At 37.9% G+C, this 231,494-nt stretch overlaps 2 protein-coding genes and 3 long non-coding RNA genes across 12 annotated transcripts; 3 read left to right on the top strand and 2 right to left on the bottom strand.

The window, feature by feature from the left end:
• Positions 1 to 7,682: 7,682 nt before the first annotated feature.
• On the bottom strand, positions 7,683 to 9,563 carry LOC132787275 (segmentation protein fushi tarazu). Of its 2 annotated transcripts, XM_060794213.1 has the most exons (3): positions 9,351 to 9,563; positions 8,720 to 9,287; positions 7,683 to 8,617 (listed from the first exon to the last, which is right to left on the bottom strand). In XM_060794213.1, the coding sequence occupies exons 1-3, from the start codon at positions 9,561 to 9,563 to the stop codon at positions 8,064 to 8,066; spliced, it is 1,335 nt and encodes a 444-aa protein (XP_060650196.1). In that variant the 3' UTR covers positions 7,683 to 8,063. The 2 variants fall into 2 exon arrangements, with proteins under 2 accessions (XP_060650196.1, XP_060650195.1); XM_060794212.1 differs by having other exon boundaries at positions 8,720 to 9,563.
• An 18,970-nt stretch (positions 9,564 to 28,533) lies between these two features.
• On the top strand, positions 28,534 to 29,021 carry LOC132787282 (uncharacterized). The gene is made up of 3 exons (XR_009632526.1): positions 28,534 to 28,610; positions 28,680 to 28,824; positions 28,888 to 29,021. It is a non-coding gene; the product is annotated as an uncharacterized LOC132787282 (long non-coding RNA).
• Positions 29,022 to 29,188: 167 nt separating this feature from the next.
• Positions 29,189 to 29,831, top strand: LOC132787283 (uncharacterized). Its single transcript, XR_009632527.1, has 3 exons — positions 29,189 to 29,382; positions 29,439 to 29,607; positions 29,670 to 29,831. It is a non-coding gene; the product is annotated as an uncharacterized LOC132787283 (long non-coding RNA).
• Positions 29,832 to 50,151: 20,320 nt separating this feature from the next.
• Positions 50,152 to 171,920, bottom strand: LOC132787278 (homeotic protein antennapedia). Of its 5 annotated transcripts, none has more exons than XM_060794217.1 (7): positions 170,825 to 171,920; positions 138,454 to 138,542; positions 65,213 to 65,458; positions 64,365 to 65,161; positions 64,202 to 64,240; positions 63,862 to 64,087; positions 50,153 to 52,999 (listed from the first exon to the last, which is right to left on the bottom strand). In XM_060794217.1, exons 4-7 carry the CDS (start codon positions 65,019 to 65,021, stop codon positions 52,749 to 52,751), a joined length of 1,173 nt encoding a protein of 390 aa, XP_060650200.1. In that variant the 5' UTR covers positions 65,022 to 65,161; positions 65,213 to 65,458; positions 138,454 to 138,542; positions 170,825 to 171,920; the 3' UTR covers positions 50,153 to 52,748. The 5 variants fall into 5 exon arrangements, with proteins under 5 accessions (XP_060650203.1, XP_060650200.1, XP_060650199.1 ...); XM_060794216.1 differs by having other exon boundaries at positions 64,365 to 65,143; XM_060794219.1 differs by lacking the exon at positions 170,825 to 171,920 and adding an exon at positions 138,623 to 138,751 and having other exon boundaries at positions 64,365 to 65,143.
• LOC132786332 (uncharacterized) lies at positions 140,975 to 144,261 on the top strand. 3 transcript variants are annotated; one of them, XR_009632432.1, is made up of 3 exons: positions 140,975 to 141,188; positions 142,707 to 142,984; positions 143,509 to 144,261. It is a non-coding gene; the product is annotated as an uncharacterized LOC132786332 (long non-coding RNA). The 3 variants fall into 3 exon arrangements; XR_009632431.1 differs by having other exon boundaries at positions 142,704 to 142,984; XR_009632433.1 differs by lacking the exon at positions 140,975 to 141,188 and adding an exon at positions 142,467 to 142,620 and having other exon boundaries at positions 142,716 to 142,984.
• Positions 171,921 to 231,494: the final 59,574 nt, after the last annotated feature.

Genomic DNA, 231,494 nt, shown 5'->3' with positions numbered 1-231,494 from the left:
GTAAATTGAAATTTCCGTAAAAGGCTCAAGCAATTAAAGTGTTATTTTGCGATTCGAAAAATTGAACTCTTTCTTATCTATTTCTTTTTGAATAAATTTTGTATCGAAGAAATGTTTCTTCTTTAATGTGTAATACAATAAATACCTTTATATTAAAGTGCAACAGATTATTTGGAAATATTAATATCAAACGAATATTTAAAAATCCAAATGAAATAAAATATAGAGATAATAATAGACATATCTCTCTAGCCAATCATAAATCAGCAATATAAATATATCAGTATTGCTGACTTATGATTGGTTACAAAGAAATGAATGTATTGCAAATTTAACATGTTGAATCAGCTACTTATTTTTTAGTATGCCATAAAATCTAATTGCTTCATAAATTATATTTTCCCTAATTACAAACAATAGCAAATACATATATTTTTTAATTTACCCATACAAATTTGTTCATGTAAACATTTCACAGTAAACCGAGAAAAATCTATTCATTGGCTGTGCTTTTCATCTTAAAATATATTGTGTTGCTTTTCTAATGCAACATTAATTTTTTTTATATTAATTTAACAATAACATTAATTTGTTAAATTTAAAGTTAACTTGCTTTTCATTCAAATGATGTTTCTAACCATCTAAAGCAAGCAGTGCAAACGGCACACGTATACGCATTGTACTCTCTCCTGGCAAGCAGTGCACGATGCACTGCATTACCATTCAGCTGGAAAATTCATTGCATTCAGCTTGGTTTGTGTCCAGAGAAAATGGCATATTTCCATTTGCAATCGCACCTAATTGGAAAATCGTGAAAATTGCATGCGGAAAAGTCCAACTGGAATTGAATAAACCATTTTCCAGGTTGCCATTTAATGCTGCTAGATGTCGCTGCAGCAACACTTTAAGGATAGTTTCCTCTCACAACGTGTTAAAGTAAAACTGAGTGGGATTTAAATAGAATTCTAAAAATAATTCAAGTTAACCAAACCTTTCAGGCTTTGTGCCACACAACAAGCTGTCAAACTTGGCAGCGACCTTGGCCATTAATCGTCACAGCCTCAATTTGTGCAATTCAACTGTCAATTGTGTGTCGGGAGCTGGGAGGCAAAGGAACGAGCTGAAAGTTCTTGAAGTGTCTGAAAATCAATAATTCGAAACGCGTGAATATCCATTAACAATTTGTTTGGCGCCGGCAAAACTCGAACTTGAAATATGAAACATGAAGGGCCTTGAACCATTTGCTAAAAAATAAATTAGAAAATTCCGCCACACACACACTTTGGCACATGTGCCGAGCCCTCCGCTTAGCCCCCCAAAACCAGCTGAGGCGGACACAACTCTGCTTTCCGGAAGGCAAAAGGCAAATGCGAAAGGGAAGGGGGAATTTCTGGTATGGTTGCTGCTTGGGGGTTGGGAAATGGCGCCTTGCCTAATTTGAATATTGTATGCAGCCGGCAAAAGGCATAGGCTGTGACTGGGTTGATTGTAAATGGAAGTTTTGACGTGGCTGGGCGACGTACTGGCTGGGTGGCAACTTGCTGCCTGACACATATTTGGGCATGATCAAAATTAATGACCCGACGCTCACACACACCTATACCCAAAGAGATACAAAGATACACATATGCATATGTGTGTGTGTGTGCCTAATTGACGGAAAAACATGCTCACCCAAAAATAGGTCAAATATAATTTGAAATGTGTAAAAATCGTTGATATGTGAGTATCTTGGAAAGAGTGTAGAATAAATGAATGATATTATTATTGAAAGGATTTATTGTTTTGTTTAGCCCTGACTTTTTATATTTCCAAACCTCAACCTCAACCTTTCCAACTGACATTTATAATACATCTAGTAGTATAACATTTTTATTCATTTCTTTCGTCAGCTAATCACCGCGCACGACAGACACAAAATAAAAAACATTTGTGCAACAACTTTGATGATTGTTATTAAAAAAGAAAACCAAAAAACCCACAAAAAATGTAGAGTTTCCGTGTGGTGGTTGGGAGAGGGGGAGTAAAAGTTTTTCAACTTTCTGATGGTAAGATAAGTGCTCGTTTTTGGCATATTGCGACGCGCCGTCAAATGTGGCTGCAATTAAAAACTGTTACGCCTCATGCTAATCAGCCCAAGCAGCGTGGCTCAGCTCAGCTCCGCTACGAGGTTGATTCCAACTCCAATGCTGATCCCTTCACCCAAGTCAGCCAACCAAAGCACGCTCCAACCGTAAGCCGAGCACAAACCCTGAGACAGACAACTGACTGCGCGGACAGAAAACATGGCAAACTGCAAAAGAAAGAATTCATTATTTCAGTTTTAATTGCTTTTTTCATACTTTCAAAATTTCAGCGCCAGCCAGATCCATGGGCTTAGCTCCCCTAATCCCCTCATTCCTCATTCCTCGTCCTCATTCCCTGTTGAAGCATTTTGCATGTTCAAGCCACATCTTTCACAAACAAACAACTGTTTGCAAGAAATTCAATTATGCCTTTTAATAACCCCCAGCTCGGGTCAAAATGTTTTACACGAATAAAACGCAAAACACAAAACGCATATTGCAGGCAATTCCGAAATTCGTAAAAGAAAACAAGTGCAGTTGGGCATAATGAACTAAGAGATACTCTAAAAGAGCAGAAGGGATTCATGTGCTTTAAATGAGGTATTGCGTATTATTAGAGTCAAAGAGAGATTGTTTAGAAAAGCAAAAGAAATTTATATCAATATATTACATCGTTAAGAATATATATACATATATTTTTTTAACTTTAATTTATATAAAATACTATTAAGAAACTTCTTAAACTACACTTCTCAATTTCGGTCAAATTATACAAAAAGAAGAGACTCCTATTTTCTCATCCATTTAAATATATTGCACTTATCTATTCGATGCTAAAAGTCAGCATTTATTTTATATAGAATATAATAATAATATCATGGATGTTTGAAAAGATAATAATTGTGCAAACATGTTTAGAATCACAATAAATTCTGCACAATCTTGATGAACAGAGCGCAGGTCAGTTAATTTTCAGGTCTTCAAAGAAACTACTTAATCAATGTTCATTGTTGAAGCCATCAAGTTTGGTGACTGAAATTAACTGTGTGACTTTTTGTGGCTTATGAAATAGTTCATTCAAGCAAAACAACAAATTAGGATTCTTTTTATATTTTTAATATTTGTCTAACCGTCATAATATATGAATAGAAGATTTATTTGTGAGTAAACAAGATTGTTTTGCAAAAACAGGCAACAAAGCAATAATTATGTGGAATATTGTGTGCAATGCCTGGCGAAGGATGAAAAAGATATGAAATAGAAGGAATAGAAACCTTTTTTTTTCTCAAACACAATCAGCTTAATCATAAATTAACAATAAATTTGTGGCCCAGCAAAGTCGCCGTCTCCCGCTCCCTCGTGTCTCTCATCCTCTTGCCCTCAAGTCGACGCCTTGCCAGATAAATTAGTCAAAGCGACACACCATAAAGCATTTGCTGAACTCATAAATCGCCGCAGACGGTGGCGGTTGTCGTTGTCGGAGCCACCGTCCAGTATTCCCCCCTCTATTACTCCCTCCATAGCCTGATCTGCGCATTAACATATTAATGTTTTTTTATATTTTATTTTGGCTAGTTGGGGGATCTAGTCGTATCGTATCGTAGTTGGCGGCTTTTGGCTTTGGCGCACTGATCTAGCCGCCTTTTGGCGCTGATTTCATCTCTGGCCAGAGAGCGAGAGACTGGGATTCTGTGGAACGACGACGACGACGACGACGTTGTGGCTTGTAACCCAAAATTTATGCATGCCAATGGAGCATTTAAAGCGACATTTGTCCGTTGTGGCCATAACTCATGTGTAGTCAGCGCCACCACCGCTATTACCACCGCCTGCTCACACGTTCTCCACTCTCTTCACTCTCTTCGCTCCCTTGATCATCTATCGTCGTCGCTCGGCTGCGTTGCCGTTTTGCTTGTGGCGATCGAAAGCATTTGCCGGGCCATTAGATCGGGCTCAGAGAGCGCGACACGAAAGTGTTGCCAACCATTCGGAAATTGTTGATTTGGGTCACAATTAATTGCTTTTGGAGCGCCATAAATATAGCGACGAAAGAGAGCTAATCACAACAAAGGGCCGCAGCCGTGACCTCACTGCGATCTCCAAGCACACGCTTGGCTCAATCTCTCCCGATAATCAAAACTCTGCCTCTGATTCTCAGTTGCTGCTTGTGCCTTATGCGCTTCGGCAAAGAAACCTGTTGCGCTGTTAATCTAACTAAAAATTAGCATGGACTGTGGGAATGGGAAATCAACTGGTCACAAATAATAAAGATCACCACAGATAACACCTCGAGACACACCCAACTTTGTGCTGAAATAAAGCAAGAAACTTAAACTTATGTTAAATTATTATTTAAAAATTGCATTAATTTCCGAAAGATTCTGAAAATATTGAGTATGTATTGTATTCGGATAAACAGATAAAAAAAATAATACATTTATAAAAAATAGTTTGAGGTAGGAAAGTGAAACAGTAAATTTATTAATAAAACAATATACTTTCTTTGAAAATATTCCAAATAATATATTTGTAAGAAATATTATAAAGAAAAAGAGTAAAAATGAAATTGACATTTATTATTTTAACAACTTTTTAAAGTCGTGTGAAAAACTCCTTACTCAAGAAACGCTTTATCATTAATCACAAATAACTAATTCTTGAACTTCGTATAGTTCTGAAACATAATTTTTATTCAATAATAATAGTTTCAAAACACAATTTCCATTTAAAAAAAAAGATAATTCTTTTATTCTAAAATTTGTCATTCAATCAAAACTCTATTCTATTTTTACTTTTTACGAAATCTTCATTCCTATTTACTTAAGAAACAAATAACAATTACATTCTACTTTAAAATCCTTCAAATTGTGTACAAGGATTAACTTGTCCCTAAGCTTGTTGTGTTGACATATTAAAGTTGACTTGGTTCCACCCAATTTCAGCATTAGCGTGAAAGTTAATGGGGAGTGTTCTGCTGTTTGTGTTTATCTTAAACATAAGGATAATGTAATTTAATCCTTTCCAGTTAAGAGTTTCCTTTCCTCCTCTCAAACTATTTCCCTCTCTTTCCGTAATTTTCTTGCTTTCTCTTTCGTGCATCATGACACTTCAGACGGTTGTCATTTGCGAATCTGTCGTCGTGGGCGGATTGGTTGTAAACATGCTGCGGATGCGCGGATTAAGGATGCATCTGAGGCAGCGGTGCAGAAAGGATAATTCGCCAACCGACAATGCCCGAGACAAAGGTGTTTTGTTTTTATGACTTTGTAACTCCTTCGCCCGGTAGACGAATGTCCTTTTGCGAAATTGCAAGGGTTCTGTTCACTGTTCGCTGCTCGTGTTTGCGAAAGGATAATTTTACGATCGTTATTCGCAGGCAGCGACTGCGAGTGAGACTCAGTCTGAGGTCGAGACAGGGGCAGGTACCTTGTTTGGGCTAAGTGGACACAATAGAACGCCTATTCGTAGTGCGAATCGAACGAGAGAGATGTGCAAAAGGAGTGAATAGGCAATTCTGCACAAATATTGTTGACAAAGGCGGGCTTTATTTTGACTATTTAAAGGATTACGCTAAAGGATTGACTTTCCAACCTTGACTCGCGCATCCTCAACATCCTCAGACGCTAACGCCCACAATGAACTTTTCCGCGAATCTTCCATTAGCCATCACTTTCCATCTTCGCATCCTTTGCCAATCCGTTCGACAGAACGTTTTTATGGTTCGCGAATGAGTTAAGAGCGACCTTTGGGTTTTCATTAAAAACGAATCGATAATAAAAACCGCTTAAATTCCTCGAAGGACCTCGACGAGTTAACGTAACTCTTTCGCAACTTGCACGCATATTTTTTACCACTCAACAAGAAGTTGTAAAAAACCAAAAACTCAACAAAAATAACTCTAAGAAAGAGCTAAAAAAAAACGATAAATACATAAAAAGGAGTTAACGCTAATGTTAGCCAAAAATTTGGGTTGTTAAATCCTTTTTGACCTTTTTAACTGGAAAATCTTACTTAGGCATTATTGCGAAATCTTAGAGAAACTAAATGATCATGTCAGAATTTGTAGACTTTTTAGAGAAAATATGAAATAAAATTAAACATTTTTTTTTACAATTTATTTTTATATATTATTACATTAATTATGATTGCAAAGATTGAAAATTGCATTAAAAAAATCTTCTATTTAAACACTGTTTTAATACGCTTGGTTAATTGGTAATCATACCATATATAAATATACATTATATCAATGTTTAAGTTTATAATAACTAATTATAATAATAAATTCATCATTTTCATATTTTTCTTAGAAAAAAAATATTTTGCACTGATTTCAACACTCGATTTTGTTTTCAGCAAAGTGATTAGAGAAGCAACTAAATTGTTCTGCTAACTACAATAACTAATTATGTATTGATAAACAAAATCAGTAATAAGTTTTTCTTCACATAATATTTAAGCTGAAATAAACAACTTTAAAAATTTCAGGTTAAATGAAAACTTTTGAATAAACCTGGTGAAACATTCATTGTATTTTGAAAGTTCAATTAAAACTCAAAGGTTTCTTCATTCACTGCCGGCTGCTGCCCAGTGTCCACTTTGATCTAATGAGTCGAATAAATGCCGTCTGGCAAAATGGTACGTGGCACATGGTTTCTCGGTTGCAATACCGATAACTGTCATGGAGAGCGAATGAAAAATGACCAATCAATGTCTCAGTTCAATAGATGAGCAAACAGCGAAAGGCGGCAAGGCTGCTGTTCCTTTTTACTTTTTGTTGATGGTGGTGGTGGTGGGTAGAGAACCCAAAACTCAACCTAAATGTGACGTTTTTCCATTGCGAAAATAGTGCATTTTATAGAAAATTCAACGGTCAGGGGCCGAGATCAAGAGGGAAAATCAAATCGAGGGGAGCAACGAGTTGCAGCTGCTCGAATTTAGAGTTTTGATATCAAAACGTTTGTCTTTTGGCTTAGTCGAGTATTTTTTTTTGGGTGGTTGCATTCCTAATGATCCACAATTCAAGTAAAGTAAGTGATAAAGTGATATATTATTTTTAATGTAGATTTATTTGGATGCAAGTCTTGGATACCTTTTTTCTAATAATCATGCATTGGTAGTCTAAAAAATAAGTACCTGAAGATAAATTTTCAATATAATTTGTTTAAATTATGTAATGTTGTCTTAGAAAAAAATAAAAATCGATTATATTCAATTAAAATTCTTATTAAGTCAATTATATCAGTTATTTCGATCGGTTAGACAGCTTAATTTAATATAACAATCATTCCGATCTATAATACATTGTTTTTCCTTTCCACCGCTATCAGTTTTAGAACCTTTATGTCATAATTCCAATATTCAAACTTATTCAAAATATGTTTTCTTTAATATCTTTTAATGTCTTTTGCTTCCCATTACAATAATTTGTTTTACTCTCTTGACAATAATTAAAACAACAGCATTGTAATTTTGATTAAAGAACTAAAACTCTATATATGTATTTCAATAAATATTATTAATATAGTATAATCGATATGCAAATGATACAAATGATATAGTACAATAGAAAGACTTTCGCTTTCAGTTTAACAAAAACATGTTTTCAGTCTCCAAGTTCAGTTTTGAGGCTATTATCGATGCCCGGCCGCATTCGAGGCTCGTGATAATCGAGCTCTCCAGGCAACTGAGGCAACGGGGGAGAACCCATGATGGCCAGCCACTGGGTTAAACACCAGAGATAAGTTTTTCCTCTGCTGTTTTTGTTGTAGTTGTCGCTGCAAGAAGTCGCCTGCTTCTGAGCTAAACGCGCACTCGTCCTTTTGCCCATGTGTCCTGGGCACCATAGGGAGTGCACGCACTTTGCTCGGCACTGCTCGACAGTTTTTCGGCTGCTCAGCATCTCGTTAGCCATTTGCGTGTCACCGGCAAATGGTCGAGAGTGAGTCTCTGTGTGTGTGTGTTGCGAGTTTGCTACGCTTCGGTGTGTGTGCATGTTTAAGGCAGAGGCAGATGATAGAGCGAATGCTCCTGCTGCTGGTAGCTGCACTGCTGTGGCTGCTGTACCTGGTGATGATATTGCGGTGTGTACTGTGTGTGTGCCTCGTACTGCTGCCCAAAGTGCGGCGGTGGCGGTGGTGGTGGCAGCGACAGCGCTAGGGATGTCGGCGACGACTGCTGTGGGTAATCATAGCTCTGCTGTGAGCTGGCCAAATACGTGGGATACGCTGCATAGGGCATGCTCGACTGCGTCTGTGCTTGCAATTGTGGCAAGGATACGCTTGTGCTGCTCGCATCCAGCGGTGGCAACAGCGAGCTGTAAGCTGCACTCGTGCAGTGCTCAGGGGAAGCGGCCAGAGTGCGATCCTTCTTGGACTTCATGCGACGATTTTGGAACCAGATTTTGATCTGACGCTCGGTCAGACTGAGGGCATGAGCAATGTCGACACGACGACGACGTGTGATGTAGCGATTGAAGTGGAATTCTTTCTCTAACTCCAAAGTTTGGTAGCGAGAATAAGTTTGGCGAGTGCGTTTGGAGTCTTTGCAATCTGAAGAAACAAAATATAAATAAAATTGATTATTAGTTAATGTTCAAACGTAAGCAAGAGAGAGTAGGAAAGAGAGCAAGAGAGAGCGAAAGCGATGCCTACCTGATGCGAGAGTCTCCTCGATGTGCGACCAATTGAATTCATTGCTGACTGCGCCAGCTGTCACAATGCGATGATTGATCTCATTTTGCTGCTGCTGTTGATTGACAGCCTTCTCGGCCGGCGATTGGGGTGGCGTGCTGATGCCAACCAACGAAGCAGGCGTGGCGGGTGCAGCGGGTGTGGCCTGCTTGCAAGGCGCTGGCGGTGGCGAGTACACGTCCAGATAGTCGACATCCTGTTCGCTGCTGCTGCGCTGTGGCGACATGTGCGTCTGCTGTGTGGATGGCGTTGGCACTGCCGCGTAGTCCTGCTCATAGCAGGGCGATAGCTCGCCGGAGGAGCTGCTGTTGCTCTTCGAGGAGGACTCCTTCTTCACCTGCTCGAATGTGGTGTAGAAATAGTCGGGTGTGTACTTCAACTTCTTGGCGGGATTCGTGAGCAGAGCACGCAATGTGCTGGGACGTTCTTCGACTGAGGAAATGATGTCGGCAGCCATCTCGGTGGCCTTGCGCTTTACTGGCTTGGCTACTGGCGAGGATGCAGCCGAGCTGATCACCGTTGATGGTGTCTCAACTGCTGCAGCTTGATACTGAGGCACAATGGAAGCGGGAGCTGGAGCGGAAGCAGGAACGGACTGTGGCATCAGCTCTTGGTAGCTGGAATAGTAGCAGCTCTCCTGGCTGTACTGTGGATAGCTGTTCGTCTGATAGCTGGCATACGAGTTGCTCTGATAGTAGCCAGTGTTGTTGCTGTGACTGTTCTCGTAGTATGTGCTGGGTGGCAGACTGCCGGGATACATGTTGTACATGCTGTCGGCGTAGTAATGACTGTTTGTGGCTGCCATCTCTATAACTTGATGTGTCTATTTTCAGTTTTCAGGACAAAACTTTGCGAGTTGTGTGCGCGACGCTGTTGCGTTTGCGAATGAGCTGCTCTCCTCACAGATCCTGTCTAATATATAGTCCTCGACTGCGCTGCTGCGCTGCACTGATGCTTGGCACACGCTCATCGTCGTCGTCGTTATAGCGCATAAATATCCCTGCGCATGACGCTTTGACACATGCTGTGCCTCGCACTTCCCCTGCAAATCGAAACAGGACCTTGGCCAGATTTATGACTTGCAGGGGTAGTTTATCCGTTTCGTCCTCAAATATGCGAAAGTTATCCGTACGTGGCCTACCTGCTGTGCTGCTTATTACCTACCCATCGCGCCCAATTATCATCGCGAGTTTGCGCTGCAAGTTATCCGCACATTTCCCCTGCGTCCTTGAGGCCTTGAAGACGTTTGAGACGTGCGTAGGCTGGACGTCCCACAGGCCACGTAATTAAGTCGAGTCCTTGCTGCAGCTAGAGAGAGAGAGAGAGAGCGATTGCATATCGCTGCATTCCTCTAATTGCAATAATCATAAAGACATAAACAGAACTGTAAACTGCAAACTGTTTGCTAAAACGCTTGGCACAAAAGGCTTTTCCTTTGCAGCAGCAGCAAGCAACAGCAGCAGCAAATTCCTTAAAAATTTCTCCCAGTTGTTCCAGGAAACGCCGACGTATTCGCTAGAGTCCCAGAAAGGAGCAAAGCAAGGGCTTGATACAAGGCTTATGCATCGATGCAGTTATTGCAACATAGCCGCGAGGATATTGGTAAAGGCTGCGAAAGGATAATATTGCGCGTGCTCCGTTTGCTCGGCTCATTGTTGCGTCGCGTGTTGCGCTTTTTGTTTGCTTGCGAAAGGTTTTCGCTGCTGGCATGTGGCATGTGGCAAGTGGCACTCGTTCGCGTTGTCGTGCTCTACTTTGTATTTGCATAGCTGACCCGTAAGCCGCTCTACTAAATTGACTGGCCAAAAGGTACAACTCGCAACTCTCTCTAAGTTATCCGCTTAACGGAATCGCCAACCTCTGAGAGTCAATAGTCAATACTGAATCGTTAGCCACCCCCGATTTGGATCTGCTGCCCACCCCGAATCCCCTGCAACAATAACAACAACGAGTACTCAGAGACACCCTCGATTTCTATAGATACCCTGGCATATGTGTTCAGTTTGTGCATGTGCCAATTGTGCGGCTACCTCCGGCTACCTCCCCTGCTCCTTTCCCTTCTGCTGCTGCTGCTGCTCCAGCATTTCCGCTACCTCGCTCATTGTTGTTGTTGTTGTTGTTGCTGTTGCTGTTGCAAGGCGCACGTTCGGTGACAGGCGACACAAAATTTATGGCGTTTTTCAGTTTGACAGCCCGCTGCCGAGCGACGGCATCGGCGACCCACGACCCAGGACAACCCACTTTCGCCGTACAGGACATTGTTATAAATACACTCATGTGAGGATATCGATATACTGCACTTTCAAATCGACAGTTGGTCTCAAGCATATGGAGGAAGCAAATTTGGCAATACTTTTTAATTTATTTAAGTTGTTTTATTACATATAAATTAAATGATTTCCAAATTTCTACAATATTTTTAATTTTTTAAGAAATTAAATAACATCTTGTGAGTGTTGTTTATAATCGTTGGTCAGTTTTTATCTTTATAAATTATATACAAATCAATGCTGTCGAGGAAAATTATAGAACCAGTATGAGAAATACTTTTCTATATATTTTAAACAGTTATTTTACTTTTACAATATTATTAAGAAAATAAAAGAACACTCATACAGCTTTTCATATTTTGATAATAAAATTGTAACTTTCGATTTTGTATATATTGTACTTTATGAAAATTGATTTAATCCAAAATGAGAAGGAAGAATCAATATTAGAAATATAAGATATATTTTTCTATGTAATTCATTTAATAAATGTTAAGCTAATAGTTAAAAAGAAAACATCCGTATTGCAAAATAACACCTACTGCAATCGAGTTTCAGCTGCTTTGGCTAAAAATCTGGTATATTTGACATCTATGGTATATTTCAACTATATACCAAATATGGCCTTTGGAATATTTTAGTATTTTTGCGGTATATTTTGTGAAGCAAGAAAGCGTTCTTACTTGTTTCTGCATTAAAATTAAATGATAAAATATTATCTTCAAAGTAATGATACAATTCTGAAAATTAAATAACCTTAAAGGAATTCTTGATATCATAGTTGCATCATTCATGCAGTAATTATTGTGAAACTTCTCCAAGTTTTATTAATACAATTTCAGCACTAAACAACAAAAACTAATGTAAAATATTGTACCTCTTCGTTTACAAAACACTGACAAATCAATCAAACAAAGTGTACAAATAGTCATATAGTAAATAACAAATGATTTAATGCAATATATCAGGTGAAGTTTAAATTGCGTCCACCGCAGTCGCTGAGCATTCCATTTCTGGGCAATTGACTTTTATCACTTAACTTATTGCATAATCCCAACGAAATACTCGGAATAAACACGCAGATAATAAAAGCAGCCAGCCAAATTTTGTTGTAGCCAGTCGCTGTTTCCGAATCTGATCCCGATCCCAATTCCGATCCCGAATGTGATACTGAAGCGGACTGAGAGTCGCAGTTTAATTGAGTTGTAAGGCCCACATGCGAGTGTTCGACCACAACACACCCCGTTGCAAGGCAGGACAGGGGACAGGGAACAGAGAACGGGGAAGGGGACGTTTGTGCAACGTTTTTATTGCCGAATTAATAAATTACCTTGACAGCGAATCGGGACCATCCCATTGTATTCTACATACTCGCTACATCCCCCTTTCCTTTTGCACATTTTTGCCACTTTCATGAGGGTAAACTCTACCAGTGGACTTTGACTTCTTTCTTCCTTCAATGCGAAATCCGAAATGCACAACTGGACAGACGAACTCGAGAAGTATTTATCAATGCGACGGAAGGTAAAACAGGCACGCGCCTGAAGTAGGCGAGTGTGTTAATAGCCAACGATATAGTCGAATTATTATCAGCTGCTCTCAGAGGAATAAGATAGAAACATAGTCAACTGCCGAGGATTACGAAAAAGTGACAATTTAGCTGTTGAATATGAATGATTAATATTCTTACACATCCAAAGCAAAGTGGAATATCATGTCGAAAGAAATATCTCTTTACCATATCGTAAAGTTCCTCAAGAAAATGAACAGTGAAATATTTGAAAATATAACTTGATAATTATGCTCGTCCATAGCTCAATTAGTTTCGAATTCATTAAGAGTGCAACAATTTTCAGATAATATCAGGAATCAAACGAAAGTTGTAAATTCTTAGGTGAACATTTCTCGCATTAATATTTCTAAAACTTCAAAGGATTGCACTTGATGATACAAATTGGCATTTGAAATGTGTGTTTCCCTGGTTACATAAGTATCACTTAAGAAACTCTCTCGAATGGTCGATTTGTTGTTTGTTTGTTTGTTTTTGTTGGGGTTCGTTTACTTGGCCGAGGGTCACATGCTGTGGTTGCTTTGTCTTTGAAGTTGTGATCTCCTCTGGGAGTTGTAGATAGCATTGCTCATTACGCCGTCCCCAAATGTTAATTGTGCGGCAACAACAACAATCGGTTGGATCGACACTCATTATCAGACCGAAACAGGCCTCAACAACAGGTCTCAAGCTGCGTATAAAATGAAAATAGCTGAGAAAAATTATCAACAAGAAAACAACAAACAACTTGTCGATGTATGCGTATGTGCGATGTAAAGTTTAGTCAGATTTATATATAGTATCTAGCAGAAGCGTCAGCGGGTCTAACACGAACAGCCCATCGGACACAGCATGACTCTATAGCGAAGACGCGAGATTGGAGAAGTCGAATCTTGTAACAATCCCAGCCCGATAAAATACAATCAAATTGATGGCCTCAATCGACGGTTAATTTGTGAAAAATGCCAAAATGAATGGAAAAACAAAAGAGGCAATCCAAAGAGTAGTCGACTCGACTTTCAAATACCCTGTAGATGAAAAAATAGAAGTTAATGGTGAACAGCTCTCTCAATTATTCTGAAAATATTCTTCAATTGTGTAAGATATATATATTTTTCTGAACAATTTTAAACTTCAATTTCTAAATTACATTTAAAATATAATACTTCAGTTATATATATTTTCATCTGTTACATATCGTGCCGCGAATTGAGAATACCTTCCTTTGCTTCCACTCTACAGTATCGTGCTCAATTATTCAAAATTTGTTTGATTCAACAATTAAAACACAGACGTCTTTAGTAAGACATTTGCTGCCTTGCTGCTGATATTATTAATCTCTCTTCGCATCCAGGCACTCCAGGTGTTAGCAATTGCCACTTGGCAAGACGCTCCATGCTCGGATGAAGCAATTTGCAGCATTGGCTACTCGTTTGCCTTGGCCTGACTTTGTCTCTGTACTTCGCATTTGGCATGCCTCATTCGCAGAGAGTCCAATTTCACTGTCCTTGATCGTAGTAGCGCTGGCTGCAAAAAGTCTTCTCGAGGTCACATCGAATTTCAATGATCAGTCGGAGGAGAACCCAGCGTGGGTGAGCTGGATGTCCTTGGATAATCCTACACCATGGACCAATCGAAGTCAAGGCAACTCTGAGCGACTCGCTGTGCTCCTTTTCACGATGTGTACAAACAAATCTCAATGCGTCACGCGTCGCCTTCGTCCTTGGGCCATCAATGTTGTCGTCGTCGCCGTTTGTCGGCTTCTGTTCTCATTCTTTGGCTGTCGTTAGGACATCGTTGCTCAATGTCATCCTGCCTGCAACCTCCCGAGTGTTGTGTGTGTGTTTTCTCTCATGTTGACATTTCCTTAGCGCATTAATTGCTTCTGTCACACTTATTCGCATTGTTTCGCATTCTTCATAATGAGGTCCTTTTTGAAGTCATTGCATTGATAATTATGATCATACATTTACAGCTAGTGCGCTAATAATGCTACAAACGATCAAAGACGTTAACACCTTCGGGCGGTAGCTCTATGATCTTAAACTTTAAGGTTCGAAAATTACGTTGAATAAATATAAAAGATTGGTAACTTTATAAATATTATTATTTTTCAAAAATGTTGTTAAACTATATTTAACAAAATTATAATTTAACGTTCATCACAAATTTTTTGATACCCATATTTAAAAACTAAATTCAACTTTTATTAGATAGGAAATTTCTAACATTTTACTTTAAATATTGATTAAATAAATTCGTAAATAATTTATTATGGGTATTTAATTTAAACTGTAATATAAGGATATGTTTAAAATCATATATTTAATAATCTTAATACATAATTTCTCACTAGTATTAAATATTTATGCTTTTACTTTAAATATTGATGAAATAAATCCTTAAATAATTATGAATTTTTCTTAAAATAGTAATGTAATAAAATGTTTGTTAAAGATATACTTTTAAATCATACATTCGTTTTGGAAATGTCAACAATTTAAAATTTAAATATTTATGTTTTTTACCTCCGTAAAAATTTTTCAAGAACTGAATTTATTTCTTGTCATAAAACTTTACTTTAATTTGCAGCATAAAATGAGGAGATGTATGAAAATTTTACTTGTTTTAACAATTATAGATTAAATAAATAGTATCATTACTTGTATGTTGAATTTTGTGTATGTATGAGGTGGCTTTCGGTTAGAATTATTACTTATAGTAAGTGTGTGTGTTCTTTTAAATTTATAAAAAAAAAAGTATTAGCAAAATGAGTTGTTTTATTATTGAAGATATTTTACATTTCTTGGGATTATAAACGATTACGATTACGTAGAGTTTAATACTTGATGTATGTCATTAAAAATTTTCCATCTCTGGGACTTTCCATAGCTGCTCATTATGGGTATCTTAAATGGTTCTCTATCAACAGCTAATAAGGATTGTTCGCGCTAACAATGGAAGGATGAAACTATGGGCCACCGAAGAGTTCGCTGTAAATTCTCAATGCTATTTCTTTGAGGAGTCGTGCGCCCGGGAATCGAAGTCGTGTGCAAGATGGAATTCAGCGAATTCGTTGATGGCGATTGAAAGTTTCAGTCTTCTTGCAGATTCCTATGTCCTACAGAACTCTACTCGGCACACAGTTCAGTTCAGTTCAGTTCAGTGCAGTTCAGGCTGAGAATACGGCGATATATAGCGTCGCGACCCCTGCGGACAGTTTTATAGTTTTATGACGTGGCAATAATATTTCCGCCTTGGAAACCAATTGCTTGTCTCTGGCGAAGGATACGTGCGCAATTAAGACGTTTAAGGACCCATGACACGGTGCATTTACATTCCATAAACAGTCGAGTCGAGTCGCGCGAGTTGTGTCCTTCAGAGTCCGTCAACAAGACATCATTTTAATGCGAGACACACGCGTCGCTTTGCCACTTTCAGGTAGTCCTTGATTCACCAGTCGATGGCAGCGAAAGGGATTCTGTGTTTACTCTAAACAAATTTTACGCCCGCTCCCGCCTCACCTCCGAGTTGAGGGAGTAAGTTCCAATCATTCTGTTTAAGGATTACAATTTAGATTCAAGCACAACAAATTGATAATTTAATGCAGTTAAGAAATTTAATTGAAACAAATATACAGGTCTTTTAAAAAAAATTAATAATTATATATATATTGTTCCTTGTTTGTAGTATTATTATTAAAATAACTTTGAAGGTATGTAATTTATGCAAAATTCCTTGACTTTTAAAACTGCAAACATTTTAATACGATATTATTGATTAACATATCTTAAACATTTGTTCTATCTTGTTTTTACTGTTTAAATTAAACTTCTGTAAACTTTTCATTGGGCCTAGTACTAAAATTCTAAAGCAGTTATAATATTATTCTACTAAGATGTTTGAACGGCAAACGAAACTTATTCGTTTAGCTTTTTTATAATTAAAAACGTAAAAAAACAAAAAAAAAACTTTACTACTTTCTTTTGAAATAAAACATTTTTAGTTTTTATAAAAAAAAGAATATCTTTAAAAAAAAATTTTTTTTTTTTATTTTAATTTTTAAATTTTAGTTTTATTTAAAACTATTTTTTTCTAATTTCTCTAAATTTTCTTTGCCTTTTTTACGATTTTCAGTATATATTTATATTAAATTTATACAAAAGACTTTTGACACATCAGATTTTTAAATAATTATAAAAGTTAAAGTTTAAGTTAAACTGTAGCTTGCCGATATTCATTAAATTTAACTGAATTATCTTAGCCTTTTTCTTTTTCCAAGAATCTGATTTTCTCACAAGAGTCTTGCACACTTTTTGCTTATTTTTCAGAACACCCCGTACTGACATTTCGTAAAAGTAAATGAGAACTATTTAAATATCTAGAGCAAAATGAGTGGTAATAAAAATTCGCAGAACTTTCTGCACTGTCATAAACAATATAAATGTAAACAATGGAGTTTGTGGCAAAAACTGGGTAAGTTTTTAGGAAATGTTTAAGCAGCCAATGGACGAACGCGCACTCCGGCAATTTAAATTAGAGCAACGGCGACAGGCATAATTGTTTAGCGGAAGACTCGAGCTAACTCGAGCTAATCCCCGGATTTGAGCGCATATTGTCGAATATTGTGTAAGAAGAGTGAAGTGACCTGCGAGTGCCGATCTATTGACTCGGCTTGTGGGCGTTGCTGGTTGAACTACAACAATATATGACGATAACAATGGAACAATGGAGAACTAGAGCATTTTGGGTTCGGCGGGCGGCTTAAGCGTAATATTTGCATTTATTATGCAAGCCGTTGCATAGACTTGCATAACCGGGCACGTCCTTGAGCTCAACGATTCGCAGATCTGCATCGAGTTCAGTGCCAAGGATACTCAAGGATCGCTCTGGGTGCTCTGCTACAGTTTCCACGGCTACTAAATAAGGTCGACGGTCGGAAACTCGAGCACGTCACCGACCGTCAGGCAGCTCAATAAAGTTTTATTGGGACTGAGACGGTCGTAAAACGATAAACTCATAAATCCGTAAAAACTTTTGTTTTCCGCGCATTTTAGATGGAAAATCAGAGGAAAAAAATTAAGTCGCCAGTGAAAAAAATGCTCGATTTTTTAACAATAGCAAAAATGCGCGACACAAAGCAAATTCGTTTTAAAATACATATTTTTTTCTTTCTCTTTTTTTTTGAATATATTTTTTATTGTGCGCATATTTGCTGCTACACTATTACCATTTTTTTTCTTTCTCTCACAGAGGTTTTCTCAAAATTAAACTAGAACTGAAACATTTTTTTGTATGCTCTTTTTTGTTTCATATTTTTGGGCTGCTACGATTTTTGTAGAAAACTGACTTTATGGTAGTCAAGGTCTGGACCAAGAAATGTAGTTTGAAAACTGTCTCAGTGTTTTTCTTTTTTTTGTGAAACTTTTCGCTGGTTCTGCGAAAAGAAATAGGATACGAGGTCCAGCGGCGAGGATAACTTGAAAATTAGGAAACAAAGACAGTAGAGGATGGAAATGGAAAAATGATTAGAAGTAGTTGAAGTTCTAAAAAAAAAAATGCTTCGTTTTTAAATTATTTATAAATGAAACATGTCGGAAACAGAGCAACACTTTACACACAAACTCATTCGCGTTCCGCAGATTTTTTCTCATTAAATGAAAGTATTAAAATTAGTTTGCGAAATGTAAAAATAAATAAAACCACAAACAAGTGCACATCAACACACATTATTTATACAATAGGTAGCTCAACAACAGAATGTCATTCTCTATTTTCACATATATATTTGAATTTTGTTGCTGTGACTGCAAAAGATTTTGTTATTTCGAAAATGAGAACGACATGCGAAAAATCTCTGGTCGGTTTAGTTTAAATGGGCCGTAAATGATAATTTTAATTTTTAATCAAACATATGTACCTAAAATCAGCGCAGCATAAAATGATTTAAGGGCAGAGGCAGAACCAAGAGTGGAGCACCATCCACTGGCAACAGCAGCAGCAGTAGCAGTCTTTATGCCGCAACTCGTCAAAGAGACCGCCGAAAACATGTGCCGACCACTTTGAGTAGCACATCGACTCTTTGTTGGCTCTGTTTTCTTTTCTTTTTTGGCATTTCTTTTACGGATCTAGACTCAAATTGTGTCGTAAGCACGCCATCTAGCGGAAAAGATTCAAAACAATTTTTATTCTAATTTGCAAAATATTTGCAAGTTGGATTTCAGATTCCCGTTGGAATACACATTTTCCGCTTTCACTGTTTTTCCAAATGTTATAAGCATATTCCCATTTCAGCCGAGACAAGAACCACAGGAAATGCAGAGAACATTTTCAGCGGCAAGCAGTTCAACTTCTCTGGAACTGCTTGCTAGTGCTGTGCACTGCTTCAACAGGAATATGAACATTGCCGTTAAGTGAGTGATTTAAAATATATTTTAAATAAAATGCTTTACAAATATTATATTAAAATAAAAATATGTACTTATAATATTCTCAAATGTTGGCATCCAAAAAAAAAGGAAATAAATTTCAGAAGCTTAGCTTCGGAAATTGCAATCAAAATTTTAAATGATACTATATAAAGCAGTTTTTTTAATAACTAGTTTAATTATTGATGTTTAGTTATGAAAAAGCCACAAGATATTTTTGGTACTGCTACAAAAATACAATTCATACATATAGGAAACCATTGAAATGAATGATTCAATGGTCTTCAAACAATCAGTTCTCTAGGGTTTGCTCCCAATTACAACACATGAATGAGTTTTCTCAGCTACACGCTGCTCTGCTCACCATACACATAGAAATATATACTTACAGAGATACAAATATGATGAACATTGTGTTTATCATTGTGAATAGCTTCAAAGATATCCGACATTTTGTTTGGGCTCGCGTGAGCCACAAAACTTGTGTGCGCGTATCTACAGTTGTGGCTCAATTAAAGCTTGAGGCAGCGGAGGAAACCAAACGAAAGCCACACTTTGAGCGAACGAATATGGCGCAAGTAAACAAAGTATCTGGAAGATACAATTATACGCACGCAATTCGTCAATCAGAACGACATTTTTCTTTTATTTGTTCTCTGGCCATTAAAAAAAACAAAACAACAAAAAGGTACAAAACAACATAGAGTATGAGGCTTGGATATACCCTTGATTCACATACTAAACTCCGCATTCATATTTTCTGCGCAGATTTAATAATTTTTTTGATTTCGATTGCGTACATCATACCCGTTTTGATTGAAGTTGCTTTGCTGGGTATACAAATGTAATAAAAGTGCCGCAAAGCAACGTTTCCTGCCTTTTTTATATCATTAATTACTGTTGTTTTGCTGTTTGTGTTTGCTTTTTATGTCTACGCCCTTCCTTAGACAATTATAATTCTGTTAGACGACTTGTCGCACTCGTTGTCTCTCTCTGTCTCGCCATCCATCTCTGTCTGGCAATCGAATCAAGGTATGGCAGACGTTTATTGCAATGGCGACAACACTGACAACACACACACACAGAGATATCGCATTTAATACAAGAGCTAAACTAATTAATTGATTTATGACCGCGATCACACGCTGTATCAGGCGAATTAATATTATTCAATTTAAAACTGACTTAAAGTCGTTTTCACCACAACTAAAAGTTGTCGGCCTGTAATGGTGGCCATTTGTTGCCAACCATTCGAAACAACTAACCAAAACAGTCAGCAAGATCCTTTTGAGATCTTTATCAGCACCGAAAACCGATAGTCTTCTCCTTACACTCACTCGACTTTGGGCCCAATGGTCCAGAGTCGGTGCCCAGCCAGGTTGGGATCGTGAAATGAATCAGTTGCCGCTTGTCACATGCGAGCGCGCCGCAGATAATGTCAATGGATCGCATAACTCAAATCAGAGTCGCTGGGCTCGATCTCTGGGCTCACATGAGCCCGTCCGAAGAGCGAGACTGGCCCCAAATTAATTGAGCTGTTAAATGTAAGTCTCCACAAAATGAAAGGGAAAAATTAAAGTTGACAAGACAATTAATATTTGGCTCGTTTGCATGTAACCCATAAGAAAGTCCTAAGAATTAACTGGTTTTACAGGTTGCTCAGTTCCAGGAAAAAAAACTCGTGAATAATTCCATTTTCAATAGGCATATTGATTTTAGTTTAATAACTGATGTTCGAAATGCTTGAAATTTAAATATGTTTATTATATTTTCCAATGAAACGTGTATTATTTTCTTTGTGATGCGATTTCCCAATAAATACAAAAATTTGTTTCATTATTTGATGATAGAAAAGGTGGCAATGAACCATAACAAATTCAATTCTGGCCAGTAGCTGAACATGCCTTATGCGTATTCTTCTGGCCAAACTAATTAATGGCGAGCAATTAGTCAACATAATTTCCACTCAATAATTTCCCATAAAGCCAATGGGTGTGCGATACATTTGTATAAATTAATACACTAAATATGCGAATTAGCATAAGTGAAAACTGTGAAAAAGTCGAGCTAGAAATTTGCATTAATGCTTGCGCAATTTTTATGGAAATTCGTCGAGCTTGTGTTGTGCGTATTCTTTTTGGCTATAACTGTTATTATTGTGGAAACAACTTGTGATGTTCCTGGAGCCAGTTTCAGGGCTCTCTCTCGACTCTCGTATACCTCTACGCAACATTGCGCAGTGGCGCTGGCATCGCATCGCTGCTGCCGTCGCAGCGCTGTTTGTAACAGTCTGATTTTGACATTGACGAATTTGTCGCCATTTATCATGTACGCCCATAAGGGAGGCACTGAAACAAGGCGAAAAGGATACTCGGAGTGTGCACGCTGCAGGCAGCCAGACCAACAGACGTAACAGACGAACTGTTCAACTGCCTGACAGCCGGCTGCGCCTTGTGTCAGTTGCTCTTCCACTCTTCTCTTCTCCTCTCTACCATCCCGCCATCTTTACGCCCTGTCCCCCTGACTATTTCGACTGTCGGATTGTCAGTCAGTCTGACAGACAGCATTCCGTCAGTGCTGTCAGAGCGACGTTGGCCATCATTGGCGTTGAAATTTTCATTATATTTTATTCACGAAGCGATGCGTGGAACAAATCTAAAATGCCACCACAATTTGCCTAGCCTATCAAGCGAAGCGTGTAATTAAAATGTATTCATATATTAAATTGCCCAACATTTCGACAATAGAAAATTACGCCATGTATCTCTGGGTTTTTACTCAAAAATTCTCATGTACCTCATGGTCAGCTAAATGGCGGCTACAATAGAATTAAATGTTACATGAAATATAGAAAAAATTTTAGCACAAAAGTACATTTACATAATCATATTTCTCATACATATATTAAATATAAATAATAAAATAAAATAAAGAAGACAACAAAATTTAAAATTTTGTATTTATTTGTTTATAAATTCTAGCATCTCATTTTAAATTTTAAAAGTCTAGAAAGTATGTCATGTGTTTAAATAGTGAACCAAATTATCCGCTGCTTATTGTCACTCATTTAATGCGAGTGTTGCGATCGGATCTGCACAAATTTCATGCCCCAAACCGATAACAACAATGAGCCAAAGTCCCACACATTTCATCCTGGTGGTAAAAACAAAATGTGCATGTCCATGTCCAAGTCCACATCCATGTTCAAGTCCGAGTCCATGTCGATGGCGATGGCGATGCCAATGTCCATCCGGTGCGAAGCGAGTATTTTGACAAATAGCTCGATTGGACATTGAAACATTTTATCTGGCATGTCGTCGATGCCAGGGGGCGCGAAGGCGAAGGGGAGCGACAAAAGGGGAAGGGTCGGATGAGGTTTTTTGGGCACTGTGTGGGTCAATGCGTGGCATTTTGGTCATTTATATGAACACTCGTCCTTTTTCATTGCCAGTTGGTGTATCTCTCTCTCGGCGAGCCAGGGCGGGGAGAGGGGTTGAGAGGGTGTGTGGGTGTTGTTGGGTGTGTCTACTCTATGCCACTGTGTGTGTGCACATGTGTGTGACGGGGCAACAGTGGGCAACTGGGCTGTGTACAACCCCCAAAACGAAAGGCCGCCTTCAGGAGCACATCATGGCGAATGACAGATTAGCAAAGTCCCAATGGACATTTGTAACCGAACTGCAAAATGCCCAATGCCCAGCTCTCTGAACAGCCTCTGCACTGGGCAGGAATGGCTGCAATGATGGAGAGACACAGTCGCACCACTCTAATTTAAATTGCGAACGTCGACGCAGTTTTCAAGCTCCCACCCACTGGCAACGCAGTCTCCAGAGACACTCGACGCTTCTTATCGGCACTGATTACTTTCTAATCCGTGCAGCATCAAAGCGTCCGAGCGTTGACATAAACAAATGACCGCCGGTCAGCCACTGTTGCCTATCGACTTTAGTCTGAGCTCTCGTAGGCTGACAGGGCCACATCAAACGTGCCAGAGTGAAAGGTATTAATTGCAAACGCCGGCAGCCAGGTAGGCTGATCTCGGATGACTTTAGGAATAGAACCATATCACCACTGGCCAGACAGGTTGCTGTTGCTGTTGGTGGTGGCGGTGGCGTGGACGGTGACGATGGTGGGTGAAATGTTTTGTGTGCGAGTGTTTTTAATGTGAAAGCAATTTGAGCAAATCTCTCGTCAAACTACCGGTCACTGGCAGGTATAAATTCTTTAGTTATTATGCCCGAAGTGGCCATAATTATTTTGATGTTGCTTTGTAATTAGTGTTCGATGGGCCACCACCTCCAACTCTCTCTCTTTCTCTCTCTTTCCTTACTCCCTTAGTCGCTGTTGTTGCGAAACCTTTGGTCAATTGTTGGAATGGTTTGAAGTTGCCGCTGTGTAAAAAGGGAAAGTGAAAAATTGCATTTTATGCGTGGCTGCCTCAACGAGGAAATTACTTAGTTATTTGTGTAATCGAAAAGTGAAAATGCCGACTTTGACTTTGCCCAAAATACACGTAATTACAGCCATTCCACACATCTAACAGAATGACTTCCAAGCATAGAACTTTTGTTGGTCCTTGAAGTGAAAGTCGAATGCGACAAAGGCACAAAATATAACAAATTTTTAGGAAGCAGTAGCTAAAAATAGTAGTCGATATAATATATTGTATGTTTTATATTATTTAAAACAAAAATATTCATACTAAAATCGTAATAGTCTTTAAGCTAGTTCTTTTATAATATTATAGCTAATATACATAGCAAATTAAAACAAGTAAAAACAAGTAAGAAAGTTACAGTCGAGTGTACTCGGCTGTGAGATACCCGCTACCCATTTTGAATAAAAGCAATCTATTTTGCGGTATTATTCTTAAAATATACCAAATATACTGCAAAAATACTAAAAATGTACCGAATGGTATATGTGGTATATCTATAAAGTACCGCATTCAAAATATACCATAGACGGCTCAATATACCAGATTGTCAGCCAAAGTAACTAAGACCCTTATAAGTAGGCGTTTTTGCCCATACAAAAGTATTTCTTTTATAACTTCGACAATTTTTATCTGATTGCAACCAAATCAGGAATCATAACTACTATAGTTATTATTGTATATACCAAAATTCGGAACTCTAGCTTTTACGCTTGTTATTCGATTTTTTTGATTTGCGGGGCGGAAGTGGGCGTGGCAAAAATTTGAAACAAACTTGATCTGCGTGCAGACATAACAAATCTCTTATAGTCTCTGAGATCCAGTGTTTCATACGGACAGACGGACAGACGAACATGGCTATATCGTCTCGGCTGTTGACGCTGATCAAGAATATATATACTTTATAGGGTCGGAGATGCCTCCTTCTACCTGTTACATACATTTCCTGCCGGCACAAAGTTATAATGCCCTTCTACCCTATGGGTAGCGGGTATAAAGATACAGTCGAGTGTGTTAATATACCACAAATTAATATACCACAAAAATACTAAAATATACCAAAGGCTATATTTGGTGTATTGATGTAGTACAAACTTATGAAACCCTTTTACGCTATGGGTATAAAAATAAAAAAAATCGTCATAAAATGTTACCAAAAATATGACATTATAGGAACAATTTTCATTTATTCAATTTCTACACTATACTGACATTTTAATTAACTAATATCCGGAGCATATTGTTTGACTTTGTATGACACAACTCAACCCACACATTAGTTTGGATGCCAATTACGAAGTCTTAAGATACAATAAATGTTGGCGTGATCACTTAACTTCTCATGATAATCAGCAATGGCAGAATGGGGGAGTCTCATACGTTTTAGGGTGGCAACGTCTGAATGTAATCTTAAAGCATGCAACAAACAAACACACACGTAAGCAGTGGCTGGGCTTTTGAGTGATGGCCGCGGCTCTCGTTGACGAGCACAACAAATTTCATTGCAACGTCTCTTGCTATCAATGTCGGCAATATGTCAAATATATGAAACAGCAGCAGACACAGCGGACGAGAGTGCCCGACTTTGAAATACCCGAAGTACACTGCTAAAGAATAAACTTAACAATACTGTTGTTAAATAAGTAAGGTAAAAGATTCAACTCTGTCATCGTTTACCTTTTACAAATATTTTTGCCTGCCAGACTATGAAATACCCGAAATACACTACGAAAGCCTAAACTTAACTATAGTGTTGTCAAAATAAGTAAGGTAAAAGATTCAACCCTGTCATCTTTTACATTTGACAAGCATTTTTGCCTGCCATTACTTTGTAACACCCCGGCACTCTTTGGCTGCCGGGTATATGAAAATGAAATGAAACGTCATGGGTGGAAGATCACCGCGGGGAACGAGGTGCAGCAGTTGCAACCGCAACACATGCGCCAGCCAAAGGCGTATAAAAATTCATTCCAAACAGCTCCCCATGTTGAATGCAACGCAAACAGGCGCAAATTAATAATGCCGACGACGCGACGTAGATACAAATGCACAGCTACACACATAGAGATACAGATACAGTTGCAGATACAGATACACAAGTGCTCCCAGTGTGCAGATTCAGTTGCTGAGATCAAAGGCAGACCCAAGAAGCAGTGGCTTCGCTTTGCCATTTGCTGCTTTGAATGACATTTCAGCAATGGCAATGGCGCAACATCTGCAACCATTTTGATGTTTGAAGAAATCGAACAGAAAATTATTATTATATTAAATATATTTGTGAAGAGGTTTTTACACTAAAGTAGATTAATTAAAGATTTTTCTCACTTAAATCAACATTCTTGAAATTAATATTTATGCTATGGCCCATCCCAAAACTTAGATTTTAACGAATTGCCTCAAGTTGAGGCATCTCTGACATTTTCATTTGCTGTTCAGTCGAATGAAAGGAAAAGGCTAACAAATGACGTACACAATTTTCTATTATGTGAGAATTGTGTGAGAAATAACACAACGAGAAACATCGAAATCAAAAAAAAACGAAAGAAATGATTTGAATGAAACAACTGATGACGACGCGCTCAACTCATTGACATTGAAATACAAAAAACAAAACAAAAACAAAAATGGAAAAAAGAACAAGCAAGCAATAACAATAACAACAGCAGCAACAACATTAACAACAATAAACTGAAAATTAGATTAATTGGGCAATTTGAAGTTTCGTTGTAATGAGTTTGGTCAGTCATTTGGCTTTGACATTTCATTGTTGTCTTTATTCCGCGCGACATTTCAAATCATTTTGATATACGCTTATTTCGAATACTCTGTATAATCGATGGAGGGCAAAGTGGGGCATGATTAAACACTTTACACATTTATATATAAATGAATTATTTATTTTATTTTGCATCGTTAATAATTATGTTTATATTTTATTTTATTTAAATTTAAATTGTTATATAAATGGATTCTCATTTGCAGGGTATCTTTTAGCTTTTCCCTCTCCGCTTTTAGTTCTTTTCCCATACACACTTGGACGTTCTGACAGTCGAATTGTGTTAATTATCAAAATGAGAATCTATGTAAATGAAAATAACAGAAGAAGAGTGAGAGAGAGAAGCAAAACGATCGCGATTTTAGAATTTTGTCATTTGGTCGCACATCTAAGCATATGAAATTCTGTCTGTCTTGTCGTCGTCGTGTGTCCTCTGATGTTTCGTATTTATTTGGCTGCCAAAACGTTGAAGTCGCTCATTTTTTGTATCCAGCACCAGTTCCGCATTCGAGCAGAGTTAGTTCAGCATCTCCATCTTCTCATCCTCTCGCATTCAGATTCAGATTCAGATCCAGAGACGGAGACACAGTCGAAGCCAGTTCCCGATGGCTTTTTGGTGCCTTGGTGCCGCATCTCTTTGCCAGTGGAAGATGTTTCTTATTATTTTTCGCTGATTAATCGATTGTCGGCTGAGTGTCGCTGGCTTCCTCTGCCTCAATATGTCATCCCGTTGCAGCGTGATTCAGACACTTGTCACTGGAAAAATGTAAACATGAAATGCATTTATGTAGAAATGTAAAAATATATGCATAACACATATAGTAGACGCCTCCTCCTCCGCCTCCTCCCCCACGCACGCTGGTAAAAGTGGCATCAACAAATTGATGCCGAGGGCGTGACAGAGTTGTATAAATTATTGAAATGATAAATAGTTTTTAAGAATTTGCTTTACTTTTATTGAATTGAATATTTACAATTTTCTTTTATACAATTTTATTGTATTTCAATAAAAACAAAAGGTATTTCAAGCATTTGTTAATCGAAGTTAAGTTTCTGGCGATACTATTTAATTTAATTTGAACTCCCTTAACATATCTATAATGCTTGCTTTCGCTTGAAGCTCGTTCCAATTTATACCATTTTTTTTCTCGGATTGTATTCAGCAGAGGCCACAGCTTTAAATTGCAAAATGAAAGCGAAACCATCTGAAATTCCCAAATGTTACATTTCACCCACCACCCCAAAACTGCGCCTCGCTCGCTCGGATTGGGTTGCGCATTGTTTTCCCAATGCTATGCGACCCCAACCACCTCTCGACTGCCTTTCTCTGTTTACCCTGGATCTGGTTCTGGCTCCCTGCGGGCCTCTGCTGCTTGCGCCCGGATCTCAGCCGGAGACTGAGTCCGAGCTCGAGCCCGGCTGCTGATGCTGCCTGGGCTGCTTTTGATGATGATGGCATTTCCTTTGGTAGTTGCGTACGTCATAGATTAATGACAGCAATTCATCAAATCACTCGATGGACATGACGAGCAACCGAAAATTCTGTAGAAGCCGCCAGTGAGCGAACATTTTTGTGAATCTCTTTTTTTTCTTCTTATTTTCATTTTATTGTTACCCTGTACGTTAGAACATTTATTTGTAGATTCAGTTTGTTGCTTTTTGTTATACCTCTTAATCAGAATGTGAAAATTGTAACTATTTATGTATGAATTATATTAAAGTTAATCATGAAATTAAATATACAGCAATTGCCCGTATTTATATATCCTATTTCATATTGCAATAAAGTTGTAAAACAATATAAACAATCGTTGCGTAACGTTCATTACAATACCAACAACGCTTATTTGTGGTTTAGATCCTAATAGTAATTAGCTCTATATTGATAAGAAATTATTGTACACATATGTTTCGTATATGCTCGCAAATTTTATTCAACTTCGACTTCTCAGTTCTCGTTGGATATTCAAAGAACTCGGAACAATAAGATTAATTTGTCGTGGGAAAGTCAAAATATACTTTTTATCCTATTTATTTTTCATAAATATAAAAATGATCAAATTAAATTGTGCTTTTCTTATACTTAACATTTTTGGAACTTCCTCTGCTGCGAACCAAGATGATTGTGAATATTTTTATACCATCGATAAAAGTCAATTTGAAAGATTATCTCTTGATGATATTTGCTTCAATCCAGAAAAGTTATTAGCTGTGAATGAGAAAATGTGCATTGATAAAAATAACATGTTTGTTGCGGTGATAAATATGATTGATAAAAATGAAAGAAATAATTACGTAGACTTTGAATTTGTGATAAAAGATAATTTTAAAACTCATTGTGAAAGATATTTTAGCTTTAAAGATGCAGTGTATTCCTTTCAATGGGGAGTGGAGGTAAGTGCAAATAACTATTAAGTCTTTTATTGTATGTAATAGAATTATGAATTGAGTTTTTTTTTATAGAATGAAGAGCTTGTAATATTTGTGCCAGGAGCAACTATGAACAAGTCGGATTACTGTCTAAAGTTGACGAGAGTTGAGAATGTGCCACATTATGTCATTGAACCTCATATTTGTGGAGTAGCGACAAATGTGGTTAATGTTTATAGTAAGTATTATATTATCTACACTATATTTATTTATTGTAATTAAATTATATAATTTCCTATAGCACGGGCTATATCGGTTTTCTTTATGCTGCTAAGTGTTGGTATATATTTATTCTCGTACTTGCCACGAAATGATTCGGTTCACAACAAATGCTGCAGTCGTTATATGATTTGTAAAACAATCACATTCACATTGCGATCGATTGATGTATTGTATTTGCATTTAGGAATAATTCCACCCGAACTTTTATGTGTTTTAATATGTATGTTTAATCTGTAGTAAAGTAATTACTCGACTTAATCATTTTTCTTAGTTTTCTTCAGTTACTTTTATGTTCTTGCCACGTATGTATGGCTCCTGACCATAAACTATAACATATGGAAATTGCTTAGTACATATGGAACGTGGAAGGCAGGTTTTCCGAAACTCAATAAGTTTGTCTGGTTATTTACGAGTGGCTTAGTAATAATATCGTTTACAGTTGATGGACTTTTTTCAATTGGTCGATCAAATCAATGGCAAACAAAAACCAATTTGCTAAGTTGCTATTTAATTAGTAAGTATTAATACTTACGATCTGTACTATTATGCAATAATTTGTTTTATCTCTAGCATATGACTGGAGTGCAATAATATTCGTGCATGGGCCAGCAATAATTTTAATATTGATTAATGTAATACTAGCGATTATGACGGGAAGACATATTTATTTGGAAAATGCTCGAAATGCTCGTGAATTCAATAGGACCGATATTAAGGATCAGATAAGGAATAAAGCCAAGTAAATATGTTAACAAAGTGTTATTTTTTCTGCAAATAGTATACTCTCATTTCTTCTTTCAGCTTCCTCTTTTTCTTCCGATTATTTCTTTTTACAGGTGCTTCTTCTATTCTCGACAAATTGTTCACCATTTTTATAATTACCGGAATTTTTGATAACACAACTTTGTACTGTGCTGAGCCAATACTTTCTCTACAGGGTGTGCTTCTATTTGTTATAACTATCTTGAGAAAAGAAGTGATCAAATCTATTCGTTTAAGGTAAATTGCATATGTCTATTTCATTATAAATAATAATATTAAATAAATGTTTTCTTAGCTTTCAAAGAAAAAAGACATTAATTCCTGGATCTGAAGTTACTGAAATGACTGAGACCAATTAAATGTATTATAAAATATGAATTAACCTTTGTTATACGTTGCTTATTTCTAGAATAGTATGATGCCAATAATGTTTAAAGATTCCTATCTTAAACTTAAGAATTTTGAAATATCTTCGTATAGTATAAGCTTTGTATAAAATTTTTGTAATTAATAAATAATATTATTGGTACATTTTTATTGTTTTTATGAGTAGTTTCAAACCTTATTTCTATTTTAAAACTTTATAATAGATTTAAGGAAGTGAGTTAACTATCAATTGTCTGTATTATTTAGGAATTCAATTGAATTGTCTTTAAAACGATGTTTGGTGTTCAGTTCGATTCTCGGACCTGCTGCAACTTGCAACCAGATCGTTCAAGTTCTTGCCACTTAGGCATCAAAAGTGCGTCGCTGGGTGCAATTAATCAGTTGCCGGAAGAGCCGGCAACGATGGCAAGGTCCAATGGCAGCCGTTCTATGAATAGTTCGACGGTCTCGGTCTCTCACACATACCGCATGCCACTTATCATGAATCCGGCATTAAAGGAAGATTGCAGCAACAACTACCTAAGCATTTACCTCCACATAGATGTGGGGCATGAGGCATGAGGCACAGGCGTGCAGTCGCCACGTTTAATTAACAACAAAAGTGTGACTGCGACACATCTCGTTCATACTCGGTACTCACACTCATCTATGTGTATTACGTATACTTCGAAGTCGTGTCTGATTCTCTGAGATCATCGACAATGGCGAGACGACACTCAGTGAAGAAGACGATGCTGTTGTTGTGGCGGGGGCGCGGCAAGTAGTCTGCGAAGTGTTTTTATTCAAAACTCTTGTCTCGCTCAGCTGCATTATCGGAAACTGATTAATAACCATTGTCAGTGGAGCCCAGCATATATATTCGACTCTCGCATTCTCAAGACCCCAACATTCCTGTTCCCGTTCCCGTTCCCGTTCGCCGTCTCTAATGACAAGCTAAAGCGAAGATCTTGTTCCGAATTATGTATTTTGTCTTGTTCGTGAAAGGTCTCGGTTTCGGTTTCGGATATGTCTGATTGTGAGTCGTTCTTATTGTTGCTTTTGCTTAACGCTAGGTATGTCGATGTGTTCGTGAGTAATCCATGTTTGGAGACAACACGATTTGTTAACATGAGGCGTATAATCCTCTAGACAAAGCATTAATAATATTTAAAATAATATCTTCTTTTCGGAATTGTTTTATGGAGCGCTTAGTTTACGATTCCATAAGTGCAATTAAATAATCGAACTGACGTAATTTTTAATATATATTATATTTAATTTAGTTTAAGTCTAGTAAAATATTTATTATTAATTTCGAACATATGGCGTTTAGAATTTCATTTCCTCTCTTGGTATTTATTATTTTGCTATGCTTAAAATAGCAATGTAATTGATTTTTAAGTGGCATACAAATTATTTAATCACGTGCGCTTAAGTCATTGACACAGTCTCTGAGACTCTACCTCGAACCCAGTCCAAGATATTTCCCCTCCCTTACTCGTGTTCGAAGCTCCATCTTGAGGAATAGGAAAGGGTAATGCCTGTAGCAGCAATCGTGCCGCGTGGCTTGGCACGAATGATTATTCGTCTTTTTGTTTGATAAATGTTTTTATCACCGCATCGAGTTCATTCATTGCCAGCAGCTTAATCTGAATGCCATCGTCAACTGATGGCAGCGCATTAGTTTTCCAGCTGCCTGGACTCTGCCACACAGCCAAACGGTGGAGGCAAGGAGTTGCGGAAGTTTCATTACAGTTGCCAAAAGGAAATGAGCAGTTGCTCCCACGCTTCAAGTCAGCCAGCCAACACAGAGCAACGAGACGAGAAGAGCAACAACAGCAAATCGATGCGTATCTCGAATGATGATTTGCGGTGCGAGCTTGATGAAACTTTAACTTTTGAGAACCATAAAATAATTAACACTTGATTATTATTCGGGGAGCGCTCAGCACGGACGAAAAAGTTGATTCAAACTTTTGCTATACGAACTCGTAACTTGCAACGAGGGAGACATTGCTTTCATTTGCCCAAACTATTTTCGGTTGCAATCTGGAAAAGTAGATTTTGTCCTTTTCCCCACTTTTATGCTTACGCGTTGTCAGCATCAGCATCAGCAGCAGAATGCAAATTGTAAAAATTGTTGCAGCACAAGATTAATGCAAGCATTAATTTATCAAATTTTAACGTTCTTAGCGGGATGCCTCCATTTGCCTCCCATCCCTCCTCCTACCCCATCCTGAAATCATTCCCACCTATAGAGCTTTGCTTTGTTCTTTCTAATAAACTTAAGTGCAGCTCGCGAGCAGGGCAACAACACAGCACAAGAAGCTGAGACAAAAGCAACAAGAATAAAAAATTAACGTCAAACAAAGAAAATCCACCATTATTATGTGCCACGCACATAAAACTTTGAGCTACAAAAGGAAATACTCGCACACACACACACACGCCCGCGAACACACACACAAAAACTGCTATTCTCATCGAGGGGAAGTTTGTAAAGTTGTTGTGAAAGGATCGATCTGCATTTGATCTAAAGCGAGCAAGTGATTTGGGTAATATATATTATTAAATTGAAAACTATTTTTTATTAAAATTTAACTTACTTTTGTTGTCACAATATGTTTATTTTACTTTTTATTGCATGTTGCGATTTCATATTTAAATTATACCATATTTTTTCTATAATTAAATTTACTTCTCAATCTATAGTTTCAAGACTTTGAAATTTAAAAAAATAACAGGTGTCGCACACAAATTAGAGCCTTGTAATTGTCTCAACTATTACATGGAATACCTAAATTATAATAAAAAATAAACTAATATATAAAAAATATTATTTTAGTCCATCTCTAATACAATTCATAATACTATTATTTCTTGAACTTAATTTATTTTTGGAAACAAGTTTTATTGTATGATGCGTATTTTTTTATTATATTTATTTCACAGTTATTGCTTCAAGGCTCTTAAATTCAAAATCACACAAATTAAATTCATATATTCTGTGAACTATCTTTACGTTAATCAACTTTTCATTCTCCAAATACATTTCTTTATTAACTTACCGATCTTCAAACTATTTTTTACGTGCTCATGAGAAATTCCCAGTAGTTAAGATAATCAGCAACTCTTGAAGCAACCCAAGAAACAAAGCGTGAAAAAATGCAGCTTTCATCCCTGAAAAGGAATCCATTGTTGGTTTTTGTGTTGTTTTTTTTTTTGGCAGAAAGTGAAACAAGGGTGACTTGACGGACAGACGTCGACGATGACGACGGCAACGACGACGTCGACGACGTTTTTCATCAGCGGTCGTCATCTTGTGCCATCGCCAGCTACGCACAATTGTGCGTCGTATGGGATCACAGAGGAAAGGCAAAGGGAAACGGCGAGGAAAAGGGCAGAGCAGGGGCTATGGGAAGCCGCCATTGTGTCTTTGCTTGCTACAGGGGCTGGTGGCTCATGACGATGACGATGGCGATGGTGGTGGTGGTGATAGCGATGGTGGTGGTGGAAGTTGTGCGTATTTTTGTGTCACATTCCAATCTATATCAATCTTGTGTTCGCAATGACGGATGACATTTGTCAATGTCAGACATTTTCGTTTTCCATTTCAGCCTCAAATGGCAGGAGCGAGTGCGCCGCCTGTCCGACCGTCCGTCCAGCCGACAGTCTGCCTGTCTTTGCCAAGGCAAGGACAAGAAAGTCCTGGCTGCGTTTCTGCTTCCTTGTTTTTCTTTTCTGTGGGCTATGCTTAAAGTCACTTGCCAGCAAAGTCAGCCCTCGCCTACTACAACGCCCACAGCTCCCACACAACACACGGAAGGCGGCGGAGAACGCATGAGTTTGACGAATTTGATGTCAAATATTTTCGTTGTTTCCCTCATTTTTTTATGAAAAGCATTTTCTCGGAATTAGAATTGGCTTCTGGCTGGCGTTTCCCTAAGGGCACTTGCTATCGCGCCCCTCAGGCTCGCCCGCATGTATGCGAATCGAGTTGAAGGGAATCACTAAATGTGTTTGCGTTAAGTGTTTTCGATTCACAAACATATTTGCATTCATGTCAAGCGCCTCCATTGTTTTTTTGGGGGGTGCGTTTATTGGCTGGGCTTTAGTTGATTAGCTGACTGAGCAATGTGTGCACGCTTTTCTCAATATGCTAATATTGGAAGTGCTTCAAATAAAAAACATATTTTTCAATCTATAGAAAATAAATGTACAATTCTCCCTGCACACCGTTCTGCATTAATTTCTATATTAATCTAAACTGTTTAAGTGCAGTTTACGCTCTTTAAAAATACCATTATCCTCAAGACTCCTCATCAAAACACTATACAGGTCAATATACAGTTGAGAGGGCGGTGCAGTGAAGTTGGAAAATCATTAATCACTTGCTTAAATGTTTAATAATAACAAGCACCTAAGAACATTCGATGTCAAAACAAACACTCGACATCATTCAACATTCCGTAATGATAAGACAGCATTAACTGAGGTTGAATTGGAAAATAACAGAGCAGGAGGCAAAAGGAAAGTATCTGAGCCCAATGTGCATGTATTACAACTGTGAAATAAACAGGAATCAACCGCAAATCAACAGCGCGGGCAGCGAGTGTCATCGATGGGCACAAGGCCCAAAAGGAACCATCGTGCAAAGAAAATTAACCAAAACAAAAACAACAAGGAGCCGTTTTGTTGAACATCATTAATAACAGAATGCGAAGAGACGGAATTGCTGGAATTGAATTAATGAATGCCTTATGAATGCCTTGAAAAGATGTGCTAAACGTGCGTCCAGCCCAGGCTCGAGGACTGTGTCCGAAGTTTGGGTAACTGGCCAGCATGTTAGGGGAAATTAATGAAGTTCTGTTTCTGTTCTTGAAACGCATGACCGAAAATTAAAAACAACAACCCGAAAAAACCAAAACATAAACAATTGAAAAGTGTGCCGACGACAGAGCCACAAAGAATTGGCCCAGAAGAGGGGACAGAGGCGTGGGCAGAGGCCACCCATTTGGCTAACCAAAAGAGGGCGTTGGAGTTGGAGTTGAAGTTGGAACCGCCGTGTCTGCAATGCCAGAGACAACACGCATCCTTCCTGCACTGCGCTTTACTAGACTTCATGTCGACAAGCCGAGTGAGTCGATTACTAATACCCAACACTAAAACGAAGAATACGTTGCGATTGTTTGATCGATTTCGATTTCGATGGTGCTGCCTGCGCACATGATTAATCGTCTCGAAACGTGGTTTCGCACCCAAAGATATCGCATACAAATCGAATTAAAGACAGAACCGAACGAGTGGTAATTAATTTCTAGTAAATGTTGATAAATGGTTTCGAATACAACAGTCAATGCAAATTCAGTTAACACACTCGCAAAAATAATCGTTGAAAAGGTTATGGTAAAAGTTTGTAGGTATTAGAAAGGTAAAACAAATTAATAATATTTGCTAAATTGAGTTAGATTGCTTACAATTTAAATACAAGAAATAATTCGAACTGAAAATTAAAACAGAAAATGAAAAAACTTTTGCAAAATTGTAATTTAGTTTGAGAAAATATTTCTCAATATATAAATTACACAAATGATTTCTAAAAAATATAAAATTTGAGCAAATTCTTATATAATGAATTCAAAATTGAAAAATAAATAAAAAAAAAAAATATATAAGAAATTCAAAATTAAAAAATAAACGAGAAATTTATCTTCAATTTAGTTGTTTTGATCCTAAAATGGATATGGTAGATTAAAATACTATTGCAAAAATTCATCTCTATAGAATTCTTATTTCAAAAATTGTTTTTAAGGCTTATAAGTTCTCAAATTTAAGATTATTAATCTATAACCATACAATAATTAAAATTTAATAAAAATGCAAAACGATTTTTCGTTTTAAAATCAAATGTAAACATTCAGACTAAACGCTTAGAATTTTCTCTAAGTGCACAATTTAGACTAGAACTAAGGCGATGGAGTTTCAAACTTCAACTATTTAAGAAGTCTAACTAAAAATAGCCAGAACGCGGCATTTTGGCTGCTGGGTTGCTACGTTTGATAAATGATGTGCCAGGGAACAGCTTCAAGTGACGGTGGCAATTATGCGAGGAGCCAACTGAAACGCAAATGACAGCTCGATTGAGTTAACGTTAACGCTAAACGCCTCGTGCCGTCTCTCCGTCAGATTGTGGATCGGAGATCGAGGAGATGGAGGTGAAGAAGGAGAGAGAGGAGGTGCAGAGAACGAGGTCGGAACGGTGGCTACCAGACAAAATGGTATGTGGCTATTTTTATAGGCGCATTCGCGCGATCGCTGCACGATCGATTGGCAATCATTAATAATCCATTGAAACGATGGGGCAGTCACGGCTTTTGTGGAGCAAACAGGTGTGTCGAACGCTGCACAAGATAGGGGTGTAGAGAAGAGGGGGACTTTTGCAGTGGCCAACTCGATTGGCAAAGCGATCATCCTGTCAGTGGTTTCTTCTTTTCTGCTGCTGCTGCTTCGGCTGCTCCTGCCACTGAAAATCGATCATCGTCACGCGCTACTCAAAGTCGATTAAAATGAACGAAACTTCCATTAGCAGAATTCGTTTATGGTTATGAAAAATAATTAAATGGCCGTTGTTGTGTAGTTGTAATCGTACTTGTGGCCAGATGATTGTTTTGACCTCACATATTCAATTTGAAGAGTATTATAATGAAATTGATATCGATTACCATGAACACACACACGCACAGACAAATTATTCTGCGTTCTCATTCATCATATGAATGAATACAGAAATATTACTTCTAAAACAACTAATACTACGCAAAGTTCTTAAAGAATATTTACTCACTCGGCAGCAGCACATTGCAGTTGATGAACTGATTGTGTCAAGATGGAAATCGAAACTGAAACTGTTTGTTCAACAAATGCAATACACATGGCCAACGGAGTTAACCGGCCGCCAAAGTCGGATGTCATAAATCAAGAGCAACGAGAATCGGCAAAAGGGATAAACGCTCAAAAGCCAGAAAGTCAGGAAGCCAGGGAGTCGGGAGTCAAAACACAAAACAAACAGACACCCCGTGCATTCGGGAGGGGTCGGAGAAGTTTTATGACGGTCATCGATGACAATTGACTTGCCCTGGACGATGGCATGGCAAGGATTACAAAGGATTGCCGAACAATTGTAGCGCAAATATTTGCATACGCGTAACACATCCGGAAAATGTCAAGGACAAGCAGTAGACGATAGAGAGAGAGAGAGAGAGAGTATATTTTTCTCAAAAGTATTGAGTTTAAAGCACATGTTGCGTGTTGTTTACGCTTCACTGGATTAACTGTGGACTCTCGTATAGAGAGTTAACTACCTGGAGACTCAATATGTCTTAGGTAAGAGCTTGTTGCGAATTAAACTCGTTTATTTTACGCTTTAAAATACCCTGTACTAAAGTGTAGAGCAAAGAGGGTGAGCTGGAACTTTAGGCTACTGAAGATGTACATGTAAATAATAATAATTGTATTCTGATTATATAACTAAAATTTTGATATATATAAAATACATTTATTAAATTGAAAGTTTGCCTAGAAAAATCTAGAAATATGTATTTCCACTAACGAAATACACGAACATTAATATAGTAATAATACCATCAATAATTCAATCTTTTTGATAGGAAATTAAAGTCATTTAATTATAAGTTATTGTAGAAAATATTTAACTATATTCTTTGAATGCAATTTTAACTGTTTTCTTATAAGGTATTTTAAATAATTTGATGAATTTCTAATAATTTTATTTACAGGGTATACTCATCGTCGATCTACCAACATTTTCATATATTTCTATGCAAATGAACTCAAGGTCTGTAAGGTTCGTTATTGAACAATTTAATTTGCATGCCCTTTCCAACCAATTTGCAGTTTGACTCTTGCCTCTGCTAATTTCTACAGTTTGACTGAGGAACTCACAATGAGCAGTCAGCCCGTTCAGTTCGTCAATCAGTCAGTCAGTTCGTCAAGTGCATTCACTTTGTGTTAAGGTAAATATATATCGTTAAATAAAAAGGGGTTTTTGGGGAATGGGAATGGAGAGAAGCTGAAAGTTGGCTGGCAATGTGTTGCGTGAAAATGTTGCACATTTGCATAATTATTGTAATTATCAATAAATATGCATTAGTGTGAGTTTTGTGCTTAAATTTAATTCGCTTTTAATTATGGTGATAATAATTACTCTCAATTAGTTCGGGAACATTTTATTAAACGCAACTGCGCTCCACTAGATGATTCAGTGTTTTACATTTATTTTTATTGAGTGGGAAATAATATAATAAAAATAATAATAGAAATTAATTAATTAGTGAGAGGAAGAAGTATGAAATATTACGAGAATAACTGATGATTAAAAGCTCATCATTTGAGATTGTTATCTTATTATTATGCTGATGTTGAATTTATTTATTTTCATGTTATTTGCTTCTTATTTAATAATATTTTAAACTTTTAAGTATATTTTTAAATTATATTATTTATTTAAAATAATTTTATGTTATTTTAAAAGACTTGATAAAAGAGTTTGTAGACCTTGATTTACATTCGAACATGAGCAGCGTATTACGTTCTTTTGATTTAAACAATTCCCTTTTCGGAAGGTTACACAAATTAAGCAAACCTTTTATTCAAATCATGCAGATGCACATTCTTGCTAAGCGCTTGTAATTAAACTCGAACAAAAACAACGAAACCCAAATCACAAAATTGAAAAAGTCAGCCATTGACCTCACAGTGGGCGATCAGCTGAGAACCAGTTTTGACCTCTGTCCCGCTCTGCAATGGGTGCCGAACGTGAATGCAGTCGATAAATTTTCTACCTGTCAATAGATGAGGCTACCTTAATGGCATCCAAGATAAGCGCAGGCATTTCTTTCTTTGATTGTGCGACAGCATTCTGGATGTGTGTGTGTTGTGTGTTGGTTGCATGACAAGATGGCGCTGTAAACTGCAGCACTGCCACAAACTGCCACTTGACCAGTTGAACAGTTGCTCTGTGCCAACGAAAATTGTAAGCCACTTAAAATAAAATTCTTTTAATTATACTGTAAAACAAGCGCAACTCCATGCGAATTAAGCGCAACACGCACTAAATGGACTCCGGGACACTGCCCATCGAAGAGTAATGGGGCAATGTCAACAGCCACAAAAGGCAGCCACAATATATATGTATATATAGTATATTATATTACATATATGTATTACTTGGTTGCCGTCGGCTGTCTATACTTCGGGCGCTGGACAGCTCGCAATGAAGTCATTAAAATTTCACCCTTATTATGGCTTTTAAAGTGATTGCAAAATGAGCAGCAGTTTCCCCCACCTGTAAAAAGTCGGAGAACGCTAAAGAGTGGTTGGGTGGGGGGTGTAAGAGGGGCCGTTGATTGAGGCAAGCAATATCTTCATTTTGCATGCATCAAATTTGTGATTAAATAAAAAGTGCAGCCGCATAATAAACTTACTCGCACACACTTAAGCGGAAGGAAGGCGCAAGGAAGCAATTTCCTGTAATTGCAACCATTCTTGTTAATCACACACACACTCGTACATACTCACACGCACACACACCTGTGCAGTAGCCTCTCATCTAAATATGCGTTGAAATATTAATGAGCTTTTAAAATTCAGAGTGCCGGACAAACGCCCAGTTGCAAGGAGCTCGACTCAACTTGACTCCTCCTGGAGAGCATCCATAATTGAGGTTCCGTGGCGCAAGGCAGAATGGCACAGTGACTCCGTGCCTCTGTGGCAACTTGCAACATGTTGTTGCATGGTCACGAATACGCTCACTTTTTGCATGGCTTTGATATGGCTAGTGGACATGGCCTGTCAAACGATTCGCCACTCATATAATTTAATGCTAAAAGCGAATTAATTTGATAACCCAACATAAAATGAAATTGTTTTTCGTAAATTGTATAGCATTTTCGATATTTTGTGATCCAGGATATTGGCGCAAAATAGCTGCGATTTTGACGCTTTCTGCATTTCACTTTAATCGACGCTTGAGAAAAATATTGTCAGAAGTCTCCGCAGCATCTGAGTTGCTTCTATCTTCCGAACACTTGTCTTTAATACTATCTCTTAGAAACAGGTGCAATAGTTATGTCAATTGATGTAATTATTGAGAATTTTAAATATTGTCTTTCAAGCAATTTTGCCAAGCACAGATGGATTTTTACTTGAATTTAATTATAGATAATGAGACTTCTGATTTCCCATGAATATTTGGAACATTGAAACATTGAAAAAAAGCTGTATTTTATTTAAAGAGAAATATTTTTTACTCTCTTGCAGTTACTAGAAAATTGGCTAGCAAATCTTTATCCCATTTTGCATACCACTCACTAAGTAACATTTAATTCTATTGTACATTTGCATTTCAAGCTAACATTTCATAGATATGTAGATGTGTTAATTAAAAATGTATGTTTTAAAAACTAGTACAATTTTAAAGACTGAAACATGAAGGATCCATCTTAAACTTAATAAATTTTAAGTTTATTCTTTGTGTGCACATATTTTTCCCTTTTGCAGTTTGTAGCAGATTGTCAGATAGATTAGTGCAAATCTTTCAAGTGTAGGCCACAAAAGCGTCGCCATTAATTACCCCAATTAAAGAATTCCTTTTTTGGTCAGTTTGGTGTCTGTTTTGCAATTTCACCCGTACAAGTAATTTGCCACAATTAACGACTGATCAACAATTAAAGTTGCATTACCTGCCGCAGCCGTTGCCACAAAACTTTGTGTCGGAGTCCAAGACGGAGTTGGAGTCGGTGCCTTAATCGGCACCTGCAGATCATCGAATGATGCCGCAAAAGTGCGTGTATAATAAATGTTGTTGCTTTTCTCGATTTCGCTATAAACCCGTCTCCCCTTATGCGGTAGATCGCAGCGCGTTTCGTTGATTGCCTCAGTCTCTGTCTTCTTCCCTATGTCTTCCCTCACCTCTGCCCCTTGCCTGACGTTTAGAGTTTTGCCTTTGCGTGGCGTTTTGCTAGCGTACATCAAAAACGACTTAAGGCCACCGATGGCCACGCAGAGTTTGAGTTTGTCGTATTTGGAGGATTTTTCGCAGTTTCTAATGATGATTATGGCCGCTGGCACCAAATTGCTGGCACCATTGCGGACTCCATCAAACTCTTCTGCCGCTGCCGCTGTGTGTCTTCTTCTTTAATCTTGCTGTGGCAGGGGGTCAAATGCAAAATTAAAAGATAGCGTTATTAGATACGATTTTAGTGGTATAAAATATGGGTAAAAATGTAAGTATTCATTATAAAAGATGTTTTTGCCCAAGGTTACAAACGTAAAGCTAGCATAAATGTCATTTAATTGTAGCGAATTACTAGAATTTTTGAGTATTGAGTTGATAAATTATAATGAACTTTATTTCGATATTGATATGATAAATTGCAAATAATATAGAAGATAATATAAGAGAGTAAATTAAGTGCAGACAAAAAAAAAAGAAACACACAATGGAAAAAGTATATATATATATATATATATATATATTAATGATATATAATAAATGATATTAAAATATATTTATTATATATATATATAATAAAAATATTTCTAAACTAATAAATATATTTTAATATCATTTTTTGTTGTATTGTTGAATTTAAACCATTATAAAGTGAGCTTAATATTAAAGATGTATTTAAATTGACACAAAATTGAACTTGACTAACTCCTGGAACTTAACTAAAGATCAGAAAAAGGAAAGAAACTATAAGGAATAAATGCTGATATAAGTTTTACAAACTATTCTGAAACTGGATAAAATATTCATATAAATTTCTTAATGTATATTTTCTTCAATACGTCGACAAAGCAAGTTCGACATTAAAGAGGAATTTTTAATAGAATAAAATTCAACCTGAATTAAATTAAGTTCAGAAACTAAAGAATGCAGAAAATAATTCCAATAGAATGAAATATAACTTAGACTATTCCATGGAACTTCAACTTATTTTCACCTGCAGTTAAAAGAATATATCATATATATCTATATAATTTTAAATGTATATTTTTTTATTAATGCATTAAGAAAGTAAGGTCTCCATTAAAGAGGAATGTCCAATACAGCAAAATAGAGAACTTTGCTATTTCCTGTAACTTAAACTTATTTCCGATCTCACCTGGAGTTAACCACATGTTGCATGCCAGCGACTCACTTATGATATTAAAAAGCAAACGACGTTATTTTTGCTGTTGTTGCGCCAGCTGAGATTCAATTCCGTCAGAGTGTAAAAAAAAAAAAAAAGCTCGCGGCCGGTTGCGCACCCCGAGGACACAGTAGTAAACTTATGAGGGACCAAGATTTATGGCTTTTAATTTCCTGAGCTGTTGCTCAGCTCAACTCCAGCTTAGCTTTTGCTTTAGCTTCGCGTCGCTTTCGATGCACAGAGAGCGGTGAGCCATGCCAAAGTCATTTGAAATGTTGTGAGTGCAAGGAAGAAGTGGTAACTGTGGCAGCAACAGCAGCAGCATTCATGTGTGGGCGTGTGGCACTGTTTAGCATGTGTGTTGTGTGTCAACAGCAGCTCGGCAAAAGGCAACAGGACAACAAGGAGGCCAGGATACGAGAACACGACGGAGTTAGAGGCAAATAGTACATTACAAATTCAACGTTTGCTAAAAGGATGCAAGGAAATTTGAAGTGCGACACGTAATATTCCGGTTGCATACACGCAAAGGCGAACAACTCTGCCTGTCAGCACATCTGCAACAAAATGAGGCATGGCCTCGTAACAGAGTCGACCTAATAACATTAGCCTAATGCCACAGCGGCAGCAGCTACCTAAACTCAAACAGGGCAGCTTCTGGGAAAACAAAAGTGAAAGTGAAAGCGTGTGCCTGGGTCACTCGGCAAATTTCATGCAACATTGCGTGGCACCGCTGGAGATCGCTCCATTTGCATTCACACAGGCTGGAATGCGTGTGCTGCCGCATTCACGCATGTGGCACGGCAGCAAATGCAAAAAGCGAATAGCAGCAGTGACAAGAGACAGCGTCGCAGGGACACAGCGACAGCGACAACGACAACGACAGCTACTCGTAATATATGAGTGCACTCACTCAAACTGACTAAATTTCGAGCCCTTTCACTGGCAACCGAAATGTTTACCCTTGATCGATTGCCGTTGAACCGTAACGGAGCAACGCACGCGTAACAAATGCAATCCTCCTTAAAAGCAGAAATGTGTCACACGTTGGCGACAAGCTCTCTCTCCCAATTCTCCCCCATTCCCATGTCTCTGCCTTCACCCTGATGCTTTCAAATATAATGGCTGAATCCTTTCAGGACAGCTCCAGCCCCGCCTGTTGTTTCTACTGGGTGTTTTTCTTAGTTTTTCTTTTTTTTTTTGTATTTTGGGCTCCTTCTGGTTCCGCAATTGTCGACGTCGTTGTTGATGTCTCCTACGCAGCCAAAAGCAACTTGGCGGAGCTCTCTTTCTTGCTCCCTCCCTCCTTTTTTTTCTGTGTCGTGCGATTGTTGTTTGGTTCGCCTCAGCGTTTGCTTTTTATTATAAACTTTTTCCTTTCTCCAGACTTTTAGTTTTTTCCTTTTCTTGTTTCTTGTTTTTGGTTGTGTGTGTGTGTGTGTAGAAAACAAAGATAAATTGGTTAATTTCCCCCAGCCATTGTTGAGCAGCCATCAATCGATGCCTGGCTCTGGTAATGGACTTGGCTGAGCTTACGCATTACTCCTGTTTCCTTGTCCTCTCAATTCTCACTCTGTTTCACTCATGGCCAGTTCCATTATTGTTTTTCTTCTGTTGCTTGCTTTTTTTTTAAGAAAATTGTTTCACTCTTTTGCTGAAAGTGTCCATTAAATTAAACAAACACAAATTAGAACAACATTTGCTGATTCTATTAGCTGGCTGTCGGTTTAACTATCTACCTCAATTCTATAGTATAGTATATAAACCCATTAGCTAAATTATGCCTTATAAGCAGTTTATTTATGACAATTGTTTACGTTATTTAAGTGGATTAAACGACATATCCTTTTCTCTTGGCATTTGACTTTTAAATGCAAGTTGTGTCTGACCTTCTTCTATCCCACAGCGAGTCATTTGACAAAGGTCAATGAAGGCAACCCTATAATGTCGGAGCACCTGCATTTGGTCGCATCCTTCCAGCTGACATTAGTTTCAGGGATTTGTTTTCCTCGCTGACATCGATTTCTTAGAAATTAAAAATAAATTTGTATTTCTTAAATGTTTCTAATATTTTGTAATTCTATTTATTATATTTTCCTTGCAATTTCTTATTTAATTTATTTAATTTATTAACTTCTCCCACCGAATTGCCCATCTCCTTGCTGAGGTGTTCAATTTGGCGTCTCAAATTGATACATTCTCCGGCAGGCGTTAATTAAAAGTCAATATAGGGCAACACAGTGTCGAGAAAGATAAACATCCGTGAGATACAAGAACTTTGAAGATGTATTACAATCCATAATCGCTGAGCACAACGCTGTCAATCAGTCACTCGCCAGCGACCTCATCGAGTACAGAGTGAGAGAGCGAGAGAGCGAGATAAAGAGAGAGACAGAGGAGAAGCGACACTCGGTCTAGGCGATGTGGAATATGGATAACTTTTCGAATAGAAATTCCAAACTGACAAGTGTGCATCACACTTCAATTTCAGTGCCCTGGCTCAAGTTGTGACTCTCTCGTCGTGTATCTCTCTGCATCTGGCAGTTGGCACTTGCTGAAGATTTGCTGCCAGCTACCGTTGAATGTGGCCTCAGTGATCCCGTTCATGTTCCCTCGCTCCCATCCTGCTCCAGGACGTTGACGGGCTAGAACAAAAAGTGTCGGTGTGTACGAAAAAAAAAAAAAAAAACAACAGAACGAAACGAAACGAAAACTGAAATACGGCTGCATCATTAAATTTAATATGATACTCATTTAATGAAATTGTTGCCGATTTGTTTTGGAAATACACGCGCGAGCTGAGCTCTCCTTGGAGTTCGACGCCTTCGCCAATGCGGAACACTGTGTGCAGCAAGCACTGTCGTTGCCCTGGAGCAGCACACTTTTGTGGCATGCGGGCGGACGGTGGCACTGCCAGGTTTGATGCCCCATGGGCGGGGCAGAGAGTGCAATATTGCGAACATGGCCGGATAATGACGACAACGGCAGCAGCGGCCTGAGCTGATGACGACGACGACTCGGAAGGAAACGTGCACTGGCCGCAGGCAGAGATCGAGGGTGAGAGGACGTTAGCGGGGCAAAACCCGAGCAGTTGAGCATCGTAGTTAGTGGCAAAAATCATTCTAATGACAGCAAAACGTAAAAAGCTCTGAAAGTGTTAAGTGGTTTCTCATTAAACTTTATGTACTGCCACGTCTGTCTGTCCCGCTGTCCGTCCGTCCGTTCGTCCGTCTGTTCGTCTGTCCGTGTGGGCGTATAAGCTGTAGTTGTAGTAGTAGCAGGAACAGGACGAGAAGAAGCCGTATATGGGTAGCCAGGCTTAAACGATTGCCAGACCAACGTCATTAGCACTTTTAACCGCATATTAAATTTAGTAAAGCGTTGATTGATAGCCCAGTCTCAGACTCAGCGTCAGTCTTCCTCACCCTCTCTCTCCATCTCTGGGGTGATGTGTGAGCTAACTAACCTGCCCCAAAGTTATGACCAACACTTGTACACTCATATCGGAGCAGTTGCAGTCTGGGCTCAGTATCCAGACGGTATCTTATCTTTCAATGAATCGCCGAGACAAATGACACGTGATTTTATTTGATTTACTTACATCTGCAGCTCAATTTTCAGTTTGACTTTTGCCACGGAGTTTTGGTCTTTTGGTTTCTTGAGGTTTCCTTATGGTCACACTTACTGCTTGCCACAGTTAACAACGAAAACACAGTCCACACTCCCTTTGCCCCCGTCTTTGGGCACATTATCCGAAATGATTCGATCATTAGCGCCACTGAGCAGTTGTCGTCGTCGTCGTCGTTGTGTTCTCTTTTTTTTTTGGGTCCTACTGGGTAATTACTGGGAATGTTGTGACAATATTTTCCCAGCTTGTCTTCAAATTACTTCATTTCAATGGCTAGCAATAACCCGACACAAGATTAAGATGCTCTTAAGTATCTGATTTTTGACAACTGCCTAAATGGTTTCTTGATTGATATTTGCTTTGATTATCAAACTGATATTAAATAGGTAAGACTTTATCAAATTATTTGTTGATATGCAATATATTTATTGGTCATTAGTTTTTAATAAATTGAACTGGATTTTATCACTTCCTTTGTGGTTAAATAAGGCAATATAAGCAAGGAAATATAAATTAAAATAATCAAAAGAATTATTTTGTTGTATGATTTTGTAATGTATTTATTTAATATTTATTAATGTATTATCATACAAATAATTATTTTTAATGTATTTATTTATTATTTATTAATCTATTATCATAAAATTAATTTTATTAACTTAAATATTGTAAATATTATGAGCATTTAATTATATCATAGAAAAATGTTTAAATTTATAATTAAAATTAAATTTGTAATCAATTCATTATATTTTCTTCTCAATAATCATCAAAAACATGGCATTGTACTTCTTTTTTAATAATTATATAATATTAAATTAATCGAAACTAAAATAAACCACATTTTCCGCAACTTTTAAATATAGAGAATATATATTTTATTTAAATAGTATTTTATTTCGAAATAAAATCGTTTGAACCGCCGCCGGCAGTCAACGATATCCGAAGCATGTGTAGGAGCCCATTGCTGGTGCCTACGCATGGCGCATATGGCAGTCAAGCGAGCAGCAGCAGCAGCAGCGTCGGCAGAAGAAGCAGCAGCGAAAGCAACAACAACAATACGCTGCAGCCATGGCGGCCATATTGAAAATCAGTCAAGTATTTCGAATGTGGTGGGCGGAGTCAGTGTCGCCAGCAAGTGCGCATGCGGGTGCGAGTGCGAGTGAGTTGGCGATAGTCGTCAATGACTTGCATGTCGTTCTCGCTTTTGAGTGGGATTTTGTGTAGCGCATGCGCTGTGCCCACGGCCACTGCTGACGATGGTCTGCAGTGGACCGAGTTCGAAAACTAACTGAATTTCGAAAGCGACCATCGTAGCTGCTATCGAAGAAGCAGAGCTCACGCTCTCTCTCTCGCAGTGTTGTCAATGTATTAGTGAGCGCATTGCATTGGTATTGGTGCCGGCGAGATCTTCGAAATTCGATATCGACTGAACTAGCTGGACATGCAAGTGTGTGAGTAGCGGTATTCGAAGTGCGGCTCAAACCGGATTTCGAGCACGCTCTCTGTTTTTCGGTTTCGAACAGCCAGAGAACTGGTTCTGGGCCAACTCAAAGTTGAGGCTTACCTGCTGCGGCTGCCATCGATGCTTTCTGGGAGTTAATATTCTATTAGAGGCTCATTTGTGTGATTGCCATCAAGGATATGCGAGTAGATGCGATAACCGTGTACTGCGACCAGAGTGACTAGTGCAATTTTCCAGCGATTGTCTTTTCACTTTTTTTTCGCCATGGCAATTGAACTGCGTTTTGGCATTGACCATTAATGCCCATCGCTTGCTTTAAAGCACAAACACTTTAATAGATTTGTATAATACAACTCAATTTGTGTATTGTTTTTTTTTCGTTGTTGTTTCTTTTCCAATTTTTATCGTTTGTTTTTCGTCTGCAACTGCTAATTATCGTATTCAATGATTTATCTCTTTGGCCATTTTAAATTTATCATTTTAGCCCTAGACGCGGGGCAGCGGGTGTGCAGTCTCAATATCGCCTTGATGGATCGTCGATCGATTGATGGATTGTGTGAAGCGGGTTCGGACGAGGGCTTGAACTTGGTATCGTCGAAATGAACCTGCACTTGTCTCTGGTGTCTAGGCGCTCTCATCATCGTCATGACGAGTACCTCGGATGGATTTCTGACATCTTGCTTTGTTTCTCGTTGTAGTGGCGTTCATGTTTCTGCCTATTTCAATTTGTACGTAATTAATGATTTATTCAAGTCTCTCAGTTTGTTGTCTTAATTCCTTAGAACACATTATTGATGGTTTTTTTCAGCTGTTTGTGTCCAACTGTTGTGCATTCCCAGTTCACGCGTCTCTGCCACGGATTGGCCAATGGCAAATAGCGACGGATCTTTTTAAATATTACAAATATTTGTGTGTTTAAAAATTTCAGTAATTTGCAGCTAGCATTGAGTTTAACTTATGCATGTGAATTAAGGGAATTTGTGTATTTCAAACAGTTGAAGAGTTTTGATATTGCAATTAGTTCATATTGTAATTTATAATATTTAGTTATCAATAATAATAAAAAAATGTATATTCAATTATATATGTTGTTCAATTCAAACACAAATGTAATAAAGATCTTTTCTTAAAAATTCTTTTTTCAACAATTTTTCATTTTTATATTTTAGACTTCGTTCCTCATTACTTTTTGGTATTGCAAATAGTTTAGATTGTCATTTTGATTAAGTTGAGTATAGCAATGTTATCTTTAAACTTAATATTCTTGTATGCATTTTATGTAATTCAAATAAAAATGTATTGGGACTTAACAATCTTGAATCATTTAAAGTCATACTTCTTCCCTCATTAATTTCTTAACCAGCGAAATATTAAAGCAAAAATAATTTTAATAATTTGCACTTCCTTTTTTCAATAAGTATAACGATCAATCATTAAATCTAAAATTTCAGTGTGCATTTAGTTTTCTGAATACGTAATCCTTCATTTCGTATGATTATTTGCCAGCGCAATTTAATGCAATCATAATTTATATAATTTGCACTTCATTAGTATAATTAGATAAAAAATATCTCAAAGATGTCTATATCGATATATGAGTAATATAGCATAGACAAATGATCATCACACCTAACGAAATGGGGCTTTTAGTTGGCCTAGGTAACGAATTTAATTAAAATTCTATTTGAGGTAGTTTATTTAAGCAATGGCAAACAAGAACGTTTTTAATTAATTTCAACAGACCGAAAAACAAATAAGAAACTCAAAACTTGATGCGCTCTTGCAGAAAATCTTACAAACTCAATGTGGAATGGGGAATGAGAATGAGAATGACTCTGGGATCCGATTCGAAGATGGTGGATAAAACATGCTCCGGGCAAAAGAACGGAATGCGCATCCGCGTTGGCTGTCGAATGACTTGGATAGAAATTGGCAGCTGCTCAAGAACTATTTCGAGTGGATCTCTCTGATATTCAGAATACTCGTATGTACATAAAATGTACTTTAAGTGGCCATTGAGGCGCAACGGAAAGGCAAACGGGGAAGGGGAAAAGGAATAGGGAAACGAAGACATTTCCAAGCATTTTTTCGCGCCTGTTTACAAGTGCCAGACGGTCAGATCAACAAGCATATTTTGTGTCTCAATTCAGAGAAAAATCTTGGCAAAAAAATAAAAATTATTAATTTGATTTTGTGACATAAACGTGATCACATTTTGTGCACCGATTACAAATGGTCAGTGATTATGCGAACAATGCGAATTCAATTTGTTTAAGCTGCTGCCCCGAGATCAAGTACGCTCCACTCTTCACCATTCCGCTCTCCACTCTCCAAGTTGTGTATGATGGTAATGGTAATGGTGTCATGTGCTCCTGCTGCTGCTGATATTGCTGCTGCTGCTGGAGAATGGTGAACTGAGAGTCGTGTCTGGGTCTGGCCTCAGTTTCAGGTGGTCATTGGTCAGTGTTTTGTTAATGCCACTTGATTAATGACTTATTATGATGTCAGATTAATAAGATCGTTTTCCAAATGGCTTGTTTGCTCACTCTTTCCCCCATGTCTTGGAAAAGATCTCTGCAAAATACAGAAAAAAAAGAAGTCAGAAAGTCAAACATGTTATTCGCATGAATCCGACAAGAAATCACTTTTGCTTACCTCTGACATCTGTGATCTTCTGCATGTGAATATCTGAAAAATAAATTTATATTAGTTGTTTGTATATAGGAAATATGAACATATAAACGCACCTTAAATAAACACGAACTGAAATCTGAAAATGTAGAACCCACCCAAGATATAGGAAACTCGGCAGATGATTGAATTTTTAAATACTATATTTTATTATAAATATTACAAATAAAAACAAAATCTCATTTGTAATTTAATTATAATTTTTATGCTTTTCTGTTTGTTTTTTGCATTTTGCAGCTCTTCTATCTTCTATCTTCCATCCTCTTCATCTTCACCATCATCTTGTTTACACTAAAATTTAAGTTTTATTTACAACAAATTAATTAGCTTCCACATTTCATTTCATTTTAATTTTGCATTTCAATTTCGCCGTGAAATGTGTATGTGTGTGATTTCTATATATATATCGCGAATATATATATTTCTCTTTATCTGAATGCATTAAAATTTTTGTTTTCTGTGAATTTCTACAATAATATAATTTCTTCATTTTTTTGGGTTTTTTTCCTTTTTGTTAATTGAAACTTAAGTTTTTAGTTTCTTACAGAATGAGGCCGAAAGTTACGTATCTGGATTGAGTTAGGATTTATTTTTGCCAATCGATCCCAGTGAATACCACACTCGGCGCTTGGTCTGCCGTACATTTCCACGCGTTTTTTTCCTACACAATTTTCACATGTTCTCTGTCTCTCTGTCTTTGCAATCACAAATGTTGTCTCTCTAGTATTTTTGGGGTTTTGTTTTTTTCGGTTTTGCTATTGTTTTTGAATTCTGGGGGAATTTACAAAACGAAACGATCTCTACAAGTTACACGCATAATATTACGTAGGTTTTAAATACATATATAGTATCTACATATAAACATATGATGCTTTTTTTCTTTTCTTTTCATTTTTCTTTCTTTATAACTTTGGTATATGGATTTCTACATTTCTCGCTTTTTTCGGTTTTCTGTTAAGTTGTCTGTGTTTGGTTTTTTTTTGTGTTTTTTTTTTGTTTTTGTGAAAAATGTAGAAATTGAGTTGAGTTACGTACATACATTCATTCAATATAGTTGTTTATAGGCTTAAGAGTAGGCGGCCCATCGAGTCACCTGCATTCAGAAATGCATTTCGAATATACGAGTATGCATAGTATATTTTCTGTTTTATTTTTTATTTTTGTTTTATTTTTCTACTTTACATGGATTATTTCATTTTCTTAAGTATTTTGTTTTTGTTTTTCATTTTCTTTTCAAAACAGCGTGTACATTTCATTAACAATATATAATTTTTGTGTTTTTTGTTTTTGTTTAACTCTTTAAATTTTTTCATGTATAATGTTGCCAATTGGTTTTTGTCGGTATACTTTATATCCATTTACGACCTAATTCAAGTGTTTTGCAATTTTTCGTAATTTTACAAAATTGAGAAAATTAAAAAAATATATATATTTATGTTGGAAACAAACGAAAATTGCACAAGAAATAATATATATGTATATGTATAAGTAATACGAAAAGCAACGAGAAGTTCTTTCTTTGATATATCCCTTTTTTATCATATATTCAAAGCCTGGGAAGAATCTTGTGAATTCGGCTAGCCGAAATGTGTATAAAGAACTTCTCGAGTTCTCTTCTCTTTTTTCTTTTCGGTTATCCTTTTGGTTTATCTCATATATGTGTGTGTGTGTGTGTGTGTTTTATTTGTTTATCCACTTTCTTAGCGGTTTTGGTATCTCTTTTGTCTAATTCTGCGACATTTAGCACTTATTGTTTAGGTTTAGGTTTCTAGTATTCTGCTTCGATTTGTATTTTATGTAGTGTGGTCGTTACTTTTCCCCCTCCTCCATTTAATTCCATTTTGTATTTCTAGCAAACATAAAACACGCTAATCTGCATATTGCATGGGTCTAGCAATTGGTTTTTTTTTCCTTTTCTTTTCGCTACAAACATTCAATTTAGTTAGTAAACCATATTATATATACGTATATATTATAGCATTGTATGTTAAGGTTTATGTAGTTATCGTTTTTCTTCTTCTTTTTGCTTTTGCCGTGTTTGTTGTATATACCGTATAAATTAATCGTACTCGTACATTAATCATTAAAGTATGCTTTACACTTAGGACGCATAGATCTAATGTTATCATGTATACATATATATTGTGTATATATATATCGTATATTGTATTTACTCGTATATATGTTTCATATATATAGTTATTATTATTATACTTTAATTGTATTATTATAGTTATTATTATGCATTAGTTTAATACACATATCTGTCTATATGCACATGTGTGTGTGTGTATGGACGCACACACACACACACACATGGATACACACACATATATATATGTACATATAGCTTATTTAATTCTGAGGTCACATGAGTTGGTTTTGTTGAGTTTTACGCTTTAATTGTATTTGTGTTTTTTCTTTTACGTTTATTTAACTTATTACGCTTTCTCCATTTGCATTTTGTAAAAATTAAATAATAATATGAAAATAATAACAATTAACTAAGTTGTAGTAGAGTGTAGTTTAGTGTTTAGTGTATTGTGTGTGTACATCAACGTATTTAGTATTTAGTCCTCTTCGATAGTTCAAAACAAATTCATAAATTCAGAATATTTTTTGTAAATTGTATTTAGTTTGAAATTGCATTTAGTTTTGTTTGCTGTGTTGTTTGCTGGATTTGGATTTGGACTCGGGACTTGGGACGTGGATTTGGACTTGGACTACTCCTGCAGCGTTTAATCTTCCTGCTCCTACTGTGGACTATTCGGTGGCGTTATTTCATCGCCCTCGCCACCGGAGCCCGGCTCGCCCTTCGTTTTGTTCTCCTTCTTCCATTTCATGCGTCGATTCTGGAACCAGATCTTGATCTGGCGTTCGGTGAGGCAAAGCGCATGCGCGATCTCGATGCGTCGCCGACGAGTCAAATAGCGGTTGAAATGGAACTCCTTCTCCAGCTCCAGCGTCTGATAGCGTGTGTAGGTCTGGCGGCCACGTTTGCGCTCTGTTGGTTCCAAGATGATCAAAGGTTCCCCCCAAAAGAGCAAATGACATTAAAATTTGGAAAGAGAAGAGAAAAATTCACAATTAAAATCAACGCACAGTGTAAATAATATACAATAACAAAAATACCAAATGCCAAACAACAACTACTACTACAACAACAATAAATACGGTGCATACAACAACAACAACAGGAACAATAACAACAACAAAGTGAGATCTGAAATGCAGCTACAAATACAAAATGTATCTCAATAGCTGCGGGCTTTGTTCTAGACCCTATTCGAATCTCCAACTCCAGTCTGATTCAGAGTCTGGAAAGATGAAAAAAACCACATGAAGCGAGACGCATGCAGCGTCCGAACCTGATTAAAAGACGACCTTACCGAATTCAGAGATTTGTACTTGTCAAGATCCCAACAGGCCTCCTCTCTCTCTCGATAGTGGCGCGGCATCTTTGGGATTAAGGTTGGGGAGATTTCACAAAATAAAATAAAAGAAGTAAAGAAAGAGTGTGGGACAGGTGAGGAAGAGGGACATTGACTTGCGAGGGGCGGGCTAACTAATTACCAAGATGCCTGGCCGTGACTGAGAGTATCATCGAGGCACTCGAATCAAGTTTTCTGTTGTTTTTTGTTCAGTAGCTGGAGTACTCGGTAACTGTAAAATAATTCGGCATAATTACTGCGCCTCGAAATGAGTTCAGGGCGCCTAATGACACTTACTATAATTATAATTTTGGTAATGACAAAAACAAAGAGTGAGGGAGAGAAAAAACCGAAAGCAAAACTCATGCCACACAAAATATGTCAAATATAATACGCGAGCTAATATAATTGTCAATGCGGTGTCCCCCAATGGTCAGATAGCGTGAGAGAATGCTGGGTGGGGTTTTTTTTTCTTTCGGTTTTTTGGCCATGAAGTTGCGCCACCCTCAACTCGGTAACGGGCAGCGGAAAGGGAAATGAAAATGGAGTTGGAAATCAACTGGAGAGCAGCCAAAAGTCGAAGCTAAAACGGGGGCGGCGTTCGACTTTGGTTCGCCTTAACTATTTTTTAATAACATCTTCAGCATTTGTCTTGCTCAACTCGCCTCGTGTGTTGTTTTTTACTTCGCTTCTCATCTTTAGCTGGAGGTCATTACATCATAAGCGCTTTTTGTGTGCGCCGCGGCCATTAATGCGCGCGAATCCGATTCATAGTGAGAGAGAGAGAGGGTCAGCCAAAGAGAGAGAGAAAGAGAGAGAAGACTGAGAGTCAGAGGCAGCAGCGTCAGCTACCTTCTTTTAAATGACACGACTGATGCCATGTCTATAACCCAAGGCGTTCGCATTTAATCATCATCAGTTAGACGAGCAGCAGCAAAGAGAAAAAAACTTGAGAGATTTGTGGTAAAAAGCGTGCGTGTTTTTTTTTTTTGTACCCTTCTGCCTGCGGTTGCCCCCAGCGTCAGTGGGTCGCGTATTAGATGGGGGATTAAGAGACTCGTTATGACTACAGCCTAGAAGCACTTTCTCCGCTAAAGTAACTGCCTTTAAGAATGAACTACACTAATATTATTGCCAAATATTTGCCTGTCAACTTCCCTTTTTCAATGTCGTGCTTCACTCACATTCAGCATATTACATTTCCCCAACGGAAGCTATGCAAAAATAAAAAAAGGAGAAGCAGTCGAAGTAATTAGCAGCACACGGTCAGAAACTTAGCTCAAGAACTGAACTCTCATGCAAGGCAAATAAATGCTTATTTTAATTGATAAAAACACCTTCATGGCTCAAAAGTTGATGAGAGCGGGTTGAGAGGGGGGAGGAGCAGAGAGAGGCCTATCGCTTGGTCTTTGGCAATTTAAGAGCGGGCGCGCCTCACTTCTTGGCGGCTGAAATTAGTTTTTAATGATGCCTTTGCACATTTCATGTGGCCATCACTCAAAAGGCCACAAAATGAAATTTTTCGTTGTATTCTTGTTTGCTTGATTTTCCTTTACTTTTTTTATAGAGCGAGGCAGCTAAAATTGTGTACTGAAAAATTATTATAAACGCATTAATGGAGCTTGGCAGGAAAGTCGACGAGGGAAAGGAGTTGAGTTGAGTTGAGTTTTGGTCGGCGTATCAAGTACAAAAATATAATAAAGGTGAAACAATTAATATCAAAAAGGAGCAGCGATACGAAATATTACGCACTTCATGTCTGAGTTTGGAGTTGGAGGCGCCGAATGTGGCGCAGTTCTCAAAATGCCACGCCCCAAACGCCTAACTACTGGCCAGCTGAACTACCGGTCTGTCGAATGGATGGATGGATGGATGGATGGAATGCTTGAATGTTGGAATGGTTGAATGCTTGAATGGTTGGTTGGTTGGCTGAGTGGTTGAGTGGTTGAGTGGTTGGTTGGTTGGCTGTCTGGCATTAATGCTTTTTGATATGAAAGCGTATTGTAATTAAATTGCGATTAGGCCACCATTTTAACCATTTTACTCGTATATTACTCTTCTTGCTCCATAATGGATTTTATTCCATTTTTTTTCTCTCCCGCTCCCGCTCTCCCTCCACCTCCAATTACATTACTATTATTGTGCAAGTGTGAGTGTGAGTGCGAGCCAGAGTTGGTATCGCGTTGAGGCAACGTTTAAAGGAAATCATTAAAATAATTACGGCTACATTTTATAAAAATTCATTCAAGTTGCAAACAACAAAATTATTAGCTCAAAAAAATTACGCAGAGAAATTAGAATTCGCGTTTGAGAAGAAAAGAGTACAAATGGTTGGTCTTTAAACCTTAGGGAATAGAAATACATAATTTCGAATATGAATTTTTATAATTGATAAAGTACATTTTTCTTAAAGTATCAAAATTAAATTCTCTAAATTCTTACATCATCCTAAGCTCTATTTTATTTAGTCTTTAAAACTTTGTTTTCAAACAAATCAAAAGACATTAATAACTTCGAATGTAAATTATCATTCATTGGAAGCATTTTTGAAATGAAATATGGATATAATTAGTTAAGAATTTTTTTTAATTATTGAAATGAAATTCTCTAAATTTGTAGAGCATATAATTAGTTAAGAATTTTTTTCAAATTATTGAAATGAAATTCTCTAAATTTGTAGAGCATCTTAAACTTCTCTTTATTTGTTTATCTAATTAAGAAATGAAGATAAAATTCTCCTTCGCTTATTTAGAAATAATATATAAAGTCCTCCAACCAATTCCCTTGACCTACACACACAGCGACCTTAGAAGTAAAAACACTTGCAACAACTGCAACTTGGCAGTTGCAACTCTTCACTTTGCAACCTTTAACTCGTTGGCCAGGTTAAGGCTTCAAAGTCGCCAAACGTCGCCGGTGGTCGGTTGCCTGTTTACTTGTCAAACTTGCATGTCATGGCAAAAGAATAAATAAAATACGCAAAACTGTGTAGATAAACAACAAAGTAAAATTGTAAAAAAAAAAAAAACAGAAAAAAACACCATATAAAGAAAAAGGTAAAAAGCACACATCAAATGCGAGTAAATGTTTTTTTAATTGCGGAAATTACAGACAAACGCGCGCCGCTGCAACAAATGCTGGCAAATTATTATTATTTATGCCCGCGAGTTGATAAATTTTTTGCCCGACAGAGACAGCCAGTAACAAAGAGAGTGAGAGAGATGTACTAAGAAGACAGCAGCGTGTGTGGCATTCGAGAGGTGGTTGTGATGTCATTCGTTCTCCGTTCTGTGGCTGCGAAAAGCGTCAAGTCAGCCAATGACTTTGTGCTAAATAAACGGTAAACAGCGACAACACTTTGCTGACATACTTGCCAATTAGCACAGCCTCAATGTGACTTTTCATTCCCCAACATAGCTGAATAACATTTTTGGAAAAACTTTCCATTTTTCACACACACCCAAAAGTGGAAGTGGCGATTTGAATAGGTGGGTTTTTAATTTATTTTCAAGCTGCAATTTCTTCAATTTTAATTAAATAAAAAATATAAAAGTAACAGCATCTAAAAGTGAGCAATACCCTATAAACCTGACTTCAATATTGTAATTTATTAAAATGTCTAAATATAATTTAACAAAATTTTAAAACTCACTCCTTTCAAAATGTTATTTTCTTTATTTTAAGTTTGCCAACCTTTTGCTCGCTTTTCACTTTGTACAGGGTATGGAAAGATGAAGCGAAACTGGTTGCACTGTCAGAGGTAGCGGCAACAATTAAAAATTACCATTGACCAGCAGCACATTTATAACATTTTTAATTTTGTTTTTCCCTTTTTTTTCCGCTGCTGACCAGAGAATCTCAGGAGATGCTGCGACTTTTTAATTTGGGACTTGTTAAGCACTTAAGAGGGTTAAAAATCGACAAAAGTTGACAGAAATAAAACATACAACAAAAATACACAGACACATCTAAAATGCGCATAAAGGACAGAAAAAGGAAACCAAACTGGGATATGGTATGGAACCTGACTTATGAATGCGTTCATTAGAGACGCATGCACATGTGCAGCGATTGTGTGGGAAGAGGGGAAAAGTGAGCAGGGCTTGGATAACGGGGGGCTTTAAACTTTATTTAGTTATCGCTTAAACAAAGGCAAAGCCGAAAAAAAAAACTATGCGGCTCAACTCAATTCTGAGTACGTCGATACCCAGCAAAATGAAGTGGGGTATTTTGGTTTGGCATAAGTAATTAATTTTGCACAAGTTTGTGCTTTTAATATGATTAAATCTAAATTATGGAATTATTAAATTCAAATTTGAAACATGTTAATATCTTTTCTAGGGTATCTGCTAGTTGTGGTCTTCTTCTTAGTGATTCTCACTTGGTTAGTTCGTGTGTTTTTTTCTATGTTCCCCATTTTGAATGTACGAGTATTGGAATTGAGATTCAGGCATTCGCTTGGCTGCTGGCTGCATGGCTGGCCATGGCTACCCATGTCAAAATATTTGACAGCTGACTAAAACATGCTATGCGAGACGGGAACGGACACCAAACCAGCTAGAGAACGAAGGAGAGAGAGAGAGAGAGAGAGAGAGAGAGAGAGAGAGAGAGAGAGCGAGAGAGACTGAAGCCGGGGGCGGACAAACATTCAGGCAGGCAGTCAGGCAGTCGGGTACATCATATATCCCTAGTCAGACCAAAAATTCAGAAAACTTCCATCTCTCTCTCCCTAGCGCGCTGTCTCTGTCTGGCTGCTGGTCAAGTGAACTGAGACAGCTGAGCGCCTGTTCCAGCATGGCGTCCATTGAAGCCAGCGAAATCATGAAACATGTGGCCTGACATTGATGAGAACCTCGCCGATCAAATCGCTACTCAGATTATATTCTCAGTCACAATCGCGGAAAAAGTAACTCAAAGTAAGCTAATGTGTAAGTAGATTTCAATACTAAACTGTAATTATAAATAATTCGATTTTAGAAATCTAATATTTTTAACAAATCAATTTGAGAAAGATTAATTTTCATATTTTTCTTTTTTCTGTAATAATTAGTTTAACTAAATTAAGCTAAAACTAAATTTTCATATTTTCTCATGAACTTTTTTGGGCAATAATTAATTTGAATTTTAGTTGTAATAATTCAAGTCGATTATTCTAATAACATTTTTTGTATCTCTCTAAATTTCATGCTAATAACTAATCAATGCTATTTTTTTGTATTTATATTTCTAATCAATCAGCTTAGAAAAAAAAGATTAGATTTAACTAACTGACACCTTGTTGATATAGTTATTAAAATGTCAATTAATTTATGTAATTATCCAATTATAATCTGCTGCAGTTGGAATACTGTTTTGTTCTCAACAATTGCCCAAAACTATTTGTGGTCATGTTGTATTGTAATGCGAAACTTTTGATTAAAGAAACGAGGCATTGGGAATCCAGCTGGGGATCTGGACAGTTGTTGGAACAGAACCACGAGAGAGAGCTTCCTCACTTCATTGCTGCATGAATAATATTCGTAATTTGTCAAAAAGGTTGGCCAAATCCCAAAATAAAAACAAAACCAACAAACAGCAAAACCAAAAAAAAAAAAAAAGAAATGGGAAGCGAAATCCAAAAACAGCGTTGCGATTGAGCGAAATGAATGGCAAAAGCAAAAGCAACAACAACAACGACAACAACAACATTCTTGCTACACCCACAATTTGAGGCAAGTTGTGTTGTGGATGCCTTAGGGCAATACCCGGAGGACCTTTGGCGAGCTGTTGCCATTATTTTTTGGACTTTTCTCTGCGCTATGCTGGCCACCAAAGTGACAGAAGGGGATGGAGGAGGAGGAGGATGGCAAACAACGGAGAAAAATAAAAGCGAAATTTCCTTTTCGCATTTGCTGCGCTTTATTAAACTTTTTTTTTTTGGCCGCACATGGAAATCCCAAAAGTTCCTGTGTCATTTTTGTTGCTCTTACTGCTGTTGTTGTTGTTGTTGTCCACTCGACGCTCAGTTGTCGTTGTCGCTTTCATTTTGACAGCCCGTGTCACATTGGCCAGCAGCTGCCAGCGTTTGTTGATGGAGGTGGCACAGACCGTGTGTGTGTGTGTGTGTGTGTGGTTTTGGTTTTTGCTTTTCTCAGTTTCCGTTTTTCTATTTTTTTTTTCGTTTGATGCTTTTCAAAAAAATCTTCACGCATTTGGCAAATTATCTTTTGATCCGCACGCTTAAATTGCTTGCCACGGAAGGTGGCAGATACTGTTGGCACATCTTCCAAGCATCCAACAAGCATCGAAGCATCGCAGCATCGTCGTTGGCTGGCAAAACACACACTAAGCCATGGCAATCGCCTCCCTAAGTAGTTGTTGTCTCAAATGTCTCGAGCGCTGCTGCCATCGAAAAGTAGTTTGCGCGCAAATCCTCAAGTTAGCAAAACTCCAGCGCAGGACTCGCCGCTGGAAGGCACATTAAGTGCAGTGCCAACAGACAAACAAAGTCGCAACCCGGAGGCGAAGGAGGGGAGTGAAAAGTTTGCTAAAGCCAACGCCAAGTGGCAGCGAGGGGCGAACGACGAACGGACAGCGAGCTGCCAACGGATGATGGCCGGGGATCAACGTTTTACGGCGGAGCCAAGCCATGGAGCCGTAAAAAACTTTTGCACCCAGACAACGTTCAATGTGCAACTTTTTGGCTAGAGAAGTTCTTTTCATTGTGTTGCGCCCTCTGACACTGAATGACGCGGGGTTGTATTTAAGGTTGATGCGGGGGATTTTCCGAGGGAGGGGATTTTGGGAAGCTGTCGCACATAATGCGCACAATGAAGTGCACTTTTCATACTCGAAAGAATTGAAAAGTTGTTTGCGAGAAGAGATGCGCAATACACAATAAAATTCATTTCGATTTGAGTGGAGTTTGTTGTAGTTTTTTACTGCATAAATATGCGATAAGTAGATGGGCAGTTATCGCTGATTCAATTGCGATTTATTCAAGCAATAAATGATGATGAGTTGTGAATCGAATGCTTTGTAATTCGACAATTTATTTTACAATATAAATTGATTATTTCTAACTAAAACAAATCTGTATTTCAACAACTTAATTTCACTTACACGTCACACGGACACGTCAGATTAAAAGCTCAAAGCTTCGCCTATATTGAAACATAGCGTATTAAAAGCTTTTATGCCAAACTTACACTAATACTAGCACATTTATTCACACACATCAAAAATATATACTTGACAGCTTGTTTAGCTTTTATTTAGCGACTTTATTTTCATTTATGTATAAAAAAATAACCTCAAACACGGAAATACTTGGTCGGTGGAAATTTACCCACATTTAGATAAACATCGAGGCGCAACAAGGTCAAAAATAAAACTCTTTCACTGTAGTCTGCATATGTAGCGATAGACTAACTAAAGGATGCTGGCCAAGAGCAGCAGCAGCAGACACTTGTTGCAAGAATTTGTTGACTGTCGCTTAAATTTATGACCCAACGCCGAGCGACAAAGGCAGAGGAGGCAGCAGGATAAAGGATGACGATGAGAACGGGAATACGGGAATGGGAATGGGAATAAAGAGAAGGAGGAGGTAAATGGCAGCCAGGGGCTCGCAAGTTTTTGCTGCTTATGAGCAAATTATCAAAAACCAAACTGAAAACTTTGCCAACACCAATACAGCATCAAAACAACATTAACACACAGCCAACACTAGAAGGCGACTGCCAACAGGCAACTCTTGCCGCAAGGAGCTCTGCACTTGGACTTGGACTTGGACTTGAACTTGTGCTCGGTCTTGGGATTGGGCTTGGGCTTGGCATTGGGCTGCCCGCCCTATCTGGCTGCATGTTATTATGTCTTTTTTAGCTTTGCTTTTTTTCTCTCTCTGGTTTTTTTTGTTGTTGTTCGTGCTGCTCATGAGTAACAACTTAATTGAAAGTGCGCTTTGTGGCGGCGACAATGCGCCAGCCCCTTGCCACAGGACGCCAGTCACGATCGGCACTCTTTAGTCATTTGCCTAATGCCCGGGTGAAATATGACGAGGCGTTAAGTAGTTACAAAGCAATCCACAGTGGAGGCGAGTAAGGAAATTTGTTATTGCCTCCGAGAGAAGATATCTTGCAGATATATCACAAGTAGTGTGAGAGCATATTACAGAGAGTGGCGAAGTCGAAATTATAGATTTGGCTAAGTAGTCGCAATTTTGATGTAAGAGCTGCAAATTGAAATTTCAATGGGAGAGCGCAGAGTAGATCAGAAATAATCAGAGTTGTATGGTAACACCCATAAACCTTTATTCACCATCCCATTTCATGTAGCAACTAGTTGGGTAAGTTATTATTTCCAATCGCAAATCGATCAATTTAAATCATTTTATGCACTCGATTGCTTAATTATTGCAAGCGAATAGTTTAACACTTCGTGCTGATTTTTCTAATAACAAAATTCGATTAAGTTGTCAATTGTTGGTCGCAGTTAAGTAATTTTTAATTTTCGACCCACTGTGTCAGCTATTTTTATTGGTTGCACAACAAGAGGCAAAGGCAAAAAAAACGTTGAATGCAAAACCTAAGCAGAAATAAACTCGTATGCATTTAATCATCGTAACTTAAGCTCGAGATCATGTTGTGCCACAGACTTACAGACCAACAGAGTCACTCGAAGTCCGAATCTATGGCCGCACCCTCCGCGGGAGACGCCAGAGTCGGACTCTCGACTCTGAATCTGACTCTGAGTCTCGACTCTCTTGGGGTCTCAGATCTTGGCTCTGTTGTTGTCGCTCCTTCATTTCTTGAATACAAAAAAGAACTTCGTGTCACCGCAACGTTGCTTGCCCTGGCGAGATTCTGTTTTTTGTGTTTTTTGTAGGCGCAGGAGTCGAAGTCGAAGCTGCGGGATTAAGACGACGCGACACAGTGGTTGGGCTTTGGCCAGCTTCAAGTCCGGCCAGGTCGGGCCCATGAATGGAGTGAAGCGGCCGCGGCGTGTTCTGGAGATTAATAAATTGATGGCATCCATTGCACATAACGTGTAACTAATGGCACTCATCAATTCTGCTTTACATCTCAATCTGGCGTTGGCAAAAAATACAAAAAATACAAAAAAACACCACAAAGTGTAGAAGAAAAGCAGCAGGCAAAAGTAGCTACAGAAGTAGAGAGAAAAAAAGCCCAGACTGCTAAGACTGTGCCTCGTTGTGGGCTAAACATTGAGCAGGCCATTTGGTAATGAGGCAGCTTAAAGGGAAACTGCGTGTGCTGGCTTCACTTTCTGTGCCGCATGCGAAAAACGAAAGTGATTTCTATGTTGAAGAAAAACAAATTCAAATTCCACTTATGCAACTCGCACGCATCCTGCTGACCGCTTGACTCTTGTCTGCTGTCTCAAGCGATCCTAAATTCTCTGTGAATTAGTTACGCTCCGATTTTCCTTTCATTTTCGAACACAACACACATACACACACACGTCTATTGTCAATTTGCATTATTTGCGAGACCGCCTTCTGTGACGTAGTCCCTCTACTGGGCACCTCTTTCGACCTCTTTCACACTGCGTGACATCTTGTCGCAGCCTTTCTGATCCAGTTGTCTATTCATCGATTTCGTTTTGGGAAATTTGCAAATTTGGCTAAAATGTCAGGTATACGTCGAACCGGTGTTTTTGTCCTCATTGCAGATGGATTACGACTAATGTGACCGATTGGCCAAGGCAATAAAGTGAAATTACTCGGACGTGTCAAGGTCAGCAAATGTTTCGCATGCTGCCGAAATAGTCAATTTTGCAATGGCAAGTATTTGCAATGATAGAAATTGATTTTAGCATTTGTTTTGATTTAATTAAAGATTTCAGATATTCTACCAATGGAATAGGTACGAGAAACTGCGCAACGCAATTTAATATAATAGTTAAATTTAAGTGTATTTTTGTAATATGTATATTATTTAATATATTTAGTTTAATCCAAGATGTTTTTTATTGTTTTAGTTACTTCAAACTTGTTTAATTTCAGTTTAACAGTCAATTTCTTTGAATCGCGCGCTTCACAAGCGCAAGCAGTGCAACTGAACGAAATGTCAAGCAGTGCGTGATGTACTGCTTCGCAATTTACTGTACTGCTTTGTAAGCAGTCCAAACCAGTTTTAACGAAAAGATCAATGCTGAGGGGAAGTCACTAAATATTTTCGTTCGATTATGAGAATTTAAAAATTGTAAATTACATTTTGTCAGTTATCCAATAATAATTGTTGGTTAATTGCAATGTTGTTGTTTTTCTTATTTTGTTTTGTTTTGTTCTTGTTTTTTGTTTTGTTGGTATGCAAGACTACGACTAGTTTAAGACTACGTTCAACGTTCTAACTACAGCAACCCACTACTATAAGAAGAAGAAAAATTCCACTTAATACGTTTCGTGGAATTGTCGATCACTTTCCTTGACACTTACCAAACTGACTTCGCATCCAGGGATACAGTGGTGACGGCATCCCTGAAGATTGCGAACTCGGATTTTGGGATGGAGGCGTATGTTGTCCTGGATGTCCCTGATGCATCTGCGGCGGTCCTTGCCCGGCACCCGGATGCATCATGCCCTGCGGTGGCGACACCACCACTGGCGGCACACCCGTCTGCTGTTGTCCATACATGCCCATGTTGTGATGGTTCTGATGCACCTAAAAAACGAGGAGTTTCCCGAATGAGTATTGAGATCTGACTAATTTTAACCAACACCAAACTCAACGAAGAAATAATAAGCATGAGGACTTAGTGCCGAACTTTGTGCTTACCTCTGTTACATCGGGAACGCCTACGTCAGTGTAACCCAACTGCATTGTTTGGTAGGGAGAGAGATGGAAGAATGAAGCGTTTTTAGAATGTTATTTGCGGGGCTCAAAGCTTGCAACCATTTTATTAGTAAGAAAGGTGGGGACAATTGAAGTTCGAGCTTACCTGCGCCTGCGGATGTCCCATGTGATGGGGCAGCGACATTTGTGCATTCATATGATGTCCACCCATTTGATCCACCAGCGGCGGTGAGCCGCCTTCTTGCACCAGACCGAGGCCACCGACTGCCGCCTGCAGCTTGCAACTTGCATAGACGACGGGCTGCTGTTGTTGTTGCTGCTGCTGTTGCGGATGTGTCACCTGTTGTTGCGTCACCTGAGGATGTTGTTGCTGCTGCTGCTGCTGTTGATGTTGCTGCGCCGCCTGTTGCTGCTGCTGCTGTTGTGACTGTTGCTGCTGGGATTGTTGTTGCTGTTGCTGTTGGGCAACTGACACCAGTTGTCCGTTTGTCTGCGCCTGCGGCATCACACCGCCCACCTGACTGGAAGGACTATCGGGACGTGAATACCCTTGGTGTTGCTGCTGCTGCTGTTGCTGATCCATGCCCTGACCGTTGTAGTAGGGCATGCGATCGTAGGGCGGGAAGCGCGGGTAGGGCATATTGCCCTGCTGATTTGGATTCTGGCTGTAGTGATGCATCTGCTGTGCATCGAGATCGGTGACGCCGTTGCCCGGATAGTGGCCATGGTGCATATCCGCTCCCATATACGAGTTGGTGAAATATGACGTCATGCTTTCGCAGTTATTTGTACTCATCGTCATTTTGTTATCCGTTTGTTTTCTTCCCCTTGTTGCCCCTTGACTGTAACTGTAACTCTGACCGTGAACGTGACTTAGTTGCTAGTGACTGTGACTCGACTCTGTGTGCTTTTAGCTACTTTCTCCTATATATAAAAAGTAAACTATCACATTAATTAAGTATTTATTTGTGAATTATTTATTGTTTTACTCACCTAAATATCCTTTGAACACTTAAGTACAATGTACAGTTGCGCCTTAAATTTAGTGTGTGTGTGTGTGTTTGGGGAGTTTGTTGTGTGTGTGTGAGGTATAAAATTAGTTTTTCTGTTTTTGTTTTTGGTTTTGCTGTTCCTCCGTTTTGGTAGAAAATCCGTTGCTTTCGCAGTTGCAGTTGTTCCTTATGATCCTTAAGTAGCCTTAACCTCTAGTTGGTATTTTTCAATTTTGATTTTGAAACTCTGCAAATAAATAAATGTAAATTTGCGCGTTTTAGTCAATAATTTCTCGTTTTGATTTGTTGTTCTTTGCGCTTTGAAGTTTCGTTTGAAAATGCGCCACAAAAGGCGAAGGCAACATGTGCTTTCTGTTGATAGCAACATGTGCTGCAACGATCTGTGGCAAGACTTTCGCTGATAAATTGTTTATGTTACGCTTTGACAATTTCCCAAAATTATCGAAAATCATATTGGAGAATCAGAGATGAGAAGACAAAGAATTTAGAGGAGCGTAGTTCTTCATTAATATAATATAATACATATCCTTATTATTTAAGTTTTCATTAGAATAGCAAATCAAATTTAATGAACAAAATTTAAAACATAACAATTATAAAGGTTCATTTCAATGTTCTGGAACTTTGAATTTCGCATACAAAACATATTTATAAAAATCTCTTATAGTGTTTTGAATTCCAGAATTAATATAAATATTTTCTTTGTGGTATTTCCTGAATACGCAGCATGTAGAATTTGATTGTGCTTTGCAGCGTAACAGAAATGTCATTCATTGGTTGGCTGACATGCTGACAACATTCGTTGAATTTATGAATATGAAATCAATTGTGTTATCCCCTTTTGACCTGACATCCTTCCGGTCAAAGTGATTTAATTTCCTGGCTCATTATCACGAGTCTCTGACCTCATAAATCAAAACTCGAACAATGTAGACAGACAGAGACAGGCACAAACACACACACATTGAGACAGACAGAGACACACGTTACATGCCATGCATATAGTATGCAAGCATCTCTCATTCTCTTCCTCTTCCCTACCTCTATCTCCCTCCCTGTCTCTGTCTCTTTCTCGCTGTTTGTGCTGTGTTGGTGGTGACAACCCTGCCGAAAAACTAACTAACGGTAACTTGTTGTCGGAAATGAAACTTTTGCAACTTTGCAGAATGGCAAAAAGAGAGAGAAAATGTAAAACTTTAAAATATTTCAGCGACAAGCACTGCTTGCATATTTTTCCGCCTTTTTCCCTCGACTTTTCCCCATTGGCATTCGCCGTTGCATGTATTTGTATTGTCTGCGTGTGTGTGTGTGTGTGAGGCATTCTCGGTTATTTCGCTTTTGTTAACGAAATAATTTCTTGTGCCGCCAATGCCGCCGTTGCCAAAGCTTCCCTTTCAATTACACATTTCCCGCTGATGCTCGGCGCGAAAGGACAATGCCAGGCGGAAGGAAGCTGCGTCGGACGAAAAGGCCAAAACTACCCAAACCTCGCATCCAACTCCAAACGGATGCGGGTAAAATCGGTGGCTCGCTCTGCCTATAGAGAGATGGCCATAAAACGAGTATACGATATGTAGGTGGTTATCAGACATGTGCTGGAGTGGGCAGCAACACACAGGGGGGAGGGGGTTGGGAGGACAGGCGGAATTGCAGACGAGACAGCAGCCTTGGCCATGGCGGTTGGACCTTGCACGCAGCCGTGGAGGGGGCGGGGTGGTAAAGAAACTCACTCAAGCACAAGCGAGATGATAATAATGTCTGATGTGTGTTTTGTGCTGTTGTTACCGTTATTGTTGTTGTTGCTGTTGCTCTGCCATGGCACTTATTGTTGCGGATACGAGCGGGTGTGAGTGTGTGTGTTTACTTTATGATTTATGTTTGTCTGATGTGATTTATTCAAGCGAACAAATGCTAAAATTTGATTTGCAATAAAAGATTTGCCACCCAAAGAAATATCATACACTAAGCTTTAATTGAATCTTGGTTGCATTAAGTTCAATTTTGAGCACCTTACATTTATAAAAAAAAAGGCTTCAATCATTATTGTCTGGCATTTCTTAATTTAATTTTATTTGTTGATTTTATGCTCCTTTGTCTTAGGCTACGAATTTTGAAGTCTTACATTCATTTACGCATTGCATACTTTTAGGATTGCATGAACTAAGCCCTCTAGCGGTGGCGTTGTGAAACAACTCATATCAGTTTTGACAGATGTCGCTTTCGCTTTGAGTAACTCGCAGCGACCTCTGGCAGCTGTATGGGAAACTACTTCATACTTGGCGAGGAAGACAATAGACGAAACACTGGTGATTTAACAGTTTGTCGTTATTGGTTTTAAAAAATTGAGGAGGGCAAAATAATTTAATTAAATATTGGTAGTTAATAAAATGGAATGGAATATTGTTTAAATCAATAATTTTATCTATATATAATTTTAATTATTTGATTAAATATTAAATGAACTAAATGCCTAATCAATTTTATTAAAGGTGTTGTAACAATTTTTGGTATTGTTATTTACAAATTATTCAGCTTTGTAGTACATTCATTATGTGCATTAATTGCTTACATTCTCATAAGTCTCAACCCACGGTGCAATTGCTCGTGCAATTAGCCAAGACAGCAACCATAGTTTCAAGCCCAGCCCACTTTCACACAAACGCACGCACACACATGTACGGGAATGCGCATGGCATATGGGCAGTCCCGTTACCTGTTTAAGTCGTCAACGACAACGACGTTTGCCCGCCTTCGCCTTCGCCTTCGCCCCCGCACTCAACGTCGACAGCTAATTTGAGAGCTGCGCATGCAGAAGTAGTAGCAACAACAACAACAACAACAGGAAAAACAGCAACTGCAATGAGAGCACTATGGAAATGGCAGCCAATCCATCAAAGGCGACAAACAGCAGCAGTAAGAAGAGCTCAGCAATGCAGTTAATCAGTACTCACATCAACACACTTACACACACACACATACTAAGGCAGAGATACGTTTCACTCATACGCATGCGCTGTGTGGTGATGGAATGGAAACGAAAACGAAAATGAAAATGAATGATTTCATTCTTCAGGCATCAACTGCAGCCATTTTGATTTACGATTGCGTCGGTGTCGACGCTGCTCTGCTTCTTCTTCTGTCTCATAGTTTTGCATAGCGGCCATGAGAAGGCGTCTCCCATCAACCGTTCGTTGTGGTTGTTGTTGTTGTTGCTGCTGTTGTCGGCATCATCTGAGAGCCAAGGCAACGGTAAACTTACAAAAGGTAGTTAACGCGAGTTATCTCTTAGTTCAGTTACCAAAAGAGGGATGGAGTGAGGGATGAGTGGGAAAGCGAAGAGAACAAACGGAGTTGAAAACGTTCTGCTCGGCTGCCTAAATTAATGTTTTGCATTTTATTTAAATAATAACTAATTGGGCTGACTAAGCCAAGACAGAGTGACTGTGAAACTCAACTTTCCTACATGCGGATTATAACGAAAAAAAAAACTAGAAATTCTGGAAGTGTACAAAAAGATGTTACTAATTAAAATTGCATAATAAATGAGTAACATTTTGTTGTAGTTAATAAATTAAACTACAAAAAAAATTTAATTAAAAATAATATTTGGAATATTGCAAAACTTTTTCTGAATTTATTGAAATATGAAGCTGTCTTGAAATCTTTTAAAGTCATTTAAAATATTTCTATTAAAACTTTTCCTAATTTTATCAAAATTAATTTTATCTTGAAATTTTTTTAAATCATTCTAAATATTTATATTACAACTAGACTCTATTATATGTCGTTATATATAATTCAATTAATTAAATACAAAATAGTATTTGTTGACATTCATTATTATTCAAAAAAATATTTTCAATAATATAGTTAAACTGTTTAGATTCAACTTTAAATAAGTTAACTAAATAAGTATTGTTTGAACTCTTTCCCCACATTCATAATCAATCAGATAAACCTTTTCAATAACAACTCAGTAGAATAGTCAATATCTGAAAACGTCTTCATTAAAATTAAACAGATATTTATGTTTATGATAATGCCCATTTTAACTCTTACAAACCGCTAAACAAATGACCTTGTAATATTACCCAAAAATACTCAGCGACAACATGTAACATAGTGAGCAGTAGTTAAATGAAAGACATAAAATAAAATAAAAAACTAAAAAAAAGACAAAAAAAACAGAAGGGAGAACAAAAACGAGAGAGAACATGAAATAAATAAGCTGGGCAAGTTGAAGCACGTGCTCAGGGCGAATGCCACAAGAGTTTATTGTGCCATCAACTAAAGGAGCAAATAAAATTTTATTACCACTATAAATTTCAGCACTTGAAGCGGTCGAGCAAACGCAGGTTCTTCCTCCTGGACTGCTCTTGACTGTATTCTGGTCTCTTGGCCTGGTGCTGAGGATAAGCCCACGCGATTTAGCGACGGTGTTGCATAAAGACGAATAACGTAAGAGGCAGAAGAAGCAGTAGAAGAAGGAGAAGGAGAGACAAGGGGGAAACTGGACTCAGCGAGGCCTGCATTTTTCTCACATTTATCTTTTTTCGAGTGCTGCGTTTTATTGCGATTGGAAATTGAGCTTGTCAACGCGGCCCAAACGGCAACGCTTGGCTAGTCTGGCTATCAATGAAGGTGCAGAGCAGCAGCAGGAAGGGAAACGTCTGCCAGTCAGTTAACGTGGCCAACAACAGCTGGCACGATTCTGTTCAGTTCTCGTTTTATATTATTTTCTTTCTTTTTTTTGGCGCGCGCGCTCTTCGCTGCTGATAATAAAAATGTCAGCCGCTTGACGATTGCCGGTTCATAAATAAAGTTTTGCATTTGAATTGGAAATTGGCTATTGACAGCATTGAGGGGAGCAAAAGACAGAGACGGAACGAGAGAAAGAGCAGGCTTGAGGAAGTTGTGCACTTGGCTAAATTTAGAGGCAAACAAGAGACGCATTTCTTACATTTAATTGGTGCTATTTAGCATTCACTAATGGACATGGCACAGTATGCAGCACCTGCAACCAGAGAATGAGAAAGAGAGAGAGGGAGAGCGGGAGAGAGAGCGGGAGACTGATAATAAATCTAATTGACACATTTGCGCCGGCAGAGACTGCATCAGCGGTATTCCCAGGACAATTGACATGACTCCGACTCCGACTTTGGCCAACTTTGGCCGAACAATAATATGTGAGTGCGTGCAATTAAAAGTGCACTGCATTGCTAATGATCATAATGATGATGATCGTAATGATTGTGCCACAGGGGCAGTCGCTCCATCGATCAGCCATTTGCTGTAATTATGCCTAAAGAGTTGACAATCAACACAGCACAGAGAACACACAATACATAAATTTCATTTTGTGATCATATCGAATCATGCATCGCAACATGGCACTTGTCCATCGTATTGCATCGCATCGATCGATCGTTGGTTGCTGCGATCGATCGATCGATCAATCTTTTTGAGCCCCATTGCCCCGTTGTGATAACGCACCAGGGGCAAGATCAAGTTGGTTGTTGTATGTGATTGGCAGGCAAAAATGCGCCGTTGCCTATTGGAAATTGATTGGCAACAACATGGCCAACGCACTGGTTCTGGCTTGTTGTTGATGTTGCTGCTGTTGCTGTTGATGTTGCTGCTGTTGCACTGTCCTCCATCAGTGTTGTAATGAGCAATGCCTTCATTACAAGGCGCAATGCGTAAACTCAATGCACGCATGCGCATTGCCAGACACGGACACAAACGCAGTTGGAGTCGGAGTCGGAATCAGAGACTCTGTCTGTCTGTCTGTCTGCTAAACACGCACTCACGCACGCAGCTGCAACTCACGCACGCCACTAGAGAGAGGAGCGGAGGGGAAAGCAGATCTGTTGCAGACTTTATCGACGTTTTGTTGCAGCTCTTGTTAAGTGCAAATGCAATCGCGTTGTCGTCTGTGTTTCTCTTGTTTGTTGCTTTGTTTTTGCTGCTGCTTTTCTTTTCTTTGTTTTTAATGAGAGCGCAACTTGAAGTACCCTTTACTCCTCCATTCGCCCCCTGCTTTCTTGCATTATTGTTCCGCAATTGAATTGTTAAGTGCGTTCGTTGCAACCATTCCAAAGTGCTTGCCCCCAAACGCTCCGCTTGCTTGTTGCCTCCACAATTTTCAAGACAGTTGCGCGATTGCGTGTGAAAATTATAATTTCGTGTGCACCACCGAACCACCGAGTGTCCACTGTGTCCACTGTGTCCACAGTGTCCACCGTTGACCACCGTGTCCAAAACGACAAAGAAACTTTACTTTAAATGTTGTCAACAATTTGCAAGTTTTTTTTGGTTTTTAAGTGTTAATTAAATTTCATTTTATTGCGCAAATGAAAGTGAAGATAATTTAAGTTTTTCGCTTCGTTTTTCTTGTTTTACTTGTCGCAAAAGCATAAATAACACATTTTTAATGGTTGCAATTAATGAGCTCTGCTTTGAAATCATGTTGAAATTTGTCAAGCTGAAGAAATTTTGCTGCACACAGTGTGCAAAAGGTTAAATTTGAAACCATGTAGAAAAAAATAACATGCGAAAAGAATTTTCAACTTTCGCTTTATGGCCTTTTTAAGGGGTTTCAACATGTTGAAATTTTGTTATAGTTAAATATAATAATAATGAAAACTTTAAAGAAAAAATATAGAAATATTAATCACAATTTTATGAGCAATGTATATAATAAGAACTGCTCTACAAATCGTTGTTAGCTTCCTTTAAATCTGTTTCACCTTTAAGAATCGCCAGTTGAAATTGCACTAAACAAACAGTGAATAGCGATAGTAAAACGAACACCGTTAGAAACCTGCCTAGGACTCCCCATAGAGTCGGGCAGAGAGAATCAGCGGGATATAAGGTGAAAGTTGGCATTGCATAAGAATCAAACCAAAGATATGCAATTCTACATAGTTTCATTCCCAACAACAAAGAGACAAAAGAGAATTGCGTAAGACACAGTTCCACAGTGAAGTCAAGGCCTCGAACTCTGGATGACCTGCAGGTGCTCATAGAGAATACCTGAGATACCGAGTTCGACCCGTGAAATTTCGGTCAGAAGACGTTCACCAAAATAGAGTAATTAACCTTGTCTACGTGATGGCGGCAAATGTCTTTTTAGGGCCTAACTAAGTGGACACGTTTGTCATTTTCATTCGCTTGCCTAATTGTCAGCCAGTGACTGCGATTATCGCCAGCGTGTGGAACTTAGATTCGACTTCAAGTCAAACACGTAATGCTGCAGTCAAAAGTCATATGTTTTTCATGAACTTTACACACAGCAATTAATTCATTATCGAAGAATCTGTAGTTTATGGTGCGCGTCTTTCAATTTAATTGCCCCGAAAAGTAGATCAATCAAAGACATAAAAATAAAGTTGAACAAAGCTTGGGAAGCTTTTAAGTAGCATTAATTGTGCTGATTGAAAGTAATTTGAGCCACTTCCTGTAAGATGAGCAACATTTTAGTTGTTTATTTCGGTTCTATTTTTAGATTATTTTATTATTTTATAACTTATAAATACTACAACACAAGGAAAGTATTGAAAATACTTGAATTTGTCTGATTTATAGGAAAACTTCCTTTAAATCTAGACTTGATTTGCTATTTTTAGTTTATGTTTGAAATATTATATCTTTTGTATACAAATTTATATAAGTAGCGCAAAAATATATGAAAGTATTAAGTCGTTTTAATCTTGATGATTGATTGTGAAACTTCATGCAACATTTGACTTGTTTTGCTATCGAATTTACTTTAAAAATATGGGCATTCACATAAAAATAATATAAGAATAAGAATATTATGAAGTGGTTTTAAATACGTTTATTGAATAGGAAATTCTCACTCAATTGTTGAGCATATTTTTATTGCATTTCAATATTTCTTTATATTCTCACTTTAAAAGCTGCGCGTCAAGTTTTCTCCCTCGGCATGTCTGCAGGGTATTTTATAATTCACACAACTTTCATGTCCATCTTTAGCCCTATTAACAATGTCATCGTCATCTGCAGCCATGTGCTTGCCTCTGCGTTGCTTTTGCTTTTGCTTTTGCCTTGCCTTGCTGCCACTTCCACAAAATGTCGCTGCTCCATATAGATGCTTATTTACTTATTCAAATCGTTGAGATTTCCCCCTCTCGTTCTCTCTTGTTTGGCCTCATCGACCATTTCATTTCCATTTCCCATCGCATGTCTCACTGACTCTGCGTCCCTCTCTCTTCTTCCTGTCTCTGCCTCTGTCTCTCTATCCCTGTCCTATTCAACTTGCCGCCTGACACTTCTCTGACAGCGACAGGCCATGAGCAAAACTTTTGTTCTATATACAATTTTTTTTTTTGCCATGCTGCCTTTTTTTTTGTTTCTTTCGTTTTGCTTCTTTGCCAGTGTCGGTTTATTCAGAATATGAGCAAAGCCAAGTTGCAAAAATGCTAAAACAAAAACACAGAAAAAAAAACTGAAAGAATCGCCCAGCGCTAGAAGCTGAAGCTGTAGCTGGAAACTGGAGCTGGAGCTGGAGACAGAGCCAGTGAATGTCATGACAGGCTCAGTGACTTTGGGACCCGTGGCTAAACTCTGAATACTGAATGTTGAATGTTGAATGTTGAGCACACACAGTGAATTGCTGACTAACAACGCTGTCGCGAAATATGAGTTCATTTTAGCGTTAAGACACGAGTTTGGTGTCTGTTTTGCCCCACTGTGCGCACGTGCTTAAATACTTTGGCAGCAGCAGAAATGAGAGAATACTTTTCAGGATGTGACACAAAATGCCGCCATCGTCGTCGCTGTCATCATTGTCTGCTTTAAAGATTACACAAAATATTTGTAAAAATACAAAACACAACAAGCTCACGAGGGGGCGGCGAATGTGTGTATGTGTGGGCATGGCATTGGATGGGAGTCAAGAGGGGAAACTGTAGAGAAAATAAACTCACAGCTTTACAGAAATAACAACTGCGGAGGCAGCAACGGAAAATCAAAGAAAAGCAAAAGGAAAGAAAGAACAACCAAAAAAAAACACATGAAAATATTTACAAAATATTTTCCACTTCAACGAAATGGAAAACGCGACCGCCCCAGTCGCAGATGCTCTTCCTCCCCCGTCTCCCGTTCCCCGTTCTCTTCCTTTCCGTGACACGACTTGAGTTGACTTGGCTTTTGTCTGCTCGCTTCCTCCCCCTCACTCTGCGGCACTTATCCCCGCCTGTCTGTCCGACTCGCTGTCAGTTTGTCTTTCCGTCTAGCAATGGCTCGTTGGCTCCGTCTCCCATCTCTCCATCCCCCTCTTCGTCTTCGTCTCCGTCTTGTTGTCGGCGCCGTCGGCTGCCAAACGACAAAAAGAAAATGCAGCGCAGCGTGAAATGCCTCGGGAGCAAGACCAGCAACACTTGCCACACTTGCAACAACGGCAACACCAACAACAATGCAAATCAAATGCGCGCCAAAAAAACAAATTGCAAACTGAACTTGACTGAGAAATCAGTTGCAGCTAAAGTATCTGCAAACTACATCTAAATGTATCTGTAGCTGCATCTTTAGCATCATGATGCGTTTCTCTTAAGTGAATTGTGTGAAAGAATAAAGACATCATAGCGAACTCAAATGTGCCTAGCTAATTCGCAATTTAACTGCACACTTCATAAATGTATCTTTATGCGTATACACATATCTGTATCTGTGTATCTGTATCTGTGCATTTCGTTGGCACTGCGGCTATACAAGTTTTTAATTGATTTCTGCTGCATTGACCCACAAACAAATTTTCAAATTGCTCTGGCGCCAATTGAATTCACGCCTAAAAAGAAAATTTTTGATATTCAAGCTGAAACCTGTTGAATGCATTGTGGAATTTTGTTTAATTGATAAAAATGTGGTGGAGAGTGCTTTTCGAGGGAAGTTTGTTGGTGTTAAAAAAAATAGTTTAATTAAATAGTTTATAAAAATAAAAGTGAACTTGGTTGAAGCATACGATTTATAAAAGTTCAAATGAAGCTAGCTGAAGTTTAATAATTTTATGCTAAGATATTAAGAACTGCTTTTAAAGTGCATATTTTATAATTTGTGAAGAACACTTTTCAAGTTAAGTTAGTTTGGAGTTGAAGAAAATAGTTTGATGATTTAAGCATATAATTTAGAGAAGTTCAAGTGAAGCTAGTTGAAGATGAATTATTCAAGATTTTAGAGAAGTTCAAGTGAAGTTAGTTGAGGCTGAGGAGTATAACATTGCTAAATAATTTAAGATTTAAGAGATTTCTTTCTTTCTTAGTTAAAGTTTAAGAAAAAAGTCTCAAAATATGAGCGTAATATTTAGGAACGTAACAACTATATTTAAAAGAAAAAACTTAGCTATAAATTTCTGTAGAAATATTTGAAATTTGCTTATAAAAATATTCCAGAATGCAAAATCTTATTTACTGAACTACAATATTTAGTTTTTAAATAAATTTAGTGTGACAAGAATTCTTAGACTACAAAAATGTTTAATGAGTGGCAATAACTATAGGAATAACGTCCCTTATATTACTCTTTACTGTTATAACACTTTTGTAAGTGCAAAACTAAATTATAGCTAATTAACAATTAGCATTTAACTAACTAAATAGCATAGTGCTCTTTGTCTTATCTTATCTTCACTCATAATACTACAGAGTGTCTCTTGTATGTGTTTAACGAAGCTATTCACTCACTTCTATCTATGCTAATGTGGCAGAGCCTCGACCTGGCCCCAAATCCCTTTTAGAGGACGCACTCATTGCTCTCCGGAGACTGATTCTCTTACCGCCAGCGCAGAGTTTTGTGCTGCATGATATGATAATTATATATATGTTGCCCACAAAAAGCACACACAAAATGCTAAATTCATATGCAAACGGCCGTAAAACTTCAAAGTGGGCGGGGAATGAGGAGTTAGGTTTGAAATGGAGCGACAACTACAAGTCAAAATATAAAATGGAAAATGTGTGAATATTTCATTTGGTTGGCTTTGTGGCAAAAGCCAACACAACCAAAAAGAGAAAAAACAAAGGAAAACCTAGCACCGAAATGCCACATGTGGCAACTTGCAGTGGCAGTGGCAGCGGCAGCGGCGGCAACAACAACGCACACGTCAATGTTAATTTAGTCAACGCCACAAAAACAGCACAAACAACATAACACAACACAACACACAACACGACAAAACGAACACAACAACAAATGAAACAATTCCATTGGGCATTGTTGTGGCCACCCGCCCCCCTTCAGAAAAAAGAGCCCTCCCCTTCCCTTCACTCCTCCCGCAGGCGTTCGCTCAGGTCTGCCTGATTTCACATGTGCTTCTATGTCAACTTTCATGAAATTAGTTGGCAACATGACGAGCTGCCAGCCAGCCAGCCAGGCAGAGTTGTGGCCCAAACACGCCCATTAACAGGCGTCGGGAATCAGGGAATTCGCATCAGCAGCAACAGCAGCAGCAGTGGATGAAAAGGGGGGGAAAGGGGCGAAGAGCTGTGCCTAATGCGCAGCTGACACCTTGCCAAAGTAGTTTTCGCTGTTTGCCGCGCACGCGGTTAATTCACAGAACAGCAGCAAAAAGCTGAAGCCGAAATACACGCGTCCCATTGGGGATTTCACCAAACAGGCTTTGGCCTGCAGGGATGTAGAGGAGGAGGAGGAGGAGGGGAAGGGAAGGCAGGCGCCATCGTCCTCGGGCCACGCCTCGTTTAGGATTTTTGGACTGTACACGTGTTGCAACAATGCCACAATGCCGCAAAGCGACGCCTGGCAACGGTTGCCGTTGGCATTCGCTGCTAATTAAAAAAATTTCATTCACCTCACTTCACCTCAGCTCGGCTTGGCCTCTCCCTTCCATCCATCCCTTGACACCCTCATTCTCCTCCTTCTATCACTGTCCCTGTCGCTGTTTAGTTTAATTATTACAAATGGCCGAGAACTATGTATGTACTGAAAGCCAACTGCAAATCTACACATTATAATATTTGCCCAAAACTGCAGCCACAAATTAATTAAACCTAATTAAATTGTCATTTAAATGCAACGCGCCAAATGCAGTTATCATTATGATTGCATAATTAAAACGCATTTAATAGCGCATGTTTGAATGTGATAATAATGTTAAACGAAGTTGGAAAACAGTGTGTGAACATTGTGTACGAATATTGAAGGTACAACTTTGGACGACTCTAAAATAATATGAATAATTTAAAATTTTGTAAAGTATACTTTTTGAAAATGATAATAATATTATTAAATTAAAATTATTTTTTAAATAGTTTAGAAATTATTTCACCGACTGTGTCATAAATGTATTCACTACATTTAAAAACTATCTTGATGAAAACATTAGTTTGTTATACTCCTTCTTGGAGATAATTTCGAAGTTTCCATTTTGAATTTAAAATGAAATAAAATTTTAATGAAAAGCTATAGTAAATATAAAGGAACTTGTGCTATTTTAAAGTAGGGAATAATATTCAAAATAATTCATAGATATTATCAGAACTATGATTAATAAATATATTTGTCTAAAACTTCCGTGGTTGTATATTTAGAAAATCGGAATCATGTACAAAATCATGATTAAATGATATAAATCTTTGGGACTGGAAAGTATGAATTTTTCTTGTGTAAATAAGTAAAGATCTCAGATATTATGTTAAATTTAGTTCTTAAAATATTTATCTACATCTCTGGAACTGCAAAGTATGATTTTTTCTTAAGATTTTTTTCCAAAGAGTCCATAAAATACATAAATAAAAATCTCAGATATTATGAAAACTGTTAATCATAGCTGTCTAAACTTTGCACCTAAGTTATTAATGACTTTGAAATATCTACAATTCAATTTCCCATAATTCTTGTACTCGTATCCAACTTAAATCTGAATGGTTTCACATTTCGCAATATTATTGCCAGCTACTGATTAGACTCATTTGCCAGTCACCTAGCCAACTTTATACGAGCCCAAATCGAATACTGAAATCATAGCTGAAATCATAGCTGAATTCATAGCTGAATTCAAAGCACCGCTTAACACTCCCCTTCACATGCGAAACGCAGCTGTTTAATCGATAAAAACATTTCAACTGCAATTTAACTATCGCTTTTCGGCAGTGGCAGCAACAACAACAGCAACAGCAGCAACATTGACTACTTGTAGATACAATATGCTCGATGGCCATGGCCACACTGAGTTGTCCCCACATTAGATACAGATACTGAGATTTAGTTGTATGCCCACGGGAGTACTCAGCCATGTGTGTGTGTGTGTGTGTGTGTAGGCTGCGATAAATGCGGAACGAACGCAACAAGCAGCCAAGAAGCTGTTGGCAACCCTGGCCAGTGGCCAGCAAGCGATAAGCTTCTCGTCCAGCTGGCCAAGCTCCTTTTCTCCTTTCTTGCCATCTGACCATATGGATGAAAAACTAAAAATGGCATTAAAACAAAACGTAACGTAATCGCAGCCATAGCCACAGCCATAGTCACGGGTGGATTTTCATTTTCCCTTTTTATTTTCCATTCACAAGGCGCAAATCGGAAAAACAACCCCGACCATGTAGGGTAAGTTTTTCCTCATGCGTTTGCCTATCTATATCGATGTGTTTGTCTTTGCCAATAGGGTAGTTTTTCTTTTCGTATTGAAGTTTTTCCCGCTTTCCTTGCAGTAGAATGCACACTTACTTTTAATTACTCTATTCAAAGCGAAAACTTTGCATTGCGGATTGCATTTTAATGGCATTGTTATTTTTATCGCTTACTTCAAGTGTTTCCAAATAATGTTGTGAAGATATTTACCTGAAAGGAGAGAAAAATAATTGTTAATGAAATTCAATATTTTTAATGATTAAATATTATTTATTAACTATAATTCATTAATAATTTGTCTTGAGTCAAGCTGTAGTCGGAGTCTGTAATCAATTAAACATAATTGTCGCTTGCTCATGTTCGATGTCATTCACAGTTTCCCGTTGTACACAATTTCAAGCTCGATTGCATTTCAATTGGCCCGGCTCTGAAGCACTTAATCGGCTGTAAGAAGCAATTAAGAAAAAGTCAACTGCAGAACCCAAGCACAACACAGCAACCAATTCCATTCAAGTTAGCTGGCAGCCAACTTCAACTTCAACTTCACAACTTCACAGAGAGTGTTGATTAAACAGCCATAAAAGCCAAGGCGCAAAAAAACAGCAACACTAACAGCACAAATAACAAGACTTGGCAAATGGCGGAGCGAGTGGCGAGAGTAAAAAAAATTACTTAATTAGCTGAATCGGGAATCGACCAAAGTTGCCAAAGACAGGCGCAAAAAAAAAAATAAAAATAAAAAAATTCAAACAGAAAGAAGTCTGCTGACCAAGTGTAAATTGAATGAAATATTCATGCAGCCCCAAAATTGGCAACGTTCGCTGGTGATGTTTTATTGAATTGAAAAATCTCATTATCACCTCGACGCATTCTTTGAATGCATTTCAGGTCCGCTGTCGCTGTCCTCTTGTCGAGATTCTGCCAACGATTCTTTCGATTCAGGAACGTTGCTTGCATCGTCATCGGAATCGTCAGATACTCGCAGCTAATTATCGTAATTATTGCAAATTTACAAATTGATATGAAATTGATTAGTGCCCCAGTGGAACGAACGCAACGTTCGCCCCAGCCCAAGAAGAACCCAAGACCAAGTTGTGCAGCTTCTCTGAGATGGGCAACAGTTGGTCAAACTTGTTTTTCTTCCACTCCATCTCCATCTCTGTTTGCCTTTTGCCTTTTAATAAATGCATTAAAAATCGATGGCAAAAATGCTAATTTGATGGTGAGAATTCAGCAAGTGGGCAAAAAAAGGTGTTAAACTCAAATGAAAGGAGCAGAGTTGCCATCCTTCGCTTTTAAATGATAAAAATGTTGATTTCCATGACAGCTCAACGAAACCCAATTAAATTTTTTGTTGATGCATTTGAGAAGGAAATGATTAAGTAATTTTTATAGAACATTTAGAATAAATAAAAACGATGAAAATAAGAGTAGTTTAATTTGTCTAGTAAACTTTTTTAGAAGAAGTAGGGTTGTCACCTTTACTTTTACATGATTGAAAAGTTGAAATACAGAAAGGTAACAAATTAACTTTGTTTTTTCAGTATATTTGATGCATTTATGGCAGAATACAATAAATTATTTCGATAGAGAACTGCAAATTTAAAGAATTCCAATAGAGTTGCCACCAATATTTCGCTTAATTTCTCTAGTAAATAGGTCGCAAGGGTGTAGAGTTGCCATTTTCCCTTTTGCATAATAAGAAAGTTGATTTTAAAGACAGCTCAACGAAAACCAATCAAATAAAATAATTTCTATAGCTAACTTTAAATATAAATATTTGCCATAGAGTTGCCATCACTTCTTTACAAGCTGCATGCAGCTCTATGAAAAGTCGCTCAATTTGTCGAGTAAAAATGTCGCAACGTTGGCGACGAGCACATAAAGAAACTCTCATGGTGAGAACAAATTTTTCAATTAAGCCATTAATTCACTCTGCGCCACACACACGCAAATTTACTCACACACACACAGAGAAAGAGTAACAGATGCACACACACGATCGTCATCATTATTAGCATCATCATCATCATCATTATCATTGGCATTGCCGTTTGCCGTTCCTTCTGTCGCATTATTTTATTAAGCATCCACAGTCACATTCACATTCACATTCACATTCGCATGCACATCTACATTTACAAGCATCCCAAAGTCCCAAGCGCTGTCTCCAATTCAGATATAAGTATTTCCTTCTCGCTCTCACACTCTTCCTCTTGTTTGTGTTACTCTCGCTCTATTCCGTTTCGCTCCCTCTTGTTGCTGTTTATTTGCTCGTTGTCCACTTTTACGCAAATTTTATTCATGTTTGTCCCTGTGTCCGTCTCTTCTGTCTGTTTTGTCAGTCCACAGTTGTTGCTGTTGTTGTTGTTGTTGTTGCTCTGCTCGTTTTGCTCACATTGTAAAGTTGTCGTCACAAAAAAAGTTGCTCGTTTCCCAAGCTCTTAACAAAAATATTCTGCCTGGCATTCAAATGAAATGAAATTATTTCAGCGCTGAGTTCTTAGCTGATCTGCGAGTGGAGATGATGATTAAGTGAATTGTTGTTGGCATATTTAAGATTAGTTTTCGAAGCAAATGGAATTAAATTGATACAGAACAGCATGAGAGAGACACAGTGTAAGAATTTACATATAGTGTGGGAGTTACAAATGAAGAAATAAAGATAACAGTTAAATGAGAGATCTTAAAAGTGTGTGAATTTTGGCTTGAACTAGATTAAATGGGAAGTAACAAAATAGTAATAAACATTATAATTAATTGTAACTGTTTAGAATTTTAAGGATCATAATATTTAAATTTTCACCATTGAAAGAGAAGTTTTTGTAACTTTTCGTTAGAAAACAATTTAAAATGTATTTGGAAATATATCAGAAGAATTCCCTTCAAACCAACCTAAAATTAATTAATTAAAATTACATAAAGTTACAAACATATTAAGAAAGGCATTTTAGGTTCAATTATTAATTCTCTAGAAATTCCAGCAATATAAAAATATCTTTACATAATTTTGTTCTTTGTAATATATTCAAAATTCTAAACCAAACCAAATATTTGTAATATTTAAAAAATTTCAGAAATATTTTAATCCAATAAAAATTGAAGCTAGAAAAGTATTATTACATAAAAATATTTGTAACATTTAAAAACATTTTCGAAATATTATAATCCAATAAAAATTGAAGTTATTGTTATATTTGAACAAACTAATCATAACAACTAAACTGAATTTACTATTATATTGTATGTAGAGTATGACTAATGAAATGTCAGCAGTTCTTAAGGCTTCTTTAAATCTCCCTCTTGAGCGGCAATCGATAACTCAACTTTCCCATCGACAGCTGTGGCTCTAGGTTCGTTGGTTGCTTGGTTTATTTGGTGGCTGGCACCGTCTGGGCAGCAGAGGATTGGGATTGGAATTGGGACTGGGGATTGGGGATTGGTATTAGGATTGGGGGCATGCAGACAGTTACTAATTTTCAACACCTTCGCCTCTGGTGGCACTGCGGGTTGCCAGAGTTGCGAGAGACGTCGCCGGTTGGTGGCAACTTGGTGGCGAGTTTTGTTGCAAGTTTCGCTTTGCCGCTTGCTGCTTGCTGCTTGCTGCCTTTTGCCGTTGGTGTTCATGCAAATCGAATACTTTTCACCTGCTTCCTTTTTTGGCCTGTCGCTGGAAAAGCTCTCGGCGCTCGACGTGCGTGTGTGTGGCATGCATGCGTGTTGTTGCTGGTGGAAATTGCATGTTATTAGCATTAGCCGCATACACGATCCCTACCAACTGATACCGAACCATATTTTATTTATATGCGAGTATACTACTTGTGAGTGTGTGTGTTGTTTTTTTTTCTCTTGTTTCCCTCTGTTCACCTCAAACAAATTTTGCGCGCTTAGACGGTTTATTTACCAATAACCAACGAGCGTTCACCACCAACCATCGCCACCGCAGCTAACAGCACCCTAACCACCGCTAGATTTTTTTTTTTTTCATCGTATATAGTAAACCGCAACAGTGTCGCAGCATAATAAGAAGACATTACACCAACAACAGTGGCAACAACACCGCCATCAGCAGCAGCAACAACAACATCAACAGCAACTTAGTATAACAACAGCAGCAGCAACCTTTGCGTGCTAACATGCAATTTCAATGTAACCAAGCGGCTGGGCAGCAAGAGAAAGAGTGCGAAGGGAAAGGAACTCGTCTATAAAGAATTGTGAATAAATTTCCAAATAGCAACCGACCGAACGATGACTACGCACAGTGGGGCAAACTTATGGCAAAATAAAGGCATATGCAAAAATAAACAATACTGAAACAACAATACTTTTGGTCCACTAGACGTATGCGTAATATTGTATATTTCCTTAGAAAATTGTAATTTAAATTAAATTTTTAATAAATACAGATTTGTTTATCATTTCTACACCCACAGTGCGCATTCTAGCAAATATTACGTATACGCCACGTGTGCAAAATCGAAGCGACGCATGGCATTCAAAACGTACGCTTCTCTGTGTTTTGCGCTCAGCTGCCACACATAGATATTTGGCCAGAGATTCACAACTTTAGCCAGCGCGAAACCTCCATCAATATGAATTTTCCTCCTTCTCCACTTTTTTGAATCCTAACCAGTCACGGGGTGCCGCAAAACTTTCTGTTTGTTTATCATTAAGACATTTTACACTTTACACTTTGCACACGGGGTTGCCTTTCATAATCTGCCGTTGGCATATGTCCTCGTATGCGATTGCGATTGTGTCTGTCGCTGTATGTGTGTGTGTGTGGCGGGATATTGGCGCCGTTGACTGTTTGCGTTGAGGATTAAGCGCCAGCCACGACCAACTGCGACCAACTTGTAACTCTCTCTGCATCTGCCACGCCTTCATTTGTAACTCCCTCATATGAATGTGGCTTATATGGCTAGTTGGCTTGTACTTTTGCCAAGCTAATTACAATAATTTTTCTAATGTCGCTTGCCATAAAATTTGTAACGTGACGTGACGATAGGCATCTTGCCTGCAAACAACATGACAATTTACAGAGTCCGACACGAACATGAAGTCCACCGAAAACATTATTGAGGCCACAAAGGAGCCAGCCAGCCAGAGAACGGACTGGAAACGTGTGCAGCGATAGCCATCGACAGCGAATCACTGTTGTCAATCACAAGCTTCACTTGGCCACAGCGAGGAGTTAGAGATGGGCGCATATTGATAACCAAAATAAGTCAGAAAATTGAAAACGTAATTGCAGCTTTTATAAATACATTATTATACAAATTTCAAACTTAATTGCTGCTTTTATAAATACATTATTTTTGAAGAATACGTTAAGGAAATTTATTGCAAAGGTTACTTTACTTTCGTGTCACGACATGCGACCATCTTTAGTTGAAAGTAAGGAATAAGCTGAACTCGAAATAGTAAAGATAAGCAGATAAATTTAAAGGTAAGATTAACGTAAAATTTCAATCCAATTATAGGTACATTATTTTATAAGAATACGCAACTGACATTTATGGTAAAAGTTACGTCACTGTCGTGTCACGACATGCGACCATCTCTAATTGAAAGTGCATATGTAATGAGTAAACTCAACTAGAGATACCAACGATAAGTCGAGAATTTTAAAGGTAAGGTAAGCGTAAATACATTATTTTGTAAGAATTGATATTTATCGTAAAAGTTACGTTGCTGTCGTGTCACGACATGCGACCATCTCTAGTTGAAAGTGCATGTGTAACGAGTAAGCTCCGCTCGCTTCATTTGCAATGCGCAATAGACGCCGCCTCATCCAAGTTTACGTCCACGTCCACGTTCAAGTCGACGCTCGACCGCCCGAAAGTGTTGGCAATGTGCGCCGCCGGTGGCATTTAACCGCTGTAAATGAGTTTATCTGGCGCAATCAGCAATTTTCGGTATCCGCTTTTGAGTCAGCAATCGCTGCTCGAGACACAAACTGAGACGGAGACAGAGACAGACTCTGAAGCAAAAGCCAAAGCCAAAGCTACCGATGACTTTGTTGCGCATGTGCAGCTGAATGTTAATTAATTGAAATGTACTCGAGCCACACGGCAGAGCGACACTGTGACAATGCGACAGCAGAAGACAACGCCAGCCAACAACAACAACAACAACAATGAACAATAAGTATACGGCATGTGGTACCAAGTGAAGCTCTCCCCATTGGCAATTGCGATCGCTGGCGATAAGCAAATTGCAGGCGCTGCAGTTCAAAGGAAAACGACAATTATGCGACACTAAAAAGCTGATTCTGAATTAAAACAAAAGCCTTGAAACTGGGGCTGCCCCAAAGGGTTGGCAAAGGCAAAAGGGGGGAAATGTGGCTGTGGATGCATAAAAAAGATGGCGCTGAAAATTGGGTTGAAACTGATATGAAAGTGGGTGAACAAAGCGTAGCAATTGACAGCGACATATAAAAATAAATCTTGAAAAAGATCTGGATCTAGAAAAGCTTGAAGTAAAACTTGGATAAGATCAGTTGAAAACATTTAAGTTATAAACAAGATAAAGCTTTAAATGAAATCAAGATGAAGAACACAATAATATAAAAATGATTGAAAAAAGTTAATTTTAAATGCAGTTAAAGTATTTCTAAAGAAGTGATTAATGTTTTAAATTACTACCGCAATAGTAATTGAAATCGAATCAGTTCAGTAACTTGCTGCTAATTGCATTGACTTGGGACAGTTTTTACGCTTAATCCTTGCCACTACCTCGACTCCAGTTCAGCTGTCTGCTGGCGAGTGGCTAATGGCCCATTAATAACACAGCAACTACAACATTGACTGCAATTGCAACAGCAACAGCAACAACTTTCAAGTGGAACAGCAACAATAGCACTCTTGGCTAATTAAGTTATTTGCTGCTAGTTGGCAACTTGTTGCCGTCGGCAAAACTGAATGGTTGACATTCGAGTGCAATTGAGTTAATCCCCCCGGTAAGTCGCTGCCACAAGCTGAGCTGCAACAGCGACTCGCATTGTGTGCTCGCCTTATTTGTACCGACAACAACAGCAGCAACAACAGCAACAACATTAAGTTGACTCTGCGTTGGCGGCTCAACGCTCGCCTTGTACTCTTACTTGTATGTTAATTTGTTGCCGTTGTGCATCTTTTAGCCATCTTCAGACTGGTCTAGCAGCAGCAACAGCGCGTGTCATCATTAACGTTGCTTCTTTCATGGCTATTGTTGGCCCTTTTGGCATTGTTCTTTAGAGTCCCTTAGCCCCTTCTTCCCTATTACTACCGTAATGTCCCCAATAGTTGTGTCCAAGCCCATTGACCATGTGTAGTTTCTTTCCAACAATAGCGACCACATTAATGTTAATGGCAACACCAGCGGCAACAGCACAAAAATGCGACAGTTGTCGGTACAGAATTGACCCAAAAAACTGACTTGTAAACAGGCAACAGGCCAGCTGAAGTGAAGGCTTAAAAAAAAAGGTCTAAGCCAGACTTAAATATGTTAGCAGCATTTATCATTTAATTTTATATATTTTTCCATTATATTTCCACTCTTCAAAATGCACTTCAAATTAATTTATAAACTTCTCATTTATATATTTCTATTGTTGATGTTGACACTTGAAGCGCTTTAGATTAATTTGGTACATGCAAAATAAAACTGAAAATAGGACGCATCAACTATAAAAGTCTAGTTGAATGTTTGTTTTCTGCAGATAATTAGTTTCATGCTTGACTTTTGCATAAATTTACAAGGTATGCAGAGACAGAGACATCTATTCGAGTTGTTCGAGATCCAGATTATTTATACCAATGTTAAATTTGACAAATCTATTGTGCCATCATTGGGTTAATCAGTCGCTAATTAATGGGTCTGCGACGAGTCGCCTAAAGACCCAGGTGACACAGTTCGCATTGAGACCAATTCATTGCCAATGGGAACTAGTTGACTCCCAAAAAAAAAGTGGGTAAGAAAGAAAAAAAAATCACAACTCAGCTGCAAAAAATCTTCCCAAGCTGCTTTGATTAAGCGCTGTGACATTTCTATTGCTTGCTCGCCGCAAAAGAAATTGAAATTAATGGCAGATTAATCGTAATCGAAATCGGCATCGCAATCGCAGAGACTGAAACCGAATCATTCCGTATTAATAGATTCATGAATGTTGCACGAGTTTTTGCTTGTCTTGTCTTGTCTGTCTGTCTGTCTGTTATTATCGGACTCTGCAATCGATCGTCGCCTTATGCAAATGTCGATGTTGATTTTGCCTTCAGTTTTGCATAAGTGATCGATAACATTGGAATTGTGCTTGCACTCCGATGAGTAAGTGACTTGAATTGAGCATCATTCCCGAATCTCTAAATACAATTCACATATTGTCGGCATATTTTGTTAGAGATTATCGGCGACAGGTGACAATGACAGCTTCATTATAAAGCAATTAGTGTGATGCACATCAGAGTGTGTGTGTGTGACTGCATTTACAGCTGAGCCCAAAGAGCACTGAGCACTGAGTGGCTGGCAAATTAATTTTTAATAAGACACACACAGTACTGCACTGCACTGCAACAGAAACTGGCAGTGACAGGAGTCACATGGGAGCCAGGACACCTACACACAAACACAAACACTGTCTGACAGGCTGCAGTTCGGAAGCTCAGCTTGGGCCGAGTTTGCGTATGTTATTCAATATAACAGCATGTTGAACAACGCCAGCAACAAGCAACGGCAGCAGCAGCAACTATAACAGCAACTGCGTCTAACGAATATGTAAACGATATGCTAGAAAAATGTCAGTCAAACTGTCGCTTCCAACACACGCGCAACAACAACGACAACAACAATTTTAGTCACTTGATGCTTGTGATATTGAAAATTGTTTTCTGCATTGCACATTTTGCATGGGCCGCGTTTTGTTGCATCGCATCCGTCCGTCGGTTAATAGTACTCAACTCAGAGCGAGTGTGTGTGTTCAGTGTTTAGTTACGAGTTTTTACCTCTCAACCAGCTGCGACTGCGACGGCAGCAACAACAAACAACAAAAAAAATAAACACATTTATGGAAATTTATTCATAGAACTTATGAAACCGATAGACAACAATAACAGCAAACAGCAACAGCAACAATAACAACTATATGACAGCAACAAAAGAGGCTGCCTGACTTGACTGGGTCGCCTGTCCACTCGTCGTCCATTTGCCCATGGGCTGCCTCCCCCCTTTTGTCCTGTCCCCTCCCCCCTGTTGACCACAAGTCTGGAGGTTGTGAGCCTGGTTTAGTTTTGCCAAACAGTTGGCAGCGTTTTTGCTTTTCTGTTTTTTTTTTTTTTTTTTGCTGCCTCTGACCAGCCTTGGTTGAGCTTCTGTACTCGGTGAAATGATTGCCGCTGCTTGTTATATTTACTATATAAATACAATGAAACCTTCTCCCAAGCCTGCTCGAAAATGTTTGCTCAATGAAAGTGCAAATAAAATGGAAAATTATATGAAAATGTTATGCAATGATTTCACTTTAATTTGTGGCAGCTTAAAGATTATTAAATAATACGTGCTTTACTTAAAACTGATCATTTCAGCAGATTATTTAATGCTTTTTAATTTTCGAATTTACAAATTTATTCAGTTTGTAAAAAATATTAAATATGCTCATGAAATTATCAGTTATATTTTATTAAAATAGTACTTATTTTATCTCTGAAATTTCTACCAATTTCCTTATCTATACTTTACAATAACCGTATGTATATTAAACCATTATTATCTTTAGATAAACGCTTTCATTAGTAAGCAATGTTAAACAAATAAATACGTGTAATTTTTTCAAGTTTATTCGCAAATGCAGTTGGCGTTTAATGTAATTGTTATTGTTGCATAAATACTTGACGCCATGTCGTGGCACATCATTATTATTATGCACACACACACATATGAATACACTCATACTCGCTGGCATACTCATTGAGTTGGCTGTGGGTAAACATATTCATGTGCAACGGCACTCAATAGATTCAACAGCAGAAAAACTTAAAAATATGAGCGAGAAATGATTTATGGCATTCGGCAACAGTGAACGAAGCGTATGCTTGTATCTGTGTGAGTGTGAGTGCATGAATGTGAGTACTGAGTACTGAGTACTGAGTACTGTGTGAGTATTCACATTTATATGCAGCACTGTTGGCAGCCAGTTGATTCTCTTATCTGTTCAGCATTTGAATCGTTTCATCTCCATGCGCTAATTATTTCATATGCTTGTAAATTGTTGTCTCTCTTGCTATCTCTCTCTGTATTTACGCTCTCTCTCTCTCTATCTCTCTCTTTTGCTTACAGTGGTCATCATTTTGTGTCACTTTGCTGCCATTTACTTAGAACAACTTGTTTGATTATTGAACCACACAAGCGTTTAACCCGCCGCATTACAATTTTTTGCAATGCGAGATTCGTAAATCGCAAATCGTAAATCGCGTTTTGCGATTCTACGATTTGTGATTACCGATTACAAGCTAATTTGTTTTGTAAAACGTGTCTGTGTCGCTTTGTTTGTCTGGCAACTTCGAAAAGATTTATGAACTGTTTTAATGATCTAATTAAATTGCAACTAGCCATGAATAACATCAGTCGGCTCACTACACTTCACTTCGCTTCACTTCTCTACTTTATTTTTTTTACTTTTTGCATCCAATCTCGCTTTCCTTCTCATCAATTATGAGGCAAATCTGATAGCTTGGAAATATGGTTGGGGGGAAGCGAGTTTTTGCTGTGATTATTTTGTATTATCGACACGCGTTTATGCAAATTTAATTAATTAATTGATACTAGAAAAACTCTCTTGATTAGAATGACGAGAAAAAATAGATATTTGTGGTGAGAGAAACTGTTCGGCATGAGAAAATGCATTCCATTAGAAAATATCTATCGAAAAAGTTCATTATTCTCAACATGAATTTACAATGGCAAACCTATTGGAATTTTATTATAATTTGGCAAAATATTTAACACAATTAAATAAATGGGGTATTGTTTTAGGTCTAACTATAAATATGACTTTTTTCAGGTATATAAATAATTTATGCTCTTAATATATTTTAACAATTTTTGTAATTTATTTTAATCACATTATTAACATTATAGATGTATTTACTAATAATATTTATATTTTCATATTTATTTATTTTTTAAATTAACATCTTACAACACGAAAATATTTACCTTAGTTCTGTGATTGTTTTCGTGTCTTTTTCGATATAATTCGTGTCTTCCGCTTGTTGTTGTTGTTGTCTTGGTTGTGTAAAAATCGGTGCCCAAAATATATAAGTGTGTATATTTCTATATATTTATATTTATATATATATATATGTATAGATATATATTTTTTTGTGTACTCTGCTCAGCTTAGTGAAGTGCGTAAATATTTATGTTCTTTGTTTTTTAGTTAAATATATATATACGCTCGGGCTATATATTCATATATACAAATCGACGTGATTTCTTAAGACTCTCGCGTATGTCTAATTACATATATTTAATATCACAATTTTCTTTTTAAAAACGTCGACGTTTTGTTAGAGATTTACACTTAAATTAACCGATTCCGAATTACGTTTAGTGTTGATTACTTTATATATATAATTTATATTTGATGTTGTTGTTGTTGTTGTTGGTTTATTTACAAAATCGACAATCACAATTTTTTGGTGAATTTATAAACGATAACTAAGCACAATTTATATACTATACACACACATACACACAATCAATATGTACATATAGAAAAATCACCAAATGAAACGTTGCGAATGTTTTGATGTTGAGTTTTTGGATTGTGTTTCCGTTGCTGTTGCTGTTCTTGTTGTTATTGAATTGTTGTTGTTGTTTTGGTTGTCGAATTGGGAGATGAACTTTTTGAATTTCTTGAAATTTTGCAAACGATACAAAAGCAAAATGAACAAAACTCGCGCCACAACGATGGCAATCAGAACGATAAACGAAAGGACGAGAAGACGCAAACGCAAATAATTTCGATGTTGACGGGTCGACTTGCGTTTTCTACCCATAAACAACAAATATATTGTATATTATGCACGGTCAAAATCAATTCGGCGAAACTCTCTTTCTCTCTCTCTCTCTCTCTCTCTCTTTCGTGTCTCGTGTCTCCTTCTCTTTTCCTTGTGCCTCCTTCAGTCTGGCCTGCTTATCAGCATACGTTGCTTATCAGTTGCGTTCAGGGCTCAGTCTCACTCTCAGGTTTGCGTTTTTTTTTTTTTGAGTTCGGTGTTTTACTTTTGCTGAGCCAGCGCCAAAAATTGTCAAGAGTCGATGCTGTTGCTGAAGTTGATGTTGTTGATGTTGTTGATGTCGTTGTCCCACTGCCGGTGACATCTCAGCCCCCGCAGAACGAAGTGTAAGAGCGAGTTCAGTTTTCGGGCTGCTGATAAGGCAATTGGTCGCAATTGTTATTGCAACAATTGTTTCGAATTAAATAATACAACAACAAAACTACGAATACGAACACAATCAATTAAATTGAATTATTTGTATTATTCTCCTTTTTTCTTTTGGTTTGATTGCGGCTGCTTTTGTCAGTCCACATACGATTTTCTACGTATTTTCCATGTCATTTTCGCGCACAGTTTTTACTCATCCGGTTCCACACGTTGCCCTCCATCATTTAGCGCCAAAAATACAGCGTTGCACAAATTCGACTTATTAGCGATTTATTTTGCGATATTTAAAACGATTAAAACACACAATACACACAACCCGAAAAAGTTCTTGAAAATTGCGCAAATATAAATTGATTTTTCCTTTATTGGTATTTGATTTGAATTCTTTTGTTCGGTACGATAAAAAATTTTTACGTCAGTTTTTTGGAATGAAGTTCGCGAGAACGAGCAACCGAGTTGCGAGTAGCGGCGGCAACACGTCTATTTGGCACGTTCATTCATTCACAACTAACCGTAAAACGCTCGTAAACATGTATCTTTCGCATTCACGAAACAACACACAACTTATGGATGGATACACGGCAACATGTTGCACGCGAAACGTGTTGCCTGCTCTGTGTTGTTGTCGTTCCCTCGACAAACTCGACAGACTGAGAGCGCGACTCTGGCCTCTGGCTGGCTGTTGACTGGCGAATGAGCGAGCCGGCAACACAGAAAATGATAAATGGCGGCATTGTTTTTGGGCAACGGAACTCGCAGCACACTGCGGGCCATCGAAATAGCAACAAATTGAAACTCTTTCGTTGAAAGAAAATATAAATAATACTGTAATAACTTAAACTTTTAAAATTGGATTTAATATAAACTAAATTTATAAAAATACTATTTTAATTTAAGCAAATGTATAATTTAAATAAAACTTCAAAATGGTATAAATGATTGAATGAGAAAATAAGTTTGATAATATAGTAAACATTAAAAAAGATAATTAATTAACATCATAGAAATAAATAAAAACATTAATAAAATTAAAAATAACTCTCAATTAAAATTTGAAATATTGAAAGTCAGATTAAATTAGATTATAACACAAACATTGTGAAAATATTCGAAAAATGTAATATTCATATTTTAAATCATTGAACTAAATTGACTAATTTAATTAATCGCAATAATTTAATATTTATTTTGAAATAACATTCTTATAATCATTAGCAAACAAAAACATTAAACAAAACTGTTATTATTTATTTCTTTATTTCAACGAGAAGTTGTAGTTTCTTCATCATTGCATGACGAGCATTGTAACCTCCGCAACATTTACCAAGCAGGCGTGTTGCTTGCGCGTTGGCAACATGTTGCCAGCATGTTGAGCGCGCGCTGCAAACTTGTTGGCTGCATGTTGTTAAGCACACAAATGAAGTAATAACGAAATAATTGCAGTTAAAGCATTTGACAGCAAAAAAAAAAAGAAAATGAATCAAACTGCATAAATTAGGTGCACATTGAGGCAAATTAAAAGCTAATAAATACATATGCTATCCTCAACTTAGAGCGAATGCAATTGATAAGCGATAATCGTGCACACAAAAAATAATAAATTGAAATTGACATTCAGATTCATATTCAGATTGAATCGGAATTGAAACAGTGAATAAATAATAGAAATTCAAAAAATGACACAAAATCACATAGTGGTATGAGCGCCTTTTGATATTATGCCGATAATTGTGGTCATGAATATATAATAATTCTAAAATATATTCAATTTCGGTGCTGGCCATTTGGTAAAAAGGGGGTTGCACAGGGCGGAGTTGGCGACCCAACTCTGAATTTGCTGCCGCAAAACCCTTTCGGATTCTCTTTTTGTGTTTTTGTGGGAAACAGGCTGAACTTGAATTTCAGTTGTGGCACAGCAGCAACAGAAACAACAACAACATAATCACAAAAATTACCGCCATGCATATGAAATACAAATATGCCGACGCTGACGCCAACAACGACGACGGCGACGTCGACGTCTCCTAAAGCGCACGCAACAAACACGAAATTTTTTGTTGTTTCTGTTTTTTTTTTTGGTTTTTGGTTCAACAAGATTTATTGCTTTTGGCGGCGCAATTGTTAAGAGCGAGTGAAAGAGTGAGACACGGCGACAGTGTGGAAGCGAGAGAGCCAGCGATAAAGAGCTCATGAAATAGTAAAAAGTTGAGCTACAATTGAAAGTGAAAAGCGTGGAAACGTGGAAGTCATCGAGAGTGTCGTCGTCGTCGTCGTTGTCGCTCTCGATTCTCTCCATGTTTGCGGCTCGGTCAGCCGCCGGGCCACGTGAATGGCTTCATTATGCTAAAGGTCCTGTCTCGGTCTCAACTCAACTCAGTTCTATTCCTGGGGCGATTTTACTCAACAAACTGCAGTTGTTGGTTTTTTTTTTGTATTCATTTTTTTTCTGATTTCAATATCCCTTTGCATACATTTTAGCGCTAATTGCGTGAAGCCATAAATCTTAAATTCTGCTTTTTATTTGACTAAGGCAGCAGCAAAACAACAACAGCACCAAAAAACAACATTGATAACTTTATTTAATTCATTCGCAACGCGACAAGAGCAACAGTTGTTGTTGTTTTTGTTGTAGTTGTTGCAGTTGTCAGCTTAATCGATTATGAGCAAGTACTAAGACTAGCAGCTGCACACAAGCAACTGATAAATATAAATTCGTAATTAAATTTAAATTTCTCAAGATTTTAATAAGATAAAAAAAGTTCAAAGAAATTATAATTGATTTTTAAAAAATGTTTGAAGTATTGTAGACAACTGACAGAAATAGATTCGAAGTTAAATTCAGATTTAAGGACCATTAAAAAAAAATGTTTAAGAAATAATTGTTCATTTTTAAAAAAATGTTTGAAATTTTGTACACCTCTTATAGAAAAAAATTGTCCGTTCTCCTTGCTACTTATAATACTTGTATTTATGCATGTTTGAAATTTTTTTTAAATAAGTAAATTCAAATGCTTATGTTTGGGATTTTTGATATACAGGTTATATTTAATTTTATGAAATTTTTTTTTAAAATTATGATAGTTAAATACATGACTTTATAGCATTTTATGTTATTGATTTTTATAGTTTTCAAATATTAAAAGTTTTGTTAATAGTGTTTACCCTTATATCAAGCCGAGCTAAATTATTTATTTGCTGCACTTTTCGCAATTGGCAATCTGTGAAAAGTGCTGCCATTTTGTGCGAAACATCGCTGTTAATTTAATTTATTTGGGCATCTGTTTCAAGCACATTTAACATCCATTAGGCTAGGCAATTCTCTTGATTGCATTCACTTCCCTTTTGATGCCACTCCCACTCCTGTACCCACTCCCTCGCTGATTGTGTTGCTGTTGCTTCTGTTACAGTTTCAGTTTAAGTGACATTGACGCGGGGCGTCATTAGCTCCCCTCCATGGAATGGAAAATCAAATCGCACACGGACAATGTCCAATGTATGGAGAATGTATCAAAAACAATTGCCGGCCAAATCCGTTGAATTGAAATTTCAACTTACGCACCAAAAATGCCAGTCAAAAAACGAGGGCGGTTGCACTGTCCTCCGATACCCTTGTTCCCCCCTTTCTCCTCATGGCCGACCCATGTCCCGTGTCCCGTGTCTCCTGGCCACACAAAGCTGACAAAGACGAAAATCAGAAATCGTAACGTGGCGCATGTCCTGGCAGCAACAGCAACAGCAGCAGCCACTAGACTCGAAATTAGAACCTCCCATGCACAGCTAATGGGCGCATTCGCTCTCTCGTCCAAAAAGCCTGAGATGCGGGCAAGGGATGTGTGGCAGGCGGGAAGGGAGAAGGCAGCAGGCAGCAGGCTGAAAGATATTCCAAACTCCCATATCCGCACACATTCCACATTCCGCATATGAGTATTGAACGACGAAATGAAACGCACATAAATCAAAATGGCCGGACAGCGGGCCAGCGGACGTCGCTTCCCCTCTCTCTCTCTCTCTCCCTCTCACACACAGAGTAGTGCTCTCTCTTTCTTGCTCTCGGTTAGACTGACAGGCTGGCTGTGGCAGGCAGTCAGAGGCAGTCAGCAGGCAGGCACACGGGAAATGAAACTGAAAAGGGAAAGGAAACGGCGTTTTGCTCTGCCTCTGACTCTGACTCTGGAGCTCTCAGTTCTCTCAGCTAACGGGTGGTGCGGTGGTGCTGCCGCTGCTTCTGCGGTGGTGGTGATGGTGGTGGTGGCTGGCTGGGTAGCGGGGCGAACATGGCTGAGTGCGCGCTGCTGAACAAATGAAATGACGACGGGTTGACTGCCTGTCAAAAGAACAAACATGGGCGCACTGCGTCGCTGTTGCTGTTGCTGCTGTTGTTGGTGCTGTTGTTGTTGCCACCGCCATAGGAAATCAAATGAAATGAAATGCACACATGACGAAACAAAAGCCAAGCGAAACCTAACAAACAACACATAGCACACTCAAAAAAAAAATACCAAAAAAAAAGAACAGCAACAACAAAAAATTATCAACCAAAAAGCGAAAAGGCCGAGGCCGAGGCCGTTGTCGACGTTGACGCTGACGCTGAGACTGAAGCTGAAACTGACGCCGATGCCACTGCCACATTCAGAGCGAGAGAGTCTGTGGCAGATCCAGATCCACAAAACAAAAGCTCACAACAAGAGCCGAAAATAAGCAAAAGGCAAAAAGGAAACCAACGGCCATCATTGTAATCATCACCAGGCAACAACAACATCGAGGGACTGAGGCAAAAGCAGCAGGCGGCAGGCATCATGCGGCTGCCACAGACTGCTGTGGGGCATACACTCGAGTACTGTAGCAGACACACATCAGGGCTTACCCCCGAAGAGAGTGTGTGTGTGTGTGTGGGTGTTGCCATTTCCAAAGAGTTGCCACTGACTATGTTCAAGGAGTATGTGGCAGCAACATCCTGGTCGCAACGTGGTTGCTGTTTTGTGGTTCCACTCATTGTTCTTGTTGTTGTTGCTGCTGCCACCGAGTGACTGAATATTAATTAACGCTAATAGAATTGTTGTGAGGCACAAAAAAACATTATTGAACTGCACTCCAGAGCAGAGGAGATGAATGATGGCTTTCAACAAGATTCCAACTGAAATGTGTTGCATGAAAAACATTTGGGATGTCAACTAACTCCCAAAAAGTGATTTTCAAGTAATGAATATAACAAAGAAAACTAATATTTTGAATGCATAGAAGTAAACAAAAACATTTAAGATGCCAATTAAAACAAAATAAAATTTTCAAGTAATGAATACAAATAATATTAAAAATACATAAAAGAAAATAGAATTGGATATAAAAACGATTAAATAAAAAAAGAAATTTGTTTATTGGGGAAGTGCTACGAAATTTGTTGCATTTTAAAAGTTTATATATTACTGCTTTTAATTATTCTTAAAAGTGAAATGAAATGAAATTTGTAGGAGGTTTAATATTGGGATAACATTTTACTAAACATATTTATTTTTGAAAATTAAATGAAATTTGTTGGATGGATAGTTTAATTGAGACATATTTTACTAAACTGTTTACTACTTAGTGTTGCCTAGTGATAATTTTTATAAGGAAATAAATCCATTCACCCTTTAAATTCCTTAGCAAATTAAATACTCATTTTTAATCTCAATAATTAATACATCATATAATACTTAATATTTATCTATATTTATTCGTAAATGAATTCCCTTTCAAAAATATGTTATGCATTCATTTGCTGAGTTGTAAACTGAAAAATAAATGCAATTAATTGCTTGCAATTAAGTGTCATTATCGTGCACTATAAATCACACCTGTTGGCATTTAATGATCTAATTGTTCACAGCATATCAATAACAATTTCAATGGAAATGAAAATGCCAGACAACAACTGGAACAAAAAAAAAATGGTTTCATTTTGTTCACGATGGGATGAGAGAACACGCCTTCAAGCCACTTGAAACGGCAAAGTGAAAATTGAAATGTTTTCTTTCTAACGAATATCAATTTCGACATTCTGTTCAAAAAGGGAGCAAGGAACGAGTAAAACCCAGAAAAGGACACGCAGCTCTAGGCTCGACACTGGCATCGACATTCAAGTTGAAGGGAGGGTGGGAGAGAGGGGAGTCAGAGGTGTAGGGGATGCCAGTCGGTTGTCGGTTGCACGGCAGGACAAGCGATGTTGTTGTCCTGCGCTTGTGCCTGGTGTTGGCAACGCACATGTTCCAATCTAAGCGAACACACAGCGAACGGATACAAAAACTGTACATGGCATGATTACACTTACACGTTGCCGTTGCCTCGAGCTCTTGTTGTTGAGTGCCGAAAAAAGAATTTCAATTTTAGAAACGTGTTCCGGTTTTTTTCTTTCTTGTGTGTGTTTGTCGAATATGTTCTACGAGCGATTGGAGGGTGAAATAGCAAGAAAAAAAAATAGCATTGGACGAACTGGACAGCAAGCAAAACACAGATGCAGATACAGCTACAGATACAGATACATTTTGGAGATACAGCAGATAGTGTTACAGATACATTTGCAAGGACTGCGTTGCCTTGAGCTGTCTTTGTACTGCATTTTTGGACACTTTCGACTGCGTGTGCCGAGCAACACAACGCACACCAAAAACAAAAAAAAAACACCCCTGGACAATGACGGATGAGTGTGCGTGTGTGTGTATGAGACGGGGTGCTGTCATTATGCGCCGGCAAGGGCGGGAAAAAGTGTCTAAAATCATGCCGGAGCTAGAGCCAAACTGACGAACTGTCACTCAGAGTGATTTTCTATTTTTTTCGTTTTCCAGCATGGCGCGTGTCCTGTGCAAGGACAGTGGCTGCCTCTCGGATTGATTGCTTTCAAAATGGGCTTCAAAATGGCTGCCACGATACCACGGCGTTAGAGGCTGCCCTAGAACTTGTAGTTTTCGGGGATGTTATGCAAATGCAAATGCTGTGTGGGAGGCGAAAACTTTTGCGTTCATTTCCGCGACATGCACGCTGATTAATATTCATAAATATCCCGCCAGGCAGTAGACAAAGGTGCCAAGACACAGTAACAACAACAAAAGCAGCAATGGAGCAACTACAACAACAACAACAACAAAAAACCTGGCAACCGGAAAATGGAAAATGTTAATTGTTGACTCGCGACGCACTCAAGTCGAAAGCGCACGCAGTGGAAATCGAAGTGGAAATGGAAATGAAAATGTAAAATGCGAATGCGTCTGTCTGTCTGTCTGTCTGCGTCTGTTAAAGTTTTCCATTTTTAAGGTAATTCCTTTGTTTCACATTTTTTTCTTCTCTCCACGTTGAAACGCAATTTGCAGGCGGATACCCAAAAAAATATTTCGAAAAATTATTCATGAATAATTTGTAGGCCTGCTTTTTTTGGGTTGGGTATTTTTCTTTCATTTTTTTGGGTTGTGTTTCGTTTGTCTTACAAAAGTTTAATTGGTTACGCTTGAGAACCATTGCGATGAGTTGAATACGTATTAAGTTGCTTTATGTTTTTAAATAATAGACTAAGAATAGATCAGAAAATGGGCGTCAAGAGCAGCTACTAGATGAACTTCGAAATATTTATCACTTACATTAAATCGAATTCTCGAAACGTACCTGGAAAGAGAGAAAGAGATAAATATTTGATTAGAGCAACATAATAGAAAGAAGAATTTATGTAATGAAGTAAAATGCACTTAAAAATTCGTCACACTAAACACGTGCGCCAAGGAAATTGAATTACGAGCACTTTCCTTTTTCGAGAGGGTTTCAGCCTTTCCCCTCAAGTCAGTCTCTTTAAGTAAAAACAATATTATAAATGAAAAGCTCATGGCAAAAGTTGCGAGCTAGCGAGATGACAACAATGTCGTTGCCCAGCAAAATCAAATCGAGTCTGAGACAGAGACTGGGAATTGTTTTGGCTGCTTGGCTTCCAGGATTTGTCTGCAGCTCGTCCTTTTCGGCTGGCCACTCTCCCATACATGAGTTACAATATTTTTCAATTAGAAATTATTCTGTTGAAAGTAATTCGATTATTTTCACTCCGGCCGGCAGCAACGCCAGCAGCATCGCGTGGGTTGTTTCCGTTTGTTCCCGTAGAAAGCAGCAGAAAAAGCTGGGAGGAAATTCTGGGAAAACTGTTGAGGGAACAACACACAATGTCGCCGTCTCGCCGAATCGAAGTAAAATGCGAGTTGGCCAAACAAAAAAAAAAAAAGAAGCAAAGTGCACACAAAAATGTTTGCAAACAGTTTCGATTTCGATTTTTAGCCAAAAAGTTAATGGCAGCATTTTTGTTGATTTTTTCAGTTTATTTTGTTGTTGTTGTTGCTGTGCATTTTCTAATGAATTGCTGGCAGCAATTGGAAATCTGTTGCTGACAAAGTTTCCACACACGTATGATGCATGTTTTGTTTGTGCGGCGAAGAATTTTGGATTAGGGAATTCAATTGGAAAGTTGATTTAAGAATTGGAGAAGAATTTAAGGAAGTTAACAATACCCATTGTTATTAAAAAGTCGAAAAAATAATCATTCATTATTTAAACCGTGAAAAGAAATGATCAACAAAATGCAGAATTGTTTCTTTAAAATTTAGATTCAATAATTAACTTCTCACAGTGACATCGACAAGTCTTCAACCCAAATTCAAAAGGATTCGTTGATAACATATATCAGCATCAGGAAAACAGAATCGAACACAATGAATACAATTACGAATACAAAGCGAATACGTGTCTGTAATCGAGCATCGTTGAGCATTCGTTACAAATGTCGCTCGCACTTCATAAAACAAATTTATGAACTCGCCGCGATCATTGATCTCGACATCTTCATCAGGTGCCGCGGTCGCGCAATTGAAATTGAAGTCAAGACTTGCAATTGGATGTGGCTGCGGAATTGGTGCAACGTTGTGGCAGCGACGGCGACGCTGATCTGATCTGTGTGCACTTACAACAATGTCGCATGTCCATGTGGCACGATCGGACAGTTGGGTCTCCGACTGGGTTATAACTCAATCGCTGATCCAAATGCCAGGCCACCGCAGCAATTGCTCCCAGGTTACCCATTGTTGTCAGTTTGCCTCTGCCCTCAGTTCTCTTTTGCCAGCCCAAGTGAGCTGAACGAGTGAAGTTGATGCATGTTCGTGTGCCTCACATCAGTCGTCGTCGCTCAGTGGCGTTGTGAGTGCGAGTCGAGTACTCGCTGTGGACACTGGGACACCTTTTAGACTGCAACTTCAACTTCAGCTTCAACTCCACATCTCAGTTTATGTCTGAGTCTCAGTCTCAGTCTGAGTCTCTGTGTCTGAGTCTCAGCTAATGAATTTAATGCAGCTTTTGGGCCCCGCGCATTGTTGCGTGGCATTTTTTTGCCTTATTCGTCTGACGTTTTTGCGCACGAGTTATGCGTATTTATGATATATGTTGTACCAGCAACAGAAGTAGTGGCCACCACCACCATCACCCCTTCATCTCATTCGTCTGAGGGGTCTCTGAGATGGGATTGTTTGGCTCGTTGGCTCTCGGTAACCTGTTGCGTTGTTGTCGGCTTTTTTGCTCGTCCGTATTCGATGCTTTGTTAGCTGACCAGGAGACCGGTTCAGTACACAGTACACACTCTATATAACATATATGGTATACTATATATATTATGACATTTTTCTTTGTAAGCTACGCACCTTCAAGTCAAATTTATATCGCTCAATGCGAATGAAGTTGTTACAGTTTTTCGCGATTTTCAATTTGATTTGATTGTGACACGACTGTGACATGAAGTGGCGCAATTCTCAATCAAGGTTTTGCTGTTGCTGCTTTTGGCTTTCATATTTAGCTCCGTCTATGGCTATGGACAGCTTGAGTGACTCATGGGAATAATAAGGAGCGGTTACGAACAACAACACAACACAAAAAAGTACCTTTAACTGACAGTTTCACTTATGATTTAAATGCATAACATAACTATGTAAATAATTGGCTATTTCTGCAGTCGTTATCGAAGAACTATTTGAAGGGTTTCCTGCATGTTTATTGCATGTTCAGATTCCATTCCACAGTTAAACCAATCACAGAGGACAGAGAGGCAACATGGTAATCCAATTTAGTCGCTTCCCGGAACTTATGAGCACACACAGTTCAAATCGATTCATTAAAATCAAATCGAAAAGGCAAAACTGGAATGAGGGCGCAAAGCTGCCAAAATGCCAATAGAGGCCCAAAAACCGATTGGCAAAAATTCAACAAAAATAAAAGAGAGGCAAAGAAAGCTGGCTGACCGTCTCCTCCAAAGATGACCAACAAATATATGTGTATATGTGTGTGAGTGTGTGTGTGGACCATATGAAACCCATAATCAAGCAAAGGAGAAAAAAGTTCGCAGCTTGTGGTAATTTTGTGGGCGTTTTTACTTATATTAGGTCAGGAACGTGCTTTGAATAGGTCTCTCTGCATTTCAGGCTTTCTAAGGCTTCTCTAAGCCAAATCGGCAGCGATGTTGTTATTGTCCTCTTTCCCGGAGATTTCATCCGAGGTCTTTCGGGTGCGTGCGAATCAGTTGAACTGGCGTTGGGCACCTTTCACATGCGAGAGAGTAGAGAGTCAGTCGCCTGCTGCTGGCCCAACACCAAACAACAACAGCTTTGGCTACATCTTCGTCGCCGTCGCCGTTGCCGTCGCCATCGCCGTAGCCATCTTGTGGCCCAATATATGCATGAGGCGCACATAAATCAATGTCAACCATAATCATTTAAAATCAATCAAAATACGAACGCTTTGACTGCAGAATTGCCTGGAATTGGCAGAACGTGGCCAACCAGCCAGACGACCAAAGCAGCCGGATGGACATGAACATTTGCTTCCCCTCTTCTCTTCTCTGCCCTCCACTAGCTTCATCTCCATCGCCATAGCTTGTCCTGCTATCTGCCGTCTATGATCTGTGCAGTTGGTCAGTTTTGCTCAGTCGTTCGACTGCCTCACTGTCTCTCCTTCTGTCTGTCTGTCTGTCTGTCTGTCCATGTGCCCTGGGCTGCAGCTGAAGCGATTAGCGGCCTACAGCACCAACTCCAACTCCAACTTCAGCTTCGACTGTGATTCGTTCTCTTTCACTCTCGCATTTTCTGCGCCCCCGCTAAGCGATTGCCCCGTCAATTTGTGTAGTTTTTACGCGTGTGTCTCAACCTGTCTGAAGTGGTCAAAGTTAGATACTCACATTACCATATCCACACTCACACACACACTCAGGCACACGCACTTTGCACAGCTCTCTAACTCATTCGCAGTGCTTGTCAGTCAAATGCTCTGCATGTGCTTTGCGTGTTTCTATCTTCCCATGTGTGTGTGTGTGTCTGTGTATATACATGTGTGTGTGTGTCAGTTGTGTGTTGGTGTCTGGCCCGGCTTTAGCCAGTCTCCGTCATGCGTCATGCATCCATCTAATAGCGAGGACACACAGTGGAGCAACAAAGTTAAGTTGGCAAGCAAAATACGAAATATTATATGCTTAATAAAACTAAATGAGTAACAAAATACTATATGAGTAAAAAATACTATAAAAATGATTTCTACAACAAACTATAATATTATTTATTTAAATTAATGAAAATTTTTTTTAACGAATGAAACTACATTTTAAAAATCGTTTTTTCTAATATAAAATTAAATTTTAATCAAGTTAATTTCATTAGGTTATTTAGTAGAGTGTGAGAGGAAGAAAATGTATCCAATGAAATCAAAACAAACTATTGATGAATACAATAAAATTAGCATATTTTAAATAATGATATATAATAAGTACAAAATGTATTCATTATCTATCAGGCATGCTCCGGTATTCACCTTTTGTTTTCGTTTTGAAAATTAATATATATATAATTAATATATATTTTAATTTTTAGATTTCAAGAATCAATAATATTTCTATAATAACATAAGATTTTTTTCGGAAATATTTCGTTTATTATATTTTCGAAACTCGCTCGCCATTTTTGAATTTTCTTAAACAATGTCTGCTCTTTTTTCTTTCACTAATTTTATGATTGAAGTATAATTTATATAAAATACAAAACATAATGCTAGTTAACGAGTTCTTTCTCATTTTATTTTGTATCAATAGTTCTATAATTTTGATATTTTATCTTTATTGTAATATATATTATTGTCCCATAGTGAATCGATGCCGTTTGGAGTTTGTTTTTTTCGTTTGGCAGCACCACCGGCGTTGCAATTTGAAGTTGCCGTTGCCTGTCGCTGTCGGCGCACAGTGCGCACAGTGGGGCAAGCACCAAGATAGAGAGAGAGAGAGGGGTGAGCTCGACTTGAACTGGTCAGTTTTGATCGTTGGCCATGCAACTAAATTGGCTTATCGAGCCGACAACATTACTTATACACACAATATATGCAACGAGTTAGACGTGAGAGAGGGGGAGAAGGTGGCAAGGCGACGGTGGCGATAACAACTGGCGCAAATTTTGGCTAAATTATCGATAGATTTGTGATAGGCACAGCAAATTACAGTTACTCAACTCGTTTCACGCTTAAACGCTTATTGATTAAATGAATGAAAGTGGGCAGATTCTTATCCTTATGAATAAGTACCAAAGTTCTTGCCAGTCAATGTTCAATGTCTTGGCACCTGTCAGTGTATGTGTGTGAGTGTGCGTGTGTGTGGGTGAATATATCGTGTGAACTGCTGCATATGTTAATGTTTTTGGCGCGCCATCTTCAGCCACTTCCACTTGGATTTTAATTTCCTTTTGTTTTTGGTGTGTTTCGTATGAAGACGAAGACCCTTCGCTCCCTAACCTGACTTGCTTTGGCTTCCAAGCAACGCTGCAATGTTTTTTTTTTTCCCTGTTCTGTTCTACACAGCGCTGCAGGCCAAGTTTCCAGCCCCCAAAAACACAAAAACAGAGTGAGATGGCATTCGCTTAGAAAATTACAGACGTTGGCTACCTTATGATGTTGGCGATGACGATGGCGACCCACGTTCCTATTTCGTTTTTGAATAATTTAACGCTGTGAAATTCTTTGGTTCGGTTTGCTTTCGTTTCGAGCTCTCTTTGCGGCTTTCATAATAATAACGGCGATAAATCATAAAAATTGCACCTTTCATTCAAGTCGAGCGTTGGCTTTTTTCGGTACTTTGATTTGCTTTAAGACCTGGGGAAGAGAGGAAGGAGGACTAAACACAGATTTCAGTTGGACTGGCATTATTCCTGTCTCTCCCACTAATAACAATAATAACTAGTAATCACTTGCACACTGGGTTTTGTATTTGGCAACGAGAGACGACTTTCAAAACGTTCAGACGGCGCTTAAATCCATGTACTTCATTTGTTTGTTTCGTTTCTATTTTGGCGTTTGGACCTTTTGTCTTATAAGTATTACTTGTGTTTGTTATTTTTTGTTTTTTTGGTTTTTGGTCAGCTTGTGTTCAATTTTTGGTTCGGCTCGTGTTGATTTCTTTGTTGTTGGTTTTGCGTGTTCTGCATAAAATACAACAAACATCAAAACAACACAAAAAAAAAATAAAAGAAAAACAAAATAAATAAAAATTTTATGCGTTTCTAGTTGACATGACATGTGCGTGCAAGCATTTCTCATTTCCATTTTGTATGCCATGTTAGCATTTAAAAATATATTCGTAATTAAAATAAACAACACCAACAACAACAACTGACTGGGGTGTTCATTATATGTGTGTTTACTCCACGTTCAGTCTCAAATCGAGTTTTATTGTCGGCCAAATGCGATAAGCATCTTGTAGTGCTCCTTCTGCTAATTACAAGAGCCATTCATAATCCAGAAATGTGAAATTACTAACTAGATCATTACTCAAAATGTGTGTGTTGTGTGTGTGCTGTAATTCTGGGTAAAAATACGCGAATATTTTCGTTTCCATATCCTGCATACTTTGAATGTGAAATGCGTGCCGGAATTCTTAGGCAATTCACAAATTGCATTCTTTATTTTTTGATGTGATTATGTGAATAATGGAATTCAAGCGAAACTCTTAATATGTATTGTCATGAACACTCACAGTTTAAGATTGCTTCAATAAATCTCTAAAGTTGAGTAAATATATTTTTAAATTCGTTTTAATTGGATTATATTATTCATATCCGCATTACAATATTTACGGTTTCTACTTAATATTCAATAAGTGCTTTCAATTACCAAATAGTCTAGTTATTTTAAGCAAGTTCTTTATTTCTTATACCTGCTTTGTTAACACATTTGGCTGTCAATTCGGATTGAGCAAACAATTTGAAGATTTTCAAAAAATAATATACATAAAAAATAAGATGTTGGTGGTATTTAAAAAGGCTGCATAAATTAAACAAAGCTATTATTTGTCACACTGAGTTTTTTTAATGTTTTTTTTTTCGTCTGTGTAAAATAGAAGAAGACAAGCTTTGAGGATTTATGTACTTTCGTGTGTCTGCCAAATCAGCCGTCAACGCCTTCTGCCAAATGGATTTCATTCGCTATCTTCTAACTAAACAAAGACGATTATTTATGGATACGAAATTTGTTTAAAAATTTTCCTTTTTAATTATGACAAGACAGGCGACTTGACAGTTTTAGCACTCGCAAGTGTCACACTCGGGGAAAACTCAAAAGCAAATGAAAACTGAAAAGTGATGCTGCTGTTTAACAAAAAAAAAAATATCTAAAAGACATTTCTAAATGTTTTGCAACATTTTTTGTGTGTTGTTTTTTTTTTGAGAAACTAAAACAACGAAAGCACACACACACGCATTCTCACACTGTGTTTCTGTTTTTGTTTTTTTTTGGGTTAAGTTTGGAACTTGGGCGACGCATCGATTGATTTATGGGCCCAAATTGAGGAGCTGGACCCGAATTCGTATCGGAATACGAATCCCAACGAAACCCGGATGCCGCTTGTGGCTTGGGGCGCTCTGCCTCTGATAAAGGTGCACTGTGTGATCGGCATCTGTTTTGCCTGCAACATGACTTTTCATTCATGAAGCTCTTGCCACACATTCCTCCCCTGCCTTTGTGGCATGTATTCCCTCCGCTCTCTTCCTTCTTCTATCATATATAACATACGCAGCTGCAGCGATGGCGCCGAAACATATGTATCTAATTTTTAATAATTATCAAAATTGATTTCAGATGAAAGTAGTGTTGTTGTAGTTGTTGCCGCTGTTGCTGTTGCTGCTCTTAACCCATGTCGGCCCTTAGCTGGGCAACTTATGTGCACAGAACCTTGAAATGCTTTGGCTTTGACTGTGGCTCTGTGTTTATTACTTTATGAACTCATTAAATTTTATTTTACTGCGCATTTTTATTTCATGCACGTTCCCAGTGACCCCCCAAATTGAGACGACACTAGAGATGAGCGTTAATCGTGAGTGAAACACGCTAAAACTAATTTTAAGAAAATATTAAGAGCAACAAATACAAAACAATATTCGGAGAATTGTTTAAAATGTTAAAAACACAAATAAGTTTAATATTTGACATTTTAAAAAGATTTTTCTAATGTTTAAAATACTCGTCGTGAGTCGTGCGTGCTTTTAAGACTATTGTCAAGAAGTAATCACGCTGCCATCTCCAATTTAAACGCAGTTGAACCGTCAAGTTTTGTGCTTCCTCCCCCGCTTTCGGAATGTTTTGTTTTTGTTTCTTTGTTTTTTTTTTTTTTGTGTGTGTGCTAATTAGTTGAAATTTTCATTGTAGCCAATTAATTATGTGACACGCTTATCTGCAGCACATTTTTGATCATTCGCCACTGACCTGCGGAAATGAAAAGCTGGCCACACTTCCGCCATTTGACCCCCGGACTCAACTTAACTCGACTCAACACTCGGCCATGGCAATCCAATGGCTGCCCCACCAAAAGCCCCACCCTCTCAAGCCCCGCTCAGGCGTCTTCAGACGGCAATTAAAAGCCAATAAGCAGCCAATTCATGTAATTCACTTAACCAAGCTCAGGGCTCATAAAATCCATTTAACTGCCGCCGCATTAGAACCTTTTCAACAGCCAGAGATCTCTGCTCTGTTTCTGCTTCTGCTTCTGACTTAGACTCTGACTGTGACTGTGACTGCGACTGTGACTCTGAACTGGGCTGGGCCACATTTTATGGGCATGGCAGCCAGCTGCGGTCTGGGTTTGAGTTTAGGTTTGGGGTCTGGTCTGTGGCAAATGGCGAAATGATTGCTTTTTATGACCTCATAAAATTAGATACAAATCGTTTTGTCGACATTTATCTCTCTTTCTATCCGCCAAGCTTTGTTCCTTTCAATCTCATTCTATCTATCTCTTTCAGTTCTTCATATGAGTGTTGCTTTTATGGCACATATTTATGAGATGTACGCGACCAAATACTCTCTCGAATCCTAACTTCCCAACTTCTGAAACACTTTCCACATGTGCTAAACGGAATACTATAAAAAAACATAAACAAGAAGTGTGCCAAATGATTCTATGCTACCAACTGGCTAAGTAAATAACATAATTATTTAACGCCTTTTTATATGTATTTTATGTGCTCTGGGGTTTCTGGTTTGGTTTTACGAGCTTGGGTTAGGTCAACTCTATAAGCAACATATGCAAGGATGAGAAAACACGCATTAAATGAAGTTTTAATTGTGTTACGGCTAATTGAAAAGCAATAACAATTTGAAGTGGGGCATTACATTAGATTGGGGCATCATTAAAAAGTGTTTAAAAATAAGTGGAAGGCTGTGTTGAAATAAGTCGATGACAATGTAAGCTTTGTTGTCACCAGAAATGAGGAATGAGGAAGTTTAAAGAAAGATGAGATATAAATTCAGTTAAAAACGTAAATGTTTTTATATGTATTTAATAAATGAATTTCACAATATTATGCTAAATTGAAAGAAATAAAATATTTAAACAAAATTAAATTAAAATATACCAAAGAAAAGAGTGAATAACAAAATGGTAATAAAATATATAATAAAAAACACTGAATAAAATATTGTATATATTAAATATAGTCTTTTTTATATTGTTCCTTCAATATTAATATAAAGATATTAAAAATGTGTTTCCTTTATTTCTCACTCTTAAACACAATTTCCTTTTGAAAGAATATCTCAACTGATAATAAACGCCAAAGAGTTGGAGTTTTGGGGGAGCATCAAAAAAAGTATTAATAATAAACCTATCGCCTGAATTGGATGCAGACACGGGCGGATATTTTTTGACATGACTGTTGCCGAAGGACACGGCATGCTGCGATGTCCAAAAAGGCAAAGCCGTAGACGGAGTCAGAGACAGAGACTGAGATGTAGACGGAGCTGAGAGAGGCGTAAATGGTTTCGAGGCCAAATCAACTGGACAAAGGGTTTGGTCAGAAGGGAGGAGGGGCTACAGTGAGTGGTGCAAGTATAGGGGCAGTGCCAAACGAATCAGTTGGTGTTGTTGGCGGCGGCGGGAACTGGCAAACGAGCAACTGGCAACTGGCAATCGGGCAACTGGCGGCTGGTTAAAAAGGGAATGCGAACGCAGCTGGAAGGCAGCAACAAATGTGCAGAGAAGCAGGACGAGCAGCCGCCGGTCGCATCCTTTGTGTGCGCTCGAGCGAAAGGTAGCAACAACAACAACAACAACAATGAATGGTGGTTGCAATTTCGTTGAGTGGAGCAACAAAAATGGGAAAACTTTAACACTTTGCATGCCAAGTGAGGGAAAAATTGAAGGAATTACCAAAAAAAAAAAAAAAAAATACAAACAATATATATAGTATGTGTGAGGCTCACACTCGAAGTAGCGCTTTGGTTAAACGTGTCACAACTTTAATTTCCGCCCTTTTTGGAGCTGGCCGCCGCAGGACTTCCTTCATGGCAGGCTAGCAGGACGAGCAGAAGAAGCACCAGCAAAATGCACAAACACACACAACCCAAAAACTGAAAGGCCATGCACACAGCGTCGTTTCAGGCTCTGGCCATGTTCACTTTGTATGTAAATCATTCCAGCCAGCAGCTTCCCCGGCAGGACCACAACAACAACAACAAGAACAACAGCAACAGCATCAGAGGAGCAGGAGGCTGCCACAGGATGCGGATGCGCCGTAGGTGGTCAACGGTACGCGACCGCAGAGGGCGCCGTAAAAGCTTTTTGTGTCAACGCCATCAACGTTGAAATCAATTCAACCACCGAGGCTGCAACCCAGTCCCAACCCCCACTCCCTCCCTTCGCCTTGTCTTTCCGTTCCTTTTCCTTCACTCCTTCCTTCTCTATTTCCACATCGTCGTCTGCTGCTGGCATTGTTGATGGGTTTGGCTACTGAATTGAAGATGGGGGATCCGCGGGTGTTGTTTAAAGGTTGTTGCTGTTCCAGGGAGGGGAAGGGGGATGAACTTTCACCTACGCGTTTGCCGGCACAGCAGGAGAACGCAACGCGCAGGATACACGAAGGATGCTATCAGAAAGTGTCAATAGCAAAACTGCGCAGGAATTATGAAATATTTTATTAAAACTGAACTGAAGCAAACGACGGCAGCCATGAGACGGAGACACACACAATATAATAGAGACGGAAGCACAGACAATAGAAAGAGAGAGAGAGAGAAAGAGATAGAGGTAAAACCAAAAGTGGGAGGAGCTTAAAGTCTTACATGTGAAGTTATTGCATTGTTGTGTGTGGAAATTGAATAAAATAAATAAAAGCATACAATGTGCTATGGTTATTTTTTGTTATTCAATGTATGAAATATATTTAAGAAAATTATTTGCAGAATTTCAACTGCAGAATATTTTTTAAGTGTGCAAATGTCAAATAAAATGTTTTTAAATAAAAGAATAGTATTATGGGAAGCGAATATTTTTACAAATTGAATTCTGTATTATATATAAATTTACCATAATTGCAAAATTTGAACATAAGAATGTATTTTTAACTAACAAATAACTACAAATAAATAATATTGAAATATTTCATATTATTAGTTTCATATTTTGAAATACGGAATATTATTTTGAGCAGAAGAATATTTCCTAATACGTGATCTTTATAATTTTTGATCTTTTGTAATTTTTATAACAGTTTTTTTCAAATATTACTTGCAATTAATTGCAATAGTATATTTTTATTATATCTGACCTTTTTAAATAAATAAATTCGACAAACAAAATATTATTTCAGCAATAAAGTCATCAGATAAAATTGTATTGATTAATTTCATAGTTTCAACAACTCTACAACTAAATATTTATAGGGAATGAAATTGTCTTTTGTTTATTGCAATGCATTAAACGTTTAATAAATGCTACAAAAACATTGTGTTAAGCTTCCAAATTAATTTGAATGCATTTTGCAGCGTTCAAAATGACAAAAGATCAAAATGTCAACGCATTCGAATATGCATATGAATACAAACAGAAATACAAATACAAATACAAATGCGCAAGCAAATGCATTACAAATGCAATGCGACATTTGTGTTGTTGTGGAGGCAAGGAGTGTGAAGGGGAGGAGTAAAGTGGATGCAGTAATAATTCATTGTGTGTCGCTGGCACGCCAATTTCAATTATTTAATCAATAATATTAATTTTCGTATCATATTTTGTCACTGGCAATAAATGCGAAATTTGTAAAGCAGTCCAAACGCCAGACAGGACACGCACACGCAGGACATTTCACTCACACACATACACACACACATACACGCAGCAGGATGTTCACACATTCGCAATTGTCCCTTTAAACTGGGGGAGAGACAATTGCACATTTCATTTGCATTTTGTGCATTGCCTGCAATTTCATTTGTCACCCCCTCTTCCCCCTGTGGCAGTTAGTCCCCTCCCCTCACTCTTCCTCTCCCTGACTCGCATAGTGCGCATTCCTGTGCGCTGCGTTGACAATTGGCCCCAGCGAAATTAGCCACTTAAATGCGCCTCGCCTCGCCTCTCCTCGCTTCGCCCTCAAGCCTCGTCCTTCCAATCCTGACGCAGAGTCCTCGTTTTCATTAGCAACAATTACTCAGAGCGGATGGCTGCCAATTGGCATTGCTATTTGTTGGCATTAAATTGTGCAGAGAGCAAACTTTCACTTTAATGCGAAAACGCATCCTTGTCGTTATCCTTGTTTTATGCATTTCATTTACCATTTGCCCGTTCGACTCGGTTTTTTAATCAAATTGTCAATCGCTGTCGCCTGTCCTCAGCGTCCTCCGTCCGCTTCGACCATCTCTTATTTATGGCCAATAAACTTCAAACGTTGCACTGGAATTTTTTCATTTGTTTGCCTTTCAGCCAAAGGACACTCGACGAGGACACTTTGAATTTAATTTTGTGTAAATTACAACAGCAAAATTGGCACAAGCGGGCGAACAACCCTTGTGAACTTTCTACAAAACGCTTTAAATAGTTGATGCAAACACAAACTTATGAAGGGATTTCAGCATATTTCTAAAGTGTTCCGGAATTTATAAAAAGGGGAAATTGCTTGTATTTCATAAAATGGAAACTAAATTTGTTTTGTGGCAGTCAAATAGAAAACAAATTTATAAAGCATAAAAATATCTAAAAGATATGCCAATATAAAATAATTAAAAAATGTAATGAAGCAAGCAATTTTTGAAGTAACTAAATAAAATAATTATAAATAATACTATATAATATTGATTTTAATACACCTTACAAATGTTTTTAAAATTTATGAAAAGGGGGAAATTGCTTGAATTTCATAAAATGGAAACTAAATTTGTTTTGTGGCAGACATATAAAAAACAAATTTATAAAGCATAAAAATATCTAAAAGATATGACAAAGTAAAAGAATTAATAAATGAACCAAGAAATTTTTGAAGTTACTACATAAAATAATTATAAATAATACTATATAAAATTGACTTTAAAGCTCTACACAAATATTTTTTCAATGTTTTAAGAAGTGCGAAACTTCGAAGACGAAACTTTCAACAGAATGACTTAAATATTAATACATACATACATACTAATAAACTCCTCATTAATATAACTCCTTTTTTCAATATATAATTTTAATATTGATAAATTTCAAGGGTGTTTAATATACATAACTGCTCATTTCAATATTTAATTTTAATATTTTTAAGCATCAAGGATACTACAAATATCAGCATATGAAATACATATTTCTCATCTGAATAAACCCAAAAGAATGCAAAAATAAATGTGCTAATATTCCATAACACATGCACAGCAAATGAGCAAAATGAACAGCATCGAAATTAGGTAATTTTTAAAAATTCCATTACAAAAATTAATTACGCATAAAAATTGTCACAGCGCCGCGTCGAGTCATAAAACTAATGATTGAGCTAATAACCATTGCTCGAGGACCTGCAACTGTTGTAGGTAAATCGAACATTGACCTTGCTACACTTTGTCAACCGCATTGAAGGCGATTCGAAGGTCCTGCAAAATAACGCTTGCACTTTCCGTTGACCTTGGCTTGACTTAGGCACAAGGACACAAGCATTGCATAATGTTATGGCTGTCCTTTAGCAATGTTTCTCAGGCCAAATGCAAATGCACTGTGTGTGTGTGCTCCTATTTGTGTCCTTGTGTAGCTGTAACTAATCCCGATTGTTTGAATCGGTTGCATAAGTTCGCTGTTGACCTTTTTCTTTGGGTAGTAGGATACTCGGGAGGTCCAATGTTTTGGCTATTCAAATGGATACGCGCACAACAATGCAACTTTCTCTTTCGACAGCAGCCGGTGCCAAGGAAGGACTAATCCACACGCTGCCGCCATTGTCCTGTTTTGCCATCCTGCTGCTTGACACTTTCGCTTGAGCTGCGTGCGCCGCAAAAAGGATTCGACTGGCTTGCCTTTGGCATGCAAACAGGTTTCACTTCCTATATATACTTGCATAAACAATTTTCCATTGCTCCGTTGCCTGCAGTGCACTGACAAATTTCTTGAGCCGCTGTTTTGGCATCTCCCAAGGCAGACAGCCAGTGAAGCTGTCGAGGCCAATGGAACGAAGATAGATTGTGTGTGAAAATCCTTTCAAATGATTTGTTTACCAACAGAGCATCGCTTCACGCTGCCTTTCTCCGCTCTCCTTTCAGTTCAGTTGTAGCTCAGCTCAGCTCAGTTCAGCTCAGCGCCTGCTGTTATCCAGCTCTGGCAGCTGTTGCATTTTCCACGCATTTATCAGGCGGTGTCGGTGCCGGTGTCGATGTCGATGTCGAAGAGCTCTCGGTGTCGGTGTCTGCCAATGCGCCATGTCCATGTCCTCCTCATCAGCTGTGGACACATATTTCAATGTTCGTGACTCGATTTTATTTTTTCTCATTTCATTCTCTTTTTGCGTTTCTTTTTTTCCTTTTCAGCTTCAGCTTGAACAGCTCGCAGCTTCATCTTCATTTTTTTTCCTGGTTTCGTGCCTTCCGACTCGCCACTTGAACATTTTTATTTTGTGCGATTTAATTTTTATTATATGCGCTTTGGTCAATCGCGCACGTTCGCCATTTACTCAGCTTCAACCTCAACCTCAAGCTGAAGCTCATCCTCATGCTTAGCTCTACGAAAAAACATCCCTCACATTTGCTATGGTTTATCGACAAACACTTTACTCAAAGGAAGCAATCACTATAGCTGTGAACTGAAGCGAAGGGGAACTATTGAATGGCTTTTAGCCAGAGGCGTGTAGCAGAAGGGGGAGCGTTTATTTGGAGCTCTTGACTTAACTTTAAGTATATATTGAATTACTTAAATAGTATCTTTATTTATTTCTCTATACTTTCACAATTTGTCTGCATCGCGAATAGGTTTGAAAAGTATCTTTAAGATACATTTTAAATTAAAAACGAATTTATCATACATTTCCCAATAATTTTATAATTTTCCTGCAAGTTTTGGAATTAACAATTACTATACAATGGATTCGTTTAAAACATATCTTTAATTTAAAATTCTAATCAGAATTTTATTGAAATATTTTAAGGCATTATTTCACAATTTGTCTGCAGATTTGGAAAATATCTTTAAGTTCAAATTTTAGCCAGCATTAACATATTACATATTTCTCTAATAATATTTCCTTTTGAATATCTTCAACAACCATTTTTAGCCCCTTCTCTGTCACTGTCTTTGCAGCAGGTCTTTTGCTTGTTTGTATTTTTGTTTTTTGGCTTTCGTATAGCTGGCTTGGACTTGCAACATGTTTGTGACCATCCACAAACAAAACAACAACAGACAACAACTTGGCCGTTAGCTTTCTCAGGCTGCTGCTAATATATATTGTCGATACGTGGAGTTTCAACTGAGTCTTCGACATCGACATCGACTTCGACTTTGGCTTAGTTTGTCTGCCAGCTTGCTGCTGCAGCTCACTTGGTGCTAAACTTGTCTACACTTTATTACCACTGACTGGCACACACACACACCAAGAGACACACTCGGATATTTTGCCTTGCCATTGGCCAAAATGTTCAATCAACATTTGTGTTAAGCTGCAGCTGAGCATCATCCAAAAGAGAGTCGAGAGAGTCTGCAACGTCAGAGCTTATTAAACGTTGTCGCATAGACAGCCAGCCAGCCAGCAAGCAAGCACCTAATCTGGCTTGTCACTTGTCCAGGCAGTTTTGTAGGCACCTAAGTGGCCTCGGCTCGGCTCTGTTTAGCTCACGACCATAGCTCATAATGCCGGCAAACTTCATCGATGATGCCCCTGACACTGACTCCAACACTGACTCCGACTCCAACTCCGATGGCGGCACAATCTTCAATTCATTTACATTTTTATTCACGCAGATTAACAGTATATCGGCATGTCATCTGGCTTTGTGCGCGGCTTATGCTAAGAGCTCTGGCATTGAGTGCGCCTGTGCTCCGATCTATGCGATGCGACGCCATCGCCAGCTGGCAAAGCTCCATGCAGACTTCGACTTTTGTTGAAGTTGCAGAGTTGAAGCTAGTGGCAAACTCGCACCTCGCACGTTCGCCAAACTGTTGCAATGTCGCAAATTTTTATCGCACGTCTACAAGAAATTCAACGCGTGCACATTCCACATTGCTGTGCTCACAGCCCAAGACAATGGGATTGAAGAGTGGAATTGGGGCATAAAAATTCAAGGTAGAAATGATTTGAAACGCAACACAATCTTTGTTACTTTTGGTGCTCTAAGTTTGACCATTTTATAGTTGAATTAGTAAGAGAAAATAATATAAAAATATTCCTTAAAAAATTTCCATATTTTTGTTGATTTACCCCACTGTGCTTTGCTTCGGTCGACATTGCGACGCATCGCCTGTTTGGCAGCTTGCAACTCGCGTACATCTGTCTGTCTATTTACTTGGGCTAGTTGGCTGCAGCATGAGGCATGAGGCATGCAGCATGCTGCAAAAGCAACACAGCATAGTTGTGCAATTGACTTACGCTTGTTTGATTGCATTCGAACTCGCACCTTGGGCTTCAACTGCCGCTGCTGCTGCTGGCAATGCCACGACCGATGCTGACTCTTGTGGTTGCCTCTGTCTCTGTCTTTGACTCTGCCACTCTGCCACTCTTGTGGCTGCATCTTTGTGCCGTCTGTGCCATTTCGCAGAAATAAAGATGTTAAACGTTTTGCTGATTCGTGTTTTATGAACTCAATTTCAATTTATAATCTCTGTTGCCACTCACTACTACGACTCTGTGTTGCATGCCTCCATCTCCTACTCTCCGCTTGGCCATTTTGTGGCGTTTTAGCCTTTTGTGTTATCGCCTGCGAATACACTTTGAGCGATACATGCACTAACAAAACAACACAGAACACTGTTTATTCCCCCCCCCGCTTTACAGTCTGTCTGTCAGTCAGTCTATGCGAGTATCTATAAGGTTACTTAGTTAGCTGCTGATGCTGATGCCTTTGGCTGTTGCTGTTGCTTTTGCAGTGCATTGTCAAGTCTGCAATTTTAATGTTGACAGAAATCAGATACAGGCGACTGCAGGAATGCTGCATGCGCATTTAAGGCATTTGAAATGCATCCAGAGCCAAGTGGCTCTTACCTTTAAATTGGCTCAGTTGCAGGAATATTTTTGTATGCCAAAAGTGCTATTACAGGTGTGTGCGAGACTATTTTGCGTGCTTACCTGCAAAGATAGAGAGAAGAAACAAGAGAATCAGTAAATTAGTTTCATTTGCAAGGCATGTGCTTAGCAAATTAGTTAAGACATTTCAATAAGACATCTTTTATAAGCTTCAAATATGCAAATTCATGATTTTGGCAATGTGGGAAGAATATAGAAAGACAGCTTAAAAATTACTTCGAAGCAAATGAGTAGATATTCCTATAATGATCATAAGATATTGAAACCTTTTCAGCTTATTTAAAATTGATAAATTGTGAGAAGTCAAGAAATATAATCACTAGCCAAAGACCAAAGCAGCCAGTGCTAGTAAATCTACGCTGGGTTATAAATTAATTTATAATAAGAAGAAATAGGAAATACAATCATAATAATTTAAAAAACTGTTCAACTATTATGCAACGAAGAATTTTTCAATCTATAAGAATAAAATAAACATATAAATAGTATGGAAACTATTGAAGCTTGTTAATTTTTATTTTATGTTTGAACAGCAACTAAATTTTAAAGAGTTTTCTAATCATTTCTAATTTCTAATCATTTTCACTTTTTATTTTAAGGGTTCTTAAATTTTAAATAGTTTCCGTAATAACGATAATCATTTAATAAAAATTTAATTATATTTACATAGTTTTCTTATAATTGTCATTCTTCTATTAAAGTGTTCTTATATTTTCAAATATTTTCTTTATAATTTAATTATTTATTGAAAGTGTTTTGAAATTTAAATTATTTTCTTATTATTTTCATTCTTGATTGAGGCTCTTTCTAAATTGTAAATAGTTTTTTCGTTATTTGCATACTTGTTTATAATGTATATCGAAATTAGTTGCACGCAATGAACCCTGAGGAATGCCCCGCATTAAATCACATTTATGTACATTTAATTTCCCCATTGCTATGCCCAGAATTTCAGCTTCTTACTGGCTAGTTCTCACACACTCCATATACCCCACTATCGTTTTCTCACTCTCTCGCGCAGTTTCTTGGCTCTTTCTAAAGATGAAAACTGAAATCATATTTCACAGACGAAATCATTCCAATTAAGTGTTACATGTATTTGCTGGCGCCAAACGCCTCCGGGGACTTGAACTTCTGATTTTCCCACTTAACCAGCTAAGCAGTAAACTATGTATGAGTGTATGCGTGTGTGATTGTGTGTGTGTGTGAATGTGCAGATGTGTGTGAGAGAGTTCTTTTAGAGAAGATTGAGTCTGGATGGTGGAGATGTTGTCGCATGTTTAAGACGCAGTTGGAAGATCTAATTTCCCTCGCAGCCAGCAAGTAATATCCTGTCCTGTCTGCATTCGAAGTGTAAGCAAGGAAATCATTTCAGCATATGAAAATATACACATACACATACACTCATGTGTGTGTGTATTAGTTGACAGTTTGAAACAATTTACTTATTCAATGTTTGCTGACGTCATCGTCATCGTCATCGCTGGGGAAAAAGTGTTGCCTATGCAAAATGAAACTCCAACTAAAACATTCGCCTCGTTTTCTCTCTTTCTGGGCGCATGAGTTAAGGGGCGTGGCCAGGCGAGAGCTCTGATTACTGCTGCATACTTCGGGGGTTGTTCATCGTCCTCGACGTCGTCGTCGTCGTCGCTGCTGTTGCTAATATTGACGCTCTGCTGATGCCGATGACGTTGACAGTTACATTGATTTATGGCCCTCGCTTTCAGCTTGCTTGCCTGCCTTCCATGAAATGCTGCCATCGTGGTCCTGATCCTGTAGCTGTAGCTGTAGCTGCTCCTTTTTCTACCCATTTCATTTTGAGTTTTGCCGGTTTGCCTGAAATCTTATCCATCAAGCGACATGATGATGTTGAGCCCAACCCCTTTTTTCCTGCTCCGTTAACTGGCTACGCAATTAATGAATATTATTCACAAGTCCTTTGGGTTCTCTCTCTCTCTCTCTCTCTGTATTTCACTGCTCGGGCTAAAACTTGATTGCAGTCCTTTGTGTACAATTAGTTAATTGAGCTCTAGCGAACCTGGCTTATCCCAACTCCACATATGGCTTTTTTTTCTCCTAGGTGCGTGCCACGAACCAACAAAACTGTGACTGCGACTGCGACCTTATCACAAACAGTTACTTCTGTTACCGTTAAAAGCTGCCAGTCTCATGTTACCGCTGATGAACACATCTCCCTCTGTTCCTGTCTCGTCTCTGCTCGCAACACGCAAGCTACAAGAAACAATCAACTGACCATTCCTGTTCCCATTCCCGTTCCCGTTCCCATTTCACGTTCGCTATTACAACAAGAGAGTTAAGTGCACACACAAGGATAAGGGAAACAGGAACAAGCGACGGGTTTGGGTTTGGGGGGTTGGGGAGGCAGGGTCATGTCGAATGCGGTAAATGCAGCACATCCGATGCTGCTCTGTCCTCACATCGCTGCTGATGGTTTAAGGCGTAAAATACAAGCATAGTGAGAGAGAGAGAAAGAGTGAGTGATAGAGGGGAGTGCAGAGCAGAGAGGTGGTAAAAAAGTGTGTAATGAATTATTACTTTCTGATAAAAGTACATGTCGACTTTTTTCGCCCTTTTCTCCATCCGCTTCAACTGACCAACGATATTTGTTTCAATGTGCAAATATTTTGTGCGGCTTTAGCTTTAAAATAACATATGGAGCAGAGAAGAATTTGGAAAGAAATAAGTTCAATAGCACGTTCTATGGCATTTTATCAATATTTTTTTTTTATCAATTTTCAATAACACATAGTTATTTAAGAAATACTTCTGTATAGCAAATTACTCCTACTGCAATCGGGTTTTAGCTGCTTTGACGGACAATCTGGTATATTTTGACGTCAATAGTATATTTCAATTGTAGCTGAATACACCAAGTATATCCTTCGGTATATTTTTTTAGTAATTCTTGAGGTATATTATTTGAGGTATATAGATACTAGTATATTTTGACGTTAATGGTATATTTCGATTGTAGCTGTCCATTAATATACCAAATATGTTCTTCTGCATATTTGTAGTATTTTTCAGGTATATTATTTGGTATATTTTAAGAATAATACCGCATTGTTTTGTTTATTCAAAATGCGTAGCGATAATCTCATAGTCGAGTACACTTTAGCTTTCTTGGTTTATTATTAATATTAATTTTTATATTTAAATATTATATTATGACCAAATTATTTTAATTTCGTAAAATTTGAATAAATACTTTAATCTGCAGAAATTCCTTAATTACTCTTTATATATACTGATTTGATTTTGAATTTAATTTTGAGATTTTGTAGAGAATATATTTTGTGTAAAAGTAAAACTTTTTTATATTATTTTTTTTTATCTGTTGCAAAATAGACATTATTGCAGTATCTAGATTATTTGTATTTTGTTTGCAAAATCTACAATGCTGAGTTGCAGTGTGCAGGTAATTCACAATCATTTCGCAATCAGTTGATATTAAATAATCCGGTGCTTACAAGTGTCGCTAAGGAATGCCATAAGTCTTGTGGCTGCAACGCTTTGGGGCCGGCATATTTTTAGCTGAAAATGCGAGAAATCAGAACTCGCCGATCCGCAAAAATAACCGCTGGCCAAACACGCGCCGGTAATTGCGGCAATTGGCGCTCATTTCTCTGTCATAAATATCTAAGGTGAACAAAAAAACAAAGCACAATTGGAGGGGATCATGCGGGTTGTAGTGTGTGTGCAGCCAGAGCTAGTTTGGTAGTTGGCAAAGCCATTGTAAATCACCTTCACACCCAGACAGACACGCAGACAACAACAACAACAACGATGCCGATACCTAGGCCGACAATTTCTAACACGGCGGCATAATCGATGCCCATTTGGCCCCAAGGTCACATCGTTTGCGCTAGAAAACGCTGTTAATAAATTACGTGTAAAACAACGTGTGAACTAACATAAATAATTTCCTTAATCCTCCAACGTAGAAGAAGGGGTGTAAAAGAGAGGGGGGCGGGACGGAGGGGGGACCTAGGCACATACGTGCACAACAATCGATTAAGCGTAGATAAAAATCAATTTGCGGCAATAATAAATTGCTCAACTACCAGGCGTGCGGAGCCCCAAATGATGATGATGCCCCCAAACATCCGCATATGCCACAGTCCACGTCCAGGACGTGCTTGCAACTGCAACAGCCAGAGCAACAGCAACAGCTGCAGTGGCCAGGGCCAATTTAGCTTCATTTTGTGCGCTGTCGAGTCGCAGAGTCTGAACAGTTTCTCGTACAAATTGGCCGCAAGGTGAAAACAAAATGGCAGGAAGACAGCAGGCAGAAGGTTGGGGACTAGAAGGACAGTCGACAGAAGACGCTGCCTGAAAGGGAAAGACACACCGAAAATTTACAAACATTGTAATCATGGGTTAAATATCGCCTGCTCCCCGACAACGATGGCTACGACAACCACGAGGTCTCTCTGAAAGTCCAGGTGGAAGGCGCGTCTCTGTGTTGCATCTGTTGCGAAAAAGCTCTCTGGTGAGTATCTGGCTTTGAAAATCAGCTTGAGCGCAGAGTTCATGGATTAATCACCGCGGGCAGGCCAAAGCCAGACCAAGAACTAAAACCGCTTCACCAGCTTCAGCTTCAGCTTCAACTGGCAACTGCAACTTCAGCTTGTGGCTCATCCACTCGCAGTCGTCGGATCACGATTCACAACTTAATCCACAGCCGCAGTTTCGAGAGGGCGCAGCATCGTTTGTCGATTTTGTTGGCGTTTTCTGCATTTCACATTTAGCTTAGCAGCCACAGCACGCCCCCTCAGTTCCTCAGCACCGCCTCCATCGTAATAAAAAAAAAGCAAAACAGAAAATACGAAAAATAAAAAGAATCATAAAGAAATACTCAATTGGCAAGTCGCAGCTGATTCATCGGACTGCGAAAATAAATGAATTCATTTGCCAAATGCATTGCGAAGACACCGCCAGAGGCTTAACTCGAAACAAGTCCATGGCTGAGTCTTCTAATTGAACTGTTTTCCTAGGCCTGGCAGCTGTAAACGGTTGTCATTAGCAATAACTATCGATAAAAGATGCACAAGAGTTAAGCAAAGAAATATGTGTAAGAGTCCATTTAAAAAGTCTAGAGAATTGACTAGCACAATATTTTTCTTATTATTGCTGATCTAATTTTAGTAAATTTGATTTGAAAGTTGAAGTTGGAAACCGTAAATATTGTATAAGAAGTTAGAAAAAGTTTGTAGATATTTTTTAATAAGAATATTTCAATCATCTTATAGTTGATCATTTATTAGAAGTTGAAGATCTACTTTTAGTAAATTTTATTTGAAACTCGTTGAAGTGGAGTTGGAAATGATAAATAGTGAATATGAAACTAAAACAAACTTTTATATGCTTAAGTTGAATATTTAATGGGAATTCCATATCATAAATATTGTTAGAAAAATAAAAAAAATTTTTTAGGCATTTTTAAACAAGTTCCTACAATCAAATTATAGTTGAATTGAATAGAATATAATCTTTCTGAATAGTAGATATTTTTAAAAGTTTTGTCAATCGAATTAAATCTTCTTTTTTTACAAATTTTCCCTGAAAGTTGGCAAGTTACATAGCTGAAATTTATTCTGTGTAAACTCATTGATCTTAACTAAAAGTAAATTCCATTTTTGTTTATTTCTATAATATAAATCTTGCAATAAATTGTCAGAAAGTTCTTTACTTTTCGCATGTAAGTCATGTGTATTGTGTAATCAATTCAATTGAATTGTGAGCTTATCAAATTCATATGCAGTCAGCTTAAAGTAAAGCCAGGTACAAATCGATGCATTACATGCCACATTTCGAACTACAATAAGCGACGTGCAACAAAAGCAGAATGCACAAAAAGCGAACCGCAAAAAGCAGCCGCAAACATTTTGCAGTTCGCAGTTCGAAGCGCGTATTTTATATATTAATTTGCGAACAATCGAAAATCGACATGTGACACGCGTTTTTTAAATTTATGCCCTACGAATTGCATTTACAATTTTTTTCGCTGTTGTGTTGTTGTTGTTTTTGCTGTTGTTGTAAATGCATGGCCGATGAATGCAAAATGAGGAACAACGTGGCCTATCAACTGCGTGTGTGTGTGTGTGTGTGTGAGTGAGTCACATATAATAATTGCAACTGTGTGTGTGAGAGGAAGGGCTGCCGACCTGCATGTGTGTGTGTGTGTGAGTGTGTGCGACATATCAAAAACAATTCCAGCTCATCAGCATCATCGTCATCAGGCTCGCTTCTCGAAGTACCTTTGCTTTCCCGTTCCCTCTCTGCGTTGGCTGTCACCTCTTCCTCCACAAAGGGGCCACACTTTTTGCCTCGCCACACACACGCCATAAATCAATGTTCGATTTTTCACAACAACAGCAGCAGCAGAAGGGAAATTCGCAAGGCAATGCAAAAAAAGAATACAACAGAACAGAAAGCAAAAAAAAAAACAGAAAGCTGAGGGCAGACTGAAGGGAAGAGCGGCAAGGACACAGGACATTATGTTCGCGCCATGTTTAAAATTTTTGCGTTGGCTGTTTTTGCTTCCTTTTTCTGTTATTTCGCATTTCGCATTTCCATTTTTATTTTTATTTCCATGCGCTGCTTTTCATCTCATGCGTTACACATTTTATTATTGTTGCGGCAATGAAATGCATTACATTTTGCGGGCATGCGGGGCGCCAGGACAGAACCCAGGGACGGAAGGACAGAAGAGAGTCTGTGGCATGGACATTTGGCAGGTAAAAATGTTAAAGAAATGCGACAAATGTTACAGATTGCAGATGCCAAACGCAATCTGAACATTTTAAATATTTGCGAGCATCATTGAAATTGAATTCTTAAAAGTACGTGTCTGGATTATAAATATTTTCATCTAATACGTCATAATTTTATACTTGAAAAATATAACTACACTTAAATACATTCATTTGAAATTCATTTATGTTATATATTTAAGTCATTTTAAAAAGTTTCTTTCAAACAGAAAGTCATGTTCCATTTGATATACTTCTGTTTTTCGTGCACATCATAAAAGTTGCAGTGCGAGTGCAAAACTGGTTTATATTTTGTTACAACGAGTCAACAAAACATTTCGACAGTTTGTCATTGGCCACGGACGGGGAAAAAGTTGTAAAGTAGTCCAAATATTTGTTGGTGAGCAGCTGCTGCTGCTGCTGCAGCCAATACACACAACAAGCAAGTGGCAAAGTTCAAAGTTGGCCAACTTTAATGAAGTCGAAACATAACCGAACGAAACGTGGACAACTTCACCGCAAAAGCCTTTTCGCAAAACTTTTGTCAGTCTTCAAAACAGTGCAGAGATCTTTCTTTTGTTGTGTTTTTTTGTTATGATGGAGAGAGTATTACCTGCAGATTTGAAAGTTCCTCTTTCAAAATGTTGTAGAGTTGAAACCGAAATGCACTCAAGGAAATGTGGAATATAATAATAATATTTTGTTACGTGTGAAACTTTTTGCGTTTGGTTCGAAGGCGCAGTTTGCGTTTTTCCAAAATGATTGTGCACAACAATTTCATTTGCTTTATGGGGCACATGTTCGCTTCGATGCTGTTCGATGTTGCCCTCCCAGTGGCTGTGGCAGTGGCAGCAGCAGGGGCAGCATCAAAACCGATGTCAGCTCATCCAGCGATCGATGATCACACACTGAAGATGGGCAAGTATTTTACCGCCGGCAAATTACGAGCAAATACAATTTTCATGGCACAGGGGAAATTCAATGTTTTTTTCTTGTGTTTCTTTATTGCGAAAATTGTTGAAACGGCAAACGAGAATCGCACTTGATACTGCCCCGCACGCAGTGCCGCCAATTTGCCAACTAGCTTGCCGGCAGAGGAGCCACAAAATGTATATAAGATGTATGTCTTTTTTTTTCTTGTCGTGTTCAGTGAAAACGCTTCACGAGGAGCGAAAAACGCTCGAACCGAAATACTTAACAAAAGGCAAATGACAACAAAAGCGAAGCGTGAACAGGCCAAAAGCTGCAAGAGCACAGCACACAATAAATTATTGGGCAGCTTAAGAGCGAAGCGTTTTCATTGCTGAGAGCTCCTAGCATTTGCCTGGCTGCTGCCTGCCAGTTGGCAACATAATAACGCAACATTATGGGGCAATAAGCATTTTCGTTGGCTGCCTTCCCCCAGACACGAAACAACAAAAGCAACGACTTAATTTCTAGGACGCTAAACTGTTACTTGATGGCTCTTCGATGGTTGCCCCATAAAGAATAAGTTTCTCTTAACTCTCAGCAACTCCTCGCAACTTACGCAGCATGCGCAGTTGCCACCGGCGACTCTCAGCTGGCGGCCGCAGCCACAGGCTGTTGCAGGCAACACACACGCACACACACACACACACAGCCCCCAAAACAACAATAAATAAATCGCACAATGGGAGCCAATGGAATGTTGATTTCATTTGCACAGGATAAATACTAAATAGAGACTGATTTTTCAATAATATGCTTTAAATAGAAAAAGTATATCTAAAATATTTCTATATTGCATATGTGAATCACAGTTAAGGTTTTCAATATTAGGAAGCGAATTTTTAAGATACAAAATAATTTTAAATTAAAAAAAAAACACTTTAATGCATTTTAAACATTTTTTATCAATTAAATACTTAATATTAAATTTAATAAGGATGTTCAATTTTTGTCTAAATGAAGAAATTTATTTGCAGTGTTAAAAAAAAGTCAATAAAAATATTATTTAAGTCAAATCTTGAATAAAACACTTTATATATGGAGACGTTGCAAAAAAATGTATTTAAGGAATGTAAATAATTCTATTTTTGATAAGGAAACAAAACCGTATCTTAAAGTGTGCTCAGAATATCAAAGAATTTATATTATTAAGCACAAATCATTTAATGTAATGCTCACATTCATTTCTACTCTAAATTATTCAAGTTAAATATTTGATTTTGCTCCACTGTGCCAAGTTGCCCAACGTTGTCAACGCCAATGCCATCAGCACATCGCATTGCGTTCTCTATGCGAGTGTATTTGTGTTTGTGTGTGTGTGTGTGTGGCAGTAAGGCAGCTAATAAAATTAAAATGCCATATTTCAGGCGTTGATAACAACAATAAGTGCAGCAAAGTCGCCTCGCGTCTCTGCGAGTAGGAAATTATTTTTTGGCACGAACTCACGACGGCCTTGTGCCACAGAAAGAGCACAAAATCGAAGCGAGAGGGGAGAGAAAGAGGAAGAGAGTGTGTGTGTGGGGGGGAGGCAACTCCACCAGCCAGCCAAGTCTATTGATATGACAATGGCAAATAAAAGCGCCGGAAAATTACCTGTAAAAAAGTTTTATTTTTAGAGCCTGCGGAGGAATTTCGTTTATTGATTTTAATGTCGTCGCCGTTTTGCCTGCAAGCCAAATTCTTTCAACTCAAAAATTATGAATATTGAAATTGCACAAGCGGGGAGGGGGGGAGAAGTTTGGTGTTTTGTGCTGATTTTGGGGTGATAAGCACGCTGATTGGCGCAAAATGGGCAAATGATTTATGCCAAGGCTGACTTTATTGATTTCTTATCAATGTTTTTTCTTGGGGCCTGCGTTGCCGGCTAATCTATTAATGTGCATATTTATTTTAGCGCTCAGAGGCTGCGCCTCAATCTCGATGTTGGCTCTTGCTTGTTTTTTGGGTAGGCAACTTCAGGCTGCCTGCAAAAGCGTAATTAAATTAAAATTCCTGTTACATGACATGCCTGGCAAAAGTGTCGACACACACACACACAAACACAGCATGGGAGTCAACAACTGGCGCCCGCTGTGTTTTCTTGTATCTGTGTGTCTGTGTCTGTGTGAGGCAGCATCCATGTCCTGCATTCTATGTGTGTATGTGTGTGTGTGCCTCGTTTTGTGCAAACTAAGACACGTTGTCAGCATTCATGTCACCGGTGCCACAAGCTACAAGCTACAGAGAGTGGAGGGAAACAGCCTAGAGATGGGAAGGGGAAAGGGGAGCTGAAGCTGTCTCTGCCAGCCTTTTGAAGTGGCTGCTGGCTGGCAAAGATTTTTCATTAAAATTTACAAATTTTAATAGTTTTTCCTTGCTCCATACAAAATTCTGCTGTTGCAAGTGAAAAACTTCAGCTTTTCGGATATGTGTCAAATGCAGACCAAGGAATTCCAACTCTCCCCCCCCTAGAGGATGCAATTCAGGCTTAAATGCGACACATTACATTAAATTACTCTCTGCTTAGAACAACACATATTTCAATTGTATTTTAAATGCAAAAAAAAACATTTTTCGCAAAATATGTATTTTTAAATTGCAGATAAAAACCTATTTCCGATATCAAAGTGATGATAAGGCGCATTTGCAATTCATGGAATGAAATTGATTGCGTTTTAAAATGTGGTTTCAATTGCTGGCTAAATTATGCGGGCTTCTTATTCATACAAAATTATTTCACTCACTTGCACGCTAATCTTATAAACCATGTGCGATTCGTAATACATTTAACACAATAATATTTGAAGTATGTTTCAGGAAATGCGAATAATTCCAGTAAGAAAGAATTCCGGAAATGCAAAAATTATATTTAGCAGCATTTCTATTGATATAGATTTTTATGAATATGATGATTATTATAAACAAACATTTTTAAATAAATACTGTTGATATTAAGTGGATTAATTTGAAGAATTTGCTGATAAATAAATTCGTTTTCATCTAAGCGGCATTGTTGCACGTTCAACGTTCATTTCAGTTGAATTCATTTCATTTATTTGGCTTTCGTTTTTCATTTAATTTGCACAACCTTCGACCAGGTATCGCAACGAGTAAATAATATAAACAACCCATCGAATACACAGCCACACAGCGTTTAAAGATACATTTATTATTTGGCAAATGCGCAAACACTTCATGATGATTACCAAAAATAAAAGGGGAGCCTCTTCCTCATACCCATCCCCCTCGCTCTTCTCACCCAGCCTCTTTCCCCAGGACAGCAGACAGAAATCTTTTTACGTCAGTTCTGCCTGTCTTGTTGCCTGGCATTTTCTTGCGTTGTTACCTTCAGTCCAACGGGAGGAGGGAGGGGGAAAAGAGCTCCGGCGTGCAATGCTTGGCTGGCTGCGTTGCTCTCCCTTTTGCTCGCCCCCGTTCTCACATCTCATCCTGACGAGTCAACGCTACTGACTCTTGTTTGCTGGCAATTTCCTTTAGAGACGAGAGTGCTGCGAAAACACACGAAACTGTGAAACTTTTGCGAAAAACGTTAAACGCAATGCTGTCCGTCCCACGTTTTTAGTTCCAGTTTGAGCATCAAGGCCTGTCCCTCACTTCTCAGTCCGCCCCCCCTTGTGTATCTCTTTGTCTCTCAGTCTCGCTGTCTGTCTGTCTGCCTGTTTGGTTCATCCTTCCGTTTGCCTGTCTCGGTCTCCGTCTCCGTCGCAGTCTCAGTCGCTGTCTCCGTCTCGGTTTAGTGTATATAACAAGTCAGCGTCAGCTGCTCCTGCTTCAGCTACAGCTACAGCTACAGCTTTAGCTCCTGCTCATGGTTTTGGTTTCGACTTCGGTGTTGGTCTGGTTTTGGGTCTGTCCGTCGTACGTACGCCACTTTGTCGGCTGCCTCGAATACTTCCATGTTCATTTTACAAGTAAAACGGAAATGACAGTTCCGCAGCCGAGCGCCGAACATCTTTGCCCGTTGTGCCATCGCATCCCCATGAAAGTGAAAGAAACCTTTTCCCGCATAATAGTCTGTCAAAGTAGCTGCCACCGACACCGTCAGTGGCACAACAACAACAACAACAGCAGTGTCAGTCAGGCTCCAAACTACAACTACAACTTCAACTGCAGCTCCTAGATACTTAGCACTTAGCGTTGCTTTTAACTTTAACCCACTTCAAGCTGCCCTCTTTTCTCTCTCTCTCTCTCTCTCTGCAATTTTTGAGCCGCATTCAGTTTCCAACTAATTTTCTAATTATGAGCACAAAGGCGCACAGAAATCATGTCACGCTTCCTGACTGATTTATGGCCTTTGGAGAAATGTCAAACATTTGCCGGGCAGTTGTCCCCCCTCCCCCCACTCCCGTCCACAATCCAAATCCTCATCCCCATCCGAAGACCAAACAGCCCACGCTTTGGCTTTTAACTTATCCAAATCACTTGACTACGTCGCCAGTTTTTGTTGTTGTTATTCGGCTTCTGCTGCTTCTTCTTTTCTTTCCTACTCGTTGTTGATTTATTTGATTTATTTATTTATTGTTGGCTCTTGTCGTATTTGTACTTGAGGCGCCTGCCCAATAATCGCCAGCCGAGCGACTGATTAGTTTAATTTAACGGATGGCGACCCCAGCTTCCCACTCCCCACTCTCCACCCTTCTCCCACTGCTTCTACGCTATCAAAATCAAAGTTTAATAAGCACTCGAACTTCCAACTCACTCCTTGAACCTTAGCTATAATTAAATTTCGCTGGATAACGTTTAATCGCAACTCCCTAGTTATAATTCATAATTATTATATTGTTTTGAATATATGTTGCGTTACAAATCGCTTGGGCTTATCTGCAACACGCAATTAATCCAATTGAACTGGGAAAACTCCTCGGTTAAGATATCTTAACAATAACAATATGTGTAAATTTTTTTTTATTTAGTAGCATTTATATTTGTGAATAATAAAATATATACATAGACTTCATTATCGCTCAATTCATTGGCACCCGTATTGTAATTAGCAATCTTCAGAGATTTATCGCACAAATTATAAATGGCAATTTGAATGGAATACCACGTCATAAGCCGGAACTGACCACGGCACAGAAATTGTGTTCTTAATAATATTAACAGATTAGTAATTGCAGAACTAAATATAGAAATTGAACCAGAATTATTTGCAATAAATTTAGCCAGCAATTTAATTTTCACAATTTAAACTGTCACAATAATCTGATCAATACACCAAAACGTATTTTAAATGCATCGCATAATTAATGTTTAGATTATATCTTATCTTTTCTTTTTTCGTAATATCACCCTATTTATATGATTTGCTTATTAATCAATTTAAAATATATTTAAAAAGCATTGTATTTAATGTTTACATTAATAAATTCATATCAAATTTTTACGTTTCATATATCCGAAATGATTTTTTGATGATTAATCAATTTTAAATATGAATAAAATGCATTGTAATTTATGTAACTAATTTGCTCTCATTACATTAACAAATTCATAGTCATTTTTTTTGGTTTTAATCCCAGAAATCTTTTTTGCAAAAATTGTAAAGTGTAAATGATAAAATATCCGAGTTTTGTCGTGTCACGCTACCATCGCTATAAGAAAATAACACCCACATATGTTGATCCACTTTAGCTTAGCGTACTTGCATGTCAGCTGATGTCTACATGTGTGTGTGTGTATCTGTGGTATGTGTGTGTGTGTGTGTGTGTGAGTGTGTATATCTGTGGTATGTGTGTGTGTGGAGCGACTCCCAGGGGCCGCTGAGGGGCAATGACGATGGCCATGGGGCACACTTCCAAGTAATTTGCAAAACTCCGACATCCGACACTTTGCTGTAGTTTGGCGACTTTGATTTATTGCCGAGCGCCTCGCAGGGGACACAATCAAACGCAAATGCAGGCATAAGGAGCCAACGTCAAGGGCTTCAATGTCCTGCAAGTGATGTAGGCGCGGCACACACACACACACATACACACACATATCCTGAGAAGGTCAGCGTTGTTAACGCGATTATGGCAGCTGTTAGTGAGTAAGCGATTAAGGGGAAGCTACACAGAGAGAGAGAGAGAGAGAGAGAGAGAGAGAGAGGGAGAGAGAGAGAGAGAAACAATGGCCAACACAGAGCACTCGGGGTCTTTAGCAGTGACATGCAAACCCGGAGGTGACAGCTCTGCTCAGCTAGCAACAAAAACAACTGAAGAGAAAAACACAACGAGCAACGAAAAGATGAAACAAAAGTCCATGTTATTCTACGAAAGAGTCAAAAAGTCAACCACACAACTTTTGGCGTCAACTTCAGCTTCAGCTTCAGTTTTAGCTTGAACTTCAACTTCAGTTTTAGCTTTAGATTTTTGCTTCACATGACCGAAAAGTCGCACAAAAATAATCCCAAAAACTTCTCTACTCAAAAAACATGAAAACGTTCAGGCACAATGACAGCCCAAAAGGGGGTGTGGCAAAAACGAGGCGGAGAAGTGTGGAGGGACTCTGCGAATGCGGAGACGTTGATCACACAAAATACAAAAAAAAACAAAAAAAGGGAAAATGTCAAAGTTCTTTTGCGGTCTCCGAGGTTCTTTAAATGTTCTCGGTAACAAATAATTTTTTTTTTCCTTCGCTTATTTCTTTTTTTTTTTTTTGTGTATTCTTGGAACCTTCGCCAGGGAATTTAGCACACGAGAATTGTGCGCGATTTTTTGTGTGTGTTGTATTTCTTTTGGGTCTTTGGTTTTTGTTTTTGTTTCTTTTCATGATGTCGTCTTTAGTTTTTGAGCTTTGCTTTTGCGCTTTTTGGTTTTACGTAGCATACTATATGTATATTATTATCAAAGCATTTTGTTTTGATGTTTATGCCACAGAAACCGGGGCAGAGTGGCATCTGTAAAGGGCAGGTAAAGGGCAAGTTGTAGTGCTCGGGTTGTAGGCACAGGAAATGTCAATGAAAGTTGTGCGTGTGTGTAGCGAAACTTTACCAGATCTTTATACATGTTTACTAACTGTTATGAGAGCTGAAGAGAGAACAGTTATATCTTCTACAACTGTCATAGTCGTGGGAAGTAAAGTAAGATTAAGTTCCTTTGGGAATATTTGCAAAGCCTAATTGTAAAACTTTCTATAAGAATTTAATGTCTTAAGGCTTTCGTGTGTTTTAGACTTTATTCAGTATTCCTTTACCATAAAGTACTAAATTTTAATATGCTTTCACATAAAAAATAATTGAATAGTTAGCTGCGTACAAGAAATAATTTCAGGGCTAATTTAAGATTTTCATAATTAGCCATGGCCTTTAGGCATAATTTTCAAGATTCTCTTTACTTACTGTACTTTTAGCTGTAGTACATTTTTTAATGTTATTTTAAGTTTTTCTCTTTTTTTCGTATTTTTGCGTGCTTTTTATTTGTGTCACGGCTGCATGAACATGAAAAGGAAGTGCACGTCAAAGCTTAGACACAAACCACGAAGCGTAAAGGTGCAAGTGAGGCTAAAGTAACAACATTCATTGCAATTGCCACCGCAAAACTACAATGGCTTAAAAGGGTATTCATAGTACATACTCGTACGTTTTTTTCTTTGTTGTATCTGGGTAGCTTGAAATACTTTGTGTATCTGCATGCAGCAATGCGTGCCAGCGAGAATTTGTTGAACAATTTCGCTAAACTCGAGGCGAAAACTCGAATAAATTGGCTTGGAAAATGAAAAGCGAAAACTGTGCAGAAAGCAAAATAAAATAATAGCAGCAGTAGTCGAGGCAGCAGCGGCAAGAAACGCACAAATTACAACAATTAAATGGCGAACAAAGTAAGCCAAGCCGCAATTATCACATCACTAGCAAACGAAGTCGAAGTCGGAGTCTCAAGTCGGAGGCGGCAGCGACGCGATGTCGGCTTTAGCTTTAATTTATGAACTGCGGCAAGTGGATGTGAAACTTGTGGGTAGCTTGCAACCGGGTGGCCGGTGAGGCGCATAGCATCGGGGAATCTTTTGCAGAAGACGTAAAAGAAGTGTTTTCACTTTACTTGCAGCTCAAGGTGAGCAGCGATTTGTAGCGGCAAATGAGGCAGGTAAAAACACCAACAACAACAAAAAAAGAAGAGTCGTAAAAAAAAAGATATGCACAACAGGTGTCAGTAAATTTAGTAGAAGGCTGTCTGGCTGTTTGCCGTCGTTGCCGCTAATAAAAATGCTAAAGCATCTAGAAGGCGGCGAGACCGAGGCACTCTCTCAACGCGTCTCTTAATAAATTGACAACGATCCAATTTCATAATGAAATTTTTGCGGCTGTCAGCCTTCAATTGAATCGGAAAAACAAAACAGCGACCAAAAGTGATGCGTTGAATTTGGGTGGGGAGAAGCGGGAGGGGAATGCCATGAAGAATAACAGAAATAACGCACAGAGAGCGAGATCCAAGAATTCCCCCATGAAGAAATCCAGCTGACAGTCGTCCCCATTTCACTCTCCGCACTCCCCCCTCTGCTCTCTCTACTCTGCTCGCAACCCCAACGAAACTTGCACAGAATGTGGCATGATGTTTATACACATACATACATATGTATGTATTTGTGTGCGTTGCGAGTTGTTGTTCCTTATATTTTTGTGTATGTAGTTATATCGAGTAAACGAAAAACAAAAACTTTTTTCCACTTGAGTAACTTAAGTGCCAATTCCTCCAAAAACAAAACAACAACAACAACAAACTAAAGATCAAAAAAAAAAACAAGAGAAGGAATTGAAGGCAGCAGAAAAACCAAGTGGAAGAAGAAAAAAACAAAAACAACAAAATAACAGCAGAAGATGAGCACATGAACATTTTTTTAATAGGGGGACGCCAACAAAATTCTATTGGTTTCAATACAAAAATCGATAGCACATCAAGTTGAAAAACAAACAACAACAAAAAAGCAAGTTGAAGACAACTGCAAAAAGCTGATTACAAATTAAATACGATGGAATATATGAAATTGAGAACTTAAAAATGTTTACAATAAAATTGCAATTGAATATTTAAGTAAATATTGTCAAGAAAATTGTTTAGTTAGAAAAGATAATTTATTCATTCTCATTTATATAAATGCAATTGCTTCAATTTAATTTTTAAAGGTAATATTAAAAGTTAAACCTGCTTGTTTAAAATGATATTTATTCAACAAACTAAATAAAAGCTAAGGTAAATAGTTTTCTAAATTACTTTTTCCACTCTATAGTATTAAAAGATTTTCTTCTTCCAATTTAAATTATAATTTTGAAATATTAACAGCCGGCGGCAATTGCACGATATCTTAAAAAGTGATTAGAAATTATTTATTAAATATATGTATGTATATGCAATACTAGGACGTGTTCAAGGACATTTTGTGGCACTGGTTGCAGAAGGAGTAGTGAAACTTCAGCTGACGTCGTAGGGAAAGCTCAGCTGGTAGCCTATCACAGCTTTTGCTAGCGAGTTTGAAGAGGGCATTATGAATAATGGCTGCACATCAAATCACATTGATCAACCCATAAACCGGCACACACTCACACTCGCACACACACACGCACATACAACAATAGAAACGCGAAGAAGAGAGAGCAAATCAAAGAAAAGCGGCCATGATTTGCCGTCGGCAATTTTTCTGTGTGGCACTTCAGCCATTGAAGAGCGAGCGTTTGCGTCGGCCTGGCAACGGGCGACCAGCCATGCGAAGGCTTTGAGTGGCGAATGCTAAATGTGCTCGTCATCATCATCCACCATGGAAATGTATCTTCAAGACACTTTCAGCAGCAGCAGCCATGCAGCCAGCCATTCGAACACATGGCACATCTTTCAGCTGCAACCCCGCGCCACGAGCGTGAGAGCGAGAGCGGCAACGTGAGAGAGAGCGCACTCGCTCTCTCGCAACACAACAGCTGCGCGCTGTGGCAAAACAAGAGAGCAAGTACTGCCGAAGAGAGCGCACGTTGTGCTCTTATCCTGTTTTACCGTTCCAATGCGCTCTTTGCTGGCACGTTCGCTGTCTCACTCCCACGCAACAGCTGCATGGCTTCCCGCCAAATTTCTGTAGTTGTGTCATGCTGCTCTCTCACTGGAAGTACTCTCGGTGCTCTCTCTTTTACGCCACTGGAAAGCCAAAACAAAACAAGTTGCCGGCAATCGAAGAAGCACGAGCCTTGAGGACAGCAATAACAAGAATTGCGTATTACACTTAACATATAGTATTATTAACATGAAAACATATTCAGAAATGCAATTAAAATTAAAATTTTCGTATTTAATTTTGTTGTTTTATCAACTATTTGATGTCATTGCCAAATTGGCGGAATCGTTTTGCCTTCTCACATATTGATCAAGCGCTATTTGCAGTTCAATTACATTAACATAAATGTGGCGTCAGCATAAAAACTTTCGATCGTCTAAGGCAACTGGGGAGGTGGATGAGCTTTTTTTAGGTATGTTAACCATGGCCAAGAATCAAATGTGTCTCTGGCCATTTGCACGTCTGACCCTTTTGAAGCTAATGATTTTTCGCCAAAACACTTTGCGAGCTGCTTTGAACGTGCTATCGATCACGTAAGACCCAATTCTTTTGCAACACTGCGAGAAATATTTTGTAATAATACAAAATTTGCAAGTTTTTGCAAGATCGTTACGAATTATTATTAATAAAAGTGTTTGTCGTTTCGAATCAACCCACAGCACAAATGGTACGATCTAGGAGGCAGCAATTTTATAAGCTAAATAGATTTAAGTCAAGGACAGACTCATTTTTTTGGCAACACTGATGAAGAAAATAACATACAACTATTTGTTTTGACTGGGGCTACAGCCCGGTAAGAGCGAGGAGGCTGAAGCTTTTATATAAAACATATTTTACACATAAATCTGCAATTAATGAAAATACATTTAAATTGTGGTATCCATATTCATATAACTTTTTGTCCTATCTGCATTACTAACGCACAACCAAGTGGTAAGAGTTAGAAGGCTGTACATTTTTCACAACAATATTTTGAAACAACTCTAAACTAAACTCTAACTAACTATTTTCCGATAGTAGTTGCAAATACTTAAAGAATATTATTATAGTATTAAGATAACTTTAAAATAAATTCAATTGAATTAATAATTATAAAGAGAGAACTTGCATCAATTAATTTCTATATTATACTCAGCTTTACTAAATCACATAAATAAACCGTTTAAGGCGAGGGGCAAGCGAAGCGAAACAACCTTCGCATTCCTTTGCATCGCCTCGAGGCGCGTACGCTGCTCCTGTCAGTTGATCAGTGTCTCAGTCTCAGACTCAGTTTCTGTCTCCGTCTCAGTGTCTCACGTATCTCTGAGGTATCGATTCCAATTGGAAGTCGACAGTCGCACTTTTGCAACAACACAGACGAACAGAAAATAATTAAGTTCTCAAAAAGATAAAAATCATGTTAGCCGCTGATCAATTAGTAGATTTTTGCAGCCCAACGCATATTTCATCTTTCAGCCTGTTCGCCTCAAGCACTCCTCCCCACTCCTCCCCGTCCCACTTCGCTTCCGCCCGCTGCAGATGCATAAATTTACATATGAGAATGTCTTGAAATGATATTGAAGGCTGTTGAAATGTAGCAACTGCAGCCTGCAGAGCCAAAGCAACCTGAGAACTGGGAACTGAAACCTTTAGTGGTCGAGGCACCTGCCTGTGTTGTGCTGTGCCCTGTAGCGATGGCTGGCATCGGATTTGGATACTGGAGACTGGAGACTCGAGACTGAACTGGACATGCACATGCACATGCACAGACACGTCAGTAACTCATTTATCGCTTAACTGGACTTCAATGTTGCATTGGGTATTTCGACGTTTTCAGTTTTGAGAGTTTGGGACTCGAGTCGCGACTTCGCTTCGATTTCGCGTTCTGTTTTTTTGTTGTACGTATTTTGACAACGAATTTGCATGCACTCGAAACTGTGTTTTGAGCCTTGTTAATTTTGACTAAAGTCGCTGAGGCTAACGTGCACTGGATAAGCGCCAAACCCAAACCCAAACCCAATCCCAATCCGAGACACAGTCGCAGCTCCTATCCATGTTGCGTGACTGACCAAAATGCGAGTGCTACGCATGCGCGCGCTTACAAACGCGAAGCTTGAGCAAAACGATCGGCAGCAACAACAACAACTAAAATAACAACGACTTCCCAACAATAACAACAACTGAAAAAAAGAAGTAAAATGTGAAACAAGAACCAAAACAAAGTGTTCGATGTTTCCGTTTCAAATTCTATGGAACAAGACATTTGCGCACCGCCAGCAACTTCGGCAAAAGACGCTGCGCACCACAAGACACCAAAAAAATATAAAAAAGAATGGCCCAAAGGCCTCAGCGTTAATGTGGCCAACAAACAGCTTCGCTTCAGCTTTAGACCAAGAGCAGACCCTGGCCTCAGACTGAGGCTGAGACTGCGACTGAGGCTGAGAGGCATTGTGAATGGACAACTTGCCGACTGAGGCGGACGCGTTAACAATTGTTCTGGCCATTCGTTTTTTGGCCCAAAACAAGTTCGGCATTTTGCTTTAACAGACCGCCAGAAGTGCACCCAGACAATGTTTGAAGGTGTACAATGGATGCGAAGTTGAAAATGAGTAATCAAAATAACATTGGTTGTAAAAAAGTCAATATATATAAAAAGTCAATAGCAAGATTTGGTCGCGCAAAATAATTTGTTAGTAAATATTAATCAGTAAAATAATGAGTTGATTTTAGAAACATTTCAAAGACTCATGTGAACTTCCATCAGAACTTAAACAAAATAAAATAAATAAAGTGTGGACATTTTCTAATTTTAATGAAAATGAAAGCAAAATAATGTGTTCTTTATACATAATGAACTAATTTATATAAGCAATTGTAATATATAAGAGTAAATAACTGTTTTTTTACGTTTTTATAAATTTAATACTAATGTATGGAAATAAATAAATATTCATTAAAAATCGATTCCAAATTTAAGCGTTTATTGAATGTAAACACTTGGTTTAATAGTAAAGTTTGGGAAACAATTTTGTAGACATAACTTTTGACTTATAATTATAAAAATTGCTCAGAAGATATTATTGTAATTAATACAAATTTTTCAAAGGCAATTATTAGAATATTAATTGTAAAAACATGTTATAAATAAAACCATTGATTTGTAAAATATGCTAATCAATTTTCTTACTAATTTTTTTCTGTTATATGCGAAATTCTAAGCACAATGTTGTCTGCATCACCCACTGTGCAGATGCCACAGTTGCTGCACTGTTTCTTAGTGCTTCAGCGGCGCAGCTGAGCGCGCGATTGTGCCACAGATAAAGGCACTTGCGCATTACAACTGCTCGCGCAGACCATCCACAAGCATGTCCACTCACCAGCCCCCAACAACAGCAACAACAACAACAACAACAAGTTTGCGGAAAAAGTGCAAGAGAATTAACAATTCATTTTATTGTTAAATATGCCGGAGCTGAAGCAGGCGGGTTCTAAGAGTTGGCCAGGCTAACAAGACTCTGTCTGCATCTGCATCTGGCTGCCTCTCCCACTCTCCACGTTCACCTCCACCCACTGGTTGCCGCAGGGGCAGAGCAGACTGTTGGCTGTGGCTCATAGTTAATAATGCGATAATTTCATTTTCATTCAAAGCAAATCGAATGGACTCGAAACGCAGCACCGAACTGAGCTACCGGATTACGATGCGACTGTGTTTCGCTGGCTGGCTGTCTGACTGGCGTGTTGCAGCAACATGTTGCAACCGTAGCGAGGTTGCTCGTTGCTGCTTGTTGCTTGTGGCTGTGCCTGATGCATGCGCAAAATTTAAATTATGTTGTTTTGTCGCATGTTTTTCGCTTCTCATTGCTTCCCATATATTGTTGTTGTTGTTGTTGTTGCTGTTGTTCTGGTCGTTCGCAATGTTGTTGTTTAAGGGCCTTAAAACATTATCAATGAATAAATGAAAATGTCTTTTGTCGACGGAAAATTGTCGTGTTGTTCGCTTTTGTGGCATGTAACTGCTGCTTAACTTAACGTCTTCTTTTGGCCAAGCGCAGCAACAAGCGCTTTAAGCCGCTGTTTTATGTCACAGTCAACTGTCATTTGTACATTGAATGCGCGACCCCTTTGTCAGCATGGTCAGCGAGAGAGGAGCAGAGGGGAGAATGGGAGCCAAGCTGGTTGTGTGTTGCACGGCGATATGTTCAATTTGCATAAAATCACAGGAAGCACTTAGGATTAATAGGCCGCGCAGGCAGAAGGATGCCAATGCCGATGTCAAGTGACTGCCAAAGTGCCACAGTGGGGCATGCAATGAACATATGTACGTGATGCTTGCACCACTGTGACTTGTAATCGCCTTAATCGAATTACGAGTGCCCCGAGTGTGTCTAGTGTGTGTAGTATCTCAATTTGAGGCAATTTTCTGCTTACCTTATTTGTTATTGCCGCTTTGCTATCCATAAAACGATGCTCACAATTCAGCTAATCCAATTTTTTATTGCAGCTATCCAAAATGAAATCTGCAAATGCAAAAAGGAAATTGATTTAGTTTTCAGTTTGAAGGCAGCAACACGAATTTCCCTTAAACTAAGAAACGAACCGAAATAAAACATGCGCAACATGCAAATGCCGAAATCTCCCTCTAGCGGCAGTTCTTTGAAGTTCTGCAGAGATGCTCAGCACGATAAGATGAATCATTTCATAAATTCGAGTGGTAGCATATGAATAAAAATGCTGCCTTGGAAATTAAGTAAAATAAAGAATAAGCAGAATTTAATTCCCAATTATTGTTGATTATATTGCTTTACATTGATATATTTATTTATGATTTACGATTAATTAATTAAGCGTGTTTTCTTGGAGCTAAACAATTGTAAAATTATTTTCTTTTTATTTGTTGTACTTTGAATTTATATAAAACAATATATTGAGATCTAAATGACCACAAATGAATTTATTCATTGTTCAACTATTGCTTTTCAGCAAAAAATTTAAGGCCAAATGGTAGTAATTCGAATTTTTAATTTATGTTAAATTGTGATTCTTAGAATAAATGATTTTAATCTAATAAGCTATAAAAGTGTATTTCGATACATTATTTAATTCTGAAATTCTCTGTTTTGGCCTTTGCAATTTTCAATGCATTTCATTATCAATTTTCTAAAGAAGATATTAGATATGTTTAGCCTTCGAATAGAGCTTGACTGCTGCTTAAACTTTCTCATGAGCTTTTTCAGAAACTTCGCTATTATCGCCGCAATTATTTTGATATCGATTTAAGTCTGTTTTTCTGTTTACACCCGCTTCGATAAGCAAAAAGATTTCTTTTTGTAAAACTGTTGACATTTTCCCACCTTTTAATGTCAGCGCCCAGTTGGCATATGGACCCAGGCTGCAATGCAACCCGTGTTGTAACTCATGGGGCACATGAAATTGCACCCTGCTCCTTCCTGCCTCATGCCTCGGCTGCCAATGCCAATATCCGACTGTTTGCTGCCAATGGTACTGTCAGGTTGGCCGCTGTCATATCCTTTTGCGGCAGAGTCTGAGGCAGAGTGGCTGTGGTGGAAATTTGAGCGCGCTTCTCATTCATTTGCGCCAAATGTCATTATTGTTGCTCGTTTGTTGTTTGTTGCCATTGGCAGTGGACAGCAGAAGCAGAAGCTGAGGCAGAGGCAAAAGTGCTTGCTTGCTTGCTGGCGGCATCTTTCGCCACTTTGGTGTGTTGGTTGCATTGGGTCTTTTGTAAGACTCCCTCGTTAAACAGATTATTTTCACACCCGTCTTGGAGTCAACTCGACTCGACTCGACTTGCGAGTTGCTGCCAATTTGGTAAGGCGAACAGCCAGCCAGCCATCGAGCCGAGACTCTTTGCAAGGCGTTAATAATGCGATTTCAATGCATTTGCTGTGCAAAAATTCAAAGGTTTCCTCTTTTTGTGTTGCTACAAAGTATACGAGGAATATGAAAGCGACAGCCGCTGCACAAAAAGTCTGCTCGGAGTGACACATGTATGCACTTGGTTTAGACACAGAATTCGAACTTTAACTCGAAGTCGACCAGGCCATGGCCTAACAATGGCCACAGCCTGCCACAATCATTGGCATCGCTTTTGGGGTCTGTTAATTGCAAACTGATCGTGAATGGTTCGCCCCGAATCGAGATGCGGATGCGGAAGGCAAAAACATTGTATGAGCTGCACATTTGTGAGAAGAACTTTCAAAGAGTTTAGTCTAGCATTAATTGTAGTAGAACTTTTATTTACTGTATTACATTTCTTTGAATGTAACTTTATTTTTATACCCGTGTTATTAAAGAATACTTTTGTTAGTTGAGTTGACTGGCAATCTGGTATATTTTGCACTCTATGGTATATAATTGAGTTCAAGGGAGGATTGTGAAAATCGAATCGCCGAGTTTTTTTGCCAGTAGGGACAAGGACTTCTTTAGGAGAGGCATATACAAGTTACCATCAAAATGGCAGAAAATCATCGAAGGCAACGGTACATATAGCACTTAAATCGGACCATGCTAACTATGTTAAAATCGTCGTCGAAAATCAATAAAACAAACTGGTATGTCATTACCAAACAACCTAATATTTAAAATGTAATACAATATCAAAATACAAAACAATAGCATTTGGAATATTTTCAGTATTTTTGCAGTTAATATACTATAATGGTATATTTGGCTGACAACCTGGTATATTTTGCACTCTATGGTATATTTTAAATGCATAAATAATTTCAGTATTTTTGTAGTTAATATACTATGCTGGTATGTTTTAAAATAGTGCGGTTCACAGTCAAGCACTCTCGACTATAGCTTTCTTACTTGCTTTAATTTAAAAATTAAATTTTTTTACTTTGTTTTAAATGTTATTAACATTTGATTTATGTCCAAAATTTGAAAAATATATATAAATTTTGACAAATCTTCAGCTCATGAACTTGTCGATCACAATCATCGATTTGTGAGTGGTCGAAAAAGAAAGTGATTTCAATCAGCACACAAATGCCAATAAATTCCCATTAGAAATCCACACGCGCTCAACATCGGACATGCTCCAGGGCACGTATACGTCGAATACGAATACGAATACGTCTACGAATACGAGAATCCGAGTCCGAATATACCCTTGGAATGCCAGGCGTCAATCCATGGTGAGTTGGCCCACCTAGGCGCAAAATAGTATCCAAATTCATATGCATATTTGCCTATTTCACTTGACTGTTTGTCTCTTTGCCACTTTGTCGATTTGTTGATTTGTTGATGTGTTGTTTGTCTTTGTGCGCACAAATGATGGGAGAAGCGCGAAAATATTTGCAGCAACGTTTGCTGCGTAATTTGATAAACGGAGACTCCATTGGCCTGATGGATTGGGATTGGGATTGGGGCTGCAGAAAGATTTCAAAGCAGCTCACGCTCACATCAAAACATCCATAAATATTTTTGTCGTATTCAGCTGGGCGGCCTGGCCAGAGGCAATTTATGGCCGCGAGTCGTAAAACCCGTAAAAAGCTTCAATCGTAAAATTAAAGGCGAAAATAGTTTTTGGGCGCTTAACTCGCACTGTGTGCCTAAAATACCTAATTAATTGGCACTCTTCAGCTTCTGGGTGGCCGCCCGTTTCATTTGGCTCTGCGCTGTTTTGATTTATCGTATGCACAGCGTGAAACCGCTAATCAGTCGCATTTGCATGCGCAGTCGCAGCCCTCCATAGTATTTTTTTTTTTGCTTTTTTGCAATGTTTATAAATAGAGAATCGAGTCAAGTCAAATTGTGTTGGCTTTGTGTTGTTTCGTCTTTTATCGACGCGTATTTTGAGAGCCACTGGACTGTTGTTGCGGGCACTCAACGCTAGATGGCGTCGTCATAACGTAAAGCGCCATCTAGCGGCAGTTTTCGCAAGCACTCTTTATTATCCTTTGCAAGCAACGAGTGAAATAGGACATTCACTTTGTGCTTCTTTCGAAAAGCTTTCACTTATAAAGTAGTACAATATTTGGCCGCTGCCGGCTTTTGGCGTTTGGTGAAATGTCCTTTTTCGGAGTTAGGAAATTTAAACGAAATTAACCCAAGGATTTTGAATTAGTTAAGAGTCGGAAGACCTTGTTACAAAGTATGTTTTTTAATAGCAAATTGATCGACGTGAAGATACCCACAAAAAATAATTCTCTTACATAGAGTTAATTGATAATTCATTTTCTTTTGGCTGCGTAATTTTATTCCGCATAATTATAAACACGATAAATCAACGAATTTAGATAATAAATTACTCAACTTCAATGCAATTTTTAATTCTTAACAAGAATAAGATAAATTCACAACGAAATTATGAATAAACAAATGCCGACTCAAAATCTTGCTCACAAAATATATCAGCATGCAAATGAATAATTTCCTAGATGCTAAAATAAATACATACTACAACTCGTGAGCGTTCAAAAATTTGTTGTAGCGAGACCACACAAAATCATCTGAGATAAATGATAAAAAATAAAAAAAAATATGTACAAAAATAAAATACAAGACAATGCAAACAGAAAAACAGAGACAACAAAACTGAAACCGAAACAGAAACCGACGCAAAATGTAAGGCAATAAAAATGAACTTCCCTTTAATTTTATGGTCGCGCCGACACTTAATAAACAATAATCATCATCATCATCATCAGCAGCAGCAGCAGAAGCGGCAGCAGCAAGTCAGGGCATTGACAATGGACTCAAGATGGGGCAATGAATAAAACGAAGCGGGAGGGGGGAGTTGGCTGACAATCCTCGAACCAAGTGCTACGCATCACGAGCCGGTTACTCGACGTACTTCAATTTTTTGGTCAAGTCGAGTGTGTCCCAAAGAGTTGTTGGCCAACGAGATTTGCATTTTGATGAATTGCAGGCGAGAAGCCGAAAGATGTTTTGGCCCAACATGGAGCTACTACTACTCTGTACTCTACCTGTAAGTCATTTTTAGTGACACTATCTGAAAGTGTGGTCTCTGTGGGCGGGGCTGCGGCAGGGGCGGTGGGGTGTGGCACAACACAGAGAGACGCAACAAAACTCGTGTACTTTTGCTGTGACTGGTGTGACTTGAAATTTAAATTAACCTCTGCGCGTTTCGGTTCTGTTTTACCCGTCGTCGTCGTTGTCGTAATTATTTTTTTGTCATTTTTTGCAAAAAAAAAGAACCGAAAAAAAAAACCAAACAGAAATTTATATATATAAGTAATTTGTTATTTTTTTTTTTTTGTTTGTTTCTCTGTTGGTTTTCGCCTTTGGCTGAGTTATTGTACAAATTAAAATGAACGATGTGTCGGTAAGGTCGCAGCTTTTGTTGTCTAAGCGCCAATGCTCAGCCCCGACCCCGAAGCCAACTCCATGGCTTTGGCTTTGGCTTTGACTGTGGCAGACAGCAGCGAGCAGCACATCACACATCACACGTCAAACTTGACTTCAATTTTTTTTTTGTTGTTGCTTTTCTAGCTTGTCGGACATGATGTGACTATGAGCGGAGAGACCCGAGAGTTTGCCCAGACTGTTTCCATGCCGAGCCATGCCATGCCATGAATCTCCATCGTGTCCAGTTCGTCGTCGTCGACGAGATCGCGATAAGAATTACCGCTCGCTCCATGCTCCATGCGAAGCGGGCGAGATGAAAAGCTTTTGTAGCTTTTGCCCCTGGCCAAAACGAAATATTGGCTAAACGCTGATGCCGTCTACAAGTATGTGTAACTGTAAGTGATTACTTTACATGGCCAACAACAACAACAACAACAAGAGCAACAAGAAAAACAAACATTGTTCACAATGGAGCGCCGCCTGCTCATGGCCAGCAATACCAATAGCGAAAAATTGTGAACGACACGACGAGAGACGCGAACTTGACACTCGCAAAATGGATTCGTGGCTGTGTGTACTATAAGTACTATAGTGTTATATCTTGATGCCCACATCTAATCTAAATTCATAAGTCGACCTGAGCAACAATGGCAGCATTCACCGCGAAACGTGTGAGTGCGTGAGTGATTGCCGTTATGTGGCTAGCCGAAGCTGAAGTCGAACAGCGAACAACATTAACGTGGGATCATATCAAACTGACATATTCCCTATCATTGTGACCATCTTGATTTATGCCCTTCAAAGTGGCGAGCTTGTCGTGCCAATGGTTCTCTCTTCTCTCTTCGAAAAGGGATCATTAGTGCAGATAGTTTATCCGCCTCACTTATCAAGGTCAGCTTGTCCTAAATACCTTATACATATACATATATATAGAAATCTATGTATATTATCTGATATATATATTAAAGACAAAAACAAGAGTTAAGCTTTAATACTAATATGAATAAAGCACTAGTATTCAATCAGTTAGTAAGGGCATAAATACTAAACAGCGATTTTTGATTGTATTTATAGTATAATAAAATACTGTTATGGAAAAATACTGAAAATATAATCAGTGTCATTAAACGATTGCTAACTGAAGCTTTAAGCTTATTCTACTTGATAAATGTATTCAATTTGTAAAGTATATTTGATTTTCTAATATTAAATAAAATATTGGTGAACATATTTAACTTATGGAAAAGTATTGAATAACAATGAGTGACATTAAATTGTTCCATACTGAAGCGTTAAGTTTGTTCTATTTGATAAATTAATTTAATTATTCAAAGCATATTTCATTTTCCAAAATAAAGATACTAAGTTAACAAGAAATAAAATACTTACAAATGTTTTTAGAGCATTAACAAATGTTATTTAGTGATCTATTTTTCTACTTCTTAACTTTATATAAAAAAATGCACATCAAATTTAAACTTACAAGATCTGAAGGCTATTCTTAGTTTAGAAATAATCTTTTACAAAATAAAAAGAACCATGTTTATATCTTTGTATCCTTCAAGGCTTTTAAAAATAATTCGGCCACTCATATTAGTATTTTATCTTTTTTTTTTGTATGTCACATATTCAAAGTAAGAAAATAATACGCATTTATTTAAAGTTCACAACTGCAAAAAGATTCTTACGAATCTGAAATTTATTTATAGGCTTCGCTTCGAGCATTTTCCATTTCTACAACGGCTTCAATTGAGTCTTGGAATTGCCATAAATTGCAAGTGCGACAGCTGTGCGAATGTCGCCTGTGCTCCCTTCTGCGAGTGTGTGGGTGAAAATGTATGTGTGTGTGTGAGTGTCTGTGTGTAGGTGTTGGAATTGGACTTCAGTTGAAACTGGTGAATGAAGTTAGTTCATTTAACTTCAACTTATGACGCGCCAGAAATTTGCAGACAATGTCTGACAGACTTTCCAAATACTCCAGTTGAACTTAGGGGGCAACAATGGGGGCGCACACAAGTTTATGTTTTAGTGTGTGTTTGTGTGAGTGAATGTTTTGAATGTGAATGTAAGCGCACTTGGTTTGAATTTTGAATGACCTTGGCATAGAGGAAATGGCAAAAAGCATTATTTAAACTTAACAAGCCGACAACTGGGAACCCCAAACACACACATACACTCACACACATAGACACACACACAGTTTAAGAGAAGTAGAAGGTGGGTTTGGCTCGTTGCATGAGCTGTAGACTGCCCTGCTCCCAATTTGCTGAACTCAATCAGTACACACGGCAGCCCATTAGAGACTCATCGCTCCAGGGGAGGCGAATGCCGCACTCAAAAAGGGGTGTGGCACAACCTGGTGTGTGTGTGTGAGTGTCGCTTCTGCGTGTATTTTGCTAATTTACTAGACAGAAATACGCCTTTAACCCACCAAGCTCATTTATTATATAAAACAGCAACAACAACAGCTGGAACCGGGAGATGGAGCTGAAACTGGGAAAACTGCTTGCTGCACAGGAGTTACGAGCCATTGCAAGGACTAGCCACAGCCGCAGGAGGTTTCAAACTCCACTCTCCACTCCCTTCTCCAATCTGTTGGTATGCCTGCAGCCAAGAGACAGTCCCCAGACCTGAAATTTGAACCCTTTTCAGCCTGCGACACGTGTGTGTCCTGTGTGTATCCTTTTCCACACACAACTCAGCAGGGTAGCAAAGTGGAAAAATCGTGTTAATTTAAAGGCAGCACAAAACAGAGATTTTTGATGTAACCATTTATATGAGTTTATAATTACTGAAATTAGTTTTTTCCGCTTTCCCGTTTACCATGCATATGTAAAGAAACTTTTTCCTATATACGTTTATCTCTGTTAAAAAATTATAGTTTGAATTACTGCAATGTGAATCATATGAAAATGAAAAATCTGGCAGATGAGAATGAAGAACTATTCGGAATATAATTAAGACAAATTGCGGCTTCCATTTTACAATAGTTTTCTTTTAAAGCTTATGACATTAAACTATGTTATAAATTGTATTGAAAAAGTTAAAACAATATAGTAAAGATTGGATCTTTACAAAATATTTAGATTTTAAAAACTCTATGGTGTCATATTGTATCTGCTTTTGATGATAATATAACATACAAAAATACGAAGAGTTGGAATAGTAAAATTATAAAATTTCTTCCTTTTTTAAGTTAATTTGAAATTCTTTGACGATATATTTCAGCCATTATTCAACAAATCTTTTGATACCTATAAAAATTACAAAAAGTTTTAGCAGAAGTTAATATAATATTGTCAGCTTTATAACGTAATAAATTGTCTAAATTTGAAAATTGTTCTGGTGCTGTTTTTTTTTTAGCTGCTATTTACCACACATTTGATAGTAGAATGAGTTACAAAAACTATTCAAAAATTGAGATATTATTATGAGGTGTTAAACTTAATAAATTATCAAAATATTTGAAAATTAATTTCTGTTATTTTTTCATCTACTCTTCACAAATAAAACGTAATCCATAAATTATGCCTCATTGAGTAGAGAGGAGTGCCAAAAACAACACATTCATCTTGCTACGCCCATTTCATATAACCAATTACAATGCCGTGCTGTCAAGCCATTTGCTCTCATTTTGGTTTTACGCAAATTTTATAAAATATTTAAATGCAATTAACATGGCCCGAGGCATAAAAATCAGAGTGGCCAGCGAGTAAAAATTACGACCAAAAAAAAAGTGAAACGAAACGCAAAAGCAACGCAACGAGAGAAAAAAGTTTTGTCAAATCAAGTTCCTTCCGTTCTGGTTTGCGCAAAATGAAAAATTTCATATGAAATTAACCCTGCTGGCAGGATTTCCAGCCCACCCTCCTGGGGGCTGTGTGTGTGTGTGTGTGTGTGTGTGTGCAAGTGTGTGTGTGTAAAAAAGAACCCCGACGAAAAGGGGTGGCATAACGGGAAGGACTCGGACTGCGCTCGAGGCAGACAATGTGGCAACAAATTTGTATGTAAATGTATGCAAAAGTAATTAATCATAGTCGCACATGCACGCACACACACACGCAAGGCACTGCGGACTTTACACAGACAAGGATACAGGACAAATTCGCTCTCTCTCTCTCTCTTTCTCTTTCTCGGTCTCTTTTTGGATAGAGGTGCGAGTGAACTTGTTTTAAAGGTTAACTTCATTTTTCTGATATTACTCGAGTACAAGTCTCTTTGGAGGTCCTTTGTTGCTGCCACCAATTGAGGCAGGACTCAAGTGCCTTGGCACATGTGTGTGTGCTGCAATCAGAGATATTGAAATGCGACACCGTCGCTAGACCCAAAAATCCAAATCAGCAACGGGGTTGGTGGCAACAGCGATAAGGTTTTTGGCGGCCATGATGCAAAACACCGCTTAGTGCCGCCACGTTGATAGCGTCCAACAGATGCTGATAGGTAAGAGGTAAGAGGCAAAGAGGTTAGAGCACCGAGGGGACTAAAGCAGAGAAGAGTCAGACAATGGCAACGGCTGCAGCGACGACGACGACGGCGGTGGTGGAAAATGAGAAGCAAACCCAGAGAACTCACACAAACACACATATGTATGAGTGTGGACTGAGAGAGCGAAAGCAAGACACAGAGAGATAGATAGAAAGAGAGAGCGAAAGAGTAAGAGACACAACGGAGTGTTTCAGCTTTTTTGGTTCGTTCATAAATCATCGCTGAGACGACACCATGTTAAATTGGAACTTTTCCCATACATAAATAGAATGGATGAGAAAAAAATACTAAAGAAAATAATACAAAAATACATGCGAGATATATACACAATATTTTATATTGTATATAGAAATAGTAAATGTATTTATTTTTATATTCACATAAGATATTAATATTTTTCTCTTTAATGCTTAGATGCAGTTTAAAAAGTGTAGATATCTTTTTCGAATGTTTATGCATTACCAGTCAATTAAATACTAATAATACCTTAATTTAATAGTTTAAGGAAATATAAATTTGCTTTGTTTATTATAAAATAAATAACTGCCACGAATATCTATTTTAAATTGTCAAATTATTGCCGATTGTTAATATATATTTTTAAAATTAAGTACCACAAATTTATAAATCTTTTTTTGCATTTCATTAAATCATAAAATTTCTTTATTTTTATCAGCTTTTTAAATATACAAGTTTTCTTTGTCGAATATAAAATAAATGTCGTGAGATTGTTAAATTAAATATTAGTTGCAGCTTTCTAAAATTTGACAAATTCCTTTGTCATATATAAAATAATAATTTCATTTCATTTGAAATAAAGTGTCTTTTAAAATGTATAAATTTGCTTTGTCGCATATTAAATTGTTACGTATACACATATATTTTTTTGTAATTCAACCAAATTCACTCATGCATTAATTAAACGGCAACATTGTTGTAATTTTTGACAGAATTTCGAATGCAATTAAAATGTGCGCAACATTTTGTATCTAAAAGTAGCAATGGCCAGCAAAAGTTCATTCAGCTACAAATGCAAATGCAATTATGTATGTGTTCGAGTATGTGACGCTCTCTCTCCCTCTCTCTCTCTGTCTTGCTCTCGCTCTTTTAAGTATAGCCTCTCTCTTTCGCTCAGAGTTGTTCGTGACCCAAAAGCCATAATTTTCCAATTAAGCGAAAATGAGCGATTTATTTGCCATGAAATCAGTGAGAATCGCCGATAAAAATCTCTTCATTCTCTGCTTGCCACGGCAACAGGACACAACGTTGTTGTTGTTGCTGCTGTTGTTGCCGTTGTTTTTCGCTTTGCTTGCAGAAAGTGCAACGCCGCGCCGTTGCAATTATTTATTATGCGCATGGCAATGGCCAGCGAGTGTCTGGCAGAATCGAAGGCGGAGCAAGGGGCATGTGGCAAGTGGCAAGTGGCAACTGTGGCTGTGGCAGCAGCTGCTGTTGCTGTGGGTGGATGACTGCGAGACTGCTGCTATAGATGAGTATACGTGTGTGTCTCTGTGTGTGTGTGTGTGTGCCACTTAACCCCTCTCCACACACGTCCCACAAGGGGCAGTGTCAACAGCGGGAATTTCGACCGGTGTCTGCATCGCATTGTTGCATTGTTTTTGTACACATTTTTTTGTTGCGTTGCGACTGCAACATCAAGTGGAAAATTGCTGAATATATATGCGGATGCTTGCCTGTTATTATGATTATTATACCCAGCACGTTGCGTACACTTAAGGGGTATGTTTTGTTGCTGTTGTTTCAAAACATCTCCTCAGCCTAAGTAAATTTAAATTCTAACTTTAATTGCGTGCTTTGGCAAATGAAGCGAAGGGCTGCAACTATTTAGCACCTGTTAGAGCAAAAGTGTTGCCATGTGCTAATTAAAAATGCAACCAGGCAGCCACAACACGCCAGTTGAGTGTTGTGTGGTTGCATGTCTTGTTTGCTGTGTGGCACAATGAAATCAGCGGTTGCATTTTGCAAACACTTTGTTTGATCCCAGGCAAGCTTTGCATACTTTTTCGACTGCCTAATTCAATTCCCATTCCCCGTTTACCTTCGCCTGTCTTGCCTCATTTATCAACACCTTTTCATTTGGTTCCCTCTGTTTTTATTTTTTTTTCGTGAGTGTATTTTAACTTCCGCTTTAGTGTAACTGTTGAGGGGAGAGAGAGAGAGAGAGAGGAAGAGAAAGAGGATCACAGGTGCCAAACACAATTTGTGTTGCATTTTTAATTTGTGGCGCCCCGAGCTGGGACTTGACTTCGACTCGTGTCTGGCTTCTGAATGTTCAATGGGAAAATATTTCGCCGTGAAGTTCAAGTTGGCCGTTAAGTGTTGAAATGTTTACGGTTTACAATCCCTGGCTGTGTTTACATTCACATTACTCTTTACAGTGATGCTGCACAGAATGACTAAATTTAAATTGGAAGTTGAATGGGGGAAGAAAGTGGGAGAATAAGTCTCCATTATTTAGGAAAATATTCAATGGAGCTAATTTGAAATAACGAGTACATTTTGAGCACTAATAAACAAAAATAAGAACACTTTCTTAAATGAAAAGGAAAGGAAATGTTTTAAGTGAATATGTTTGAAAATGGATTCAATGGATTTAAAATTTAAATTTATGAATTGAAGAGCTAATGAACAGCATTTATAAAACTTTATTAGATTAAAGTTTAAAGTTATGACTGCGTTTAAGAAATTACCAGAAGAAAATCACAGCGCATCAATTTAATTAATAAGAAACAATATAAAGAACATATAATACGATTTATAGTGTAAAAAGTATTAACAAAAACTCTATAAATAACTACTATATAAAATTAAATATTTCATTCAATATAAGGAACATATATTATGAATTTTAGTTCAAAAAGTATTAACAAAAACCCTATAAATAACGACTATAAGAAATTAAATATTTCATTGATAAAATGTAAAGTTGGTGAAACATTTTGATTTACGAAGAATGGAACATTTAAGAGTTAATATCTAATGAGTTATCAAGTATACGTCTTTAGCTTTTTCAATATTAAGTATACGTTTCAAATATACTTTTCTTCGAATTGATAAATAGTTTGTACTAATAACCGTTGCAAAAATAGTAAGAACAATTGCAAAATGTACCCAATTTACACTTCAACCTATATGTAAATAATTCTTTATTCATTTGTTGAGCAAAGTGCATTTTGCAGTGGCGCCAGTTGCCTTGCTCTATGAACTCGAATTGTCGATGTTCCGTTCTCTCTAAAAAAAAAAGTATCGGAGCAAAAAAAGAAGCAGCAGCAGCTGTAGAATCAGAGCCAGAATCCAAATGGAGCCCAGAGAAAGGACGAGAAGAGGGCAAAATGCGGGCCATGGCCATAAATTAAACGCATTTTCCATGTGCCTGGCTACAGACTGCAGAGGGAAATGGACGATGGGGAGATACACTCACACACACACACTCACACACACACACACTCCCACTGACCTGGCCTGTAAAATTTTCCATTTATTTCATTTTATTTCTGTTAATTTGGCCAGGCAAAGTGCATGGCGGAGGCGGAGGCGGGGTCAGGTTAAAAATATCGTGGCACATGAGGAAATGCACACGAATTTATGAAAAATTAATTTTGAAATCGTTAATTGAGTGTTTATTGCAACTGAGCTCAGTGAGTGCAACGCCGGCGCCCCGAATCTGAATCTGAATCAGAATCTGCATCTGAATAAGCGAATGCGAATGCGAATATGAATATGAAAATAATGTGAAAGCACATTAAATATGTGAGATTTATGTGCAGCACAAACCAAATTGCATATACGCAAAAGTTGTGCAAATATATATATGGAGTGTATATACCAATCTGGAAAATTAACCAAGCTGAAGCATAGCGAATTGAAGTGAAGCGAAGCGAGAAGAAGAAGGAGTAGGAGAAGGGGAAGAAGGAGAAGGCAGCTCCAATTGCCATTCAAATGCAAACGCGGCAAATGTCAGTCAAAGTCGCTTCCAATTTGCATACGAACTTAAATCATTTTGTCGAGCCCCTCTGAGTGTTTGACTGAGTATACACACGAGTACTCATGCGAGTGTGAGTGTGTGTGTCGATATGTATGTGAGCGCATAACAAGAGCAAACAATATTTCTCACATAAATTCACACTTTAACCAATTTGCATGCAATCTGCGGGGGTTGGAACAACCCTCAGCCCCTAAACCCCCAAACTACGTTGCGCTGCGCAGACAGCGATGCAGTGCAACGCCCCCGTCGCCATTGTCCGTCAGGGGGATGACAAAGGGAGCGTGGAAAGGGGAGGGTAGGGAAGGAAGGGTTGGGGATTGCAGTGAGTTGCTTTTTGTTTCTGCAGTGCAACGGCAACGGCAACGGACTTTTGCATATTTAAACGATGCGAGTGAGTGAATGAGTTTGAATGAACTCACCATGACCAAATACAAAAGCTGCCCAAGTGAGCCAACCCCCCCTCGCTCCCCAAGTCCACCCCCCGCTGTTCCCGCTGGCGATAAACGAATGCATTTCAACGCAGCGGTTAAAGAAAGGGCCAACGAAATGCGAAACAAATGAAAAATACGTATACGAATACATGTGAATGTGCACTGACTATTTGCATACAGCCTACAGCCAGGCACAGTGGTACAAAAGCAATGCAACTTTATGTAATAAAAATGAAATTTAATTAATTTTACATTTCAAAAAAAAAAAAAAAATACAAACTTTCATTTTAAGTGCATTTTAGTTTGTTAAGATAAAATGAAACTTTGCTTCACTGTGCAAACGTATACGAATACATGTGAATGTGCGCTGACTATTTGCATAGCCTACAGCCAGGCACAGTGGCACAAAAGCAATGCATCTTTATGTAATCAACAGAAATTTAAATCAAGTTTACATTGCAAATAAATAAATGTGATGCACCATTATTTTAAGTGCATTTTAGTTTGTTAAGATAAAATTAAACTTTGCAGATGTAGCTTTAATATTACGCTTGTTACTCGATTTTTTTTATTTTCGGGGGCGGAAGTGGGCGTTGCGAAAATTTGAAACAAACTTGATCTGCGTGCAAACATAACAAATGGTGTCGAAAAAAATTACAGCTCTATCTCTTATAGTCTCTGAGATCCAGTGTTTCATACGGACGGACGGACAGACGAACAGACACACAGACGGACATGGCTAGATTGTCTCGACTATTGATGCTGATCAAGATATATACTTTATAGGGTCGGAGGTGCCTCCTTCTATGGGTAGCGGGTATAAAAAGCAACTTTGCTCCACTGTGCATAACTGGCATTGTCGGTGCAACCTTTATGCCATTTCTATGCAGTCCAACTCCAACTAGCAACCTATTTAACCCTTTTGCAGTGTAACTACAAGCTACCCTTAGTGCTTAGTGCCAGCGCGAAGCGTCTGGCGAATGTTGTGGACTTAAATCAAAAGGTGACTAAACGAGAATTTCCTTTTTAAATTAATAAACTCAGCCAGTGGCGCGTTACCCGTTGTCCGCTGTCCGCAGTCCGCGGCTTGTGGCCTGTGGCTGTGTGGGACTTGCACTTTTGGTGGAGCTCGACTGTAGTCGCGACTTCTGCCCTCGGTGGGGCGCTCAAACTTACCCGTTAACTGCACTCATAAATTGTGCATAAAACTTTCTGACAAGCGGCAGTTTTTTTTTTTTTTGGTTTGGTTTTTCAAATGGCTCGCGAAAAGTTCTCTTTAAAAAATGGTTTGGAATCAAAACCCAAATGAATTTAGCGTTGACTTTAGATTTAGCGTATTTTATTGTCCTAACTCAGCGAGTTTTCTATGCTTCATTAAATGCAGACACTTTCGTAAGCACTTACCTGTAATTAAAAAGAGAAAATATATAAATTAGTTGAATAATTATGTTTTAGAAATTTATTATATTTATTGTTTTTGTAAGAGTCAATTCAATTCATTTTGAATAAATACAAGAGACTGAAGGAATTGAAAGGTATGTTAAGTTTAATATGTACAAAAATAAATGCGATTCGATTCCGATTTAATATACCACAAAAATACTAAAAATATACCAAAGGCTATATATATTTATATTTCATATATTCATTCATATATAAATCATTCAAAATATACCACAGAGTGCAAAAAATACCAGATATTTATTTGTATTCTCTGTTTATTAAGATAATACATAAGATGCAGTTTGAAGCCTCAGAACAAATATAAATAAAAACAAGTAAGAAAGTTACAGTCGAGTGTGATTGACTGTGAGACACCCGCTAGCCATATTTAATGAAAGCAAAAAAGTGTGGTATTCATTTTAAAATATACCAAATTTATATACCACAAAAATACCGAAAATATGCCGAAGGCTATATTTGGTATAAAGAGTTAATTCACTTAGTCATATATAGTTCATTCAAAATATACCATAAAGTGCAAAATATACCAGATTTGTATTTGCATTCTCTGTGTTAAGTGATAAATAATAAACTGCAGTTTGTAGCCTCGGAACGAATATAACTTTATAAATAATAACTCATTGACAAATATAATTCCACATAATACATTTTATTTCTAAATTTTTTGAGCAAAGTCTGCCACAATTTTGTTGAGTGCATAAGTATTAAACTTATTGCTGAGCAAATGATTCGTTAGCCTGGATTCACTTTGCAGCCCTTAGCACAGCGGCGTAGACAGTTCAACTACCCTGAAGGCAGTTGGTTAGATTGTTGGCCAGGATACGGATACGGGTTAGTATTGCGACAGCGCCGCGAGCGGCAGGGCCACACATTGCCACACACACAGCTGATAAACATCACCCTCAACCCCCTAAGAAGAAGACGAAGTGGAGTAGTGGACGACATGAGGGAATGATGGAATGGGGAAGATGTGGAATGGTTTGGTTGGACGCATTGCTGGTATGCCTGGTGGAATGCTGCCATGCAGCCACATGTCCTGCCAAGTGTTTTAATTATAAAAATGAGATATCGCAGACGTCCTCGGAGCAGGACACAAAAGTCGAAGGGCACTCGGCGAACTCCACGAACTCGACGAACTCTGCTGAGGTCCTGAAACCTCCCTTTTGTCGGTTTTGTAGTTTCAATGCAAAACTATGCGAAACGCGTGGCAGTTGCGCGTCTGTTGTTTGCCTCGCGGCAGGAAGCATGTGTTCTGAGCTTGTATGTATGCGTGTGCGTCGCTGTGTATCCTTGGCCTTATCAGCAAACGCGGCAGTTCTTATCAAATGCGAGGCAAAGACAACGACAGGCAATTTAAATGTGGCAAAGCCGCACCACAAACTAGAAACGAGCAAAGGATAACAGCGCCAGTTTGAGTCCTGTCGATATGCGAAGCGAAGAGAGAGAGAGAGTTTCATTTGGCATTTATTCATTCATGCGTTGCACATTCGCATTCGCTCAGATAAAATGGCCCAGATAAGTTCGACAGCCCCGAGGATGCGGCCCAATGTCGAATATCTGATTCAATGTGTCTTCCCCCTAAAACACAAAACCCGCTGGCCGCATTGCTTATTTATTAGACTTGCGCTGTGCTCTCTTGGCTGTTGATGACGCTGACTTTGCCAAAGTTATTTCCAAACAAAAGATAGTGAAATCAGTCTGAGATCCTTGAGCAATTAATCGAGTTAGTTAAAGAATACAATGAATATATTATGATAATTATTTGAGAACTTTCTTATATTCAAAGTTTGCTTTTCTATGCACTTTTATCTTAAAGTCAATTAAGTAGACATTGAACAAATTGATGTAAATAGCATTCAAATGCTCTAAGGATGTCGGAATTATTTGCAAATTGAATCCAGCTTATAATATTAAGACGCAAACATCGTTTCTTCCTTAGCTTAGAAGTGTATTAAGAACTAATCAAGTCAAATATGTTCATATTAAATATGCCCGTTAAACGCCCACATATATCATTATCCTACCCCAAGCCAATCTCTGACGCAACGGTTCTTGATGAAATGAATTGAGTTCTCAAGTTATTTTCTTTCTTGGGCGCATTTGAATAAAATGCTCAAAATCACACAAAAGGCAAAAGCAGCATTTTTGGGGTTAGTGTTCTTGAGCCAAGAGTTTTCGCCCGAACTTGAGGCGAAGTTAAGTTAAGGGAAACGTTGGAAAAGTCACCAAATATGGGCAAAACGGAAGCCATAAATGAAATTAAAACAACAGGCGAGTGGCGAGAGGGGAGTGGGGAGTGTGGCAACGACATTTCTCAAAGGACCAAAATTAGGGTCACTGGGTGTGTTTTGGTATAATATTTGGGATTCAGGGTTCAGGAGGAAGTTCATTGCGTAACAGAAACCCGCTAACATAGAGAAAGAGCGCTGTGGAAATAGACAACGAAAATGTCGAAAATGTTTCCAAGTACAAAATTCTGTTTTATTCTGTTTTTTTTTGTTACACCATTTTTCGTTTTGAATGCGGCGCCCATTTTTTTCATTTGTTTTTTTCGTGTCTTTCTGCTGACCAGAAAAGTTGGAAAAATCTACTTTGCTTTTCTTTTTTTTTTTTTTTCTTTTTGGTTCTCTCTCTTTCTGGTGTTGTTTCTGTTTTGGCTGCACAGCAAGCGACTTTGCTTGTTTGTTTTTGTTGCTGTTTTGTTTTCTGTTTTCAGTTATTTTTTTTTTAGCTGCCGCCCGCTGTTTTCCCCCATTTTTTATATTACCACGCCATTTATCATTTCCTTTGCCAAACACTCGCACATATTTGCCATCTCACTCGCACCTTGTTTGTTTTTTCGCCACATTTACTTGGATTATATGTGTATGTGTTTGTGTGTGTATCCATATAATACTTTCAGATACTTTTTGAGCATATTATTTACTCGTTGGCTTCAGGTATATAAGGCAATTTTCACGCAGCTTTAATTTAATTTATTAAAACTTTCGGCATTAGCTGCGATTTTATTTGTATTTTTGTTTGGGGGCCAAGGTGCGTGCAAGGCCACACCCCCTGTTGAAATAAGCATTCGAGCTTTGCTCCTAACCCCGATTCTAACCCCTTAGCCGACATTTTTGTTGTTGGAATGCCTTCAGTTGCCACTAAACATGAAACTGGCTCGTTTTGTTTTCGTGTTCGGTTAACTTCGTTCTTGACATTTCCTGGCCGGGAACCTTTTCGGAGCCGTCGCTACTTCTTCCCGTCTTAGAGTTGGGTTCGGGGTTTGAGGAGATGAGGGAGCTGCTGTTGGGAGCTGCGTGTTTGCATTTGACACATTTAATTCCACCCTCCCCTGACGTCTGACGCTGACATGATTTATTAATTACGAGCGAAAACATGAAACGAACTTGAGTTCTTAATTTCGACCTTAAAGCCTAACTTGTATTTTTTTTTTTTGCTCTTATCCAAGCATGGAATTTGGCAGGTAATTGCTTAATAAGTTTATTAAATAAAGCTTTGCCAATCAAGGTGCTTAATATTGAAGTTATTAAATCTTATTTAACTTGAATATTATTTGGGTTAAATTATTCTAATATTTTCTAATGATATTAGGTTGAATTTAACTAGCAAAGGAGAACGAATTTTTTGTTAAGAATTGTTGAATAAATTGATTAAATAAACCTCTACAAAGCAAGATATTTTGTATTGACAAGTTTTAATTTCATTTTGTTAAATAAACCTTTATAAATCAAGGTATTTTGTTTTGAAAAATGTTATTTTAATTTTATTAAAATAGTTACCATAATATTTTATTTATCTCTAGGTATTAAGTTGAATTTAATTAGCAGCAAACTGATCTCTAATGAACATGATTATATTCCCTTGATTTTAATTAAAACAGCATGGTTAATGCTTTAAAATAAAATACACACGTGCCTGTTTACGTGTGGCTTTCTTTATAAAACAAAAACAGAAGACAACAGCCAACAGCGAACAGAGATAAAGGCCACAAACCAGACGAAGAAGAATGTTTTATTTTCGAAATTTTAATTTTTCTCTTTTGTAGAAAAACAACACACAAAATCTGTGGCAGGGGGTGGCTGCGATGAGGCGAGGGGCAAGAGGAGGGGCATTGGGGGATGCTGCAGCATAGACAAGATAGAAAACAACTTTGGCGCTGAACGGAACGCGCCAAGCGAGATAGATGGATGGCTCGGGTGCCAAGATTTATGGTTGATCAAGAATTTCCCGTACGTTGCACGCGCTCTTTTTCGGCTCGGCTGCCTCTTGCCTCTTGCCACGCCTTGCTTTGCCTTGCCTTGAACTGTTGTTGCTGTTTTTGTTTTGCTTATTTTTAGATTTCCTTTTCGTTTACAGGCGCCCAGTGCATTGCCCCAGCCTCAGCCCCCGCCCGCCATTCAAACTAACAACAACGGCAACAACAACAACAAAAATGTTTCGTCTTATTTCCAACTTGTCGTCTTGCAACTGCAACTGCAATGCTGCAACTGCAACGCGCGAGTGAGAAGAAGAAAAATGTCTCTTGGGTGTATTCATAACATGCCACAGCCATAAATATGCTTTCTACGAGACATCCGACATCTGCGACTGCGTCTTCGACTTCATCTCCTTTCCCTCCTCCTCATCCTTCCCTGCCACTATCACTTCTGTCTCTCTGTGTGCAACTCAGTGACGCTGACGTCGCGCCGCAGCCAATCGCACGTCCAACGCCCCAAACTGGGCGTGCAACAACTGTTCCTTGACGAATTGGACGGATGCAGTGCGTCCGTGCTTGATGACTACACAACTCACAAACACTCTGAAGCAATGAAGTATCTTTTAAGTGTGTGTGTGTGTGAGCCAATCTTCTGCGAGTTGCGCTGCTTAATTGAGAAACTAGTTTCAGTTCGCTGAAGATGTCTAAAAGACCCGACATATCCAAAACAGGCTGATGCTGCACAGTGGGTCAAATCAACAGTTAATAAGTTTTGCGAAATTTAATTTCAAAATAAATTGTTTAAAATTTTATACAATTTCAAAGAAAATATAGTTACAATAACAGACCATTGGAAAATACCAAAAAAGCGTCTAACATATTTTCAACACTTTTTTAAGAACAAAAATTTAGCAAAGAAAATCTTTTGAAAATAAGAATTTTAAAACTAAGTACTGGATAGTTCAAGAAGAACAAGTCAATATGTGACAAACTTATATATGTATTATTAACAATTGGAAACAATTCTGAAGTCAATATACTTTAATATCGTATTATAAAATATAGTATAATTAAAAAAAATGACTGAAACATTTTCAAAACCTTTTCAAAAAAAAAAAGTTTCACTTTTTAAATAAAAATGCATAATTTTGAATAGTAATTAACTACAACAAATTTGTAGACTAAGACAATAAGTTCAAAATGTTACTATAAAATAATAATAATAAATTAATAATTTAGTCAACTTCAATGACTTTAAAATATTTGACAAAGTTTAGTCAGCATTTCAACCATTGTGGCAAGCGCTTATAAGGTTTGTTCGCTCTTGTCGCAGGAAGTGTTAAGCGGAATGTTTTAATAGCTGGCATCAGAGGGCACTTTGGGTTCTCCTTTTTTTTATGCAAATTACAAGAGTCTGCGCTAATAACATGTTCCCCGGCATATCCGAGAGATAAAACATTTTAATTTTCAAGTGCGACACTCGCCGCAAAAAAAGGAAAAAAGAAAGAAAACGAGTTGGAGAACGAACCCAATTCTCTGGCTGGAATCGAATGCGATTGGGGAACATTCTTGGCAATGTCTCAATTGCAATTGCATTAGCACCGTAGGGAGGGAAGGGAAAGAAGGGGGAGATGAAGAGAGATGGCCACCTATTTGTGTAGTTGTGCATACCCCATGTGAAATGTAAATGCAAGTAAATAAAATTGAAATTAAAAGTTGTTTGCGACGTACACCGAAAACACACACGAAAGGTGATAAATCAGGTGACAGAAATTAATTGAGTTATTCAGCATTGGATGCAACGAATATGTGAGTATGTGTGTGTGTAGATACATGTGTGTGCGCTTGTCATCGCTGTTGTTATTGGGTGTTGCAGGCGAGTCTCGATATCGATATCGAAACTCAAGTGTTGTCATCCGGCCTCACACTTGAGCTTCATCTCTGCCTCAGGCCGCGCCTCAAAGCAACGTCGACGACGACGACGACGACATTGTCTGTTGCCCCCACAACCGTTGCATGCCCCATGTTGTTGTCGTCGCTTGCTTGCTTGCTTCATTTCTTGCTTGTCTCTTGCTGATTTTGGATTAATTTGTTCTGCAGTCAAGTAAATCCCCAATCTCCAATCCCAGCCCCTATGCGTTGCATTTCTGGCCCGTTGCGTCACACAAAAAGGTGCTTCGAAGTAAGTTAAAAAAAAAAAAACACAACGGAAAACAAAAAGAGGAAGGAAAAAAACTAAAAAAAAGAAATTGAGGCACAAGTCACCTACCTACCTGGCAGGGCTAACATCAGGTTTTGCCAGTCGAATGCAACAGCCAAAGCAGCAACAACAGCAGCAGCAGCAAGCGGAATGATATATGAAGTATCTCATGGTATGACATTAACAGCACACACGAACATGTAGTTTTGTTATTTATTGAGTTTTCAGATATTTTGAAGGCATTAACATTGAAACAAATTATTATGATTACAAGATTTATTGCCGCCTGGCCTGACCAGCGCGAAACATACGAATAATCGTATCAAAAAGAGAAAGATTAACACCGCAAACAGTGAAAGAGACCTGCAAAAAAAAAACACGAGACACCAGCCAAAATATCGCATATCTCATTTAAATGAAATGTCTCTGACGGCCTGCCCCAACCTGTAACTATCCACACTGACCAATTCCCCATTTCTCACCTCTCTTCTCCTACTCGATTGACATTCCGTTTTTATTGTTGTCATCTCACTCACGCACAATTTACTGTTTTTTCAATTGATTGATTACGAAATCTTTAAACTTCATTTGAATAACTCAGCACGTAAAATGTTGTTACGTGTAATGTATTTGGAAAAAAATGCAGAGCCCCAAATACCTGACAATATGGTAAATAATTGCAAAATTATTGTTGATTACAATGGCTAACAATGGCAAAGAAACAACAAAATAATATTAATAACAAAATTAAAATAAAATAAATTAACAAATTCAATAAATTAATAAAAAGTAAATTAAGTATTTAAGATATTTATGTATTTTAGTGGAACAGTTTTTTTTTTAATTATAAATGTTGAGAAAAAATAAAGATTAAAATCTGTCCTTTAAATGTCACCCTTAACAATAAATATATTAAGGCTTAAGAGTTGTAAATTTTTTTTTTAATTCGTAAAATTCGTTAAATTCTTAAAATAGTTTAAATGGTATTTTATTTCATATTACAACCTAACTTCTCAACTTTTTTAGTTTAGTTGTTTCTTCGACTAAATTTGAAAATTCTTATTTTATAATTTTTGTAATTGTAAACGTAATTTTTAAAAATGTGATACAAATTATTCACGCGTCTGATAATGTTAAAAAATCAATTTAAAATTTTCATAATTGTTTCACATGCATTAAACTCGTTTTTCTAATTTTGTATTAAGAATTTTGTAATCTTTATTAGTTTATCCAACACTGTGGTAATTTGTTTCGCTCACGCATTGCGGACCCCAAGCAAACAAGTCGAGATAGAAACGTTTAGTTATCGCAGCATTTCATAGATGATTTAGATGATTGAAGATATGAGTTCCGAGTAGGCAGCCAAGCACAAAGTCAACACACACAGAGAACACAGAACACAGAGAGAGAAAGAACGGGCAATGCGACCAACATTTTATTGGCTTATTAGCATTGATAATCTCTGGATGTTGGCCAAGAGGTCTCTGGGCCCCGCAGTGTCCGGCTGAGTGACCCACGCAAAAAAAAAAAGCAGTCGCCGCCAGTGGCTGCCTTGAAATCGTCGTCGTTGAATCAAAACGTGACGACAAATGCAGTTTGCCAATTGGCAATTGGCAATTGCATAATTGCAGTCGACGCTTTGGCTAGTTGGAATGCGCAGAAGCAAATGGCTACTACTTTATTTTTCATCGTCTACTTCGTTTTTTATTGCGGATGCATTGGCAGACGATTTGCAGCGGTCGATAACACTGGATGGATAGACTGTGACGATGTCTAATCTGAGTTTATTGATTCAAACGACAGCCGAAGCGAACTGAATCGACAGCCACAGTGCAGACCGATCCCAGTTGCAGGCAACACAACACCTGCCACAAATGGTCGGGGGTCTCTTGTCTTGTCTCTCTAACTCTGATGTTTGGGTGCCAATGTCTGGTTGAGCGCCGGCGATGGCGGTGGCGGTGTTGCAAGTGCCTCACGTTGTGGACACGGACTTCATAATTGCCGCTAGTTGACGCACGTCGCACGTGAAGCTACGTGCCCGCTGTGGCAACTGCGGTTCATTCATCAGCCTCAGAGGCGGATCAACATCGAGTCAACGACGTCGTCGTCGACGTAGCATTTTCTTTTTACTTGGAAGCAAAAATTTTATCACACTTTTTTATTGCCGCGTTGGCTCCTCATAATTTTATAGCCTTTTTTTTATTGGTTTTTGCAGCCAAAATGTCTTGTCTATGGGTGTCTAGTTGTTGTTGTTGTTATTGTTGCTTGTGTTTTGTGTTTGTGTTGTAGCTGCTGTTATTCATACCTTGGGCCACTTTGACTAATTGCAGTGCACTTGCGACTTGAAGTGTCTGGCAGTTGCTGTTGTTGTTGTTGCCGTCGCGCCTGTCAGTCAGCGCAGTCCAACAATTTGTCATCTTCTCTGTCATGTCACAAAACTCTCGAGTGTGTTCTCTCTCTCTCTGTGTGTGTGTGTGTGTTTCTTGTTGTATCTGCATATCCATAAGAACGTAACGTAACTTAACGTATATTTTTTTATTAGATTTTCATAGAAAAGGGGCAGACGACAGCAGTTTATTAAGTCCGCATTCAGTTGAGCTGAGTACGCTGACCATCGTTTATCACTTCCTAAGACAATTTACATGCAAATCAGTTTTGCAACTTGGCCATTGGGCTTTAGATTTCAGCAGTCTGTTAAAGCCTTCTAGCATTTTTAGCTGGAACTGACTTCGATAGGGGAGTTATAGGAATATATAAAGCTGATTGACAACAAATTTGATTACAAAAGGATGAAGTGGAACTGAGAATTAAATTCTACAACAATTGATGTTGCATTTAAATGAATCACTATATATAATAAGCATACAATTTATGATTTTAAATCGCTTGCAATGTCTCTATTCCGTTTTTAAGTCTCTGATTATTATTTTCAATGTTTGTCAGCAAATAAAATAGCTTGCTTTGTATTTTGCACACCTTTTTAGCACATCATGAGACTGACTGAATTGAACTGGGCCAACCCCTAAAGTGAACTTGCCACCCCCTGTGAGTCCAATCCGTTCGGATATCGTTTGTCTGGCGCATAAAGCTTTCGACTCGAAGGAAACCAATTTGTTCAGCCGTTTGATTTAAACGGTTTTATGGCCGTCCTGTTGTTTTCACTCTCTGCCTCTCTCTCCGTCTCTCAGGCTGACGCGCCCTTAAGTATGCCACTCGGCATTGCTAACCCCACTCACCCTCCTTTGGATAGTACTCGACTCAAGTAACCCCTGCTACTGCTGTCAGCCAGACAGTGGCAAATTTGCAGCATATGCACAAAGGGCAGAAGGCGAAATGAAAAGGACATGAGGACGACAGTTTCGCAAGACATTTGGTCAAATTCAAATTCAGTCTGCGGGGGCCGCAATGTCACTGCCCGACCATGTGTGTGTCCCCTGTGTCCCCTGTATTCCTGCCCCTGCAACCCCTCCACACGCTTAAGTCTCTCCGCACACACTCAAAAAGGGGGCGTGTGTGTGTATGTGTGTGTGCGTGGACGCAATGTGGTGCAAATGGCAGCCGTAACGGTTTAATCTGTTTTAAATTATTTTTGGGCATTTGCAGGAGACCAAACAATGGGCCAGAGACGTCGACGTCGACGTGAATGCGGCACGCTAATCTGGAAGCGCGCGCAACGCAACTGCGAAATGTGGATGGGGAAGGGTGAAGGGGGAACAACGGGGTAGGCAGAGGCAAGTCGAATATATTTTTTGGTTGCGAAATTTCGAAGCCGATTCCCAGTTGGGTTGGCTTTATGCATCCGCATCTTTTTGGCTTTCATATTTTTGTTTTTCTTTGTGTGTTTTCTTTTTTCAGTTTTTTTTTGTTTTGTGTGTTTGTCAGTGCGCTGCCCTTATAATCCGTCCGTGCAACAACAACAACAGCACAAAATCCCTCCCTCTCTCGCTCGCTCCATCTTGCGACAACACTCGCTGTCTCGCTCACACAATGTCTCCCTCTCTCACTCTCTTCGGGCTGCCCGCGCGTTGCCTGGCAACGCTTGGCATCAAGATTAATTTTAGACGAAAAAAGGAAAGAAATAAGTCAAAATGATTAATGGGCTTTAATCTTTGTTCGTCGTCGATGTAGACATTGCCCTGTGCTGCTTCTTCTCTCACTCGCTATGAGTGTGTGTCCATGCCTGTGTCTGTGTGTGTTCACATATGAGGGATCTTAAATTTGTAGTGGTATTGGATTTCTGGGTCTCTCACCCGCTAGTTTCGATTTTACCAAATAGTTTTCAGCACTTTACTGCATTCATTTTTTTTCATCTGTTCAACCATGTTTCTAAACATCTCTGCATCCCTTTCTTTCTCACACTCTCCCTCTCTCTGCCTCTCTCTCTCATTGACTCATCCTCCACTAAAATCAAGCAATGGCTTGCTAAGGGAAATGGCATTATGGTTGCCGATATTGATGCTGTTTGACATGGCGTTTGTCATGCAACTGCAACATAGTTTAGAGTAGTAATAAATCGAATTGATAAAATAATAAAATGTACTGTATTATAAAGGATTTATAAAGAAAGTTATCTTTGTGATTAATCTATTAAAAACACAAGAGGGAACTCACTAAATGAAATCCTATATTCACAGCTAATAAATACCTTTTTTCCCTCAATCAAACAACTTGTGAAACAACTTTGAAGTCGATAAAATATTCTAGAACATCATCAAACACATCAGCTCATAAATGTTGTTACTCCAAATCAAAAGCGATTCATTTATCAACTGATTTAATGGCTAAATCTCTTTTGCCCTTTTCCTTTTTTTTTTTTTAGCTCGTTTCGTTTTGCTTCTAGTTTCGGCAAAGAAAAATCAGATCAGCGACGGTTTTTGGTTTGTGTTTTTTTTTTTTTGCTTGAAGTTGTGGTTTGATGTTGGAGTTTGACGCTGACACGATTTCTCATATTCCGGTTAACTCTTTCCTAAGATTTTTGTGCCTTTTTAATTGTGAAATTTCCACGAAATGCGAGTCACTGGTTTTTCGGACTTGGTCTCTAAGTTCATGTTTTGCGGCTGACACGATTCCGATTCCGCCAGACAGCAGACAGCAGACGAAGCGAATCTGATGATGACGACAATGACGACGACGTGGGTCCAAGTGGGGTCCAAGCACTACGCTGAGAGCTCTCGAATGGTCCCCATGGAGGCCCAGGGGATGAGGGGCGGTCGTTGCTGGCTAGTGAACAATCCAAGCCACATTTGTGTCATTCTGCGACAACTTTGACATGTGTGACATTGTTTTTTTTCCATCGCTGTTTTTTTTTTTTTTGTTCACTCGTTGTTTTTGCCTGAGTTTTGCTAGCGACATTTTCGTGTAGTTTGTCGGTCTGGCAACGGCAAACAAAACGAATTATTTCATGTTTTTTTTTTTTTTTTTTGGCTTTTTTTCACTTTGCTTCGTATGCGAAACTCACACAAGCACGGCAACTGCCCAACTTGCCCATGGATAGTGAGTTGAAGATAGAGATACATATGTATATACAAATGCAGATACAGATACAGATACTTAGATACCAGATATGTCGACATCTACATATATGTACATACACACATACATATATAAAAACCTCGCTGCTTGGCCTTTGCTTAGTTTTAATACCCTGTATTTGGGGAGTTGAGAAGAGTCTTAGAAAATTCTCATCAATTTATAGCGCTTTTTTAATTTAATACTTTTCGTACAAATAGAATTTTCTTTAGCTCATAAATTTAACAAAAAAGTTTTGAATTTTCGAATTTCTTTATTTAAAGCAGGGTATCTTCCAGCCTTAACTAGTTTCTCCGAAGTTCTTTCCTTTTATTTTTGCAAATTCGCCGCCCAACTTTGAACAACGTTTCGCAGTTTCATATTTGCAAATTTGGTTCGGCAACTTTTCTCGATTCAGTTCAGTTTTGGGTTCTTTTTCTTTTTTTTTTTTATTACGAGTATTCTTGTTTTTATTATTTCTCGTGCTGTTTAAACAATGACTTTTTTCTTGATGTTTTGCTCTAGATGGACGCGGCTTGTGTGTTTGAAATTCATCGACATTTGAGACTAGCATAAGTTACTCATCTTGAAAACCCAAAAAAAGGCTCTCGAATATGGAGCGCAACTAATTGCTTAAAAAAAAGAAAGGAAGCAAAAAAAAATTCCAGAATATTTCCATATTGATATTCATATTTGTCATTGTTTGGACATCTTGCCGTCGGCTACCGTTGCGACAATGAATTGTTTTGTACATTGTATGTTGTATGTTGATCGCCCGCGTTCTCGCACGCTGCTTCCTTGGAACTCCCGCAGTTGCAGTTGCAATATGCAAATGTTATGCAACATATGTCGTCATCAAGCTCATGTCAACCCATGAATCCCTCAACGGTTCCGCCCCTGAAAATTGAGACAATTGTGTGCAACAGCAGCAACAGTAGTTGTTGTTGTTATTGCTGCAGTCTGCAGCCTCTGCCACAATGTTGCTGCTCTTTGCCTCTTTGCCACGCCGTCGAATGCTAACAGAGATTTATGTTCAATTTTTTATGAGTTATTGACTTCTTCACACAGATAAATCACAAAATTCTCTCCATTCTGAAGTGTTTGTATTTGCTTTTTGTAATGTCATTTGATCGGTTTGTGGTAAAAGCGGAAAGCATCGTAAATTTAATATATAATCTTAAACGGATCTTCGGTATTGAAGACAGATACATTTTACAGGCGAAAGATGTTGTATTAATATATCACAATGTCATTAAAATAAATGATTTTATAATTACCTTAAATTAGAACTTATTTCACTGGGAATTTTTACCATTGTTTTAATATATTCTTAGAAAGTATCTATAATATTAAATTTATATCATATTTTACCCTACGTTTACCTTAATCCTTTGCATAATGCAAACATCACATGGTTCTAAAGAGTCACAAATTGATTTATAGCCAAATGACACATTGAACTGCATACAAATGAATTGATTTATTGTAAAATTTCGTTTTCAGTTGAAAGTAAAAATGAACAAATGAACTCGGCTTATCTTCTTCAGCCAACTAACCGATGGACCGATCTGGACCTCTGCCTCTGTGATTCAGATCACTTTCAAAAACGGCGACAACAATGCGAACTCATAAATAATAATTTCAGGCTGCCTCGCGCTCAAAATCTACAACAAAAAATTGAAAAAAGAGAACAAGAAGTAGAAGTAGAAGACGAGCACCAGGGCCAACTGTAAAAACAGGTAACCTTCAAGACACACACACATAGATACAGACAATGGCAGCCGGCGGAGAGCGCGGAGACGAAGTCAAGCCAAAAGTCATGTCCGGTGCTCGGCAAGGGGCAAGAGCAGGGGCAGCGCATCGGTTCAAAGTCAAATGCTGTGGCAAGCTGAACAAAAAAAAAAGATGCATTTGCTGAGATATACGCCTCAAATTGCCACAGCGAAGGACGCATATTAATTTTTATGGCCGTAGAAAATGACTATTGCATAACCGGAGACAGAGAATCGAGAACTGAGAAGCGAAGGTGAGAAGACACGACGAACTCAGCGGCCTTCGCAAGGTGACTTCCTAAATGCCTAATGATAATTTGAAATCTGGAAATTCTTTATGACATGTGCACGAAGTAAAATTGCAAGTGACACAAAGATGAAAATTTTGAAAAACCACACAGCAGGTTTTCACTTTCCGCTGCGACTGAACTCTTATTGTTGTTGTTGTTGTATTTTCAAGGACATTTTGTGCATAAAAAAAGGAGAATTTTTGCAATCTTAAAGGTGTGCCAGTGCAAACTATTAGATCAGGTACTTGGATTTTACGCCAGAAACTCAAAAACTCACAACTGCAAATACTTTCTCCCTCTCTCTCTTGCTCATTCTCTGGTGCTCTCTCTCTCGTGCTCCTATTCTCTGTCTGCATTTTTTTAGTTTTCGGACTTTTTGCGTTCGTTGTCGCGTATCTCTTTGCCATAAATCATTGTCACCCGCTCGGCGCAATGTCACTGCGAGAGCACCCCGCTGGGCTGAGAGGCATCGGTGTCCCAAACTCAAACTCAAACCCCAGCCCAAACCTCGACTCTGATTCTGAATACGACTCCGATTGCAACTCCCAAACTGGTGCCACAAAAACAGTTCGAGTGCACTCGCTAGCTAGCTCCAAAAACGCAAAACCCACAATACACACACATACTTGAGCGCACACCAATACCAATGCAGAGAGAAAGAAAGAGAGAACTGCTGAGAAATGCCAAACAAACTGCAGTCACAGCAAATTGCCACCCAATGCCGAGTCACTGCCACTGGGTGCTGTTTAGTCCTTTTTTACTGCAGCTACATCAAAATCCGCACAGAAATTAAATAGCACAGCAAAAAGACCACAACAAGTGGCATGCCACAAAAAAACAGAAAAACACAAAAAAATATATAAGGATGAAGAAAAGCAACTGTGGAAATCCGCTAGAAATTCGTTGGCTTAAATCGTTTTTGGTTGAATGCATAAAAAAGAACTTGAGAAACGTTGGCAAAGAATTTACCAAGAAAAGCAGAAAAAATAAAATAAAATCATCTTCTGCTACATTGGCAAAAGAAGTCCTGTCAGCAGTTGCAAAATTTAAGAGCAAAGCAAAGCTTTTAAATTCAACTAAATGCAATCTGAGTGTTGAGAATCATGTAAATCATGGAATTTTTATGTGAAAAATATAAGATAAATGTAATCTCAAATAAAAAAAGGAAAGAAAAGTTTGTATACACATTACAAATATCTAATTAATTTTGACAGCATTTCAGAAGAAAACTTATACCGTGATTTTATCCCACCATTTTGTTACTTAACAAAATAAACCTTTTGTTTTTGTTTTTGGGAAAATACCGTAACATTTTGTATTTGTATTTAATGTGTGTGAAATTTCATTTTTATTTTATTTTGGTTTTTGTTTCTGTTTTAGGTTTTTGCATTTGATTAATTAGCCGCTTCATGTCGCCATTTATCATTGATTTTGAAAATAATTTTAATTTCAAATGCACGGCATCTGCTTTAACTAAACAAGTTTTGTTTATTGTCTTCTCAGAGCCTCTTTGTTTCGAATCGTTTTGGGCTTTTGTGAATACATTTATCGGTTTCGTTAACATTTCGTTCGCTTTTGTAGCTTTAGATTTTTCGACTTAACTTGGGTTTTCTTCTCCCGCGCGAACGGCGTTGATTAATGTTTTTACAAAAGACTTTGTCGCCATTTTTATAGGGGATTATTTAACTTATAAATCATGTCTAAATGTGTGAATTTGATTAAAAATATAGACACAATATTGTGAGGTCTTCGGACTGACAAAGGGAAGTTCTAACTAATTCACTTTCGAATCAAATAAAGATATTCAATGTGTTATTAAAAATGGTATTTGCTTTATTTGTGTTTCCATTGAAATGTGTCATTGTGATTATAAAGTAATTATTTTTCAATTAAATTTTAAATATTTCAATTCGAAAAGCCATTAAAATACTGTGAATCATTAAACAGAAATATCGATTTGTTAATTTAAAAATATTCATACAATTTAAAAATCAGAAAGTCCATTAGAAATGTTTAATACTTTTAGATATTTTCAAAGCACATATTGAAGCATGAATCTGACCGAGGCTACTGACAATACGAAGTGCATCAATGTACAATTTTAGTTCGGTCTCTCTAGTGTCCTTCTGTCTCTGTGACTCATAAATCATGAACTTTTTGCAATGTAAACAGAAAGAGAAATAGCAAACAGAAATAGGCAGAGCGAAAGAGATAGAGACGAGCAGAGAGTTTATGATTTTGTCAGCAGTGAAACATTTCCAGCTGATTAAATCGATAAATTATGAGAAAATAATATGATCTGATGACAAAAATTGGTAGAATAAAATGTACTGACTCGTTATATAGTTGAGTACAAATGCGTTAACAGCAAATAAAGTAAAAGGCCGTTGAATGTGGACAATGTTCATTAAAGCTTATTGAACAAATCAACAACGAATCAAATAAATATTTATTAAAATTGTAAAAAATTGCATTTTAAATACGGAATGCAATAAATCTGAGCGCAACTGCATAACTAAAAGAGAGTGAGAGAGATGGTAATAGATTGAAAGAGAGACGCAGAGAGAAAGAGAGAGAGAGAGAGAGACAGAGAGCGACAACAGACAGAGAGTGCGACAAATATGCAGAAGCCAGACAACTAGGACAACAACAACAAGGACAATGCGCCGCAACAATGGCCGCATAAATTTTCTATGCAAAGGCAGTTCGCCTGTGTGTGTGAGTGTGAGTGAGTGAGTGCATACATGTTTGTGTGCGTGTGTGTGTGTTTGTGGAATGGCTGCCGCATGCGGAAGTGAAACTATGTTGCCCAGGATATGTGCAATAATTCAAAACGATTCCAAGTTCAAAGCGGCCATTACTCGTGGCCAGCTTCAGTTCAGCAACTCCAAATCCCAACTCTGGATCCTAGTTCCAGTTCCAGGACTGGACTGAACTATGTTATGTGTTATGTAGCTAGTAGCTAGTTGCTCCGAAATTTATGCAAATGTCTAATAAGCCTGTCAACAGTTTGCAGTTTGACTGATGTCCAGGGCCCACAACCACTACCAGTTATGACTTATGAAGTGTTGAATATTGGGTGCCACAAAAAGAGCGGCAAACTTACCGCTTTAATCCAATTTGACTCGCCAAATCCTTGAGGTTTACGAATTCAACTTGCAGTTTTGCTGTGTGCAACGTGCGCAAAACTTTCTCACACAAAACTTTTATTTGAATTATTTTGCAACTTTTTCTATACTTTTATTTCTCTGATTTGCCTTCTTTGTTTGTTTTTTTTTTCTTTTCTTTTCTTGTATGCACTTTTGTTGTTGAATATTTGGCTGTTCGCTACGTTTTTGTGTAAATATTGCTTGCTTTTTCTTTTGAGACTAGAAATGTTATGAACTTGATATACACTCGTCAACTTGGCTTGAATTTGTAGTTGAGTGTAACGAGTGTAGTCATCACCAACTTCACTTATTGCACAATTTTTTAGTTAACCGAGTTTAGCCGAGACACCTGCCAGACATAGACACGGGCTTTGATGGGCTCTTAAGTATCTACAACGTGGGTCAACATCATAAAAAAAAACGCTGGCGGAAAGAACAAGATAGCGAGAAGAAAACGAGAGAGAAGAGCGCGCGCGGTTTCTTCCACACAGTTCTGCGAATATTTTGTTGCGTTGCTTCTTTTATTATGAGTCTGCGTCTGGCTGTGGCCAATGTGCGACTGCCTGGCGGTTCTAATATTTTACGATTATTGTTATGATTATTTTTATGATTTTTACGATTTTTACGAGCTGTCAATTGGCCGGTACGTGGCGAATTTGTTTTGCCTTTTTTTGGTTTCTATTTTATATTATTTTTTGTTTTGTTTTTTTCTTTTTTTGGGGCAGGCAGGCGGGCGGGCGACGAGCTGACCACGACGACCGCAGGCGACCGAATAGTTTTGGGGCACAAACAGAACCAAAAGATGCCGCTGCGGCTGCTGCTGCTGCTGCTAATGATGATGATGATGATGCCCCCCAAACGTCGCTAAGAACACCAACAACAACAACAGCTATGACGAGAACGTGAACAAGAGCGACTACTACGACTACGACTACTACGACAGCGACAGCGACGACGACGACGACAACGACAACGGGCAACGTGTGGCATACACGGTTTGCAGTGCACGGGTGCGTTTTGTATTGTGTGATGTTGATTTCTTTACGACTTCTATCAAACTAAACCCATAAAGCATTCAATTCAAAGCATATACATGTGAAAATCCAAGCGAGAACTCCTTATTAATCCAGAAGCGACGCGCCAGCTGACGCCAGCTGCGCAGCCAGTGCCAACGTCAGCGCTCTGGCAGCGCCCCCCCAAAAAAGCAGTATATAAATAATCTTATAAGAAACTCACGCGCCGACAGCGACTGCGACTGCGGCAGAGACGGAGACCAAAACCGAATTCGAGAGAGAGCGAGACTAAAACCGCAACCGCGCAGTCGACGTTATTTACGAGTCTGCTGCTACTGCGCTGCTCTAGCGACGTCGACGCTAACGTCAGCGTCTGGCGTCGGCGTTGCCCATAAAGTATCTGCAGTCAGTACGAAGCAACAAAAAAATGTATCTTCTGTGCTCGCATTTTACGCTCACAGCCGGGAGCTTGTTTGTGTGAGTTAGTGAGTGAGTGAGTGCGAAATTTACGTTTTGCGAGAGCTTGCCACAGCTTGTGGCATAGCCAGTTACCCATTGCTAGTTGCCAGTTGTGTTTGCTGCCGCACATTCGCACAGCGGCCACTTGACCATTTTGCGACGGCTTCTGCAATTCTTGCAGCACTCTGGAAAATGCGCGATTTTTGAGTTGAATTTTGCTTTCGGTATGTTTATTATTTCTTCGGTTTTAAATATAATATTTATTTGTATACTTTTTATTTTGAACTCTAATTGATATTGTCAAGATTTTGCAAGCTTAAAAAACATAATACCTTAATAAAAATTAAATAACAAAAATGTTACCATGGTAAAATATCAAACATTGTTAACCAGCCAAAGATATTCGTATTAAAAATAAAAAAATTTCTAATTCCCACACTATTAAATGTTATTTTATGCTTGTCTGCTTTCTTTGTCTATGAAAAATTCTTCTGAAATAACTTATTTATTTCTTTAAACATATAAAACTCATATTAACTAATATATAACTAATAATAATCTGGGTATAAAAAAACCTAAAAAAAATAGTTGTATACAAATATTTAAATAATTAGACAAAAATATATTTCTATTAACAGTTTAAATTTTAAAAAGTCAAATACTTAAAATTATCTGAATATTTTTAACACTTATTTGATTAGTCTCACATAAAATAAATAAACTTGAAGCGAGTAATAATAATTGTGGAAATGGCTGTGAAACATATTTCCCAAATTGAGCGATTTGCAAGGGAGAATTATGGCCGCCGTATATCTGGGCTTCATCATTTGCCGACGGCACAACAATCATGGCGTTCAATCTCAACCAAACACAAACAACACACACTCACACTCACACGCACTCACACACACACACAGGCACGCACACACTTAACGCAGAACCACCCTAAATGAGCGAATCCAGTTCAGCATCTCTCTCTCTTTCTTGCTCTCTGCTCGTTTCGTGCTCTCTTTTTTTTTGGATGGCCACAGCTGTTGGCCGCATAGAGCGTGAGAGCATGAGATCAGCAGAGCACAGTGAAAGAAGAAGAAGATGATGATGATGATGGAGCAGAAGAAGAAGCAGAGAAGCAGCTGCTGGGACGCACCACGTGCAACATGCTGCTGGAAAAAAAGGCCCCCAACTCGTCTCACTAACAGCTCCAAGCGAAAAGTTGGCCAACTTTGCACTGCCTTGGTCTGCTGCCTCTGCCTCTGCCTCTGCCGCAGTCGCAGTCGCAGTCGCTGCTGTAGCCGCTGCTGCCTCTGTCGACGCCACCAATTGGCAATGCGTCGGCAAACAGGGAGGAGCCGCTGCGGCATGCAGCGCGCTCATAAACCATTCTCGGCTGTCGCTTGCTCGACCGCCTGCCGGAGAGCAACACCAACAACTTGCCTCCAAGATGGATGACGCCGTTGCTGTTGACGCTCACTGTGTGTGCGTGGAAGCGAGCGCACAACACACCATCGCATCGCATGCGCAACAAGGACGGCAACATGCGGACCGCGTTAAGTGTGACGAATGTGCCATTATTTTGCTTTATTGTGTCGTGAGCGGCCGCGTTGCTCTTTTCAATGGGATTTCTCACATAAATTTACGCAGCACACCGAGCAGACCTACAAACCGAGTCGACGTCGGCATCGACTGCGACTTCGGCTTCGGCTTCTGCGTTGGCTGTGGCTGTATCTTCGACGTCGCAACGTTCGTTTGTCGGTCGTCCGACGGTTTCGCTCAGTGTGTTTGGAATCATTTGGCCATTTGCCGTCAGCTATGCATGAGGAGGAATGTAGCGGCTAAAACAGCGTATTATTCGAATAACTTTATATAGGGGGAAAGATGGCATATAAACTGCGCCATTGAATACTAGTTAAATTAATTATAATATATTTTTATTCATGAAAAAATATTGTTTTTTTATACAATTAAAGTTGAAGAAAATTTGCAATGCTTAAATGATCACCTATGGCAAAAGAAGTTGCAAGTTAAGCTGAAGAAAATGTGTGAACATGAACGATCAGTAAATCAGAAGAAATTTATATGTTATTAGTAATTAAGTAGCTGCGAGAAATCTATAAATTGGAAGAAATTGATTCTACCTTTGTATATTAATATGCCACAAAATCAAATAGTTAAGAAAAACAAAAAAAGTTGTCATTAGTTGAGAAAATGCTTAAGATTGCGCGGAGACGTAACTTGAAGTAATAAAGATACATATATTAGATACATATATTATTAGATATTAATATCTGTGATTATGTAAAATCATAGATATTAATAATAGGCTAGGTCAGTTGGTAAAGATCACCAATATTCAACTAGCATAGAAATCATGATTAAAACATATTTATATGAAGCAGTTATCTTTACTTTGGGTAGTATTTTAGAATATTTTTATTTATCATATTTAAGAACAAAATTTAAATTGAAAAAATTGTTCGTAATAATTCGTATTTTTGATAAATAACATAGATTTGATAAATAACATAAAATCAAAATCATATTATTAATGTTTCTCTTCAAATCATATTCTTCTCTCTATTCTTGTATTAGAATCTATCGTTGATGAAAGTATTGTATAGTAAAGTATATGGAAATTCCCATATATTTTTAAACTTATTTTATTTTTGTAATTTGCGGAGGTAATTTAATAATATTTGTTTCCCAATTTCATTGTGGGATTCCGAGTTTGGCAGCTGTTTTTAAGTTTCTTGCGAACAATTTTACACTCAATTATGTGAAGCAATAAATATCTGAAGAGCGGATGAATCGGTTTTAAAAGCACGCTTGGCGCCCCACCAACGTTGTAACCACGTGGATGCGGATGTGAATGTGAATGTGAATGTGAATGTGGATGGCGAGGCTTCTCTGGCAGGACCAAAAGCTGTGCCCCATGGTCCAGAGTCCGCACAGTCCACGGCTGTAGACCCGTACGCATCGCTGCTCTTTGACAACTGTGCGCTCCTAAATCATTCAATTGGGTTGCAAGCACGGCAGGGAAAGGTGGCAAGGTGGGGGGACACAGGGATGTGGGCGCAACGAAAAGGTGCTCTGGCAAAAAGGGGCTCAGCTGGAATCGTGTCGCTGTGGCTCTGACTGCGGCTCGTTTTGCGTTGGATTTTGTCCTTTTTTGTGTGGCGTTCACCTTGGAAAATATTTTCACATGCCGCCAGCGGGCGCCCTCGGTCTCCATATCCATTTCCGCTTCAGCAAACTGCTGCAACAACAGCAATCACAACAACAACAGGAATAACAAGAATAACAGATATAGCGACATTCAGAAAAACAAGACGCGCGTGCCGTTCAGGCGGTGGACTCTGGGACCTCGTTCCGCCCCGCAGCCCGTCTCATCCACATTCTCGTTGTCGACTTTCGGCTCGGCAATCGGGCAAATAAGTCAACCTGCTGCAGCAAGAGCAACAGCAACAGCCCAAAAGTGATCGATGAAGTCCGCCGCCAAATTTACGACGTGAAACTTTGAATTGTTTCGCATGTCGCTTCGATTTTGCCTTCGAGTGGAGTTGTCCCTGTTTCAGCTCCATCCTCTTGTTTTCCCCCTCCCTCTGCCCCTTTATCCCTTGCTCATCTTATGACTCTGATCTCTGTATTCAGCTAAATTTCAAGTGAAAACAAAATTTACTTTTATTCTCCGCAGTAATCTTAACCCAACATTGAATTTCATTTATAAGTGATTTACTTAAGCGAATAAATTAAAAATAAATATGTGTGATGTATATATATATATATATATATAATTTAATTTAAATAAATATGATAAATAAATCCCTGCAGTTCTTCCTATTGTTTTTACGAATTGATTAGCTTCTATTATAAATGATATTGTAAATTAATAAAATAATATTTAGATCGTAATAGCCAAAAACTAATTTCCTTTATAAGAAGACGTGTACCTTAGTTAAACATAATACAATTATTTTTATTATTTCTAAAAAAAAATAAATAAAAACAAATTAATTAAAGAAGACTATCAGCAGTTTCTTGAATTAACTCATTGCTTCTCAAATATGGTTAAAAGTATTTCACAATTCCATGTTTTGCTGTTCAGTTTTTTTTTTTGCAATTGTTCTGAATGAAGTTAAAGTTGTTATTGTTTGCAGTTGTTGTTGGCGTTGTGCCCCCGACTTGTGCATGCATACGAATAATCAGTCAAGTTGATCAGGTGAGTCAATAAATAAAGCGGCAACTGACGGCGCACGTTAGCCGCCAACAACAATGAGAATAGGAGTACAGAGACAGAGACAAACAGACAGAGAGTCGACATATGTGAACATATGACAACATTTTAATGGTCGTTTATCATAATTTGTCTTTTGAGTCAAGCTAATGCTAACATCAATTGCTTTGTGTATGTGTGTGTTTGTGTGTAATTCATATAGTAGGCGTGGTTGTGGGCGTCGTTGCTTTTGCCTAGCGCCAACGTCAACAATTTTGATTAGGTTCGTTTTCGGCCGCATTACATTACCAACAATGCAGCCATCAAATTGGCAGAGTTGACAGGCGACAACAAATAGAAGTGAAGCGGATGTTTTTTGTCTTTTTGGCATAACACGAATCACACATTTCCATTCATAACAATTCAAATGGATCACTCGAACTCGAAACAAATCTCATATCACACAGGCGTGACAATTCATCTAACGACATTTGAAATTGACACAAATTGAAATGAATTGACTGTGCGCTTTGCAAAATAATAAATCCTTGAGTTAAAAACTTTTGTTAGAAATCTTAACCTAATTCTGAAGCAGTTCCCAAATAAATGTTGAATAAAATATAGCAGTAAATTATTTTAAAGAATATAATTAAAATAAATATTCATTTTAAATTTGTCAAATAAATTATTTCTGCAATATGATATTTATATTTATTCTTTGAAAGAAATATTGCAGTTCATAATAAAACAAAAAAACGCAAACAAAAAATTAGATTTGCCTGACATTTTCATATAAAGACAGTGGAAATTAAAAACCCCTGTTCATAATTTTGTATGTGAACACTGATGTGTAGCGAGCAATTATATTGCGTAAAAGCTCAGGAGTGTACACACTCGCTCAATTCGAGTTTACAAAGCTCAGACAATAAGAGCTTTTTCATTATCTCAAATGAACGTCACTTACCGATGCTCAAGGTTCAAAGCTGTTCTTGCAACGAACAGAAAGACAATCGCAAAGAAGAAGACAATATAACGGTGAATGTGCAAAAATATGCAAAGCGCGCCTTTTCTTATTAATTATTCGACAAAAAAACGCGCACAATGATTTTTATTTGGCCACCAAGGTTTTATATGCGTTTAATTACATCGCAGTATTTATATAAAGAGACGCAATACCTTTTGATATCACTTTACACTTCACATGACCATAAAAGGCTCTATGAAAATTTATATGTGAGGTTATGTTGCACTTTCCACTTTACACACAACAAAAAACAAAAAAAAAATATATTTTACTAACGAACGCATAATAGAATTTATCTAATTAGAATTTTTAATAATTTATATGCCACTTCTATCACTCTTTAAACCGATTTACCGACTTAATACGCAGGTGTTGCATTCCGCATCTGCGTAGCTCTTTCATTTTGAGCAGACTGAGGAGAAAAGGATTTTTTTCTTGGCAACTATGCTCTTTGTTCTCGGCCTCTTCACTTTGCAGCTTTCGCTCACATAGATCTTTGTTGTTGTGAAGGGATCATTGTGGAAATTAAAAGGGATATTTTAAGCATGATGGGACTAAAACTATGAAAAATAAAATACTATTCTTTTTGACTGCAGTTTTATAATAAAACAAATGTATTTATTAATAAGAGAAATGAAATTAATTATTTGCTAATTTTGTTTTTATTCCTTGAGCTGTAATGTATTTTAAAGTTATGTGGTAACTGATTTCAAAGGCGAATAGCACGAATGTACATTTGTTTTTTCAAGTAATGCGTTCTTTGTAAATGAATTTAACACTCTGTTTTGTTCATGTTCGTTATGATCCAGCATCGTATGCATCCATGCTCATTATTACTAGCTTAAGCTGACATGGTAACTTCATGAACAAGTGTAAGGTGAAGGTGTCTCTTCGTTGGGTCGATGGGCTTAAATTGTGTAAAAATCTTGGACGCAGCCTTGTTCAAGTGTGCGTGTTAATATTTATTTGTGTTATTATTATCTTATCGGGGAAATAAATTCCCGAGTGGGTCAAAAACTATGCCCATTGGGTGCATCTAATGATATGATTATGAAAAATATTAAAGCCACAGAAAGAGTGAAAATAAAATACGACTACGCCCATAGCGATGTGTGTTTATGTGAGTGTGTGTGAGTGTGTGTTCGTATCTATTGTATCGAAAGCAAATGCGTGTGCGCCATTAAAATGAAAGAAGCGGAACGCCTACAACTTGGATGGATGGGAGTGGGCAAAGACTGCGGGACAGAGAAGGGGATGTGGTGAGGAGGAATTGCTGTTGTGCTGGGTGGTGAAATACGATGTGGCAACACCCTAAGGCGCCACTGGCATGCACACCCATCAGACACACACACACACACACATACACATTGAGAGACTCCCTCTCGCTATGCCTCTCCCTGGACACGCACGCGAGCAACGCACGCACGCACTCGACACATGGCGCTATCGGCGCTTCCGGTGCGTGCCCGAGCCCGAACCGGGACACGAACCCAGCCCCCCTTGGTCCTCCCACATTGTGAGGATTCGCCAACTTCGAAGGCGGCCCAAGGCGGTAGGAAGCTCAGCAAAAGAAGAAAAAAATCTAAAACGCAATAACTTTGGGGTGAAAATAGCCGAAAATATCGATGGAGGAGGACACACACAACAACAGCAGCAACAACTACAACTACAAAAACAACAACAACAACAGTGACAGCAGAAGAGGAAAAAAAATTACAAGCAAAATGAGAGACCGAAAAATGCCAAAATAGAAATAAATTCCTTTGTGTGCTCTTATCTATATGATTTGTGATTCTGGGTGTCGTCAATTGTTGTTGCTCTTGTTGCCGCCACTGACAATGAGTGGGTCCAAAAGAAGCTGGGTGGCTGAGTGGCTGCATCATCCCCAGCTGTCCCTGTAACCGCAGCGAGCCTCAAGACCCAGCGACAGAGGCTTTTCCAAAAAAAATAAAAGGAAGACAACATCAATGAAGGTTTATAATAAAAAAAATTAACTGAGTGATACCCTGCAAAACTAGTTTAAGTTTAAGTAAATGAGAAAACTTTCAGTAGGAATATATTTTTATTTCTTTGTTTTGTAAACTATTAAAATACAAAATCTCATTCTTTTGATCGAAATATAAATATTATATATTTCATTTTAAATACTAAGATTTAACTAATTCAGTTTTAGCTTATAAAATACTCTTCTGATAATAATGGGACTATTTACAAATAAAAATTATAGATTTGATTTTAACTAAAGAAAATTGTTGTTTAAATATATTAGTCAATATCATAATAAATGAAAATATTAATTTATTTTTAAGTATGCACAATTGTCACTAAAAGATACCTCTTTTGTATGCTGCATAGTTGCAGGGTAAACTCCAAGCAACTTGGCTGCTTAATGGAATTTTTCGGCAGCCGTCTCAAGGATGCGCCGCCAAAGGAGTGGAAAGCTGAAGCAGGGCAGATGAAGGCAGCAACTTGCCATGTGGCGCAGCATAAGGAGCTGTGCGCTGTATCAACGATATTTCGCACATAAATATGCAGCCGGGGCAATCTATCTTGTGGCACCCGCACGTGAAATGCCTTTTGTCCTGCAATCAAAATGAGAATTTCTCAGGCCAAAGCTTTCTTTGGCATGTCCTGGCCAGCCGGGTCCCATAATGAAATATACATAACTAAGTATTTAGAAAGGCCCAACACAAGAGTGAACAGTGAGGCGAATGCCAAAGAAAAAGTATATAAATAATATCTCATAATGTCGTGAAGTATCTGCAAATGTGCGCAGAACACAACAGAGCACCAGGAGCAGAAGCAGGAGCAGGAGCAGGGGCAGGTGGGCCATGTGGGGCTCTGTTGGCCCTCTTGGCCCTGTTGTGCCAGAGAGCTGGGGGGGACATTTCGCAGGCGGGCGCGAAAGCATTCGCATCCGTATATTATAATAATGCGGATAAAGAGATACAATTTCATTGATATCGTCTAAAAGTCCAATATACACAAAGATTTATGGCCAGCGGTCGGTCGGTCGGTCGGTCAAAAAAAAAGAAAAAAAGAAAGAAAGACTTGAAGATGATCCCCTAGTTCCATGCCGCATACTCGACGTCTTTGACTTGGCTTTTTGTTCTTCTCTTTTCTTTTTTTTCCGTTTTGTTTTGGTTGGCTGACTGGCTTTTCTGCGAGCCAAAAAAAAAGATTCATGTTCATGGCCAAGATACACCACAAAAATTATCAAATACTCGCACATACATATTCATTTTTTATTTATTTTGTTTTTTTTTCGGGCTTTTTTTTCTTATATGTGCCGCTGCAGATACAAAGATACAAGATACTCGGTATATGCTCTCGCACTCTCGCTCGCTATATCTCTTGTGCTCACACAAACGATTTTTGATAAATGCCCCCTCATTACATTTTTCATTATGAGCCTCATATATCTTGGCATTGTGAGCAAAATCTTAAGCCTCAAATTCGGACATTAGCTGCTATTGTTGTATTCGAGTATTCAGGCATTATTGGGAATTTCATTAGAAGTAATAAGCTCATAATATTATGCAATTAAATTGTATTGTATACAATGATTGAGTATACAACAGGTGGAATGCAGTTGATTTCAGCAATAGATCAAGTAAGAGGTGCTTTTAATATGTTATTGTTAAAGTATATAGTATTTTTATATACCAAATCAAAAAATTTTAACGAGAGAGAAAGCTAAAAATCTAGACTATGAGCAAAAGCAAAACTTTGTGGTATTATTCTTATATTATATTAATACTACTACATAAATATGCCACAAAAGAAAAAACTAAAATATACTGAAGGCTATACTTTGTATATTGGTATAGTATTGCATACAAAATAGATTTTAAAAAATACTAGATTGTCAGTTAAATCAACTAAGACCTTATCGCACTTGGCATTTTTGCCATGCAAAAGTATTTTTTTAATATAACTTCTACAACTTTTATTTGAACGCAATAAAATTTTTAAGAATCATTAATAATATAGTTTTTTTTTAATGATCAAAAAATCTTTAGCTTCAAAATGACGCTTGTTATTAGATGTTTATCGATATTCGGTGCAAGTGTCACAAATATTATTATATATTTTTAATATATTTTTCTAGTTTATTACCAAAATTTTTTTTTCAAATTTTTATCTATTATTAAAAATAGTTATTTTTAAAAATATTTAAATTTTTGTGTTAATAAATAGTAAATCAATTAGTCAAATTTAAGTCAAAAGAAAGTAAAAACCTTCAAGCATTTAATGCATTATTTTTTCGACTTTGTGCGTAGCCTTGAGCTGCCGCCAGGTGAGCGTGAAAAGCGAAAGTAAACGATTTGTTTTGAGACACACCTGAAATGAGCATATGGCCGGGGAACAAAGGAGGCCAATGGCCAAGCAACTGCTGGCAGTGAAAATGCGGCAAGTGGAACGGTTGAGCATTAGGAATTTCAGCAGTCAAACTGCGGTGCAACATTATTATATGAGGCAAGTGGTGATGGTGGTGGTGGCAGCGGTGGTCGATGGTCAGTAGATGGGTCACTAATTACCCAGCGCCGAGTGTGTGTTGTTGGCGTGTGTATGCAATAATGCATAAGAACTCGAAGCTGAAGTCGTAGTCGTAGAAGCAGGACTGCAGTTGGCATTTATAAAATGCAATAATTGTTGCAATTGCCTGTTGGGCAAGTGCTGTGCGATTGCGGCACGGCCTTGTGGCATGGCATTAGTGGTGCAAGGTCAGGAGCGCAGAACAACCGCATTCAGGAATCAAGGTTAATTGTCCATTAAGCGTGCGGAGAGAAAGTGCAAGTGGCAAGTGTCTGGGAAATGCCATGCCACCAAAAGTGCCATGAAGTTGCATGCCCCGCCAATGCCATAAGCCGGCTGCATTGCATCTTAACTGTGAGTTAAACAATGCATTCGTGTGTGTGTGGGAAATTTATGAGGTCAACGCGCTCATTTGGCGCTGCCTTTAAGTTTAAGCCAAAGTCAACTGGCCTGGTCTGAAAGGCTTATCAGCTGCTTGTGCGGTTACACATCAAATATGAGGTTAAAAGGCCATAAAAAAGAAAGAGAAGAAACCAAAACAAATGGCATAAAAGGAATGAAACATTTATGGCTAAGTAGAAGTATATCTTTTCTTATACATCATTCTAATGACAAAAATATATTCTTATAACATTCGCACATCATCAAATAATAATAAAGTAAAGCAATAGCTTAATTATAAATAGAAAATAAGTCACTAAAAGATATGATTCTGAATTCCGTTTAATTTATTATCTAATAATAGTAATAATAATAAATATGAGCAGTTAGCTATAATTAAATCTTCTTTTGTTGTTTGAATATTATTATATATATTTGTTTTCAAATGTGCTAAACACGAAATTTATTTATTTCGGTGCCACATATAATTCTGGATAATCTTAAGGAAGCACTTAATACAATATCTAGTATTCAATTCCTGATTTCATTAACTTAACTAATCCGAATTTAAATAATAAAATCATAAATCAGTTTTACTTCTACGCCAATTGAAAATGTCACCGATTGAGTTTCCTCGCAACTCAATCTTTAAGTAAGTCTGACAAAAAAGAAAGAAGCAAAAAAATAAAACTATGTAGCAAGGAAGGACAGTTGAGTGTCCACCCACTATAATGAATTCAAAATCACTTCCGATTTGTCGATTGAATAAAATGACTATAATAAATTTGCACACACACACACACTCACTCAGAGACCGAGAGTAATCCCCTCGAAGTTGGGCAAAACAAGTGAAAAAAGATTGGCACCACTTAAAAGAAATTGCCAATGATAATGATAAAATAAACAACAACAACAAGAAGCGGCAGCAACATCAGCAAATGAAAGCAAGAAAGCAGGAACTGCAATGAAAGAGGCCATCCAAATGGTAGTCAAGACAAAACTTCGTCCCACAAAACAGCAGAGAACAGAACAGAACAGAACACAGCACAGCAGCCGCCACAGCAAACTCAAATAAACAAAATGCCTACGAAAACTTTTCGTGAATTTCCATAAAAAGAAAAACAACAACAATAACACAGCAGCAAAAACAAGCGTTTGGCTTTTGTGGGGGGAGGAGTTTGACTAGCTGGGGAGTGAATGGGGAATGATTTTTGGGTGGCGTTTTTTGGGGGGTTTCGAGTGGGTAGAAAAACAGTGAAAAACCGTAACCGAAACCACATTTTCTTCATTTCGAGTATTGTGGGTTGGTCTTGGCCTGAGGTTTGTGAATCGAGAACAAGTCCGGAGACTGAATGCCAACTTGTTTTGCTCTGACTGACAGCGAAACTTTTCGCAGAGATACAAAACACACACACACACACATACACGCGCAGATAGAGAAAGATTGGCATATATGAATCCTGTGGGAAATCGGTTTCACTCAATTCCGAAAATGTTTTTGAACTACCAACCAAAAAAATATCAACACATTCGCAGCCCTCACTGCTTCCCCGGAGACCAACAAACCTAATCGCTTATGGCCGACAACTGAAGAGTCTTCGGGGATTGTGTGAGAGACAGAGTATATCGATGGCGAGATGTCCTGTTGGTAGCTACCCCAAGTCGTATTCGATAGATGCAAATCAGACAGATGTCAATCTGTAGTTCTATCTGATTGCCACTTTGATTTGTGCACCACTGACTATTCCCAATTTTCATTTACATTCGCAACATGCAGCCTCAATTAGTCTGCTTGGCATTTGCCATTGTGCCAAATATCAAATGCATTCTACCATTTTGTTGATTGCTCACCAATTGAAGGCAATAACATGCCTTTACAATGACACACAAATGCCCCAAAGAACTAAAGAGAAAAGTGATGCGTAGAAGGGCAGCAAACATTAAGATTTATGATTATGTATTCTCTAGAAAAAAATGTGAAAATGTGCCAGGAAAAGAATATAATTTTATGTTATGATTTTTTTTTTTCGAATTGTTTCCTTATTTGTCGCTTGTTTCATTTTTGATATTCCAAACACAAGATGGTCATATTTGCAAAACAGCAGCGCGACACAAGTGCATTTGTGTTGCGGCGCGTGTCAGGTATTCCAAATTACAAAATCTATTTCAAAATGTCTTCCTATATAATCCAATTATCTATTCCCCCCCTCTCTCACTCTCGTTCTCGTAAATGGCAACGGAACGCGTAACGCCCGCTAGATGATGAAATCTTTATTTATAATTCACAGACAGAGAAGATCAAAGCTTACAGAATTCTAGCCGAGTGTGTGCGGTAGGTCTCTCAGACTCGAGTACTGGGCATCTGTAGCTGTATCTGTATCTGTTGCCATGTATCTCTATCTTTAGGTTGGGTAGGTAGATAGACTCTCGGCTGTGTCTTATATAAGCAAACAGCGTAGTACAATAAAAATTCCAAAGCATTTTTGCAATTTGGCAACAGAAGCAGCAGCAACAGCAACAAGCAAATTAGCATAAACAATAGCAACAACAACAACGATAAATATGTGTTAACATTTTCCAAAAACTGAACGTTACGTGTCAACGGACACAAGTCACAAATCCAGTGAAAATCCATAAAAAGAAAACAATGCCAAAGGCTGCAACTGCAACTCGGAGACGCAACGACTGCAAATTGCATTCGTTTTGCATTTTGCGACACAGAGAAAAAGAGAGGGGAGGAGGAGAGATGGAAGCAGGAGCACATTGCATTGTAATATGCCATCAACAATGATGAGCACACACATGCCCCAAGTCCATCCACATGCCTCGATTCCCGTTGTCGCCAGCTCTCTGACAACTGGCGACTGTCGACTGTCGACTCTCGACTCCGGCAACAGCAACAGCAACGACAACAGCCAACGACTTAATTAAAACGTGAGCTAAATGCAGCATGAAAATAATGAAAAACTGACCGAGTTGCCTGCAGGTGGAAACGCAACGCCCAAGTCAGGCACCCAGCCCCACGCCCAGCCACAGCCCCAACGTTGAGAGCCACATGCAATTCCAGTTATAATTAGTGTCAACAACCACATTACCATGCCTCGCCATGCCCAGTCGCAGTCCCATCGTCGATCTCGGACTCCATTTTTATGCGACAGCAATCAAAACCAAAACTGTCGAAACTGTCATTAGGCAGCGACCATAGAAAGCCTTTACAGGGAGGACGCTTTTGCTTGCCAAGAACTGCATGTTGGGTCCCTCTTCTCTTCCCCCTCCATCCTCTTCTTCTCTAATATATTTAGCCAATTCTCATCACGATTCGCGACGCTTTCGCTATATTTAAAAGACATATCCGATAAGTACAGGTTAAGCTACAAACAGGTAGCGACAACATAGCACAACACAACGCAAACTTGACTCTTTTTATTGCACCTACTGGGCAATGGGACTTACCACATCACTCAAATAGTTCCCGGCCCGACGTATAAGGGGCAGTAGTAAGGAAACATCGATATTTTTTATCAGTAGTGTCGATTATCATAAACTCTTTTGCAACTCTGAGACCTCGTGCTTTTAAGTTATCAATCTTAAAGTGAAACAACCGTTGAGTTTTTCTACAATATGAAAAATAAGGAATTTCATGTCCTCATTAAATACTGTTTCTCGATTGGAAAAAAAACGGTAGAAGCCAAAACTTGGATTGATAAACATTACCCGGATTCTATTCCAGGAAAATCAACCATTAAGGATTGGTGCAATGAATTTAAACGTGATCGTGTGGTCACCGAAGGCGCTGAGCGTTGCGGTCGCCCAAAAACAGCAGTTACGCCAGAAAATATCGAAAAAATCCGAAAAATGGTATTGGCCGACCGCAAATTGAAATTAAAGGAGATAGCTGATGCCTCAAAGATATCAGAAGGCAGTGTGTTTAGGATAATGCATGAACATTTGGATATGAGGAAGCTCTGCTCAAAGTGGGTGCCACGATTGCCAGAACCGAGCCAAAAGCAACAATACATCGATGCTCCCGAGGCGTGTTTAAGCATGTTTAGGCGCTATAGGACCGATCGACTGGACCAAGGTATTAAGAAAAAACGTCCACATATGACAAAGAAGAAACCGCTGTTTCATCAGGATAATGCACCGTGCGACAAGCCTATGGCAACAATGCTAAAATTGAGCGAAGGTTCGAACTACTACGTATCTCAAAAAGAACCTCCAAGGCAAGAGATATTGATCAAATAAGGGGAGGTACTGAGGCCTATTTTGAGGGCAAGAGTTTATCCTTCTAGAAAAATGGAAGGTTGAAGAAGCGCTGGAGTGAGGGTATAGCCGTAGGTGGAATCTATATAGATGAATAAAACTAAATTTAAAAAAAAAATGTGATTTTCCTTCTTAAGCCGGGAACTTATTGAGCGGTGTGGTACATACCAAGTGCAGCTTCCCAAGTAGACAAGGGAAAAACCTAAAGAGATCTATAAGGGATTAGCAACTTCATTTTATGCTTCTTTTGCATTGGAATTACTTCAGACACTAAACAGCAAAGTATTTGCTATTAAAATACTATATTTAAAATAAATTTCTTAAAAGTCGTTTACAGAATTACTATTATTTTTTTAATGAAATATATTCAGGTTTTTACAGAATTTAAAACAAGAACACAAAAATTCTAAAGTTGATTAAATGATGGAGCATTAGAAGGATGTCTCAATATTTAAAAATATAAAATTAAATTAAATTAAGAAATTGATATATGGTATACAATAACTTAATAAAGATCTTAAATTTATAATTTGTCCCAAAATTATTATAATTCTATTATTATCATAGTATGAATTTCTTGTCAAAGTTTTGAAAATACTTTCCGCTTTTTGTTGAATTTATAATAAACAAAAAAACATGCAATGGATCATCTTTGTCAGCTCTTGATAATCTCGAGCATTTTGATCAGAGGAGTTCATCTAAGATATGGATACAGCACTGGAAATTGTCAATATGCTGCGGGACTGGAGTTTAGAAAATTGTGTAGTGGTGAAATAACAAACGATTTGTCTTTACGTTGGATGGATCTTAGAGTTGCCAAATCAGTTTCATATACAGTGTGGCAGGAAGAAGGCAATGAAGACTCACCCATATTGGTGTCATTCTTTGAATCGCCAATCACTCGATATGAAGCTGTCACTGTTGTGCCCTTCGGTCGCTTTCTAAAGGGTAAAAAGAGAAACGAAGATAAATTCAGAAAAATTCGATTTGGTCATTCGGACTTGCACTGTTTTAACTATTCGCTACGTTATGTTGTCAATCTGAAAAGTGAATGCTTAAATCGTGATTACGACGAAAATGCAAATGTGCCTCGCGGTATTTTGCATTATTCATTTTTGAGAAATCCAAAGGGCAAAGCAAGTATTATTGAGTGTCCAGCAATTAATATATTAATCGCTCTCTTTGTCGTGTATATCCAAAGTGTTTGTGAATAGTGAAATTTGTAGTAAAGTATGTGTAAGATATTCAAGAATTATGTTGTCAAAATACACCTCTTCGAAAATTATGTAGATTAAGCTTTCAAAATAGTTTAAGAAACAGTTGCTCTGTATGTAATGCAATAAGAAATAAATAAGAAAAAATTTTCCAATATTTTATTTGGCAAAGTCATTAAAAAAAGATATTCATAAGACATTCAACACCAAGTCAGACACTAGTAATAAATTAGTTTTTATAATTCAGATATATTGTCTAATTAATTAAGTTTTTAAATGCACCAAATTGTCATGTTTCCGTTAAAATTTTTATACCATTTCTAAATTTCAGAAAGTTTCCTTAATTTTCTTGACATTAGTCCATCGACTGCTCATTTATTTTATGGTCAATTATGAAATTGTATTCTAAGCATAACTGGCTACTTGAAGCGAGCGAAATGAAGAGCGTGAGAATGAGTCAGGGTGAGGGGGAAAGCAAAGCAAAGGTGGAGGTGGAGTGTGTGAGTGCGTTCATTACTGGCAGCAGCCAATTACTTCCAGTCGTTTCCTACATTACTTTATCTACTTTCGTATTCAAGTGTGAAGTGCCCCGCAAATGTACACGCAATTTAAATGAGCAAAAGAACCCCAAACGCCCTTCTCCTCCTCCTCTTTTTTCTTGCTACCGGCAAATGAGTTTTCCCATTTCTTTTTCTTTTTTTTTTGTTCTCTGCAGCGCTCATCTATATGCGAGTGTCTTTGCCCAACCACCTAACCACCCACCAAACACACAACCCACTGCCCTGAACCGCACACCTTTAATCAGCATCTGCTGCTCACATCTTCAACTTGCCACAAAATGCTTTATTGCATTTTGTTGTGTTATATTACCCTCGTGTACCCCACCAGGAGCAGTAGCAGCAGCAGCTGCCTGTCAGTCTGTGTTGGCTCCAGGACTTTGGCTCCACAACAACCCCCAAAGCAAAACCCAAGCCCAAACCCAAACCCAAACCAAAACCAAGCCATTGCCTCCAACTCCTGCGTATCCGTGTGCCAAAGTAGCAAAGGCAAGCACAAATGTCCTTTTCTTGTTCATGCCGCCCTCAGCTCGGTTGTTGTTGCTGTTGTTGTTGTGCTTTTTCTTTTATTTTCATTTTGCTGCGTTTTCTTTTGGCATTTTTCGAAATTAGTTTTTGCTCTGTACGAGTCGAGTCGAGTTGACTCCCAACTCCAAAGCTGACTCGAGCTGAGCTGAGCTGAGTTGAGTTGAGTCAAGTCGAGTCGGTTTTAATATATAGCATCCCATACATATTTATAGAGCTGCGGCACATTCATCTTCAGACCATCTCCGGCTCCCCACTTCCCACTTTCCACTTGCCACTCCACATCCCCTTTTGCTGCCACCTCCCCCTTTCCATCAAGTTGTGAGCGTGCGCAAGCTGAGAGGCATCACCCACTTAACTTGGCATAAAGTTGCAAAAATTGTTATACCATTTTTTTTTTTTTGTTTGTTGTTTTTTTAGCCATCGTCAGTCAGGTTCCTTTTCTGTTGTCTCATCTGAGCTCGCGTCAATCGAGAATTAACAAACAAAAAAATGCTCGACTAATTTCTAAACGCCCCATTTTTGGGGCCATTTATTTGTGCTTGTCTGTCCTGACCACTTAAGAATTTAACTTGGACACATCTGGTGCCATCTTCAGCTTTATTTCGCTCTGCTTCAATTCCTACGCCCAAATGCTGCCTACTTTCTCGTACCCAATGTGACAGAATTGACGAATGAGGGAACAGTGGTAAAAATTGTGAATTATGCTACCAACATTGCTAAAGATATCTCTATTCTTAAAAAAAATAAAACTTGTTTATTATTTAATACAATTTTTATTTCGTTTTGTAAGATTCTTATTCTATTAATATTAAACAACAATAGTTGCATAATATTTTATTTAATTTGTATGCAAGAAATTGTAAAGAAGTAATGGTTCTATATATATTATATTTCATTTAGTTTTGCAGAAGATTCTTTCTTAGTATAGAAATTTTGATTTCAATAAATAATACATCAGTAGTGATTCATTGAATTCAGATTTGGTGTTGCCGAATTGTTTTGTAATTCTAATTTTAAATTAAATTTTTTTAGCATTCTTTTTCTTATACTCTTAATCTGAAAATATAATAACAAAATCATATTTCATTTAATTTATTTTTAACTTACATGTTTTGGAAGAATTCTTCTTCTATTTTCTTTTGGTATTTATTTTTCCTTAAAATTATAAAATTTGTATTTACATTTTTTTGAGATTTCTTAGATTTACTTTTGTATACGATATTTTTTCTGTCCACTGTTTAAAACATAGCATATTGTCTTCATTTGTTGTTGTTGTGCCAAATGCCTAAAACTTTCCATTTTTGCAATTTTCCCAAAACAACAACAACTTTAACGATTCCTAGAGAAGGAGATGAAGAAGAAAAAGAAGAAGACGAAGACGAAGCGCCCTGGAATTTAGATGAGGGTAAGAAATAATTCATTCGCTCGTTGCGACGCTCCTCCAACTAAATGTACATATACAATATATATGTATATGTATATAGATATACACCTAATATCCTTTTTTCGCACTTTCACATGGATCTTTCCCCCATCCACCCACTCTCTCATTCTATTGATGCGCACGCAATTTGCTTGGCAACAACAACAAGAACAACAACAACAACTGTTGGAGGGAAAAGTAGCAACAAGAAGAACAAATAAAACATTTTATATAATCTTAGGAAATATATCACACTTAGCGCGCTCGCGAATCTCCCCTCCTTCCCTCCCTCCGGCACCCCATTTTCCCCGCCCTCCCCTCAGACAACATTTTCATCTACATTGCCAGCGTCTTGAACTAAGAATCCGAATCCAAATGCGATTCTCTTCTTTCTTGCTTTCACATTGTATTTTTTTTTTCTTTTCGTTCTTTTTGCTGCTGCTGTTGCTGTTGCCTCGGCCATTGTCTGCTCGTCCAGCTGCCGTGCTGCTCGTCCTTCGTCGTCCTGCGTGCTTCTTATGCCAGCAGGCACCATCTTGCGCTGCCCCCGCTCCTCCACCTTCTCCTATCCCTGCTCATGCCGCTCCTGATGCTGATGGTGGTGGCGACGTCGTCTTCGACGAGAAGGAATTGGTGGTGGTGGGTGTTGTTCATCTTCGCTACGTGCGAGAAAAATACCCTCGAACATATTAAATTGCGAATGCTGAAAATGCTTTATGGCTTTTCAGTTAGATTTATTTCCATTTTGTATGTTTTATTTATTTATATTCGACTTTGCCGCTCTCTGTTGATACTCCCACCACTCACACACACACATTCTCTCCTCTTCCTGTTACTTTTTTTTCTTTCTACCCTTAGCCTGAGGGGTGAGTTTCGAGTTTTGTGTTTTGGGTTTTCGTTCTAGGTTTCGGTTTTCAGATGCGCCAAATACATATTGTTCTTCCTACTGCTGCTGTTTGCTTTTGTTGTTTTTGAAGAATGATAGCGAAACTAATCGAAAAATAATTGGATGTTGCCATTGCCACTGCCACTGCCCATCCACGTTGCGCCTTTCTTTCGGCTTTCCTTCTCGTTTCTCTCTTTGCGTTTTTCGTTTTTTTGGTAGTGAAAACTTTTTCGAGCCACTTGCATTGAATTCCCCAATGCATCGTAATGTTTAAACAATTTAAAGCCAACAGCATTTGGCTTTTTTATCGACAGACAGCAAACTGCCAAATGTGCTCCACACTTGGCCTTCGAACTGCTCTGGAGAACATGTTTATTTTGCATACAAATAGAAATGGAAGCAGTTGAAACTATTTTAAGTAAACAACAAAATTTCAGGAATTTTTAAGAAACGAAATAAATATATTATAAGGACTTAACTTAAATTTTAAATTAATAGTTTTAAACTATTTTTATTCCTTTTCAAAGTTTAAGAAAACCGGTTGAACCCTTTTGTCTTATGACATAATTTGTTTTGCATAACAGTTAAACTTGTTTTAAGTGCGAAAATAAATATTTTATCTGTACCAATCTTAGATTATAATCGTTTCTAATTTATTTTCTTTTATATTATTTTTATTCTTTGTGAGTTTTGAATATATGTATTATATGTACCTTACTTACTATCTCTATAATAATAGTAAAAATAACTTTCTGTTCTTTTAAAATATTGGTATTCTTGCTTCACTTCTATTTAACTCGTTCTATTCCTTTTCTGTAATGCATTATTTAGACACAAAATCCCATTAATCGTTATGTAAATATAACAGGTCCATTTCGTAATTAATCGCATGGCATTGCAAACTGGAAATATTTGCATCGATTAAGTGCAGAAGAAACACGAAAATCGCCAACATTGCTGCAAATAATCAAATTTATCATGAGCGATGTCCAGCAGAGAATTTATGCATTAAGTGCAGCGGCGACATCATTCTCTCAGTCACTTCCCCTCGGACCTCCTCTGTTGCACCTCTAACCCAATCCCAATTCAGAGCCAGTCCAATGCCATCTCCATTCGTATTCGCATTCACATTCGCAATTTCGTTGGCATTCTGGTTCTTCTTTTAATTGAATCGAAGCAGCGCAGTGCGGACATGGACACTGACTCACAGATTCGCCTGCTGCCTGCCTGCTGACTGCATTGCAATGTTCAACATAATCATGTCCTGCTGCTGCTGCTGATGCTGGTCCTGTTCTTCTATCTGCTATCCCTTTTGCACTCGCTGGTGAGCAAAAGGACCACAGAGTAGGACTGGACACCAAATTAATTTGGAAGACAAAATGCTCCAGCGCAAGTAGCCAAAAGTGCGCGAGCGCCATTAGCGGTTGCCAAAGGGCTGTACACGAGGAGTGCGGAAGGGGAGGGGATGGATTGGGTACAGAGAGGGTAAAGAGAGGGTAAAGGCAGGCGAAACATGGCCTAAACACGCGCCAGCCACAAGCTGTGACTCTGAATCTGTCCCAGAACGTGACACGACACAAACTGCAAAACTGTTTGCAATGCGTGTTGCTCGATGCGATTTTTCAACGGATTTGTGGAATCTTTAAGCCAAAAGTCGAATGAAAACTAGTTGACCAAAGAAATATTTATTTATTAAATTCAGAAATAGTTAATTAATTAATTTAAGTATATCAAATAAAACTGATTAATAAAAAACACAAAGCAAATAAGAAACTAAATTGAAATTTGCCCCAGAAACACGACAATTCAAACTCTTTAATAAATTGAATTAAATGATAACAAAAGGATATAATATATAATATTCTAAATTGATATTAGGAAACAGACAGACATACGATTATTTATAAGTTTTAATTAAATATTAACAAATATTACAAAGCAAATACAATATTTAATATAGAATGAGAAATGATAAAATACAAGTTCAAAACCTAAATAGAAACCTGCCAATAGTAAAATATATAAAAAATAGATGTCTTTAGGTCAAAATTCTTTTCATTGCCAAATCTTCAATTTCTTTTTTTTTTAATTTTATTATTGGCATAGGTTTAAAATAATTCGGCCAATAGTTTTCAAATAGGATTGATTTTTGTGATGATACTTTGTTTGAGTTCGAGAAAATAATCAAAAAATAATATATTTTTTTAATTTAACACATTGTTATAATATAATAAACCAAAATTAATATAGAATAAAATAACATAGCAGAAATTCGTTTAATGAAATGATTCAATGGCCTTAAGAATATCAATTATGTGCCTGCAAAATTAAAAAAAAGAAAAATAAATTCAATAAATAATAAATTATTTTATATGAACATTTAACTCAGGCAAAGCTGATTTTTTCAATTAATTTCATCTGCATGTTTTTTGAACATTTGTTGAATGCATTCACAATAATTTAAAATAATCGTAATGCCGAAAAATTAAAACAATACGCCACATAAATGCTCACGGAGCCGCACTTCCAGTGGCCATTGTTGGCGCAGTTTCCTGGCGGTTCGCAAGCCGCAGCATTGTTGCTGCGCCAGCTGTCCTGCGATGGTCCCAGTTACAGTTTCCAGTTCACGTTCTCATTCCAGTTTGAAATAATATTCAGTGGTCTATTCAAATGTAAATTTTTCATGAGCCAATGAAATGCGCTTGCCGAATTTCGTCTGCAATTTGATTTGAGCAGGAACTGCAGCAGGAGCAGAAAACGAATTGCCTGCCATATCCTTCCGCGTATTAATTTTTAACCACACGGCCACACAAATATAAATACAAAAAATATCGTATATGAATGCACTCTACAGGCAATCAAAAGTCAACCAGACGCGCAGCTGACAGGATGTGGTAAAAGGGGCACAGGATGAGGACGACCAACAAGCCTGTTGCCAGACAGCAAATGTCCTCGCGCCGTAGCGCAAGTTTTTGAATTCGAGGCGTTTGTAATTGTCGACGAGCTCGCTTGGCAATCGTTTTAATAATTATTTAAATTATTCTTGTTGAAATGATTATGGCGGTTGTAAGTGTCGCGCCCCTCCCTCTGTTCCTCCCTCCTCCTTCTACTTGCCACCACTCGCAACGTCTGCTTGTCGCCTCCCTTCATTTCAGAATTATGTGGCGCATAAATCTTTTGGTGGTTTTCACAGTTGATGCGGATACGTTGTCGTTGTCGTTGTCTTTGTCTTTTGTCACCCATTGATATGGAACTCTGCCTGTCTAGCTGTCTGGCGGTCTGACGGTGGCATTTCGTGTCCGCAATGGGCTTAAAAATAGATACTTTATGGTATTTGTAATTGAATTAAGGTGGGTTCTATTTAAAGAAGTATCCAATAACTGCAGCCTGTGAAACACGTAATCTGTGTCTCTTAGTTCTTGAGTATGTTAGTTGGGCTACGATTAGTATTTTTAAACGGAATTCAACGCAAAGTTGAAAGCGAATAATAAAGTTCTAAGCTTAGAGAGAAAGAAACAAATTTAGAAATTAAAACAATACTTACGACGTTATATATGGAATAATAATTATTATATTATTTACTATTTTTTTATAATAGAATTAGATCTCAGAATTTTCTGAATGCTGTGTTATTCCTAAAATATACCGAATATTATACTGCACATATACTGGAAAGTATATCGAAGATCATATTTGTTATATCGACGAATTCTGAAACTGTCCCATATATATATTCATATTTTGCAAAATTTAAAGTATTTAAAATAACTGCATTGCTTAGCTAACATTTTGAGCTTTTTAGCAGTTTCGAGCACAGAGAGGAATTCATATTAAAGGCACTCAAATCATTCAAACACTCACAAAAACGAAGTACTCCCAACAACATACAACATCGACACACACATCCACACATACACACATATACAGTTGCATACGCAGAAGTAATGAAATCCTTCGCTTTATTACCATGCAATATTCATAAATTTCTGCACAACATCGCCGAGGACTGCAGCAACAGCAGCAGCAACAACTGCAGCAACAGCAACCAGAAGACGGATGCAAGAGGAGATGCCGGAGGAGGAAGCGGAGCACTCTAACAACAATGCGAACAGAGCGCAACAATAGGAAAGTGCAGCTATTGCTGAGAGCTGAGAGCTGGGAAGCATCTCCTCGACGCCCCTTCGACGGCTCGTTACTTGTTGAGAGGTGTTGAAACTGTTGGAATATAATAAATAATAGCGCTAAGTACTACTTTAAGAATTTACATGCGGCAATTGCAGCAGTAGCAGTAGGTGTAGCAGCAACAGCCAAAGCAGCAGCAGCCGCGGCAGCAAATCCTAAAGCTAAGGCAAAAAGCGGAGGCAAGGCGAGAGGAGCTTGTGGCACTGACGCCAACATGGCTGCGAGGATTTTCAAGCGCACACACACACATACACACACATTCAAACGTTAGCTTGAGCTTGTGACTTGCATTTTGAATAATCGTCGGACAACACGAGGAAGGGGTGCAGAGAGCGAGGGGAAGGAGTTGGAGTTTGGAGCTGAAGCACAAAACCATGTCGAGCTGCTCTTTTTGCATTGTGCGGCGTCTGTGAATCTTTTTAATTTTTGGAGGGGCTGTGTGCCTTTGTGTTCGCTCTATGTGTGACTTAATCCTTTTGAGTTTTGCCGCATAAGTAGCGTACGGCGGGGCAAGCAGAGAAAGTCACATTAATGGAGAGCCCAAAGCTAGGCAAAGGCAAAGGGAGGTGGTGCGATAAATAAACCGCCATCAATAATGTCTAAAATAAATGTTGGCTTATTAAATCCCATTTCCCTGCATCAAGTTACAGTTAAATAAAATGAGAAATGTGCCCAGCAATTTGGCCAGTGCGGTTTTCCCTCCAACCCTGCTCCTTGCATGTCCTGTGTGTGTCTGTGTGTTTGTTTGTGTCCTCCGCCTGATGCCCCAAAAGACGCTGGCAACGTCATCATCAGCAGCGGCAGATAAAAAATCCATTAAAATAAAAATACGATAAGGTTTTGCCTTGTAGTGAAAGCGTGAAAAAAACGCGTCTAAATTTATGCGGCTTTGCCATAAATTTAGCAGGCTATAAGGATATCATTAAAGCGCACCAACACACACACATTCAAACATCTTGGCAGGCTTTCACTTTCATACAATCTATGTCCGTGTGTGCGGCGGGAGTTTGTCCTTCAAACTGCAAAAGCACAATGGGGGGAATTTTCAATTAGCTGAAATTTGAAATTAAATACGCATATTCTTGGTAATTATTTAAAGTTTATAAGCGAATATTCTTATAGTGATCATTATTATCAATTTTTATTATTTTTTATTATTATTTTATTGAAATTACGAATACAATTCCTTATTATAATGAAGTAAGCCAGAGCGATTAAGGCCTTAGGCTAACTAATTATTATAATTGTTAAATGTCATTGGAAACATTCTTTAGAAAACTTCATGATTTAATACCAAAAATTGTAAAATCAAATATAATTTTATTAACCTTTAAGTCTATTGAACTATTTCGGTGAATCAAAAAGATTGTAACATTAAAAAGCTCGATGATAAGTTGACTTCAACTAGATGGACAATATTATGGAAAATATTATTTGAAAATTAATAAGTGAAGTTTTGTATAAGTAAAATGGTTAATTGGAATTGGAATTATGTTTATAATGCTGAGTAATGTCTTATAGTTTATTAACCCAGTTAATATTGCTTATAGAGGTCATTTTAAAGATTAATATATAATATTAATATCCTGAAGAATTTAACTCACATTTTATTTGGCAATTTTTTTGTTAAATTTTTGTACCAATCCAATTTTGCCATAAAGTTTTTTAAATTTTCTAAACAAAATTTGAATATGAAATAATTTAAATAGAAATTTAATGCAGACTGATTTTACTTCGAAATAATAGCAACTATTTTAAAAATTTTAAAATTTGTAAAATTTATTACAATTCATTGGCAATTTTATGTTTGATGCCCATGGTGCGAATGCGGTAAATTTACAAAAGCTCAGTCAACGATGTCTCGACTTGCTGACTGGCTGCCTAAGCAACATCAGGGCACATTAATAATAATTTTCGATATTTATGACGGGAAACATCTCAGATACAATGTGGAAGTGGAACTGTGATTACAAATGCCACCCAATAACAACGCTCCGCCCACAAATTAATGGCCATTGATTATGTGCAGAACTTTTTGGGATCAACAGCAGCAGCAGCAATGGCGACGACAGTATCGGGTTAGGGCATTAAAAGTTCGTCATTTGCATTGGCTAGTATAAGATGTATGTTAAGTGTGAGCGATTCAGTGTGTGTGTGTGTGTGTATTTTTCTTGCCAAATTGTTTGGGGGCCCCAGAAAGTTTTTATTTGTTCGGTTTGCTGGCCAAAAATAAGCAGCAGAAAAGGCGAAAAAAAAGAGAAGAATTTCATTTATATCGAAATAAACAACCACTGGAAACCCTCTGTTTGGGCGCACTCCAACGTTATTTATGATGTCATCCATCATTTTTATCGTGAAAAAACATTTTCCTGTCTCAGCCTGCGCCTGGCTTGGCTCCCGGTTCCCTGTTCCTTGCTCCTGGCTCCTGACTCTTGGATCTGCCACAGCTACGGCAGCGTCTGTCATTGGCCAAGGACTTTTTGTGTCGTTGTCGCTGATGCGAAAGAGAGCCGCCTTCCCCCTCGCTTCTCTAAGTCCTGAGTCAGCCACAGGACAGAGAGGCAAACATACATGCGGCTGGCAGCGGATCCTTGAAGAAATTAGAGAAGGTCTTCGCCAAAAAAGGACGTAAATTTCAAGGCACGACTATGCTCAACGACTCTAATGATGCATCCCACCCCCTCACATCCAGTCGCTGCCTCTTGACAGCAGCCTGGTTAGCAGCCATTGAAGCGAAGTGAAACACAAACTCTTCTTCCTTGGAGCCAGCCAGTGAGCCAGCCAGCCAGGCCAGCCAACGTCAGGCTCTGAGGGGATGTTAATGAAGTGTATGCGAATGAAATACGGAAAATTACAAATTGCTTTAGCAAGGGGAAAAAGAACTACAACAACAACAATGGAAAAAACTGCAAATGTTGTTTACGATGTTCACGGTTTCCTTTCGATTTCTTTTGGCAATTTATGGTGGAAAGCAATTTTCGTCAGGGTAGCATTGGGTTCGGTTTACGGATTCGCACTCAAGTGGCCTGATATTGGTCAAAGATTCACATTCCCATTCACATTCACATTCAGTTTCCCATCATCTGGTTAAACTCAATGGCATTAATTAGCGCTTGTCAGAGTCAAGATTGATTCATAGCGTTATATATATTTTATTATAATGAATGTATCAAGTGTTAGGCTGTATGACTAAAACGAATTTAGTAACTTCTTTGACTTCATTTCGAGATCTTTATTTCCCACAGATTAAAATTCGTTTGATTGACTTACGAATTTCATTTTGATTCTTAATATACACTTAAAATGAAAACTGCAGAGCTTTTATCTACGCAACTGATCAAAGAGAAAATTGCAATTCCACTTTCAAAGCTCCCCTCTTCGGGTTTTGCGTCAACATTCTTAATTCTCATTGTAATACAACATATCCTGGTGGAGTCTGCCAAGTGCTTGTAAAATACACGAGTTTATAATGTACGCAGAAGGCCCATAAATTAAAACGTATTTCACTTGGAAGAAAAAAGTCTACGGCATATAAAACAAATAGCATTCAAAATTGTAAGACGCACAAACACACACACACACACACACACACACGGAAAAAAAATCGCATGCATCGTACGTAATTCAAATCGGAGACAGAAATAAAGACAATTTTTCGTGTGTGTGCGTCTCGAGACACAAAACAGACGAGCGCCGCAAATGCTTCATCTTGATTTTCAGTCAGCCAACAGAGAACAGAGACGATAGATAGTCGGTCAGGCAGTCTGCCAATATGTCACAGATGTTGGACTAAAGAGGCAGAGAACAGAGAACAATCAACTAGCCATAGTATTCATCCAATAAATTGTAATCAAAGAATACTATTAAAAGTACATTTCTTTTTTGCTTTGATTTTAATTGTACATTTTTGCTTTTATATTTTATTATAGTTTTACATATTTTTAATTTTATTTAAATAAATTGTAATTAGGAAAAAGTATTTTATAACACCTTCAATTCATTTTTCTCTATTTAGTACTAAATAAATATTAATATTCTGTCATTTTTCGCACACTCTGTATAACAACTGGAATTCATTTCTACATTTGTCTTAAATTTCTCAAGCTTTAATCAAAAAGGATGCCTTTGTATTGCTGCTTGTTCTCTCTGTTTATTTGTCCTGTTCACATCTGCAGTTTATTTGCCAACAACCATCGATGTTGTTTCTCCAATCGCTTTGTCAGCCCGAGTGTGTGAGTGGAAATGTTTGCTCGGCGCCATAACTCAAGTTGCGGCACAATGTGATCATTGGATCGCATGATTTGGATTTATTCCCGCCGCGCCATTGGACATATTGCCGGCATGTGTTCCACTCATGTGTCGCCCAAGCAATGGAAATTAAATTAACATAATCGAAAAACGATTCCATTCCCTGCACTCTTCTTTTTTTTGTTGTTGTATTCTCCACTCACTCCTATACATATTTATATCCCGTCAATTTCTGTGTTCTGTTCTGTTCTGTTCGGTTGTTGCAGCAAATGCCGTTGACAGAATTAATTATTTCGCCACATAAATTCTTGTGTGAGAGATGCGCATTTCTTTCTACTCGGATGACACATTGTGCAGGAAATCGACTTCATTTTCAATTCAATTTCAATTGTCGCATAAAATACTTATAATTTTAAAAGCTTAAAGAGTTGCAATCAAATATATCATTTGAATATTCCGCATTTCATGCGTAACTTCTTTGCATTACGTATACGTAATATTTTAGTAACTAATTATAAAGATTTTAAAACTTAATTTTATATTTCCTATTTAGTATAAGCAACCTACACAGAGCACATATATTATTATAATAAAGTCTAAATTTACAGTTTTTAAAATTACTATCAGTTTATTAATTCATCGAACTGTTGACTAATGAACTAAATTCTTAATAAATATGTCACTCTATGTAAAGGTTAGGTAAAGGTAAAGGTTATATCAATATAATAGAGTCTAAATTTATAGTTATTAAAATAACTTTCAAGTTTATTAATTCATCGAACTGTTGACTAATGAAGTAAATTCTTTACAAATATTTCACTCGATGTAAAGGTTAGTTAAATTTGTAGCACTGTCGAGAGTCAATAACAATTTGCTCCCGAGCCTCCCATGGCACAAAAGTTTATTGAGCTGTGCGGAGTAACTTATGAATTGTAAGCCCAAAGTGACCCACAGGATGCTCGAGAATCTATGGCAAGAAGACCAAAAACAACAGCTCTAAAATGCAAAGCCAAATTAGAGCCAACCTTATTGAAACTTTAATGCCCTACACAAGCAAAAGCCAAGCTCTTCTGCAGTCGTGTGCCGACTCCAAGGAGCCAAAGAGGAAGAACAAATCCAAAGAGACAGAGAGAGAGAAAGGATGCGGGGCTAGTCATGCGGAACCACTTACAAATCCATAAATGTGAATATTATTACTAAAATTTGTTGTTGCACTTGCTGCTGTTGTTGTTGTTTTTGCAGCTCTTGTTGCTGTTGTTGGTTGTTGCTGTCGTTGGCATTGTGCAGAGTCGGCCGCATGCCCCTGGGATGCTTGTTGACTCGGGGGGCAATTTGTGTGGAGTATAGAGCGGGGGTAGGGGAGGAGGGGACCAAAGCACCGCAATGACTTTAGCAAATAGTCAAGCAGCATCGAGAGACAACAGCAACAGCAACAACAACAAGAACAACCACAACAAGAACTACAACAGCAATGTTTGCACTTTGGTTTTGCGATTTGCAGTTGTTGTTTCTGTTTCTGTGTTTGTTGTTCGAAAACGAAAATAAATTCCAGTAGCTTTGATAGCCAGCAGCCGGAAACAAACGATTTTATTGCTACTACTACAGCAATTGTTGTTGTAATTGCAATTGCTGTTCTTCATGTTGTTGTTGTTGTTGTTGTTGTCGTTGTTGTTGTTGCCTACTGCAAGCTATTGTTTTTTGTTGTCGTATAACATGTCGTATTATTTGCGATTTTGGTTATTTGCCTTTTGTTTCAGCAATCAGCCCAGAAGCTGGCAGAGAAAGAGAGAGCGAGCGAAAGAGTGAGAAAGCGAGCTATGAATGCGTTTATAGCCAAACAAAACTCCCCATTTCTTCTGCCCCATCGTCCGGCAATTGATTTTATTTTATTTATTGTTTTGCGTTAAACTATTAAAATATTGTCGTCTGTTTTTTGCAGTTGAACTCGCATGATCTCGCCCTCTCTCCCTCTCTCCCTCTTTGGGGTTTTCGGTCTTTTTTCCGGCTTCTGTTTGGCCAAATGAATAATATTTGTGGCGTCGTTCTGCTGTTGACTCAAGTTTGGCAAATAATTTGATTTGCAAAACAATAAATTTCACAAATATATAAATTATACTTATTCGAGCTTAATAAAGGATTAAACATGAGCACATGAAATTTTTGACAAAAATGTTTTTTTTCGGGCTTTTTAGTTTCGCACAATAAATAAATATTAAATTCAAGAATTATGATTAACTGAATTAAAAGCCAATCTATTTTGCTATTAGTTAGAGATATTATATTAAATTAGTATGAAATATTTTTGTTATTCTAAATCAGATTTATTTGGTATACTCTTTGGTTTTCCAATGTTTTTCTATGCATTTATTTATTTTGTTTGCTGCCAGCATTAAAGGAAAGTAAATAAATTAAGTTGTGGTAGTTGGGGGGAAGAGCATAGCTTGAAAGGCGGAACTTTCGCATAAATTAGCCGTTTGCATTTGAAAATTCGAAACTTCCTCAACTGAAATCAATTCGATACTTTCAACAAAAACAAAATTCAGTTCACTTTGCCCAAATGCTGAAAGCAAAGCAAAGTTTGTTTTGCCATTTTTCATTGCTTACAACAGAAAGTTTTAAGTAAAAAATAAATTTCAGCTAGCCTGGGACAAAAAGAACTAGCACAAATACGCCGAGTTGGCAGAAATAGAAAAAACCCCAGCGAACTAAAGAAAAGATTACTATGTTTTCCATATAATTTTTTCGCATATATTTTGCGCCTTTGATTTTTCTACCATTTCCGTCGTACTCTTTTATTTTTTCCTTTTTTTTGCGGGTACTTGTGGGCACTTGTATTGACTGTGGATTGAGCTGAAAGGGCGAAATTCATTTCAAATAAGAGGTTGAGCGAGGAAGACGACACTGAGACTGCCAAAAAGGGACAAACTAGAATTATTTTGTACTTGAGCCTGAGTTTCGTGGGTCTGCGTGCTAAAACTTTGTTTTTTTTTTGTCGAGTATCCATTGGAACGCATCCAAATTACAAGTTTTGCCCTCATTTCAATGCAGCTGCATAGACAGCATGGCAATGTTGCTGAGTCTGGGATCAAAAACTATGTTTTGAACTGAAGTTAGAGCGTTTATTTGTGTAGTGCATAGTTTGAAGTCTTCTTTCATGTAATAAAGTCGCCACTCTATTAGGCCACACTCAACGTAGAAGGACAAAGAATTATATTGAAGGTCTGCTAGTTAATGAAAGTTTTGTTTATGAATATTGTTCTTTGAACAACTTCAGCGAAGTAGAATATACTCGAGTCGAAAATTGAGGCAAATTATTTTCTAATAATTCTTTGAAGTCGCTAATAAAAAAGTTATATTAGAATATAAATATATTACCCATAGTGGAGAAGGGTATTATAACCTTGTGCCTGCAGGAAATGTGTGGAACATTCAGAACTCATAAAATATATATATTCTTGATCAGCGTCAAAAGCCGAGACGATTTAGCCATGTCCATCTGCTCATCAGTCTGTATGAAAGACTGGATTTCACAGACAAAAAGAGATAGAGCCATCATTATTTTCCGACTGCTTTTGTTATGCTTACACGCAGATAAAGTTTGTTCCAAATTTTTGACACCCCTCCGATTTTTGGTAACAATACTGTACAATACTAAATATTTGTTTGCGATCATATTAAAATTGTAGAAGTAATTTAATATTATATTATTATTATTATTATTAATATTATATTATAAATTCTTTTGAATGGGTCTTCGCAGCTTTGGCGGACAATCTGGTATATTTAACAATACTATATATGTATATGGTATGGTATATTTCGCTTGTAGTACTATATAAATATAATAAATATGTAGCATGTTTGGTAGTATTTTTGGTATATTTATTCGGTATATTTTAAGAATGATACTGCGCGATTTTGCTTTTATTTAAGATAAGTAACTGATATCTCACAGTGGATCACACCCAAGATAAGCTTTCTTACTTATTTGAATATTGGTTTTTTGCTTTTGAATAGTGTTCTAACATTTAAACAACTAATCAGCGAATTTAGAAATACTTGGGTGGAAAACTTGTAGCAAATACTTTTCTAATAATTCTTGAAACATACTTCTATTATAACTAATAAACACAATTGAATTTTGCAGTCTATATAGAAATGTTGTGCTAACTTGAAAATAAGTAATATTTATGTGGCAAATCCTTGCCAAATCCTGGACAGCGTGTTGTGCCGCAATGAAGCAATCAATCACGTCGCAAATCGCTTTGGTGTCGCAAAGCACCGCTGGGCGAAGACTTTTCGCCTTAGGAATAATATCCATCATTGCAGTCGCATCCCAGTCGCCGTCGCAGTCGCAGTCGCATTCGCAGTTTCAGTAATCGTCTTCATTTCCAGCGTGCATGCCGCGTCGGAGACGCCTTTGATGCCCCAAAACCCAGGCCATGACTCAGAATGTAGCCACAGTGTAGGAAAGAGGAGCAGGGCCAGGGAATGAGCGCGCTGTCTGCTTATGTGTGTGACGACTCGAGTGCGGAGCATAAAGTCTCGTCTCCATTTCCATTTCCATCTCGCAAGCAGCTAGCTTTGCTAGCCTGCTGCAATCTCTTGCTGCGTAATCACATTCAAGTGCCCCTTTTGCTCCAACACAGCACCAACAGCAACAACGAGAAGTAAAGCGATGCGCTCTCCACATGTGAGTCGCAACGACGCCGAAGCTGTGCCGCATATAAATGTTTGATTTATGAATCCAAATGCTTGAATCGCAGCCAAAAAGTCTTCGCCAGTGCCATTGCAGCTGCCGCTTGCCTTTGCCGTTGTTATTGCAGTTGTTGTTCTTAGAATGAAGCAGAGTGGAGTGGAGTGAAGTGAAGTAAAGTCCACTGCATAGAGTCGTATTCGATTGCAATGGCCCTTGCCTCTATGAGCATAATGGCGGCACTTTGAGCCACCGACACTGGGCAGCTTATCCCATCGATGCATTCAGTGCATCGCCAATGACGCTGACACTGACGACGACCACAACGACGACGACGACTACGAGCACATTATCATTATCAGCGATACGAGAACAGACAGCACCTTTTACCTTCCTAAGCCCAAAAGGGGTTTTGCCCCTGTTCGCACTCAGTTATAAATCCATTCATTGCCACACTTAGCTGCGAGGTGTGCTTTATGCCCAGGCATTCTTTATGAATCTTTTCGTACTCGTATCTTATGCATCCATTTGCCATCTACTGGCCACGTTCTCTGGGTAATTTTGCCAGTTGCATGCAACGACTATTGCGGCTTTTATAGCTCGTTAAATGCTAAACAACTTATTTAGTTTTATCAGAGCTAGAAGCTAAGAACAATATAAGAATGCGTAAGCGCTTTTAAGAAAGAAAGTTCGGAATAGAATTAAATTAAATTCAGTATAATATTCTTTTGCCTTCATCAAACTATATATTGTCGAAGCCTATCTTATCGCAAACTAATTTGTTAACATATATCTTGATTATCAGAGCAAACACAGCACATCTCAGCTTGGCAAATTCACAGTCCATGAAACACTTCATACATACAGAGCGTCCCAATTAAGTTCGAGTTCTCATCTCACAAAAGGACTCATGAATAATGCATAAAATAGTGGGACAACCGAGTCGAGTTCGAGTCAAGTCGAGTCGAGTCGAGAGTCGACTAGAGTTGACTTCATTGAATGAATACAATTACAAAACTTGCGTATGCATTGTCCAAACACAAAGTTTTCCAAGTTTTTGCTTAATAAATTTACGAGCTGAACTTTACGCCAGGACACCAGGACGAGCAAAAAGTAATCACTTAACTTTTCTATACTCGCGCGTAAAGTCGAAAAGTCTTTGGCTAGTTTACTGACTTAATCATCGTTCGCCAATAGCGAAGGCACAAAAAGGATTCATTACGAGACTGCTGTAACTAATTTGCCAACATATCGGCGGATCTTCTGGTAAGCAACAACAACATCACGAGCTTCCCATCATCAGTTCAGCCATTTGCCAGCTTTGCCATTTGGCAGTTGCCAGTTAGCCACCCGCGTGGAAAGCAATAAAGCAGCAGCAGAAAAGCAAAAAAGAGGAATAACAAACTTAAATAAACAAAATGTACTCATTATTTATATTCGCGACGAAAAAGAATAAAAATCATGGAAACAATCTGTGAGACAAAAACTTCACAATATACAGGGTTATTATTTCCAAATGGAAAGATTATTATAATCTAAGAGTTATTTTGTGTAATAATGGATTCAATTTACAGTTGTTAATAACGTGATTTGAAGAGGCACATTTTGTATTTTATATTATTTATAAACATTCTAAACATAAAATACAGTTATTTAGAATATTTTTGAATGAGCGTTAGAAAAATGTTTGTTGATTAATAATTTTAACTTTATTTTTATTATTATTGAATTTCTCATAAAATAAACATATCTCAAAAGGCAAAAAATTAAAATTTTTGAAACTTAACTAGTAATTAGAAATAAAATATATATTTATACCTATTTGTAGCTTGGAAGTACATAATAATATTTTCGTTAAAAAACTGATATAAACTTCAAAATTATGAAATGAACAGATTGAATAAAATAATGTTTATTTATTTATCATTTTTTTTTGTGCCTAAAACTAAAATTTATAGATTATGAATATAATTTACTTACTTTACTTAAATGGTGCTTAAATTCCAATCATTCAAAACTCAAATTAGAAATTAGTAGTAATATTACCTCATAATTAGATATTATACTAATTTTCTAGCTCATAATTCTTATTAATATAATTTGTTTAGATTACCAAATGAAATTTATATTCGTTGTATTTATGTTTTGATCACCCTGTAGCTCGGCACTGAAATATGCTTAAAGTTTTCTTTGCCACCAGACAATAGACGTAAGCAAGAAAAGCGCATTAATTTTTTGCTGTGCTGCTGCTTTGCTGCTTTGTTCGCTCGTCTTTGCATCGTCTTCTGCACGCACTTAAAAATTAATTTAATATTCTTGTGTATCCTTTCTCGCATGTTCCTGCGTCATGCTGCCAGGTTGCTGCCAGGCTGCCACCATTGCTGCTCCATTCTCCTCTTCCTCCTCCCAAATTCAACGAGACCCAAGTACAAAACGCCGCTGTATATCATAAAATCCCCCTCAACACTCCGCTCTCAACACCGGCAAGCGATTGTTAAGCCCAAGCCAAGGATGAGAGCATCCTGTATTGTTCGTGCTGCTACAGTTGCTACTGTGTTGTTGCTGCTTAGCTCGCATGGCGGCTGTAAATATAATTACGTCGGGAAAATCCGATCCTTGCAGGATTAATTAGCGCGCATTATGAGACGCACTGTCGACATCGAATGGGGACATGGCAAACGAAAGGAAAGGAGCACGAAGCACGCAAAGGAGATGAAGCAGCCACTCGACTAATTTGCTGCCTGTGAACATGCTTCTCGGATGGGGAGAGAAACAAATGGGGGGGCACAGCAGCATTTTGGGGGGTGTTAACTAGCTCATAGACCGTAGTTTGGCTATACCTCTGTGTATACATGTGTACGTGAATCGCGTTGGCAAGCTAAGGTGTAAAAAACAAATGGGATACATTTGCTACTAATTAAGAATCCATGTTTAAAATATGCTCCTCGTTCGCTTTTCGAGTGCTTCGAGGTGAATGTCTGCCTCCAGAACGTGTGAATGTGAGTGTGTGCATTTCAATGTGAATATGTGTGTGTGAGTGTGTGCTGTGGTTGTGGTTTTGAGTTGCAAGAAGCGGTCATAAAAATATAAGTAGAACATGGCGCATAAATGTTCCGCTCAGCGGGTGGAAGAAGTAAGAAGATTGAATGACAGCCAAACCACCTCAACTTCACCTCGTTCGCAATCATCTAATGTGCAGGTTTTAAATTACCAGAAATTCAATCTTCCGACAGATACGAAAATAAAGCGTAACTTCAAAACAGATAAGCCGAAATTAAACAATACATTTTAATTAACAACAAACATAAATGTCTCAATTACGTTTTACGAATTCTATATTTATTTTTGGATAAAATATAAATTAATTTGTCGTAGAACTTACGAATTCAAATATTATTTATAATTATTACTAATGGCATGAAAAATAAAATAAGACATATGAATTTTATCTCAAATTTTAAAACTCAGTCATATTTATTTATTGTTTTTAATACTTTTAGAATACATTGAGGAAAATGAATCATTAATTTTGTTAATTTTTCATCCATTAAAAAAACCATTTATTATAAATAGAATTAATATTTATTATTTCTTTTGCCAAATATTTATTTTTGGATAAAATATAAATTAATTTGTCGTAGAACTTACGAATTCAAATATTAATTATAATTATTACTAATGGCATGAAAAATAAAATAAGACATATGAATTTTATTTCAAATTTATAAAACTTAGTGCACATATATTTTCATATTTATTTATTGTTTTTAATACTTTTAGAATACATTTAAGAAAATAAATCATTAATTTTGTTAATTTTTCACCCATTCAACCATTAGAAAAACAATTTATTAAAAATCGAATTAATATTTATTATTTTTTTAAATGACTTTGAGCTAAAAGTTATTTGTACGATTTTTATAGATTTCATAAAATGTATTCTAATAAGTTCATATTTCTTTTTGTACATATTTGTTTTCTATACTTTACTATTCGCATTAAAGCCTGAAAAATAAATACAGCATAACGTTGAATTTTATTTTGCATTAAGATTTACAGATTTTAATTCATTAATGTTGTTATTATATATACAAGTAAATACACATTAATATTTGGAAAGTTCTACTATATTAAACAATAATTTCTGGTATTCCCATTATAATTATCAATTAATGGTGCAACAAGGTCATAAGCTGACAGTTTTCACACCTACTACAAAAACTATAACCTTTTGTGGCTCAAATTCAAATGTCAACAAATAAATATAAATGTAGAAGGACAGATTTGATTCATGCCCCTGGAATACTTGCAAAGTGACAAGTGAGGAAGGCAGCGTATAAAACAATGGACCCCAAATTAGAAGTGGAGCCGAAACCAAGCAAATTCTCGTAAAAGTCATAAATGGCGCAATAACAATAAAAATTCCGGTTGCAAATAAAGCTCACAACTTTTGCGAAGTCAGTCAGAGTCGACGATTGCCGAGATTCGCAAATTTCCAGTTCCAGACCCGCTTTCAGTTCAAGTCCCAGTCGCTTTGCTGTTGCTGTTGCTACTGAGCTCAACATGTTCATAAAACTGAAACTGAAACTGGTAGCCTGTTGCTTCCTGGAGCAGAGCAACCAACTGTTGAGTGGATTTTACGAGGCGAGTAATGACGTCATAAAAATTAACAACTTCATGGATAGAGAGTATCTTCTCTTTTCTCCTTTACTTTTTTTTTATATTATTTGTGCTGCTTGCTGCCATTTGCATTGAAATTATTTGAATGTGTGCCAGCCACACTTTCGACTCAAGTCAAGGAAAATTGTTGAGCACAGAGGGATGAGGGGAAGGGGAGCAGTAACCCGTAAGGGACATCAAAATGGAGGCGACAATCATTAGCTGGCAATCGCGAGGGTCGCACCAAGTTGTCGTGCCAAATTCAAAAGCGAATTCAATATGAAAACGAACAACTGTAACTGTGCGAGCGAAATTAAAATGCAATCAGACGAGGGGCTCAAAAGTTTGCACAGTTTTTCCTGAAAATTTATTTGCGTGCCAAGAACAACAAACAGTGCAGAAGTAAAAGCAAAACTGCAACCAACTGCAAGGTGGGAAAAGAGGTGGAAGAGGAAAAGCTACTGCGACGCAGCCGGAACCGGAGTGTGGCAAAATTGCGTCGGAAAATTTACCGTCGAAACGAATGAGCCAACGGATACGGCCAACAATGCACACACAAACATACATACATAGTCTGCAGTCACAGGAGACACAAACACACACACACACACACACACAGTTGCTCTCTCGATGTGTGCGTGTGCGAAAAGCAGTGCGAGGGTCCAATAGCCAAGCGAATATAATTTATTCGATCTGTGATAGCAACGGCCTCTGTCCGACATGTCTCATAAAAATTGCAGTTTAATTACTCCATCGACAGTATCAATTTAGCGAAATCTTTTATTAGTGCCGCAGATGGATTGCCATCGCGTTAAAGCGCCATCTGTAGTCAGTTAAAGGTAAAGGATTGTCTTGTCCTGACATCGTCCTCGCGTTGTGTTGTTGAAAGGGCGTGTATTGCAGTTTTACATAGCAAAATTTATGATCTCGGGGTATGTTTTTGAGTGGTTACTTTGCTTAGCTTATTTTGAATTGATTTTGTAGAAGATTTAGAAATATTCAAAGATGTTTTGATATAAAATAAGGGACAATATTATTAGAAATTAGAGAAGCAAATATAATTGATGGTATACAAAATTTAGGAAGTATCAACAAGCATGCTGTTTGAAAGAAAAAACCTAACACATTGTGTAACATTTTCAAAATATATAAAGGCAAAATGAGAAAAAATTTAAATTGAAATATTATAAAAACAACTATAAGCAATATTAGAATGGCTAATAATGGTTACTAGAATTGAAACAAAAAACAGAAAAATAATTTGATTTTAAGAAAAACTGATCTCTGCCTAATAACAAAAATATTTGATCTTCTCACTGAGCTGGCGAAAAAAATACGAAATATAATATTAAAAAAAATAAAAGATTATTTAATGATTAAATAATTAATAGAAAAGGTGTCATAGTAAAAATTAGATTAGAAAGGTCAATTTAATTGATATTACAGAAATTTATATTTGAAAGTTTGAGTAAATAAATACTTTTAAGGAGAAAATCTAATGCCACCTATTATAACGAAGAAACCTTAAAGGAGGATTTAATATTTGATAATATTTGACGAATTTGGTAAAATAGAAATTATGAATAACTGCATGAAAAATAAAATATAAATATAATTACTTCAACTTTAGAACAAATGGATTGATCACATATATTTATTGGGCAGATCTTTTCGCTGAATAGAATAAAGAAAGTAATGCTTTAAAGAAAAACTTACTCAATATCAATTGAAAAGAAATTTAATATTCATTGGGTTATTTAGTTAGTTTAGTTATTTGAACTATTGGACTGTCCTTTAGCGAATCTATAGCGCTTTCCTTCTATGTTGAAGGATCTTCCCGTTGTTAGAGGATTTCTCAATATTTTTGGGCCGCGCCAACTGTCGCACAGCTGCTGACCCCCAATCACAAGCCGAGTGGCAGAGTAGAAGTGTTGTATTGGACTATCCTCCACTTCGTGCCGCCCACTTGGCAGGCCAGGCGAGACCCAGGCCAGGAGCTGCGTTGCACGCCGCACGCTGCACGCTCATCCACAAGATTTATGTATCTCAAATATGTGTGTGCGAGTGCAAATGCGAATGCCTATGCAACTGCCAGCTGTAGCCAGCATGGCAGCAACATGGCATGAAGCGAGAAGAGGGGGACAGAGAGCAGAGCAGCGCAGAGGAGAGGAGAGAGTGTTTGCGACGCTGACTGCTTCAATTACTCCAACTCCAACGCCAAATGCAGTCAGAGTCAGAGTCGCATCTGTAACTGTATTTGTATCTGTAAATAAGCGAGAGCGAGTTTTGCAAGCAAATACGAAAACGAATGCGAATGCGAATGTTTTGTTATTGTGCCGCGCTTTTTAAATTTACGTGCGGCAAATGCAACATACTTCACTTACGGAATTTGCGTTAATGTGAATTTGCAGACCACTTCAGTTTGGTCGCCTCTCTGACCCCCACCGTCAACCTCCAACCCCCGCCGTTGCCCTTGCCCTTGCAACTGCCCCATGGCGCACTGCTTTCAGTTTGCATTTGCATAGTCGCATAGTGGGTCAAATGTGAATGGATGAGAGTTTTAATTACATTAATCTTAAGTAACTTGCTTTTATATTTGTTAAAAATTTTCTATTTAGGTTTTCGCTGGCGCGAGTAACACTTACAAAACTGTTCTTATATTTAAAGTAAACTATAAACTTAATCTGAAATATATACTTTTTAATTTAAAACTTAAAAAATATACATTAAAAAAAATTTATAGTAGTAATATATTTTAAAAAATTGGTAATTTTTGAAGTAATGTAAATGAACACCAAATTAAAGTAAGTTTTTTTAAATAAACAATGTTATAAATCAATTGATTTAACGAAAAAAAAGGAATCAAAGATTTAAAATAGAATTCGTTAACTTGCTTTATGTTTATACATTTAAAAGAACAGCATAGTTTTAAAAAAAACAAATTATTCACAATATAAAAATGAAATTTTTTTAAGCTAAAACTGTTATTAGAGAGAAGCAAACATCTACAAGAATTTGAACGCTATTAACAACATTTCTGAAGTCTAAATAAAAGTAAATTTAGCCTCTTGACTTAAATAAATGTTAAATATTAATTAATATTAATTCATTAGTTTAAAAGTAACTATAACAAAATATGTGGTTAAGATTCTAACTAATAACAATAAGAAAAATTTAATATCTAATTCTTTTTGTTCAATGCCACATAAAAAGAGATTATTTTTTCGATCTAATAAAAGCTATGTATTCAATATTTCGACGTATAACTATATAAAAAGCTTAAAATTTAACTATTTTCAAGCCATGCCAAATTTAGTGTTATTCCTTAATGTAAATGTATTCAAATTTGTGGCAACTACAGAAAATGTTCTATAACTTCAACCTTAAATTGTTTAAATTTTGTGGTTGTCTCAGTGTACGTTGTTCGAGGGTCGCTGGCTTAGGGAGACTGAGTCTGAGGTGTGTGAGCCTCTCGATGTGATGCAGATGCGAATGTGGATGTGAATGTGAATGTGAATGCAATGGGCACAAGTGCAGCGGCATTGACTTTAACAAATGCACTATGAGTGCATGTTGCTATTGTTGTTGTTCCAGTTGTTATTGTTTTTGTTGCTGTTGTTGTTGTTGTTGGCCTTTTGGTCGTTTTTTGCGCTGCATCTGCAACCCAATGTCAGATACAAGGTACATTTTGTCGGTGTCTGTGTCTCTGCGTCTGTCTCTGCCTCTGTCGCTGCCTCTGTCTGTGGCAATGCAGATGCAGACGCAGGCTGCGTCGGAGTTCCCAAACTCCTCCACCTCGAATGCAGCTCATGTGTGCACACTCACATTTCTCTGTATGTGTTTGTGTGCGTATGAGTGTATGTGTGTGTGTTTGAAATGTACGTCCGTACGCAAATGCAGCCATGATTTATGATCTGAAACAATATTGAGCGCCCGAAAATTTATGGAGTGCTCCGCTTTGCAAATAAAACGAAATAAAATTTTGTCAGTTGTATTTTTCGTTTCAATATTTCTTGCTAGTTTGTTGTTGTTGTTGCCGTAGCTGTTGTTGTTGTTGTTAGTGTTGTTGTCGTATTGTTTTTTATGCCTTGCCTTCAAAAACTGACCATTCATCCTTCTGAGGCCATTCATTTCGCTCTCGATTTATTTCGTTTCCGTGTGTGACTATGACGGTAAAAGCGTTTCGCAGAAGTCTGCATATTGCACATCGCTCACAAGTATGTAGATCCCACATATTCTACACCAAGTCACTTTAGTTGATTTAAAATAGTATAGGCATATCTACCTACTCACGAAAGTTAAAGATAGTATAAACTAGACGGTAAAATAATGCTTACAATTTTACTGGCAACACATAATGAAGAATTATGTATTCACATTTAATGACACTAACATAAAATACAAATGTATTTAACATCGATCAATAATTTCCGAAGAATTTAGACACTAACATATAATAGAAAATTTTATTATTTATTTTATTTTAACACGGTTTTAAATTCCTAAAAAAAATTTTAAAAATGTAAATTCACAAATAAAATAATAATTTACTGTGCAATTATTTCATATGGTCAAAGTAACATCGATGTAATATCTAATTGCTTCCTTAAAGTTAAGAGGAAAGCCAAACAATGCCAAACAATGATACTGCGCTTAAGATCAGTTCGTTCAACATCAACTGGGAGGCTCAAGAGCAATAGACCACAGAGGCGTCAGTTGAACGATTGAGTCTAGATTAGATAAATCCGTAATTTTTGGCTTGCAATACTTTCCTGACTTACACCACCATTTCATCATAACAATGATAAATCATTGAAAGAACTTTTCTTCCACATATTTGAGGATATGTCATTAAACTTAATCGAGACCATTTCACTACAATGAAATGGTAGAAGGCTGGGAGTCTCTCTCTCACTCTAAAGAATAGAAGCTTAAGCATCAGCGTCTTGGTAGTCATCAAGGTCAAGGTTACCTGTTTAATTGGTTACCGCATTCACTATCAAATCTTCTTCAACGATGAGCAACTGCCAGACAACTATGAAGTCATCAAGCAACGTCATACCGCAGACACGCCCATGATGCGTGTTTCCTACACCAAGATGATGGATTTGCTGAATTGAGCAGAAGATGAATGAGACCTTGGGGGCAGAAATGAAGCGCAATACACTCGATAAGATGAACGGACACTTTAGTTATGTCATCTGGTTAGTAGTTGTGTAGTAGCTGAGATACTTTTATTTTTTTTAATTTTCCTATAATTTATAGCTATTTGCTGCATAACATTTAATGTATTCATGTTATCGTTAAGTATTGACTTTGTTGTTCTCTCAAATTAGATAAGACGACTCGTTTTTATCTGTAAATAGCTTCGTTCCAATTGAGTTGAAAGTGGGACTAAGACTGATATTAACGAGACGAGGATGGAAAACTGTTGGTATTCATTTGCAACTGACAACTGCTATAAAGGAGCATAACACACACTCATTTATCATCTTGCACACGCAGTGCGTTCTCTGGCAATCGATTTGTGCTCGATTTTCGAGTCTTATCAACAGCAGCTGGAGGTTGGGGGAAATGCTTCGCAGCATGCACAATTGAATGCCGTTACGCCTACTGCTCAAAATGGCTGCAGCGAAGCGAACGCTGGCTTAGGCAAACACTTCCTCCTGCCAAAAGGACACGCTGGAGCATCGTGCGAGAAAATTGGGTTGCCAGCATATCTATCAACAGCAGCACTCCGCATCGGATTTGGATTGTGAATTTAGGCGGAGGAGAGTTGTCGACTGTTGAGTGCTTAGTACCGGCTGCAGACAAAAACGCGGATGTTCCACAGCGGATAGACGCCATTTTGTTTTGATTGTCGACATATGGCCGCACATGGCAATGGATCTTAAAATGGGGGAGTCAAAGACCAACAAAAAAAATAGAGCCAAGCCTGGCAGTTTCTATTTCCATATGACAAATGCATTCAACTTGCCACTCCGAACGTGACTTTAGGCAAATTCTTCAGAATGTAGACTAAAATAAGATTGAGCTCAGTTTGAGTGTCACAATTCAAAAAGAGGAATGACACAGTTTTAGTATTATATACTTTATTTTAAAAGATTTTGTATACTTCGATTCTAAAATTTACTTAATTAAACTAACTCTGTTTAAATACCAATATCTTAGATGTCTTAATGTAAGGAAAACTCTTTATTCTTCAATCCATTTCGTAATGAGAATGAATAACAATTTATGGAATTTGAGAATAACTAGAAAATACACTAAAATATATTTTTGAGTTATAATTCAAAATGTTTAATATGATCTCAAGTAAAAAGTAATAAATCAAGTTATATCTGCAAGTCAATCAAATACATTTTGCACGTATTATTAATTAATTTCTGTTATATTTATTTCTTACCTTTATTCATTCCTAGAAATCCTTGAGTTTTTTATCACAGTGAGCTGGGAAATGAAGAGTCGATCACTAATCTAAAATAAATATAAAGATACACTTTTAAGATACATAATTGGAAATTCATTGACAAGAATAAAGTTACTCAAAATAATTTGTAGTTAAAATAACTTTGTTGGCTTCATTAAAAAGCGAATATTTTGTGCAAATTTATATATTTTTTTTTTCAAAAACTCAGCTGTAAACCCGTAGAGTTTGACATTGGCAACACATGTCTTGCTGTATCGATCTGAATATTCATTTCTCCTACGGCATGTGAGTGGTTCATATGCTGAGTTTGTGTTGCATGCCACACTTGCCGCTGTCTAAGCATCCTGTGCCGAATGTCATAAATCATAAAAGCAGACAAAATATTCGCCAGGCATAAGGTAAGGAAAGAACAACAACACACATACAAAACAAAAAAAAAGGAATATAGAACCGAAATTATGTTTTTTTGCACCAGATATGTCGCCGCACTAAGGACAAGCAGCCGAGCAACTCGAATTCGAGAGGCAGGCAGAACCCTGAGGCTGTGTGGCAGAGTCTTGCGAAAATGCACGTGGAGTGCGTAGTTTTGCATATGCGACGGACGCAGGACGAACGCATCATAAAACAACAAGGACAACACACAGTGAAAATATTTACAAAAAAATTAAAAGCAAATGCAGTTTTGCATTTTTGTATTTTTTGTGTCGCTGTGCAGGCGGCGCATAGTTATGATTTATGATGATGCAAACGGAACACAACACAACTCAAGTCGCAAGTCGCTGGTCGCAAGTCTCAAGTTGTGTAACAGCAGGACGAAGTGAGCTTAGGATACTTGAGAGGCTGATGCCTAGCATGCGGTCGATGGGTAAGTGCCACATGCATTCGCATTCGCATCCGCATCCGGCACCGCGGTGGGCAATTAAAAGTCGATGCGATAATGCCACCAAAGTGCAATTCATATATCGTTAAATGGGGAAATATTCATTGAGATTTCTCCACACGCACACACACACTCACGCCATCAAAGCCACTTGCAGCTAATTTATTATTAATTGAATGGAAAACGAAACTCCTCCAACTGGCAGCTGGCAACTGTGATGCGAGTTTTATGTTCTATTTATGTTGTGCAAACGATTCCCCATAATCGTAAAAATATCAAAACAAATCGTTAAAATCGATCGTCGTTGATTGTCGTCAATGCGAGCAGCGAGCAGCATCCACGATTCACATTCTCATTCACATTCTCATTCACATTCAGATTCACATTCACTTGGGGGGGAACGAACGGCTTCATTCGCGGAGTTTGGAGCCCAAAGCGAATGTTTCAGAGGACGCGTGTCAATTGAGTTGTGTGTTCGCTCCCGCGCATATTTGTATTCGATATTGAAAGTATCGGGGTGTATATGTATATGTGTGCGTGAGTGTGCGTGTGTGAGTGTGCGTGTGTCCATAATCATTGGCAGCCAGAAGAAGCTCATAAATTTAGTGACTTAATTAAGTTGGCATCACTTGAAAATTGTTTGAATTCTCTATCTCTGCTGCTCGTTTGTGAATGTGCTTTCCCATTTGTTGGTGCTTGAGTGTGTGTTTAGTTTACATTTATAGATAATAATTGTGTGCGCCCATTATTGAATTCATATTGATTTATAATTATTGAATTGCTTCAAGAGTTGCCCTTTGACAGGGAAGACATTCACCATAACAAATTAGCGACGAAGAAATGAGAGAGAATTGCCTAGAATATTTTGTAGAGAAATAATATATCATATTTTTAGTTCTGCAAAAAAAAACATATTTTAAATTTACTACTGTAAGCGTCCTTTATTCCCCAGAGCAATTTGCAAAATTAATTTGATTAAGTAAATAAAAAATATACATATAATATATGTAACACTTTAATCAAGTGTTGTTAGCCACATTTTTTGTGTAAACATATTTCCAAGAACTGCCTACAATTAACAATAATACAATCGATTTTAGATTCTCCATATGCTAAATGGTTTTTTGCTTTCGAACTGCATGCGATTTAAAAAATTCAGCCGCTATTTTCAAAATAAATAATTAAACAATGTGAAAAGCATCAAATTTTATACATCGTACGATTTGTTTATTTGTTTAGCGTTTGAAAATCTTGAAAAACCAAAACAACATTTAGAAATATTCGCAGCAGGCGTGATCTGGGAGATTAGGAGACCGAATGGCTGCCAGTTTATGTTTTTACTTCATTCGTTTTTTTTTTTTTTTTGTGTTTTGTTGGTTTGCTTGAGGTGCCACACGATATATGTTGAGGGGGCGCTCGAAGGCGGCGTTTGTTTATCCAAAGGGGGTCGACACTTGGCTGCCACATGCCCCACTATTTGTTTTTATAGACTCATTTTATGTGCTCAACACGAAGTGGCGTTTGTTTATTTGCTTCTGCTGCTCATCTTCGATTGCTCAACACTTGTTACGTTAAGTTAAGGACGGGCCATGTTTACGACTAGTACAAATACGAATGTGACTGAGTGAGTGAGTGTAAGTGTAACTCAGAGTCATGCTGCACACATAATAACCATAATAATAAGAATTAACTTGCTCATTACCCAGCAACAACACACAAAGGATTGCCACAGGGATAGCTGTAGAGGATATTCAGAGTGAGACTGAGACTGAGACTGAGACCGAGAGTGTGACTGTAACTGTGTGAGTCTAACACTAACAACATTGTTGGTTTGGCCAGACAAAAGCGTCATAAAGACATCATAATTCACAGGCTGCTGAAAGGATAAAACGGACACGAACACGGACTCGCAACCGACTTTGGGCTTGGGCGCAATAATTAAGTAGTTTTCTATGCAAAATTGGAACGGAGTTCTATCTCTTTCTCTCTCTCTCTTCCTCTCTCTATTCAGCTTTTGTTGTTGTCAGGTAAATCCTGGCTAAATTAAAATCTCCCTCTGTGCGCGGCAAGTGCCCAAGACATTGTCACACATTATCCAAGAAGATGAAGCAGGTGGCGGCAACGCGAACTTGAGAAACAAAGACGACTCAAAGGGGTGTGTGTGTGTGGGTTTGTGTGGCAAGATTGAAGCAGCGTGCGAACTCAAAGACAAACTTTTCGCAGTGGCAGGCAGCTATGTTATTTGGTTGTATGTTGGGCGTTGTCGCAGCTGCCGCCCCCTCGGCTCGATTGCAATTACGGCAAATTACTTTATTACGTCCGTAATTGTGTGACCATCGAGCGTGCCATTTTTAGGGCAGTGAAATTAGTAAAGCGCCACAAGTGGTTGTATGCTGCCTTCCCCCTCCCCACCTCCCCATTTCCCCACCTCCCTTACATCTCACAGCATCGATGGCCATGTCTCAGCCTACGAATTGGTTAATATTCTGCCTCATAATGTTGCACGCACAGACGCCGCCGGTTGCAACCCCGACGGCAACTGACAAGCAAATTCGCAGCTGTGTCTCAATGAATCCTTTGAATATTTTAGTGTAAGAATCGAGATTTGCGGAAATGCTATATTTATACACAATTTGATACCTATTCTGGAATTAAACATATCTTTAGTTACTTTATAATTGCATTATAATTTCTTGAATATTCTTTATTTGCCATGGACGTAAATTATAATTAATCTTAGCACTGAAAACTTCATAAGTTCATAATCGTTCTGGGCGTACATTCCTCAATGGAGACACACATCATTTTCGATCCATACTTTGAAAGTAAATATCTATAAATATCTATAAGTATAAAACTGTAAATATTTTGGCTCAACTCAATACATTTTTATAAGTTATAGTATATTTGATATCATCATCTCTTACATTTCCTAATCAAACTGTGGTAAATATTTAATACTATTCTATAATTCATATGTTAAGCTATGGAATCTGTTGTAATAACTCAAGTAATCAACCTGTTCTTTCAGCTTTACAGCCCAGAATTTAATGGTCAACTATTATTATTATTTATGTTATTAGATATATATATATTATTATCACTAATATTAAAAAGAAATAAATTCAAATTATCAACTTTCATATTTTCTAAGCAGATTGAAGAATTTTTGAAGCAAAATTTTATTCTGAAAGTAAGATTGCTTAATATTAAATTTAAAATTTAAGATTGGAATCTTGTGATTTTTTCATGTTGGAATTCAAGATGTTTCAGGATGTTTTAGGAAGATCGAAATGTTCTTAAGCATCTATTTATTTGAGTTTGAAGAACATAATATTTCTCTCTTTAAAAATTATATTATTTACTTTTTTATGTAAAATATATCTATTCTGACTAATAGATAGATTATTTTCCAATTATTCCAATTTGTTCGCATTATTATTAACGTCTATACCTTACAACTGATTACTAATCTACAAATTATTGAATTGAGATATTCTTGTCATAAGAAACCAGGTGTTTATTGTCAATTATCGTTGTCAATATCAATTGTAATTACCTGTTAACGATGATCATTTTGCCTTAAACTCGACTTCGGCTCAATGGTAGTTGACGCTGACGTCACAGCTGCTGCAAAATTTGGTAACAACAAGACAACATCAACCTGGCTGAGAACGCGCGCCAAAACGCAGCGATGCTCCCAACACGCAGACTCGGCTCTCGCAGCACAGCCATATTTATTTATGATGTAAACAAACCATTAAGCGGGAGAATTACGAGCGCAGTCGCAGTCTGCGCTCTGCTCGGCCATGATGGCTGCGACGCGACAGCAACTGCGGCAGAGCAGTGCAGCGCTGCGACAGAGCAGCAGCAGCACGATATAAATCACGCACACGCGCACAAATTTACGATGTCGCTGGCTCTCTCAGCTGCCGTATTGCATCCCGTTTACACACACATGCCGCCATAGCGCTGTCTCGCTTGCAATGCTTTATAACTGCCGGGAATGGTTTATTGCTGGCAACTTCATCTTCTGCCTGCACACACACACACGCATACACACATGAATAGTGGCACTGCGCACTCTCTCAGAGAGCGAGCGTGCGAGAGCGAAAGAGAGAGAGCAGCTGTTTCTGTGTCAAGCATATGCTTGAGTTGTGTTGTTGGCGGCAGAAAGAAAGGGAAGTAATTAAACGCGGGCGACCTCACACTGCAGTGTGAGCGAGGCGGCCAATCAGTCTCCGCCCATTTCACGTGTTGGAAAATGCCACAAAGCCGCTAACAATTCAAAAGCTGCCAAAATACAAGCAAATATTTTTGCATTTTCCTTCGCACCTCGACGCTTTACCCAGCACTGGCATAATGAGAAACCTGTTAGAGGAGAGCGCGCTGCATTGCGAACTGGTTCAGAGCACTGTCAAATTTATGGCTACACGTGGCTTTTCATTCAGAAACTGATTCTGCGGCACTGGGCAAATTGCTTTGTTTATGGGCGTTTACTTTTCCAGCGCTTACGAAATTTACGAGCTCTTGCTCTTGAGTTTACACTCGAGTTGATTTTTTTGAGCACATCGTTTTCGCTGCTCTGAGTGAGAGTTTTGCATTGTGCATTTCACAGAGTACGCAATGAGTGGAGGTGTTGCCATGGGCTCTTTACATGCGCTTTATGTTGTATTTGAACTTGAAAATTGCTTTATTAATCATTAAGGAATAAGCGCGACTATTAGAACTCATTTATCATTTACGCAATCGAAAGGGAGAATGAGTTTGGAATTTGCTGCAGAGTACTAATAAACTAGATGTGACACATTTTAGTCGCTGAAAAGCAAATACATATTATTTGTAAATGTTCATTAAATACATTATTTAATTTGTAGTTTATTTGATGTTGAAATGAACTAATTTATTTTATTTTATTATGTATCACTTTGGCTTATAGCACTGTTAAGGATATGTATTTTATTCTATATTATTGACTAAATAATTTTCGTTTTTAATTTTATATATACAATATTTTTTTAATAATATAGATTAAGAAAATATACCTTTGTTCAATATTACTGACATAATATTTTTCATTTATATATTATTTTATTGTGTACATTAGAAGAGAACATTATAAAATAGTATAAATTGTGCTGAAAATGTATTGCTATTTTTATGTATTTTTTGCTATACTGTAAGGTAAAATAATCTGATGTTATATATCGTAAATATTTATTTTTTTGTACAGAAAGTTGACAATGGCCATTTGTAACATTGCAGCAGCATCCAACACCTTGGTTGGGCTCAGTTTACCGGGTTGTCCCTGTAGCAATTGCTGGGACTACTGCTGCTGTTGCTCTTGCTCGCCTTCATGTGGAGTGTGCTCCTTGGGCCAATTAATCAAAATCGTCGCCGTGTGCAGTCGAAGGAGTCAGTCAAAGAAGCGAGCAAAGAAATGTCGTTAACTTAAGTGTCCAATTAATTAAATTCGCATTTAACAGCCGCCAAGCTGCGAAAAGCCATTAAGATAGTTTGTCACACGCCAAGGGCAACAGGGAGAGCGTGAAAGAGAGAGAGAAGAGAGGGCAACACATGAAAAACAACCCTACTCCCCACATCTCCACATCCTTCGCTCTCCGAGTGCCCACAACATTTGCTTGGACCAAAAATGAAAACTTTACTTCTTGTGGTTAGACTGGCTTTTTGGGTTTCTTCGTTGACTACATCACTCTGAGCCAAGAAACTTCATCTTGCATGTAGTTTTTATTTTACTTTTGTTTTGTCAGTGGTTTTTGTGCTCCTCATTTGGCCATGTTTTAAGTTTTATGGCCAAGTTGTTCATGTGGTTGTCTGTTATGTAGAATATCAACTACGGACTTTATTGGCAACAGCAAAATTAACTCGTAACTTAAATAATTGCATATATATTCGATTTGTGCTTAACAATAGTCAAATGAGATTTTGCCAAAAAGAAAAGTTTAAGAACTTTCTCTCACAGTCTCGCAGGACTTAACGAGTGAAGCAGCCAAGTCGGTTGCTGCCGCAGACGCACATTCATTAATTTGGTGCTGCAACATTTTTTGAATTGTTTTGTAGTTTTGTGAATGCGAACAGAACAGAACAGAGCCCAGAGAGAAAGAGAGAGTTAAATTTATGTACTCAAAATGCCCAGTTTCCTTAAGGCTGTCCTTGTGGGAGACCCCAAAAGTGCACTGGCTGCAACAAAACTTACCCAGGACAGAGGCCAAAGTTAAACATTTGCCAGTTTTCTTTGAATTTATTTTGCGGCAAGACAATTTATTTGCCTCTGTTCAAATGTGAGGCGCTTATCAAATAATTGCCGGCCAGCAAATGTTGCACAATTAAGCGGTAAAAGGTCAGGCAAACATCCACTTGGGGCTTGACCGCACAACCGGCCATCGACCGTCGTCCGCTGACCAAAGACTCACCCACCATACACCCCACTAAACCCACTCAGATGAATATGAGTTGGGTTTTTTTTTTTTGGTTGTCTGAATTTCCTTTTAGGCAGCATATTTTACTCAGACATATGTGAACGCTTGTTGCGCTCTCACCTCGCGTACACTTTTTTTTTAATATGCTCCATTTTGGACTTATCTTTATTGTCTCGTTTAGTGTTTGTGCCATGAATGATAGCAGGTTGCCTTATTTTTTTCCTGTTGGTATAATAACCAAATAATAATACACATGTCTTTTTAAATTCCCACAAGCGCAAATAATATATTATTCTCTACTAATTGAGCATAATACATTTGAATGGCTTAAATTAATATTTAAAAATTACTTTTTAAATGATGTTCTTATAAATTTTCTGATTAATAATAATAGTTAATATTTTAAGGGCTTAAATTAATATTTAAATTTGAAGTGTTCATAAAATTATGTTCTTATACATTTTCTAATTAATATATTTCGGTGTTTGGATTATGATGTAACATAAGTTGTTTATGAGAAATTAGTACTAAAAATCTTTTTTGTTTAGTAGTAGCTTATTTTAAAAACGTTTTAATTTTAGTTTCTTGCTTATTTATTTTTACGAGGAAAGTGCTTCCCAAATTTAAATTATAAGTTCAATACTTAGCTGGGAAAATATCGTAAATAAACTTGTTTACTTATTAAGAATTAATTCAATTTAAATATATTTGGTTATTATTTATGTGAGAAAAGTTCTCTTGTATTTCGACTCAATTAATTCGCTAGAAAAATGTCGAAAATGTTCTATTCACATTAAAATTTATTCAATAAATTTCCGTTTACTATTTTGACCATTATTTTAAATGTGGCTTACTAACATATAATATAAATAATTTTTGTAATTTACATTCTCGAGTTCTTGATTTATGTGAGAGAATTTTAAATTGAATTAAATTTAAATTTAGCAAGTGATGAAAATCTAAAATATTTTAATTAAACGTATCTATATTTTGTTTTTTTTTTTAATTTTAATATCTTTTTCTTAATAATATTGTAAAATATTTCTTATTAACTTTTTAAATAGTATAAAATACATTAGAAGAGTTTTCATCTTGATTTTATTTTATTTTTTGACCAATCTTTTTACGTCATTTCTAGTTTCCTTTACAAACTGGCATTAAATTTGTTGTTTTATTATATTTGTTTTGGGCTGCGACAGATCAGTTTGCTTTGCTCGAAATAAAAAAATGCGTACGAATTAGTGCGAAAGTTGTGTCTAGTTGATAAGGGAATGATATATGTAAGAGTATGCTGGTTAAACCTTCGCCGCAGGTCTCGGGTTCCCTTCTCGTGTCGCTTGCTCTCTCTCTCTAATTTAGACTCTGACTCCGACTCCAACTCTGACTCCGACTGTGACTCTGACTGTGGCACTGTTGGGGCAGCTGCAATCGATCATTTCGAAGCGCGTGTGCAGTCTGTGTGAGGCAACCTGATGCCAGAGGCAAGGTTCAAGTCACTCGCTCGATGGAGACGCAACGGATACCAGTTTGTCACACACAGAGAAAGAGAGAGAAGCAGAGGCACAACCAACTCGGTTGTGTGGTTCGTAGAAGTGATCAAAATGCCGGGAAGAGTTGCAGCTTGTGGTGGCCACAGTGCAGCCATCTTGTGGTCCAACCGCGAGGTGTGTCACATCTCTTTTGTGTCGCACATTTGTCAGAAATTAATCATGTGCTTGTTCCTACGGACATACAAGAGTTGGTTGTTGGTCGGGGGTTTTGGGTTTAGCGTACATTCTTAGCATTTTGATAAATTAGCCGTCGAGTTAAGGAAGGTGCGAGCTGCTGTCTGGCATCGTCTTAACTCGTTGCGTTGCGTTGCGAGTGTAAAATGCAATTAAATGCGACCAAAACACACGACTTTGGTGGCGCAATTAATTTTCATTAAAATCGCAAAGCTGTAAAAAGAACTTGCAGCACACGATCTGTGATCTGAGATTGCGAGATCAACAATCTGGTTGGGTTGATCGGAACATGCGTTTGATCGGGTGTTTAGTGTGCGGACACAGGACACACAGAGGGCACACAAAAAATCAGTTAGCGATTGACATTAATTGATATTCTTATCGGCAATCGATAAGATTACGATTACGATTACTCAGCGAACACAACGTGGTTCAATCCACTTTCAATTTGACAGCCCCCGACAGACAGGGACAACCCATAACTCACGATCGTACAATACTGAGATATATGTTCAGCGATCCTTAGCATGTCCGCTTCTTTATTTATGCATAGCTGGCTCCCTTTTTGTGTGCAATATGCGAGACACGCATTGCACACTGTGAATTATGCCAAAGTCGGCGAATTTTACTTTTAGTTTAGGCCTTTTGCGAATTCTTCAGAGTTCTGCAATGCCAAAGAATTCAACGGGTGAACAGACCTTGCCAAGCAAATGCCTTTTCATGGTAATAACATAATTGATGATATTGTCTTTTAATTCGTTGCATTCAACGTGAGCTGCTTGTTAATTAATTCACTCTGCCGACATTCATATTTAAATTCACTTTTCAAGTGCCACAATAAAGATATTCTTTATTGCAAAACATAGTTGGAAAAAAGTTGGGTTTGTTTTTTATTGATTAGTTTTCTTTGGATCAAAACAAATTCCATTTTGCTTAAATCTTACATTCGCCGCGCTTCGAAATCAACAACAAAAGCGACAAGTAAAAAGTCAGTAAAAGGGATTTTGAGAAAGGATTTCACCTTTTGGAGCAAAACAAATTAGAGATTTCCAAATGTAATTTACGACCAAAATGGTTGATCTATGATGGGTATTAAGGGTTTCCATGGCGTCGTTTGTCGAGTGCCCTTATTCTTCTTCTTCTTGTTACCGCCATTGCCTGCGCTCTATTCCATAGAGGGTGGAACACACACACTCACACAGACACTTACATTTACACGTACACTCACAGTGTGAGTCTCACACCATCATCTTCACATAATAAGCTAACACATTTTTATAGTCCAACTCTATAATCTCAGGCTGCATCAATCGAAATTCAGTGAATATAATTAAAATGTTATAGAAACTAAAACGTAAAGTTAAAAAGTTTTAAAAAAAATTTTAATTGTTTCAAATTTTTGAATACATTTTATAATAATAATATAATAAAATAAAAATGCACACAAAATTGATTTTAAATTTATTTTTTTAATTTCTGCTAAACAAAAATTATTTTTAAATTATTTTATTTCCATATGATTCTTAACATATTTCAGCTTAAACAAATTATTTAAAGATTTTGTTATATCTTGCAGTACATATAAAGCATTATTTAAAATTTGATTATGTATTAATATTAATTTTTATTATTTTAATTTAATTTCTTAGGTTTATTTTTCTCTTTACTTTCATCATATGTTTTGTATTACAGGCAAGCAAAATACACTTGTAGTATAATTTTGATATTATAACTTTGAATGCTAATAATACTATTTTTTATTAATTGTATATTGCCAAATATATTTTTTAGTTTTTTTTTTGTACTTTCCGCATTTATTTCATATATTTCATTAATTATAACTATAATATATTTAATGTATTATAAATATTATTTATAATATATTATTATTTATTCTATGTTTCATTTTTATTATTCATTTATTATTTTGTATTTTAAAAATATTTTTAAACTTTCGTTTCTGTACTTTCTACATAAGTTTTGCCTTTCAGCATAAGCAAACTACAACTATTATTTATATATTTTACCCATTTATTTAATTAAATATTTGTGTAATGCTTCTATAAAAAAATGTTGTAGTTTCAGGTTTAATATTATATATCACTAGAGAGATTGTATTTGTATCACTATGTGAACTGTGCTCATTACGACTGTGTGCAATTGAAGCGCGAACATTGTTGGAATCTAGTTTTATTTTGTGTGTGTGAGTGTATTTCGTTGTATTTTTTTGGGTATCCAAAGGCTATGCCAATGGCCAAGAGTCGCCTGGTCGCCATTCATCGCATTCATCTTGTTTGCCGCCTGCCGTCTGCTTACGAGTTTACGAATACTGCATCAAGAAATCTGCTGCAAAACGGGAAAATAAATCAGCGCACTCTTGTGTGTACATATGTGTGTGTGTCACATACGCGAACACAACACGATACTCGTGTATGTCAAGTGTATTTTTGGACCTCGTCGCTGACCCTGCCAAGCTTCTACCCCAATGCAGTCGAAGCACCTAAGCGACGCGAGCCAACAGCGACAACTCTTTCACTTGGCATCTCTTCTTGTTTCTGTGCTTTCTTCTGATTTTTCTTTCCTCGCTGCGTTTTAACAGGCATCCTTAGCGCCGAGATTTATGACATTTTAGTTGGCAACGTCCACTTATCTTATCGAAATGTTGGCATCGCCTTCTTCTCGTTCAAAGCGCAGTCCTGCAGTCCATCTCTCTCTCTCTCTCTCTCTCTCTCTCCCTCTCTCATTCTGTGTTTCTCACTCTCTTTCTCTCCCTTTCCATGGCAGTCTGTAATGCATATTTTCGGCATGACCTCACCGCACGGTCAGCTCAGCTCAGCAGCAGGGAAAATCTCAGTTTTATTGCCTCCTCAATGAGTCTCGAGCATTCAAAATGTTGCGCGACACTTTCCGGTCGACAGTTGCCTTTGGGTTGGAGAATTTGTACATTGTTTTATGGCCGAATTAATGGAACTACCTGTGAGAGCAGACGGAAAGTAAAAGTAAAAGTGTGTGTGTGTGTGTGTGTGTGTTGGCTGTGACCCAATAACGCGTAATGTCTATAATTTCTATCGGACCGTGGACAATGGTCAGATAATGGCAAACGCGACTTACTTTCCCATTAAGGTCAAGGTCACTGATTGTTTTCAATGCTTTTCCAAATCATTTTCACCTGTCAATTGTTGTGGATAAGTATTGCCAACAACGTCCTTCGACTTTGCTCTCTTACAATAGAAGGCCAGTTGAGGGAATGCTTTTGAAATCATAGATTTATACGGCAAGACATTTTGTAAACAAAATAATAAATTAGTGTTTTACTATTTAAAAACCTATTAATGTAAAAAGCAGTAACACTAAATTATAGTACAATTTGTCTATTTGAATATTTATTCTCGAATTTTATTGCAATTAACTTAGTAATGAACAAAGTATTGTTCATATAACTTAACAGATCCATTTATATTTTTTTAAATGATTTTAATTAATTAAATGAGAAATAATGTTTAGTATTATCTTTATCTTCTTTTAAAGTATACAATATATTTTGAAAATTGTTTTAAAAAATGTAATATAATTAAAAAAATATATAATTTAATCAAGTAGTATCTATCATGAAGACTGTTGAACACAAAAGTTTCCTTAATAATTTATCAGCTCGAATTCTAGCAAATTTGCGTAACTTTAACAAACATAAAATACTTCAAGTAATTCACATAATTCTTGTTTTCAAATCCTTTTTGCATCCTTGAAGAATTGCCGCAATTTTGTTTTTAAATATTAAAAAAAAAAAAAAGAATATAATATATCTTGTGTGCGTAAAAATACATTTTAATGGCACTGATAATTTCGAGCAGAACAGTAGCACATTTAAATCTGAATTCAGCACATGTATTGATATTGATTTATCTGTGTTGAACACATACATCTTCCAATTTTACGTATGCCACACATTCCTGCCCGCCCACAATGAATAAACTTTTGCAATTTCAAATAATCGCAGGCTCCATAATGAGGCCTTGGAGCACACACACACAAATACACACACCCAAAGCAACCCTCAGTTGAAGAGACGAAGTGAGACCCACTCACAGTGAGACCAACTTCATGGAGGAGGCACGGGACCTAAACAAAGCCAATGCAGAGGAAGAAAGAGAGGGAGAGCGAAAGACCCAACCATACCAAAAGAAAAGAAAAACTTTCTTATTGCCAAAACTGCCAAACTCAGACCCGAACCCAAAGAGCTTCCCCTGACTTTTTCCCCCGCACAGCAGCATCACTCGGACTGAGTCGCAGTCGCAGAAGACCCGCAGACCCGTCTCTGGCTGGTGCTGTGGCAAAGTCGACAGCGGCAGCAGCCAAAGACGACGCGGCGATAGCATGAGGGATTACAGCGCGTGATTTATATGGGATTCCGAAGAAATATGGGCGAAATGTGTCGGCAATTTTTATTGGACATTTTAAAAAGCGAGTAAGATGTTCTACGCGCGCTCTCAACACACACACACTTACACACAACCTCCACTTTCCCCCCTCTTGCCGTTGTCGCTGATGCTGCCACCCTGCTCCTAATGTTGTGCTGTTTGCTCGTGTTGTTGTTGTTGGTGGTGGGGCATGGACGTTCGTTGCGGCTCCTGGGAATAAGAAATAAGGAACTGCGGCAAGAAAGTTGCCGCCTGGCCCTGGCCACATATTTTCCGCTGGTGCGCTAGCAGCTGCTGCCGCAGCATTTTCCCCACTTGATTTTCCTGCGGTGCGTAGTTAGTAAGGAAGTCGCGTTCGCTTTCGCGTCCATTCTAACGAGCGCCAGCGAATATTTATGATCGCCGTCCCTTCACACCGCCACCGACACCGCCACACAGAAAGCAGTAGCCAACAGGCAACTGCGGCAAGTGGCAAGTGGCGAGCAGCAAGCAGCGGCATCCAGCGGCCGGTAGTAAAAGTTTTGCCCAACTTTGCCATTTTCAGCGGTTTTGCATTAATTTAAATTTCGAATGCAAATGAGCCAATTTTACTGAGTGCCACGTTTTGGTCTAAAGAAGAAGCTACCATTGCCACGTTGTTGTTGTTGCTGCATCAACCCCCATCAACCCTTCAAAGTGCGGCCAATTGCCAACTTGACAAATTGGCCCAAAAAAAAGAGCAGCCTGCAACTTTTCACTACACGAATTTTTGTGTGAATTGTGACGCGACGCGAGTGGCGTCAAAATGATTTAGTTTAACTCCCTGCCACTGCAATTGTTAATGCGCCACTTAATTTAATCGCCATGCTCTCTCAACCACACCCCACCTTGCTCTCAAGCCTCCCTCCTCACTCTTCCCACACACCCACATATGTATTTTTGGATTTTTGTCGCGAGTTTTTCATTTGTAATTCGGTATTTTTTTTTGTTATATTCTCTTTTGCTGCTTTGTTGTGTGTCTCCAGCGTGCGTTGCAAATTTGCAACTCGTGGCACGTTGTAATGGAAATTAATTAGGCAACTTCAACTGCCTTCAGAGAGACCGACGCGACGGCACTTTTATTTGCCACCCGCGGCATCGTTATATCATTTTTAATTTAGTGGGTGTCCCGCCCCAGGGCATATTATATAATTTATACCCTCAACGCGTGAATTAACGAGCCCAATTGCAGCTCGACTGACTCGATGAAATACAAGAATGTCCTCTGTGTCGTCTACTATACATTTTTTCAAGGTTCTTCTCTAGATATTTATAGATTCATTTTATTTATTTATTTGTATTTGTGTGGTTCTTCTTCTAATTATTGGTGAGCATACAAATGCATTATATGTGAGTCGCTTTCTTATTTCATTGAGAAGTAAAGAATAGTCAAATATCGTATTATTCTTCTGATCAATTTTTAAAAATGCATTATTTGTTATTTGCTCTTTTATGATTTTGTGCAATAAAATACATGTTTGAAACGTAAAAGCAATAATTATGTTAAATCTACACTTAATTCTACATAAATTTTGTAATTTACAAAATTATTCGTAAATTTAAATCATGATAAGTAATGAGTTTTAATCCTAAATGAATGCTTTTAAACATTATCATTCTTATACTCTCTTTCTATGGCTTTTAGCAATAATATGAAGTAATATATTATTCTTTGCATGCATTTTTGATACATTAAAACAATAATCCATTTCATATTATTCCTTTTTTTTATAACAATTTTGTAATGTTATGAAAATACTAGTTTAATTTCTCTAACAATAATCTAATTTACGAATATTTGTATTTACATTTTTCATCAATTAATTCTTTGAAGCATCATACTTCTTAAATACATAAAACACTATTTGTAATTTCTCTTCCTTTGGCTTTGCGCAATAATATAATATATGATAAATTAGTGTATTACTCTTTGCATACAATTTCGATGCCCAAAAACAATCATAATTTTAATATATTTTAAACTACAACATTTTAATTCTTCAGAATCTTCTATAACCAGTCTCAATTCTAAAATCTAATAGAAAATGCTAGACTCATTTTCACAACAATAAACTAATTTACAAATATTTTAGTATAAATTTTCAATTCTTAGTGAATTCCTTTAAGTGTTATCCTTCCAAACTCCTAATTGAAAATAAACTATACAGTTTTGTAAGGAGCATTTCTCTCACTTTGTAAGAAGCTGCTGCTGCTTAATTATGAAAATGCGGCAAGCTCAATTAATCATATTTATGAGGAAAGAGGCAGCAGGTCTTATATGACGCCCTTCTTCCCTCGACTCCAGCACGAAACGCAATGCGACGGCGCATTTTATGAACTGTGTTCACAGTGTGTGCGTGTGTGTGTGAGTGTGTGTGTCATGTGTGTAGCTCTCAACAGCAAATAAATGTTGGAAACACGCGAGAATAATGCGC

The sequence above is a fragment of the Drosophila nasuta genome, chromosome 2R, assembly GCF_023558535.2.
Source record: "Drosophila nasuta strain 15112-1781.00 chromosome 2R, ASM2355853v1, whole genome shotgun sequence".
NCBI classification, from domain to species: domain Eukaryota; kingdom Metazoa; phylum Arthropoda; class Insecta; order Diptera; family Drosophilidae; genus Drosophila; species Drosophila nasuta.
This window is presented reverse-complemented; position numbering and strand designations above follow the sequence as displayed.

Bases quoted from the DNA above. Each gene is read 5' to 3' on its own strand.
- LOC132787278 (XM_060794217.1), bottom strand. From the start codon at position 65,021: ATGACGATGAGTACAAATAACTGCGAAAGCATGACGTCATATTTCACC. The intron at 64,241-64,364 runs GTAAGCTCGAAC...CAAACAATGCAG, and splicing joins TGGGACATCCGCAGGCGCAG to TTGGGTTACACTGACGTAGG. The intron at 53,000-63,861 runs GTAAGTGTCAAG...TGGAACCAACAG, and splicing joins CTGGATGCGAAGTCAGTTTG to AGCGCAAACGTGGCCGCCAG.
- LOC132787275 (XM_060794212.1), bottom strand. From the start codon at position 9,563: ATGGCAGCCACAAACAGTCATTACTACGCCGACAGCATGTACAACATG. The intron at 8,618-8,719 runs GTAGGCATCGCT...TTGTTTCTTCAG, and splicing joins CGAGGAGACTCTCGCATCAG to ATTGCAAAGACTCCAAACGC.